The 288358-nt window shown below is 39.4% G+C and overlaps 4 protein-coding genes and 2 long non-coding RNA genes across 18 annotated transcripts; 4 read left to right on the top strand and 2 right to left on the bottom strand.

Moving 5' to 3' along the window:
- The first annotated feature begins 11222 nt into the window (after positions 1 to 11222).
- Positions 11223 to 42364, top strand: LOC127440231 (cell division cycle-associated protein 2-like). 5 transcript variants are annotated; one of them, XM_051696724.1, is made up of 13 exons: positions 11223 to 11459; positions 11718 to 11903; positions 15394 to 15524; positions 15656 to 15821; positions 18262 to 18416; positions 21798 to 21879; positions 22632 to 22939; positions 23143 to 23203; positions 26437 to 26583; positions 26684 to 26784; positions 29752 to 29826; positions 30098 to 30263; positions 34838 to 42364. In XM_051696724.1, exons 1-13 carry the CDS (start codon positions 11432 to 11434, stop codon positions 35752 to 35754), a joined length of 2523 nt encoding a protein of 840 aa, XP_051552684.1. In that variant the 5' UTR covers positions 11223 to 11431; the 3' UTR covers positions 35755 to 42364. The 5 variants fall into 5 exon arrangements, with proteins under 5 accessions (XP_051552684.1, XP_051552685.1, XP_051552686.1 ...); XM_051696725.1 differs by having other exon boundaries at positions 26702 to 26784; XM_051696726.1 differs by having other exon boundaries at positions 26711 to 26784.
- A 20866-nt stretch (positions 42365 to 63230) lies between these two features.
- LOC127437466 (histone acetyltransferase KAT6A-like) lies at positions 63231 to 133372 on the top strand. Of its 2 annotated transcripts, none has more exons than XM_051692409.1 (17): positions 63231 to 63358; positions 64947 to 66235; positions 97564 to 97672; positions 102049 to 102164; positions 102804 to 102885; positions 103463 to 103577; positions 103751 to 104106; positions 105689 to 105804; positions 107496 to 107611; positions 110547 to 110688; positions 118947 to 119108; positions 119540 to 119633; positions 119764 to 119995; positions 122759 to 122951; positions 123055 to 123723; positions 123964 to 124222; positions 124891 to 133372. In XM_051692409.1, the coding sequence occupies exons 2-17, from the start codon at positions 65606 to 65608 to the stop codon at positions 128148 to 128150; spliced, it is 6651 nt and encodes a 2216-aa protein (XP_051548369.1). In that variant the 5' UTR covers positions 63231 to 63358; positions 64947 to 65605; the 3' UTR covers positions 128151 to 133372. The 2 variants fall into 2 exon arrangements, with proteins under 2 accessions (XP_051548369.1, XP_051548376.1); XM_051692416.1 differs by lacking the exon at positions 63231 to 63358 and adding an exon at positions 63494 to 63610.
- On the bottom strand, positions 119834 to 134007 carry LOC127437495 (uncharacterized). Its single transcript, XR_007896572.1, has 3 exons — positions 133929 to 134007; positions 122799 to 122889; positions 119834 to 119975 (listed from the first exon to the last, which is right to left on the bottom strand). It is a non-coding gene; the product is annotated as an uncharacterized LOC127437495 (long non-coding RNA).
- A 64-nt stretch (positions 134008 to 134071) lies between these two features.
- On the top strand, positions 134072 to 147173 carry LOC127437479 (AP-3 complex subunit mu-2-like). Of its 3 annotated transcripts, none has more exons than XM_051692424.1 (9): positions 134072 to 134172; positions 134662 to 134959; positions 140240 to 140411; positions 140515 to 140652; positions 140779 to 140864; positions 141458 to 141591; positions 143028 to 143235; positions 143706 to 143850; positions 145656 to 147173. In XM_051692424.1, the coding sequence occupies exons 2-9, from the start codon at positions 134687 to 134689 to the stop codon at positions 145754 to 145756; spliced, it is 1257 nt and encodes a 418-aa protein (XP_051548384.1). In that variant the 5' UTR covers positions 134072 to 134172; positions 134662 to 134686; the 3' UTR covers positions 145757 to 147173. The 3 variants fall into 3 exon arrangements, with proteins under 3 accessions (XP_051548384.1, XP_051548398.1, XP_051548391.1); XM_051692438.1 differs by lacking the exon at positions 134072 to 134172 and adding an exon at positions 134305 to 134557 and having other exon boundaries at positions 134632 to 134959; XM_051692431.1 differs by lacking the exon at positions 134072 to 134172 and adding an exon at positions 134305 to 134557.
- Positions 147174 to 153362: 6189 nt separating this feature from the next.
- Positions 153363 to 219375, top strand: LOC127438228 (methylcytosine dioxygenase tet3-like). Of its 6 annotated transcripts, XM_051693688.1 has the most exons (12): positions 176244 to 176315; positions 176808 to 176864; positions 177022 to 177100; positions 199357 to 202315; positions 204080 to 204170; positions 207258 to 207351; positions 209632 to 209840; positions 210201 to 210351; positions 210623 to 210712; positions 211008 to 211145; positions 211339 to 211687; positions 213944 to 219375. In XM_051693688.1, exons 4-12 carry the CDS (start codon positions 199405 to 199407, stop codon positions 215671 to 215673), a joined length of 5763 nt encoding a protein of 1920 aa, XP_051549648.1. In that variant the 5' UTR covers positions 176244 to 176315; positions 176808 to 176864; positions 177022 to 177100; positions 199357 to 199404; the 3' UTR covers positions 215674 to 219375. The 6 variants fall into 6 exon arrangements, with proteins under 6 accessions (XP_051549604.1, XP_051549620.1, XP_051549636.1 ...); XM_051693644.1 differs by lacking the exons at positions 176244 to 176315; positions 177022 to 177100 and adding an exon at positions 153363 to 153903; XM_051693660.1 differs by lacking the exon at positions 177022 to 177100 and having other exon boundaries at positions 175928 to 176315.
- On the bottom strand, positions 164990 to 196400 carry LOC127438254 (uncharacterized). Its single transcript, XR_007896695.1, has 3 exons — positions 195554 to 196400; positions 194969 to 195057; positions 164990 to 168036 (listed from the first exon to the last, which is right to left on the bottom strand). It is a non-coding gene; the product is annotated as an uncharacterized LOC127438254 (long non-coding RNA).
- Positions 219376 to 288358: the final 68983 nt, after the last annotated feature.

A 288358-nucleotide genomic window follows, 5' to 3' on the forward strand; every position in this document is an offset into this window, starting at 1 on the left:
ATGTTAATACAATATGAATGTGTATATGAATGTGGTAATATTGCGGAGTACCATGGCATTTTTTTAATGACCTTGAATCACCATGTAAATACAATAGTATATGAATATGATAATCATATATCAAATTACCATGGTTGTAACATGGTATTTTTTTAAAGTACTTTGAAGCACCAAACAACTACAGAATCACATTGTTATTTCCCAGATGTGCTCTGTCTCTCACACAAACACAAGGAATTTGGCCTCTTATCAAAAGCTTCCAGTACGTACAGAAATACAACAGCAAGGCACAGAATTACAAGATAAGATGAACAGTATACTGTATGTACACATGTACGTATGAGTTTTTATACAGAAATATGCAAATGAAATTACATTTAAATGGTATGGGTTTGAGGTAGTAGTATAAATATAAAAAATAAAATGTAAAAATAGTGATTTTTCATGTTGAACACATGGGTTTGTAGAGGTAGTAGTATAAATATGAAAAATAAAATGTAAAAATAGTGATTTTACTTGTTGAGCACATGGGTTTGTATAGGTAGCATGCATAAATGTGAATTTACATGTTTTTTACATGCATATTATATTGCACCTACTGTATACTTGTATACTGTATTGCACTATACTATACTATGATATACCATGGCTTTGATAAACATTATGTAAATAAGTATTTTAGATGCTTTGTCTATGACGGATGCTCTGTGCATCTGCGGTTGAAAAAATATAAAGTAGCTTAAATGTAGCAAGCTACTTTTGACATGTAGTGTGAAGTGTAACTTGCTACTTTTTCTGAAATGTAGCTTTTAGCTTAGCTTAACTAATTTTTCTGTTGAGTAGTTGGTAGCTTAGCTAGCTAGTTTTTTTTGTTTGTTTTTTTTGAGTAGCTTGCCCAACACTGCATCTAGTCAAAGTAAAGATCAGAGCACTGACATGTTATTTGAGGTTTGAAATTTTTTTTTATGGAAACATGTACATAATACATTAATTAAAAACCTTTTTATCTTATAGAATCATTGCCAGAGAACATATTCACATTTTCGCTCTTTGTTTTCACGTCAAGGCTCTCTGGATCTCAGGACTCTGTTTCAAAGTGGCCTGTTGGGGTGAAGAGAATTTACTGGAGAACAGCTCTGTTCATTTATTTAAAACATCACGCCACGGAAGATGCGAGCACTGGCGTTGGTTTTAACCAAGGTCAGAAATTTACTTTTTTATTACAGGGCAACATTTGCCCCAGGATCTAATTTTCAGGGGAATTTTTTATTTTTTTTACCTTTATGAGAGCATATAAAAAACTCTCGTCTTTGTGTAAAATACTTGAATTTAAACTATTGATTAAATAAAATTCCAAATGAATTAAAAAAAGTCTGTTGCTTATATATGTTAAATCAGCATCAACTCTGACTCAGAATAAAATAATGTGAAATATATCAGATGCTACAAATAAATAAAGAGGGTATTCATTATGGGGCATTTTTTGCCCCTACATTTTACATTTAAGGGGCAGTTTTGTCACTTTCAGTGGTATTTTTGCCCCAAGACCCCATTAATTTCTGACTCTGGTTTTAACTGAATAGATTTGAGTTTGTAAATGATGATAACATTTTCATTTTGGGGTGAACTATTCCAATTAAAAGCAGGGTCAGAAATGAATCCTCCACATTATCTCTCAGAACTAATTCATAGTTCGTTCCACATATTTAAACTTCTCATTGTGTATTCAATGCAAAGTTTGGTTATCTGATGTGTTTTCCAAAGGTGCGGAAGGTGCCACTGTTTAAAATGTCAGGGCAATGAATGACTCATAGAAGAGTAACAGTCATTTTGGGCCAGTTGCAGCTCAGTTTATTAGAGCACATCAAAACTTTGCTGAGTATGAATCTGGCAACACATCCAGAAGTATTTAATTTGCATCTGGCGTGGTTTCTCATCTGGCAGTTGCGACGCTAGGTTGTTATTTTATTTATTTTGTTATTTTGTTATCACCCATTGCTGTAAATGTGCCTTGCAGTTGAAAGTACATTTACATTGCATTTGGCAGACACTATCCAAACTGACTTGCATCCAAGCAACAAATTGTATCAGAATATGCATTTCCTGGAATTTGAACCAGTGACCTTGATTTTGCAACAGCCTCATGCTGTATCAGTTACTGCAACAAATATGAATGCAGATTGTTGGGTTGTTCTGTACATTCAGTCTTGATGCTTAATTTATACCAGCTTATCCTCTTACAAGTCAAAGGACATCTTTTCTTAAGGTATCAACCTGAAGAGGAACAGATGGGCTGCAGTCCTTTTGAGACTTCAGATACATGCCCAACACCCACTTGTCTGATGGCACAATCTTCCTATAAATACTTCTATACACTAGTCAAATTAGCTAAGTGCACAGTCAAAGGAAGAAAAAGTAGATGTCATAGGAAGCGCACATCGAAGTTCAAAGACGATGCCAGACAGTTTCCTCAGACATAAATGCTAAGCTCATTCTCTCACAAAGAGACACCCCCAGTCAAACAGAGTGAGACATTTCAAGATCACACGATTTATTTCCTCAGAGATGGAGGCTGTTTGCAGTGCCTGACTGAAGTACTTTTGGAATAAATTATCACTGATCAGATTTGTTTAAAGAACATTTGATCTAGCTCTCAGCAACCTGTAACTGTGTCATTCTCTTTCACATAAACAGATAGAGCAGGCAAATTTACTATTTGGTAGATTGTTAGACATGGAAAACTATCATTACAAATTGTCTAAAATAACAAATTGGGGATATAATGTAATAATCGGCTTAGCTTTTAAACCCTGCTAACAAGAGAAAATATAGCTGTGTGTGAATGTGTGTGCATGTGTGCTGCACTTAGAGGCAAACTGGAAATAACAAATCAAAGTGCAGTTTTGCAGCACAGCTTAATGCTGCCACAGGCATCAAAGAATGAAAGGGAAAAAAAACATACAAGTTCACAACGATATTTGACAGAATGGGGCACATTGAAGAGTGGGTGACTCAGCCGTATCTGTCACGAAATCCAAATTAGTGGATATCAGCAGTGCTTACAGTGAATGTCAGTGCTAAACCAATTCACTAACTTTACATGATTTGTGTAAAGCCTTCCTGCTCTCCCTCTTTCATAAGAATAACTTTTATACACTTAATGCTTTGGTATGGTAATGGTAGCCTAACAATCCATCATTTCTTCCTCATTTAACATCTAAGAGAGTTAAAGGCAATATTTTTTTTATTTTCTGTAAAGCTGAAACAATATGTATTGTAAAAATCACTCTACAAATGAAACTCAATTGAAAATAGATTAAATCTATGACGGTTTCCATTCCATGCTGTTCCTAAATTTTTGATAGCTTACTTTTTATTTTCAGTGACCTTTGCTTGTATTTGTTGAGACAGTCTACCTTTATGGCATTTATTTTATAATTAGTTTTTTTTTATTTTAATTTATGTATTTTTTTCGCTCACTAAGAATGATTCTGGACAGGCAAAATAATCAATGCTAAATCTGTTTCAAATTAAATAGGCTGAATATAATTTAAAAAAAATAGATATGCATTATTAACCCTTAAACGCATACCTTGATTCTTTAGTGACCTGGGACAGGACAACATTCCACCCCCTGGACATCATACATTTTTTGGAGTTGTGCCCACACCTCTTTAGGATTCCTCAATCTTTCCTTATGAATAGTGTAACACAAAAAATGCCAAAATTGCACAAATAGATTTTTTTATTATTGTTTAAGTACCAAAAGTGTATAGGGTCTTTAGATACCCTAGGTATGTAAAAGTATCACTTTTTTGCACTTCCATAAATCATATTTTTATGATTATTTCATATATATATATATATATATATGTGTGTGTGTGTGTGTGTGTGTGTGTGTGTGTGTGTTATCACAGGATATCTATTTCTCTGTTTATTACAAGACAATTGAGTACTGTATTCATGCAAAAGACTACTATATCATGTTGATTTTCTGTGAAACAATGATGAATTATCAGTATTTCACATACATGTACACATACATATCCATGCTATTTCCTACTCAAGGTGGTGCTGATGTTTCATTGACTGACTTGATTTATATTCGACATTGCTTTTTGACTAAGAAGCAATATGGAAGTAAACTATAGCAAGAACACATGAACAGTATGATTTGGATTGTCCTATGTGTGTACTACTGAAATTATTTAAGTTGTGCATCTATAAAGACTCAAAAAGTGCCTGAGAAAATACATTTGTGTAGCTTATGTGTTATGTGTAGTTGCGTCTTGTGAAATTTCAGTGCGAAAGTAATGAATCCTGTTCTAGATTTGTCCTGATTTATTGTCATTCATATATCATCTCTTTGATATATGAAAAATCAAACATCAGTATATATCAGAATATATTATATTCTATTAATTTCTAATTGTCTTGAAAATACTTTAAAAATGTTACACTATCTGAGCATTTTGTAAATCCATTTGTGATAGATATACTTGCTAGGTCTCTAAAGACCTGAATATGGAATAATGTTTGATTATATACCTATGCATTAAAGCAGTGGTTCCTAACCTTTTTTCCTTGAATTTTAGTTTTATATTTAAATAAATTAATATGGTGGCACAATTATATTTTTTGTCTACAAAACTAATTTCAAACATTTAAGCATACGCCTTCAGATCAAAAGATTTTTAAGATCATGAGAAACATTTCTGTCAAGTGTTTCAAAACTTTTGACCAGTAGTGTGTGTATATATATATATATATATATATATATATATATATATATATACACACACACACACACCGATCAGCCACAACGTTAAAACCACCTGCCTAATATTGTGTAGGTCCCCCTCGTGCCGCCAAAACAGTGCCAACCCGCATCTCAGAATAGGATTCTGAGATGCTATTCTTCCCACCATAATTGTACAGATTGGTTATCTGAGTTACTATAGACTTTGTCAGTTTGAACCAGTCTGGCGATTCTCCATTGACCTCTCTCATCAACAGGGTGTTTCCATCCACAGAACTGCCCATCACTGAATGGGTTTTGTTTTTGGCACCATTCTGAATTAATTCTAGAGACTATTGTGTGTGAAAATCCCAGGAGGTCAGCAGTTACAGAAATACTTAAACTAGCCCATCTGGCACCAACAATCATCCATGTAATTATCTAATCAGCTAATCATGTGGCAGCAGTGCAGTGCATAAAATCTTGCAGATACGGGTAAGGAGTGTCAGTTCATGTTCACATCAACCATCAGAATGGGGAAAAAATGTGATCTCAGTGATTTGGACTGTTGTATAATTGTTGGTGCCGGATGGGCTAGTTTGGGTATTTCTGTAATTCTGATCTCCTGGGATTTTCACACACAACAACCTCTAGAATTTCCTATGGTGCCAAAAAGTAGTTCTGTGTACTAAAATGCCTTGTTGATGAGAGAGGTTAACTGAGAATGGCCAGACTGATTCGAACTGACAAAGTCTATGGTAACTCAGATAACCGCTTGAGTTTCAGTTATTTTCAGTTGTTTTTAAAGTTGTATATAACTGTATTTTATTTATTTATTTATTTAATGCATATACATGCAAAAAAAGAAAAATGGGGGAAAGAACGTTTCATAATTTTTTTTCTGTCTCCATTCTTTACCCCATCTCTTAGGGGTTTGAAATGGCTGACTGCTGACTAAATATACATAACTATACATAGCGGTTGACAAATATGTTATATAATAATTGCTGAGATAATTTACTTGTGTGATCGCTTCTCCATGCTTTCTGGCAAAACAGATGCTGACAGGAAAACTTGAAGGCATCAGTAACTAAGGGAAGCGGGGCTTTTGTATCATATCACATCTCTCGCTGTGTTTGGTCGCACATGCATGCGATAGAGAGGGATCGCTATCATCCAAGGCTGTGAGAAATGCAAAAATAACGCAAAAGTATAACAACTGATAAAAATAATATATTACAATATAAGAATTTTTTTGGAATGCGCATTCTTTATATTGGATTTTGAATAATCACAATAGACACGATACTTTAACATTTCTTGTTGTTAACACATTTCTACTGGTATTTCGTCCACCCCAACGCAGTGCCCTGCATCCGTTTGATGATCTTCTTATAATGCGTTAACATGTCAACAAAGTATGAAGTGTTAATACGTTTTTGCAGTCTTGCAGTGCATGGTTATGATGTTGCAGTTATTCCAAAATCCAAGAAAAGTAAACTCACAAGCGCTTGACAATGCGACAGTCCAACATGATCACATGTGAAGTCTGCATGATGTTTCCGATAGTTGCGGTACCCTAGGACCGGCGACTGTATGCCGACGCGCTGACATGCAGCATTGACATGTTTTGACATGTTTGCGTGGTTTCAGTATATTTGCTTTTCCACCTGGCGTGATTGGCAGCGCTTTGCATCAGCTGTGTGGGAGACTAGGGTTCAAAGCCAGGCAGTAACCATGTTTGAATATTCAATTACAGGTATGTTTCTGAGGTTTCACTTTTCCCTCTAACATTACGTTTTTACTCCACTAATGGTTAAGGTAAGGTTTGGGTTGGGAGATAGAATCTATAAATATATGCTTTTCTCTTCATTGTATAACTTCTTGCTTCACTACTAGCTTTTGGCGACCTCTCCTGGACATAAATGGAGCTCACACATGCCCATATGCCCTATAACACTTACCGCTTTGGCCACTGGGAGCAGTGTTTCAATATTTCGGTCAATGTATACTGATTTTGACGAAAGAAAAGTCGGTCTACTCTTTCCGATTTCACTGTGAGATTAGGCTGGAAAGTCAGCACACCTCCGAGATATATATCTGATGCGCTTCATCCTCATACAGAGGCTCTGGTCAGTTGAGTGGCATTTCATGAAGTTTTGCTACAGTTGCCAGGGTGTCAAGTCTTTTTTATATTGAGATACTGCTTATCATGTTAGACGAGGAAGCTGACATGCTGTCTTACTGGTATTGCGCATTTTATCGATCTTTGACCGCATCAAAGTGCACGAGGTTCCGCACGAGTGAACACTGCTGCTCCCCTAAGGGGGAGCGGACACCAGGTTAGGAACCACTGCATTAAATGGTTTATGGTATTTGTCGTCACAAGTATGAAACATCAGTTCATGAGGAAGCTGCAGCTGTAGCCTGAAGCAGCCTCCTCTATGTCCTGAAACACCTGGACTCCCCTGGCATGAACGTCAGAATCCTGTTAGTGGGTTTCAGCTCTGCATTCAACATAATCAGACCACAACATCACAGATCAGACTTTACGATAGGACAAAGCTTTTATGACGTACAAACTCCTACCTGTCAAACTCCATATATGTGAGTCCTGACAGACCTGTGAGTTCTCAACTCATCGAACACTAAACCAAGGGCGTAGCAGCCAGGGGGGACATGAGGGACATGTCTTCCGCACTCTTTAAAAAGGTGATTTGGTCCCCCGCACTTTTTCAAGCTAAACCCATATCGAGTCCAAATGGTGGATTTGTATACAGTATTCTTTGTGTTTTGTTACTTTGGACTGATTGAGTGACCTTCCAGCCAATCACAGATGAGTTTCATGAGCCGAAACAACACTTACATAATAGGCCGTCTGATCAACCCGACTCCGTTCATTTCTACAAAGTTGTTTTCAATAATGCTCATTTAACCATGTTTTTATCAGCATTGATGTTGATCTAAATTAAAAATATAGAGATTAGGAACACAAATGAGAGATATTTATCTGCATATCATTTTTGACTGGCAGCATTACGTAAAATGCACAGCAAAAATACAAACACAAAGGACAATTCTTCTTTTAAGCACACATTGTAAGTGGAGTTTTTATCAGTGCCTGAGTCTTCATTAAGTTACGCTTTTTGCATTATGTTTGTGAGGTAATAGTTTGATCGGTTGTTTTTGGCAATTTAAGCAGATTACTAGATCTGTGTTAAATATGTAAAGCTATTTTTAATATCAGCTCCTGTTTTTTACCTCAGTGTTGGTGTGCAGTCGACAAACTGTAGGAAAAAAGATACATCTGCTGTGATCTTAGAACACTTGTGCATTTTACTGAAGTCAATAGATATGTAGACATGCTTTTTTATACATGAAAACGTATGGATGTTATTGAAACTCATAATTATTATAAGATTATTATTGTTGTCTTTTGATAAAAGTCATGCTCAGCAGCTCACAAACTGTAGGGAAATAATAGGTTTGCTTTGTTCTTATAATGCTTAAAACCTCTACTACGGTCTCTTTGTAGATATGTCGATATTACAAATTTTAAAGGATTATAATTTAGTTTTGGTCATTGATTCAGTGACTAACTCATATCACACAAGACTCATTTTTGACACTGTATTACACTCATGGCATCACCAGAAATGATCACTGAACGTATCATTAAATGGATCTGAGCGAATTTTGGTAAACATAGTCAAAACACTCGAGCCACATCCCACAATGCACAAGCACAGAGTAAAAAATAAAATTGTGCAGATGCACAATTGTCATTATTGTAATTAATTAAATAATTTATTCAGGACCAGCTTGTGCTCAGTCTTTAACTGTCATGTGTGAAACAGAAGCAAGTGCTCCACAATGTGCCCTTTATTTTTGCAGCTAATTTAGCACAATTCTGCAATTAATTTGCAATCCTTGAATCTTTAAAATACTAAAAATATTAAAAGTATATAATACGAATATATTAATATAATACTTATATCATACTTATATATAAATATATACATACTGTACTGTAAGTGTTGGGTCTGTGTGAGCCACCTTCTGACAGCTGTGTCCCCCCCACTTTTAAAATAACTGCTACGCCCCTGCACTAAACACTGCATATCTGGTGGTAACCGCCTCTGGCAACAACTAAAGGATGCAGATCACCTCACTATGACTGGCATCATCACTTTCAATGATATATTTGTCTAAAGACACCTGGTCTTGCGATGTACCTGCATAAATCTTGAGCTCATCATCAGTCAGCCAGCAGAAACCTTGAAACTGGCATTGCTTATAGGAGAAGTTTAACATGTTTTGGTAGTTAACTGCACTCAGTGACCATCACCACAAGAAATAAAACAGAAAAATAGCTGCTTAGCAGTCAACTCTTACTTAAGATAAGCAACTATCTCTTTCATTAACATCTCCCAGTATGATACATAAATAAAGAAACAACTGCCACCAAAATAACATTTTTCCTTGAACCGAGAGGAATTATAACCAAATCCAACCACCTACAACTGAAGGTGCATGTATAGGCTATTGTTTTGAATAAATTAGATTTAAGCCCAATACTTTTTTAACTCCTGTGATACTTGTTGTATCACCACTAACAGCTTGACTTGCCCCATATTTATTTCGAATTTATTTTTTTTAAATACTTTTTTATAATCTCTCCACTAGAACTACAAATAAACGTGAGAATGTGAAACAGGCATGTTTGACAAGCTTCAAGGTTATGTTCTGAGTAGGAAAACATCTTAATATATTTGATAACTGGATAGGAATGGGTTGTTATAAGTGAGTCAGTTATTTAAAAATGAAGGGATTTTATTTGGTTTTGCAGGTTTCATTTCAAAATACAACATTCTTATAACATTTAATGAATTTAATGTGGTTACTAGGGCCATACCTCTTGAAGCATGTACATGCTTTTTAAAAACAGTAACTATATACCATCGCGATCTGTCTGTCCTCCCAAACCTGAAAATACCCCAACTGGTTCCATTTGCTTCTCTGCATTGAAATCGAACAACTACAAAATGAGATGTTTATTTCTTAAAGAAAGTATCTCGACTCCTTCTGTTATTTTTTTATTGGAACAATTTCTTTAATAATATTAACTGGTCTCTCAAGTTTGGTCTCTGCCACAAAAATTCCTCCTCACAAACAAGGTAAAAGAAATTACATACAAAATAAATCATAGAGTTTATCCCACCAAACAATCCCTACAAAAATTCAGGAGTGATATTGATATAAAATGCTCTTTTTGTGAAAGTTTCCCTGAAACAGTCTCCCATTTGTTTTGGAAGGTTGTCGAGATTTTTGTTGTCCTTATTATTGAAAAAATGTATAATTCTTTATCCTATAAGCATGTGATTTTTTTAGTTATCATACTAAGGATCAAGTCTCCAATTATGCAATTATGTTTCATTATAAATTTTATTTTATTTCTCTTTCAGTTTCATATTCACAAATGCAAATTTACTTACTAACAGCAAGCCTCTTTATACTGTGCTGGAGAAGGAGATTAAAATGTGTATTGATGTAATGTCAAAATCAAAAAACAGGAAAGCAACCAAAACGGTTGCAATATGCTCTTTGCTTAGCATTTTTAAGAAATAAATGCGCACAACCATGGACAATGAGGAGTTAGATGCCATAGTGACAGGGATTCTACGACAACATCCAAACACTGGGTATGAAATGATGATGGGACATCTCAATGCTCAAGGCATTCGGATTCAGAGTATGAGAATTAATATCTAAAGCAGTGGTTCTCAACCTTTTTGACTCCAAGGCCCCCCTTTGTCCAAGACAATATTCGAAGGCCCTCCTGTGTAGGCTGATATGTACCTCTGGTACTTCTGTTGTAATGAAAATAAATACAATGAAAAATATGATGTGAGTTTAATGTTGTAAATCTTTATTTTTAGTATTTTTTATTTGTTTGTTTGTTTGGTTGGTTTTTGCATTTTAATTAAAATTATGTTAATATAAAAAAAAAATAATAATTTTAAGACTTAACCCTTGAAAGTTTGCTGGGGCCCCCTGGGTGAGAACTCCTGATCTAATGTATAATGAGACATACTAAACACAATCTCAATCATATTAAAAACATTTAAAATAAAAATAAATAAAAACTTTAAAACTACATTTTAATCGGTTGTTTCTGCTTTAAATAAAGTACAACGTGTGCAGGAACCGATGCTGCGTGTTGATCCAGATGATGTTGCAGTGCGCTCGGTCTTGTTGCAGACTTTATTTGTTCAAACGATATCTGTTTAATAGATACGTATGTTACCTTTTTTTTTTTTTGTCCAATTGTCAATTACTCGAGAGACAATCTTATGTAATGTATATTATTAGTTGATAATAAAGCATAAGACAAGCTTCAAGGTGTGATTGGCCCTTTTCAAGCATGTGATTTCTTTCTGAACCCTGATTGGCTGATTCATATTAACAGGGGGTTGTTGCTAGACGGGCAGACAGATGCGTTAAAAGTAGAGCAGATCTCAAATGTCCAGAAAATACGATTAAATTAAATTTTCTCCAAAATATGTGCATACATTATTAGTTGAAAGTGAAATAAGTCGTTCATATTGTGCTTAATCCAGGTGGTTTCGCATTCCTCCAGAAGGGAAGGATATCAGTGTCGTTGTAACGTGCGGTAAGGAGCGAAGTTTGAAAATGTCTCTCCGTTCAAACAAGCAGACCAGTATGCTTTTACTTATTTTATGCTACATTTCGATGTCTAAACAGAGCTTAGTTGTCTTATTAGTTACATTGCAGGCTAAAACATTGCAAATATGTCAACTTTCTCAAGCTAATGATAAACTTAGCTAGTCTGATGTGTCTAGTCATAACGTCTCAATGTAAACTGATTATTTGCAGGATTGGAAGATCATGTGATCATACTACCTAGACTTTAGATTAGAATGACCATTTTCTGTCTTTAATTCGTTTATTTACTCAGATCTCATAGCTGATGTGCTGGACTCAAGCATGGAGGTTGCTGAAGCCATTGATAGCAGACCACCATTAGCAGCTCTGTCTCCCTGCCAGCAGAACACTGATGCTGGAGATGTGGATTTCTCCAAACTCACTCCTTCACAGTTTGGCATATCATCAGACAGTTTCCTACCTTCCTCCAAGATTAAAGGTAATCAACAATAAACTGTATTTAATGGTCTTGCCTCATTTATCCCTGATTGATGGTTTCTTACAAATAACTTTTATGTTAATTAATTGATGCCTTTTGTTATATTTTTGTAACTTTCTTTATTTTACTAAGTACATTTTTGCACTATTTTATTAAGTACTGGTTTGTAAATGACTAGAGCTGGGTAGACAGACATGGTGTGTGTGTGTGTGTACAGTGCATCCGGAAAGTATTCGCAGCGCTTCACTTTTTCCACATTTTGTTATGTTACAGCCTTATTCCAAAATGGATTAAATTCATTATTTTCCTCAAAATTCTACAAACAATACCTGATAATGACCACATGAAAGAAGTTTGTTTGAAATCTTTGCAAATTTATTAAAAATAAAAAACGGAAAACAAATCACATGTACATAAGTATTCACAGCCTCAGGTGCATCCTGTTTCCACTGATCATCCTTGAGATGTTTCTACAACTTGATTGGAGTCCACCTGTGGTAAATTCAGTTGATTGGACATGATTTGGAAAGGCACACACCTGTCTATATAAGGTCCCACAGTTAACAGTGCATGCCAGAGCACAAACCAAGCCATGAAGTCCAAGGAATTGTCTGTAGACCTCTGAGACAGGATTGTATTGAGGCACAGATCTGGGGAAGGGTACAGAAAAATTTCTGCAGCATTGAAGGTCCCAATGAGCACAGTGGCCTCCATCATCCGTAAATGGAAGAAGTTTGAAACCACCAGGACTCTTCCTAGAGCTGGCCGCCCGGCCAAACTGAGCGATCGGGGGAGAAGGGTGGTGAACAAGAACCCGATGGTCACTCTGACAGAGCTCCAGCATTTCTCTGTGGAGAGAGAACCTTCCAGAAGAACAACCATCTCTGCAGCACTCCACCAATCAGGCCTGTATGATAGAGTGGCCAGACGGAAGCCACTCCTCAGTAAAAGGCACATGACAGCCCGCCTGGAGTTTGCCAAAAGGCACCTGAAGGACTCTCAGACCATGAGAAACAAAGATTGAGCTCTTTGGCCTGAATGGCAAGCGTCATGTCTGGAGGAAACCAGGCACCGCTCATCACCTGGCCAATACCATCCCTACAGTGAAGCATGGTGGTGGCAGCATCATGCTGTGGAGATGTTTTTCAGTGGCAGGAACTGGGAGACTAGACAGGATCAGGGGAAAGATGAATGCAGCAATGTACAGAGACATCCTTGATGACAACCTGCTCCAGAGCGCTCTGGACCTCAGACTGGGGTGAAGGGTCATTGTCCTGTTGGAAGATGAACCTAAGCACACAGCCAAGATAACAAAGGTGTGGCTCTGGGACAACTCTGTGAATGTCCTTGAGTGGCCCAGACTTGAACCCGATTGAACATCTCTGGAGAGATCTGAAAATGGCTGTGCACCGACGCTCCCCATCCAACCTGATGGAGCTTGAGAGGTCCTGCAAAGAAGAATGGGAGAAACTGCCCAAAAATAGGTGTGCCAAGCTTGTAGCATCATACTCAAAAAAAAAAAAAACTAAAAAATGAGGCTGTAATTGGTGCCAAAGGTGCTTCAACAAAGTATTGAGCAAAGGCTGTGAATACTTATGTACATGTGATTTTTTTTTTTTTTAATTTATTTTTAAATAAATTTGCAAAGATTTCAAACAAACTTCTTTCACGTTGTCATTATGGGGTATTGTTTGTAGAATTGAGGAAAATAATGAATTTAATCCATTCTGGAATAAGGCTGTAACATAACATAAAATGTGGAAAAAGCGCTGTGAATACTTTCCGGATGCACTGTATATGTAAACTATATATATATATATTTGTATACATATATCGTGTGTGTGTATATATAGTACTGTGGAAAAGTTTTAGGCTCTTGTGAAAAATGTTGCATAGTGAGGATGTCTTCAAAAATAATGCCATAAATAGTTTTCATTTATCAGTTAACACCATACGAAGTTCAGTAAACAAAAAAGCTAAATCAATATTTGGTGTGGCCACCTTTGCCTTTAAAACAGCCCCAATTCTCCTAGGTACACCTGGGCACAGTTTTTCTTGGTTGTTGGCAGATAGGATGTACCAAGCTTCTTGGAGAATTCACCACAGTTCTTTTATCTATTAAAAGAATCTCAATTGCTTCTGTCACTTCATGTAATCCCAGACTGACTCTGTTCAGTGGGGGCCATGACATCTGTTGCAAGGCTCCCTGTTCTTCTATTCTAATCTTTTCTATTAGCAAAAGTAATGTTTGGGAATCTAAAATGTATTTTTCCTATTGACACACTAAAGATGAAGATATAAATAACCATCTTAAGACAAATGATTTTGTGAAACATCTTAAGTGCCTAAATATTTTGCACTGTACTGTATGTGTGTGTGTGTGTGTGTGTGTATGCAGTTGCAATTAAAATTAAAAGTTGGCAGCATCATTCATAAATTTATAATGAATATGGTACAACAGCAACCTTCTTGGGGTGTGAAAGAAAGCAAAACTTCATCAAGGGAAATGTTGACTTGAATATTCAAGAAGTAATAGGAAAGATCTGTGGAGTCCTGGAAGAAGATTTTATGGACATATGACACTAAACTGAAAATGAGTTTTAGACCCATGGGTCAGCAATACGTCTGGAGTAAGAAAGGCAAGGTGATGACAAGAACGACACCATCACCACAGTCAAGCGTGGAGGTGGGTCAGTCCTGTTATGGGGGTGTTTTGCGGCTGCAGGAGATGGCTATCCTGACTATGTGACTGACACCATGGATTCTTTCAGGTATCAGGCCATTTTGGCAAAAAATGTGATGCCTTCAGTGTGTAAATCGAAGCTTTGTGATCACAGGACTTTCCACCAAGACAATAACACCAAGGATACATCCATGTTGTCCAAAATTGGTTCAGGGATGGATCGTGGAATGTCCTTGAATGGCCCTTTCAGTCCATCATTAAAATCCTATTGAAATTCTTTGTTGGGATTTCAAGGAAGCAGTGGCTGCACAGTAACCAAAGTCAATGAACTAGAAGCATTTGTTCATGAGAAATTTGTAAAAATTCTAATAGAGAGGTGTCAGAAGCCTGAGAACACGAACCTGAAACGTTTATTTTATGTTATTAAGGGTGAAGGATGCTCCACAAATTATTGAATTTGGGGGTTGAATATTTTTGACATGACATTTGTGGAGAGAATGTTATTTTTTTTTATTTAAAAATGTGGGTAAACTGAACTCTCTGTTCTCAAAATCACTCAAATGTGTATTAAAATTTACTTTAGCTGTTTACTTAAGTTTTAGTTGATTTGTTTTAGTTCACATCACCAGAACGTATTGCTGGTCAGTGGGGTTGAATAATTGTGATTGCAACTGTATATAATATACACACACAAAGAAATTTTCACTATAGGCAACTAAGTTGCAAGTGTTTTGGTATAACAGAACAGAATGTATAGTTATTTGTCATGCATTGCATTGAAAGAGCACTGAGTTATCTCTCTCCCAGATAAGTCCAGATTGGCTCAATTAAAGGCAAGGAGGAGATCCTCGATTGGGGTCCGCGGATCGCCAGAAACAAACTCTCTCATCTGCTTCAGAGCCAAACAAGCAGCAAAAACTCCCCCACGAACACCACAGGTAGATATTATGGACCATATTTGCCATATAACAGAATGTGTGGTGTAAGAGAACATGAACATTTTTCTATGCTGGGACAACAAGGTTTCTTATTTTTTTATTGACTGATTTGGTGCACTGTACTTGTGAAGCTTTTGCAGGGAAGTCCATTTCTTTCACGCTGTGACTCTCTGAAAAAGAAGATGGCTGTTTTCCAGTGTCTGATGGAGGAAGAGGAGGAGGAAGGGAAAGGTGAATCAAGGAAGAATGAGGAGAATGAGAATGTGGAAAGCACTTTGGCTAAAGAATCTCAAAATGGTCAGTTTCTACTCAGTTTTAATTGCTGCCAATGCACAAATAGAATGTCCTTTTCATGCAGGTCTTTAGGATCAAATTAAGTTGGTTAACCCTTGTGCGACCTTCGGGACATTTTTGTTTTTTTCAATCACTTTGTCTGTGTTAATGCCAACAGCATAAATTTGGCCAAAGGTGTGTATTTTGTGGGGTATTTTGATATTTCAACCTCAGTTCCTATAATACATATATAATACACTGTGTACACAAAATAGTTATACTCAGGACCTTCAGGACAAAAATGTCCCCACTGAACCCATTAAAACTGCAGTATTTGATCCCAGTGCCATTAAAGCATTAAATCATGAATTCTTTGATATTTTGCTTTCATTCCGGAGCCCTGGCTTCAAACTTTTGGTTTTATTATGTTCCACCAGATGGCGCCATTTTTCTCATGTTTAGCCTATGGAGCAAATACATACTTTTTTCCTATTTTCTGTTTGCTGTATTATAGAGTACTGCAGGCTAATTCAATAATTAATGCAGCTAAAATTGTGTGGGTGTGTTGGTATTGATATCAGAGTGTGTTTTGTATGTGTGTATTGAGAAATGTGTGTGTGTGTGTGAAAAATAACCTTGGCATTATGTAAACAAACTGGCATTTAAAGGGTTAAAATCCTGAAAATGAATGAATATTAGGTAGTTATGATCAGGACTGATGTTGGTTAAAACAATTAACTCATTGAAAATGGAAAATAATATTAATGTATAATATTTTTGTGGCAGTTTTTGATGCGGACATTTTGTCCTGAGTAACTTTTTTTTATTTTTTATTGATGCACAAGGGTTAATTTAACTAAGAAAAAGTATATTCAGTGTTCTAGTTCAAGTAACCTCTAAATTAATTTTTACCACATTTATTTGGACACAAACATAAACAAGGCTGTGAGGGACAGAACAGTGCAGTTTATTCAATTTATCATAAATGTTATAAGTATTTTTAATGTATCTTTGCCTTAGCTGAAAAGTGGACTCCAAAGTGCACTATAGTACGACATATTGAACGGACTGTACTTCCGTTACTCATCTCCTTGTTTTTGTTTGTGTCAAATTGAAAATGGTACAATTGTAATATTTAGAATGTCAAACTTGAAGGGAATGCTTTTTCGGTTTTTTTAAATACTGAAAGCTCTCTGAAATATGAACATTTATTTTAAGGTTCATAAGCATCTGTTTTTCTTCTATTGATTTACATGTCAGAGGTAAGATTCTGTATGTTGTATTCATGCTAAACTCTGACTGGGATCAATAGCAGGACAAATCATGTGAAGTAACTCTTGGTTCTGTAATTCTATAATTCCTTATTTCTGTCATGTCTTTCATTCATTTTGAGTCCGCTACTGATTGAGAACAATTAACATGCTGATTCACTATCTAGAACACATGGACCAAAAAAAAAAGGAGGTTCCTTCCTACGTAGGAGGACCCATCTCCTTTAAATGTCATTACAGACACAGTTAAATAACACTTGAAATGTATTTCAAATACCGTTGCATCATTTAACAAAATGACAAACTAAGTATCTTTTTGTTTTCTTTTAAAAGTTCACCCAAAAATAAAAATTATTTTATTATGAACTCACTCTCATGTCATCCCAGATGTGTATGACTTTCTTTCTTCAGCAGAACACAGATGAAAAAATGTTTTATGGAAAAATCTAAGCTCTGTTGGTCCATTCAATGCAAGTGAATGGTGACCAAAACTTTGAAATTCAAAATGCACATAAAGACAGAATAAAAGTAATCCTTATGACTTCAGTGGTTTAATCCATGTCTTCTGAAACAATCTGATCCTTTTTGGGTGAGAACAGACCAAAACACTTTTTGCACAATAAATCTTGACTGCAGTCTCCTTGACTATCATGATTTCAAGCTCGATTGCACTTCCTAGTGCTCTATGCATGCGTCAAGCTCTCGGAAGTGTAATCGTGCTTTAAATCATGATCATGCCTAGAAACTGTAATGCAAGATGTACAGTGAAAAAGCAGTTAAATTTTGCTCTGTTCTCACACAAAACTGTTTGGATTTCGACAGATTAAACCACTGGAGTCATAAGAATGACTTTTATGATGCCTTTATGTGCTTTTTGGAGCTTCAAAGTTTTGGTCACCATTCACTTGTATTGTATGGGCCTACAAAGCTGAGATATTCTTCTATAAATCTTCATTTTGTATTCTACAGATGAAAGTCATACACATCTGGGATGGCACGAGGGTGAGTAAATAATGAGTAATTTTTATTTTTGGATGAACTATTCTTTTAATGTGATGAACTACCTCAGTTTTTACTCGGCTAGAATACTTGTGTTAACTTAAGTGGAACTGACTTCATAGTCATCCACTAAAAACACCTTGTGTCCAGTTGGTTAAAGTAATTGCAATATTGTGATATTGTTTTGTCTGTAGGACAGGAGCACATGCTCACCACGCAAAGCTCACCCTCTTCAATAACACCTCCACCCTCCAAGAAACACTGTAGGGCCCCACCAGTGGGATGTGAGGACAAGATTACTGACTCGTCACTCCCCTACCCCACCCTCACAACGCAACAGGAGCAAGGGGTAAACACATTTAACTGTACTGCATTTGATATACAATTCGCAATAGGGATGGGCGATACCACTTATTCTTTTCGATCCGATACCAATCAATCAAGTCCAATATTGTCGATACCGATACTTCTATTAAATTATTTTTTTTGCGATTTCTTGGGATAAAATGGGTAATTTAATTCAGTTATTTATTTTTTTTTTACATTTGTGAGCCTAAACAGAAAATTATTAGACTTCTGTTTTGCTTACCCTTACAAAAATTAACCATGGTTTCACTACAGTAACTATAGTTTAACCATGGGATTTAGTTAAACCATAGTTACCACACAATTAACCATGGTTACTACTACAATAAAAAAGACATGGTTACTAAAATATTACTTTAGTAAAACCATGGTTAAATTTTCTTTTCTTTTTTTTAATTTTTATTACTTATTAACAACAATTACACACAATTATAAGACAAGAAATTTCACCTTTAGATATGTTGTTATTTGAGCGTGAATTTACTCTAGAAGCTGTGGTGTAGTAGTGTCTGAAGAGGTGGGCATGCTGTGAATTTATGAAAGATCCCCATAAAAAAAAAAAAAAAAAACACACATGCACCCGATAAGTAATGTATTTTTTTCTATAAAAAAAAAGAAAAAAAAGACTGTTGTAATTTTAGTCCCACATAAACTTAAGTTTCATGCTGGCATGGTGTAGAGCAGTGGTTCTCAAGCTTTTTTGTACCAAGGCACATCTTTGTAATTATTACATTTCCAAGGCACACCATTTTTTTTCTCAAAATACAATGATGCGTCCACACTCAAATGTGAAATATCAGGGCTCTATGTTAACATTTTTGTTTAGGAAAAAATGCAAAAGAATAATGGTGGATAAAAATGATATGATGATTATAAAACAATGTTTGTTTATTTTTTGAAACGTGCATTGTCCTGGAATTTGCATAAGTGAGATAGACATGACTGACGCAGAGCCATGCAGCTGCTTGGTAGTCTCGTTATAAAGCGTGAACATTTCAACAGGGTATGCAGTTTTAATAGGTTTTTGCAGTCTGGCAGTGCGTGGTTATAATGCCCACCTCCGTTAGACGCAGAATACTGTAAGTTTGGTGTGTTGTCACCCTCTCACAGTTGTGCAGAGAGGCTCTTATTGTTAGTGACATTTTTATTTTTGACATAGTTATTTTTCACGTTGAGTTAGACGAGGATGCTGACATGCTGTTTACTGGTATCGTGCATTTTATGCATTCATGCATTTTTATTTGACTCGCTATTTTTCTCAGAATCTTGCAACTGAGCATGAGGTTAAGACATCATCCATCAATAATTAATTATTCAAAGCACTGTCTGTCATTTTGACAGATAGGCCTACAAGCAAGAATCTCCGCTTTAACCATTTTCACATGGTATATCTTCACTATCTCTCGGTTGATGCGTGTGCACGAAAGAGAAAAGGAGAGCGCTCGCAGCCGTCTGAGAGTGAGAAAACGCCGCTTTGAATGCAAAACTAACTAACGCACCTCTTTTAAAAGTACTTGGTATATGATGCAAGATGCATCAGGGAGTTTTTATTCTGATTGTAGGTTGCAATAATAACTTTGGGTGTAAGAACAGCTGTCACTCAAATAATTGTCCAAATTCGCACGCAATAATTTTCACTTGCAAATGCTGAAGCTCTACAAATTCCATGGCACACCGACCCACCTGCCACGGCGCACCATTTGAGAACCACTGGTGTAGAGTCCACTGCTAAGAACAGTGGTATGGTAACTTGATGTTAAATATGTATTTAAATTAATAGGTGTCATTAATGTTCTTTTCATTAGGCTACTATGAAAATTGTTAATACATTATTATTACTCGAACTAATAAACTTATTCGTAATATGCAATAAACTTTTAAGCATTGTAGCTAATATGAGTGTAGTAATGTTCACGTTAACACGTTATCTTGTATTAACGTATATAGCCTACATCAAATTTAAGGTTATTTGTTTTGTGTACTATTATGTGCTTTTTTGTGTATAGTGAAATTGTTTTCCTACTTAGAAATATAAATTTGTGTGTGTGTGTATCTCAAAAGTTTGCGTACCCTGGCAGAAATTTTGGCATTGATTTTGAAAATATGACTGATCCTGCAAAAAAAATGTAAATTGCCATTTAAACCTGTGTGTGTCTGTAACAAGGCCAAACATTCAAGGGTGTGTAAACTTTTCATCAGGGCCATTTGGGTGATTTCTGTTATCATTATGATATAAAAAGGAGCCAAACAACTATGTGATGATAAATGGCTTCATATGATCACTATCCTTAAATAATATCCTTTTTTTTTTTTTTTGCATGATCATGATATTTTCAAAATCAATGCCAAAATTTCTGCCAGGGTATGCAAACTTTTGAGCACGTGTGTGTGTGTGTGTGTTTGTACGTTTAGCAGGGAAATAAATTTACAGTGCAAATTATGGTTACTCCAGGGATACTTGTACATCAGACACTGGAAATTTCCTGCCCCTTACTGAAATGGAAAATATTATTGGTTAGCAAATATCCAATCGTGTCTGAAATGAACGTTCTGATTGGTGGATCAACTTAGTCAGATTGTCTGTCTTCCCAGTGCCATCAGTTGCGCTCCCACAGCTCCTTGCGCATTTGGAGATATATCTGTACACTTAAAAAAAAATGTAAATTGTTATATATATATATATATATCACACACACACACACACACACTATACTGTATATACACAATTCACTCAAAAGTGCTGCGGCATCGCGCTAGTAGATTGATAAAGTTCAGAGTCAAAAGACTACCCGTAGTTCTGGCAGCCATACATATCACTTATTTCAGGTGGGCATACGCAAAATCCTAAGAAAGATAGGTGGGCATACGGCGTATGCCTGCATATACCCTAGACTACACTACTGTCCAGAAGCTGTTTCTCTGATTTTCTATCATTACCTCTACCAGACAAGCACTTGTCTGCTTGTGTCTTTCAGCATGCATGTTAAGATGAGCTGAAGAATAAATAGTTCCCATCCTTCACAAGTATTTGCTAATTTAGCCTAATCCTTTTTATTTCATTTTGAAGCTTATGATTATTGTTCATGTTCATGGTAACCAAATAATAATATCCCATGTTTAAAAAATTTTTTTTTAGGATCGATATTTTTGTGTGAGGATCGATATTTTTGATACATCATCAGTATCGGAAGTATCGATACTTTAGCCCATCCCTCATTTGCAATTCATTGTCTGTTAAATTTCCATTAGCAGATAAAGCTGCAGCTGAAGTGCTTACAATGCAACAGACTTTGTAGTCCACATTTGTCTATTGTAAGTCTTGTAGTCTGCATTGTGTTGTTTTTTTGGTTTTGTACACTTACAGGAGTCTAAAAGTCTGGTTTCAGATTCAAAGATTGAGCTTCTGTCTTTACCCATGTTGTCAAAACCGGAAATTAAGGCAACAGGTAAGTTTGGTTGCTTGAAAATTTCAAATTTTTAAAGAAATATTTAACCAAAAAAAATACAAATTCTGTTATAATTTACTCATCCTTATGTCATTCCTAACCCGTATGACTTTCTTATGTGGAACACATAAGAATTATTATTTTTTTTTTTTTTTATGAATATCCCAGTTCATCTAATACAATGGCAGTTGATAGTGACTCAAAGCTTATAAAAGTGCCCAAAAGTATAATAAATTAGTCCATGAGGTCTTTTAAAGGCATTCTATATTGTAGGTTTTGGTTTAAATCTGAAGTGTAAGTATTTTACTTGAACATTTTGAAGTCTAATGCACATTTCAAATTTGTTTTAAGCTTATTCATGTGTGAATTTGCATTATTTTTAGTGCTAAACTACGCAAGTTCTCATGCAAACACAAAAGCCGCTGTGAACGAGCTTCACTCATGGAAGTGCAACTGATGTAACAATTTTTTCTGATGTTTAGAAATCATAGGATTTTTTCCTACTTCCTCCTTATTTACCTCACTGTTTCTGAGCACTAAATTGATGTCATTCATGTGTAAATGTTTTCAGTATAAAAAAGTACGTTTTGGAGGATGCTTTGAGTTCTGAAAGTTGCAGAATGTTTTCGTCGTACGCTGAACTTTTATTTCAAAAGATCAAGAAACATTTAATTCCTCATGATACGACTGCTATAATCATTTTTTTTATTTATGGTTTATTCTTTTCAAACTTTCAAACTCTTTACCTGCAGATGAATTTGTGGTGGTCTCAATATGTAAGAAGAAGCGTGTTCGTTTTGGTGCACCACTCTCCCCAGAGTTCTTTGACAAAACCCTCCCTCCCAGCACCCCATTGCAGAAAGGAGGCACCCCAATGTGTCCACCGTCATCTACAGGAAAGAAACGTTCTCTGCTGAAAACCCCTCAAAGATACGAGCCCCCTCTCCCCCAACCTGACTTCAACAGTCCCCAGAACAATGGAGCCTCCCCTGTCCTGGTTATTGATAGATGTAAAACTGGACTTGTGTACAGCGATGATGTGTTTGAAGAGATTGAAAAGGTATGAATTTTACCTTCCCAAACTAACTTCTATGCCAAAATAACTGATTGTCGATGAATCGTATCATTGAAAGGCTTGTGGTTTTATTCCCTGAAAAGAGTGGTTCACATTCATTGGCTCCCTGTTGTGTACAATTTTGTATTAACAATGAGTTTTGCATTTCACAATTCTAGAAGACTTATCGAACACATGTATCTCCTCAGATCAGCTTTCCCAATATGGATGAAGAGTCTCCCTCAAACAGACCTTCAGAGAGCTGCAAAGGTTAGTTATTAAACGATTTGCAAGAGAAGATATGTATTTGTGGTGGCTGGGCCATATATTGATTATTATTTTGTTGGAGATGCAAAACTAACTAACCAACCTGGACATTAAAGGTGAAGTGCGTTATTTCTGCACCACTAGAGACACCAAATGGAATGGAGCAAAATTAAAACAGGTTTTCCCAAACACTTCCCTCGTCTGCCATTGAACAGCCAAACAAATTGTCCCTCCCCACATTCATGCCATCGGTTGAGCCAATATTGCTATGATGGGCTGTTTGGGATGCTCAAACAAATAGAGCAATTTTTTGATAGCACCACAGTGTTTACACTTTTACAACCTTAAATTGCTTATTTATAGTTGTCTCAACTAGAAATAGGCCAATATATCGGTTTTATCGATTAATCGGTACTGATATTTGCTTTTTTGAGCTATCGATTATTGGCAAAAAATATGCAGATAGTTTTTTTTTTTTTTTTATTATAGTTTTTTCTCCGTGTTCCTCTATGGCCAGCGCTGGAGTACATTACAGTTAGAACGGCTTGGTTCTACAGTATAACAGCAGACTGAAATAAAAACAATCACTGAAATCTGTCATCATTGACAATATTCATCCATATTTTTATCCTCACTTCAGTGCTTATTTTCATTTTGTGCTTATTTTGATAAGATAATCAAGTGTTTTAAATTGAAGCGAGGGCATTCAAAGAAAAAGTGACTATGGAAACATCCCCTGTCAGCACATACATTGTGTCTCTAACTTCATATCTTAACTTCATATCTTGTGAATAATAATAAACCTTATTCCTCATTAAACCTTTGGTGAAATATACTGTATATACAAAACCCTTCATCTTGTGAATATATATATATATATAGGCTATAAAGTGCTTAATTTGGTAAATACTTAAAGGGATAGTTCACCCAAAGATGAAAATTCTCTCATCATTTACTCACCCACATGCCATCCCAGATGTGTATGACTTTCTTCTGCAGAGCACAAATTGATTTTTAGAAGAATAATTCAGCTCTGTAGGTCCATACAATGCAAGTGAATGGGTGCCAAACTTTTGATGGTCAAAAAAGCACAAAGGCATCATAAAAGTAATCCATATAACTCCAGTGTTTTATCCCATATTTTCAGAAGTGATATGATCAGAGTGGGTGAGGAACAGATCAATATTTAAGTCATTTTTTTTGCTAGAAATTCTTCTCCCTGCCCAGTAGGGGGCGACATGCATGAAGAATGCGGAAGGTAAAGTGGAGATTGACAGATAATTTATAGTACAAAAGGACTTAAATATTGATCTGTTTCTTACCCACAACTGTCATATTGCCTCTGGAGTTTTGGTATTAAAATACTTAACTATTATCGCAGCCTAAAATGCAGAGTCAGCTGTAAGTAAGCCATTCGTTGGTTAATTTTCTTGAAATCTATGTCTCTGTGGCCAAAAAAATTTGTTTGTTTTGAGCAACCCTTCCAGCTCCATACAACAACGTTGACTCAACCAATGGTCTGATCTAGGGGCGGAACTATTGGTTTGTTTGATCAATAGCAGAAGCCCTGTATTTGCAAATCTGTTTGAAAACAGTTTTATTTTTGGCATTTTGTTCGGTGGCACTAGTGCTGCAGAAATTTTACACTTTACAGGGCTCTACAGTGTGACCATTTCAGTCGCATTACTGTGCTACTGTGAAAAATATTTAGGCACCCCAAGAAAAAGCAATTCTCCGATGAATCAATTCCGAGAATGAGGTGGCGCCTATGCGTGCGCCAGAGACAGAAGTTAGAAACACGCACATATCCTATAGCCAAGCGCATCATACAAAATTGATCGTAGACTGGATGTATCAATCACACACCTTACGTCTCATAATGAAACCACAATCCCGAAATTAATTCACAAACTCGCGCACATGGCAACAGGAGAGTTGATTTCGTGATTACATGTCAACAAAGAACATGAAATACAAGTTTGCGCCCGTTATTGCACTAATTTGCACAATAAGGGAAAAAGAAACACCTGAAAATAATGATGAGACAGCAGTTCGGGAGACGTGAGTGATGTTTTTATTTTCTAATTTTTTTGTCTGCTGGTTCCCAATGTCTTTTTATGCTCTTGCGCTCTTTCATTTGCTGTTGCACATTGCCGGTCTCTCGCTGGTCGGGAAGAGTGTGCACTTGCGCGATTGACCCTAGATTGAAGCTCATGAAGTGTTTTATAGTACAATCAGAATAAAAATGCATCTACACTGCACAATAGTTACATTTCACACTGTGATTGGCTGCTTTTCCTCCCTTTAGTCAACCGAGCAAGTGCGAAAAAGTTGTGCGAGACGTTTTAGTCAGCTTGAATTAAATGAAAAGCATCAAATTTTACGTTAAAAGTTTACAAAGCCTGGCCAACTGAAATGTGCAGCATCCGATTGTTGTACATTGCGTGACAGGAACATTAATTGTGTTCAGCAGTGCAGATGTCAATTTGGAGTTCTTAAATACATTTAAGAGGACCACACTTCAAAGACTGAACATTGTGTTTTTGTATATTTGTTCATAACGTGAAACAGGTTAACATGAGCTGCTGTTGTTTTTTTGCAGACAGCCTGTCAAATTAACTGAAAATATTAAATTTGGTTTATAAGAAGTTAAACTCTTTTGTCATGACTCACGCCATGTTCATGAATTTTGTCATAATTTATGAGCTCAGTTTTCTCATGCATTTTTGTGCATGTTATATTGTGGCGCATTAAAGCTACCATCTCCACAAGTGCTCAAAAAAAAAAATGTAAGCATAGAGCCCTGCTTTATCTTTAAGCTGGGATTGGCATGTAGGTCTGTATGCTTTGTATGAATTTGTTTAAACTCACAACTTGGGTTGTAATGCATCATTGACCATTTTCACAGACTGTGACCTTTTTCTGCCTTTATTTAGCAGCCTTAATCTTTTTTAAATTTTTATTATTTATTATTTAGTGTAAATTTATAACATTTATATTATTATACTACTCTGGCATTAATAAAAATATAAAAATAAATAAATCGGAATTCTGCCATGGAATTTCAAATACAGCTGCTAAGCGGGAATGCCTGGTCAATTCTTTGTGAGTGCTAAATAAAGTTTTGAGATTAATATAACTAAATGCAAAGATATATTTTCTTTATATATCACCCAACCCTAGTTTGTAGAAAGTTCCTCTTTAGTCTACTTCTAATCTGGTTTTTAAAATTATAGATACACTCTGTGATGAGGACTCCGGGCTTCCCCAGGCTGAAGACGCTGAAGTTATGAATGCTGCTTTTCAAGAGGATGTACCATCAGATTCACAGACGGAGGAAAAACTGCCATCCCAAACAGGCGATCAGCCACTGGCTTTCTCCAGTGAGTGCTACATTCTTCTCTTTTCTGTTTTCCTCATTTCCCTCTTTCATATATACAGAAGACCTGATCTCAGGTCTGTGCTCTTGTTAACTTGTATTAGTTTATAATGTCTCACTAGCTTCTCTAGCAGCAGATGCTGATCTGGAATCTGAGTCTGTCGCCAGCACTGAACCAACTCGCTCACGCAGTAGGAAAAGAAAGGTATGTCTTTCTGAGCTACATTGGTAGAAATTCTGCCCTGATCAGCTCCCAGCTTTGTGCGTGATTTGGGACTATCGTGGTGAGAAACTCAGCAAGCATAGTGGGAGTTGAGTGTTGTTGAAGATTTATCTTTAAAGAAATAGTTCACCCAAAAATGAAAATTCTCTCATTATACACTTACCCTGATGCCATCCCAGATGTGTATGACTGTCTGTCTTCAGCAGAACACAAATTAATTAATGTTGACTCTCTGTAAGTCCTTATAATGCAAGTAAACGGGTGCCAACAGGCTGCTGGCTGTTTTACGTTCCAAAAGGCATATTTAGGCAGCATAAATGTAATCCTCACGACTCCAGTCGATCAGTTAATGTCTTCTGGAGAAAATCAATAGGTTGGTGTAAGAAGCAAATCAGTAATTAAAACTTTATTAACTTTAAAAAAATCGCTTCCTGCCAGCAGTCGACGCATCAGTGACGTAAGCACTATGGCACATTCACGCGAGAGTTAGTTCATTTCAAACAGCATCCCAGTGCTGGCCGGAAGCAACGATGTAAATTTAAAAACGTTTTAATTATCGATTTGTTTCTTAAACCAACCTATCGATTTTCTTCAGAAGACATTAATTGGTCGACTGGAGTCATGTGGATTACTTTTATGCTGCCTAAATGTGCCTTTTGGACCATCAAACAGCTAGCAGCCTGATGGCACCCGTTTACTTACATTATGTGGACATACAGAGCTTCAACATTTTTCTAAAAACCTTAATTTGTGTTCTGCTGAAGAAAGGTAAGTGAATAATGAGAGAATTTTCATTTTTGGGTGAGCTATTCCTTTAATGGCTGTCTGAGTGGTAAGCTGGTAATTTTAGAAGGGCAAAATTACGCTAGACCATGGTAAAAGAATTACTCATTAGGAAAAAGTTTGCACTTTATGACTGGGTTTTTATTTAACATTGCATTTTTGACACGCTTCATTTTGCCAGTACTGTTTCCTAGAAAAAGCTTGTTTCAACGAATTGGTTTAAAATGGAAACAAAATACAATTTCAGCTAACTAAACATGTCCACAAAAGTTCCCGTTTTACATTTTAATGTTTGAAAATGTGTTGGTAAAAAATGTAGGTAAGTCCTGCTGTTTATTACAAGGTTCTCCAGAATACTTAGTTGTGATTGGTCAATTGCAGCATTCTGCAATTATTTTTGTGTAATGACCACTATAATTGACCCCAGTGTATAATTGGTTCAAGGCAACTAATTTATAGCTGTGCTAGTTTTTTTTCTCTTGCATCACTCCACATTCTTTTTCTTCTTACATAAAAGAATCAAATACATTTTTCAGGTCAATTTGTTTATTTGGTAAGTAGCTGTGTAATATGGAGGGTAATTTACAGTCCCTCAGTCTGAATGACTCTGCCATTCTGTTATCTGGGTTTATTTGCAATAATAACCAACTAACTGTACATTGGCCTTTACTTCTTGTCATGAATTGTTGTGTTGATGGATGCATATAAATATGGTTAAATATTCTTCTTTGTCTTCTGTTAGTAAGAAACTGTCAGTGGAAAACATACCTTGATTTTTTTTTTTAAGACCTTATTGTACAGCAAGTTTATGCATTAAAATATAAAAGGGTCATTTGTATTTTTTTTTCAGACAAACCATAAACAACTTTTGCTGACATTTTTAGAACAAATATATACATTTTAATATAAACCATGAGATCCAAAATCTGAGACCACTTAAAACTGAAAATAAACATAGTTTAGGATATTGAAGAAAATATAACTAAGAACGGTTTTATATTAACTTTAATATTTATGATTCTGCACTATTTCTAGGTCACTCAGATGTAAGCAAATTTGTGATATTGGCGATGTTAAAGGAATAGTTCACACAAAAATGAAAATTTGCTGATAATTTATTTACTCAGGCCATCCAAGATGTATATGACCTTCTTTCTTCATCAGAACAGGATTTAAGATTTTTAGGAAAGTATCCCAGGTTCCAATGCAAGTGAATGGACACCAATTTTTGATGGTCCAAAAAGCAGATTTAGTCAGCATCAAAGTAATCCACATGACTCCAAGTAATGTCTTCTGAAGTGAATCAATACGTTTGTGTGGAAAACTAATCGTCAATTAAAACATTAACTTTAAAAAATTGCTTCCTGCAAACACTCAATGCCTCACGTCGCTGTCATGTGACGTCATCACGCTGACACGCTCACGCGAGAATTCAGAAGTTCTGCTCTGTTTTCCACAAAGGAACGTACTTCACGCGAGATTTAGGTCAATTCAAACAGCTACAGAGACCTGGCGGAAGCGATGATTTAATGTTTAAAAACATTTTAATTAGCGATTTGTTTTTCGCACAAATGTATTGATTAACTTCAGAAGACATTACTTGATCGACTGGAGTCGTGTGAATTACTTTGATGCTGCCTAAGTATGCTTTTTGGACCGTCAAATATTGGTGTCCATTCACTTGCACTGGATGAAGCTAAAAACCTGGGGTACTTTCCTAAAAATCTTAAATCCTGTTCTGATGAAGAAAGAGGTTTATATACATCTTGGATGGCCTGAGGTTGAGCAAATTGTCATTTTTGGGTGAACCATTCTTTTAACTCCTTTGTACGACAGGTCAGATTTCTGCACTTCCATATTAGAGCACAAGATGTTCTTGATGTTCTTTGGAACATTCTCAGATTATGATGTGATAACATGAATCATCAGGTTCATGTCAGTTTGAATGCATGCTGTCATTAGAGAAAAATAAGTTACAGAACGAATGCTAAGAAATTCTCTGATTCGTGTTAATTTTTCAGTTGAACTTTCACTCTAATTTGGAGTTTTATTTTTATTTTTTTGAATTAGGAAAAAATGATAAATCATCTAAAGGTTGAAAAAATCCAGATGTACATTTTTAGCAACATCAGCCAGCCCTAATCATGGCTCGTTCTCTTGTTCAAGCAACCAGGAGACAGTGAGCCGGAGAAAAGGAGAAGCACTCGTACAGCGGCCACATCTGCTTCAGGAAAGATGAAGGTATGAAACTTAAAAAGTGGATTTATGCTTCAAGTGAAGCCGACATGTGTATGAGTCCCTGTGAGTCAGGGCTTTTTTAAGCTCAGTTTATTAACGCTGGCATTAAACTGACATTGAGCCTGAAATAATAACACTAATATGACTTGTACTTACCATTTGGTGTATATATAGAAAGATTATCAATCCCTTGAGTTCATACGTCAACAGCTTTTGAGCACATTTTAGTAAAATGTGTACATGTTCATCACTGCTGCTTATTTTATGTTTTCAGAACTCCTCAGGGGTTAAAAGGCGATTTGGCAATAAGGACGTGGATCGCTCTCTGTATGGGAAAAGAGACTATGCCTCTAAAAACCCTTTACTCAGTCCCATTTTTGAGACTACGTCCACCAGTTTCAACAGCACACCAATACAGGCCCAAGCAGGAAAACTAACAGGTATCGTTCCAAGTCTTTCATTTATACCCTCTTGTTATTGAATGAGATGTTGGAAATAACTGTCTTCATCTTTGCAAGATTTTGTGGTGGTAACCTAGTAGTTGAAAGAATAGTTCACCCAAAAAATTTTATTTGCTTAACATTTACCCCTTTTTTTTTTTTTATCTTCTTGATTTTAAGAAGAGTATTTCAGCTCTGTAGGTCCATACAATGCAAGTGAATGGTGACAAAACTTTGAAGCTCCAAAAAGCATGTAAAGACACCATAAATTGGTGGGAATAGACCAAAATGAAACTTTTTCACTGTACAGCTTGCCATTGCGGTCTCTAGGCTCAGTCATGATTTCAAGCTCGGTTACACTTCCTAACGCTGGACGCATGCGCAGAGTGCTAAATGGCAGTAGGAAGTGTAATCGAACTTATGATCGCCAAGGAGATCGCAGATTTACAGTATAGTGAAAAGAGTTATTTTGGTCTGTTCTCACCCAAAACCGATTGGATGGCTTCAGAAGAAATTGATTAAACCACCAGAGTCTTATAAATTACTTTTATGCTGCCTTTATGTGCTCTTTGATGCTTCAAAGGTTTGGTCACCATTCACTTGCATTGTAATGACCTGTGGAGCTGAGATATTTTTGTAAAATTCTGTGTTTGTATTCAGCAGAAGAAAGAAAGCCATACACATCTGGGATGTCATGGTGAGTAAATGATGAGAGATTTTTCATTTTTGGGTGAACTATTCCTTTAACAGGGATTGCACGACTACAGATTTTTAATAGTGGACTAGTTGAGCCCATTAGCAGAGTCTAATTCGACTAGTCCTAATTCGAGCAGATGTCCCAACACACAAAGTTGTGCTGATCATATTGAAAATCACTAGATAGTGCCAGCAGGTGCCTTTTTTTAAATGAGCATAAATTACAGTAGTATTTCTGTTATATTTGAAGGCGAATTTCCAGATATTTCAGCCATGTTACCGTAGCATTTGTGTCATCTTTATCAAACTATATTGAGCCACTTTGGTTTTTGAGTGCAAAGCCACTGGGCTCCACACCCACTGTGTTTCCTACAAACACCGCTTTATAAATAACATGGTAAGCGACCAGTCGACTTCAGGCAAACAGTGTTGACTAAGATAGTTGTAGTTGACTATTCTGTGCATCCCTTAGTGGTTATGTATCTAGATTTTGAGTGAAAAGGTTAAAAGTTGTTCTGGACTGTTACTGAGATAACTCTGCGCAGACATACTGTTGAAGTCAAACGTTTACATACACCTTAACCAAATACATTTAAACTCAATTCACAATTCCTAACATTTAATCATAGAAAACATTCCCTGTCTTAGCTCAGTTAGGATCACTATTTTAAGAATGTGAAATGCCAGAATAATAGTAGAGAGAATTATTTATTTCAGCTTTTATTTGTTACATCATATTCCCAGTGGGTAAGAAGTTTATGTACACTTTGTTAGTATTTGGTAGCATTACCTTTAAATTGTTTAACTTGGGTCAGATGTTTTGGGTAGCTTTCCACAAGCCAGACAGAACTAGTGTAACTGAGTAAGGTTTGTAGGCCTCCTTGCTCGCACATGCTTTTTCAATTCTGTCCACAAAATTTCTATAGGATTGAGGTTTGGCTTTGTGATGGGCACTGCAGTAGCTTGACTTTGTTGTCCTTGAGCCATTTTGCTACAACTTTGGAGGTATGCTTGGTGTCATTGTCCATTTGAAAGACCCATTTGCGACCGAGCTTTAACTTCCTGGCTGATGTCTTGAGATGTTGCTTCAATATATCCGCATAATTTTCCTTCCTCATGATGCCATCTATTTTGTGAAGTGCACCAGTCCCTCCTGCATCAAATCACCCCCACAACATGATGCTGCCACACCCATGCTTCACGGTTGGGATGGTGTTCTTTGGCTTGCAAGCCTCACCCTTTTTCTTCCAAACATAATGATGGTCATTATAGCCAAACAGTAAAATTGTTTCATCAGACCAGAGGACATTTCTCCAAAAAGTAAGATCTTTGTCCCCATGTGTGTTTGCAGACTGTAATCTGGCTTTTTTTATGGCAGTTTTGAAGCAGTGGCTTCTTCCTTGCTGAGCAGCCTTTCAGTTTATGTCGATATAGGACTCATTTTACTGTTGATATAGATACTTGTCTAACTGTTTCCTCCAGCATCTTCACAAGGTCCTTTGCTGTTGTTCTCTAGGAGACAGAATGCGTCTCCTTCCTGAGCGGTATGATGGCTGCGTGGTCCCATGGTGTTTATACTTGCATACTATTGTTTGTACAGATGAACGTGGTACCTTTAGGCCTTTGGAAATTGCTCCCAAGGATGAATCAGACTTGTGGAGATCCACAATTTTTTTTTCTGAGGTCTTGACTGATTTATTACCCCCCCCCTTCTCCCCAATTTGGAATGCCCAATTCCCAATGTGCTCTAAGTCCTCGTGGTGGCGTAGTGACTTGCCTCAATCCAGGTGGCGGAGGACACATCTCAGTTGCCTCCGCGTCTGAGAACGTCAATCTGTGCATCTTTTCACATGGCTTGTTGAGCACGTTACTACTGAGACATAGTGTGTGGAGGCTTCATGCTATTCTCCGCGGCATCCACGTATAACTCGCCACGCACCCCACTGAGAGCGAGAACCACATTATAGCGACCACGAGAAGGTTACGCCATGTGACTCTACCTTCTCTAGCAACAGAGCCAATTTGGTTGCTAAGGAGACCTGGCTGGAGTCACTCAGCACGCCCTGAATTCAAACTTGCAACTCGGGGTGGTAGTCAGCATCTTTGCTCACTGAGCTATCCAGGCCCCTTGACTGATTTCTTTTGATGTCAAGCAAAGAGGCACTGAGTTTTAAGGTAGGCCTTAAAATACATCCACAGGTACACCTCCAATTATTAGAAGCTAATTGGCCAATTGCCTAAAGTCATTTTCTGGAATTTTCCAAGCTGCTTAAAGGCACAGTTAACTTAGTGTATGTATACTTCTGACCCACTGGAATTGTGATATAGTCAATTAAATGTGAAACAATCTGTCTGTAAGCAATTGTTGGAAAAATTACTCATGTCATGCAAAAAGTAGATGTCCTAAACGACATGTCAAAACTATAGTTTGCTAATATGAAATCTGTGGAGTGGTTGAAAAATTAGTTTTAATGAAGTGTATGTAAATTTCTGACTTCAACTGTAACAATGTTTGAAGAATCTTCTGATAAATGTTTTTCCATACAATGTCCATTCCTAGTGACAACAGGCTGTCAAGTTCATAGAAGAACAAAAAAGCACTATCAAAGTAGTTAAGATGACTTGTGCACTTCTAAGTCTTCCAAAGCCATATGATAGCTCTGTGTGAAGAACAGACCGAAATTCATTCAATATTTACCAATAATCTTAACTTCAGCTACAGTTCTCAAATCAAATATGGTGCATATGGCACAGGTTTTATATTGTGAGTTGACATTTGGTTGCGAGATACGCAAGAACCAATGACATTTGATGTTTTTATGATGTCCGATTATTCCTTTTTAAAGGGATAGTTCACCCAAAAATGAAAATTCTCTCATTATTTACTCACCCTCATGATATCCCAGGTGTCTATGACTTTCTTTCTTCACCAGAATACATCTGAAGAAAAATATAAAAATATCTCAGCTAAGTAGGTCCTTAAAATGCAAGTGGATGGTGATCCAACCAAAAATCACAGACAGTCAGCGTAAACATTGTCAATACGATTCCAGCCATTAAATTAATGTCTTCTGAAGTGATATGATCGCTTTTAGTGTGCAAAAAAATATATCAAAATGTAAGTACATTTTAACTATAATCCAACGCTTCCGGTAAGCTTCACAAGAGGGTGGAGATCACGCGGTCTCTCGTGTGACATTCGCGTTGCCATGATGCAGACGTAATTTCATGTTCTCCTTGGTTAAGTCATCCAGGATAAGCACACAAACGCACCATTGAGAGTAAAGAAACGGATACAAATACAGATCTAAACCAAAACCAATGAAGCTACTGTACAGCGTTCATCCTACTCAGTTGTAAACCGAGCTGCTCTTCTGTGTGTGCTGCACGTGCACCAGTTCCCACATGTATCACGTGCCAGCGTGATTACGTCACATGCGCATACCGCTGCTGACCGGAAGTGATGATTTAGAGTTAAAAAGTACTTAAATATTTATCTTTTTCGCACCAAAAGAGATCGTGATGCTTTAGAAGACATTAATTTAACAGCTGGAATCATATGATGACATTTATGCTGACTGTCTGTTTTTAAGCTTCAAAAGTCGGATCACCATGTACTTGCATTTTAAGGACCTACTGAGCTAAGACATTTTTCTTCAAATGTGTTCTGGTGAAGAAAGTCATATACACCTGGTATATCATGAGGGTGAGTAAATCAATTTTTATTTTTGGGTGAACTATCCCTTTAAGGTCTTTGAAACAGAGATTAGAAATGACTTTTACTTCCCAGAGTAAAATAACTGTGCTTTGGGAACACAGGACTGCATTAGCTGTTCGAAAGCACTATACCTTAATGTAATTTAATTCTCTTAATGCAGATGGCAAGCAAGACTGCAATCAAATGCCCACTGTTTCCCATAGCAAGGCTGTTCATCCTATGGTAAGTCTGGAGAATGCTGCTGCTGTATCTGAAGGTACCCTGGCTAATGAAAACGAGCAGAACATGACTTGTTTGGAACCCTCAGCCAGCACTCAGGGTCCCACTTGTAGAAGAGACTCTGGTTTAAAGGTGCACAAATCCAAACGCAACTCTGGGAGGCCCGCACACCAATGGCGTAGATCAGGTACAGTCAAGAGAAATGGACTGAGCGGTCCAGCCATTGACTCCACTACTGAATCAGAAGTTGAAATGGGCGATCACAACATGGAGAGCCAAGAGTCAATTGTAGCTGCCAGTTTGGACCCTATGAAACAAGACAATCCTGATGGAACAGCACTTCATCAAGCTGAGCACTCTGAGAAAGAGGAGGCTGAGACTTTAGTAAGCTGTGACACACCAACCATGATACCAAATGGAGACCAGGTAACCACTGAGAGGTCAGAGCAGAAGACGCCAAGACATGGATGCGTCCAAAAGACCCTGAAAAGTCCTTGTGTGAAGGTTGATGTGGTAGAGGAAGTAGACATGAATGGTCAGTCAGAGAGAGTTGATCAAACTGAGTCATCAGAAAGTAAGACTGGACTCATAGAGCCCGGATTGGCCCCCTGGCAGCAGACTGACTTTAACATTGACGACATCCTGAAACCTGTGGCAAAGAGTCGAGGTTCAGTGCGACGCAGCCTGAGGAACCGTAGGAGCGTGGACCTCCAGGCTGTGGGCCTGGCTTGGGTGGACCATACCTCCCCAGAGCTGAGTAAGGCAACTCGACGGAGGACACGTGGCAGACTCAGTGGAGTATCAGAACCACTTGTTATTCAGGCCTCTGAGGAGCCAACGCCAAATCTGGGAGAGTAACTGACCTTGGTGATCTGAATGTGTCATACCAAGGGATAGTCTACACAACAATGAAAATTCTGTCATTTACACACCCACATGTTGTTCCAAACCCATAACTTTCTTGTGTGGAACACGAAAGGAGATGCTTGGCAAAATGAACTGACAGCCTCAGTCACCGTTTACTTTCATTGCATCTTTTTTTATATACAACGAAAAGTGAATGGTGACTGAGATTTTCAGTTTATTCTGCCTTTATATCTCCTTTTGTGTTCCATAGAAGAAAGTCGGGTCACGAACAATGTGTAGGTGAGAAAATAATGATTGAATTTGAATTTTTGGGTGAACTGTCCCTTTAAATTACTTTTAAAATGAACTTTGTTAAAATTAACTATGTAAATCTTATGTATTGCTTTAAATTGTTGTTTTTTTTTTTTTATTATTATTTTAATCTTAAAGGGATAGTTCACCCAAAAACAAAAATTATCATAATTTACTCACCCTCATACCATCCCAGGTGTGTATGACTTTCTTCTGCAAAACACAAATGAAGTTTTTGTAGAAGAGTATCTTGGCAAGTGAATGGTGACAAATTTTAAAGCTCCAAAAACCACATAAAAAAAACATAAAAGTAATCCATAATACTCCAGTGGTTAAATCCATATTTTCAAAACGATATAATAGTTGTAGGTGTGTGAGAACAATATTTAAGTCCTTTTTTACTCTAAATCTCACCTTTGACCAGCCTCAGACAGGTGACTGAATGTGAAAGTGAAAGTCACTAGAGGTAGACCGATATATCGGTTTTGCCGATAGTTGCGTTTCGGGACTATTGTTATCTGCAAAAATCTATGGCAATAGTTGCCGATTTCAAAATAAGAGTACCCGGTGTGTTTCAGGCTTGTTTATACTTGAAAGTCACGTGTTTTGCGCCAAATCTTCATTTTTTCAGGTTATTTTGGGGATTTTGGTTGAACAATAAATTGCATCTGGGGTTTTATTCATTTAGGACTCTTCGTCTGTTCCTGTTATAGTGAGGAAAGCAAAAGTTTTTTTTTTTTTTGACATTCTATAAATCGATTTTAAAAACTATCATCCGATTAATCGGTTATCGGCCTTTCCCACCACCTTAGTTATCGGTATTGGCAAAATCCACTATCGGTCGACCTCTAAAAGTCACTTCTATATTCTGGTATTGAAGTAACTTTCACATTCATCCACCTAGAAAAAAAGTGTAGATTTACAGTTTAAAAAAAGAACTTTAATATTGATCTGTTTCTCACCCACACCTATCATATTGCTTCTGAATATATAACTTTAACCACTGGAGTCTTATGGATTACTTTTATGCTGCCTTTTGGGCCTTCAAAGTTCTGGTCACCATTCACTTGCATTGTGAGGACCAACAGAGCTGAAATATATATATTTTTTTTTTTATCTTTTTGTTCTGCAGAAATAAAAGTCATATACATCTCGGATGACACGAGGGCAAGTAAATGATGAGAGAATTTAAATTTTTGGGTGAACTATCTCTTTAATGATTGAAACCAACCTCTTATTAAGAAGATTTTGTAATTGATTAACTCTAGATTATTTCTGCTCTTTAAATCTTCTTTGCTGATGCTGTTGATGTTGAGGTGATTTTCCTGTGATAATCTCATGTTGCTATATGTAAATGACAATGCTGATTTGTTGGGACTATAATGGTCTTTTACTGTAAATACCTGCTTTGCAATTCAACAGCTCAATACAAATACTTGCATTCAAAAGGTTAAAAACTTGTTTCCTAGTCGCAATTTTTGATTTGCACCTGTCTGTGAAAAAATTTAGGCTACAAGTTATGGAACTGCTTTAAATATTACATGGGGAGTCATATTTCACTCCAAAATCAATAATTTTTTTTTCCCATTGTGGCATTATTTTCATGACAAATAATTTTTTCCCCCTCAGATGTCAATTTCGTATTACTGCAATGCACCTCGATGTTTTGTCAATGAAATATAATTATTACTGTAATACAATAATTCAGGTATAATTAGCATACATTAAAAGCAGCACAACATATACTACAATAATAGATTCAAGTTTAAATGAGTATCTTTACCCCCCCCCCATTACATTCCAGTAATGAGAATTGGATTTGTTCATATTATGGTAATGACAATTGATGGGGGAAAGTGCTGAATTGTCGTGAAAGTAATGCACAAAAATGCTGCAATAACTTAAAGGAATATTCCAGGTTCAATGCAAGTTAATTTCAGGTGACAGCATTTGTGGCATAATGTTTATTACCACAAAAATGAATTTTAACTCGTCCCTCTTTTTCTTAAAAAAAAAAAAAAAAAAGCAAAAATCGAGGTTACAGTGAGGCACTTACAATGGGAGTGCATGGGACAATTTTTACAGGGTTTAAAGGGAGAATTGTGAAGCTTTTAATGTTATAAAAGCACCTAAATTAATTCTCTTAAAACTTGTGTATTATTTGATCTGTTAAGTTATTTAAATTGTTTTTACGGTCATTTTAGGGTTTATGCAGTTACATCGTCATCGTAACTGTTGTACAATTGGATGTAACTTTACACAGAAAAGGTTAGTAAGCCATTTTATCACACTAAAGTCATGTTAACATACATATTGTGGCTATACTTTTGAAATAGTGAGTATTTTAATGTTTACGGATTGGCCCCATTGATTTCCAATGTAGGTGTCTCACTATAACCCAGATATTTTTATTTATTTATTTTTTAAAGAAAAGGAGGGACAAGATTAAATACATTTTTGTGGTAATCTACATTATTCCAAAAATGCTGTCGATTGAGTTTAACATTTATTGAGCCTGGAATATTCCTTTAATGGTCTTAAAAAAATAGGTTGCATTTTCTTTAAGCAATATATAGTTTCTTATTTCTCTTTTGTATTGATTATCGGTGCAATAATGTACCTGACATGTTGTTGACAGCCAGGTTACTTAGAAACAAAGTACTCTCTTTGTAATGTTCTTTATAAACTCTGATATTCAGACATCTGTGGGTGGCATCAAAAATTCATCGATTCAAGGATCCAAGTTCAGTTGCATGCTGTCATTACTCAAACGGATTAGAACGGGAGCAACACTCCAACAAATATTTTGAAACATAAATCTAATTCACAAAGTGAGGTTTAAACAAGGGCTGTTCTGACAGTTTGTTAATTCCATCTTAATTGTACTGTTTTTAAAGCCAGTGGGAAATTCAGAGGGAAATGTATCTTTATGGATAAAACGTATAGGGCTTCATTAGAATTATTTATTTACAACAGTTATATTTACTATACAGTGTCATAGGATCCCACATAATGGGATAATTCACAAAAATGTCAATACTTTTAAACAACCTGGAAATAATCACTGTAGCATCTAAACCTGTCTTGAATCAGTTCTGTTAAGTTTATTATATATTGCTTGAATCAGTCTTATAGCAATGCTGCTCTAGTGTAGCTATGGGAGGAATACTCCGCAACAGCATTTAAATATTTATGTTTTTGGATTTATAAGTCCTGTAGTCAGACTCCCATTTCACTTTCATTGATCCAAAAGGACGTGGACATACATCTGTGCCATATATATGATTGATCACTATAATGCACATTTTGTTTCTCCCAATGCTGCTACATTTTTTCTGTTATTTAGTTGGAAGCATATGAAAAGTCATTAAATATTATGTCTGGTTAGCTAGTAATAGAATACTGCCATCCTGTGGAGGTAGTACGTAGCAGCCGACCACATGCTTGGATGGGCCGTTCACACTTTCCCTTTTCATTGTTTGTCTAGAAGACAAAACGACAAAACTGTTTGTGAGAATTCATACCATGTTCACATAAGTGTGGCTGTAATTTCACACAGATAGCTGTAAGTACTTTTCCCAGAGTTTGGAATAGCAAGAACTCGCTTTGCGCAACTTTATGATGTCTGCACCATGAGATTGATTTGTTATTTACTCTTTCACCTGCCTGCTGACTAAAATCAGTTAATTGATACTGATTATACAATAATGTATTTATTTATGGACTCACTTTGACCTGTGGTGTTAACATGCTCCCCTGATTGCATAGCATTAACCACTCATGGTGATATTTATGTTGTTTATGTGCCACTGTTGGGGTTAAAATGATAGTGCTAAGTGTTTTTCTGTGGAGTGTGAAGGAGGGAAACCCCTCTCCCCCATCCAGCAGGCTCAGTGAAGGCAGCTTAGCACCAGAACAATGGGGTCCTTTGACCAGATTGAGGCCCTTAAGACATGTGGCCTCTTGTCACCGTGGCAACCCCAGCCCCCCCTTCAGTGAGACAACACACAAGCTGACAACTGGAGAGAGACTAACAAAAATGGAGTCCCTCTCTTTAAGCTTCACTGTTCTCCACTTTGTTCTGCCCCATTATTTCTTGCCTACGCCCGTGCTAAGTGCCTGTCACAGTCTTCCTTTATTTGTTAATAATGCATAATTTTCTGATCCCTTATCACTTACACTCTATTCCATCTAATGTGATGCCTTAACTAGATCCTTAACAGAAAGACTAATGCAAAATTGATGGTGAGTGTCTTATATCATGGTTAGATTAAAGTGATCTGAGGTCAGATGTTTCGTGCTGAAAGGACCTGGGCTAGCAAGCTTTTTTGTTTTCCAAGTGTCATCTGCTGCGTTGTTGAATTATTCAAAATCTGTAAAGTCTGTTTCAATGCAGCTACCAAACTGTCACTTTCATTTGATAAAGTTTTGATTTGGCTTAAGTTTTAGGCGAGTTTTCAGAGCATTTGAAGAAATGGAATCTTTTCATTTTTGCTTTGGCAGTAAGATCTACAGTGAAGATCATTTGACTTGTACTTTGACTTCGTTCGAAACAAACTGCACTCTAGCTAAGCTAGCTCGATTTCACACAGCATCATTACACCATGCAAGTATGCACTGCATTGTCATTAGGGGCACTATCCACCTTTTTTTCTGAACGCAGAAGATTCATACTAGGAGCCTGTTTCTGTTTGCTGGTCTCCAATGTTTTGTTCTTAAAGGATAATTTGATGTTCATCGAATAGAATGTGTATAATCGCCAAAAAAGGCATGTGGCTCCATAGTGCCGATACTTGCAGAGTCCCAATAACCTTCTCGTGACTGCCTCACCTGACAAAGTTTAAGGAGAAGGTAGATGATATGAAGCTATGGCCTGTGGTTAGTTACGTTAATATCATTAGCTAGATAAAGTTATGTCAGCCAACAACTGTACAAGTTGAGCCTGAACTAATTTTTACTTCAACTAACACTTCAAATGGTTGTTGTTGTCCATCTTGATTCCTCATTCCAGTAATGTTTACATTTGCTTCTTATAAAGAGACCGGAACCAGAAAACAGTCCAGTGGAAATCAAAGTCGCTGTGATAACTGTGGATAGCGTGTGTCCTTCTTCAGATGCCAATCATTGGCATCTGCATTTTCTTTGGTAATGTTTCTGGCCTGTTTTTATCGAACACTCTGGGAGCAATATAGGGTTAAATGTCTTGCTCAGGGAAGCAGTGGAAACAAGACAAGATACATCTCAGTTACTCACCTACTGATTGAGCACACTAGTTTGGAAGGAACTTGCAAAGTTTGTGTTTGCAGCACAGACCCCTGATCATTAGTTTTCCTGCTGCCTAAAGGATACAAACAGCAGGGCTGCCAGTCTGTGCTCTGTTTATCTCTTTGAAATGTGCTCTTTATGTCAAATTATATTCCTTGACCTGTGAGCGAGCACCTGAGACATGACTGGGAGGGTGTGTTCATCTCATCTCCATTGAGACAGACTTCTGTAAAAGGATGTGGAACTCATACCTGCTGCTCCATTATTAATGAATTGTTGAGTCCTCGGCACACTTTCTGTCTGGTACAGAGATGACAATGTAAGAACTGTGCAAGCTACACAGCTGCTGCAGACTATGTCTCCATATGAGTGGTTCTGTTTGTTGGTGCAGTATTAGTGCCTGTTGCCTACAGTTTTTTTTTTTTTTTTTTTTTTTTGGGAAAGGATTTTGCCACTTTATAGATACAGTAGAGAGAGGAAATTTATGGATGACAGAGAGGAGGATGGAGGATTGAGACTGTCACAGACAGTGTTGGAGGTAACGCATTACATGCATTAGTGCATGCTGTAGCCAAATTACTTGTTTAAAACAAATACAGTAAGGGTTTACTTGAATGTACATTTACAAAACAAAGAAAATGGCCGAAGTGCTGTTGAAATGTCTAAATGTCAACTAAGAGGCTCTAAATGCAAGTTGATTTTTTTTTAGTTGTAAATGATGTAATACAGTCATCAGGAATCCATATTTTATTAATTCCACTTCCAAACCCCAACCCTAAACCTAACTGTCAGTGAAGTAAAAAATGTAAACTCTGAATTAGGGTTTCATGGTTTACCAGTACTAACGAAGTATCGCAATACCAAAAAAAATAAATAAATAACTTGATTGAACTAACCCGTCAAAAACTGGAAAAACTCAAAGGTCTGTCAAAATAAGTCACGCTAAAATAAAAGCTCTATTCAACTGGATGTGCAAAATTGACAAAAGACAGAAAAATATAACTACTGTATAAAAATTTTATATTCAAAAGTAGCAATAATACTCATAATAACAATTATATAATATTAAATGGTTGTTTTAATATTATTATTATTATTATTATTATTATTATTATCTGTACGCAATATCACAAATGCACACGTTTTATCAGCATGTTGTGATTCAGCCATAGTAGCCTTGTGCCACAGGGAAATCAGATTTTTTTTCCCATTAATGTTTTCATTAATACTGTGAAGCTGTTGTGCAGAATGTTTTTTGCCAAAAATACAAATTGCAATTTTATATAATTGCAAAATTATTATATTGTTATTTGATTAAAGCTGTATGTATCAATTTGATTAAACACCATTTGATCATAACATTTAATTAAAACATTTAACATGAAATCCAGAAAAAGTTAAACGGAAAACGCGTCATTTGTATCTGTGAGACTTTATGCAGTGCTTTTATGCAGTTATTTTCTGTGTAATTTCATAAAAAATCTGAGGCTTTTTATTTGTTCATTATAGTATTGATTTAATATCGATACCAAGGTACCAGTGCTGGTATCATACTGAAGCCAAAATTTTGGTATCGGAACAACCCTACTATGAATTGTGCCCATTGATTATGTGAATGTGATTACATCCTGGTTCCAACAAGACAAGAACCTGTGTCTCGGTGGTTGCTCATGCAATGCGCTATAAGTAGTGTTAGATGGAAAGGTGTCCACAGTTGAAACAATGAAAAAATGTCTGATTTTGTTTGGTGTTTGGCAGTATGGGGTTGATTTTAGGGTACATTAACTTTCGGTACTCTTTCTGCAACACTTCAATTTCCCTTGTGATCATGTTGACACAAAACAATGTAAAAAAAACAAAAAACAATATTGCTTCCATAAGCTGTCTTCACCGCAAGTGGTTCAAAATCTAGTAAAGGATTAAGCATGTTACTTTTCATAAACAAATTAACAATATAGTCATGTCAAGTCATTTTTATTTGTATAGTGCTTTTCCCAACACACACAGTTTTAAAGCAGCTTTAGAGAAAATCTGCTTGAACAGAAAATTAAACTGTAAAATCTATAAAGTCACACCACAAGGGGGCGATAGAGTTTTTTTTAGGCGCCATGAATCACGAACATTTGACCCTGTGGACTCTATGAATTGAGGCCCAAACATACTTCATGCAAGTACGCGAACGCAGACGCACCTTGCAACACAAGCTCGATTCCACGCATCGTTGCGTAGTGAAATGTGTCAGCGCTCAATTGATAACCCAATACAAGTATGTGCTGCATTCTCTGCATTGCCGAAAGGGCCGCTACAGCGGATTTTCTGTTTTCAGTCAACAACAGTCATGGCGGAGCAGCAATTTGAGGAGAGTCTTGCCAAACAAGTTAGATTATACAAACGTATTTACGACCCCTCGTCCCCTCTCCATTCGAATAAAACAGTGATTGAAAATGCTTGGGAAGAAATTGCAGCTTCCCTAAATTTTGATAACGACACTGTTAAGAGAAAATGGAGACAACTACGGGACCGATTTGTCCGAGCTAGGAAGAAATGGAAAGGCGTCCGCAGCGGAGATGCCGCAACTAGCTATGTATATCCAGTCATTTTGGACATGTTGGGATAGCTTTTTGACTTCATAAAACACCGGACAACAGAGTCGAATTTTCATGATTTGGTTTCGTGGTGCCTAAAAAAAACTCTATTGCCCCCTTGTGGTGTGAGGTTTGTAAATGCCAGAGCAACGCAAGAGCGCGTAAAAAATGTACAACGGGACCACACGTAGGCCATGCGTTGACCAAGTGCTCGCACCTGCGTTCGCATACTTGCTTGAAGTATGTTTCAGCCTTTGAGCTCTGACACATTTCACTATGCAACGACGTGTGGAATCGAGCTTGTGTTGCAAGGTGTGTCGGCGTTTGCGTGTTTGCGTGGAGTAAGTTTGGGCCTTTAAAGTCATCAATATTATATGCCAATATTAGTTTTTTGTGTGTAGTGCAAGTAATGGTTTAAAATTAGTCAACTAAGTAAGTGTTAAAGGCCAATGTTTAAACAAGATTTTGTATGAACTGTAAGATTAATGACTAATGTCTTTGAAGTCCATCCTGTATTAACTGCAGAAGTTAACATTGATGCATTGTCCTTTGTTATTTGGCTGATGAAGGCTTTTGTTAGCAATTAATTGACAGTCTCTATTTCATTTTAAGAGTGCATTCCATCATTAGATTAAGGTGATGCAGGCAGAGAATAGTGAGGATGCATCGCAGTTCAACTGGCAGGTCGGTTCATGCAGTGGCAAGATTCAGGCAGTGGCACATGAAGTATCCCATGTCTTACAGTTGGAGGTGGCATCAGTTCATCCTCTGAAGTCCATCGTAATAGATTAAAGTGATGTCTGGCCGGCACAGTCTGCAGTTAGTTGTCAATACTCAGCGACACGTAGAAGTGGAGTCACTTACATTAGTAAGCGATTTAATCACACTTAAAATCATGTTAACACACATATTAAGTCTCGTGGCTATACTTTTGAAACAGTGAGTATTTTAACGTTTACGAATTGGCCCTGTTCAAGTGCTTTACTGTAACCCCAAATTTTTGCCTTTTTTAGAGAAAAGGAGCAAGTCAAACTAAATTTTTTTTGGTAATCAACATTATGCCACAAATGCTGTCAGCAAAGCTAAACTTGTATTGAACCCAAAATTGTCATTTACAAACACTTAAGCCTCTGGTTTATTGCTTTAGGATAGATTTTACTTTGACCAGAAGCCTGGTTGCGATGAGGTCATTTAGAAATGTTTGTGTTTTTCTTTGGTTTGACGAAACTTTAAAAGTGTATCTGATTACAGTAGAATTAGTTGGGGACACACTTTGGAGTAAATTAACCGGTGTTTAACATGATGTCAGCAATCTGTGACAGGGAGAGCAGCTTGCAATGGGCAGAAGCAGATAATGTATTAGATTAGTGATTCTCTGAGGTCAGGGAGCATGCTGCCTCTGGGCAGAGTGCCTGTGCTATGAGAAGATCTAAAGATTAGCTATCAAAACACAAGCCAGAGCAGACTGCATGTCAGTAATGACATCACAATGGAAACATTTCACAAGCAACAAGAATGTCGGCATCATTTCAGAGTGATATTAGAATGTCAATTTTAAGTCGTTGTATGAATGAAAAACAAATGCAATGTTAAATCAGACTGACAATTTAGAGAAGGAGAAAGCTATCTCTGTGCGCCTGGAAACTGGACATAATCCAATTACGGAGTAATTCAGTTTCTGTGTGATGTGAAAGCTGATTTTATTTAATTTAAGACATTGCCTGCGTATTTTATGGCTTTTTGTTTACTCAAAGAGAGGAATGATAAATAACTACAATCAGTAGTAATGCATTTCAGCTATTCCTGTCAGGACAGTGATTAGTCTCATTAGTCTGGCAGGGTCTTATATCAGAGAGCCACAGCTGACAGAGTAGAATAAACCAGTTTATGGTGTAACTTGAATCTGGCTGTTACACTAACAAATGGGGGGGGGGGAATGCTATGTTTCTCTGATATTTAGTGTACCAGTCATAAATACTCTAAACAAATCCAGTGGTGGAATAAAGACAAATAAAACCTTTCATAAGAGATCCAAACCACAGTCATTTCAAACTAGACTTATATTTTCTGACACAAATGTAAATGGTGCTTGCACAGTTTAGGATGTTGTGGTTGGTTATCAGCATTGCTATACATTTGCAAAGGTGTTCTGATTGTTTTTAATGCATTACAGTGCTGTTGCTAGAGTATTCTGGGAAGCTGTTTGTGATTGCTATTTGGCCCAAGTCAAAAAAGCCCACTGTGAAGTCTCTATGATTTACCTAGACATGGCTTTGGTCCCTCCTTCAATGTAAGTCTATTGTATTATACTCATTTTATGATTTACCAGATGAAAATCATACCGATCTCTTAGAAAAGTAATGCATACAGCAAAGTAATACTTTGAGGCTTCATTTAAAATGTACACCCCAAAGTAAGCGCATTTTTGTTGTTGTTTTCAAATCCCTAACACTTAAATAATAGCAATAGAAATAGTGATTCTTGCTTTAGTGGGCACCAATAACACATACATCTTTGAACAAAATAGCACAAAAAAAGCTTTGAAATTAGAGACTAAATCAATTGATCAATAATGACACTTAAAGTCATTTCCAATTTAAGTTAAAGTGCAAAAGGTTCCCATTCCTGTTGCTTAAATCAGTGTTTCTCAACTGGTGGGTCGTGACCCAAAAGTTGGTCGCAGGTCTATTCGGACTGGGTCGCGAAAAGCAGGGAAAGAACAATGTTATGGTTCTCCCATTGAAGATCTTTCAGCGGCCGTCCAAGTGATATCCTATTTAGGACTGCCGAAGCAAATTTAATGATAATCTCGTATTCAGCTAAAAGCTTCTCATCTGCATTGCAATATTTTTTAACATTCCTCCTGTGTAATATGTAATTTCTGTTTGAATGATGTTTGAAATTAGGAAACACACAGGATAATAATGGGCTCATATAAATAAATATGCTCTTCAGTTTTTAAGAGGGGGGAGAGAACTTCCTGTAGCTTTTGTTGTTGACATCAAAAACAAAAATAATGTCACTTGATGCATGCCCTTATACTTGAAAGCCATGAAGAAAACTATGCAAAATAAAAGGAAATGTGACCCAGGCAGGGTCGTAGTTTCCAGGGGGGAATGGTGCAGAGGTAACCCCCCCAATAATCAAAACAAGAAAGTACAACCCCCCCAATATCTATACCATGATCAGTGGAAACATGTAGATGCTTCACGCTGCAACCCCCCCAATATTCAAGACAAATCTACACCCTTGGACCCAGGATACATTAAATATAGGTTACGTCTTTACTATGGTAGGTCGCCACTTGATTTCCAATGTAAAATCTGGGTGCCGAAGCAAAACCAGTTGAGAACCACTGGCTTAAATGGTAGTGTATGGCATTAGCAATGCCAGTGTCAACTCCCAAAAAACACACTAATAAAATGTATTCCCTGAATACAAAAGTTGCTTTGTATAAAAGCCTATACCAAATGCATAAATGTACATTTTGACTTTGAGGACAGACCCTGGTGTCATGTAACCTCAGAGGTCCAAATCGGCATCCATCACCCAACCTGGTCTCATAGAACCACATTTCTATAACTACATTTTTGCTAAAAAGAGTTTTTAATGCCTTGATCAACGTATCGCTGCAGTTTTCCTGTGAAATAAACACTGGAGGTGCAACAACGAGTTTTATTTACTTTCACAAAAATAAAGAGTAAAACGGCAGATTAACACTTATTTTTTTCTTTGTTTTCCACACAATACTATCTTATGACATTGAAACACTTTTACTATAAAACATGACTTGAAAGATGATACATTTTAATGCTTGCAATACATAACCAACAACATTTGCAAGCTTATTCAAGCGATAGAGCATTGGACTTTGAACACTGGAGTTCAGCAATGCACGCGAGTCGACACTTGAGTCAAAGGTGTCATAGAAGTGCCACTAAATGACGTGGTTGCTTCAGCTATTGCGTTTTTAATATCACATTTGCTTTTATTTCACTACCGGTTAGGTTTAGGTGTTGGGTTTAGGGTAGACATTGTTTTGTTCACCTCCCATTTGCTTTTTGACAATATCGGTTAGGTTTAGATGTAGGATTTAGGGGAGGGACGTCGGTTTTGTTTATTTAAAACCACAAAAAACAGATAAGGGTTTTAAGGTTAATGATCTATCATCTCACATTTGCTTTTTCTGACACTACTTGTAAGGTTTTGGATAAAGGTTTAGGATAGGGAGGTAGATCATCTTCATTTAAAGTTCCATAGAGCATTAACCTTAAAAAAAAAAAATCTTTACCCTTAAAAAAAAAAAAAAAAAAAAAAAAATATATATATTATTTTATTTATTTATTTCCCTTTGGGGAGAACATTTTAAGGAATAGTTCAGCCAAAAATGAAAATTCTCTTTTACTCACCCTTAAGCCATCCCAGATGTGTATGACTTTCTTTCATCTGCTGAACACAAATGAAGATTTTAGAAGAATATTTCAGCTCTTTTGGTCCTCACAATGCAAGTCAATTGGTGCCAAAATGTTGATGCTCCAAAAAGCACATAAGTCAGCATAAAAGTAATCCAGTTGTTAAATCAATATCTTCAGAAGTGATATGATAGGTGTGGATGAGAAACAGATTCATTCTTCTTCTTGTGTTTTTGGTGATTCACATTCTTTGTGCATATCGCCCCCTACTGGGCAGGGAGACGAATTTCAAGCAAAAAAGGACTTAAATATTGATCTGTTTCTCACCCACACCTATCATATCGCTTCTGAAAATATGGATTAGAAAACTGGAGTCATATGGATTACTTTTATGATGCCTTTATGTGCTTTTTGGAGCATCAAAATTTGGGCACTCACCCATTTTTACCCATTCCCACACTTATATTGTATGGACATACAGAGCTGAAATATTTTTCTAAAAATGTTTGTTTATGTTCTGCAGAAGAAAGAAAGTCATGCACATCTGCAATGGCATGAGGGTGAGTAAATGCTGAATGAATTTTCATTTTTGGGTGAACTATTCCTTTAACTCGCTTTTAGTGCCCCTCTTTGGACATTTCACCTAGAACCTGCAACGATACGTGAAATGAACCATATAGTAACATTTTGCAAAATGTTGCCACAGTCACGTTATTTTCTTGAGAGCAGGCTGCCATCTCCACTGAGAGACAGTAGACAGATCTACGCTGATGAGCTCTTAAGAGAAACGTATAGTAAGAGCTCCAACTGGATCACAAGTCTTTGAGGCCTAAGTGAAGGGTTCTGCACTGCTGGGGTGAGAGTAGGCAGAAAGGAGCAGGAGGAGGGGGTGTCCTCCACTCATTGCCAGAAAAGGAGGAGGGAGAGTAAGAACGAGAGAGGCACACATTGTCTGCTAGGCGCAAAAGAAGAAATACCCGCCAACAGCCCCTACAGGAATGCACAGAGGTCTTAGAGGTTGCATTGTTGTCTGCGGTGTATCCTGCCTTGTAAATATACACCAGAGTCCTGCTATAGACCTGTGTCACATGACCCTGTGAAGAACATTTTGTTTATTTCACTGTTTCCTCTACCTAGTCGCATTAAATACAAAATACTCCTTCTAACATTTAAGGCTTTAAATGGTCTTACCCCAACTTATTTGTCTGATTTACTTCACCCATATCTCACACCTCGGTCTCTGATCCTCTGAACTTGGTCTTTTGTCAGTTCCTAGATTTAAACCGGCCACATTGGGCGGTAGGTCATTCTGTGTTGTTGCTCCTAAACTGTGAATTCACTACCTCTTAATCTTCGCAATATCTCCTCTTTAACTGCTTTCAAATCTCAATAAAACATATTTTTTTCTACTCATTTTGACTTACCATCTCAGATGTAATAGATACTTGATGTTGATGTCTTGATACTTTGTGTGTGTGTTTGTATCAATCTAATTGTATCAATGAAATATGCAAATTGTAAAGTGACCTTGAGCTTGGGTAAGGCTCTATATAAAATAAACTACTACTACTACTTCTTATTCTTAGTGTAATTATAATGCAAATTAACACACTGAAAGTGAAGAACTTTTTAGAATGACATTGTTTTTTCCTTACAAATCTGATGATGGGCTGCCAGGGGGCAAATTCTCCATGTTTTGTTTTGTTTTTTTTCCTTGTTCTGACTGCCCTCTGAAATTTGAAATATTGCCCCTGTTAGAATTCTCCACAATGACTGGGGGAAAAAAAAGACATTCTTTACTCTATGATACAGTAAACTTATTTTATTTCAAAATCAGACCAGAAACTTTTGATCAATATTCAGTGTAGGGTAGTAATAGGCTACATGTAATCTGGATTTTCTAATCAGATTATATTTATAAATTAAAAAAATCAAGGACTTCTAATCATATTACATTATCTTTTTAAATGTGCATGATCTAGATACAGTTACTTTTTATGGATGACATATTGAATACATGATCCATAAGTGTTGACTTTAAGAACTGCACAAAGTGTGTTGGGGGGGGGGGGGGCAACTGGAAGGAGTTTAAATTGGTACTTAATACACTTTTATATTAAAACATGGATTAAGTTGGGATCTTTTGAGAATTTGGGTCATCATGTTGGGATTCCCAGATCTAAGTTTTATAGGTATTTACAGCTACGCCACATGTTCTGTACGGTTTTTGGGAGTAGCACACACCCCCCTAAGGTGGCACATGCTTTGGGAGAAGTGATTACTGCTTTTGGAAAAGGTCATGAGGCATCAGTGTATTACTCCCTGCTAATTCAGAGTCTGGGGGATGTAGCTTTAACTATCAAGAGATTATGGAAGAGAGATTTGAATTTGGTATTGGAGGAAGGAATATGGACTTGGATCAAGTCTGCATCTAGAGATGCAAGGGTTCGCCTTATGCAATTTAAGATTTTACATAGATTTTACAGGACCCCGTATTGTATAGGCTTGGTCTAAGACACACCCACCTGCTGGCGTTGCCAATTAGAGGTTGGAGACACAACTCATGTCTTTTGGGGGGGTGTTAAGATTCAAGATTTTTGGTTGAGGGCTCAGTAGTAATAGAGGGGGTTAAATATTGATTCTGTTTGTAAATGTTCTTGTTTTATTTGTCAATATATGAATCAATAAAAAAAAATTTAATCTGAAAACATGGATTAAGTAATCCAAAAAGAATCAGATTAGATTCCCTAAAAAGTGTAATTTAATAGATTACTGATGCTATCTAGACTTCGGGGTTTAACGTTTTTTTTTATTTTTTTTATTTTATTTTTTTTAAATGTCCTTGTTTATGGGCACATAAAACTGTATATTCACTTAAAACTAGATTTTTTATTTTTTTTTTACATTCATTGAAGAAAATGACTGAGATTCTTGCCCAAGCAAAAATTGTCTCTGCTATGCCTTGGTGTAGGTATTTGCCAGGGCTTTGCAATGCGATTGTCAAGGTGTCCATAGTGGTTGTTAGTGTGTTGAAATATGGTTGCTAGGTGTTCTGAGTGGTTGTTAGTGTGTTGAAATATGGTTGCTAGGATTTTCTGGGAGGTTGCTTTGTGATTCCTTACTGACCCAAATTTAAAAGAGCCCACACACAAGTCTCTATGAGATTCTGATCTTTAGATATGGCTCAGGTCCCTCCTTCGAAGTATGGGATTGTTTTGCCCATTGTATTGTTCACCAGGCAAAAATCATTAAAGTAATACACACCTCTTCTCCAATTTGAGGTATCATCCATGTGCGTAGTACAAATGGTGTAGGATGAGTTACGCATCAAGGTCTAATATTTATAGTTAATTATGGGCCTGTTCTAATCCTCAAACCTAAGTATTATCAATATTAATATTTATATTTCCCCTTGCAAGCACCCCTGAAAATCACTGTGTAGAACATTTCATTCAAAATTTTCAACAGTTTCTTCATGAACGGACACAGACACTGGTGGTACAGGCCGATAGAAGTACACTTGTGGCTGAATCAGGAGAGCACTTCTGCGCTCTTGAGGGATTGAAAAGGAAAAAAAGAACTAAAGTATGGTGTCAGAGAGATCTTGGTGAAGTTGCTCTTTGCTTAGAGGCTTTCAGCTGAAAAACAACTTTAGAAGTTTGGATGAGGTAGATGTGTTTCAATTGACTCAAGAACTATATAGGCCATACTTCAGTTTCAAGAGCCCAGTTTGAACTGGTGGACAAGACCAGTGGTTAAAGTAAACATGAGAAGCATTCAAAACTATTTGACTCTAACTTTTTTTTATAGCTGTTGTTATTTTCTTTACAATTATGTTAACCAGTATTAAAGTACAATGTTAAATATTGGTAAGATTTTAGAGAAGCTCCATCACTTACAACTGTACCCTAAAACAATGCCCAAATAGGAAATTGACTCTAGGTTAACATTAGACGCTTTTCAACTAAATGGTTTTCATTGTGAAATCGAGTGAATCTAGACCAATCCGGGCTGTTTGACACTTCCTTTTTTTTTCTTAATGTGGTGTGGCAGGGTGAGCAAGAGACAGATACAGTGGGGGTAGAGTCGAGCCTCGGAGAGGCATTTATTGAAAATAATAATAAACATAAAATGTCCAAAAAGTGGGCATAAATAATGTCCAGGGGTAATTGTGTTCAAAACAAAAGGGGATCTGGCGCCCTTGCTGTGAATATAGCATGTGTAGAAAGGGGAAGTGTCCACAGGAGGATCCAGGATATGGGCGGGGTCCGGCAGCCACAAGCGTTCCCCTCATTGGTCCGTGACACGTTAGGTGGTGGTTTCTTTGGCGGCCTGTCTTCCCAGGGCCACGGTGTATGAAAGGGGAAAGCAGCCCTGCATCCGTGCCCGTCGGCCGCGACGCAAGCTTCAATCAAAACGTGAGCTTCAATTTTTCAGACTTTTAAAGACTTTGGTGATGAAGCCTTACTAACTTCAGGTGTGCTTCATCAACCACTGCTGGAACGAAGCTTATTAACTATGCACCACTTCTCGCTCTCCAGCCCACTCCCGTTGTGAGCCTGGCTGAAGGATGGCCCTCAGAGGCGGGGCAATGGTGATGAGAGGGAGGGGTGGGTTGTTCCGCTACACCCCCAAGCGTCACCCCGGCAGCACCTCCTCCAAGCTCCTTTCCATACATGGAGTCCATAGTGAGGAGGTGCACCCTCCTGGTCGCCCATACAGGAATGCTACACCCTCAACCACGCACTACGGTCAGAGTGGGTGTATGGGGGATACCTCTCCGGGCCAGCTCTCCCCCTTGCTCGCACCCAGGTGGGAACAGAGAAAAACACGAATTAATATGACAGCCTCAACCAACCGCAGGGTAAATGCTTGTTAAATGCCACTTACCCTTGGCTGCGGCTGGAAGGCTGTCCTCCAGGCTTTCCATCTAACCGGTGAATGAGAGGGAGACTGACGACACCAATGGTGCCCAACTGCACCGTCTCTCCCCACAAATTGCCCGCATTCTCCACCACTGTGGTGGGGTGAGCAAGAGACAGACACAGTTGGTGTGGTGTCAAGCCTCAGAGAGGCGTTTATTGAAAATAATAATAAACATAAAATGTAATCTAATTCAGCCGGAACCCTCCCTACTCTGCTCCTGGATCTGCGAGGACACCAGTGTGTGCACACATGAAGATTCGAAGCCAGCTCCCCGAGAAGAGGTGCGCTCAGCGTTTTAAAAACAGTGGTGATGAAGCCTTATTAACATCAGGTGTGCTTCATCAACCACCGTCGCAAAGTTTATTAACTATGCACCTCTTCTCGCTCTCCAGCCCACTCCCGTTGTGAGCCTGGCTGAAGGATGGCCCACAGAGGCAGGGTGACGATGACAAGAGGGAGGGGTGGGCCATTCCACCACAGTGGTGTTGTGAAATTCACTGCAGCCATTCCAGTAGCACAGTCCTCTGTCCAGAGTATGATTGACCGAGCTGAGAAATCCGGGCCGGGGATCTAATTTCCGGAATGTAGAATGGTCAGTAATATTCATTATGAAAGCCCTTCCTGACTGGTCAGTAAAACTATAACCCAACCCTAACCCTACATCTAAACCTAACCATGACAAATCATGTAGCGCTTTACACAGAAAGATGAATCAGTATTCCCCTGTCATACATTTCATAAATCCATGGCCGGGAACACTTAGTAATCATACCGTACTGAACCTTGCTTAATTGGAAATGCTACTAGAACCGTGCATAGAACCATTCAGTCAGCCAAAATGGAATGTTTTTTAAGAGGCGGAGCTAGTTGGTTAAGTAATATTATAATGATTTTTTTCTTTGGAATAACATGATAAATACAGTAAATGCATTGTTGTGCAGTAGATACAGCAATATGATTTTCTGTTTTACTTTTTTTTGTAATGTTGCAGTTTTCAAATACAATAGTGAGACTAATGATATGAAGACAACGTGTTTATTATGTTTCAGCAACTGTAGACATAATCAAAAAAGGAATTTTTAGCTGTCACAAAATTATTACAAATCAAATTACAAAGAAAAAATTTAAATACAAATAATGACTATAAACAAAACCAAGAAAGCTGACCTGCTGCAACTGTAACTCAAACTACAACATATACAGTATACAGTGTATATACACACACACATATATACTGTGTATATATATATATATATATGTATATATAAAAACAGTAAGTAATTTTTAGCTCTTACATTTTCCAAAATGGTCAAAAATCAAATATTTCATGAAAAACTTAATAGTAACCAATATGTAAAATCTGTCTATCAATAAGGATACTTTTGTATTTTGTAAGGGGCAGGTGTATTCATGAACAAAATCATCTCTGTATGTTAACATGTATAGGGCCCTGTTAAGTTTTATTATTCTTGTTTTAATTATTTATTTGTAATTCCGTTTTATTATTTGACAGTTTAATAAGATCAATAAATGGTTGTCTAAATAAATGAATTAATTTGAAATGTAATCAAACAAAAATGATAACTATTAATTTTAAACTTTACATTGCATTATTTTCCATTTGTATTTATCATACTTTGTACTTTTAAACAGACTTACTGCACAATCAAAAATACAAAATTGGAGTTATTTTTGTCAAACAATGTGCTGCACAACAGAGCATCACAAATGTGCTTGAATATAAAATAATATTAATTTATTTTTATTATTATTATTAACATTATTACAGTAAAGATGTCAACTATACAATTTCTGTCAGATTTTTTTTTTTCATTTTTTTTTTTCATTTAAATTTAGCTTTTATTTTGTGGAGTAAAGCCCTTTCAGTTTGTACTGTAAGTTTTTGAAGATAGCTTCACACCTCTGGAAAAGCAAAACACTACATGTCCCATTGTGTTTATAAACTGCAAAAAGCTATGATTTAATTCAATAAATATTTTGTATGTGCTGCACGCTTCAAGGTAAATGCGTGCTCTGCTATCTGTCATTTACTACAAGAGTGATCATTTTGATGTGGTGTTTTAATGTATGAGCAACCGGCTTTACACATTCACTTTGAAGTGCACAACACATGAAAACTGTATAATTATTTCATTAAATTGCAGCCTTTGCAGTTTAATAATCACACTATGACATATTTTAATTTGTGCACTGAATGTTTACAAAGTGACATTCCTGTCTATTTTTTATTTATTTATTTATTTTTAATTCCTATTGACATTAAAATGTCAATCAACAGAGACTTAAATGGGTGGGGGGTCCAAGTCTCTCAGTTGCATATGCCTGGAAATTTCCTTTGTATGCCTCAGTCCAGGATGGGAGGAGTGTGTGTTATGGAGAAATGGAGAGCAGTGGTGTGGCCACTGGAGTTGGGGTTTGAGAATTGGCTGTGAGCCATCCCCAGCAGGAAGCTTGCTGCTTCACACGGACAAAAGCAGTAATGACTGGTTCCATGGATGTCTGTGGTGGACACAACTGTCATCCTCCACCCCAACCCCCTTCTAAAGAGTCTCTCTTTTTCTCTCAAAGTCAATATCTGAGCCACCGTAGACATGAGTTGACTTAATTTGGCAGAAAATTCTGCTTTAACTTGAAGGAGGGTTGTTTCAGGTCCACAACATAAGGGTTGTTATGATTTAATGCTGGTTAACTTTAACTTTAATGCTTGCATTAACTTCACTTCTTTAAATATTGGACAGTTAATATTCTTTGAAATCAATAGATTAGTAAGTTTGTTGGTTTGTATTCAAAATCTTTGCTTAAACCTTTGAAATGACTTTCATTTTCAAGTAATGTCAAAAGCATACAGGCTATTGGTTAATGTTAGCCAAAAGCCAAATAGCTGTTGTTTCAGAGCTGTTGTTCTATTATAGGCAGTGCAGCCTTTCAAAAAGCTTGGCAATAGTAGCTCGCATTAATCTAATGTCAGTTAACATTAATGTAAAAACATTTACAGCTATAATAGCAAAAACTATCAATTTGAAAAAGATGCACTCGCATTAGAATACGTTAAGATGCTCTCAAGGGTGAACTCCTCAAGGCCTTTGTTCTGATATGGAATGCCCATTTTTTACTACAATCAATTCCTGATGGATAAAAGTCCCACCCTAGATTGTATTCTTATTGAATATTCTGTTTCACTCAGAAAACCCCCCCAGTGGGGCCTGGGTAGCTCAGCGAGTAAACACGCTGACTACCACCCCTGAGTCACGAGTTCGTATCCAGGGTGTGTTGAGTGACTCCAGCCAGTTCTCCTAAGCAACCAAATTGGCCCGGTTGCTAGGGAGGGTAGAGTCACATGGGGTAACCTCCTGCGGAGTCTCCACGGTGTCATGCACATATGATAAGATGCGCAGATTGACAGTCTCAGAAGCGGAGGCAACTGAGACTTGTTCTCTGCCACCCGGATCGAGGACTTATTAAGTAGTGGGAATTGGGCATTCCAAATTGGGAGAAAAAGGGGATCAAATTAAATAAGAAAAGAAAACCCCCCAGCACATTTGGACAGTAAAATAGGTTGCAAATATTGTTTCATGTTGACTTTAAACACTTGTCAGAACACCCAAAAACATTTTATTTTTGAGAGAGAGAGAATGAGTCATCAGTGTGCAGTGACAGCCAAATTCTGGTGCTATTTTGTACACAAAGTACACAATGGTAGAAATCAGAGGAAGTTTCCATAACCAGAACTGGACTGTTTTTCAGTGTATGATTTGGAACTCAACATAACCAAAAAAAAAAAAAAAGAAAATCCAAACTTTTTATTGAATAATGCTGTAGATATTAATATATTTAGTGCTGTACGAATGATTACACCGTACATATATTGAATACAACAGAAATTTTTATGCTGCTCTTTTATTTCTACTAAATAGTGTATGCCTGTTCTTTTTCATTTACCAAATAAACAAGCTTTGATCATATTTATGACTTGTGGTTTATCAAAGAGACTATGATTCAACCGTTTAACTAAATGATTTAATTATGTATGCTGTGATGATCTTTATTTGATTAAGTGTCTGTGCTGCAGTGCAACTACAGCTCGCCCACATAGTGGTATGAAAGTCTGTCAGATGCCATTGCTACCTCCTCATAGTATGGCTTTATTTATTTTTATATGCACAGTATGTGTTTCAGTAGTGACAGTACTGGTAGCAGTCAAGAACATGACAGCCCCGATCCCCTCCATGCATGCTTGAGAATGTTGATATGATGTAGTTTTCACACATTTCAGCAACATTAGTGAGATTAATTTAAATACTGTCTTTATTAGTTCAAATAGTGAAAAACCGAGGAGTCCTTTCATGTGACAAGCAAAGCATCATCATCATACAAAACTAAAATCAAAATTTTTTCTGGTATTTATTCTGTTATAATGGTACTCTGGATGAGTTAGAAACTAGCACACAAAGAGGCATGCGTGATATAATTTTGCGTGATTTATTTACTGCAAGCATTTCAGAGGAAAAAGATACAAATTATAATAGTTATAAATAAATATAAACTGAGATAATATATCAGTAGAATTATTGTATACTAGTTAAATTAATCATTTCAAGAAAAATATTCTCTATTATTTGACAGAACAAAACAGAACATGGGTACATTTGAATGAGTAAGCCGAATGGTTTTCATGCTTTTTAATTCTAATTGGTTTTGGTGCAACTGTTTGGAGATTGCTAGGGAAAAGTAATATATATTTATTTTTGTTGAACTACCATGTTACATTCTTAAGAGACTTTAGAGATATATGACCTTTTCATTGAAAAATCTGGTTCCATGTGAGAAGTATGTGGAAGAGCTATCACACTCTGAACTTCCTTTTGGGAAGTTCAAAGCTCACAAAGACAATTGTGTCCCTTCCTCGTTTTCATCTTGCCAATAGTCTCACTTTATGACATGCTGGATTAAATTCATATAGCAACATCTGGACAACCTAAGATCGTATAGGGTAAAAAGATAGATAGGTGAAAGAGGAAGAAGGAATTAAAGAAAAATGAAATAGAGAGAAAGAAAGAAAGACAGACAGACAGACACAGAAAGAAAAAGAAAGAAAGAAAGATAGATGTTGGTTAGTTAATAGTTCGTTAGTTAAATGCTTGCTTTGGCCTTTTTTTTTTTTTTTATATATATATGCACCACTAGTAATTTCTTTTTAAAGACTGCTACTGTTAAAAAATTATCACCAATGACTAATTATGATCTTTCTCTAACTGTTGCTGGGGGCTGGATGAGCTTTAAATGAATCCAACAGGTGAGCCATTACAAAAAATCTTGATTTGCTTTGACCACAGAAAGCTCTTTCTATGAGCGAATTCAGTTCCTTTCCAGTAAGTTCCTTCTTTATATAAAATATGTGTCCATGAACTGATAGTAATGACAGCAACATTCCAAACTTAATGTTGTAAAGTACAGTGGTGGCCAAAAATATTGGCACGCTTGGTAAATATGAGCAAAGAGGCTTTGAAAAATCTGTCTTTATTGTTTATCCTTTTGATCTTTCATTCAAAATATTCACAAAAATATATTCTCTAATGGATACCAAACAATTGCAAACACAACACAAGTTTTATCAAAAAAAAAATATTTTTGTCAAAAATATGTGTGGCACAATTATTGGCACCCCTGGAAATTCTTATGAGTAAAATATATCTGAAGTATATTCCCATTCATATTTTAAATTTTTTAGTACACCTGGGTGACAAGGAACATGAAATTGTTCAGCCATGACTTCCTGTTTCTGAGGGGTATAAATATGAAGTAACACACGAGCCAAATTTCCTTAATCATCTATCACAATGGGTAAGACCATAGAATAAAATTTCTGATGTGCGGCAAAAGGTTGTTGAGCTTCACAAGATGGAAAATGGCTATAAATAGCTCAAGCATTGAAAATACTATTCCAATGAAAATAGAAGTTCCAATCACCTGGATATGTTTAGAGTCGGCCTGGAAGAGGATGCATGTTTATATTGTCTCCACGCATGGTGAGGAGGATGGTTCAAGTGGCCAAAAATTCTCCAAGGATCACAGCTGGAGAACTGCAAAAATTAGTTGGGTTTTGGGGTCAGAAAGTCTCCAGAACTACAATCAACTACAAAGTTGTTTGGGAGGGTTTCATGAAAAAAGCATCTGCTTTCATCCAACAACAAATTCAAGCGTCTTCAGTTTGCCAGACACTACTGGAACTTCAAATGGGACCGGGTTCTATGTTCAGATAAAACAAAAATGTAGCTTTTTGGCAGCAAACACCAGAGATGGGTTTGGCACACACAGAGAGGTAGCCATATGGAAATGTACCTCATGGCCATGGTTAAATATGGTGGTGGATCTTTAATGTTGTGGGGCTGTTTTTATGGCATCATGGACTCTATCAAATACCAACTGATAAAAAAATCTAAATCTGACTGCCTCAGCCAGAAAGCTTAAAATGGGCCCTGTTGGATCTTCCAGCAAGACAATGATCCAAAATCAACACAAAAATGGTTCACTGAGCACAAAATCAAGGTTCTGCCATGGCCATCCCAATCTCCTGACCTGAACTCCATAGAAAATCTGTGGGGTGAACTGAAGAGGAGAGTCCATCATGTGGGCCTCTGAATTTGAAGGATCTGGAGAGATTCTGCATGGAGGAATGGTCTCAGATCCCTTGCCATGTGCTCTCCAACCTCATTAATCATTATAAGAGAAGACTCAGAGCTGTTATCTTGGCAACAGGAGGTTGCACAAAGTATTGAATAAAAGGGTACCAATAACTCTGCCACACATACAGGTGCATCTCAATAAATTAGAATGTCGTGGAAAAGTTCATTTATTTCAGTAATTCAACTCAAATTGTGAAACTCGTGTATTAAATAAATTCAATGCACACAGACTGAAGTAGTTTAAGTCTTTGGTTCTTTTAATTGTGATGATTTTGGCTCACATTTAACAAAAACCCACCAATTCACTATCTCAAAAAATTAGAATACATCATAAGACCAATAAAAAAAAAACATTTTTGTCCAATTGTTGGCCTTCTGAAAAGTATGTTCATTTACTGTATATGTACTCAATACTTGGTAGGGGCTCCTTTTGCTTTAATTACTGCCTCAATTCGGCGTGGCATGGAGGTGATCAGTTTGTGGCACTGCTGAGGTGGTATGGAAGCCCAGGTTTCTTTGACAGTGGCCTTCAGCTCATCTGCATTTTTTGGTCTCTTGTTTCTCATTTTCCTCTTGACAATACCCCATAGATTCTCTATGGGGTTCAGGTCTGGTGAGTTTGCTGGCCAGTCAAGCACACCAACACCATGGTCATTTAACCAACTTTTGGTGCTTTTGGCAGTGTGGGCAGGTGCCAAATCCTGCTGGAAAATGAAATCAGCATCTTTAAAAAGCTGGTCAGCAGAAGGAAGCCTGAAGTGCTCCAAAATTTCTTGGTAAACGGGTGCAGTGACTTTGGTTTTCAAAAAACACAATGGACCAACACCAGATGACATTGCACCCCAAATCATCACAGACTGTGGAAACTTAACACTGGACTTCAAGCAACTTGGGCTATGAGCTTCTCCACCCTTCCTCCAGACTCTAGGACCTTGGTTTCCAAATGAAATACAAAACTTGCTCTCATCTGAAAAGAGGACTTTGGACCACTGGGCAACAGTCCAGTTCTTCTTCTCCTTAGCCCAGGTAAGATGCCTCTGACGTTGTCTGTGGTTCAGGAGTGGCTTAACAAGAGGAATACGACAACTGTAGCCAAATTCCTTGACACGTCTGTGTGTGGTGGCTCTTGATGCCTTGACCCCAGCCTCAGTCCATTCCTTGTGAAGTTCACCCAAATTCTTGAATCGATTTTGCTTGACAATCATAAGGCTGCGGTTCTCTCGGTTGGTTGTGCATCTTTTTCTTCCACACTTTTTCCTTCCACTCAACTTTCTGTTAACATGCTTGGATACAGCACTCTGTGAACAGCCAGCTTCTTTGGCAATGAATGTTTGTGGCTTACCCTCCTTGTGAAGGGTGTCAATGATTGTCTTCTGGACAACTGTCAGATCAGCAGTCTTCCCCATGATTGTGTAGCCTAGTGAACCAAACTGAGAGACCATTTTGAAGGCTCAGGAAACCTTTGCAGGTGTTTTGAGTTGATTAGCTGATTGGCATGTCACCATATTCTAATTTTTTGAGACAGTGAATTGGTGGGTTTTTGTTAAATGTGAGCCAAAATCATCACAATTAAAAGAACCAAAGACTTAAACTACTTCAATCTGTGTTCATTGAATTTATTTAATACACGAGTTTCACAATTTGAGTTGAATTACTGAAATAAATGAACTTTTCCACGACATTCTAATTTATTGAGATGCACCTGTATATTTTTTTTTTGTTGATAAAACTTGTGTAGTGTTTGCTATTTACATTTATGCATTTGGCTGACGCTTTTATCCAAAACAACTTACAGTGCCCTGATTACAGGGACAATCCCCCTGGAGCAACCTGGAGTTAAGTGCCTTGCTCAAGGACACAATGGGGTGGCTATGGGGTGGCTGTGGGGATTGAACCAACAACCTTCCACTTACCAGTTCAGTGCTTTAGTCCACTACACCACCACCACTCACATGAGTTAAAACATCCATTAGAGAATATTATATCTAATATCAATATATACTGAGACTATTATAAAGGATAAACAATAGACATATTTTTCACAGCCTTCTTTGCTCATATTTACCAAGGGTGCCAATATTTTTGGCCACCACTGTATGTCTACAGTTAACTGGATCCCCTTGCTCCCATGTAGTCTAAAAATAGGTAAGAAAATGTTGGGTTAACTTCATTAATAGTAATGGCTTTGATTAGCTACTGTATATGATGCTCCATTTAAAAACAAACAACATGCACATCACAATGTGCTAAAAAATAAATCTTAAAAAGACATAAAAAATAAATGCAATTAAAATGTCAAGATTACACAATTGCAATTATTTTAAAATAGTTATTATAGGCTAATCTGCCCTAATACTTATAAATGTTTCCCTTCCTTAAAAAAAAAAAAAAAAAAAAAAAAAAACTCTACTGTAGAGCATGACCTCAGTAGTAAAGGATGAATGTCATTAAATTCATAATATTAATGTATTCACGCAGCTCAAACATTACAGCAATTACAATGTAACTACATAATATCATAAATATTCTATTATTGACTACTGATGGCACTATAGCAACGGATTCGCATTTCCCGAGTGGGTGTTAAATTGAAAACACCTTCGGTGCCTCCCTCGTGTGGAACACTGGAGGGAAAGGTGTGCGGGTCACCTGTCATCACTGGCTCGTACAGCACTGCGGGAAATTTACATAATCCTCCCTAGTGTGTGTGAGAGAGCTCGAGCAGACATTGTTTATGTAGCGGTTCCTCATTCCCGAAATATAATCATTTGCTTTCTCAGAAAACACAGATGTTTTTTCTTCTTCTCAATTGCATTATAATTTCTAATTAAAAACATGTATCATCCACTGATTCATACCCTTACACGAAAACAGCAGAATGGCAACAATGCAGCGCAGAACCCCGGTGGGAGGAGTGGAGAGTGGCTGTCTTTGATCTTTAAATACCCTCTAACATTAAAACCACACTCCATTGCATTGATTTGTCTAACCGCTACCAAGTCGCGACTACAAAATACAGACGTTCCCTAAGCGTGCCACATCGCGCCATGCGAGCGAGCGAGCGCACCTTTTCTTCTTTTCTGCTTTACCATCTGTCCCTTTCTTCCATTTCACGCGCACGCAACGGACATTCGCCCATCAGATGTGCAGTCGGATCCCCCCCGCCTCTCTCTCTCTCCTCCCGCTGCAGTCCCTTTCTTTTCCCATCCCTCTCCGACTCTGATTCGCACGATGCAGACGCTCCCTAGCGCCGACTGTTTCCCCCTCCCCCACCCGCAAAGCTCCTGTTTCATTCAAAGATGGCGTCAGCTGTGGAGCCATTGGTCTCTGGCTGCATTTGTCGGGCTTGTTGTTGTCTGTGTTTCGACCGCGTTCTGGCACATTCTCCTCTGCCACTCGACCCGAGATTCCGGTGAGTAGCACGTAATCAGAGGCTGGATTTAAAATGCTCGTTAGTCCGAGCTGGACTGAACGTGCTTCTGTCTTTCAGGAAAGGAGAAGGTAGAGGGAATGGGGGGTACGCGGAGATGAAGCGCGCGGGAGGGGTGGGAGGGAGAGCGCCAGAGTGAGCGAATTAGCCGAGGCCTAACTACTACTCTCAGCGGGCCTCGTCTCCTCCGCCACTACCGCAGGCTCTCCGGTTGTCCAGGAAAGGCGATTTACAGTAAGTAGGGAAGGAAGTGGAGGATAAAAATGGTGGAGGGAGCGCCGAGGAGCAGTCGAACATGTCGCGGGAGGATTTTTTTTTCTAGCGGTTATCCGAGGCAGAGATTGAGGCAGCGCGCGGCCGTGTCAAACGTTGGCGGAATATTGGCGTTCTTTTTCAACGGCTGAAGCGCGCTAGCATCGGTAGCCAGTGGTTACCGGGCATTGTGTGTTTCGTTAGGCCGCTGTGTTTCTTAACATCATATCAGGCTGGAACAAGCTGGGAAAATATGTTTTGAGGATTAAGTCGCAGGCGCTGGTTTGAGAACAGCGGGAAGGAGAGGTATGGAGGCAACATTGTCCTCAGCTGCACGTTGCTTGTGTTTTGGATCGTGCGGGAGCTACTAACATCCACTTAGTGCACACTGGACTCTTTACTTTTCAGTTTACATTGCGTGGAAAGGCAAATCATACCCAAATAACCACTAACACAGCATATTTACAGACGTTAAAGCATTCACAAACTGCTGTTTGTAATATTGTTTACATTTTCCAGTTCCAAGTCCTGTTGCTTCATCAGATAGCTAGCTGTGTTGTGTTGGGTTTTAGTTTGAGATGTTGGTTTACTACTAGCCTTGTGTTGACATTTTGTGGCTTTTTTAAATTTATTTTTTTATACCACAGTTTGACTTGTGATAAACACTTATTTTAAAAGGACATCCCAAGTGTCCACCTGTCTGTCATAGGTGTGAAGTTGCATAACTTCAGTTTTTAAATTAATACTAGACATTGCATTCCAAAATTGACATTTTATGATGTTTTGAGATTGTTTTAGACAGGGTTGCGTATAAACTGTGCTGGTTTTATTTTATCTCAATCTTATAACCTTATTAAAAATTATGCTTCAGTCATTCTTAGCATAAGGCTATTCAGTATGAGCATAGAGTGTAATAAGTGCAATAAACTATTTTATGTGATTAGAACTGTTGAGTTTTCCAAGGGATGTCTTGTTGCTGCATATTGTTTTGATTTAGTTTCTGTTGACATGGGTGTTAGTTACTAGGTTATTACATTTAGCTTGTACTTAAACTGAAGCCAATTTGACTGTTTGTTGTCTAAATGCAGAACTTAAAATATGCCTGCTCTTGTTGCACTTTTCTGAAGCGTAGTGTGAAGTTCTAGTTCACTGCTGTTGTGCAGTAGATACTCAGATGTGTTGGCATTTATTGAGGGGGTTTGTGACATTTGCTCTTAACTTTTTTTTTTGTGTTTTGCTGTTTTAGTTTTTACTTCATTGCAACATCTTTATTTGTTGTATGGTGTTTCTTACTCTGATCCATCCTCTTTGTGTACAGGTTGCAGGTGCTTTTAAAGAATATTTAGTGGATGTTCAGCCTGGACTGAGGGATCTGTTCTGGACCACCTGTTCCAGCAGAGTTAGTACAAGTTGAGACGAGGGCCATCAAGGAAGGACTGGACTACTGAACTATATTCTTACACTTGAAGCTGCTTGAGTCCCATAATTCTTCACAAAGATGCTCCATCTAAACAGAAAACACTAAGCACCAGAACTAAGGATTCTACCCGACTGACTGTTGAGACGGGCAGTAAATAAGACGGCAAAGGCTCTTTTCAGCTGGCCTAAAGGGAAAAAGTGTCTTGCAATTTTGTTTTCTCTTGGAGTAAGTGCTGTGTCTGCCAGTTGCATAGCTTCCCTCTTTGCTTTGGTGTGGCCACCCTTCACGCAGAAGGGTCACTGGGATAGTGGGATCTGTTTTAGGTTGGGGGGGTGGGTTTAAGGAGCCTATGCTATGGTGATCTGCTCCCTCTCTAACAGCTTCTGCTTAGGCACAAGGAGACTTTCTGCATCACCCCGGGACAAAGGATAGCCTCCTAGACGAAAAACAAGGAGGAGGAGGTGGAGGACAAGGCAGCGCCAGGGCTGAGGCCACTGGGTGCTTCCTAACGGTTGTAAAAGTGTGTTGGGCCTTGGCCCAACGGTATTGCAGCAACCATGGTGAAGCTGGCTAACCCGTTATACACCATTTGGATATTGGAAGCCATCAAAAAGGTGAAAAAACAAAAGCAGCGGCCGTCTGAAGAGCGTATCTGCAATGCTGTGTCAATATCCCATGGGCTTGACCGCAAGACGGTCCTGGAGCACCTTGAGCTCAGTGTTAAAGATGGCTCTGTACTCAAGGTGTCCAACAAGGGCCTCAACTCTTATAAGGACCCTGATAACCCTGGACGTTTAGCGCTCCCAAAGCCCAGGGTGGCAGGAGGTGGAGGGAGTTCTTGCACCTCTAGCTCCACCAAAAAACCTGGTTTGGACTGGAACAAGCTAATCAAGCGCTCTCTGGAGGGGCTTCACGAACCAGGTGGATCTTCTTTGAAGAGCATTGAACGCTTTCTGAAATGCCAGGCTGATGTTGCAGGTTTTCTATCTGGCAGTGGCTCTATGGCGCCAGGCCTTTTCCACCAGCAGCTCCGGCTGGCACTGAAGCGAGCTGTCGCTCACGGGCGGGTTGTAAAGCAAGGCCCACTCTTCCGGTTGGTAAGCAGGAGTTCTCATAATGACGGGACAGGGTGTGTATCTCTGGATTCTCTGCCACCAGTGCGTCTGCTGCCCCACGAACAGGATCGGGTAAGATCATGAACTTTTTATGATCTGAATCGCAGTTCTTTTGGGTGGAGTTCTGTTTGTGTGTAGTGCTCCCAGCAAACTTTCAGTTTCTCTTTTTGATGATTGATACATTTTTCACTTCTGTTTTCAGTGCATTCTCTCAGCTTTGGCATGATTTCAGTTAGCAAACAGACTTTATTAAGTCTTGGGCTATGTTCAGAATAGCATACAACCATACTACACTTGCTTTTTCTGCAGTATTTAGTATGAGGGTGCACACTGTGCAAAATGTTTGTATGCACAGAATAACTAGACGACCAACAATATTTGCTAGTGGTGCACCGATTAGGAAATTTGAGGCAGATACCGATCTCAGATTTGTTGTTTTATTTTAACACTAAGATCAGCCGATACTGATTTTTTAAAAAGTACCCTTTGCCACACTTTTGAAAGTTATATTGTGCAGTTAAATTTTTATGCTCCATACAGTTAAATTCTGCTAACACTTTACAAAAGGTTCCATTTGTTAACATTATTTAACAACATTACTGAAGTTAACATGAACTAATGAACTTAATGTTAGTTACATATACTATTACATTTTTAAAATCAAAAGTTGTATTAGTTAACATTAGTTAATGCACTATGAACTAACAATGAACAATTTTAATTTTATTAACTAACATTACGGTTAAAGGCTGTGAAAATATATTGTTCATTGTTCATGTTACCTAATGCATTAACTAATGTTAACGAATGGAACCTTTTTTTATAAAGTTACCAAAATTACATAATTACATTAATTGTGAATTGCTAACATTTTATTTGTTTTGAAACCGTTATGAATAGTTCTGTTGTCAATATCAAAAGGTCATTGTGACTTGCTGGTAAGCAGTAAAAACCATGAGAGCATCACACACAGAAGAGATACGTTCAAAAATAAGAAAAATATATCAATTACAAGCTAAAACTGCTCCAGTGAGTAATCATTAATATCTCTGATTTGTTTACTGTCTTTGGCATTTTGCTGTAACACAAATCACTAATTATTTAGCAAATGCGTGTAGACACAGTGCCGTTATGGTTAAAATGTAATTGCTGTTATTAGTGGTAATGTGACCAACATTAATCTGATTTAAATTGGGATCCTCACAGAATAGCGCTGAGATGAGTGACTGATGAGATACTGAGAGCACCTGGAGTGCGCGCATGTTTGATTGACACCACAAGTGAGCATATTGAAGGGAGTGAAGCTGAAAGTGCTCATGATCGCTCAAACGGTCTGTATCGCTCAACACAACGTCTGATTGTCATGACTCGCGTTACATCCCGTATACTCAGGTTTGGATATGCCTGTTTATTTGTTGTTTAATTAGTTTTTATACCCGTTTGCAGTCTCTTTGGCTACGTTCACACTGCAAGCCTTGGTGCTCAATTCGGATTTATTGCTCAGATCAGATTATTTGTTTGTCTGTTCACATTATTTTTTAAATGTGGCCAATATCAGATTCCAGTGTGAACTGGTCACAGTCCTGAACTAACCCGCATGCGCTAAAGAACAATAACAAAGACGTCACACGCAACACGCTGTCATACGGAAGTAAAGATGGAGGCCACTGAAGTCAGCATTTACACGTTCATTTATAAGGTGATGTGCAGCGGAAGCCAGCGAATTCGTGAGCAGGCGATAAGGATGATGAGCATGAGGAAAAAGAGAGCATCATTTTTAATTATGGCTTTTTGTGGAGCAATGGCTGCTACTTCTTTGCTTGTATAGAGCTGTCACCCCAAATACTTAAGAGTTCTAACACCTCACTCTCCCTCCACTGACTACCTTCACAGATGTCTTCCCTGTTCACCGAATGACCAAAGAACTGCCGTTCTTTGAATGGCAAATGTTTGGAATGACTCCCGAATGTCGATATAGAGTGACGTAAAAGTCGCGTGAATTCCGATATGACTGTTCAGACTAAGGTCGCATTGCAAAAAATCAGACCTGTATTGGATTTAGGACCACATATGGAAGTGGCCCAAATCAGAATCGAAAAGATCAGATTCTATTTGGTTTGTGCTGTTCAAACTGTTATGAAAAAACCCCCAGATCTGAGTCACATATGAGCAAAAAAAATCTGATTTGGGCCACTTTTGTCTGCAGTCTGAACGTAGCCTTTATCCTATCCATGCTCACAGTGCAACGAGTCAGAATTACTTTAATATTCATACATGTGTAATTCTTACACATTTTTAAAAACAAACCTTCGTATTCATCTGAATAACAGCATGTCTGAAAGTTTACATTCGTGAATACTTAGAATTGCCAACGATTCACCCTCCAGAGACTACACTATCATGAATCAAGGGCTGAAAAAGTGCTCATTCATTAGAGTAGCAGTGTATGTATGATTCCCTGCATGCTACAAAAAAGATTGGCCCTGATTCTAGGGAAGATCGGCCGATTGCCGATCACAGACTTAAGATGAAGATTGACCGATTTAGAACAGTGGCTGATCGATTGCTGCACCCCTAATATTTGCCAAAATGAGCAAATACTTGACCTTCCATTTCCAGTGTGATGAATGAACCAGAAGTAATAAAAGACAGGTTATTTTTCCCCTTGATTTCTGGGCTTATAATTTGATGGCACTTCCAAAAGTTAAAGGGATAGTTAACCCCAAAATTGAAAAATTTGTCATTTACTCATCCTCGTGTTCCAAACTCGTATAACTTTCTTCCATGGAACACAAAAGCAGAAGGAACGTGAAACATGCTGGAATTATTCAAATTGTGCTCAATCCCGAGCGATTGAGCTAGTTTTTGTTATTGAGGTTTTAATCAGACTACTTGTTCGGTTGGGCAAGTAAAATACTCTTTAACTTGCCCGTTCAAAATTCCACTTGTCCCGGACAAATGGACAAGCATTAATGTCGAGGCCTGCCGTATTTTCCAGAAAATCAATCACGTTTTTTAGTTTTTGAAAAAAAATATGTATAATCATCCGAAAGGTCCTGTGACATATAGTTCAAAGCAACTTTTGTAAAATTTTTCACAACATAATGTATGTCAGCCGGCCAAACACATAAGCTTACACAAACAGATGAAAACATCAGTCAAAGGAGCCCTCTACATAGTGAGTAAATCACTCGCATATGCGACCAAATTTCGCGCTATGCAACTAAAATATGTATTTTGTTAGCCACTGGCTCGCCAGAGCTTGAGTTGTGTAGTGGCGAAGAAGAACTTGAGCGTCATGATCCTTTTACTGAATAGGAAGCCTGCGATTTAAGAAGCTGTTTTCAGCTTCATCTTTTACAGCTTGTTGTGTCTTGTGAGAGCGCACTCTGAAGGAAATGTAACTTATTTGGCTGCAGCGGGTCTGGATCTGTTGTGATCGCACTGTCACTATCGCTTTAGCCTAGCCATGAAATGGCATTGTCAGTGCATTTAATGACATCAACTCTGACTTTGGTTAAACTTTTCCCTGGACTGTTTTCACAACATTCTCTGTTTTAAAGCATAGTACAGACCAGGAATGCGCCTGTTTGACGTCTGTTAGAGGGTAAAAGTGTTGCAAAACTCGAGAGCTTGTAGGATTTGCATTTGAGAACATGTACAATAAATATTTATACAAGCATGTCATACACATTATACAAGTCAAAGTTTCCTTTTGCTTCGTTCCGTGTATTTTGTGTCCAAAGACGATATCCAGGCACCACATTTTCATTTCATGTCTCTTTTAAAATCCTTTGTTATTTACAATCAGTTAGTGATCAAAAATATAAAAAGGAACATTATTTCTAAACATACATCGGACAGATGAGTTAAAAACCACCGTGCAACTTTTCTCTCATTAATGTGTGCTGCGCTCATTCAACCGTAAACACTTGCTCGCTGAACTTTCTCTTAAAGTGACCGTACCATTTTAGCGCTTGTTATACATTTTAGTGTAAACTCAATGTAAATCGCACAATAAACAAACATATTACAAAATGTAGAAAGTGTAATAATGTGTAAATACATAAATATTTCAAAGGCACAATCATACATTGTGAAATATTTTCACTTCAAAAAAACACTGTAAAAAATGTAACATAGGCTTGTGCCACATCTATGCAAGGGTTTGGTAAAAAAAAAACGTTATTTTTTTGAATAGTTTTGATATAGTAACACTTATAATTCTTAATAATTTTTTCATTATCTTCCAACCTTGAGTATTTTAAAAAATTTGTATGAAATTTCAAATGGTGACAACAGCTTGTATCATTATTAAAAATGCAAATTCATGACATAATATAAATTGATAGAATGTGAAATTTGTACCTTTGTACACAAGCTAAAATGTGAATAAAAGGATCAAAAGTGAAATATGAAAATAAAATGTACAATCTTGCATACTATATTGCTTGAAAACATTTATATGAAAACTTATATGTACACCAATCAGCCACAACATTAAAACCACCTGCCTAATATTGTGTTTTATATTGTGATTGCACCAGCAATCATTCCACGGTCCAAATCACTGAGATTACATTTTCTTCCCATGCTGATGGTTGATGTGAACATTAACTGAAGCTCCTGATCATTTTATGCACTGCACTGCTGCCATACGATTGGCTGATTAGATAATCGCATGGATGATTGTTGGTGCCAGACGGGCTGGTTTGAGTATTTCTGTAACTGCTGATCTCCTGGGATTTTCACACACAACAGTTTCTAGAATTTACTCCGAATGGTGCCAAAAACAAAAAATATCCAGTGAGCTGCAATTCTGTGGACAGAAATACCTTGTTGATGAGAGAGATCAACAGAGAATGGCCACACTGGTTCGAACTGACAAAGTCTACGTTAACTTAGATAACCACCCTGTACAGTTGTGGTGAGAAGAATAGTTTCTCAGAATGCTATTCTGAGATGCGGGTTGGCGCTGTTTTGGTGGCACGAGGGGGACCTACACAATATTAGGCAGGTTGTTTTAAAGAGCACCTTTTATGGTTTTTAAACATGCCTAATTTTGTTTTAAAGGTCTCATACAATAGATTTACATGCATCCAAGGTCAAAAAACACTTTAATTTGCTCAATTTAAATGGCAGCATTACCTTTTTTTTCCCCAGTGTCAAAAACGACTCGTTCAATGATCCGTTCTAAAGGATTCATTCTAAACTCCTCCTTTCAGGGAGCCTACTCTGCTCTGATTGGTCAGATGTCCCAGTCTGTTGTGATTGGTCTACCGTTTAGTGTAGTGTTTGAGGGGAGGGTCAAAGCTGTTCGCGAGCAGCCAATTACGTAGGTTAGTACAGGAAGTAAGTCTGGATTTACTAACGACTCGTTTCAGGTGTTCAGAATTGGTTCTTTCTTTTGGGAGTCGATAACTCCATTTGTCGTGCACTTTGTTTTTTGAAACTTTGCAGACATTTTAACATTCACAAACAGCTACAGTGCATCTGGAAAGTATTCACAGCGCTTCACTTTTTCCACTACTTCAAAGAGTTCTCATCAAAAAATCCCCCACATGCAGCAATGACAGCTTTGCAGATCCTTGTCATTCTAACTGTCAGTTTGTCCAGATACTCAGGTGACATTTCACCCCACGCTTCCTGTAGCACTTGCTATAGAAGTGGCTGTCTTGTCGGGCACTTCTCAAGCACCTTACAGTCTAGCTGATCCCACAAAAGCTGAATGAGGTTAAGATCCATAACACTCTTTTCCAATTATCTATTGTCCAATGTCTGTTTCTTTGCCCACTCTTTTCTTTTTTATTTTCTCTTTCAAAAGTGGCTTTTTCTTTGCAATTCTTCCCATAAGGCCTGCACCCCTGAGTCTTCTCTTTACTGTTGTACATGAAACTGGTGTTGAGCAGGTAGAATTCAATGAAGCTATCAGCTCAGTACATGTGAGGCGTCTATTTCTCAAACTAGAGACTCTGGTGTACTTATCCTCTTTTGTAGTTGTACATCTGGGCCTTAAATATCTCCTTCTGTCCTTGTTAGAGCCAGTTGCCCTTTGTCTTTGAAGACTGTAGTGTATACCTTTGTATGAAATCTTCAGTTTTTTGGCAATTTCAAGCATTGTATAGCCTTCATTCCTCAAAACAATGATTGACTGACGAGTTTCTAGAGAAAGCTGTTTCTTTTTTGCCATTTTTGACCTAATATTGACCTTGAGACATGCCAGTCTATTGCATACTGTGGCAACTCATCACCAACTAGGTGACAACGTAGCAGGAAACCGACACTCAACAGACACAATCCACCACCGCACCTGAGCTGCAAAAAGATGCTCTGACAAACTATAGCTGGCTAACATAGCAAACAAATGTGATAAACATGAGTGACATGGATGTCAGGGACGGTTAATGTTAAATTAGTTATATTGAAAAGGGAAAATGATGGGGTCATTGTTTTTTAACTTTCCAGTATGTATTTCACAAACTAATTTGCAACTTACCGAGACACCGCTCAACTCCGCACCGCTTAACTCCGCCCTGTCTGCAGAGCCACCATCAGCCAGCTCTGTAAACTGTGGAGTCAGAGCGTGCTCTGCTGGACAAACTACATTATGACACCAATTCAGTCATTGTTTTCTGCATTATATGTTCTGAAAAAAAAAAAAAAGATTAATATCTGCGCATATCGGTAAACATATACGCCGATACCGATAGCCTTTCACAGATGTAATGTTGGCCGATAATATCGGCCGACCGGCACTAATATATATATAAAATCTATATCTATCTATCTATCTATCTATCTATCTATCTATCCATCCTAATCTAATCTCAGTTGAAGTCAGAAGTTTACATACACCTTAGCCAAATACTTTTGAACTCAGTTTATCACAATTCCTGACATTTAATCGTAGAAAACATTCCCTGTCTTAGGTCAGTTAAGATCACAACTTTATTTTATGAATGTGAAATGTCATAATAATAGTAGAGAGAATGATTTATTTCAGCTTTTATTTCATCACATTCCCAGTGGGTCAGAAGTTTACAAACACTTTGTTAGTATTTGGTAGCATTTCCTTTAAATTGTTTAACTTGGGTCAAATTGTTTAACATTGTCCATTTGGAAGACCCATTTGCGACAGAGCTTAACTTCCTGGCTGATTTCTTGAGATGCTGCTTTAATATATCCACATAATTTTCCTTCCTCATGATGCCATCTATTTTGTGAAGTGCACCAGTCTCTCCTGCAGCTAAGCACCCCCACAACATGATACTGCCACCCCCATGCTTCACGGTTGGGATGGTGTTCTTCGGCTTGCAAGCCTCACTCTTTTTCCTCCAAACATAATGATGGTCATTATGGCCTAACGGTAAAATTTTCGTTTCATCAAATTAGAGGACATTTCTCCAAAAAGTAAGATCTTTGTCCCCATGTGCACTTGCAACTGTAGTCTGGCTTTTTATGGTGGTTTTGGAGCAGTGACTTCTTTCTTGCTGAGCAGCCTTTCAAGTTATGTCGATATATGACCTGTTTTACTGTTGATATAGGTACTTGTCTACCTGTTTCCTCCAGCATCTTCACAAGGTCCTTTGCTGTTGTTCTGGGAGTGATTTACACTATTCGCACCAAACTACGTTCATCTCTAGGAGACAGAATGCGTCTCCTTCCTGAATGGTATGATGGCTGTACTATTGTTTGTACAGATGAACGTGGTGCCTTCAGGCATTTGGAAATTGCTTCCAAGGATGAACCAGACTTATGGAGGTACACATTTTTGTTTTCTGAGGTCTTGGCTGATTTCTTTTGATTTTTCTCATGATGTCAAGCAAAGAGGCACTGAGTTTGAAGGTAGGCCTTAAAATACATCCACAGGTACACTTCCAATTGACTCCAATTAGTCTATCAGAAGTAGGGATGTGCACGAGTAGTTGAATACTCGAGTATTCGTTTTGCAATAAGTATTCGAAAAGTATAAATACTATTAGAATTTCACAAAGTTTTGCTTTGTTGGCCTATATATATAGTGAGATGCATGTTAAATCCTGAACACACAAACTAAAACTCACAGTTATAACAATGCACTGGGTGACGCTGTTGAGTGTGGATACAAGTTGATCACATTTGATGTGCAAACCGTTCTGCCAGTATGTTTAGATGGACACCAAAAAGCGGGTTATTGTGAGAATGTGGCTTACTGCGAGAAAGCTGGGTTCCTGTTTAAATGTACTGGATAAGCGGTGTAGTCTTTACTCCCGTATATGTGCAACTCATCAGAAAGTAGCGTCCCTGTTGCAACGTAATCCCCGCGACGCTTCTGTAAACAACAAACATGGCATCCGAGAAAGATGTTGCTAGCGGAGGGTCATTCCATCAATTAAACTGGTGTGTATAAATGAGTATAGTTTACTGAGCATGTGGATATGCTTGTTTTTCTCAACAAAAACATCACATGAGATACAATATAAACATAACTAGTATATGCTGAGTATTTATAGATTTCCTGTATGTTAATTGCGTCAGTCTACTTTATTAGCGGTTTCTTTTTCTTCACTTTGCATGAGCTTAAATGCTTTCATTCTGTACATTTGTATATATATTTTTTTTCATGCATTGCTTGTTTAAATGTTTTCAACAAAAAAACAGGACATAATAAATGCTTGTTTCAGATGTAATTAGAAGCTTGTTTTTTTTTTGAATGGTGATGCAACCTTTGACAAATTATTTTACAATGTCTCTTTCTCACTAATTACCTTTATTTAAATAATAGAATATTCGAGTATTCGTTTTTTATTAGCTTAAATATTCAAATACCAAATTATTGATGAATGCCCATCCCTAATCAGAAGCTAATTGCTTAATTGCCCAAAGGCTTGATATCATTTTCTGGAATTTTCCAAGCTGCTTAAAGGCACAGTTAACTTAGTGTATGTAAACTTCTGACCACTGGAATTGTGATATGGTTTTAATTCACAATTAAAAGTGAAACAATCTGTCTGTAAACAATTGCTGGAAAAATTACTCATGTCATACACAAAGTAGATGTCCTAAATGACTTTTTAAGTCCTCGTGGTCGCGTAGTGATTCGCTTCAGTCCGGGTGGCGGAGGACGAATCCCAGTTGCCTCCACGTCCGAGAAGTCAACCCGCGCATCTTATCACGTGGCTTGTTGAGCGCGTTGCCACGGAGACATAGCGCGTGAGGAGGCTATATCACGCCATCCACCGCGGCAACCACGCTCAACTCACCACGCGCCCCACCGAGAACAAACCACATTATAGCGACCACGAGGAGGTTACCCCATGTGACTTTACCCTCCCTAGCAACCGGGCCAATTTAGTTGCTTAGGAGACCTGGCTGGAGTCACTCAGCACGCCCTGGGATTCGAACCAGCGAACTCCAGGTGTGGTAGCCAGCGTATTTTAATTTTTCACTTTATTAATGTCCTGACTATACATTGTGATCAGTTGAATGCCACTTTATTCCAAACTTTTGGCCGCCAGGGTATATGCGTCACTGTGTGTTTATTATTGTGAAGAAAACTGGCAATACACAGCTTTATTAATATGAGTTTTATTTTTTTTTTTTTTTTTGGAGAGTTAAAGATGGATTGAAGTGAACAGAAAGGTGAGAGAGGGTAGTCTTCGCCTCATTATACACTGCAACAAAATACCGTTTTTGATTTGTTTTGGCTTGTTTTTCAATATAAATATCTAAAACTCGTACATTTACTTTAGAAGCTATACTGCAGAAGAAATTATTATCTGAGAATGTTGAATATAATATTAAAAATACAAATATTTAAAAATATAAAAAAAAATCTTTAAAAAAGATGCATTCACCTGAGAAGCAGCATTTAAGGTATTTAGACTTGATATTAGAGAATAGATCTTGAATATAAGCATATTTTGTCTTTACAGCACTCGCAGAAGTATAACCAAGTGAAAAAATACACTTATATACAAAATACACTTATATTTAAGATACATTCTCTTAAAACAAGTCTAAATATCTTAAATATTTCTTCTCAAGCAAATGTATCTTAAGAATTTTTAGACAATTTTAAATGGAAAACCGGACAAAAACACTTGATAACAATAGGATTTTTTGCAGTAATTGTTTTTTTACTGAATTAAACAAAGTATTTTTTCCTTTAATTGAATTTCATTTAGAGGTACTTTTAAAAGATGATTTTGTCCTCTTTATTGTTAGCAAGCAAGTTTAATACAAACTTTTAAGTCGGGCACAAGCTGAATAATCGGTTAAGAGCTAATGATTCATCATTGCAATAATCGCCGAATAGTCGAGTAATCGTTCTAATAATCATTAGATTAGTCGTTTATCAAAATAAACGTTAGTTGCCGCCCTAGTGAGCAGAAGAAGTTCTACAGAACTTGTAGAACACCGCTGTGGCTCCAACTAAGATGTTTAATAAAATATCAGAATAATCAAACACCGGCAAAAATTATAAGGTATGCTCTGCCAAATATTCAGCAGTTCATCCCTGGTGAAACTGATCGGGAAACAGTGACAAAAAACATGACAAACAAACAAAAGTAGCAAAAACGCTAGAGAGCTCCACACCGAAGCAGCCATCTGTGGCGCCATCTTTATATATATATAGGTAACTGTAAGACATCTTGGATTCAGAATGACACAAGAAATGCTGTTAGACACACAGATGCGCTTGAAGAGAAACACTTTATTATATTTTTAAGAACAGATGACAGAAAAGCCATCTATGCGCATGTCTGACGCGCTCTTTGTTCGGAGACGTGCAGTCTCTTGGAACACACGTATGTAAAGGGTTCTCACTCTTTGTTTCAATCTTCTGAATTTTATTTTGGAAGAATAGTATCATTATGAGAATGCTGCAAATGACCTCAGTCCACCTTAGCTCAGGAGGTGCTTTGAGTTCAGTTGGCTTTATTTCTACAAAGTAGTTTGTTGTGAGCACAACTCTGCAGGGTCACTTTATATATATCCTATACATCTGTGATTAAATCATAAAATAATACAAAAACATGTTCACCTCAAACCATGATTTGTATTTCAGTGATCATTATAATTATTATGTTTACATTTATAATTGTTTTTAGAGCTTAATTTTTATTAGTAATTTGCCGCCTGTTGTCATAGATGGATACTTGCATGATGGCAGATGGAAAGGTGGTTATATATGGTTTTTTTTTTTTTTTTTTTTTTTTACCACTTCGTTATTTTAATAGCTTTTTCGTTTCATTTGAAGTGCAAATTGAATTTAGAAATGCCTTTTTGGTTTAAGTTTTTCATTTTTTAAATAAATGAATGTAATTTTCAATGCAAAATCACTAAAGCAAGAATATTCACCGATCCCTCAGCCAGGAGATTGAAGATGTAATTGATTATAAAAAAAAAGATTGTGAACATATTTCTTGGATGTCACCCATTCCAAGGAGGGAATAAAAAAATGTATTCACACATTCAAAGTCATTACTCTTCCTAAGAAGGTAAACTGGGTCCAGGGATGAAAGGTAATAAAATACCAACATTAAACCCACAAGAAGTGATGTATTTGCCTGGACAACGAAATACCCGACCAGTAGCCCATGATGGAGAGAATGCACGAATGAAATAGGTTCGTTGCCAAAGAGATGTTGCCCTTCACAACAGTTGAAAAGCAATTTTTCTTTTGCACTTAATTTTTTTTCAGTTTCATTTGAATTTTTAGTTAAAATAATATAAAAATATAATAAAATATAAAGTTAAAAATTTGAAATCAAGTGGCCTTGTGTTATTGTGTAGGCTATTGCTTAACGAAAATGACCCCATAGTACCCCCAAGCGTCCAGCCATCTGTAATACCGGTGTTAGTTGGTTTGAACGTGAACACCGCACCGGTGTGAAAATTATGATATCGTGGCAAGTCTACTTGCCAGTCAAAAGTCTGGCAAGTAAAAACAAAAATTCAAAAGTGTTTAAAAGTAGCCTGTTCAGAATATTTTGCCTTTAAACTGGTTCCATGAAGTACTTTGTAAATTATCTAATGATTATTGCAATGATTGATCATTAGCTCTCAACCGACTATTCAGCTTGTGCCCCAAGTTAGAAGGTTAAAAGTGCTTAAATGTGCTTACAAACAATAAAGGACAAAATCATCTTTTAAAAATACCTCAATGACATTTACTGAATTAAAGGAAAAATAAGCTTGTTTAATTCGGTAAAAAATCACTGCAAAAATCCTATTATCATTATTATATATTTATTTATTTGTAAGGATTTTTAGATATTTTAAAATATTTGAATTTTTTATATTATATTCAACATTCTCATAACACATTTTTAAAAGAGTTTTAGATATTTATTTTGGAAAACAAGCCAAATCAAAAATGTATTTTGTTGCAGTGTATAATGGGAAGACGACACTCTACCTTTTTGTTCACTTCGATCCATCTTTACCTCACATAAAACTTTACCTCTCTCATCTTAATAAAGCTGCGTATTGCCGATTTTCTTTACGATAAGAAACACCCAGTGACACACACATTATGATTCAATACGTCATGAGTCATCACGTTTGCTATGACAAACTCAGAATCCCATGCAGCATTGCAACTAGATTTGCATTTTGTAGATTTGGTTAATTTGAAAAGTATTACATTGTATTTGTATAAATAGTTAAGAATGAACACGCTAACATGTGGTATCATGATACTACATGAGCCCGACTGATATGGGATTTTTGAGACTGATACCGATCTTAGAGAGGGAAAATTCACCGATTACCGATATGGTGACCGATATAGCTAATTTTTGAGCTGGAATGAAAATGGACCTTTTCTATGTGGATTGTGCACTGATTTTGCACCGATATGACTATGCAAAGGTACTCAGAAGGCTGCTTTCTTAAGTATGTTTATCAAAGAATATTTGACATTATTATTATACATTGTCAACAAATCTAGAAATGAACACTGAGAAAATAAAGAATAAATAAAAATAAAATAAATAGCTTAATAAACATCAATACTGTTAGTATAAGTCAATTGCTGACCATTTAAATAAAGAATAAATAAAATAAATATCAATACTGTATGTTTAGTATCAGTCAATTGCTGACCATTAAAATAAAGAATAAATAAAAATACAATAAATAGCTAAATAAAAATCAGTACTGTATATTTAGTGTGTCAATTGCTGACCATTTAAATAAATAATAAATAAAAATAAAATAAATAGCTAAATAAACATCAGTACTGTTTAGTATCAGTCAAATGCTGACCATTAAAATAAAGAATAAATAAAAATAAAATAAATAGCTAAATAAACATCAGGGGCCGGTTGCACCAGCTTTACGTACGTTACAACTTAGCCTAGTTGTGGCGTAAATGGGCACTAAGTCACAATTTACGCTCTACTAAATATTTGAGTGTTGCACCATTAAATATATGTAGGACGTAACCCTACGAATAAACTAAATAAATACTGCAGCTTCCGACCAGGAGTAACTGATGGAATAAAAAAGCAGACTCATTTAATGACATCAATGAGCTCATGTTTTGGTTGACAGGCTTCAGTCCTTTCGACATATATGATGGTGTTGGCATTTACACTCGTTTACATTTACGAGAGAGAAATAAAACTTAAGCGGCTCTTCAGCATGAAACCGTTCTAAGGGTGCCATTTTTATGGTGCGTCTTCCGGTGTCAGGTTTCAACACATTCAAAATATATATATATATATATATATATATATATATATATATAGAATATTAAAATGAATAAATTCTATTTTTCCAGCCTGTTGTATTAGTATTTATCACCCCTCATTTATTTTAGATACAGTTCCTATATATTATTATTTATACAGGGCAAATATACTATATATTAAATCTACTTTTATTACGTATCCTATTTTAATGTCTGGAAAACCAGACTTTTAAATATTACATTTTATAAATGCAACGACTGTAACTGTTCGGTTGAAGTGGACACCAAACTGTGAATACTGAACAAAACAGTGAATACATGTTTACACGCTGACAAGGTGTGAAAGTAGCTACGTGGTTAGCTAGTTAGCTGTAAGCTCATTGCCACGGAGAGTAAAAGATGGACTTTATTTACTTTCCAGCATTGTGTCTCACCAACTAGGTAACAGCGAAGCGTGAAATCAACACTCACCACACACAATCCACCACCGCACCATTGATGCTCTGATGTTTACCTTTCAATCTGCTACATTACTGACTGCACTGACAAACTATAGCTGGCTAACAGCAAACAGACATGAGTGACATGGTTGTCAGGGACAGGGTTAACGTTATATTAGTTATATAAAAAGATGGGGTCATTGTTGATTAACTTTCCAGTATGTATTTCACAAACTAGTTAGCAGTTTAATGAGAAGAGACCACTCGATTTTTCACTATTTAACTCCGCCATGTCTGCAGAGCCACTGTCAGTGTCACTGTCAGTACAGAGTCAGCTCTGTAAACAGTAAGTCAGAGCGCGCTCTGCTGGACAAACTACACTATGGCACCAATTCTAAAGCATTGTTGTCTGCATTATATGTTCTGAAAAAAGTTTCCATATCGGCACATACGGTAAAATATAAGCCGATACCGATATATCGGTGAAAGGCTAATATCGGCCGACCGATATATAGAACGGGCACTACTACTTGGTATCGTGATGATTTAGCTGGTATAGTATCGTAAGATGTGATTATTGTATCGTGTATTGCAGGGCAGGCCAGGTCAAAGGCATATGATTATGGTATCCTGAAAACCCTAGTAGTTAATGCGTTCATTGGCAGTGTCTGTTAATGTTTGTTTGTAATATTTTCTATTTGGCCTAGATGGGAGCTCCTTTTTCTCTTAGCGTTCAGATGGCATGTTAATGGCTTTTCAGCGTTTTTTACAAGGTTGTCATTGCTGTACGTTCAGGCTAGGGCAGAGTCACAAAATACTACAATTGTTGTTCAGCAATGCCTCTGTAAAGCCACAGAGTCAGAAAGAAAACATGTCGGAGGAACAGAGATGGTCAAGAATGAAAGGTCACGTGAGCTTTGCTTCCTGCCGTGGTTGCCAGCTGCAAGATGGGCCGTTGACGGGGAGAAACAGAGAAAGAATGTGTGTATGTGTTTGAGAGAGTGAAAGAGAGGGTGTGTGCTTGTTTTTGTGTTTGGAAATGTAGGAGAAAACCAGGCAGAATGGGTTTGTGTTAGAAACAAGGGAGAGGCAGGGATAGGTCTGTCCGTGTCTGTGATATTTGAAATTTTCAATGCTGGAAAAACCCTGTCCATGTGAGACTGAGGGAACTGGAGAAACGTGTAGCCCTGCCCACTGATAGATAAGCCCATGCTGCGCACATGGATATTTACATATTGCATATACACGATATAGCAAAATCTCTGACAATTTACATTTTATATCGTCACCACGATATATATCGTCATATCGCCCAGCCCTACTTCTAAGTATAAATGTAAGCTAATAGACCTGCTGCTGTCTAGTGTGTCATTGTAATAATCAAACAACCAGAACAAGAAAATGAGAAAAGACTCACTGTTCTTGACTGGGTAACTTTAGTAGCTTTAAAAAAGTTTGAATGTATTATAATCATACAGTGAAGACCAGTAGTAGTTTTATGTTACATTTCATTCTGAATGTTTAATTTAATAGTTGATACTGCTGTTAAAAACTTTTAAAGCTTTTTATTTGTATTTTTAATCTATTTCTATTCACTGCGGTTATTTATTGTTATTTTATTACTGACTGTTTACTAGTCTTGATTAATTACTTTGAAACCATTCTTCCATAATTAACATATTAGTTAGTGTTATTATTTGTTGTGGTTTTGAAGCTGGTATTGAGAATGGGCAAGCACTGGCTGTGACCCCGATTTGTAGGAGGGATTTGTGTAGTCAACACACGAATTACTGTGTCACACTCCTCTATTTAAACATGAATGCAGACCAGCTTACACGTTCTTCCTTTAATAGGGGGTCATTGCCAGGGCATATGTGGGGAGTGGGAGGGGGGCTTGAGTCAAACAAGGGGCATGGATGTAAAGATAGGAAATTTCATAGCTGGGGGTGGGTAGGTAGGTTATGAGTGTGTGTATATAGGACATTTAGTGGGCTGGTCCTGATGAGAGGGTTTTGTGTAAGAGTCAGCAGTGAGAAGGATGGTTGCCTCGTGTTGCCCTTTCACAGCTGAAAGGTTTGAAGGAAAGTTCCTTGGGCGGTCATTCTGGGGACATGTGAAAATTCTGATGCCTTTCAGAATGAACTTGTAGACATTCAGTTCACATTCAGTTTTTTTTTTTTCTTTCTTTTTTTTTTTCAGAAATCTGCATATGAAATTTTAAAATCAAATAGAAACATGCAAAAATATTCTGCAGATTTCATCTTGACCGACTCATCTTAAAATGCCTTTTTAAGTTAAACTTTTTCCTGCTATAGTTATTGGTCTGCTCTGCACCCAGAAACCGTGGCCTTAAGGTTAGTTTGAGTTAGACACATTGAGCCATGGTACTCACAGTGGCAATGCAAGTTCGAGTCTGACTTGCACCATTTCTCGACCCGATTACCCATTCTCCCAATTTCCTGTCACCTAAACCTGTCAATAAAAGTAGCAAAAAGGCTGAAAGTGGTGTAAAAAATAGATTTATCTCTGGGGGTTTTTTGTATTGGAAGTCATATGTTGTGTACTTCCTCTAGTCATGTGAACAGCATTGTTGTAATGACCTACACCACACTAACATATCAGCACTGACAAGCTAGTTATTTTTTGGCTTTTTTCCTTTCTCAAAGTGAAGCAAAGTAGGGAATAGAGAGAATACTAGAGATGTGAATACAAAACAGCCCTGGACATTGAATATATGTCTGAAAGGTAATTAGTGTTGGTCCTTTTATCCTGGCTGTTCTGGTGTGGTATGAGATGACCAAAACGTTACTGGAATATAGAGAGACTTATCACTTGAGTGGTAACCATTAGCAACACCAACTGACCATCATCACTCTTTAACGGTCTATCACTTCGAAGTGATAAATCTCATCTCTGTGATGTTATTTTTTTTTTTCTCATCCTAACCAGCCATGATTGTGACGAGCAGCATGTGACAATTTTTTTTTTTAATGTTTTGGGGTTTCATTTTGACTGGATAGCCATGCCCACAGTGAAATCTCATTGTTCCGAAATCGCATTGTCCATTCATATTACCATATTTTCCGGAAATAAAGTCGCACCTGACTATAAGTCAGACCGGGTCAAAAGCGCATTGTTGAGAGTAAAAATATTTAAACTGGTTGCATAAAGTACTTTGTAAAGGCAAAATATTCTGAATTGGCCACTTTAAAACTCTTCTACCGTCTCTGACTGATGTTTTCATCTGTTTTGGTGCATGTGTGTTTGGCCGTCCAACATCAGTTCCGTATAAATTATATATATTAGTCGCTTCAGTCTTTAAGTCTCAGGGCCTTTCAGATGATGAAAAAGAAAGCGACTTATGGGGCTTTTCCACTGCACGGTACAGCTTGACTCGTCTCAACTCTGCTCCTTTTTGGGGTTTTCCACTGTGGATAGTACCTGGTACTTTTATTTTAGTACCACCTCGGTCGAGGTTCCAAGCGAGCCGAGCCGATACTAAATGTCACGTCAAAACCCTGCAGATCACTGATTGTCAGAGAGAATCGTCACTACCAGCATCACTGGATTTGCGACACGGGACATCAACCCGCTAGTTTTAAAGTTAGCAACAGCGATAGCAGTGTCATTTGTTCACACCACTTTCGAGGAGCAGACGTTCCTCTTTTTAATGATGAACGAAATGACGCAAAACGAAAAAGTATTTTAGGAAGTGTCTCAGCTTTTGGCCGCACACGGCTACCAACAGTGTATGGAAAAGTTAAAAAACTTAAGTGACTACAGACCCATCAAGGACCACAACAGCCGGAGTGGTTCAAACAGAAGAAAGTGGAAGTGGTTCGACCAAATGGACGCTAACTATGGCGAGCAATGTCCGGGAGAGTGCCCAGGACTCGGCCACGGCGTTGTTGGAATCCACGAAGGAGGATGGTACGTTTTGTTACGTTAACTCTATATTCTGCTTGAAAGCTTCACTTTATTTAGTTGACCAGCTACTGGAAAGCTTGCCTCTAAAACAACCAGGCCAATTTAACTGTTACACTTGAGTAAAATCACCATGCAACAACTGCTTTATGCAGCACAATGAGCTAGTAGCTAACAGCTAGCAGTCGTGTTATTGTTTATGGTCAGTAATGTTTGTGTCGCCTTTAAGATGATGTCACATCTGTAGAGGCGGCGCAGCTATGACAATCAGCCTATAATCTCACCCACGTTGAGGCAGCACTAAACTGCAGGGGAAAAGCAAGCTCAGAAAAGTAAAGCGAGCAGAGTCGAGTCGAACCGTAACGTGCAGTGGAAAAGTGCCATTATATTCTGGAAAATACGGTGTGTGCTTATATTTTGTTTTTTTTCTTTCGTTTTGTGGTATTTTGGTTTCAGTATGGACATTAAAACAATTTGGTGCTTGAAACTTGTCAAACTAGGATGAGATGTTAAGGTGTGAAGTTAAGGTTTTTTTTTATGACATAAAGAAAAGGTTGATCTTGCTTACTGGAATGTTTTTTGCAATATTTGCAATATTATTCAATATTTCATGACCACACAGGAGTTTAATAGAGAGAGAAACTCAATTAAATCCATAAATGGATCCATCTTTAAGTCATTTTTGTGCCTCGCATCATTTGCATGTCTTAAACATTGACCCCTTAAGAGACTTTAAGCAGCATATGATCATCATGCCCTATGATGGATTTTAACTTGACTAGGCGGAACGTGTTTTTGCAGACACGTGCACACAAACATTCTCTGCTTCATTAAACTGCTGTATGATAAAATTGCTACAGCCTGTTTTTTGTGTGAGTTACTATTGTGACCTCCAAGTCTGGAACTCTTGGGTGGTGTAACAAATGAGCTGCGTCCCACTTCACACAAACACACAACGATGGATTTTTTTTTTTTTTTTTTTTTTTTTTAAGCACTGACACCCTGCCACCTAATAAACCAATGAAAGGACTTCATTTCTTATTGTTTCTCAAGTCAGAGGTCTATTAGATACAAGTAAAGTCATGCTTTTTAAATCAGTACAGCAGAAAGTAGAGTGTAATTGTTTGTCGCCTATCAAATTGTCAGGTAGGACTGTACAATTAATCAAATAAATAATCAAAGTTATTGGTCTTTTCCAAGATTTGGTGAGCTGCCTTGCTGTGTCCTACCTACATAGGCAGATGTCTTATATGGCAGCATTCTAACTGAAATGGAGCCTCATAAGAGACCGATTTGGAACACACTACATAGGCAGCAACTCCACGCGTATTCATATAGCACTCCTCACGCGCCTCGCACGGGAGACTTGACTCGCAACTGATTTCAATACAGGTGACACTTTGGATAAAATAGTCTGTTTTCTATCATATTAAATTATTATTTTTTTGAGACTTTTCAGAATTGAATGGATTATAATAATTTATCTTGCTTCGTCCGCCATCTTGGATTTATTTTTCCACCTAGCCCATCACATTGCATTCTGGCATCGCCTACTCTGGGAAGGATACATATGATGATTTCTCAGAATTTGGCCAAAATGAGATATCTAAGGAGGCAGCATGATTAAGATACCTACCTTTTGGAATAGAGAGTACGCCTATGATGTCTTCAAGTGCTGCATCCGTAGGCAGCTCACTAGGTTTTGGAACAGACCCTACTTTTACGGTTGCCACAATTTTTTAACAAATTGTGGAAAAAGTCAGTTAAATCATTCCATTGAGGCCTTTCCCATTTTACTTGCATGAAAATGTTATATTTACATATTGTTTGCAGCGATAACCTAGGGCTGGGCGATAAAACAATATAATTAATTATTGATAAAACAAAAAAATCGATATCGATGATAAACTTGAGTAATTTTCTATATTTAGCCTATGTTCTACATCTAGACGATTGGATCAGGTATGTGTTGCTAAAAACCTAAGCAGTTCGACAAAGTAATACAACTATAGCTAACTGAATCAAAGGCATGAAATCAGCCTGTCCGGAAGTATTAGCAGACAGTCCTGCTGTCATGGAAACCAATCAGGCTCAGTAGCTGCTAGCTAGCTAAACAGCTAAGTATATATTGTTGTGTAGCGAGCAAGACAGCACTGACAATACAATACAACAGCTGTCGACTGAACACAACAACAACAAACACCATTGCTGTTTGTTTATATACTATTTAGTTAAAAAAAAATCATGATCCACAGCGCTGTCACAGGAAAGAATGTTTTTTCTTCTGGTGATGTTTATTGCCAGTTGGCAATCCAGTTTATCGTGCATTACTGCCACCTACTGAGCTGGACAGTCAAACATCACAAGAAAGACTTCCAGTGGAGCAAACATCAGCTGTAGATAATGAAATTGGCTAAATTTCATCAAAAAGAGGTCACACACCTTATATAGGGTTAAATCCTAAACGGAGTGTACTTTAAAGGTAGCTTACCCTATGGAGTTTACTGGTAAAAAAACAAGATATGTTAATTCATTCTTGAGGTCTAACAAACATGTGGAATACAGTTCTGCCCCCATTAATGATATGAAATGTATATTGTGATAAATATGGAACGATATGAAAAAAAACATTGTGATCATTGTTTTTGGCCATGTAGCCCAGCCCTATTGTAACCAATCACAGACATGTCCGTTGCTCACTCTGTATATAACTTAATAAAAATTTGGTTAACAATTTTTATTTTGCTGTGAAGGGATAGCACCGATTCAATGCATGGATCGGTATCGGGTCCGACACTGACGTTTTTACCCGGATCGGGTATTGGTCGACGAGCCCGATCCAAATCCAGTACCGCACGTTGGTCATTAACGTTACTGTCAAGCTCAAATAATGACATAAATAACCTTCAAATCACCATTAAAGTAGTCCATATAACTCATACATTTTATTCAGGCTCTTACAGTCATCCAAAAGCTTTGTGAATTGCAAAAGGCTGTATTTAATAATAAATATACAGTCAGCATGCACAGCTAAGTAGTCTCTGGCACCACACTTTACTGAACGAGTGCCACGATTATTATTTATTATTATTAATATTAGAAATTACAATAAAAGCTAATTAGATTCCAAAAATTACTGTGTGATTGAAAAGTGGCTTGATATACTAATAAAACTAAAACGAAATATCCGAGAGAGAGAGAGAGATCTGAAACCATTTACAAGTCCAGATACAAGTTAAAATGTGTAAAGAGAACTGGCTTCTTTTCTACTGAAGATTTTCACTGGAATTAATGTTATTTTTGCTGCTGCATCCTGCAGACTAGTTAATAATAAAGTTTTGCACGTGCTCTTATGTAATTGTTTTTTGTTTTCCTATTTTATAATATATATATATATATATATATATATTATATATAATGAAATAATGTGTTGTTAGAGGTTTTTGTTTCTTTACACAGAGTACTCCCAGTCAGTTCCACACAGTGAATTATAGATGTTCTAAACTCATTAAGAAAAAAACAACACTGGTATCGGATCGGGATCGGTATTGGCCGATACTGATAGTTCAGGTATTGGAATCAGATCGGAAGAGAAAAAATTGAATCGTTCCATCCTTAGTAAAGTGTACAATTTTGGCACGGTGAAGTAATTCAGAATCACATTTATCAGCTTTTTTTTTTTTTTTTTTTTGGTTGTGTAGCCCACACATGATTGTCTTTTTTGTCAGTCATGTAGCCATATCATCTGGTACCATGCATGGTGAGAGAGAGCCATTAAGGGAGCAGGTCAAGGCAAAAACACTCCATAATCTCTTTTAAAAGGTGTGGCGTTGTTTTGGTTCTATGCAGAACCAGTGGGACTGTGAGAGCTTGTCTCACCCTGTCTTTGCATCTGCATGCCTGCCCTCTATTGTAGAGCCCAACCGATATGGGATTTTTGAGACCGATACTGATTTTAGAGGGGGAAAATTCAGCGATTACCGATATGGTGGCCGATATAGTTAATTTGAGCTAGAATGAAAGCAGACCATTTCTATGTGGATTGTTCACCGATTTTGCATCGATATGACTATGCAAAGGTACTCAGAAGAAACAAATATTTTTATCAAAGAATATTTGACATTATACATTGTCAACAAATTCTAGAAATGAACACTGAGAAAATTAAGAATAAATAAAAATACAATAAATAGCTTAATAAACATCAGTACTGTATGTTTAGTATCAGTCAGTTGCCCACCATTAAAATAAAGAATAAATTCAGATAAAATAAATGTCTAAATAAACATCAGTACTGTTAAGTATCAGTCAAATGCTGACCATTAAAATAAAGAATAAATAAAAATAAAATAAATAGCTAAATAAACATCAGTAGTACTGTTTAATATCAGTCAAATGCTGACTATATTAATACTGCCAGTTAATTATTGGCAGGTTGTAAAACAAGAAGCATTTACACCTGCCGAGACAAGAGAAAAGCAACGGTGTTACACCGTATTCTGCCATACAAGTTCAGGGGGAAACTTTCAACGGTGGAAAACCAGACATTTAAATATTACATTTTATAAATGCAACGGCTGGAATTGTTCGGTTGAAGGAGGTACCAAACTGTGAATCCTGAACAAAACAGTTTTTTGAAGACATGTTTACACATTAGCTTCTACTCAGCTGAAAAGTAATGAAAGTAGCTATGCGGTTAGCTAGTAAGCTATAAGCTCGTTGTCACGGAGAGTAAAAGATGGATCAGCATTGCATCTCATCAACTAGGTAATAGTGTAGCGTGAAATCAACACTCAACAGACACTATCCACCACCGCACTATTGTCTACTGAGCTGCAAAAATGCTCTGATGCTTGCTTTTCAGTCTGCTACATTACTTACTGCACTGACAAACTATAGCTGGCTAACAGCAAACAGACATGAGTGACATGGTTGTCAGGGACAGGGTAAATGTTATATTAGTTATATTGAAAAGGGAAAATGATGGGGTCATTTTTTATTAACTTTCCAGTATGCATTTCACAAACTAGTTAGCAACTTTCCGAGACTCCGCACCACTTAACTCCGCCTGTCTGCTGAGCCACCGTCTGCTCAGAGTCAGCTCCGTAAACAATGCAGTCGGAGCATGCTCTGCAGGAAAAACTACGTAATGACACCAATTCTAAAGCATTGTTTTCTGCATTATATGTTCTGAAAAAAGGTTTTCATGTCTGCGCATATTGGTAAACATATACGCCGATACCAATATATCGGTGAAAGGCTAATATTGGCCGACCGATATATCGGTGTTATATATTTGTATATTTGTTTTTGGGTATGTTTTTAGTGTGTGTCTAGCTGTCTCCATCTGTTCATTGATCAGTGGGGTCTTTGCACTGGGGCTTGTGGGTGATGGGTTGGGGGCTGCACAGGCAGGTGAATGCAGAAATGAGTTTCACATGTTAATGAGAACCTTGACAGAACCAGATACAAGGACAGTAGGTCTCTCTCCCTCCCCTGCCTTCCCTCTGCTATTCTTGGTGTATCCACATCTGATTCGGATTTCTGGTGTCTGATTACCCACACGCAACATGCACCCAGCTTTGCGTACATTGAGAAAATTGAAGGCTACATTAGAATGGGGAAAAACTGGCAGACTGATGCATGCATGTGTGAGTGGGAGGTTTTGTCCTGTCAGATGTGCTTTTGTAAGAACAATTTCTCTCCTACATGGCTGAAATATTTTTAGATTTCCTGTGGTGGTCTGCTGCCTGGCAGCTGTGCTTTAACTTGGTCTTTTTTTTAATAGTTTGCTCATCTCTTTGAATTGTTGTGCTGGTGCTTGAAGAATGCAAAGTTATTGGATGAGCTCAAGGTGTGTCCACAAACTGCCCAGGTTGCTCCACTTGTTCTGACTTGTTCTTAACAAAAATGATTTTTAAAAAGTATCAAAGTCAATACAGGTTGGGAGCTATCATTTTAAGATAGTGGTGTGTCTGTGTGTAGATGAGATTTAAGTGTTTGCCAGCTGGTTATACCAGTTAAGGCCCCTGCACACCTCCTATGAAATTGAAGAACAAGTGTGTGATGTCACTTTGAACAAAACCTGATTAAAACAAAGGTGTTTTTGAGGACGAACTTTCAGGAGAACTTCTTACCGGCTGCTAAACACCTGCTTACTGCCATTGGTCCATGTCATCAGTAGGTGTGACCTGGAGCTCCACCTACTTTGAGGCTGGCAGCTAATTACCATTCAGTCAGTTAAGGTCAGTCAACATCAACACCGGTGTGTAGGGGTGGGCGATATGACCAAAGTCTTATATCACAAGACAGTATAAGTACTACTTATACTGTCTCGTTAGTGGTGTTTAATGTATCCAAAGACCCAGATGCTTCACTTTGCTGTTGTCCACCACATCACTTTAATATTACTTTTGTTGCAACTTATTTTCAAAATATTAAATTGTTTTTCTCATAATGCTATGACTTTATTATAGTAATTTACTTTATTCTCAAAATATTACATCTTTATTCTCAATCTTTTTTTTTTACGTGGCACTAAAAACGCCAGCGTAAAAAAAACTCCATGCATTTTTCCTCACGCAAAATAGTTTTAAAAAAGGCTCTTTTGTTATATTTGCATTAAAAGTGCCATTTTCTCGCTCTTATCACATGGCTGCGAGCGCTCTCTCTCTTTCTCTCTCTCTCTCTCTCTCTCTCTCTCTCTCTCTCACGCACACGCAGAGACCGAGAGTGAAGATATACCACAAAGACGGTTTAAGCTGAGTTTTTTTTTTTAAATGACGGACAGCGTTTTAATTGATGACAGATTGACAGATGAAAAACCTTGCGCTCACGCACAAGATTCTGAGAAAAGCGAGTCAGAGATCCATAAACTGCACGATACCTGTAAAACTGCATGTCAGCATCCTCGTCTAACTCAGCATGATATAGGCAAAACTGTAACTGTTGCAAAACTTAATGAAATGTTCCTCTATCATCCAGAGACTCTATGCACACATGCGTGAAGACGTGCACCAAATACATTCTGTTTCTATAACAGAGGTGCGCTGGCTATCGCATAGCCAAGTGCTTGTGGGTTTATTTTCCTTGGATCTTAAATTCATGGAAATTCTACAGCATCATAACCATGCACTGCAAGACTGAAAAGCCTCAAATCGTTAATTTCAGGGTTCAGTCTGTTGTGTCGCTCAGCTGTGATGAGCCTTAATGCTGAAGTTTTAGTTTAAAGCCATTTATAGCTATTTCCTAGCTTTAGTAGTGTAGTAGTAATACCAGCGATCATGGAGCGCTGTTGAATATAAACACTGAGTGACGCTGTGAAATGGTCTGGCTCATATTGCACACAAAAGTAGTCTTTTGCCATACACACAGTGAAGCGTCCGAGTGCTGATGGTGTGAGACCATCAATACTCATGGAACATCTCTTGTCCAATCAGATTCGAGGACCGGAACTAACTGTTGTATATATTGTTATATGTTGTAGATTATTGTAGGAGAGCACATTTTCTTTCCCTTATCTGTTTGAATGAGCAGCTGGAAGCAGTGAAGCGCGTACATTTCAAAATAAGAGTCCCTGGTGTATTTCAGCCTTTAAAGTTAAAAGTTCTGTGCTGTGAATAAAATATTTTTTCCCTGGTTATTGGTATTTTGGTTGCACCATAATCTGCATCTGGAATTTAATTCAGTTTGGACTCTTGTAGCCCCTGTGTGGCCCTCCCCATCACAGGAAGGAAAGACTAAGAACATTTCATATAAGCTACCGATTTTAAAAACTATTGGCAAATGAATTGCCTTTGTTTGAACACATTATCGTGTCAGCAAAATCCAATATTGGTTGACCTTTAATTTGTATTTATTTAAATAATGGTACATAAACTGGTTTTAATGTGATATACTGTATATATGGAAAACGTATCTTGAGTATTTTAAACTTGCATAAGTTTTACTGATAAGCATTAAGGCCATGTTGAATGTGTGCCCCTGCCTGTTTAAGTAAGAGTCTGTGATACATGATTTATTTTGAGATTGTGTGGGTTTGTTTTGGTATGGGCATATGGTATTAATTTTATTTGTTCAGTTCTTGAAAAAGATCTTAAAGTCTTAAATTTGACTTTTTTCTTTTTTTTTTTTTTTTTGTACATTTCTCACAGGCCTATTTTTTGTATCCTAGCTATTTTTTTTTTTTAATGGTTAACAATCTTTACCTAACAGCTTTACAATTTTCCATTTTTTTTCTTTTGTAGATTTAGCTTCCCAGTTATTTATTTTCAACAATGTCCTAACAATGTTTTAATATGTTAAGTGCCATTTACTTGGTGAATTCCGTTTAGAACAGGCTATTAGGGTTGCTCTATTGGTCCTGCACTATTATTCAGTTGCCTTCAATAAATATGCCTGTATTTGCCAACGTTGATCCAGGGAATGTGTGTCATGTTAAATGCCCGCAGATAAATGCCCCTTTTCAGCTGAATTTATTGTCAAGTGTGGCTGTGAGAATAGAGTAAGTATTAGGGTTTCTTTTTAGACTAGTCCACTAGTCGACTCCAAAATGTACGATTAAACGTCAGTAAAATTAATTGTTCCACACATCCCTATATTCTATTGTGGTGTAATGGATTTTTGCCATCCAGACCAGTAGAGGTCACCGCTTGCTCACACAGCACCGACTAAAGAAGGCTGACTGAAGCACTGAAATGCATACTACATTTTAAAGCGCAGCCTTTTTAGGTTTAGTAAGGTGCAAGACCATATTGAAATTTTTCATCGTAACTCAATGAATCCTGCAGCCTTAATGGATACCATACCAATATCTTAGAAGTCAAAGTGAGTCAGAGTTTTTTGGATGGTTTCCCTCATCATATATAGGTAAGTGCAACTTTCACAACTGTCATGTCTGTAACGCCAGATACATTGATGCATCCCTAGTTTTTTGTAAAATAATTTGTTTACTTTTGGGCAAATACAGGTTTCCTTGCTGATGTTATATGTGTTCATTGGGGAATGAGGGCTGACACAGTTTAATCCATAGCATGCTCTTCTTGAGGTTTATTTAAAGATTTGTTTTTAAAAGAGAAAAACAGATAAAATTGGGAAATTTGTGTTGATACCCAGCCTCTAAGTAATTTTTGTTAGAGATCAGACTGGTGCTACAAGATCAATACATTGACATCATCCAAACTTTCCGGCTCATTCTCATTCATCGTTGACAAATATATTGTAGTATCGGGCAGATGACTTGGTTATAAAGTTTGTCAGATTTTATGATTTGTTAACTATAAAACACTTGACAGACTTCATGATCTCTTATGTTGAAAATCTGGATCAGTGTTCTTGTTAACCTAGTTCTGATTCTGTTGTAGGCTAAGAAAAGTGTGTACAAGGGTTTAGTTTTCTTACTTAGAGTCCCGCCCTTGAGTCTATGTGTGTCTGGACCTGAGTCAGAGGAAAATTAACCCAATAAATCACACTGTCTCTGTCTTCTCTCCTCCCTCCCTGCCTGGACCTTCTCACTACACTCTCTCTCTCTCTTTCTCTCTCTCTCTCTCTCTCTCTCTCTCTCTCTCTCTCTCTCTCATGCATTTAAACTCTAAAACACCCTCATATGCAAACTGATCTTTTTTCTTCGACCCTTAACCTGCCATTTCTTACCTTTTCTTTCCTTTCTGCATGTCATTAATGCCAAACAAACACACTTTCAGTCTCCCTGAAAGTCTGAATCTTTTTTTTGCAGTCGCTGCCAGTTTAGCCTATTGCATTGCAGTCAACGTACTCCTACATTTTCAAAAACATAGTATTAGCCTACTCTTCACACATTTGTATTGCTGCCTTGGAAGTAATGTTGAACCACATCTGTACTGCTGTGTTTTAGTCCTGCGGACACACCTTTGAACAGGACTGTAATAGGTTTGGCTCTTGTTGAGCAAAATCTTGTCAACATGTTTCTGTCTCTTTGCCATCACATGTCTGTCTGTCTTTTTATGCACAATACATTTGTGTGGTGCGAGTATGATGCACACTGCATCGTGGGTGGGTCTCTCTTGGACACAATGAAAGATTAATGGTGCTCTAGTAGCAAATGTCAGATGGTGTGGCTGATAATAGGCATCAACACATGCCTTTGTGCCCACACCCTGAAAATAAACCCACCTTTATTCCCACACATCCACTGTAATCATGTACAAGTTGCTCCTGCAAATGAATAAATAAAAATAAAAAATGCCTGTTGCTCATCAAACTATTAAATTCATCAATAAGATGAATGAATGAATGTTAGACTTGTATAGCGCTTTTCTGACCCTACACTCAAAGTGCTTTAGGTGATGAACAGAGGACTCTTCTCAACAACCGCCATAGTGCGCCAGAACGCCCACTACACACCAGTTATTGGTGGAGAGGAGAGAGTAGAGTGATAGAGCCAATTCACGTATGGGGATTATTAGGAGGCCATGATCGATAATGGCCATGGGGAGAATTTGGCCAGGACACCGGGGTTACACCACTACTCTTTTATGAGAAGTGTCCTTGGATTTTTAATGACCACAGATAGTCAGGACCTCGGTTTAACGTCTCATCTGAAATACGGTGCCTATTTACAGAATAGTGACCCCGTCACTATACTGGGGTGTTAGGACCCACACAGACCACAGGGTGAGCACCCGCTGCTGGCCTCACTAACACCTCTTCCAGCAGCAACCTTAGTTTTCCCCAGGAGGTCTCCCATCCAGGTACTGACCAGGCTCAACCCTGCTTGGCTTCAATGGGCAACAGGTCTAGAGGTACAGGGTGAAATGGCACTAGATGTTCTGTTTTGCAGGAGCTTTGCAACTCTTCAGAGGATTTTGCCATCCCTTATCCCTTTAGCAGCCATAGAGGTGGTTTCCTGCAGCCAGACTTTAAATATCAGAATAAAGTCTGGTCCACTTTGCAGCTTATTCCTGCATGGAACCACATGGAGAGCAAGGGTCTGTCTGAGCGACATATTAAGTGGCCAAATAGAGTTTGTTTTTAGGGCTGGAACCATCTGAAATGTATGTTACTCATTCAAAAAATAGTTTATTCTGTGGCTGGCTTTACAGAAAACACAAAAGAAATTAATGGACTTTTAGGCCTTTGGGTGTGAATTACATTTAGGGACACAATTTAAGTATTTGAGTGACTTTCCTAGAGCAAAATTTTAAAGTCGTTTGCTTCAGGCTTTGTTAAATGTCTCTCTGAGTGCAGAGCTGAATGAAGCAGGCCTTAATACACTTCATAAAGGGCAATTAATTAATCCGTCCCATTCTCAGCAGAGCTTACAGTATTTACACAATGTTCAGACCTGTGTTGTTTCACCTTATCAGTGGATCTGCTCAACCTATTACTGAGTATTAGAGTGACTTATTTATTAGGGCTGGGTATTGATACAGATTTCACAAGCTCTCGATTCGTTTCGATCTCAATTCATATTTGTTTATTTCAGTTATAATGTCACTTTTGCTTGCATATAGAAGAAATGATCTCCCAGCTAATGCTGTTAATTATACAGGGGACCTTTTAACTAGGTACATTAGAAAAATATCAATTTTACTAATTATATTTTATTACTTTAATCATTTTGGCCTTTTAAAAACGAACAAATAAATGTATTCAATCAGTGGATATTATATTTTATATATTATTTTTGTTACATACAGCGTTCCCATAGTCAAGGAAAACCTGGAAATTACAGTGAATTTTAAAATTGTGATTTCCAGGACTGGAAGAGTCATGGAAATCAGTAAAATCTTCAAAGTCATGGAAAAATCATGGATTTTTTTATATATATTTGATTTTATTTATTATGGTCTATCCTAAAATATTAAATCGGGGTGTTGCGTTGCACTGGATTAAAAACACACAAGTTTAAAATATAGGCTTTCATGTTATTTAGACTAATTAGGGTGCTTTCACACTAGCACTTTTAGTGTGCACCCAGGTTCGAATGACGTCAAAGTTCGGTTTGTTTGGATAGTGTGAACGCTGTTTTCCGGACTCTGGTGCACACCCAGAAACTGCACCAGAGTCTGCTTGAGAAGGTGGTCTGGGGTACAGTTCATGTGAACTACAGTACGGGTTGCTGCTGATAATAAACGCAATTGTACCAAATCGCGGAAGTGAACCACTTGTGATGACGTATAATTCACATCTTTGCAGGCTCTCGATTGCAATTATGGTATAATGCATTTTTCATACCTGCTTGTGTCCAAATAATTCCCCTTCAGAGAGCAGCTCACATTCTTCACATCTCTTGCAATGCACCTGCAGCTTGCGGCAGTCGAACGCTAATATTCATCACATTATGCAATGCATCCGCGGGAGACAAGCACAAGTGTCGTTCTGTGCATGTAACGTTCTCATGGTAAATCTAAAGAGATGAATAATTTAATAACACATTGAAACTGATGTCTTGAGTTGTTGCCTAGTTACAGTGGTAAACAGCTGCCACTTGTACTCATGTTAATGATGCAATCGGACCACGGTTCGGACCCATATAATATGATGTGAACAGAGAGACCAGCTGGGAGAGGGGGAGGAAATGATCTCAGGTGCGGTCCAAGCAATCGAACCAAGTTTGAAAGCACCCTAATCCCCACCCATTTTAAGATTCATGCAAAGTGATTGTATGTATTAAATTTAAAATTAAATGTTTTCAGTTGAAATTTTATCAAACAATGATGTTTTTTTTGTTAATTATTATTATTATTTTTTTATACGTTTGCATTTGTCGTTTCGGTGCCATTTTCAGAATGAAAGGCTAAATGTTTGGACATGGAAATTACCTTTCAAGTCATGGAAAAGTCATGGAAATCAATTAGTTGAAAAGAGTGGGAACCCTGTACATATTTATTGTTAAATTGCATAATTTGTAGTATTTACAAGTATTTACATTGATTGTTGAACACACACTTAACTGTCTCCTTAACCAAAAAAAACGGCATTTCTGTAAACGGTGCCTTTAAATGAGCGTATGTTAATTAGAGAGGACTCGAATGGCTTTACCTCACCTGTGCGATGCATGATTAGAATTAAATGTTTTTGATCAACAACTGACTGTAAAGAACAAAAATGGTATTAAAAGAGTACTCAATGACAAATGGGTTGCGTGGATATCGTTTTAGACACACATTACACGTAACATCAAATTTGGTTGCAAATGCAAGTGATTTCCTCTCATTGTAGTAGAGGGTTGCACATTGAGTGAAAGATCGATTTTGGGATTTAAGAATCAATATCGAGATCATTCAAATGAAGATCGCGATTAATCGGAAAAACAATATTTTTACCCACACCTATTATTTATGCTCCCTCTGTCTCTTTCTTTGCATCTCTTTCAGCCTGTGGCAGAGCCCATACCCATCTGTAGTTTCTGTCTGGGGACCAAGGAACAGAACCGCGACAAGAAGCCAGAAGAGCTCATCTCCTGTGCAGACTGTGGAAACAGCGGTAAGTACGGGGTTGAAATGGCAACAGTTCTCTCAACTTTGACCAAAAATTGTGTTATTGCTATTTTATAACTATTAGCTTCATTTAGTCATGGAGGTTATGAATATGATAGAGACCCTAATAGAATATTGGGGCTTTTTGTTCAGTGGATCACATTAAAACATACAATTTGGCTGGCGCTTACAGAACAAATGTGCTTTAGGCAAGTGATGGACCAATATATTGGGTAGGCCAATGAATTGGCCGATATAGACAGAATAAACAGATTAATAGACTTTGTAAAATAAGCATTCATTTTAATTTAGCAATTTAATGTACATCTTATGTGCATAATTTTTTACATCAGTATGATGGCTTTATATCAGTCAACAGCCACTCTGTTCTCTAGATATTGTTATGTGTCATTAAAAAGTCATGTTGTTCGACCACAAGTGTAAACAAAAAAGTGTTCAAGTCATTGTGGCTCAAAGCATCTACTAAATTAGTACTTAGTTACTTGCATATCAAGAGTATTGCCAAAAATTACTTTTTTAGAGTCTTCATTTTACTTTGCAACCAAAGAGTATATACAGTTGAAGTCAGAAGTTTACATACACTTAGGTTGAAGTCATTAAAACTAATTTTTTAACCACTCCACAGATTTAATATTAGCAAACTATAGTTTTGGCATGTCGTTTAGGACATCTATTTTGTACATGGCACGAGTAATTTTTCCAACAATTGTTTACAGACAGATTGTTTCACTTTTAATGGACTATATCACAATTCCACTGGGTCAGAAGTTTACATACACTAAGTTAACTGCCTTTGAGCAGCTTGGAAAATTCCAGAAAATTATGTCAAGCCTTTAGACAATTAGCCAATTGGAAGTTGGAGGTGTACCTGTGGATGTACAGTACTGTGCAAAAGTCTTAGGCACATAAGATGTTTCACAAAAGCATTTGTCTTAAGATGGTTATTTATATCTTCAGCTTTAGTGTCAATAGGAAACATAAATGTTAGACTCCCAAACATGACTTTTGCAAATAGAAAAGATTAGAATAGAAGAACAGGGAGCCCTGCAACAGATGTCATGGCCCCCACAGAGCCCCCCACTGAACATCGTGTCAGTCTGAGATTACATAGAGGCAATTGAGACAGCCTAAATAGATAGAAGAACTGTGGTGAATTCTCCAAGAAGCTTGGAACATCCCATCTGCCAACAACCAAGTAAAACTGTGTCCAGGTGTTTCTCTTAGGAATCTGTTTTAAAGGAAAAGGTGGTCACACCGAATATTGATTTTAGTTTTTTTATGTTAACTGGACTTTGTATGACATTTAAGGGATAAATGAAAACTATTTATATCATTTTTGAAGACATCCTCATGATGCAACATTTTTCACAAGTGCCTAAAACTTTTGCACAGTACTATATTTTAAGGCCTACCTTCAAACTCCATGCCTCTATGCTTGACATCATGGGAAAATCAAAAGAAATCAGCCAAGACCTCAGAAAAAAATCGTGGACCTCCACAAGTCTGGTTCATCCTTGGGTGCAATTTCCAAATGCCTGAAGGTACCACGTTCATCTGTACAAACAATAGTATGCAAGTATAAACACCATGGGACCATACAGCCATCATACCGCTCAGGAAGGAGACGCATTCTTTCACCTAGAGATGAACGTAGTTTGGTGCGAAAAGTGCAAATCAATCCCAGAACAACAGCAAAGGACCTTGTGAAGATGCTGGAGGAAACAGGTAGACAAGTATCTATATCCACCGTAAAGCGAGTCCTACATCGACATAACCTGAAAGGCTGTTCAGCAAGGAAGAAGCCAGTGCTCCAGAACTGCCATAGAAAAGCCAGACTACAGTTTCCACGTGCACATGGGGACAAAGATCTTACTTTTTGGAGAAATTTCCTCTGGTCTGATGACCATGGGGGTGGCAGCATCATGTTGTGGGGGTGCTTTACTGCAGGAGGGACTGGTGCACTTCACAAAATAGATGGCATGAGGAAGGAAAATTATGTGGATATATTGAAGCAACATCTCAAGACATCAGCCATGAAGAAAGCTTGGTCGCAAATGGTTCTTGCATACCTCCAAAGTTGTGGCAAAATTGCTTAAAGATAACAAATTCAAGGTATTGAAGTGGCATCACAAAGCCCTGACCTCAATCTGATAGAAAATGTGTGGGCAGAACTGAAAAAGCATGTGCGAGCAAGGAGGCTTACAAACCTGACTCTTTTACACCAGTTCTGTCTGGAGGAATGGGCTAAAATTCCAGCAACTTATTGTGAGAAGCTTGTGGAAGGCTACCCAAAACGTTAGACCCAAGGCAATGCTGTCAAATACTAACAAATTGTATGTAAATTTTTGACCCACTGGGAATGTGATGAAAGAAATAAAAGCTGAAATAAATCATTCTCTCTACTATTATTCTGACAATTAACATTTCTTTTTTTTTCTTTTTCACCCAATTTGGAATGCCCAATTCCCAATGCGCTTTTTAAGTCCTCGTGGTCACGTAGTGATTCGCCTCAGTCCGGGTGGCGGAGGATGAATCCCAGTTGCCTCCGCGTCTGAGACCATCAACCCACTTATCTTATCACGTGGCTTGTTGAGCGCATTGCCATGGAGACAGAGCGCGTGTGTAGGCTTCACGCCATCCACCACGGCATCCACGCTCAACTCATCACGTGCCCCACCGAGAACGAACCACATTATAGCAACCATGAGGTGGTTACCCCATGTGACTCTACCCTCCCTAGCAACCGGGGCAATTTGGTTGCTTAGGAGACCTGGCTGGAGTCACTCAGCATGCCCTGGGATTCAAACTAGCGAACTCCAGGGGTGGTAGCCAGCGTCTTTTACCATTGAGCTACCCAGGCCACCTGACATTTAACATTCTTAAAATAAAGTAGTGATCCTTACTGACATAAGACAGGAAATGTTTTCTATGATTAAATTTCAGGGATTGTGAAAAACTGAGGATACGTTTACACGACAACGATGTACTAAAAACTGAAACGTTTTACCTTTGCGTTTTTGAAAAGGTTCGCGTACAGACGACATCGTTGTCAAAACGATCCCCGTTCACACAGATCCGCGAAAACGACTAAAAACGCTGTATTATGCATGCCAGGCCAGTAGTTGGTGATGTCACTTTGTAGAGAAACACTATGCGCCTGCGCACATAAGCATTCTTCCACAGAGCGGTGAATACAAACAATGAAGATGGCGAAAGCATCGAGCAATTTTGTCTGGATGGATGATGAGGTTGCTTTATTACTACAATTACTTTGCTGGAGAAGCGTCAATAAACTCAAATTCTTGAGCAGCACAAACACAGTCCTGTAGTCTGCCATTGTAGTTTTTAATGTCTCACGCGCATGCCTATAGACTGAACTCTCAAGATTATTCAATAAACTCTGCTCATTTTTACATCACTTCGTCTCCTACCTTCTGTATTTCCCCCTGCTGACTCTTGGGCTGGTAGGAGAGTAAGTTAACATAACAAGCTGTTGATGTTGACTGGTTTTGGATATCAGACAGAACTCTGATATATGGATAACTTCTGATGGAGAGAGAGGTCTTGTGTACACTGGATCTAACATGCATTTTCACTGCCTCATGTTTTCATATTCTAAGCATATTGAATACTGTACATGGCATCACATCTCTGTCTATAGGCTATATGCATAAGCGGTGGATGAATGAATTGCAGGGTATAGGTACATCAAATAAAATTAAGTAAATAAATAACATTTAAATACAAATACATTTTCCCCATCTGAATCCATACATTAATTTCAAGATTTTCTAATTGCAGGTTCTGCCTACTGTACAATGTTCACACTCCATACAAAACACTCCAAATGAATAAACTGTTGATTATTGTTATTTGCACAGACACCAGTATTCATATTGATAATTAGACATCTCAAATTGATGCCTATCAATCCATCATTCTTTATATAACAAGTAATATGCATGTGCATGACGTCATCGTTTTTGTATGTTTACACGGAGACGATAACGCCATCGTTTTCAAAAACGTGCACTTTGAAACCCGTTTTCAAAAGTTTGCGTTTTCAGGCCCCAAAACGCCGTTGTCGTGTAAACGAACAGCCAAAACGCATAAAAAGTTTTCAGTTTTTAGTTGAAAATGTTGTCGTGTAAACGGCCCCTGAGTTTAAATGTATTTGGCTAAGGTGTATGTAAACTTCTGACTTCAACTGTAAATGATGTGTGCAGAAAGCATGTGTTTGATTGCAGAGTAAAGCTTAATGCAGAACTCTTTTGGAGTCCACACTTAGTATCATTGTCTGTCTGTGGATGCAGCTTTATTCTGGTTATTCAAAGCTGCCTCACTCTGACTCTGTCTTCTCAGGTCACCCATCTTGTCTGAAATTCTCTCCAGAGCTCACGGCACGGGTTAAAGCTCTGTGGTGGCAGTGTATCGAGTGCAAGACCTGCAGCAGCTGCCAGGATCAAGGAAAAAATGCTGTAAGTTTTTATTTTTTATTTTTATTTTTATTTATTTTTTCCCAAGATGATGACCATGGCTGCTGCCAGTTCATCTCCATTTAGGCTACAAGTTTAACTTACTACATGTAAAAATTGCATCTTGGTACCACAGATCCCCTTGTTGCGTAATGGTCATGTTTACCTTTAAATGTTGTAATCTAGCTAAATTCATAACCTTAAAATTCTTTAACTTTAGGTTTGCACATTTCTTAAAACTGTCTTGGAAGCTTCACCCTTGCATTCCTCTTAACTTCTATTTAACTGAAATGCAAAAGATAACCATCGCAGATTCCTCCTCTTCCGTTGTGCTAGGGGTTGTGGACAATTTTAGCCAAAAAAGGATGCAAAGATGCACACTTGGAAAGTACTCCAGATATATTGTATCATCTGGGCTCTTTTGGCGTACTATTGTCAGTGTACTATAATTTGCGATGCACTAATTCTAATTATGCATACTGTTTTGTATAGATAGTATAAAAATCGGACACTTTAACACAGAATTCAGAGCCAAGAATTGAACACTGTTCCTTGTCATTACCATGCAAACAGTAAAAATTAGTGTCCTTGTCGTTTAAAAGTCCAGCTGTTGACTCTTGTCTATCCGTTTGTGTTTTACAGGACAACATGTTGTTTTGTGACTCCTGTGACCGAGGTTTCCATATGGAGTGTTGTGACCCTCCACTCATGCGAATGCCGAAAGGTGAGTTGTGCCTACACATTCAAATGCATGCATACAGTACACAACATTTAAACATTGAATTTGAAGCTGCTGAAATCCGTGGACTGGTTGCTTGGGCTTACAGTGTAAACTTAATTTAAAGCTCAAGTGTGTAACTTCTTCGGTGTTAAAATACTTTCTCCTGTTGCATCTTAATATGCAGAGACAACTATAAGTAAGCATTTCTTAAGTTAATTTTCTCTAAAACTGTTATTGCTGTGTCTCCTTGGCACAATAAAAACTATTCTGATTAGAGTGACCTGTCCAGCCTGACACAGCAACATTGACTCAACCAATCGAGTGAGATTGGTGCGGGATCTGTTTGTTCGATAAACGTCAGACTGGGAGGTTTATTCGGAGAGCTGTTTGAAAACTATTTTTATTTTTGCAGTTCTGTTTGGTGACGCCAGTGGTGCAGAAATTACATACTTCAGCTTTAACATTCCCTCTATTAATCGTGTGTTTTGTTGATGTATTATTCCTTCCCACAATAATTAATTTTCTTTATGATCATTAGTTATTTTCATAATGTAAGTGATTCTTGATTGCTGCTCTGCAGGCATGTGGATTTGTCAGATCTGTCGGCCGAGAAAAAAGGGAAAAAAGCTCTTGCGTGAAAAAGCAGCACAAATCAAACGGAGATACAATGCACCACTGGGACGGCCGAAGGGCAGGTATTTTGAACCATTTAAACTTCTTCACATCCATATTTGCTGAGCTATGCTCCAATTATTTTTTTTTTTTTAAGAACTGTTTTTTTAATATGGGTTATTACTAATATGTAACACTTTGAAATACCAGATGTTAAAACTTTGCATAAGACTACTGAAAACTCTCTTGTCCTCAGACCGGGCCGCCCCTTTAAGAAGCTTCGAGGCGGTGGGCGTGGCAGGAGAAGACGAGGCGCTGGAGGCGTGGACCGGTGCTCACAAGGCTCCTCCTCCCCACACTCTTCCTCAAGCTCCTCATGTGAAGGCTACCCCGGTGATGATCGCATGCTGTTCTCTCTCCGCGAAGAAGATTCCGAGCAGGGTGGCTTGCGCTTCAACAAAAAGACAAAGGGCCTAATTGATGCCCTGAGCAAGTTTTTTACGCCATCCCCAGATGGGCGGAAAGCACGCACTGAAATGGTGGACTATTCCCAGCAATACCGCATCCGCAAGAAGAACAACCGCAAAGGTGAACAGGATGACAGGACAGGAGGTGAGACTAAAACTACACCTTAGAGGTTTAGCACTTAACTGTGATCTTGTTGCTTTGAATAGTATTTAGTTTCAGTGAACACAGATTTAATAATTGGAAATTAATCACGCCTGGTAGAGATGGGAATCTATTCCATTAAAGATACTTTTAGTACTTTTGACTAGTAATGGAAGACTAAAATCAATACTTTTTTTTTATAACCTGTTAAGGGATATGTGTTTTTTTTTTTTTTTTTTTTATTAAAAGGACCATTATTTATTACAAAACTCAGTTCCGTCACTACATTATTATATGTACAACCAGTCAGTAATTAACTACACTGATTTAATATTAAGGATCCATATATATATATATATATATATATATATACACACACACACCCATAGTCTATAAAGAACCAGCTTCTAAGAGTCATTCTTTGGATTCATAAATTGGACTACACTGGTCACGCTGTATATTTGTTTTTGCTTGCAATCAACGAGGACAACAATTTAGAAAGACTTAAATGATTGTCTTTGTATTATTTCACAACACCTCTCATTGCTTTTAAGACAACAATCTTGCAACTCGAATAGAAATGTCTGTCGTGGTGCTGCTGTACATTCACTAGTGCAAAAAAGCATTGCAGTGGAAGAATGCAGACATTTCAGTACCCTTAATGGAACCGAGCTTCATGAAAATATTCTTAAAAATGGAACGAGATCTAAATAAGAACAGTTTCTCTAATCCCAATGTCTAAAGTCTGAATAAGAGAAGGTATAAAAATGTAGTATCTATTAAATGTTAATATGGTGTCTCTAAAGTTTTATTGCACAGAGCCTCAGTTAAAGAGAGAGATCACCCAAAAATGAAAATTCTCTCATGATTTACTGACCCTCATGCCATCCAAGATGTGTATGACTTTCTTCTGCAGAACACAAATTATGATTTTTAGAGGGACATTTCAGCTCCGGAGGTCCATACAGTGTAGAATGGGTGCCAAATTTTGGACACTCCAGAAAGCACATAAGGGCATCATAAAAGTAATCCATAACACACCAGTGTTTTAATCCATATCTTCAGAAGTTATATGATAGGTGTGGGTGAGAAATGGAGAAATATTTAAGTCCTTTTTTGCTAGAAATTCTTCTTCCTGCCCAGTAGGGGGCGATATGCATGAAGAATGTGAATCGCCAAAAACACAAGGAGAATGTGAAAGTTAAAGTGGAGATTGACTGAGCAGGGAGGAGAATCTGTTTCTCACCCACACCTATCATATCACTTCTGAAGATATGGATTTAACCACTGGAGTCTTATGGATTACTTTTATGCTGATTTATGTGATTTTTGGAGCTTCAAAATTTTGGCACCCATTCACTTGCATTGTGAGGACCAAAAAAGCTGAGAAATTAATCTAAAAATCTTCATTTGAGTTCAGCAGATGAAAGAAAGTCACACACATCTGGGATGGCATCGGTAAATGATGAGAGAATTTCATTTTTGGGTGAACTATTCCTTTAAGTATCTGTACCTTCAGTTTTGTGTTCTGCCTGCACGTTTACTCTGACTGTTTTAACTGTCTTGGTGTCTCTTTGCATCACAGACAATCAGGAGTCTAGTGACAACTGGCGGGAGGACGAAGACAAGCTGCCAGGACACGAGAACCTAACTGAGAAAGACGTGGAGCTCTTCAGACACATTCAGGAACTGGCACTACAGGTACAGAAAGAGAGGGGAAATATCATTTGAAGAAAAAGGTGTGGTAGTATTGTGGAAGAGCGGGTTAGTTAAATTGAATAATAAACTGGATACATCTGTTGATAAATCCGATGTTTGATGCCTGAGCTGCCCATGGTTTGTTTGCAGTCCCAGAATTCTATTTCGCTATATTAGTAAAGATTGGAAAACTGTGAAAGCCTTTATCTCTGCTGAATGTAATGTGAGGGATTTAAGAGATGCTATTATCTTGACAGCTGGTGCCTCTCCCAGTGATGCACATGCAAACACATATGCACATGTGTACAGTGATTGGCTGATTGGTGGATGTATGTGTGTTGAGGCTCCCAGCAGAAGCAGCCACTCTCTGACTGCCTGAGGCCATCAGTCTAAGAAAAACACTCACTGACACAGAGAGAAACAAAATACAATCACACAGCATCTGAGTGTTCCAGCACACTTGTTTTTCGAGCAGCCAGGAGGATAAACACCATACTGTAGCTGAACAACAAGACTTAAATTTGTGTGCTTTGTGACATTTAAATATTTAAATCACAGTTTACCTTTAGTCTCAATCATATTATGGCATTATTCTTAAGCAAGTTAATTGTCTTTGCAGTGCATCATGGTGTGATAAATATGGCTTTTTTTTTTATAGCAGAGTCAGAGTGTAGCAAGATTCCCTAAGGTTGTTGGACTGGTGCTGGTATTTCCGCCTATGTCATTAACGTTGTGTTAAGCCCAATGTATACTTCAGTTTTGACACAAACACTTAGCGTCTGCGTGTAGTCAAATGCTAGCCTTTCAAAGTATACTTAATTTGACTGCGCACATACAGGGGTGGTTTTCGCATGCGCGCTACGACTGCTACGAGATACAGGTATCTCCTGACCTCCTCACACTTGTGCTCTTGACAGTACATCCACTGTTGTCTCCTTTTGTTTAGTGGCGCTTCTTTGTGACAGCAATGTCTCAACTGTGAGTGTTGCCTCCTTGTGGACCCACTAATTACTGCAAATAATTCCTGGACGGTATTGCACGTTCAGAGTACGCACAGTTAGAAAAATTGACCACATGCATTTAGTGATTAAGCACTCTGCTGATGACGAAATAGCGTTCTATCAGTTTTATTCTCGATCCAGTTATGATTGTGTATGTATCGTGTTGTTATATTTAGTGATACCCAGCCCGAGTTTCAAGTACATGTACCGAATCGCTCAGTTAAACCATTTCACCCCTAGCTTGTATATAGAGTAAAGGCAATGGGTGTGTGCATGTGTGAGAGAGAGTGAGACAAAGGGAGCCAGTGAGAAAGCAGAGAAGTGTGTGATCACTAGTGTGTGCCACTGCCAGCAGGCTGGCAAGTGGCAGATGCTTTGAATATCCACTCAGGCTGGGGATAAGAGCTAATAATAATACTGTGTGCGTGGCTGTATGCTTGTGTGAAACTAGGTTCTTTACTTTTAGAACATGAGATTTACTGCTTGAGAAGAGGGTGGCAAAAATTGCCAGCTTCACATCTTTTATCCTTTGTGTGAGGTGTTTGTCAGAAGGCCCTGGCTGAAGGGTGCAGGGGTTGAGTCTTAGTAATCTCTAAATCACAAACATAACTGTTTAGTCCAAGTTCTTCTTAGAAAGCCTTGTCTTTGCCTTTCACTCATTCTCATCTCTTTCTCTTGGACTTAATTTTACAGAAAGTCGGTGTGACTGGGCCACCTGACCCCCAGATGCGCTGCCCATCAGTCATTGAGTTTGGGAAGTATGAAATTCAGACGTGGTACTCTTCACCATACCCACAGGAGTACAGCAGGTAACCAACAACATTTGCTATACCTTTGACTTTTGTTTGTACAGACATAAATAGTAAAACAATAGTATTTCTCTTATGATAACTTAATTTTGTACAGTTCTGGAAGAATGTGCATTTATAATTGGTGTCAGAATGAGATGTTTACACAGCAGATAAATTGGGTATACGTATTCCTGACCAAAGCTCAATTTTCACTGCAGAGGCCAATGCTCTACTTTTGGCACTGAAGTTCATTGAGACTGCACAACAACCAGATTTTTTTAAATTATTTCTGATTCAAAATCATGTCTTGAAGCACTAGAATCTATTAAAACTGATCACCCAACAATTGTGAAGATTTTAATCAAATTGTCATCCCTTGAAGCTCAAAATTTTAACATCTTTTGCTGGGTACCTGGCCACTGTGGAATCTCTGGAAATGAGCCAGCAGATAGTGCTGCCAAAGAAGCATTATCTACAGAATTCAAAGTGCTCAGTACCTTCCACAGATCTGAACCAATCATAAATTTGTATGTCAAAAGCAAGTGGCAGTCAGAATGGGATCAGTGCTTAAACAAATTACATGAAATAGATCCTGCTGTTGGGACATGAAGTTTCTTCTCTTTTAATAACTGCTGGGACCAAGTTTGTTATACAAGTTTGTTATCCACTCAAGATTCAAACACAAATTTTTACTATCAGGGGAAAATCCACCTATATGTGCATTATGTCAGAGCCCACTACAAGCCGATTTTCATTATAAGTCTGTGATCGGCGATCGTGCCTAGAATCAGGGCCGATCTTTTTTGCAGTACGCAGGGAATCACACATACACTGCTACTCTAATGAATGAGCGCTTTCTCAGCCATTGATGCATTACAATGTAGCCTCTTGAGGGTGAACTGTTGGCAATTCTAAGTATTCACGAATGTGAACTTTCAGACATGCTGTTATTCAGATGAATATCAATGCATAAGAATTACATGTGTAAGAATATTAAGTTGCCCATTTTCTAGAGTCATTACGGTAGTAATTCTGACTCTCTGCACTGAGCACAGAGAGGGTAAAGAGACTGCAAACAGGTATAAAAACAAATTAAACAACACATAAACATGCGTATACAAATCTGAGTATACATGATAATCAGACGTTGTGTTGAGCGATAGAGACTGTTTGAGCTCACTCGTGGTGTCAGTCAAACATGCGCGCTCTCCAGGTGCTCTCAGTATCTCATCAGTCACTCATCTCAGCGCTATTCTGTGAGGATCCAAATTTAAATCAGATTAATGTTGGTCACATTACCACTAATCACAGCAATTACATTTTAACCATAACGGCACTGCGTCTTCATGCATTTGCTAAATAATTAGTGATTTGTGTTACAGCAAAATGCCAAAGACAGTAAACAAATCAGAGATATTAATGATTTCTCACTGGAGCAGTTTTAGCTTTTAATGGATATGTTTTTCTTATTTTTGAGCATATCTCTGCTGTGTGTGATGCTCTCATGGTTTTTACTGCTTACCAGTAAAATACGGTTCATAACGGTTTCAAAACACATAAATGTTAGCAATTCAATTAATGTAATTTTGGTAACTTTATAAAAAGGTGACATTTGTTAACATTAGTTAATGCATTAGGTATCATGAACAAACAATGAACAATATATTTTTACAGCTTTTATTAACTAATGTTAGTTAATAAAATTACAATTGTTCATTGTTAGTTCATAGTGCATTAACTAATGTTAACTAATACAACTTTTGATTTTAAAAATATAAAAGTATATGTAACTAACATTAAGTTCATGTTAACTTCAGTAATGTTGTTAAATAATGTTAACAAATGGAACCTTTTTGGAAAGTGTTACTGTAATTTAACTGTGTGGGTCATAAACATGCATGCACAATATAACTTGTAAAAGTGTGGCAAAAATAACTGCACAATATAACTTGCAAAAGTGTGACAAAGGGCACTGTATCGGTGCCTGCCGATCTTAGTGTTAAAAAATCGGAGATCGTTATCAGCCTCAGATTTCCTGATCGGTGCACCACTAGTTGAAACCAAGCTGCCAAAAGAACTTGCACTCTACTTTCACCACATTGTGATGTCACACTGTGGTAAACATCTGACCGCCTCCACAACAACACATCAACACCTACTTTACCTTATCACTTCCGTAGCCTGCCCAATAGTGGTGAGCAGTGAGATGGCAAGGAGAGAGCAGGTCAGCCAAGACCAGAGAGCCAATAACAACAGTGGGCGTTTATTGTAAAGTCTTAAAGGAGAGGCAGCACCAAAACTGACCATTTCTGACAGAGGGTCAAATTATATATATATATATATATATAATATATATTATATTATATTTTTTTTTTAATGATTTTTTTTTTTTTTTTTTTTTGTGCAAAAGTTTACTAATATTGTAAGTGAGCCTCAAGTGGAAAAAAAAGGCATGTCATGACCCCTTTAAGATTAACTGCGTAGGCCAATAAATGTGCCACTTTGCCGATTGACAAATGTATTAACAGTTCCAATACCCCTCGTCAATGTGTGGTGCATATTTTCTGGTTTTCATTATTTTTCAGTTAATTTAGTAAATATTGTGCAAAAGAAACATACATAAAATTACAGATTTTTTTGAACGTTTAATTTTTCAAAAACCTATATCATTTTGTGTATAAACTAGCATTTTATAAGCCATCACCCACCCTACTCTAGACATCAGCAGCAGCCATGGAAAATCCTGTAACGGTCGACCAGTTTATTATTACTCGTTTTAGAAAGGTGTAAAAAAAAAAAAAAAAAGGGTAGGTCATGTTTGATGCTATCACACCCTTACCAGTTGCTGTTTATTAATTTAAAAAAAAAAATTCCCCCTAGCAAGAGGTGTTTCACCTGCTTTGGTTTTTAGGCCCTGGATGCTGATGCATGAAATGATTTGTTTGTGTGGCAGGCTCCCTAAACTCTACCTGTGTGAGTTCTGTCTGCGCTACATGAAGAGCCGCAGCATTCTCTACCAGCACATGCGAAAGTGCAACTGGTTCCACCCACCTGCCAACGAGATCTACAGGAAGGACAATGTGTCCGTGTTCGAGGTGAGGAAAAGAAATCTCCGCCCAGACAAAACCCACAAATTCACAGACTCACGTTTGTTTATGCACTCTTGTCAGCATCTCTCGCAGACATATGCTCATCTACACACTTAAACTCGTACACACAAACGCACAGGGCCAACAAAGGAAATCTCATTCACGCTGAAATGCGCACACTCCCACACTGGTTCTGGCAAAAACATCCACCCACATCCTGCCCTCACGAGGTGTCGTAATGACTCCACACAGCAGGGTAATAAATGAATAACTGTAGCCTCTCTTTGTTTCTGAATCACTATGGTGATATACTACTTTGTGTTTCTATGAAGAAACATTTAGGTATAAACATGATTATTTTTTCTGCATCAGTGTGGGCTAAGTAAACACTGCCAGTCCAGTAGCCACTGATCTTGAATGTGTTCCACATTAATCATTACTACTTAGCATTTGTAGGGTGTGTTACTGCATGTTGTCCTGCTTGGCGAGTTGGTTTTAGAGGCTCAGGTTTCAAAGCTGCTCCTGGTCTGGTCCTGAATCAGCATGCTACCTGTGGCAGCAGCACTGCTAAAAGCTTACACGACTGGCATTCAGCTGACAGGAAAAACAGGAGAAGTGCAGTTTATTGCAGACACTGTTCATTAAGGGTGTAACGGTTCAAATTTCACACGGTTCAGTTTGTATCACAGTTATAGGGTCATTGGTTCAGTATGGTTCGGTATTTGCTATGTTTAGAAAAATGTATATATACTGCCAAATCCAAAGTAAGAATACTTGGTAACAAACACTTCAAGGGGTTTTCCCTTATTAAAATCACCATGGTTGTACTACAGAAATCATAGTTTAACCATGGTATTTGTAGTAAAATCACAGTAACCACAAAATGTAAATTACTGTATGGAAACTATACCGTTGTAAAACCATGGTTAATTGTATCAAAACAATGATTTCTGCTAAGAAAACCATGATGACAGCAGTCATGGTTATTACAGACATCGTTACTACAATATTACTATAGTAAAACCATGGTTCATTTTCATTAGGGTCCTTAAGTTAACAAGTTGATTTTAGTATTTATTTATTTATTTTTGTTAGAACCTGCATTTATGTTGCATGCTTCAACATAAAGTGCATTTCAAACTCAACTCAACATATATTCAACATTCGGAAGCTGTACGTCACTATAGAAGGAAAAACATTATTGTTAAAATGTATGCAAGAAGGGATGTCGTAACGCAACACGAGTATGATTATATGCAGAAATCCCACATCTTCATCAACAGAGTAGGGCAACATAACTTTGGCAATGAACACCCCAAGCACTTTACTTATTGATTCATGTCTGTCCGAATTAGCTCTGCATGCCTGCTTAAAAACAGAAGGGAGCGTGTGCAGTTTCGGTCTCACCTGCGGCTCTATGCGCACCGCGCGCTACCTATCCCGGGCGACATCGTCATAAATAGCTAATCACATATTGATGTATTACTAGTATACAGCACTGTCTGCAAAAAGTGCCTGTTTTAAGTGTTTTTTGACCATCGCTGTTGTAATTGATTACAAAAAGAAAATGTTCCCAGACAGGAGACTTGACGCATGGGGCTTTAGCGGCTTGTTTTCTCCGCTTGCCATTTTCAACTTCACACTAATGCATGCAGAACAGTGATGTCATAAACTGATTTAACATACTAAAAGTTAATAGGACAGATTCTCTCTGTTGAAAGTTGACCCACCTGAAACAGGTGGAGTTTATCCATTTACAGAGCTACACAGTTGCATTAGTGGAGGTTGCATCTGTTCCTGTCTATTTGACACTTTGTTTTCATCACCAAACATAGTTTTCCAGATGTGTCATAAAACTTTAGATGAATCGTGGGTGGCGAACCGTATGGTACGGTTTTTACCGAGAACCGTTACACCCCTACTATTCATGTAGAGCACGTTTCATGCCAGTCTTGTGTTTTAAAATGTTTATCTGGTCTTTAGAAATTGAGAATTGTTGGTATTAGACAGGGTTTGTATTTTGCAAAAGCATTATGAAGAAGAGATTTGCGTAATGCGTAGGTGTACTCATAGTTCAGTTCATATCAGTGTCAATAAGTAGGAACTACCGGTACCTCAAAACAGTGTTTTAACTAGGTGGGATGAAACGGATGAAAAAAACATTGTCCAAACCCTCAATCACAGCCAATCAGATAATATTTGATGCTATGTGGAGCAGGATTTTGGACCAGTGAGAATTTACTGTGGATGGGTATAAAAGTAAATCAGTAGCAAAACTTGGGAGCTTGTAGATTTGAATTTGAGAACTTGTAAAATAAATATTTGTATTCGTAAGTTGAAATTTACACTCGCAGCCCGATGTGAAAACTTGTAAAATAAAAATCTGTAGTTTAATGTTGCAATCTGCACTCACAGACAATATTCAAAAACTTGTGCAGGGCTCAACGCTAAGAATTCTTTCTACTGGCCCAGTTGGGCCAGTGCTTCAGATTTTTACTGGCCCTGCCAAAATTTTTCCTGGCCCCAACACAAAAATGACAAATAGCTGTTTTTACCATCATGGCTTTAAAAAATATGTCAGAAGATAAATATTTTTTTTACATATCTTATGTTTTTAATACAATGTTGCCCAGGGGCCTGGGTAGCTCAGCGAGTAAAGATGCTGACTACCACCCCTGGAGTCGTGAGTTCGAATCCAGGGCATGCTGAGTGACTCCAGCCAGGTCTCCTAAGCAACCAAATGGGTCCGGTTGCTAGGGAGGGGAGAGTCACATGGGGTAACCTCCTTGTGGTCGCTATAAAGTGTGGTTCTCGGTCTCGGTGGGGTGTGTGGTGAGTTGGGGCCTCCACACACACTAAGTCTCCGCAGTAACGCGCTCAACAAGCCATGTGATAAGATGCGCGGATTGATGGTCTCAGATGCGGAGGCAACTGAGATTTGTCTTCCGCCACCCAGATTGAGGCGAGTCACTACGCCACCACGAGGACTTAGAGCGCATTGGGAATTGGGCATTCCAAATTGGGGAGAAAAAAATACAATGTCCCCCAAAATTGAATCACATTTATAATTTGCAAGATATGATTTATGCCTTATGTAATCCCATATGCGCTTTACAGATATAAATTCATAAATACATTATATTAACCTCAGCCGTCCTGCCATTTACTCATGTGTTTTTGAGCCAAGAGTTCTGTGGAGGAGATGATGGGTTTTCGGTCACCCGTTTAGTCATGCTGTCATGCAGCTTTTTCCCATGTGTAGTGTTTTCACAAGAAGGATCAAAGATTATTCACTGAGTTAAAGATTTTATTATTGGCTGAGAGAACAGACTTGCTACTAAATCAGCTGTGATGTGTAATATACAGTAGGTAGATATTAGGCCTAATCTGTGAATTAACAATGTGTATATAACATGAAACCATACAACCCAAACCAGACCAACACTGACTGAAATACAAAGAACAAAAACAAAAATACCTGTATGGTCCAGAAATTAGACATGTAACAGGTGTTTTATGAGGATGATATGAAGTAGACTGTTTCAAATATTCATCTTCACCCTGCAGCTGAACAGCTCTGAAAATAATAGCCTAATAGCCATAGTGATCTTGCTTCTTTTCAAATCAAACGGCATTATCATGTCGAATTAATGTTTACGTTTTGAAACATTACCTAATTAAATGTATACTTTTTGGATATTGAGCAGCTTGTGATTTCCAGACACGAGTATAACGGGGGTTTAACAAAGTTTATTACATCTCATTTGGCGCTTCATCTCTAAAGGCGAATTAATGAGAGAAAATGTTTGTTTTTTTACAGTGTGAATAAAACTAGCACTCTGTCCCTTTACGAGAGCACATGCATGTTAAACAGTCTACGCTGCACGGAGAGAGATGATGATGAGACATATGCACGGAGAGACATGGATTTTCAGTCCTATAGAAAGAAACTGTTGATTTCTTGTGTTCCGATGTGTGGATTACTAATTTTCACCAACATGTAAAAACGAAATATATGGGGATTTCGTGCACTGTGAACAAGGAATGTGCGCGGCTACTTAAAATGTTGCAGAAGACGTTAAATACCACTACGAAATTCATTAAGTAGGTTTTTTTCCTGCTATTTTCTACACATTGGTAATATCTGCTGCTAAGACACTTGGAAAAGAGCGAGGACAGTGCTAGGAGAGGGTGCTCGGTGTCTGCACGATCTTGTGTGTGCACACGTCTGTGCCTTGGTGCGTCCAGCATATTATGTATTTGCGCGTCTTTATGAGATAAATATACTCGCGCTCGCTCCTTGGTTAGAAGACTTCGTTCGGTCCGTGTAATTTTTGTGCTCTCTCGCTTGATGTTTGCTTGCACTAATGTTATAAATGCAGCACTGGCCCGATCGGGCAAGTGACAGTTCTAGCATATGGTCCAAATCTTTCTCACAGTGGCTCCGGGCCATCAGGCAGTCCTTATTGTCGAGCCCTGCTGTGTTTTAAATTCAAAGTTGCAGACAAATAGTCACAAATGTGTCAAATGACGGATACAAACCATATTTACTTTTGTACTTTAATTCACTTTCATAGTTCAACCACAAATTGGCACTTACAACCTCTCAAATCTGCCACTGCAACTTCAAATCTTCCCGCCTTGACTTTTGCAACTACTATAGTGAAAAATCAGTAGCAAAACTCACTTGTGAATTTGTAAATCTAGATGTGAGTGAGTGAGTAGGCTGTCAGTGTTGGGCGGGGCCAATGAAGTCATGAACAATCACAAGAGCTGGAACAACTGATATCGGACCAATCAAAACAGATCATACTGCTTACTTGCTCTGCCCCACCACTTCTAGGTTCTTTGGTAGCCTAGAAAATTCAGCTGAAAATACCCCAAAAGTGCTGTTTGTGGGGTTGAAACACCCCATTTCAAATCAAATCAAATCACTTTATTGTCACACAGCCATATACACAAGTGCAATGGTGTGTGAAATTCTTGGGTGCAGTTCCAAGCAACATAGCAGTCGTGACAGGGATGAGACATATACCAATTTACAATAACATCAAATTAACACAACACAATTTAAACATCTGTTATACATAATTACACAACTTAAAACATCAAATTAACACAGCACAATTTAAACATCTGTTATACACATAATTACACTCAACAATATACAAATAATAACATACACTGTACAGTATACAATATGCTGTTTTTGTTTTTTTTTGTTTTTTACTATATAGATACTATATAGATACACATTATTCAATAAAAATTAAAAAATATATATATATAAAAAAAGATATATATATATATATATATATATATATATATATATATATATATATATATATATATATATAGAATGTACAGTATTGTACTGTATTGACATTCAGGCTGTCGGTTGATAGTCAGTTGTTAAGAGAGACATAATATAATAACAGTAATATAATTTATGACAGTCCGGTGTGAGATAAAAGAGTAATAAAGTGCAGGGCTGATGTATTTTGATCGTGGGAGATCAAGAGTTCAGAAGTCTGATTGCTTGGGGGAAGAAGCTGTCATGGAGTCGGCTGGTGCGGGTCCTGATGCTGCGATACCGCCTACCTGATGGTAGCAGTGAGAACAGCCCATGGCTCGGGTGGCTGGAGTCTCTGATGATCCTCCGAGCTTTTTTCACACACCGCCTTGTATATATGTCCTGGAGGGAGGGAAGCTCACCTCCGATGATGTGTTTGGCAGTTCGCACCACCCTTTGCAGTGCTTTGCGGTTGTGGGCGGTGCTATTGCCGTACCAGGCGGAGATACAGCCAGTCAGGATGCTCTCCACAGTGCAGGTGTAGAACCGTGTGAGGATGTGGCGGTTCATTCCAAACTTCCTCAGCCGTCTCAGGAAGAAGAGGTGCTGATGAGCCTTCTTCACAACGACTTCAGTGTGGACGGACCATGTGAGTTCCTCAGTGATGTGGACACCCAGGAACTTGAAGCTGCTGACTCTCTCCACTGGTCCAACAGATTATTGGAGATTTGGGCTTCTTTAAATTTCCACCAGGATCATTGCATCAGGAAAAGCTCAGGATTTGACATAAATGATGATATTTCATAGATCACCGTCATTATCACATCTTCTCTATTAGAGCCAATTGACCCGCAGCAGCTGTTGGTGGATTTGAACACGAAGAAATCGCACAAACTCCAATCGCAAACGGCTGTTTTTAAATTTATAGAGTGCAACCGCTGTGATAGATATGAAGCCAAATGTAATCTAGTGATGATATTATGAACAAGACCACCATATAAGATATAACGTATCCACCATCGCAACTGTTTGTGAAAGGATATTTGAATAAAAATAATGTTATACTGCTAAAATGATGTCTTTGCATTTATTTTGAATGAAGTAACAATTGTTCAATCGAACACGAATGTTAAGTTTGAATATGGAATATGATGATATTGAAGTATATTATTATTTACTGTATGTGGGTTAACAATTTAAGCAGTTAAGATGCATATTGCATCTCTGGTAGTTTTCATTTCTCAGCACTCCAACAGGCACATTGAACCAAGTTAAAACTAGTTTTGTTGATATTTCAGAAAGAACCCACATAAATTCTTCACTGTAAACCATAGATATTATTTTATATACACTGGCGGCCAAAAGTTTGGAATAATTTGGTACTTTTACCAAAGTGGCATTCAACTGATCACAATGTATAATCTGGACATTAATAACGTGAAAAATTACTATTACAATTTGAAAAAAATATTCAGAACTCATCAAAAAATCCTCCATGTGCAGCAATGACAGCTTTGCAGATCCTTGGCATTCTAGCTGTCAGTTTGTCCAGATACTCAGGTGACATTTCACCCCATGCTTCCTGTAGCACTTGCCACAGATGTGGCTGCCTTGTCGGGCTCTTCTCACGCACCTTACAGTCTAGCTGATCCCACAAAAGCTCAATGGGGTTAAGATCCATAACATACTTTTCCAATTATCTGTTATCCATTTTTGACCTAATATTGACCTTAAGACATGCCAGTCTATTGCATACTGTGGCAACTCAAAAACAAACACAAAGACAATGTTAAGCTTCATTTAACGAACCAAATAGCTTTCAGTTGTGTTTGATATAGTGGCAAGTGATTTTCTAGTACTAAATTGGCAGTTTAGCATGATTACTCAAGAATAAGGTCAAATTGATCAAAAATGACTTTTTTCAAATAGTGATGGTGCTGTTTTTTACATCAGTAATGTCCTGATTATACTTTGTGTTCAGATGGATGCCGTGTGTGTGTGTAAATATAAATTACCTATTTAATTAGTTTTCATTCTGAATGGATTAAATATACGAACTTATATCAAACAAGAATGCACACTGTGTACAATATTATATATTATATCACCTTAATTTTACAAGTATGTCTCCTACAATAATTACAGGAGCATTACAATTCAAAAATTGTCCCCTTTGATTTGTTACATGATAAATTCACTCTTAATGATTTCATTATCAAGTTATTTTATTTACTCGCATCTAGATTTACAAGTGCACAAGTGAGTTTTGCTACTGGTTTTTCGTTAAAGTAGAAGATTTGAAGTTGCAGTGGCAGATTTAAGAGATTGTAAGTGCTGATTTGTGGTTGCACTGTGAAAGTGAATTAAAGTACAAAAGTAAATATGGTTTATTTTATTTTACAAGTTCTCAGATTCAAATCTACATGCTCTCGAGTTTTGCTACTGATTTACTTTCAGAATAGGGCTATCCGGAGCGATGCGACCGAAACCAGTGATGTAGAATGTCTTGTCTGTCAGTTCAATCATTGATGGATGTTGCAAAGTTGATGCTGTACTGTTTGTTTTAAGTGTTCCAATTAGACTGCTGTATCAACTGTATCAGATGGCGGTTTATGTGTACTTCACTGTCTGCACTCCCATTGGTAGTTCCCACACCGTTGTGCCTTTGAATATATAATTCAACTCTGTTCGCCAGTGAACCTTATTCACAGAAGTGGCATCTTTAATTTTTGACGAAATGACAAAATGGCTGTGAGGGATACACTTACAGTCTCTTCAGTGGGCTGTACTGTTGTTTTGGATTTGTGAATAAGGTCTATGTTTTCTGTCACACGTCACCTCAAATCGTCAACTCATTGAAAGTGAATGAAAGACTTCTGGTCGCTTTGTTCTTGCAAATGGCTGTCAGCGTGTACCCCAACTAAAATTACATGTCAACAAAGGCTTAAAAAATGTCTTCCCTCTGATTCAGGTGGACGGAAATGTCAGCACAATATACTGTCAGAATCTGTGCCTGCTGGCTAAGCTCTTCCTGGACCATAAGACACTGTACTACGATGTGGAGCCCTTTCTTTTCTATGTGCTCACACAGAATGACAATAAAGGCTGCCATCTCGTTGGATACTTTTCAAAGGTGAGCAAATATTTGTTTTTAATATTTGATGTACTTTTACATCCACTCAAGTGAGATGATTTGGGGGCTTTGATAATTGATAGTTTTGCTGAGTCAACTGATCCCCCCCTCCCCCACCCCACTGTAAGCAAATTGGATTCACTGATAGTGCTACTTATTGCATATTTTGCAGTCTTTATTATACACAAAGGTCCTAGTTTTTGAAGATTACTTATAGGTTACACTGTACCTAGTCTTTTATATAAGGATTAGGCTTCATCTCCATCCAGGAAACATTTGTGACATGTTTATGATTGATGGTCTGTTTACTTAAGGATTGATTATGCACATATTAAAGAAAGTAATGAGGATGATAGACACTTGTTTGTTACTTTGCTTTTTTTAATGCCATTTTTCCCCCTTTTTTTCCTTATTTCATTTTATTTTTTCAGGAGAAGCATTGTCAACAGAAGTACAACGTATCCTGCATCATGATTCTTCCACAATATCAGCGCAAGGGCTATGGGCGATTCCTCATTGACTTCAGTAAGCACTACACATTATCTTTCCTAGGTCCCCTCAGTCACAGCATTTTTTTTTTTTTAAATGAAGGAAATTTTTTAAATATTGTTAAGATGTTATCATGAAGAAGATTAACTGTTGTGGCTTTTTGCAGGTTATTTGCTGTCCAAGAGGGAAGGCCAGCCGGGCTCACCAGAGAAGCCGTTGTCAGACTTGGGCCGGCTGTCCTACATGGCATACTGGCGTAGTGTAGTGCTGGAGTGCCTGCATGAGATCAGAGACAGACAGCTTACCATCCGCAGACTCAGCAAATTCACTGGAATTTGTCCTCAAGATATCACAGCCACCCTGCTTAATCTCAACATGCTGGAACAGAGGGGAGACCAGTAAGAGACACTCACTTTAATATCCAGTTTCAGATGTCATTATACACATCATAAGTGTCATACATTATCTGTACATTCAGGCACAGAGAACAAGAATTGTATATTCACTGAAACATTTTACAGCTATCTCAGCTTAATTTTCGCATGTTTGAACATAAAGCACTTTAACATTGCAGAATGTACACATTACTTAGTCTTTAGAATCTTGGCATACTTGTCAGAGGTGGCTGATTATGATAGGTTTGATGAGTGCTCTGGAGACGCAATAGGAAATTAATTTATATTTAAGCCTTTGGAAAACGGTTTTATCCAAGTCCATGGTTTTCAAATTGGGAGGTGCGCCTCCCCAAGGGGGTGCCAGAGCATGTCAGAGGCGGCGCGGAGAGTGATGATAAATTCACCAAGTAAAATCATAACATAAATAAACACAATAAAAATGTATTGTGAAGAAAAATTTAAATTGATAGCTTTACAGACCACGTTCCAGCTTAATAGACCATAGCTCTATTGCGTTATAATACGCATGCAGATTTTTGCTTCGCTTTTGCTCAAAACTCTTCCTGCTCTTCCTCAGAGAGTGCATGTGTGCGATCAAAATGTGTCATGTTCACTCTTGGGATGCCGCGATTTATACGGTTTTACAATTAACCGCGATTAAAAATGTCACGGTTAATTTAACCATAAGAATTTAGAATCCACCATAATATATAATATAAAAGTTTTTCGTAAGATTTTGTAAGCCTAAATGTGAAAAAGTCTTGTGCATATGTGGGTACTGGAGGTGTTTCTGTGGTTACGGACGGTATCCGCATGGTGCTTGGCCAGGTGTTGCAGACCGAACGTGAACTTTCAAGTCACATGAAACTGGGGCTACTACACACAAACTCCAGAATATTACAGAGGATTTCGATCTACCAGACTCATATCCACCAAAAAAGTGATTTAAATCGGCTGTTAGGGAGTATTTAAAGGACTGACTGAAGATGACAAATGTGAAACATGCAGACAGATGTCAGAAAGATACACATCCTACAAATGGTACAAGATGCTCCACTAGTCGTCCAACAACAAACTATTAAGTTTAATATTTTAGCTGTGGGGATTTTAAAGTGATAAATTAAATTATGCAACTTTTTATTGTTTATGCGTGCTGACAGCATGCGGTGCATTTTCGTAATTACTATCAGCGAGTAAACTTTGAAAAGTCGCATCTTAAATCGTCGTCATTATTTAAAGCATTACTTGTGTACAAATTCACTGCATTTAACAATAAATGTTAATTTTAGTCATTATAGGACTTTAAATTGCCTGCTGTTAGCAATGTTCTTGTTATTATGCATAGTCCAAAGGTTTATTTGTGTTGTGGACAGTATTTTTATGGAGTCTGTTGCTGACTCTTTATAGTGGGGTGTCTGAAAGACAATGGATTGCTATAGTAAACTGTTGCAGAAGAGAAAACTGTTGGATGCCGTGAACTACATGTTCACCCAAAATAATCGTACATTTACGCACTTTTGAAGCACTCTGGCATTTCTATAAGGACGTATATGTGTTCCCTGGGAGTCAAACCCAAAACCTTGGCGTCACTAGGGCTATGCTTTACCAGTTAAGCTACAGGAACATTCAAGCACGATTTGGGTTGATGGGGTCACCCCAAAGAATTCAAACACTATGCACAAACAAGTGTTTTGGGTAAAACAGGGCTAATCTGGGATTCTTTACAAAGTAAATGAATATTGTCAGGCTGAGTGCGACGTCATCTTTGATGTAAACTGAGGCTGAAAGTTTAAAAGAGGGACACAGCCAGCTGCAGCATATTTACTTGGAATTTGTTCTATATATCAGGAGAGCATGTCAGTAACATGTTTGTAACTACACGTTACTGACAGTAATTGCACATGTTACTGTAACAGTTTTAGCTCAACATAAATACAAGCATTATAAACCTATTTTCTTTTAATATTCTTTTTTAAAGAAATGGTTCACCCAAAAATAAAAATTGTTATCATTTACTCACCCTTATGCCATCCCAGATGTGTATGACTTTTTTCTTCTGCAGAATACAAATGAAGATTTTTTTGAAAATATTTCAGCTCTGTGGGTCCATTCAATGCAAGTGAATAGTGGCCAGAACTCTGAAGGTCCAAATGTCACAAAGGCATCATTAAAGTAATCCATACGACTCCAGTGGTTTAATCAATGTTTTCTGAAGCGATCCAATATGGATGAGAACAACCCAAAATATAATTGTTTTTTCACTGTATATTTTGCCATTGCAGTCTCTAGGCACGATCATGATTTTAAGCTCTATTACACTTACTAGTGCTTGGCACATGCACAAAGCACTATAGGAAGTGTAATCGAGCTTGAAATTATGATCTCCAAGGAAACCACTGTCAAGATTTATAGGGAAAAAGAAAAAAGGAATAACAAAGTCTGTTCTCACCCAAAACCAATTGGATTGCTTCAGAAGCCATGGATAAAACCACTGGAGTCGTATGGATTACTTATATGATGCCTTTGTGATATTTGGACCTTCAGAGTTCTGGCCACGATTCACTTGCATTGTGTGGACCTACAAAGCTGAAATATTCTTCTAAAAAAAGTTGTGTTCAGCAGAAGAAAGTCATACACATCTGGGATTGCATGATGGTGAGGAAATGACAAGAGAATTTTCATTTTTGGGTGATCTATCCCTTTAATATTTGTAGTCGGGTTGCTTGAATATAGTGCTGGTGACTTAGATTGGTCCTCTTGTTAAAGGGTGGTTGTTCTGCGAAGAGAGAAACTGGTGGGTACTCACATGGCCCGACTAAAGGCCAAACCTCGTCTACTTGAAGTTGATCCAGACTGCTTGCGCTGGACTCCTGTTATCGTCACCAACACAGTGGCATCTGAGGGAGAAGGGGATAATGATGAGGAAGAAGAGGAAGGAGAGGGTGAAACTAACAAAGTTGTAAGTATCTTAACTTTTACTCAATGTTCAGTAAATTAAGTATACAACACAATGGACATGTTTAATTTTAATTTATTTTCTTTTTAATTTATCTGTTATATAGATTAAACACAGCCACAAGCCTCACTCTCCACTCTCTTGGCATGTGCCAGGAGAACGGGAAAAGGAGGAAGAGAAAAAAAGCTTCCCTACATTCCCCAAGAGCCAAAGCTCTCCTCCACCCTCTTCTGTTTGCAACAGTGTACTCAGTCCTGAACGACCTTCCCTTTTTCTTCCGGCTAATGGGGAACGTAGGGGACCTGGACGCCCTCCCAAAAACTGGTTATGGGGCAAAGTGAAGGATGCACCACGCCCAGGGCCTGGACGACCTCGCAAAGTAAGGCCGCCAGAGGATGAAGATGAGGAGGAGGAGGAGGAGGAAGAGGATAGAACTGACATTAATAAGGTCACAACATCATCACCAACCCTGGCCTTAGAAAATGAGTCTGACTCCACATCAACCTGTCCCTTGGAGGCTCCCAGGCACCCTGCTGTTCCTCTCCCACGCAGCAGAGGGCGGCCTCCACAGAAGAAGCGTGGTCCAAAACGCAGGCTCAGTGAGGGTCCTGAAGGTGGCCTACCATCGTTGCCACACACCACAAGGCTGAGTGAATCCGCTCCAGTCCGACAAGCCTTTTTCAATGAGAGCAGTGAAGATGAGGATGATGAGGAAGAGTTAAGGACTCGTTCGCCACCTGTCCTCTCCAAGCCCACATTAGGGCTTAAATGCAAGGTATGTGCAGTAAAGTGAAGACAAATGTTTCATTTTCTCTGAGCTTTAAGTTTCATTGTTTGTTGATAATTGAAAAAGACAGTTCTTTGCCTGATATTGTTTTTTTTTTTGTTTTATATAGAAAATGTGTATAATTTAATGTCAATAAAGTCTAAGAATAACATAAGAAGTTCTGTGCTGTTTGATTCTGCTGTGGATAATTCTGATTGTAGATTTTCTTTTGCTTTCCTCTTTTTGTAGTCCCAGAAGCCCTTACGAAAGCGGCGTGCACGTCAGCGTAGCCACCCCCACAGCAGTGTAGTGACTGAGACCATCTCGGAAACCACTGAGGTTCTGGATGAGCCATTTGTGGATTCAGATTCTGAGAGGCCCATGCCCAGACTAGAAGAGGAAACTCCATTTGGCAACCCTCTCCGACGCTACACAGCTGCCCGAAAACACATGGAGCCTGCCCCCAAGGGCATCAGCAGAAGCAATCTGACTGAATCCGAGGATGATGGTTAGTAAGACTAAGAAATCCTACTGGGATTAAATTTGAATTGTTGTACTTTCCAGATATACAAAGAACTGCTAAATTTGGTCTATTATAGGGCTGTCACTAATGATTGTTTTTGTAATTGTATAATCTAACGATTATTCTGACTAACAGTTAAGTTACATTTGGCTAAAAGTCTAAAAGTTTTGATGTACTCTATGACTGAATAACAACAACAAAATTATTGTGCAGACAATATCTAAAGCCAACAGACACAGAAAGCAGATCTGTATTATAAAAAATGTATATATATCATAACTATAATATTAAAAATTTATATATCATAATTCAAGCTGACAGACATTGGCTACTCCAGATGTGCAAGGTGCAAGATCTACTTTTTTCATTAACTAGTTCAATGCGATCTAGCCATTTCAAATATGGGAAAACATGCTATTGAAAAAGTCACTTTCATCTTGTTTTTCATTTGTTGATTCTGCAATGTTGTAATCGAGGATTTTTATTAATCGAGTAATCTATTTAAATCAAGTAATTGTTTCAAGTAAAAGAGTCTTAGTCTCTTACTGTTTGCTTTTTGATCATTCTGTTTCTCTGTTTCTGATTATTTGATTATTATGCTTTTCCAAATTCAAAAATTTGCTTAAAGAAGGGTTGTCTCTCTTTTTGTCTAGATCCCACTCCTGTGCTGAAGCCAGTTGCTGGCCTGAGAAGGCCTGAACCTTCAGAAACCACAACAACTGAGCTGCCTGAGGTCCCAGTAAAAAAGAAGAAAGGCTGGCCTAAGGGCAAGAGTCGCAAGCCATTGCACTGGAAGAAACGTCCAGGGAGGAAGCCTGGTAGTGGTGTCAGTCAGACAGTTGACTCCAATTTTGCAGTTCCATCTGTAGAGGACCCACCGCCCCCAAAGATCAAGTTGAAACCTGGCAGGAAACCTCGCAGCTATTACCTGCAGCGGGCCCAAGAGGAGGCAGCCAGACAGGAGTTTGAGCGGAACCAGCTCTCTCAGCAGCAATTAGATAATTCAACACTGGAGGACAAGGCCTGTAAGAAAACAGCCAAAGCCTTAACAACTGATCTCAAACCTGAGAAGCGGAAAGACTCAGAAGAAGAAGAAGAAGAAGAAGAAGAAGAAGAGGAGGATTTCCTTCAGAGCTTTAGACAACCATCCAAACCCAAAAAGCGAGGCCGACCACCAAAAAATGCCAGCCTCCCTCCCCCTGTACCAAAACCACCTACTTTGTCTGAACCAGATGAGGAAGACGAGGAGGAAAACAGACCATGGGTAGTGGAGAAGACTAGCCATCCACCTTCTTGTACCATTTCACAGTCTTGCAGCACCAAGGTTCCTCAGCCAAGAGCTAACACAGACATGGCAGATGCAGAAGAGTATGAAGAGCATGATGATGAAGATTGTGATAACAGGGTTAGTCGGAGAACAGCAATGACACCAGGCTCAGGAAGCCGGCGTAGTGATGATCATGATGCAGATGATGAAGGTGATGGTCGTATGGAAGAGAAAAGTGACAGTGGCAGCAGCAGTAAGAGGAGGAAAGGTCAAGACTTTGAGGATGATGAAGAGGAGCAAGAGGATGAGGAAGAAGAGGAACCATCTTTGCCGGCTCACTCTCCACCCGTGAAAGAAGAACCACAAAGCAGTGAAAGTTTTTTAGACATGCAGGGGAATGTGGCCCATGACTATGTCAGCAAACAGGAGGAGGGGGAGGAAGAGGATGCGGAAGAAGTGGAAGAGGTTAAGACTGGCTCTGTTGATAGTCAGGATGAACGGAGACGACGAGAACAGGAGGAATCTGCAGCAGCCGCAGCAGCTGTAGAGACAGTAACCACAATCACAGCTCCCTCTGAACCACTGGACTTGCAGCCTCTAAATGTTGAGGACAAGGCTGTGCTCTTGATGGACACAGACAACTCAAACCAGCAGCCCGATTTTAAAGATGACCTAAGCCACAACCAACACACGCACCACCACAGTAGTGAGCTGGATCTGGAAACTGTGCAGGCTGTTCAGTCACTTACGCAAGGCGAGGCCCAGGAGGAGGAGTCAGAGTCCCATGGAGCCTACCAGGACTGTGAGGAGACACTGGCAGCCTGCCGCACTCTCCAGAGCTACAGTCACGGTGAGGGAGAGGAGGAAACATTAGCCTTAGTGGAGGACTGTGGAGCCTCCCAGCACAGTCCCATGCCCAACGCAGCAATGCCCACTTTAACGAACCAGTCTGTGCGTTCAGTCAACAGCCCTGGAATGACTCCTGGTTCTATGGAGACTGGACCAGGAGTGCCTGGTCCCACAGGAACTGGAGGGGGAGCAGGTGGAGGGTATACCCAAATAACCCCGGAGCACCCCAGCTCTCTATCAGCTCCCTCACTGCAAAACATGGAGACATCTCCCATGATGGATGTGCCATCAGTTTCTGATCATTCCCAGCAGGTGGTGGACAGTGGCTTTAGTGACCTGGGCAGCATTGAAAGCACCACAGAAAACTATGACAATCCAAGTAGTTATGACTCAACTATGGGCGGTGGTGGAAATGGAGGAGGGAACGGAAGTAATGGAGGTGGCATGTCTGCGGCAGCAGCAGCAGTGGTGGCTGCTTCCTCATCTTCGTCATCTTCATCCTCTAGTTCAGTCACACCATCATCATCTTCGCAAGGCAACAGCTGCTCCTTTGTCTCAACCCCTGGAATGACTTCCTCCAGCACAGGGGTTGGCTCTCAAATCACCATGGGAAGCTGTAGCCTTATCCAACAAGCAGGCCCTGGGCCTACCAACGGACCTGGATCTAACAGTGGTAGTGGTGTCCCACAGCCTCCACCCCCACCACCTCCCCCTTCTACCAACACTCCAAGTTGTAATATAAAGTCTCCACAAGGATGTGTCATTGAAAGGCCACCAAGTGCCAGCCAGCAACAACAGAAGAAGGTGTCGCAGCCTCCTCAACAACAGCAAAACCCCCAACCCCAGCCTCCACCCTCTGCTCCACCACCCCCTCCACCTCAGCAGCAAGCACTCTCACAGTGCAGCATGGGCAATGGCTTCGGTTCCACACCCATGATCATGGAAATCCCTGAAAGTGCTGGCAGTGGAGGAGGTGGGCGGACTTTATATGACCGTATGGGCCAGGACTTTGGTCCTGGAGCCTATGGCCAGCCCTCTGCAACTTTTAGCTTAGCCAAACTCCAGCAACTTACCAACACCATCATGGACCCACACTCCATGTCTTATTCGCATTCTGCAGCAGTCACATCATACGCTACAAGTGTTTCTCTGTCCAATGCAGGGTTGGCACAACTTGCATCCTCTCCGCACCCATCCCTGCCTCAGGCTCAGCCCACTATGACCACACCTCCAAATTTGAGTTCTGGCTCCATGAACCTTGGCTCTCCCTTGATTCAGTGCAACATGCCAGGGCCTAACATTGGACTTCCTCCCCCACCCCATACACAGCGATTGCAGGGCCAAATGGCCACCGTGAAAGGCCACATTTCGATTCGGTCCAAAGCCTCTCAAATTCCAGCTGGCTCCCCTCACCAGCAGCAGTTGTACAGTCGCAGCTCTGGTGCCGTGACCATGCAAGGTTCCCCACGCACTCTAGCAGTGCAGCGTGGGATGATGCCCAACCTCATGCCCACACCTGCTGCCTACAACTCTATGAACATGAATCCACTCAATGCTGCCATGTCAGCTGGTTATCGCATGCCGCAGCCTATGATGAACAGTGGGTACCACAGTAACACACCCTATATGAACCAGCCAGCCCAGTATCCCATGCAAATGCAAATGGGCATGATGGGAGGGCAGGCCTACCCACAGCAGCCTATGCAGCCCAATCACCATGGTAACATGATGTACACGGGCCCCTCGCATCACAGCTACGCTGGCGTCCCCAAACAGTCGCCTTACATGAGCAGATGAGCACTAGAGAACAAGTAGAGGGAGAGAAAGCTGAGAGATGTTTTCACTGAACTGCATCTCTACTTTATTAATTTGTATCCACCCTCCAAAGTCAGGGCCTAAAGGCAAGTGAGCTTGGTGGAGGACGAGGACATAGAGACTGCGACAATTTATTTTCCTTTCTAAAAATTTTGTCGTCAAGCTCTGTTCCTTTAGGTTCATTTCCCAATTGCCTGAGTTGGGAGATGAGACATGATCTGGGATGATCATGGGAGATGACCTAATGGACCTTTATTGAGGCAATTGTCATACTCTCACAGATTGCCCCTATCTGCCATTGGTGTACCAACAGGCTTGGGTCCTCCAAAGTGTCCGTCACTATCTATGAGACAAAGGGAGCGAAGCATTAAAGCAGCTATAGGTGAAGTGTACCTAACCTTTCAAACTGAGAAACAAATACATTTAAGCTGTTAATGAACATACATTGAATCATGCACACAATCATTCAAATGATATAGGAAGCCTTACCTAAAAAGAGACAAAATAATTGTAGATGGACTTTCTTTTTTTTTTTTTATTATATTATATTATTGTTATTTACTTTATTTTGAATATGTTCTCTCATTTTTTCAATGACTGTTGAAATGCTTGTGTTTAAGTCTGACCTTCTCATGCTTTGTGTGTGGCTGATTCATGCTCGCTCGCTCATACACTCACCCTGCACATAAATACATTTACTCAGATACACAGCTCTAAAGCCACTTGATGTGCTTAAGTGGAGGCACTTGAAATGGGGTTCTAGTCTGGACACACAAGGTGTCCATTGTCTGTAAATCTGTGTCTTCCCAGTATGGAATCGTGCATATCCAAAATTTACAGTGGAAAGAACCCAAAACAGAGGTAAAAACTGCATCATTTGGAGTTGTATATGTCTAATAGTAATGACCAAGCGTCATTCTCCGTACAGTAGACTGGACCGAGAAGAATTTCTTTGAATCTAGTTAATGTAAATATTCTGGTACTACCTGGTTCACAGCACAGACTGCGCTTTCACAAACACTCCACAGATGTCACTACAGGGCGCAGCAGTCTCATAGAGTGCAGGTTTTTAACTTCATTCTACATAGTGCACCATACACACACAGTGAGGAGGATAAAAGGGTGTAACCACACAGGAACGTCTGCAAAGCAGTCAGCTATGGCTGTTAGCATTGTAACTGTGCATAAAAATGAGGTTAATGATTCCTTCTAAAGTAGGCCTTACTGTGGCACCAGTAAGTAGTGCTCGTCGAACTCCAGCTGATCATGCGGGTGTGATGTCAGCTGTTTGTAACGAGGAGAAGTTGTATAAAAAAAAAAGTAGATCTGTGTCTGCAATGCACACATGGACCAACACACTCATACCCTGGATAAAGGTTAAAGTGCATGAAGTTCTGAAATGGTTACTGTTTTAGGACAATGAACAGCGAATTTCTTAATGATCCAGTATTCATAGTCAATGAGAAATCTTTCTCAAAGACCTGACGTTATATATATTATTTGTGTGCTTATGTTTTTCTGAATTTTATCAGACTGGGCAGCTTTCTTTTATGACACAAGCTGACTCTTTTTGACTTTAGAAGACTTATTGTAGAGAAAATGTTTTTTCTAAAATATAAAAAAGAAAAATTCTGACATGGATATTGGTACTGTCATTTTTTTCACTTCTGTTTCAGGAAAAAAACTGCATATTTTTTAGCTAGACTCTTGGGGTAATATTATTAAGAAATTCAAAACGAAAAAAAATTACAACTCACTTTTAGTGAATTTAAGATGCCTTTAACCTTTCCATTCCATCTCATCTCTAGAGTTTTCTATCTTTGTGTAGTATATTAATGCTATTTTAAAACAAAAGGAAAAGCAGATATCTAAAGGTCACTTAGCGTTATTTTCTTTTTCTTGGTTATTGTGTGTATAGGACAACTTCCTTAAATCTACGAGGCATGTAAAAATGAGCTCAGTATATTTCTGTCTGTTTATATTGCTTACCTTTTCGTATTCTTTGTAATTGTACATGGTGAGTTGTAAGCTAAGAGAGAGCCTAGTAGCCGGAGAAAGAGAGAGAGCCAAGCTTGGGCGCTCGGTGATGGTCGTAAGCGTCCACCTTCCACTCCTCTCTGTTTTGTCCCTGTATGTATTTCCATTTATTCGTTTCTTTTTTTCTTAGCAAGTACTTTCAAAGAACTGTACATTATAACATGAAACAAAAATAAATTATGTTGAGCCATTTTATTTGTTATTGTATTTTTTTTATTTTATTTTTGTTTACTACAGGTACATCTTTTCAGGGATTTCACAATTTTTCCCTTACAGTGCTGTGCAAAAGTATTTGCCCCCATCTTGATTTCTTCTGTTTTTTGTTTTTTTTGTGTGTATTTTTCATACTAAATTGTTCTAGATCTTCAAACGAGATATAACATAAAACAAAGGCAACCTGAGTGTAAACAAAATACATTTTTTAAATATAACTTTTTATTGAAGCAGAAAAGTTATCCAACACCTATATCACCCATGTGAAAAACTAACTGCCCACTTAAACTTAATAGCTGGTTGTGCCACCTTTAGCAGCAACAACTGCAACCAAATGCATCTGATAGCTGGAGATCAGTCTTTCACAACACTGTGGTGTAATTTTGGCCCACTCTTCTTTGCAGAACTGTTTTAGTTCAGCCACATTGGAGGGTATTCGAGCATGAACTGCCCGTTTAAGTTCCTGCCTCAGGATCTCAATCAGGTTCAAGTCAGGCCTTTGACTAGGCCACTCCAAAACTTTAATTTTGCTTCTTTTGAGCCATTCAGAGGTGGATATACTCCTATGCTTTGGATCATTGTCTTGCTGCATAATCTAGTTGCGCTTGAGCTTCAACTCACGGACTGATGACCGGACATTCTCAGAATTCATGTTTCCCTCAATTATTGCAAGTCGCCCTGTCCCTGAAGCAGCAAAGCATCCCCACACCATCACACTACTACCACCATGCTTGACCGTAGGTATGATTTTCTTTTTGTGAAATTTTGTGTTTGATTTACGCCCGTCTTCCAAACAGTTCCTGTTTTGACTCATCAGTCCACAGAACATTCTCCCAAAAGGTTTCATCTAGGAGTGTTTTGGCCAAATTCAGACAAGCCTTAATGTTGTTCTGGGTTAACAGTGGTTTTTGCCTCACCACACTTCCATGGATGGCATTTTTGGCCAGTGTCTTTCTGATAGTGGAGTCATGAATGGTGACCTTCATTGATGTGAGAGAGGCCTGCTGTTCCTTGGATGTTGTCCTTGGCTTTTTTGTGACTTCCTGGATGAGTCGTCGCTGTGCTCTTGGAGGAATTTTGGAAGGTCGGCCACTTCTGGAAGGATCACTACTGTGCCAAGTTTTTTCCATTTGGAGATAATGGCTCATTGTGGTTCTTTGGAGTCCTACAGACTTTGAAATAGCTTTGTAACCCTTCCCAGACTGATGTATATCAATCACCTTTTTCCTCAACCTTTCTGGAATTTCTTTCGACCTTGGCACAGTGTGCTACTGGGTGAGACCTTTTAGCCAACTTCATGCTGCTGAAAAAATTCTACACTGCATGCACAATTATTAGGCAAGTGAGTATTCTAATCTTATTTCCATGCACATTTTCCAACTCCAAATCATATAAACTTTTCAGGTGATATGTATTTTTGTAACGAGGGAGGGTGTGGCAGAAGTGACTAATATCTAATATGTGCATAATTATTAGGCAGCTTCAATACCTCAGGCAAAATGGGCCAAAAAAGAGATTTAACTGGCACTGAAAATCAAAAATTGTAAAATGCCTTTCAGATGGATGAAACACTCTTGAAAAAGCTAAACTATTGAGGCGTGGCCATTGGACAATCAAAACGTTTTTTGTTGCGAATAGTCAACTGGGGCGAAAAAAATGCATGGAGAAGAAAAGGCGCAAATTAACTGCAAAAGACTTGAAGAATTAAACGTGAAGCTACCAGGAACCCATTATCCTCCAGTGCCACCATATTCCAGAACTGCAACCTACCTGGAGCGTCCAAAAGTACAAGGTGTCAAGTGCTCAGAGACATGGCCAAGGTCAAGAAGGCTGAAAAACAACCACCACTGAATAAGATTGAAAGGAGAGTGACTCTTGATGGACCAGATGGACGGGCCCGTGGCTGGATCACTAATGGACACAGGGCACCACTTCAAGTCAGGCGCCAGCAAGGTGGAGGAAGGGTACTGGTATGGGCTGCTATCATTAAGGATGAGGTAGTTGGACCTTTTCGAGTTGAAGGTGGACTGAAACTCAACTCCCAAACCTTCTGCCAGTTTCTGGAAAGTACTTTCTTCAAGCAGTGGTACAATGAGTAGTCCTCAGCATTGAAGGCCATGATCTTTATGCAGGACAATGCTCCATCACATGCATCCAAGTACTCCACTGCTTGGCTAGCCAGCAAGGGCCTCAGAGATGCCCAAATAATGAATTGGGCCCCCTTCCTCACCTGAATTAAATCCTATTGAGAACTTGTGGGCTCTTCTCAAACGTGAGATTTACAGCAAAGAAGACAATACACCTCTTTGAACAGCATTTGGGAGGCTGTGGTTGCTGCTTCAGCGAAAGTTAATCATGAACAGATCAAGAAACTGACAGACTCCATGGATGGAAGGTTCATGGCAGTTATTGAAAAGAAGGGTGGCTATATTGGTCACTGAATATTTTTGAAAGGCCAAAAATGTTATTTAATTGTCATTTTGTGTTACTGTTTGTTGCACTTACTCTCAAAATTGAGAGTAAACAATTGAGTTGGGAGAAACTCTTTTTGTAATTTAGTAGCCTAAAAATTGTGCACACTAATAGTTGCCTAATAATTGTGCACACTTATTCCCCTGAGAAAGGCAAAACTCACTTTTCCTTTGTTAAACATTGAGGTTTGAGGTTCAATAACATTTTGAATTGACAGAGCATTGTGTTTGTTCAACAATAAAATTAATCTTGAGGAATACAGTTTGCCTAATAATTGTGCATGCAGTGTATTTAGGTGTTGATTTGACTGAACAGGGATGGCAGTAATCAGGCCTGGGTGTGTCTAGGACAGCTGAACTCCATTATGAATGCAGTTTCAGAGATTTGGGGATTTATTAACTGAGGCAAATACTTTTTAACACAGGACCAGTTAGTATTGGATAACTTTTTGCTTCAATAAATAATATCATTTTAAAACTGTATTTTGTTTATCCGATTGCCTTTGTTTTATGTTAGATTTTGTTTACATTTCTTAAACAATTTAGTATGAGATAATCACAAGAACAGAAGAAATCAGGATGGGGGCAAATACTTTTTTACAGCACGGTAAATCATTCAGCTGTGCCAGTGCAAGCACATGATGGCTAGTCCAGTATGACTTTATCATTCTAATGTTATTCAACTAAATTTGGAAAACGTTTTCTATCTACAGCAAGGGTTTGCAACCATTACAGACCCAGGGAACCCCCTCCCAGTTTAACATGTTTTGCTTGATAATATGCATTTAAAGTGACAAAAGATTTTATTTCAAAGAGATCGTAATTACTAGAAATTCTCTCGTTTTTACCAGATCTGGTGTCATTTTTACTGGAAAATGCCCTTTTATCTATGCAATATCTAGTAATTACATAAATGGTTAAAATAAATATATATATAGTTATCCGTAGAAAAGCGATATCTGTTCCGTTTCTAAAACAATTGAAACCCTGTGGCTCCAGTGTGGACGAGGTGCAGCTCTTCTGCAACCTTTATACTTACTACTGAGCCAGTGAAAGAACGGTCAACACTGATGTTTCCGGGACTTCAAGCGTTGTATTTTATCCGCTTCCGTAGTGTGTACCAACAATTGCTGGAGTGGGCGGGTACTTATCGCATACGCGCCTCGCTATTGGTCAAGGCGAATGACAATCATGCATGTTCTCGTCTCAAAATAACGGAGAAGGAAGCAACATCTCCTGAAAAAATTGTGGAAAGTGGCAGAGGAAAATTAAACCAAATAATCGTGAGTATTAATAGTGTTTCATATTTACAGTAAGGTTATTTACTCCCATAGACAGGGAACAGCAATGCGGATTGAATGAACCAGGTTAATCCTCACCGGAGTTTGTCACAAGACAGTCCTGTGATGCGAAAGGGGAGGAGAAAATATGGGTGCAAACATTTAGGGATGCGGATGTGATACGGAAACCCACCAAACCAGCTGTTTCCATCCCTTCATCCGAGCTGGCTGTGTGCTTTTTTGTTTTCTTTTTCTTTTTTCAAAACTATTCTTCTATGCGGTAACCAGATAGGGCTGTACAATATTAAAAGAGCTCAAAGGCCTATCGGTTACCCATGATAATATTTGCAGGCTTCGGTTCAATCATTGCCTGAACTACATATACCAAGTAGGCTTCAAATTCACCCTTTCTGTATGTGTATTATAGACATAATCTTCGATGCATAATTTTAACGTGTTTAGTTTTGTGCGATGTTTTGATGTTTTTTCCAGCTGCGTCGGTCCGCAAGCTGTCACGATGATCCACAGTCTTTTCCTGGTTAACGCATCGGGGGACATCTTCTTGGAGAAGCACTGGAAAAGCGTGGTCAGCCGATCCGTGTGTGACTACTTTTTCGAGGCTCTGGAACGCGCCACGGAACCGGAGAACGTGCCTCCGGTCATCCCGACCCCGCACCACTACCTCATTAACGTGCTCCGCCACCGCATCTACTTTGTGGCCGTGATACAGAGCGAGGTGCCTCCTCTGTTTGTCATCGAGTTTCTCCATCGGGTTGTGGACACATTTCAGGTTTGTGTGTTTTAATCGTCTAATCAGACAATTCTTAGGCGTACTGTTGTAACAGTTGGATAGTGATGTTATCAGATGGTAATAACGTGATACTGAATAATAACCAAATCAATATACAATGATCAGTGGTAGCAGGAGTGGCATCACTACTCCAAAAGTGGTGGGGCAACCAACCCTCCTAACCAACTGTTAGATTACAGTTAGATTATCATAATCATATAATCTGTAAATAAGATATGAATGCATATACTGTATATATTCAGCTATGAATGCATAGAAATAACAGCATTGTGTCTTGATAAAACAGAAACTGTGTAAATTACATTTTGTAGGATTCATCTAGTCAAATAGTGTTCTCTTATTTTGTAAGGGTGTCCCGGTGCATGCTCCCCTAAAATAATTTTTTTTTTTTTTTTTAAAAGAACAGCACTAAAGCATGTGATTTTAGTGAGTTTGGGAACAGCTGTTCTACATTTTTTGTGTAGCTTGAATGTAAATATGGGAAAAAATGCAAGTATTCACACGACCTCACAAGCAGAGGTTTCTCACAATGCCTTAAAAAAACAAACAAACAAAAAAACAGTACCATGGTAAAATGATGCAAATAACATGGTATTTTGATTTAAACGGTTGTTTAAATTATACGTATTCTAAGGTATCCAAAGTGTTTCAGTAGTTCAGTTATTTTCCATTATCTAAACATCTGTAGCATTTTGGAATTTGACACTTTAGATTATTTTATTTTTTTACTTAAATGGATTAGTTCACCTAAAAATGAAAATTCTCTCATTATTTACTCACCCTCATGCCATCCCAGATGTGCATGACTTTCTTTCTTCTGCAGAACACAAACAAACATTTTTAGAAGAATATCTCCGCTCTGTTGCTCCTCACAATGCAAGTGAATGGTGATCAGAACTCTGAAGATCCAAATATCACAAAGGCATCATCAAGCAATCCATATGACTCAGTGGTTTAATCAGTGTCTTCTGAAGCAATCCAATCGGTTTTGGGTGAGAAAAGACCAAAATATAACTTTATTTTTTTTTTCTGTGTACATCTTGACAGCAGTCTTCTTGGCTATCATGATTTCAAGCTTGATTACACTTCCTATAGCGCCATCTAGGCTTTGCGCATGCATTAAGCACTAGGAAGTGTAATCAAGCTTGAAATCATGATTGTGCCTAGAGACTGCAAATGGCAAGATGTACAGAGAAAAAGAAGTTACATTTTGGACTGTTCTCACCCAAACCTGATTGGATCGCTTCATAGGACATTAATTAAACCATTGGAGTTATGGATTACTTTTATTATGTGATATTTGGACCTTCGGAGTTCTGGTCACCATTCACTTGCAATGTACGAACCTACAGAGCTGAGAGATTCTTCTAAAAATCTTAATTTGTGTTCTGCAGAAGAAAGAAAGTCATACACATCTGGGATGGCATGAGAGTGAGTAAATGAGATAATTTTCATTTTTGTGTGAACTATCCCTTTAAGGTGCTATATGAAATCAAACAAACATTTTCTTAACAACCTATTTTTATGAGACTATTTTTAATTTTCTGACTGTACCCACAAGTAGATCACTTAACTGAGTTGGGACTGTGCTAGGGTGATGTTTTTCCTACTCCATAAGTAGGAATTCTTTTTTTCTATTCCATTTTTCCCCCTTTCATTGGTAATGATTTAATTAATCTTTTGGAATCTTAATCTTAAATAAAAAATAAAAAAAAAGGCCAGTTCATTTATTAAATATCATTCACAACATATATTACACTGAAGGAAAATTTTGTCCACACTTTTTCCATACATCTTGGAGGTCCAGACTTTAAAGCCCTTTATTTACTTGCCCTTATATTTACAGTGCAATGCCAAAAGCACAGGTAAGACCATGGATAGCTCCTTATGACTGTGGTTAGGGGGTGTCTAGTCATTTGAGATGTTCGATTTCCTCCATAGCGTTTTAAACTAGATTATTCTGAGTAGAATTCAAATGGGTCACAATGTAGAGCACATCACACGGTTGGTTTTGTGATGACTTGCGTAAAAAGGCTTGAATCGCACATGCTCCAAATGAGATGAAGAAGCATATTTGGTATGTATAAAGCCCCAAACGCCAGATGAATATCAATTTATTTGCTGGAAAATCACTGCAAAAACCAACATACCTGCTTCAGTTCCACTCAAACACCTGCAATTCCAGACCAAAATCATTCAGGGCTCGTTTTGACCCAGCGACCCCTTGTAAACAAGACTTAATTAGATGCTGCAGTATCGTGAGAATCCCCTTTTGCAAGAATATCCTGCCCCCCCCCCCCAGAGGATATGATTGGTTTTGCCACTGATTCAGACATATATCTCATTGCCTAAAGGTGGTGGGGTGTCGCCCCAGTAGTTTGAAAAGTGCTTGATCAAATGCCAGCTCGCACCCATTGCTCCGGCGGCCCTGAGCGGCAGACCGATATATCGGTTGCTACATTTTCCCGTTTGGCTGATTCGTTTCGCAATCGCGCAAGATTTCATTTGCTAACCTCACAAAACATGCGCAAATCCAGCGATTTCTTCTTGTGAAATGTGTATTCCTGTGGAGCGCTCATATTTCTTCCTCTGAAGTGCACATTTTATCAGTCTGAATCAAAACTGTGTCCCTCTGGCTCATGAATGTAGCATGACAGTCAGTCTGTGACAATAAGAGAAGGCTATCCCGACCGTCTCAGCATCTCAGAGCGGTTCCTGTGCATTGCAAAAGCAAAGTGCTGCAGGTTTAGTCCTTCACGCAATTCCAAATATCTTTACTGCTACAATTTATTATGAAAATCTAAAAACTTCACACAGTAGGCCTATCCCAGAAAAGGAGGCAATGACAACATTTCACCAGACTTGTAATGAGGAAAACTGTAAACTGTCAAATTAACACTGCACTTTTTCCATCAAAATAAAAGTTTCAAGTAAAGGTGAAGTGAATATGACATAAATGTATTGTAGAAAACAAATCTAATCCTCAAAATAATAATAATAGCAATTCAGTATTATATTATAGTAAGGACTTTACTGGGTCCCACATTAATAATTCAGTATTATAAGTACATTCATCTGGCTTCCAAAAAGAGAGTGAAGTTGTAATTTTTGAAATGTAAGTCAGTAAATAATGGTTAAATATCATTCTCCCTTATGTGTTTATAGTGAAAATGTAAATATTTATTTTCTATTTTTACAAAGTTGAAGTTTTGAGTTAAATTAAAATGATAAATAAGTCACTTGAATTTTAGCAATTTTCTGTACATGTCATTTACTTTCATATTAAATTGTGTGATATGTTTATCGGAATTACATTGACCTATCGGCCACACTGCTCTCAAGATATTGGCATTGGCCATTAAAAAACCCATATTGGTCGATCACTAAGCATGATATTTAAATGGTACAATGCCTAAAACCATGGAATTACCATCCATGCTAATAAAAAAACAATCTTAAACCAAACTGAAGTGGTTTGCTGGTTAGGCTGAGTGATCTCCCAGCCTGGCCAAGCTGGTTTGCAGCTGGTTTACTGTAGCTTCTCAGCCAGCTGGTGTCTCAGCCTCACCAGATGACAAGTCCCCAAAATTAATCAAAAACAATCTAACCAGACAAGCAGAAACCAGCTTGGTAGCCAACCAAACGCCCAACATACTCATGGAGAAATTGAAGAAATCTTCGTTCTTCAGTAGGAGCCAAAAAGAAGTTCGAAATAGCTGAGCAACAGTATACAGTTTGCGAACTTTCAGAGACCGACCACGCCACTGTGGGAGGCATTTAGAGGAGCAGTTAAATACCAGGACGCACAAGACTACATGCAAAACCTTAACTGATGTGACATTAAAATGTGTTATCAATGACTTCATGAATCAGTTTATGAGTAGAATTCACACGAGATCAGTAAAGAAGGGTTGCATCCCAAACCGCACACTTCTGCACTATTTTATGTCATTTTGAAGTGTAAGTAGTGCGAGTAGTATGTTTACACTGAAAATACAACAAAAAGAAGTGTACTACGAGTACCCGGATGATGCACTTTTTCAACCGTCAAAACAGAGTGTGGACACTTGTGCACTCAGTGCATGTGGCTTGATCTGGCAAAACAATTGTAAATAATGGCGAATATGACAACTAGCGAAACTTCTGTGAAGACAGCACCTTACAAAAGTGAGTTAAACGCTTTACCATCATACAATGCTGTGTGAATATGTATATTATTGAGATATAAGTGTTGAACTGAGGGTGGATAGTGCACTAAAGCTAGCAGCAACACAACGCTTGGGTTTGAAAAATCACTTCCGTCAGCTGTTAAACGGCGAACGCTTCCGTGTTGTAAAAAACCGTTAAGTGTTCCATTTGGGACAAAACTACACTTTGAAAATTCATACACGACATGGCTGAGTGCATAATACGTTTTGTAAGTGCATAGTGAATAATGTGTCATTTGGGACACAGCTAATGTGTTGCTGCTAGCTTTAGCACGTTAGCTATCCTCAGTTCAACACATTTATCTCAATAATAATCGCACAGCGTGGCTGATTGTAAACATTCAACTCACATTTGTAAGGTTCTGTCTTTACTGAAGTTTCACAAATTGCCGCATATTTACAATTGTCTTTTCAGACCAGCAACGAAGTGTTGCATTTTCAGTGTAAACATACTACTCACACTACTTACTTCAAAATGACATTGAATAGTGCAGAAATGTGCAGTTGTTCACACGGCTGTGTGACTATTTACGTTGTTTGAGATACAAATGTTGAACTGAGGTTGGTTAATGCGCTAAAGCTAGCGGCAACTCGTTGCATGCGTTTGGAACGTCACTTCTGTCAGCTGTTATATGGCGAATGCTTCAGTGAAGTAAAAAACATTAAGTGTTCCATTTGGGACGATGCTACACTTTCAAAGTGCATACACTACATGGTTAAATGCATAGTGTATATTGTAAATGAATAGTGTATAGTGGGTTCTATAGGACATAAATGACCACATTATTTGGGACACAGCTAAGCTGTTTTAACCACTCAATGATAATTTAAAGTAATATATATGCATTATATAATGTGTAATTTGTCATGTTTACATTCTGCGTTCATGGCACTAATGCACTAACGTGCTGTATGCAGCCATAATATTCACCAATTATCCTCTGTCATTGTATTTTATTACACTGGTCTCTGGAAAACTTGATTCTGATTGGTCAATTGTGCCATCTAGTGGCCTGATCAGAGATTCTTTTCTTTATATTGACCCTTTTAGGACTATTTCGGTGTGTGCACCGAGGCAGCTATTAAAGACAATGTTGTTGTGGTCTATGAGTTACTTGAGGAGATGCTGGATAATGGCTTCCCTCTGGCCACCGAATCGAACATCCTAAAAGAGCTTATTAAACCACCCACCATCCTGCGTACAGTGGTGAACACCATCACAGGTATTATTTGTTTTATTTTGTGGTGTATCAAATATCTATAAAGTTGAAGATCCAGAGTGACTTCTAATAAATCCTCCTCCTCTTCTCTGTTATCTGTGCACAGGAAGTACTAATGTTGGTGAGCAGCTTCCAACAGGCCAGCTGTCGGTAGTACCATGGCGGCGCACAGGTGTTAAATATACCAACAATGAAGCTTATTTTGATGTGGTGGAAGAGATTGATGCTATCATTGACAAATCAGGTAGATTGTCCTCTGGTTTTGCGGTATCTGATCACATGTAATAGATACAGTATAAACTTAAAACGCAGATGGCTTTGCGGTCAGATCATCAACCAATATGTCAGTCATCTTTTTTATGTTTTTAAGGCTCCACTATCACTGCAGAGATCCAGGGAGTAATAGATGCCTGTGTTAAACTTACAGGGATGCCTGATCTCACCTTGTCATTTATGGTAAATCTCAATTTTAAAAATGTATGTTTAATTTACAGTGGTCAACTGTTTTTTTTTTTTTTCTTCTCTTGCAGGGTGACCAATGCCTAATGCTAATATGTAAAATACATTTTTATAAAAGCATATGAGAGAAACACAGAATTGCTTACATTTAAATGAGCAATTATTATATAGAATATTTACCCAGTATTTACACAGAAAATGTAAACGCAAAGAAAATGTGCATTATCCATTGACACAAGAAGGAACTAAACCGTCAAGCAGCCACAGTTATTGGCCAGTGTCCATAATCTCTCAATGGACAAATATTGAATGATTAGATGGCCTGGCCAATAAATCAGCCTTTTGCTATTTATGTGTACTCTTTAAGACTGCACATAAAATTCCAAATGGTTAATCAGAGCATAAGCACTATAGGCTATATTTCTGCAGAAGACCAGCACAAACAGCTTAAATAATGCAGAGTACCAGCACTGAAAGACTTTTATTTTTTTCTATTTTTGTCTAACTTAAGTTTTAGTAATTTTTATCTACACCTGTAATCCATCTCTCTCTCTCTCTCTCTCTCTCTCTCTCTCTCTTTTGTTCTGTAGAACCCTCGATTGCTGGATGATGTGAGTTTCCACCCCTGTGTGCGGTTTAAACGTTGGGAGGCGGAGAGAATTCTCTCCTTCATCCCCCCAGATGGCAACTTCCGTCTTCTCTCCTACCATGTCAGCTCTCAGAAGTAAGAATATCCCTAACATACTCCACAAACACACAAATAATCCCTTTACAAGTTGTTTTTACTGTTACTAATACTGTCAGGACATATATTGGATTCTTCAGCATTCTCAAAGTTTGTACAGTATATAACAGAGGCACAAACGCTTATATAATTATTATATACTGTACAACCCAAAAGGTTTGGATAGTATGGTAAACGCTAATAAAAACAGAAATTAGCAATTTGTAAATTCTATTCACCCTGTGCTATATTGAAAGCGCTACAACAACACTTTATTTGATTTTTTTACCTTGTGAATTTAATTGTTTTTCTTTTGGGAAAATAATACACTCTTTTAAGATCACATGATTGCAAGATGTGCCAAAAAACGTTGGGACAGTCAAGTGTTTACCACTGTGAGACATCACCATTTCTTCTAATAACATTTATTAAGCATCTGGGCACTGAAGACACAAGTTTAAGTTTAGCTAGCGGAATTTTTCCCCATTGATCCATTATGCAGGTCTTCAGCGCAGCAATTGTACGGGGCCTTTGTTGCATATTATGCACTTCATAATGTGGCACACATTCTAAATTGGAGACAGATAAGAACTGTAGGCAGGCCAAGCTAGCACTTGCACATTGCTTACGCAGCCATGCACTTGTAATCCAGGCAGTATGTGGCTTGGTGTTGTCCTGCTGGAAAAACACCTTCTGAATGTGCATGATCTCCGATCCCTTAGACGTCACTGTCTTAAATACCGTCTTTCGTCTGTAATGGATAACATGACATGAGTTCGGGAATACTTCGGTTAACCTTTGTCAGTCAACACCATTTGTCGCTGCATTCACAGATGCAAGTTAAGGCTTTACTATGCAAAGCAGAAGCCATACATCAACACTGTCCAGAAGTACTGCTGACTTCTCCTCTCTGAAATGGAAAGTAGAACAGTGGATTTGTGTTTTGTGGTCAGATGAGTCCACGTTTCAAATAGTTTTGGGAAAAAACAGCCTTTGTACTCCTGCATGCAGAGCTGACCTGTCTCCAGTTGTGAACGTGTGGCACATTGTTAATGCTTAATGGATTAAAGGGGGGAAATTCAGCTTTCTAAACTTAATAAACTTGTGCCTTCAGTGCCCAAACTCTTAATAAGTGTTATTAGAAGAAATGGTGATGTTTCACAGTGGTAAACACTTGACTGTCCCCACTTTTTTGGAGCATGTTGCAATCATCTGATTTGAAATGAGTGTATATATTTGTGAAAACTATTAAATTCACAAGGTAAAACAAATAATGTGTTGTTGTAGTGCTTTCAATATAGCACAGGGTGAATAGAATTTTCAAATCACGCATTTTTGTTTTATTAGCATTATCCATACTGTCCAGAAATTGGAATGTAGTACAACAGTCATATGCATTTGTGATTGAAATGTGATTTTGTCATTGTATTCTTCAGCCTGGTGGCCATCCCTGTGTATGTGAAGCACAACATCAGCTTCAGAGAGGGCAGCTCTCAGGGCCGCTTTGAGCTCACTCTCGGCCCAAAACAGACCATGGGTAAGGCTGTGGAATCTGTGCTGGTGAGCAGTCAGCTGCCCCGTGGCGTCCTCAACGCCAACCTCAATCCTTCACAGGGCACTTACACATTTGACCCTGTCACCAAGGTACATAAGAATCTGTTCTTCTCTGTGTTAATTCTTCTATATGTGGCTCTGATGTTCATGTTGAGTTTAATGCACACAAACTTTAGTGAATTGTTTTTATTTTACTTTTCTCTGTCGTCTCGTGTCAGAAGAGCCAGTCTCGAGTTTGCCATATTTTGCACGGTGGTTTGCGATTTATTTTTCACAAGAAAAGTTAAGGGATGCTCTCTGATCAACTGTTGTGACGATGAAAATGGCATTAATAAATGTTCAAATATTTAATAGCAAGTCTTTATAGTTGAGCAAATGCATGAAATGTTATTTTTGTTGGTTTCTGGCTACAAATCTAAACAATGCTATACTAAATATAATGCTTGCTTTTCAGCAGTACACACATCACCCAACATTTTGATTTTACTTTAACCTAAAATTTTAAGCGGTGGTAATAGCTGCATATTTATACTGCAATGATAAATTGTTGTTGTGTGCAGCTTTTGTCGTGGGATGTGGGTAAGATAAACCCCCAGAAATTGCCCTGTTTAAAAGGCTCAGTGAGTCTCCAGGCTGGAGCCTCCAAACCTGATGAAAACCCTACAATCAACATCCAGTTCAAGATTCAACAGTTGGCCATTTCAGGTACTCTAGCTCTCTCAACACACAACACCAGTCTACTGACCTTAAATGAAAAGTTCACCCAAAAAGGATAATTCTCTGACATCTGCAGTCTCCTTGGGGCATCATGACTTCACTTCTCTCATAGACCTTATTCACGCTAGCGGCATTTTTTATATTTAATGGGAATGACAACAAGGCTGTGAAGGATAGACTTACCATCTCTTCAGTGGGCTTTACTGCAGTTTAATGTGTTTTTGGATCGTTCCATGGACAAAACATTTATAAAATATCTGTCCAAGAACATTCAATATACTAAGAACTCCAGACAATATGAGTTGTGGAAAATCAGATGTGATCTAGGAGCTATATACCATTCGTGTCATCGAAGATAAGTCTATCCCTCACAGCCTCGTCATTTCCATTAAAAAATCAAAGATGGCGTCAGCTTGAATAATGTAACAAGGAGACTGCAGTATCAAGATTTATATTGAAAATGAGTTTTATTTTGGTCTTTTTTTCACCAAATAAAAAAATCCTATCGCTTCAGAAGACATTAATTAAACCACTCAAGTCATATGGATGCCATTATGTCCTTTTTGGAGCTGATAAGTTTTGAACCCCATTGACTTGCATTGTATGAACAAACATGCACATCATATATCCTTCAACAATCTTCCTTTATGTTCCACAGAAATAAAAAAGTCATACAAGTTTGAGACGGTTGAGTAAATGATTTTGGGTGAACTATCCCTTTCATGATGGACTCTAGTTGAGTTAAGCTAATTAAAAAGGACTCTTTCCCAAATTAGCATTATGGTGAAAAAACATGTGGATAGTATTGCAATAAAAGTATATGTGAAAATAGTTTATTTTTTAAAGGGGTCATGCGTAGACCTGCGTTTGCCTCTCTCGTTATTTACCTACTACATGCGTGTATCGGTGGGCGGGGCTAATCAGGCAGTGATGTAGAAGCAGGTGTTGATCTTCGGAGGCAGTGTTTAGCCACACTATTACGTAATAAAGTGGCACATTCCACATCCTGTCATTTTGGCAGATTGGCTTCAATATAAGCTGTTTTTAGACTAATGAGAAAGTTTTGAGTTCTGAAACTTACAGGATGTTTTTATAGTACAGTGACCTCTTATATGTCAAAAGATCAAGGGATCTCAATTCATGACCCCTTTAAGGAACTGTTCATATTTGAAAGCATCTGCATTTCCACATAGTGTATGCAAGCTCACTGCAAAATTTATGGATGGCATTTTTAAAAACATCTTCTTAGACTTTTAGTTAATATAATTCAGGATGTTTACTGTATAACTTAAGTATGGGTCGTATAAATGTGCCACAGGGGTAAAAATATTTATTGCATTAAAATATCTAATTAGTCTGTTAAAATATGAAATTAGCATGAGATGCCTTAGAGCCTTTTTTTCTGGGAAAATAACTGTAAATAAAATAAATGTGAACATGTCATGGTTGACCTTCAAAAAATAGTTTTTTTTAATATCCCGCAGGGAATGCTTGGTTAGGAGTGGGGATGTATTTAAACAATCAGCATCATGAATTAATAATTTACCATTCATGACATTCACATTGTCTGGTCACAAGGGGGAGCCAGATGTTGTTTTTATAAGTGATACAGCTGGTTTGACAGCTGTGCAACTGCATAACATTGAAAGATGGAGCACTGTAAGCACATTTTAACTGGTCGTTGATTCAGTGTGTTCAGTGGTCACAACCCTTCCCCAAAGAGACACCACTGTCTCATATACAATATAGGTTTTGCAACTGACATGTTTGCTTTCCACTTTCTCACCCAACAGGTCTGAAGGTAAATAGATTGGACATGTATGGCGAGAAGTACAAACCTTTCAAAGGCATCAAGTACATGACCAAGGCCGGCAAATTCCAGGTCCGAACCTAGATGACCTCTTTCTGCTTCCATTCCATAATTTAAACAGTTGGGTTATGTTAAAATGGGGCAAAGAAAAGAGAAGAAACAAGTTTGAGTAGATACATTTCCTTTGGAAAGCATTTCAGGATTAATTCAGGAAAATGAATGAAAAGACTTTGGCTGCCATTGTTGGGAGTATATGACTCTATACAAGGGGCAATGTTGTTATTAACACTATCAAATGTGCTATTACAGGTCCACCCAAGTTAAAGAGATGGTAACTAAAGTTTCTGATAAAACCGTTACGAGTCTCATTGCCTTTGCGTCCAATTTTCTTGCACTCTTTTTGCATTACAGTTGCAAGAGACAATATCTTACACTCAAGAAATATACATTATATTTTAGCCTAATATTTTTACACATTTCAGTTTCATAACAAAATTCCATCAAATTCAACTGAGTTATGTTTAACTAAATTAAATTAATAAAACTTCAAATGTTTAGGTATATTTAAAAATGTTTAATATTAAATGTATTCAAGTTTTTTTCATTTAATTTTGTTAAAGATTATGCAATTCAATGTGATGGAATTTTATGTAATTCAAATATGTAAATCTTAAAATAGGCTAAAATGTTTTTTTTGCGTGTTAGTTTATTCTTTATTGTTGTATATGTTCGTCCTTCAGTTCAACACTGTAATTCTGTCCTTGCTTTTCCCAGTCTCATTTCTTCCAAAAATTCAACTGTTTTGTACTCTGTTGTGTATTGATTTGTACTCTCCTTCTCTGAAAAGCACGTCTATAAGTGACTCATGCCTGCATTGCAGAACAATAATCATATGCTCCCATTACAGACTTTAGCCTCCATAGTCAAATGCAAAGTAAACCATTTTTCAAATGGCTTAACACCAGAACTTTATTTCTTTAAAGCAGAACTTTTACTATATCAATTCCAAGGCTACATGTTGTGAAAAGTGTTTCTAAAGCTATTTATTGGATAACTGTCCCATTTAAAGCATAACTTACCAAACCAATCCATGACACTATCTATGGTGATTGAATGTCCAGTGTCATTCACCTTACCCGGAATGTAACTTGGATAGAAAAGTCCTTAGCTAAATTCAGAATCTGATACTACTATACTACTATTACATATGTCGTAGTGCGATTCCGAATTTAGCCCTTGAAACAGTAGTACACAGTACTTGCATCTGTCCCATCATTCAAAAGGAAAAACAATTTAAAAGATTTTATGTACAGTGGTTTATGGTTAGTTTATTAACAGATACTGAATGGAATATACAATGATTAGAAAAGATGTGTAGAATTATATTTTAGCTTCTGTTGATGTTTTTTTGTGTGTGTGTGTGTGTGTGTGTGTGTGTGTACTGTTTGGCAGATAAATTCAATGTTTTCAGTGCTATGAAATAAAAAAAAGTGAACTAATAGCCTCAAGTTTGGCATCTTGCATCTCTAAACCAGTCAAGAGAGCAATACAGTTGTGCTCAAAAGTTTACATACCCTGGCAGAAATTGTGAAATTTTGGCATTGATTTTGAAAATATGACTTGATCATGCAGAAAACTGTCTTTTATTTAAGGATAATGATCATATGAAGCCATTTATCATCACATAGTTGTTTGGCTCCTTTTTAAATCATAATGATAACAGAAATCATCCAAATGGCCCTGATCAAAAGTTTTCATACCCTTGAATGTTTGGCCTTGTTACAGACACACAAGGTGACACACACAGGTTTAAATGGCAATTAAAGGTTAATTTCCCACACCTGTGGCTTTTTAAATTGCAATTAGTGTCTGTGTATAAATAGTCAATGAGTTTGTTAGCTCTCATGTGGATGCACTGAGCAGGCTAGATACTGAGCCATGGGGAGCAGAAAAGAACTGTCAAAAGACCTGTGTAACAAGGTAATGGAACTTTATAAAGATGGAAAAGGATATAAAAAGATATCCAAAGCCTTGAAAATGCCAGTCAGTACTGTTCAATCACTTATTAAGAAGTGGAAAATTTGGGGATCTCTTGATACCAAGCCAAGGTCAGGTAGACCAAGAAAGATTTCAGCCACAACTGCCAGAAGAATTGTTCGGGATACAAAGAAAAACCCACAGGTAACCTCAGGAGAAATACAGGCTGCTCTGGAAAAAGACGGTGTGGTTGTTTCAAGGAGCACAATATGACAATACTTTAACAAAAATGAGCTGCATGGTTAAGTTGCCAGAAAGAAGCCTTTACTGCACCAATGCCACAAAAAAGCCTGGTTACAATGTGCCCGACAACACCTTGACACGCCTCACAGCTTCTGGCACACTGTAATTTGGAGTGATGAGACCAAAATAGAGCATTATGGTCACAACCATAAGCGCTATGTTTGGAGAGGGTCAACAAGGCCTATTGTGAAAAGAATACTATCCCCATTGTGAAGCATGGTGGTGGCTCACTGATGTTTTGGGGGTGTGTGAGCTCTAAAGTCACAGGGAATCTTGTGGAAATTGATGGCAAGATGAATGCAGCAAGTTATCAGAAAATACTGGCAGACAATTTGCATTCTTCTGCACGAAAGCTGCACATGGGACACTTTTGGACTTTCCAGCACGACAATGACCCTAAGCACAAGGCCAAGTTGACCCTCCAGGGGTTACAGCAGAAAAAGGTGAAGGTTCTGGAGTGGCCATCACAGTCTCCTGACCTTAATATCATCGAGCCACTCTGGGGAGATCTCAAACGTGCGGTTCATGCAAGACGACCAAAGACTTTGCATGACCTGGAGGCATTTTGCCAAGACGAATGGGCAGCTATACCACCTGCAAGAATTTGGGGCCTCATAGACAACTATTACAAAAGACTGCACGCTGTCATTGATGCTAAAGGGGGCAATACACAGTATTAAGAACTAAGGGTATGCAGACTTTTGAACAGGGGTCATTTCATTTTTTTCATTGTTGCCATGTTTTGTTTTATGAGTGTGCCATTCTGTTATAACCTACAGTTGAATATGAATCCCATAAGAAATAAAAGAAATGTGTTTTGCCTGCTCACTCATGTTTTCTTTAAAAATGGTACATATATTACCAATTCTACAAGGGTGTGCAAACTTTTGAGCACAACTGTATATGAAGGGACTACTCATAAAAAGTCATTTTCTATGATAAATATTCAAAACATTTTGGTTAAAGTGTGTATTATGTTGTTATCTAGATATTAACATATAAATGTGTGGTCAGTTTGGGCAGACTACCTAATTTATCATCCCTAGGATTATTTTAAGAGAAAGTCTGTCAACATTTTACTATTAAATGGTGTCAGCCCTTTAAAGGAATATTCATGGTTCAATACAAGTTAAGCTCAATCAACAGCATTTGTGGCATAATGTTGATTACCACAAAAATTTGTTTCAACAAGTCCCTCCTTAAAAAAAAAAAAAAAAAAAGGTTTAAAAGCAGAAAGGCGGAGATTATAATTTTATAAATGCACTTACATTACTTCTGTCAAAACTCATGTATTATTTGAGCCATAGAGTGGATTAAACTCATTTTTACAGTCATTTTAGGGTTTGTTGACATTACATCGTCATGGCAGCGAAGTTGTAATATTGGCTTAACTTTTGAAACAGTGAGTATTTTAATGTTTATGAATTGGCCCCATTCACTTCCATTGCAAATGCGGCACTGGAACCCAGATTTTTTTTTTTTTTTTTAGAAATTGAGGTGCAAGTAATAAATATTTTTTTGTGGTAATCAATATTATGCCACAAATACTGTCGATTGAGATTAGCTTGTATTAAACCCAGAATATTCCTTTAAACTCATGTAGATTTACATGTAGGCGCGCCACAATGACGTCAGGAAAGTTTAACCCCCTCGTTTCACGGCACTTACTGAACTCCACTCCACAACTTACTTCAGCCTCTCTGCAACACTCGCCGCTGCTCCTTCCTCCTCTTCATCGTCCTTTAACTCTAAAACTTCCATACAATACATACAAGAAACATAGGGGAATGTTTATGGGGTCTGTCCCCCGATGAATCTGCAACTTTTCTCATGGAATTCGCTGTCACGTCCTGACTGATCAATATTTTTTAAACCCTTGGAAATTAGGGTTTCGCGTTTGGAATGTATTTTCAGAGTGAAATCTTAACGTTCTAGTAATTTTTTGTGGAATCGTGTATCCTTATGCTTTGTTCCATTTATTATTATTATTATTATTATTATTATTATTATTATTATTATTTTAATAATTGTTCATTTTAATATGAATGAAATTTGAAAGGAGGCATGGAGAAAGTTTGAAGCGCATGGTAAGTTTTACTTCCTACACATATTTATTTTATTTTTTCTCTATACTAGGAAACTTTATTGTTTCTTATGTTCAGTATTAGTAATCAATTACTAACATGGCAAACCTGCTGTTTTCTACACGGATGAAAATGTGTATTCCCTCTAGTGAAAGTTAGGTACGTTTTTGAATGCCTAATGCAGCAATTAGTGCAATACACATCGATTAGAGATAACTCTTTTGAAAGAGATGATAAGCAAGAACTATCAATGCAAACTGCATCAACAAACGCTCGAACTAGGTTGTTACAATTTAGCTACTGTGTTACAAATGTAACATTCTGTGTGCTCATAACTCTTACATTTGTTTCTTTGTAACTAATTCCACGTATGCGCGCCGGCAGCGCTACTTGTTGCAACACGCGCCCCGGGGTGTTGTTGTCTTTATGCAGAGGGGGGCCCTTGCTGATGTGTCCTTATTCTCACCCCTCAAAGGAAAACTGTCTCTTGTTTGTCAACATAAATCATAAAGCTAATGCAAACGTGTCAATTTAGGCGACCATCGCAGGTTTTTTTTTTTTTTTTTTTTTACACCTCTCGCTTAACTCTTGATTTGTACCGCCAGTTAAAGCGCCCGGCTGAATGAGGAGCCACGTGCTCGTGTCTGAGAGCTCGTGCAACAGTCTCGGCTGCATTTGGCTCGTGCGATATTTAGGGCAGTGGGCCGAATTGGGTAATGGAACGAATTGCGATTTTCAAAATAATGCAAAATAATGCACAATTCTTTAATGGTTGTTGGTAGGGTATCTTGCTTTATGCTTGTGTACACACACACACACACACAAAAATCTTTAGTTTGAGAGTCACTGACTGAATGACATTTAAATGGCCTGACCCACGTCACGTTCAGTGTTGCGTCTTTTATTTTTTTAATTCATTTATTTTTTACGCGAAATGTGGTTACTAAATGAACGGTAAAATAGTGCGTTTATTTGAATCCTGCTGACTTAAACGTTGCTATTTTTTGTGGCCGTGCCATATATTGTATTAAACAAACCAGCAACATATTTTAATACTAGGATACATATACAAATGAAATACGCCCAGTATTCGGTGCAGTCTGCAATCATTGTCTTTAATCATGTAGGCTTGACACTTAAAACGATATTTTAAAAACGAAAAGTCATACTCGCCTTAGCTGAAGAAAAGTGGGCTGTCTTCCAGGTTTTTATTTTTTAAAGTGGTCCGACAGTTGTAGGCTATCGTATTGCGGCTTTTATTGCTCTACAACCTATTATAATTACTTTAGCGAAACATGAAACGACACACGGCGGGAAAACGCTATTACCTAGTAACGATTACTCTACAAATGTTTTATCAAATAATCAACGCGTCATTTAAATTCATAACGACTCGTTAACGACCCCAAACTGACGAGTAGCATAACTGTACAAAACCTAAACAATACACAATGACCCGTAGCTACCGTTCAAATATTTGCGTTTATTGACGGTCGACTGGAGTCTCCAAGCGCTAAACAAAGAGCTTCGAACGAAAGTCCTCCATTCAGAGAGGGAAACAAAGAGAAAGAGCTGGAGAGCTGTCTCTTGGGATTCGCCATTCTAACCAAGCATTTTCTCACTTTTCGCACGTAACCTAATATCAGTAGCCTAACTTAGTGTCTTGTCCTCTTTCTTTGGACATCAATAACTAGACTGCACTATGAGCATTAGCTTTTCAGTCTGGCAGTATCAATGTCCCAATTTATTATTAATGACACGGTAAAAAAGCCTTTAAATTGGCAATGTTATCTAGATGGAAAGACAGACAGACAGACAGATATGACACTTTCTAATTCCGCAGTTTATTGTGATTGTTATCTCAACACTTCAGACCATAAGATGAGACTAATGTAATGTTATAGAGGTAGTTCACCCCACAATGAAAATTCTGTCATTATAAACCTTTGTGTTGTTCCAAACTTGTATGACTTTCTACTGTGGAACACTATAGGACATGTTAGGCAATATGGTTGTGTTCCATGAATAAGAGGAAAATCATACGTGTTTGGAACAACATATGGGTAAATAAGAGTAAATAATAACAGAATTTGTCATTTGTGGGTGAACTGTCCCTTTAACATATGTTACCGCATTTAATAGAGCTAGAAATGTTCATGTTAGAGCGTAGGTGAATTACATTACCTAATGTCACCGTGTGTAGACAAAGTACTCTTTATTAATTCATAGGGCTTGGCAAAAATGTTGATTTTCCAGTGTATCTTGATTTTCATTTGAACAATATCGATTCTTAAATCCAAAGATCAATCTTTTACTCTAAGCGTAACCCTCTAAAATGCAAGTAAACCGCTCGCATGCGAACAAATTTCGTGCTATGTGACTAAAAATGTATGTGATTAGCCACTGGATGATACATGCTCTGATTTCACTCACCAGTCATTGAGTTAGTGGCGAAGAAGTTTACCACCGAGACCCTTTCACTGTTTGTTGAGTGTAAAACTTTGATTTGACTCGTTTCGTTTAATGTGTGTCCAAAGACGAGATCCCCTCAATCCATTTGTCACTGAATAATGTCTCTTTTAGTATCCTTTCTATTCATTACAGACAGTTGTTGTTTAAAAACAAGAAAAATAGAAACATTTAATTGTAATCACATATAGCACAGCTTTGACTCCACTTTCAGTAATATACACTCAATCAAAACACTTCTGTGAGACGCTCACTGACCTGCCGGTATTCTTAAAGAGACGGCACCGTTTTAGCATGTTCTTCAAATCAATGTAAATACTTGTAAATAGATAAAATTATGCGTGTAAACAATAAACATGTAACAAAAAATATAAATCAATATAATACATGAAATTTCAAGTCATATTTGCAAAATGTATATTCTCGCACTGTTCCTAGATAGAAGGTCCCCTGTATAATTAACAGCATTAGCTGGGAGAGAACTTATTTCATATGTAAGCAGAATGGATAGTATATCTGAGATATACCCATATGAATCAAAATCAGAATCAAATCAAATTTAGAGCTGTTGAATTGGAATTGAACCGATCTGGGAAATCTGTATGAATACCAAGCCCTTATCCTTAAACCACATCTTTTTCCCCCTCTCCATTATACAGTCTTCAAACTGCCTTCATTGGTCATGACTTCAGCTGGTTCCTGTCTGCATCCAAATGACACCAAGTTTGACTCTTCGTGTTACACAGTGATGCTCCCCATCACCTGCTGCCACATTCCTAACGTACCTGTACCAGCAGGTGACTAACGTCATGGCCATCTCCTGAAAGTAAGGAGTTCGTCCTGTGCCCACTACCGCCCTTTTTAACCCATTGTAAACTTTCCTTTTAGACCGGTGTGGCCTTAAAACAGCACACACTTTATGGACTGCTCCGTGTTGTGCTGTAAAGAACCTTATTATTTAACTTATATTTTTAACCCCTTAGTGGCCACTTTTACCACTCTCTTGTCCTGGAAGAGAGTGGGGCCCTCAGTATGCACAAGCTGAGAGGAGGCCCTGGCCCTCCTGTCCAGGATATATATGATTTTTCTCAGGATGAGGAGGACCCTAACGTTTTTCTCGGGTCCAGGGGTGCAAAGGTGGTGTCCCCTGCAGCCGACTACATCAGGTCTGAGCATGAGCAAGCAGGCCTCTTCTCCTTGCCGCAAATGGAGGGTCAGGAACTGATGGAGCATGTGGTAACACAGAAAAAGAAGCGTAAGAGATGTGGTGTGTGTGTGCCGTGTATGCGGAAGGAGAACTGTGGTACATGCAGCAACTGCCTGAACAGAAAGGTCGGCCACCAGATCTGCAAAATGAGAAAGTGTGACGAGCTGAAGAGAAGAAAAAGCCAATGGGAGGTAAATAATCAAATCAAAACGCACATCTCTTATATACAAAACATTTACATTCAAGCATTTGGAAAACACTTTTTATCCAGAGCAAATTACAGTGCATTCAAGATATACATTTTATCAGTATTTATGAAATGGATGGTTTCGTTCTTGGATGCTGATTGGTCAGTAGTCATGCTTTATTCACAATAAATCACAACTTTGACCTCTTCACTGAGCGGTAGGGGTGGCAGGCACTCTGATATTTTGATACCTCAAATCATGTGGCTTGTTGAGGAGAGCAGTGTTTTCCCTATTATTTTTTTCAGCAGGGGTGCTGTTGTGCAAGTGTCCAAGAGCCTGATATGCCAAACCTGTATTTACTGCCTATTAGGAGCCTATTATCTAGTTTATTTCCTAACAACAAACATCATTGAAACAAAACAAACATTACACAGATGGAAAACTTTGTACAGAAGTCTTGGAGATCTAGACTTTGAAGCCCTTTATGAACTTAGGTTTTTAACAGTGCAATGCCATATAAGCACAAGTAAGACCATTGATAGCTCCTCATTACTGTCGTTTTCTAAGTTTTCTGAAGTAATAATGCTAATAAATTATAGTATTTGTTATGAAAGAACTGTTGCCTAAACACATTTTGAAACTGTAACTACAACTGCCACAATTGTAATAAAAAAAGATGTGTAATACATTCTACCTAATAGATTATTTAATATGAAACTGTAACATTTTTGTCAAAATATCACAATTGCTGTTACAACAGTATAATCGTGATCAGTTTTAGTAAGGATGATGATGTGTAATTTGAAAAACGTTGATATTTTGGCACATAGCACAGTGTTGCTCTTTTCCTCCTCAGTGATGTTTAGCATGCCGGGACTGTCTACTGTTTGAGAGGTTTGACTTCCTCCATAGTGCATTATATTAGAAAATTCTCTCTAGAATTCAAGTGTGTCTCATCAATTTTGTGGTCTACGCTGCGATATTGAGGGAATCCTACACGGCCAATGCGTGCTCTCCAGAGATACAGAGCAGGTCATTGGTGTGAGTGGTTCCGTAATTGCTCACGCCTAACTCTAAAAAGCACTGAACTCAGGATTGCCTCGGCAGTCCGAAATTCTGCTTTGGCGGCCGCCGAACATTTTTCAGTGGTGTGAGAACCATGGCATTGTTCTTTCCCTTCTTTACGCGACTCTGTCTGAACAGACCTAGCATTAATTTGCGCCGCTGCTGACTGCATGTATCTAAATGATCGGACTTATAATTTTGGCCTAGTGGATGCTAAAATGTGTGAAAATTCCCATGACTCTCATTTCAGGAGGGACCTGAGCCAAATCTAGGGACCAGAAAATCATAAGAGACTTGGGATGGGCTCTTTTGACCCAACAACCACGCAAATCACCCTAAAAACCTCATAGCAATGCACTAAAAACTACTAATAACACCTTAGGAAAAGCATTGCAGTGCTCTGGCAACTTCCTGCAACCCTGTGGCTGCAAGTTCTGCATGGGCAAAAACCACTAACATTGTCTTTAGGATATGTAAAAATGTAGTTATTATAGCTTATCCACAATATTCCACAAGAGTCCCATGACGCTTTGCAGGCAATGTGGGCGGAACTTCCGGTTAAGTGTAATTGTTATATGTATTAACGCAGCATTAAAAATGACAGAAACTTAAGAACAAATTATCATAGAATTATAGCAAGGTGATATTGTTCTTCACCACCTATCTGTTAATGATTATTGGTTTGAGGATAATGGCCAATATCTCAAAAAGTTGCGCATTTTAATTATTTTGTTGAGTCTTTATCCATCGATGGAAGAACCTGAGCAGACTAACCTGAAAAGCTATGTAGCCTATTAGCGCCTTCATAGCTGTAAATTTGAACATGTTTTGAGAACTGTAGATAATTGTTTATTTTAAAGCATATATTGAATCTAGTCAGAACCTAAAGAGTTTGTTGTACCGAGATTATGTACTTACTGCAGAGACAGGGGAGGTCCAGACAGCAGGATGCTTGTGTATTACAGGACTCAGGTGATGAGTCATGCTGCCTTTTTTATTTTTATTTTGGATAAAATACAATTATTTTGCAGAAGATGGTGTAGTAAGCTCAATATAGCTTTATAATTGTTAGTTTACATACATTATTTCCATATCAAAATGCTATAACCTACAGTACTGTGCAAAAGTTTTAGGCACTTGTGAAAAACATTCAAAGTGAGGATTTCTTAAATAATGACATAAATAGTTTTCATTAATCAATTAACGTCATTCAAAGTCCAGTAAACAGAAAAAGAGCTAAATCAATATTTGGTGTGAACACTTTTGCCTTCAAAACAGCACCAATTCTCCTACTTACACCTGGACACAGTTTTTCTTGGTTGTTGGCAGATAAGATGTTCCAAGCTTCTTGGAGAATTCGCCACAGTTCTTCTATTTATTTAGGCTGTCTCAGTTACTTCTGTCTCTTCGTGTAATCCCAGACTGACCCGATGTACAGTAGGGGGCTCTGTGAGGGCCATAATATATATAATATATATATTCTCTCCCATATACATAGGTGTGTATATATATATATATATATATATATATATATATATGATCAGCCACAACATTAAAACCACCTGCCTAATATTGTGTAGGTCCCCCTCATGCTGCCAAAACAGCGCCAACCTATTCTTCTCACCACAATTGTGCATAGCAGTTACCTGAGTTACCATAGACTTTGTCAGTTCGAACCAGTCAAGCCATTCTCTGTTGACCTCTCTCATCAGCAAGGCATTTCCATCCACATAACTGCCACACTTTATGATTTATGTTTTTGGCACCATTCTGAGTAAATTCTAGAGTCTGTTTTGCGTGAAAATCCCAGGAGATCAGCAGTTAAAAAAATATTCAAACCCTTCTGGCACCAACAATCATGCCACAGGCCAAATCATTGAGATCACATTTTTCCCCATTCTGATGGTTGATGTGAACATTACCTGAAGCTCCTGACACATATCTGCATGATTTTATGCACTGCATTGCTGCCACACTATTGGCTGATTAGATAATCGCATGGGTGATTGTTGGTGCCAGACAGGCTGGTTTGAGTATTTCTGTAACTGCTGATGTCCTGGGATTTTCACACACAACAGTCTCTAGAATTGACTCAGAATGGTGCCAAAACAAAAACATCCAGTGAGGGGCAGTTCTGCAGATGAAAATGCCTTGTTGATGAGAGAGGTCAACAAAGAATAGCCAGACTGGTTCGAACTGACAAAGTCTATGGTAACTCAGATAACTGCTCTGTACAATTGTGGTGAGAAGAATAGCATCTCAGAATGCTATTCTGAGATGCGGGTTGGTGCTGCTTTGGTGGCATGAGGGGGACCTACACAATATTAGGCAGGTTGTTTTAATGTTGTGCCTGATCGGTGTGTGTGTGTATCTGTCTATCTGTCTATCTATCTATCTATACATACACTATATTGCCAAAAGTATTCGCTCACCCATCCAAATAATTGAATTCAGGTGTTCCAATCACTTCCATGGCCACAGGTGTATAAAATGAAGCAATTAGGCATGCAGACTGCTTCTACAAACATTTGTGAAAGAATGGGCCGCTCTCAGGAGCTCAGTGAATTCCAGCATGGTACTGTGATAGGATGCCACCTGTGCAACAAGTCCAGTCGTGAAATTTCCTCGCTACTAAATATTCCACAGTCAACTGTCAGTGGTATTATAACAAAGTGGAAGCAATTGGGAATGACAGCAACTCAGCCACGAAGTGGTAGGCCACGTAAAATGACAGAGCGGGGTCAGTGGATGCTGAGGTGCATAGTGCGCAGAGGTTGCCAACTTTCTGCAGAGTCAATCACTACAGACCTCCAAAGTTCATGTGGCCTTCAGATTAGCTCAAGAACAGTGCGTAGAGAGCTTCACCGAGCAGCTGCATCCAAGCCATACATCACCAAGTGCAATGCAAAGCGTCAGATGCAGTGGTGTAAAGCACGCCGCCACTGGACTCTAGAGCAGTGGAGACGCGTTCTCTGGAGTGACAAATCACGCTTCTCCATCTGGCAATCTGATGGACGAGTCTGGGTTTGGCGGTTGCCAGGAGAACGGTACTTGTCTGACTGCATTGTGCCAACTGTGAAGTTTGGTGGAGGGGGGATTATGGTGTGGGGTTGTTTTTCAGGAGCTGGGCTTGGCCCCTTAGTTCCAGTGAAAGGAACTCTGAATGCTTCAGCATACCAAGAGATTTTGGACAATTCCATGCTCCCAACTTTGTGGGAACAGTTTGGGGATGGCCCCTTCCTGTTCCAACATGACTGCGCACCAGTGCACAAAGCAAGGTCCATAAAGACATGGATGAGCGAGTTTGGTGTGGAAGAACTTGACTGGCCTGCACAGAGTCCTGACCTCAACCCGACAGAGCACCTTTGGGATGAATTAGAGTGAAGACTGCGAGCCAGGCCTTCTCGTCCAACATCAGTGTCTGACCTCACAAATGCGCTTCTGGAAGAATGGTCAAAAATTCCCATAAACACACTCCCAAACCTTGTGGAAAGCCTTCCCAGAAGAGTTGAAGCTGTTATAGCTGCAAAGGGTGGGCCGACGTCATATTAAACCCTATGGATTAAGAATGGGATGTCACTTAAGTTCATATGCGTCTAAAGGCAGATGAGCGAATACTTTTGGAAATATAGAGTATACATATACAGTATCTCACAGAATTGAGTACACTCCTCACATTTTAGTAAATATTTTATTATATCTTTTCATGTGACAACACTGAAGAAATGACACTTTGCTACAATGTAAAGTAGTGAGTGTACAGCTTGTATAACAGTGTAAATTTGCTGTCCCCTCAAAATAACTCAACACACAGCCATTAATGTCTAAACCGCTGGCAACAAAAGTGAGTACACCCCTAAGTGAAAATGTCCAAATTGGGCACAATTAGCCATTTTCCCTCCCCAGTGTCATGTGATTCGTTAGTGTTACAAGGTCTCAGGTGTGAATGGGGAGCAGTTGTGTTAAATTTGGTGTTATCGCTCTCACTCTCTCATACTGGTCACTGGAAGTTCAACATGGCACCTCATGGCAAAGAACTCTCTGAGGATCTGAAAAAAGAATTGTTGCTCTACATAAAGATGGCCTAGGCTATAAGAAGATTGCCAAGACCCTGCAACTGAGCTGCAGCACGGTGGCCAAGACCATACAGTGGTTTAACAGGACAGGTTCCACTCAGAACAGGCCTCACCATGGTCGACCAAAGAAGTTGAGTGCACGTGCTCAGCGTCATATCCAGAGGTTGTCTTTGGGAAATAGACGTATGAGTGCTGCCAGCATTGCTGCAGAGGTTGAAGGGGTGGGGGGTCAACCTGTCAGTGCTCAGACCATACGCCGCACACTGCATCAAATTGGTCTGCATGGCTGTCGTCCCAGAAGGAAGCCTCTTCTAAAGATGATGCACAAGAAAACCCGCAAACAGTTTGCTGAAGACAAGCAGACTAAGGACATGGATTACTGGAACCATGTCCTATTGTCTGATGAGACCAAGATAAACTTATTTGGTTCAGATGGTGTCAAGCGTGTGTGGCGGCAACCAGGTGAGGAGCACAAAGACAAGTGTGTCTTGCCTACAGTCAAGCATGGTGGTGGGAGTGTCATGGTCTGGGGCTGCATGAGTGCTGCCGGCACTGGGGAGCTACAGTTCATTAAGGGAACCATGAATGCCAACATGTACTGTGACATACTAAAGCAGAGCATGATCCCCTCCCTTCGGAGACTGGGCCGCAGGGCAGTATTCCAACATGATAACGACCCCAAACACACCTCCAAGACGACAACTGCCTTGCTAATGAAGCTGAGGGTAAAGGTGATGGACTGGCTAAGCATGTCTCCAGACCTAAACACTACTGAGCATCTGTGGGGCATCCTCAAATGGAAGGTGGAGGAGCGCAAGGTTTCTAACATCCACCAGCTCCGTGATGTCGTCATGGAGGAGTGGAAGAGGACTCCAGTGGCAACCTGTGAAGCTCTGGTGAACTCCATGCCCAAGAGGGTTAAGGCAGTGCTGGAAAATAATGGTGGCCACACAAAATATTGACACTTTGGGCCCAATTTGGACATTTTCACTTAGGGGTGTACTCACTTTTGTTGCCAGCGGTTTAGACATTAATGGCTGTGTGTTGAGTTATTTTGAGTTATCATGAGGAAGGAAAATTATTTGGATATATTGAAGCAACATCTCAAGGCATCAGCCAGGAAGTTAAAGCTCGATCACAAATAGGTCTTCCAAATGGACAAAGACTCCAAGCATACCTCCAAAGTTGTGGCAAAATGGCTTAAGGATAACAAAGTCAAGGTATTTGAGTGGCCATCACAAAGCCCTGACCTCAATCCAATAAAAAAAATTGTGGGCAGAACTGAAAAAGCATGTGTGAGCAAGGAGGCCTACAAACCTGTTCTGTCTGGAGGAATGGGCCAAAATTCCAGAAACTTATTGTGAGAAGCTTGTGGAAGGCTACCCAAAATGTTTGACCCAAGTTAAACAATTTAAAGACAATACTACCAAATACTAAAAAAGTGTATGTAAACTTCTTACCCACTGTGAATGTGATGAAATAAATAATTCTCTCTACTCTTACTCTGACATTTCACATTCTTAAAATAAAGTAGTGATCCTAACTGACCTAAGACAGGGAATGTTTTCTAGGATTAAATGTCAGGAATTGTGAAAAACTGAGTTTAAATGTATTTGGCTGAGGTGTATGTAAACTTCTGACTTCATTGTATATATATATATATATATATATATAATATAAATTATTTGTGATATGAGATCCAGCTTTTGATACCTAGGACCATTGAGGGACTCGTACAACTATTACACAAGGTGCAAAGTGCAAACATTCACTGATGCTCAAGAAGGCAACACTCTACTATATGCAGCTTATACTTTATGTAAATACCTGTTATGTAGATTCTGAAGGGCAGTACTTAATAAAAAAAAGATATTTTATCTCTTATATTTGTATAAATTCTGAAAGGAGTGTGAAAACTTACGAGACAAAAGGGGAATGCAAATTTGTGCACTCAATTATACAGTATATATATTAAACACCTGATTAATGAGCTATCAGTTGTCTTTTCTTTGGCTTTCTATCTTGTTTTTGAACAACAATCTAAATCGAGCAACAAAAACAGCCATTTGGCTCCTAAATGTTTCAGTTTAGGAGCCAATGGCTCCTTAGTCATTTTTTTAGTCTGGAGCCCTGTGTGAAGCATTTAAAAAGGCCGATGCTGAATAGAAATGAACAAACTCTCAAATTTTCAAATGAACTTTCAGCACATGTACACACACCTGTAAGCACAATAATGCTATTGTTTCTATGTAATTCACTGCGCTCTGTTTCTGTACGTTTCTAGCGCTGTGCTTTGCGAGTGGTTTCTGATCATAACATTATTGTTTTAGATAATACTTCAGTTTTGCTTGATTATTAGAATAACCATTAACTGCACACATTGTCCGGAAAATTTTAAAGACATCTTACAACATTTAAAAAGCAAGAATCTAGCTGCAAGACACGCAAGCAAGCAGTGAGCGGCTACACACAAAACACCAACCAATCACACTTCCGCTAGCCAACAAAAAATTCTGCCCACCTAGCGAAATACAGTGGACTCGCTGAGAATATTGCGAATAGCAAACCACAAAGGCTGTCAACAAGACTTAACCAATGTTTCTGATAAGCTTAGATTTTAGTTTTTAACACTCAAGGGGTGGGGCTGCAGTCATCAGCCCTGTCTACAACCTGTTATTGGGCCAACTTGACGCATTCCTATCCTGTCCTGTTTTGACACGTCTCCTTTCATCCCTTCGTTTCCTAGACTGTAACAACCTGACAGTATAATGGAAATGACATGGGTCAGTTTCCTACAGATTTTTAGATGATCCACACCTAACAGAAGACACTCAATGCAATAATTTTTATGTGATAGGCTAAATTAAGGCTGAAGTGTGTAATTTCTGTGCAACTAGGCAAAAATAAACTGTTTACAAACAGCCTTGCGAATAGCCCCCCCCCCCACCGGCTGTTGATCGAAAAAACAGATAGTCCAGCCCCAACTTACGTAATTGGTTGAGTCAATGGCTATGTTTTCATGCACTTAAGAAAACGGTTTATTCCAGGGTTTTTGCAAAAAGCAGTGTTCTAAAAGAGTAAACGAGAAAGCCATTTTCCTTACGCCGCTTAAGGGATTAAGAGAAAGCAGTTTAACACACTTTGGTTTCTCCTAAAGAACACAGATCATCTGGATATATAAATGCATAAGCGGCATTCTTGCAGGTTTTTTAAGGAGTGTGCATGTGCATGAACAGACCACGTAAGTAATAAAATGGAGCCATACGTAATATTAAGAAGTCAATACAGTGGAAAGAATTCAACATTTCTGGGAGCAGAGTGGGAATAGCACAAACACTATAAACTATATCATTATACACACCACTGTATAATATCTACTGTCCTTCACGTTTGTGTGTATGCACTTGTACATTGGGGAAATCACAGAGTTTTACAGAAGAGGGAAATCTCACTATTGCAGCACAATTTCGCTGCAGGTACCAATGGAAAGTTGAGGAAACAAACCTAAGTGAAGTCTTCATCGGATTCCATGTTTGCTATTTACACAAGTGCCACGGGGAAATGATGTTGCTGTGGAGAAAGCTTCTTACTGATTGAGCCACATGTATACGGGAGTAAAGAGTACGCCACTTGTACAATACATTTAAATGGGAACACTACTTTCTTGCAATAAGCCGCTTTTTGGTGTCTGTAAACGTTGTCACTGTTATTGTGTTGAGCTGAATGAGCCCTTCAAAACAAACAGAGCAATTTGTATAGTTAGAAAGTTACACACTTCAGCTTTAATTTGTAACATTTTACTTACACATTTATTACACAGTAATAACAGTTAAAATTTCTATCATCAATGAGTTTGCACTATACATCACTGACAAAAAGACAGTTTGCATACAGATGAGCATAATAGCTGTTCGTTAAGGAGCCGTTGGTGTTTTCACATTACTTTGGGAGGTTAGTTAAGGTATGGACATAGAGACTGTAAAACATTTCTAACGTTGAATTGCTCAGCTGCCCAGAGCAAAGCTCCCTCTCAAAAGCTTAAAAAAAGTGAGCCTTTCTTTGTTTTATTGTTTGCAATTTGCTTTTTTTTTTTTTTTTAAGTGACAGCTACTATAGTGTCTTTTTCCAGAATGATCACACATACAGTTGCTAATCATACACTTTGAATGAAGCTGGGTAGACATTTCTTGTCATCATTATGCAGGCTCTAGCAAATAGAATTTTGTTTTGCACATTTTGAAGAAGAGTCATGCTTGCCCATACTGAAGTCGCTGGCACACTGCTAGAGTGTTGTTGTTGGTTGCTACAGTGTTACTCTGTGGTTGCGAAGGTGTTCTTAGTGCTTTTGTACTGTTGCTACACGGTTGCTTGGGTGTACTAGGCCAAAAAATAAAGAATCCACCCCAAGTCTCACATTATATTTTAGTCACTAGATATGGATTATGGATTTTTTTTGCCCGGAAGTCTTAAGTGTAATTTTTACAGTAGACTTAGAAGTTTGTGCCTATACCTAGCCATGCGGATTGAGCAATGGCAACAGAGATGTTTGCCTGAACAAGTACCACTAATGTTGTATCTAGTTTTTATGGATTAATGTTCTACTGATATACTTTTTTGCGATAAAAGCCTTCAGTCTTCTTTTTCTACTGCATTTTGAAGAGCTTATGGTCTTTAAAGGGTCACTGCACTCACATGGGTCCCAGGTGTGCGTATGTGTGTGTTTGAGCAGGTTTAGAGTCTGACCGTGGAGAATTCCTTTTGCTTACTTTATATACTCTGTTCTTTGACCTTTGACCATTGGAGGGGTGGGGGCTGACCTGTTTCCAAAAAGGAGAGGAAGCAAAGTGGGGGAGGGAGAGAGAAAAAGAGAACCAGAGAGAGAAGATCAGAAGGAAAGGAGAAATGGTGGAAGGTAATGGAGAAATGTTGATAAACAGTAATGTTTTTTAGGGAAGCTAAGGACAATTGAAGGAAAGGTGTCTATATATTTGTGTGCGTGTGTGGTAAATGGAAAGAGCTAGACCTTTTATTAGATGCAAGGAAATTACAGTACTCTCTCTCAAACACACACACACACACACACACACTATGGTTGCACAGTATACCGGTACAAACGAAATATCACAATACCAAAAAATGTAAACTGGTACGATATCATCTTGTTAATTTTGGTACGACATTCAAGTATGCTGCCATTAGTGAAATATAAGAGTTTTGAGATGAAATCAAAGACCATTTGAAAATAATAATAAAAAACATCTCCATGACACGCACACAAACACACACACACATTCAGTCATGCACACGAGCACACACACAAATGTAACACACACTACTAATGCTTGATTTTCATGCAGTGTGTCCAATAGTATCCATCTGCAGAGCCACAGATCAGTGTGTTGAGTGTATAAATGGCTATGAACTCTATAATGAACTCTTTCTCCATTGCATCTCAGAGATTTCAGCTCGTGAGTCACGGGAAGCTTGATATAATGAACTCTTCACAAACAGGAAGAACTTCTTTCAAAATAAAAGTCCAGCTGAAATGAGAATTCTGTTCAACTGATTGCATGAAATTGAAGACATTACGACAGAAAAATATGACTAATGTATAAAAGTGTAATATTCAAAGCAGTCGAAATAATACTCATAGTAAAAAAATTATATAATATTAAATGGTTATATTATTAGATTATTATCTGTAAGCAATATCACATAAGCAAGTGTACTGAATATCAGCATTTTGTGATTCAGCCATAGCAGCCTTTTGCCTCAGGTAATCAGATTGTTTTAATTTTATGTTTTCATTAATACTGTAAAGCTCTGTTGTGCATTTTGTTTTTTGTTTTTAGCAAAATTATATATATATATATATATATATATATATATATATATATATATATATATATATATATAAATACAAACATATACATACATACAGTTGAAGTCAGAAGTTTACATACACCTTACATTTAAATACATTTAAACTCAGTTTTTCACAATTCCTGACATTTAATCATAGAAAACATTCCCTGTTAGGATCACTAATTTAAGAATGTGAAATGTAAGAATAATAGTGGAGAGAATGATTTATTTCAGCTTTTATTTCTTTCATCACATTCCCAATGGGTCAGAAGTTTGAATACACTTTGTTAGTATTTGGTAGCATTGCCTTAAAATTGTTGAACTTGGGTCAAACATTTTGGGTAGCCTTCCATAAGCTTCTCACAATAAGTTGTTGGAATTTTGGCCCATTCCTCCAGACAGAACTGGTGTAAAAGTGTCAGGCTTGTAGGCATTCTTGCTCACACATGCTTTTTCAGTTCTGCCCACAAATTTTCTATCAGATTGAGGTCAGGGCTTTGTAATGGCCACTCCAATACCATGACTTTGTTGTCCTTAAGCCATTTTTCCACAAGTTTAGAGGTATGCATGGGGTCATTGTCCATTTGGAAGACCCATTTGTGACCGAGCTTTAACTTCCTGGCTGATGTCTTGAGATGTTGCTTCAATGTATGCACATAATTTTCCTTCTTCATGATGCCATCTATTTTTTGAAGTGCACCAGTCCCTCTTGCAGCAAAGCACCCCCACAACATGATGCTACCACCCCCATGCTTCACGGTTGGGATGGTGTTCTTCGGCTTGCAAGCCTCACCCTTTTTCCTCCAAATATAACGATGGTCATTATGGCCAAACAGTTAAATTTTTGTTTCATAAGGCCAGAGGACATTTATCCAAAAAGTAAGATTTTTGTCCCCATGTGCACCTGCAAACTGTAGTCTGGCTTTTTTATGGTGGTTTTGGAGCATTGGCATCTTTCTTGCTGAGCAGCCTTTCAGGTTATGTTGATATAGGACTCATTTTACTGTGGATATAGATACTTGTCTACCTGTTTCTTCCAGCATCTTCACAAGGTCATTTGCTGTTGTTCTGGGATTGATTTGCACTTTTCGCACCAAACTACGTTCATCTCTAGGAGACATAATGCATCTCCTCCCTGATCAGTATGATGGCTGCATGGTCCCATGGTGTTTATACTTGCATACTATTGTTTGAACAGATGAACGTGCACAGTTCAATCATTTGGAAATTGCTCCCAAGGATGAACCAGATTTGTGGAGGTCCACAAATGTTTTTCTGAAGTCTTGGCTGATTTCTTTTGATTTTCCCTTGATGTCAAGCAAAGAGGCACTGAGTTTGAAGGTAGGCCTTAAAATACATCCACAAGTACACCTCCATTTGATTCCAATTAGCCTATCAGAAGCTAACTGACTAATTGCCTAAAGGCTTGACATAATGTTCTGGAATCTTCCAAGCTGCTTACAGGCACAGTTAACTTAGTGTATGTAAACTTCTAACCCACTGGAATTGTGATATAGTCAATTAAAAGTGAAACAATCTGACTGTAAACAATTGTTGGAAAAAATTACTTACATATACACTACCGGTTAAAAGTTTTGAAACACTTGACTGAAATGTTTCTCATGATCTTAAAAATCTTTTGATCTGAAGAAGTATGCTTAAATGTTTGAAATTTTGTAGACAAAAATATAATTGTGCCACCATATTAATTTATTTAATTATAAAACTAAAATGTAATAAAAAAAAAAGTTTTTGAAATTGATGACTTGGACCAAATAATAAAGAAAAGCAGCCAATAAGTGTCCAACATAGATGGGAACTCCTTCAATACTGTTTAAAAGCATCCCAGGGTGATACCTCAAGAAGTTGGTTGAGAAAAAGTCAAGAGTACATGTCTGCAAATTCTAGGCAAAGGGTGACTACTTTGAAGATGCTAAAATATAACACAGTTTTGATTTATTTTGGATTTTGTTTAGTCACAACATAATTCCCATAGTTCCATTTATGTTATTCCATAGTTTTGATGACTTCACTATTATTCTAAAATGTGAAGAAAAAATTATAATAAAGAATGAGTGTTTCAAAACTTTTGACCGGTAGTGTATATAGTTGAAAAGTATTATATTTTCATTTGATTAAAGCTGTACAGTATGTATTTGATAATAGCATTTAATTAAAACATTTAACATGGAATCCAGAAAACAGAAAAGGCATAATTTGTATCTATAAGACTTTATGCAGTTCTTTTAGACAAGTAATTTTCTGTGTAATTTCATAAAAAATCATTTTTTTTTTTTTTTTGCCTAAGTATCAAGTTAGTATCGATACCGAGGTACAAGGGCTGGTATCGTACTGAAGCCAAAATTTTGGTATCGGAGCAACATTAACACACGCGTACACATACATGTTTTGTTTTTGTGATGCGTATCGATTTGCTTTAACTCAATTGACATGCCGGATGACTTCAGAGACTGCAAAATCATTTCACTAGTCTTATTAGCCTTTAAATAAAAACAATGCATTCCTAAAGACAACTTCACTCTGGATACTACAAAAAAATATCTGTCTTTTTTCTTTGCTTGAATAAAAACGTTTCATCCAATAAAACAAGCTTTTGGGTCATAGACCCCCATGCTTCACGGTTGGGATGGTGTTCTTCGCCTTGCAAGCCTCACCCTTTTTCCTCCAAACATAATGATGGTCATTATGGCCAAACAGTTCAATTTTTGTTTCATAAGGCCAGAGGACATTTATCCAAAAAGTGGATAAATAAATAAATAAATAATATATATATATATATATATATATATATATATATATATATATAGACTCCAGCCAGGTCTCCTAAGCTACCAAATTGGCCCGGTTGCTAGGGAGGATAGAGTCACATGGAGTAACCTCCTCGTGGTCACAATAATGTGGTTTGCTCTCGATGGGGCACGTCGAGAATAGTGCGAAGCCTTCACACGTGCTATGTCTCCGCGGTAACGTGCTCAACAAGCCACGTGATAAGATGTGTTGATTGACGGACTCAGACGCGGAGGCAACTGAGATTCGTCCTCCGCCACCCGGAGTGAGGTGAGTCACTACGCCACCACAAGGACTTAGAGCTCATTGGGAATTGGGCATTCTAGATTGGGGAGAAAAAAACAAAACATTAGTATAGTTTTGTTTAAAAATGAATATGAAATTGTTTTCTTTACATTATTCGAGGTCTGAAAACACTGCATCTTTTTTTTTATTTTTTTTGACCAGTTTCTGCAAATAAATGTTCTAAATGAAAATATGTTTATTTGGAATTTGGAAAAAATTCTGTCAGTACTTTATAGAATAAAACAGAAATGTTAATTTTACTCAAACACATACCTATAAATAGTAAATCAAGATAAACTGATAATTTTGCAGTGGTTAATTCTAGAGACTGTTGTGTGTGAAAATCCCAGGAGATCGGCAGTTACAGAAATACTCAAACCAGCCCATCTGGCCTGGGTAGCTCAGCGAATAAAGATGCTGACTACCACCCCTGGAGTTCATGAGTTCAAATCCAAGGGCATGCTGAGTGACTCCAGTCAGGTCTCCTAAGCAACCAAATTAGCCAGTTTGCTAGGGAGGGTAGAGTCACATGGGGTAACCTCCTCGTGGTCACTATAATGTGGTTCGCTCTCGTGGGTCACGTGGTGAGTTGTGGCATGAAGCCTCCACACGCTATGTCTTCGTGGTAATGTGCTCAACAAGCCACGTGATAAGATGCACAGGTTGACTGTCTCAGACCCGGAGGCAAGAGATTCGTCCTCCGCCACCCGGATTGAGGCGAGTCACTACGCCACCACGAGGAATTAGAGTGCACTGGGAATTGGGCATTCCGAATTGGGGAGAAAAAGGGGATAAAATTAAAACATATATAAAAGCAGCCCATCTGGCACCATCAATCATGCTACGGTCCAAATCACTGAGAGAAATCAATCATCAATTGATGTGAACATTAACTGAAGCTCCTGACCCATATCTGAATGATTTTATGCACTGCACTGCTGCCACACAACTGGCTGATTAGATAATCGCATGGATGATTGTTGGTGCCAGATGGGCTGGTTTGAGTATTTCTGTAACTGCTGATCTCCTGGGATTTTCACATACAACAGTCTCTAGAATATACTCTGAATGGTACCAAAAACAAAAAAACATCCAGTGAGGGATAGTTCTGCAGATGGAGACACCTTGTTGATGAGAGAAGTCAACGGAGAATGGCCAAACTGGTTCGAACTGACAAAGTCTACGGTAACTCAGATAAACACTCTGTACAATTTTGGTCAGAACAATATCATCTCAGAATTCTATTCTGAGACGCAGGTTGGTGCTGTTTTGGCGGCATGAGGGGGACCTACACAATATTAGGTAGGTGGTTTTAATGTTGTGGCTGATATCGTGTGTGTGTGTGTGTGTATATATACACAGTGCATCTGGAAAGTATTCACAGCGCTTCACTTTTTTCACATTTTGTTATGTTACAGCCTTATTCCAAAATGGATTAAATTCATTATTTTCCTCAAAATTCTACAAACAATACCCCATAATGTCAGCGTGAAAGAAGTTTGTTTGAAATCTTTGCAAATTTATAAAAAAATAAAATAAAAACAAATCACATGTACATAAGTATTCACAGCCTTTGCTCAATACTTTGTTGAAGCACCTTTGGCACCAATTACAGCCTCAAGTCTTTTTGAGTATGATGCTGCAAGCTTGGCACATCTATTTTTGGGCAGTTTCTCCCATTCTTCTTTGCAGGACCTCTCAAGCTCCATCAGGTTGGATGGGGAGCATCGGTGCACAGCCATTTTCAGATCTCTCCAGAGATGTTCAATTGGGTTCAAGTCTGGCTCTGGCTGGGCCACTCAAGGACATTCACAGAGTTGTCCCGTAGCCACTCCTTTGTTATCTTGGCTGTGTGCTTAGGGTCATTGTCCTGTTGGAAGATGAACCTTCGCCCCAGTCTGAGGTCCAGAGCGCTCTGGAGCAGGTTTTCATCAAGGATGTCTCTGTACATTGCTGCATTTATCTTTCCCTCAATCCTGACTAGACTCCCAGTTCCTGACACTGAAAAACATCCCCACAGCATGATGCTGCCACCACCATGCTTCACTGTAGGGATGGTATTGGACAGGTGATGAGCGATGCCTGGTTTCCTCCAGACATGACGCTTGCCATTCAGGCCAATGAGTTCAATATTTGTTTCTTATAGTCTGAGAGTCCTTCAGGTGCCTTTTGGCAAACTCCAGGTGGGCTGTCATGTGCCTTTTACTGAGGAGTGGCTTCCGTCTGGCCACTCTACCATACAGGCCTGATTGGTGGAGTGCTGCAGAGATGGTTGTTCTTCTGGAAGGTTCTCCTCTCTCCACAGAGAAATGCTGGAGCTCTGTCAGAGTGACCATCAGGTTCTTGGTCACCTCCCTGACTAAGGCCCTTCTCCCCCGATTGCTCAGTTTGGCTGGGCGGCCAGCTCTAGGAAGAGTCCTGGTGGTTCCAAACTTCTTCCATTTACGGATGATGGAAGCCACTGTGTTCATTGGGACCTTCAATGCTGCAGAAATTTTTCTGTACCCTTCCCCAGATCTGTGCCTCAATACAATCCTGTCTCGGAGGTCTACAGACAATTCCTTGGACTTCATGGCTTTGTTTGTGCTCTGACATGCACTGTTAACTGTGGGACCTTATATAGACTGGTGTGTGCCTTTCCAAATCATGTCCAATTAACTGAATTTACCACAGGTGGACTCCAATCAAGTTATAGAAACATCTCAATGATGATCAGTGGAAACAGGACGCACCTGAGCTCAATTTTGAGTATCATGGCAAAGGCTGTGAATACTTATGTACATGTGATTTTTTTTTCGTTTTTTATTTTTAATACATTTGAAAAGATTTCAAACAAACTTCTTTCACGTTGTCATTATGGGGTATTGTTTGTAGAATTTTGAGGAAAATAATGAATTTAATCCATTTTGGAATAAGGCTGTAACATAACAAAATGTGGAAAAAGTGAAGCGCTGTGAATACTTTCCGGATGCACTGTATATATACAGGTGCATCTCAATAAATTAGAATGTCGTGGAAAAGTTCATTTATTTCAGTAATTCAACTCAAATTGTGAAACTCGTGTATTAAATAAATTCAATGCACACAGACTGAAGTAGTTTAAGTCATTGGTTCTTTTAATTGTGATGATTTTGGCTCACATTTAACAAAAACCCACCAATTCACTATCTCAAAAAATTAGAATATGGTGACATGCCAATCAGCTAATCAACTCAAAACACCTGCAAAGGTTTCCTGAGCCTTCAAAATGGTCTCTCAGTTTGGTTCACTAGGCTACACAATCATGGGGAAGACTGCTGATCTGACAGTTGTCCAGAAGACAATCATTGACACCCTTCACAAGGAGGGTAAGCCACAAACATTCATTGCCAAAGAAGCTGGCTGTTCACAGAGTGCTGTATCCAAGCATGTTAACAGAAAGTTGAGTGGAAGGAAAAAGTGTGGAAGAAAAAGATGCGCAACCAACCGAGAGAACCACAGCCTTATGATTGTCAAGCAAAATCGATTCAAGAATTTGGGTGAACTTCACAAGGAATGGACTAAGGCTGGCGTCAAGGCATCAAGAGCCACCACACAAAGACATGTCAAGGAATTTGGCTACAGTTGTCGTATTCCTCTTGTTAAGCCACTCCTGAACCACAGACAACGTCAGAGGCGTCTTACCTGGGCTAAGGAGAAGAAGAACTGGACTGTTGCCCAGTGTTCCAAAGTCCTCTTTTCAGATGAGAGCAAGTTTTGTATTTCATTTGGAAACCAAGGTCCTAGAGTCTGGAGGAAGGGTGGAGAAGCTCATAGCCCAAGTTGCTTGAAGTCCAGTGTTAAGTTTCCACAGTCTGTGATGATTTGAGGTGCAATGTCATCTGCTGGTGTTGGTCCATTGTGTTTTTTGAAAACCAAAGTCACTGCACCCGTTTACCAAGACATTTTGGAGCACTTCATGCTTCCTTCTGCTGACCAGCTTTTTAAAGATGCTGATTTCATTTTCCAGCAGGATTTAGCACCTGCCCACACTGCCAAAAGCACCAAAAGTTGGTTAAATGACCATGGTGTTGGTGTGCTTGACTGGCCAGCAAACTCACCAGACCTGAACCCCATAGAGAATCTATGGGGTATTGTCAAGAGGAAAATGAGAAACAAGAGACCAAAAAATGCAGATGAGCTGAAGGCCACTGTCAAAGAAACCTGGGCTTCCATACCACCTCAGCAGTGCCACAAACTGATCACCTCCATGCCACACCGAATTGAGGCAGTAATTAAAGCAAAAGGAGCCCCTACCAAGTATTGAGTACATATACAGTAAATTAACATACTTTCCAGAAGGCCAACAATTCACTAAAAATGTTTTTTTTTATTTCTTATGATGTATTCTAATTTTTTGAGATAGTGAATTGGTGGGTTTTTGTTAAATGTGAGCCAAAATCATCACAATTAAAAGAACCAAAGACTTAAACTACTTCAGTCTGTGTGCATTGAATTTATTTAATACACGAGTTTCACAATTTGAGTTGAATTACTGAAATAAATGAACTTTTCCACGACATTCTAATTTATTGAGATGCACCTGTATATATATATATATATATATATATATATATATATATATATATATATATATATATATAGACACACACACACACACACTTTTTTTATACCAGTGACATTTTTGGAAAGACCAGTATTGTTGTTTTTATTTACTAGCTATGGTCAGACAAAAGATCAGGTGAATTAGCTTTAAATGTCGTGTGTGTTTGTCAGGGTCACCCATCCCCCTTGTCTCTCCCACCCTCTTCACTTAACTGAGCACATTAAGGAGACTGGCACTGAATTCTGCAATAGAAGTCTCGCATGTGCAAAAGAACATTCATTAATAAATCACTGAATACTGTGAAACCTGTCACCTTAAATGTGGACTAATACAAATTCAGATTCACAACACAGAATTTTTAACACTTGTTAATCGCATGTGTGCTCATTTTGAGCACCAGCCTGTGGATTTGGTGTGCTAATATTTGATGGCATCCAATTTGAGATTTACATGGGTAAGATATTGTTTTTATAGAATGAGGACAAAAGACCTTGCTGTGCAACTGTGTCCAAACTGGCCATATTTCATTATCCTCTGTAGCTGACCTCTGCACTATACCAGCAGCTGACTTCACCATTGCCTGGCAACCAGATCATATTATAGCTCTCTTCACCAATCAGAGTTTGCATCAAGTCTGAATGAATACACACCCGGCGTGCATGACAGGTAGCAGCACTCAATAATGCTAATAAACCCAAACCAGTCACAGAACGAGAATAATTCTTGCTGTTGTTGACTGCCTGCTGTATGTTAGGAAAATATACAACATCAGGAAAATAAGCAGTTTTGGTCTAAATGATTTCAGAAAAATGTACATTATTTTAATATAATTTAATGAAAGGAATTGTAAACTGATGCAATCTAAAGAGGGCTCTTTACAATTTACCTTCACAGCCAATATTGATCTGTGCACTGCTAATGTAAAAGGTTACCTCCTACTAAAACTAACTGATACATCAGTCTAGTTTGCAGCAAATAGAGATCATCATCAAGGCTGATCATAAACACTCTTCAGAATACACTTTAGACCAAATAAACATTCTTGAATCAATACAATGCTTTATTGTAATGAAAATAATGACACAAAAATCTTAATGGTCCAAAAATATTAAAATATAATGGTCCATTTTCTGTAAGCAAAACATTATTTCTTATTTCGTTCTTTTGATTTTGTGAGATTCACTTAACTTGATTACATAACGTGTGTTACTTTTAACATGTTATCCCCAACTGTTTCCACGACTGATTAATTGTATTGCAGATAACCTCTTAGTTCCATAACTTACCTTGACAATTAATGTGCAGTACCAGGCCAGAGTTAGAGTGTAAATGGAAGTGAGTGTGTTTGTGTTTGAATGTATACTGGAGCAGGGTCTTTGAAACACTATGTGAATTAGTAGAGTTTGGGGTGGCCATTGTTTGAGCAATGGAGGAGGAGAGAGTTAATTAGGATTGTTAATTCTTCTGTTATTACAACAATGTCTCAACCCTCATTTAAACTCACGCAGTCTTGCACTCATACACAGACGTTTAGAATTCATTAACAATGCAGCCTGAATGATGCATCTGCAGTCTTATGCCTTTTACCATGAGAACTAGGCTTGAGTGTGAGAGAGAGAGACCATGTGTGTGTGTGTAAGTGGGTTGTTTTGGGGGGCCCACCGATAGGATTACGATAAATTTAAGACAGCCTAAAGGGGTGAACCACCTGGATACAAGAACGAGTGCTAGTGAAGGAGATTAATGACCACTTGGCGCTTTAGCTCACGCAACAAACCAGGTGATTCAGCCAGTATCAAAGCAAAGAAATGAGATAACATCAGGGAAACGTAAATCGCTCCGGATTCATTTGCACCCCTGATCGGCACCGTAACATAACTAGGAACCCTCTCCGTCAAAGATTTCTTAGAACTTGCTTTCCAGATTATATTTAACAGATCCACAAAATTACATTCACATCGATTGTCTTTTAAGATGCTACTTATGTGAAGAGAAAAAGTTAAACAGCAGTTTTGTGCCACAGCGCAGCCTTTCCAATGCTTGAGGTTACTTCAAGCCGAGTCTCGGGCTATTCACATACACACACACACGGTGTTACAGGAACTCCCATGCTACGTAATCCACTCTCATCACAACTGCTGCGTCACCCAACGTCCGCTTGTCGAAAGCCTCCTCCTTAGCACACGCTGTCCTCCACTTTCGTCTTTCATTTGTCTTTACGTTAGCTATACTTTAGTTTACTTTCTGCTTAGAATAGAGAAAAACCCTAAAGCAATATTACATCAAATTAAAGCAAAATCTAACTACCCATATTTCATATTCATATTTCTGATTTTGTTGAATCGGTGTTACGATTGCATGTAATTGTAGCTGTTATTTTCTGTTTGTCTGGTTTTATTCATGAATGGAAGTGCGTGTAATTGTCACCATCGAGTATGATTTCCACCTCTTGTGTTTTTTGTTGTTGTTCGAAAGCCTCAAGATAACAAATAACCTCAGCCCTCGATCGCATGTTGTCTGGCAGGCATTTGTAGGTCTGGCTAGCAGAGGTTGTAGTCTATCCTGTTTGGTAGCATTTTTTTTTCTTTCTACAAAGTGTTTCGTAGTGGTGTTTTAGTCCTCGTAACTATGCATGGTATGTACTCACACTCTGGGTCAACGTGGAGTTTAACAGTTGCAAGAAAGGCAAAGAGGATTTTCAATCAAGCAAATGTAAAACTTTTGTTGATTTCTGATCTGGCATTCATAATATGCCACTTTTTATTTTTGTGTGCCTGCGTTTTCTTTGTTTTTTATCTTGTTTATTAATGTGTGTCAGCTATGTGGTGCTGTTGTCTGTCGCTGACTAAAGAGGATTGGTTATGTGTGTCAGTGACATTGTTCTCCTTGTTATGGTACCCCAGGCACAGTGTGCACGTGCGCAGTCCAGTCCAGTTGTTGCAGGCAGCCAAGACACAGACGGTCTTCAGTGATACCAAATTCCAGAGGCATTGTTTAAGGAAGGCAAACCAGGTTAGATAATTGACAGCCACAGTGCGTGCTCGCGCAACAGAAAAACCCTTCCCTCCCCGTCGGCTCCAGTCTCAAAAGTATACTCACACACAGAAACACACGCACACGCCTCCTTCTCTTTCTTTCCACCCTCAAGCTCTCTGTCTGTCTCTCTCTCTTTCTCTCTCTCCTTGTCTGGTGCGCCCTAGCAGCAGAGTGCATACTCGCCTCTGATTGGTGGATCGCATCTCTTTGTGAGCTATCTGTGGTGTGACGTTGCTGTGCGTGTGATTGTGAGAGCGTGTGTGTGGGTCAGACCTGGGAGGGGGTATTCACATCACGTATTCTGTTAGCTTTTTCTTTTGGAGAGCGAACGAAGGGGGGAAGGGGGGTAGAGGAAAAGAAAGAGAGGGAGGAGGCAATAGTGCAGCAGTGATAGTGATCACACGGCCTTTTAAAAAAAATGCTCCTGTGTGTATGTGGTCGAGCCATGAATTGGAGGAAGTGAAAGAGAGGCAGATAGGGCGAGAAGGAGAGCGCGTTTGAGAGCTAATGTAAAACAGGATTAAGAACACAAGATGGCTTCCTGAATGGACAGAGACCACAGAGAGAGAAAGAGAGGAAAAAAGAAAGAGATAAAGAGAGAGAGAGGCAGGGACATAGAGAGATTGCTTTGGGTCTTCTGATGGGGACACCTCTTGCCCTGAAGAGCAGCACACGAAGGAAGCAAGGCTGAGTAGGTAAATATTTATTATCACAGGAAAAATGAGGCACAGTTATGGCAGATGGGTGAGGGGGGCTTTTCTTTAGGGGGGGTTTATGTAGTCACAGAATAGACCCTGAACACTGGGTTATAGATTGGATGGGGTCAAAAACAAATGGCTGGCTCAAGCTCATTTTTGAATGTCTTTTTATGATATACAGGTATGTTTCATGTCAAAATTGGCAGGACTGTAATAAAAAGAGCAGAATGTGATAATTTTATTAGACTTTTATATTTTCATTTTTGAAAATGATCCCTGTCAAAATTTAAAGCCGTTTCTGACTCATGATATGGCAGCTTGAAAGATCAGTGAAGGATTTAAAAAAAAAAAAAAGAAAAAATGGGTTTTTTAAAGCTTTTTCTGATGCCAGTGTATAGGTTTTGTCCATGCTATTGATTCTTGCATGTTCTCAACCCATTTTCTTCCTCTTCTTTTTCCATTTTTTTTTCTTCATGTATGCCCTGGAAGGTGGAATATTTTGAAGAAATTAAAGCCCGGTCCATCATCCCAAACCTGGCTAAAAAGGTGAGATAAATAACCCTTCTGCTGGCCTTGGCCAAGTGTCTCTGTATTTGATATTCTTCATGTTGCCTGGTGTTTTCCTAAAGGCATGGTTTTGAGTCAGAAAACTTTCATACTTTGAGCTGCAGTTGATGATTTGTGCTTTTGCATGACTCAACAGGCCCATATGCACTCCCAGATGCAGATTCAACTGCAATCTGAGCGACAGCTGCAATCAGACATCCATCTGCGTGCTGCAGGTGCGACTTGGTGTTTGTGGCCTCCGTATCTGTCGTATTTCCATCCCAGTAATGCACCAGAGTCCGTTTGCAGTGACACAAGACATGTTATGGGTGTTTAAATGCCTTCTAGAGCCTGGCAGTAATATGAATGGTGGCATAAAGCTGGCGGGTACAGGCCCTGGTTTAAAGAGACCCGGGCTCTGTGCTCATTGGAAGAGAGGGAGGCGTGAGCTTCGCCTGGCAAAGAAGAGAGTAGAGGAGGAGGTGGCCTCTCTCTCTCTCTCTCTCTCTCTCTCTCTCTCTCTCACTTTGGCTCTATCTCACTCTCTCGCTCTGTCTGTCAGTCTGTCTGTCTTCCTTTTTCTCTCTGCTCTGTGTGTCAAGCCTGGGAACAGAGAGTGTGGCGGGCGGGACTGCCAAAGTTTCCAGTCATCTGAGGTAAAGGGAGTAAAAGTTAGTGGGTCACATACACACACGCATGCGCATTGACGGCGCCAGTATTTGTGTGTGTCCATGTGAGCGAGCACGTGGTGGAGTGTTTATGGACTAGTGTAACACATAGCATCAGAGGTAGACAGACTCAGCAGGCCTTGAGAGCTTTGGTTGCAAGTTAGCTGCGATAATCTCAATGAATGTGCTGGATAACCCATAGGTGTAATCACGACTTCTGCACCGCGGTCACTTTATCGCTGTAAAATCAAGCAGATAGTCTCAACAGCACCACCGGTGTCAGTGTTTGCACTCTGGTTGCTCTCTGGAAGATTTAGATTTAGTGTGAGCCAGGACATAACATACATCACTGTTCCACATAAGACAGTTCATTCAGCTCATTTCTAACTGATTCTGTTGGCTGTTATGGTCTCACGAGGAAATGTATTTTGCATCTTTGCTAAAGCTGTATTCCATAAACGCACACAGAGACTTACGCAACCAGACACCTACAGTTCAAGTATCTTTAAATCTTGCTTGCGTTTGGTCTCCTAAAGAAGTCTTTCCCAAACGTTCTTACCGTTGGGACCCCCACAGCCCCAACGGTAAGGCTCAAGTACCCTTTCACCGTCAGCAAACTAGAAATGTGTTCCTTTTAACTTATACTGGATTTCTTTACAGAGGAACTAAATGCTAAAAATCATAATGTTAATTGTGATTGATTATTTTACCTTTTGCCAGCCCTAATATTTTTAAGTTTCTGTTTTATATGTAAAATCAAAATATTTACAGGTATCACCTGGGTTACACTTAAAACTGGTTGGTTATCACTGTCCTAAAGTATTGGTTTCTAAACTTTTCTTCTGGCTTACCAGTTGGCCAACATGGCCCTCATCTGTCTTGCATTGTTGTTTTTAAGCCAGAAATTGTTAGTTTGCCGTGAAAAGATGGTTTCCATCATATGTTTATTTGTTCTAAAAATACACACTGTAAAGACTGTGTATTGGCATTGTCAAGCTTTGTTAGGCATTTTGCTCTGATACTAAACTTAATGTCACCATGTGGGATAGCATGCGGTGATGTTTAGTGGTATATTCTGATGTTGTACATATTCTTTGTAATTACTCAGCTCTACTCAGAAAACCTCAGATATTGTGGACAGGCCACTTAAAATAAAACCTGTGACTATAATGGTCATTCAGTACTCATTGAAGAGAAGAAGAGGTGTTGATTCTGTGTAGCATTCCATTCCTTTGGCTCGGTTTTCGATTGACGAAATGCAGTTGTGGGGATAACCATAACATGAAAGCACTCTGAAACTGACTATAAAAGCTGACTTTGCTTCACAGTAAGCATCTGACCTGTGAAGCAAATACATATATATATATATATATATATCATCACCCTATTTTATTCATTTAAAAGACTCCAAAAGTTGCATGCGATGAGCCACCACATTAAAGAGCTCATGGAAAGTGTGTAGTAATGGTTCGTTTCGAGGTGTACGGAATCCCCTAGCATGACGGGAAAGAGTTAACACTAACTTAGATTTTGTAGCAACAGTGAGTGACAGATGACATCATGGCTGTAATTATAGGTCAGACCAGCCCCTGAGGCTGCTCACGTGATGTGGTATTTCTGTATGTATATGTGAATGTGTTTGAGAGGGGAAATGGTTTGTGAGTGTGAACATTTAAAGGTAATGTGAAAAGCAGGAAGCTGCCTGTTTTCATTTCATCGGTGCAACTGAAATGACGGCCACTGTGGGGGAGGGGGTTTGATCACTGTAATTTATGGCTTCAAGCTGAATTTTTATATAGATTTTTATACAGACTGAAGTTCTTTTCACTATTGAGAAAACGGGATGTTAAAAATTGGATGACTAAACAATTTTAATGAAGTAACGCATTGTCTTCCCTCAACACCAGTTTCCTGAAAAACACAAGCTACAGTCAAAGCATATTGTTTGCGTAACATCATGAGGTCTGGTTTTTGTTCCTGTTTATCCACCCCACTAAACATTCCAAAGTCCAGTGGGCTACCTGACAATGATTTATTTGTAAAATAGTGTCATTTTAGTACAGCATACTGGGACTGACTTAGAAAAATAATGTTGGAAAGTGTGATCCATTTTGACCAAATTGATTCTTTAAAACTAACTTTCATCCCTACTTTTAGCTGTCTTTGAAATCTGTGTATAAAAGCAAATTAAACTAATTTAAAAAATGTTACTGCAGGGTGAGCAAGTGTATGTCATGGATTTTAAAATGTATACTCATTGCAAATGTGTAATGATAACTGGATTTTACAGACATCAAAAGACTGATGTAAGTTCAAGAACCTGAAATCTGCAAACATTTTTAACAATGATTTTAAACTTAAAGGTGTGGTGTGTAATTTCTGCACCACAATTGACACCAAACGGAATTGCACAAATAAACACTATTTTCCAACAGGTTTTGCAAATCAGAATGACACTTTTTTTCCTTCTTCTGTGGAACACAGGGGAAAAAATTCATGAATATCACCTTCTCAATACAGCGGCAGATAGTTATAGTGAGAGTGATAGTGCCTCACTTTAAAGCTTATAAAAGACAAAAGACTTTTGTAAAAGCAGTCCAATGCGACTCATGCGCCACGCCATATTGCAAGTATTCTGAAGGCATACGTTAGGTTTTGGTGAAAACAACCTACTGTAAATAGCTTACTGAAATGCAAGTCATTTTTCAATTAAAATCTTGATGTCCGTTGCACAATCATGAGCGCCATGCCCATGAGAGAAGCTTGTTCATAGTGGCTTGAGTGTTCACATTGTCTTTAGCGCTAAACAATGCAAGTTCTCACGTTGTAATTTGCCTTCACTGGAATTAAGGGTTCTAGAAAAATCTGTTAATTAGATGGGGGTGTCCACATATTTTTGGTCATTGTTAGTGTATTTTAACCATGAAAAATTTACACACTTTTACTTTAAGTTTCAGGTACCTTAAGAAATGTTCAAACATATTTAACAGTGCTGTCTTTTTTCACAGACAATGAATCCAGGGTAAACTACACCAACTGTTCTTTGAATCAGCTCATTCACAGGTGTTTGGTCAAAAAATAATGTATGATGTTCCATTAGGGGATTGATATCAATTCAGCCATTTCAGTTCGACTTAAACCACTAACTCAATTAAGTTCAATTATGTTCAATTTGCCAAATGGTTAAACCATTTCATTTAAAAGAACAGATAAAAACATACAATATAATAACATTAAATATCGGCTGAAGAACAAAAATCAGTCAGGAAAAGAGTAAAAACAAAAATAAATATAGCTACAAGCCTTAAAGAGCACCTATTATGGTTTTTAAACGTGACTGATTTTGTTTTAAAGGTCTCATACAATAGATTTACATGCATCCAAGGTCAAAAAACACTTTAATTTGCTCATAATGTAAATAGCAGCATTACCTTTTTTTCCCTAGTGTCAAAAACGACTTGTTCAATGATCCGTTCTAAAGGATTCATTCTAAACTCCTCCTTTCAGAGAGCCTACTCTGCTCTGATTGGTCAGATGTCCCAGTCTGTTGTGATTGGTCTACCGCTTAGTGTAGTGTTTGAGGGCGGGTCAAAGCTGTTCGCGAGCAGCCAATGAAGACCAGAGGTGGGTTTTTTGTTACCAAATTACGTAGGTTAGTACAGGAAGTAAGTCTGGAATTACTAACGACTTGTTTCAGGTGTTCAGAATCGGTTCTTTCTTTTGGGAGTCAATAACTCCATTTGTCGTGCACTTTGATTTTTGAAACTTTGCAAACTTTTTTACATTCACAAACAGCTATATAACACACTACATGAAAGGTAATATTTGAAAAACCATAATAGGTGCTGTTTAAAACCATTCACCAAGCACAATGTAAAGAGCTCTGACACAACAGAAGCACAACGTTTAAACCAGCTAAGATGGGGATCGAACTGGGGTTCACCCAGTCTTTTGAACTGAAGCACAGAGCTCTAACCACTGCGCTACACAATCGACAAATCTGACATCAGAGACATTCTAGGTTGAGAGTACATAACTATTGTTGAGAAGCTTAGTTTTTTTATTGAAGCAGGAATTCTGCAATAAAGCATGGGCTGCATACTTAAGAGATCAACAGACATAACATTTTTAAAACTGCTCTTTCCTGCACTCGAACTCACAGTCTTTTGAGCCATATTCCAATGCATTAACTACTGAGCCATTCAGTTGACACAGCTCAAAACTGCTTAAGAGACATTCCAAGCTGAGAGCAGCAGGCTTTGAATGAGAGAGAAAAAAAAAAATACAAAATATTTCTGCCATTTTCTGAAGACTTAGAATAAGGATGCAATGATACATAAAACGTTTTGTTTAAATTGACTACAAATTTTGACCACTATGTGGCTCTGTCTCCAAATGGCTCAGGTACCCTTAGGACATGATATCGAAGATGCATACCAGTTCTCTTTAAAATCCAACAAAGCATTCAAAAGATACATTACTTTTAAAAAAAATTCAATCCGATATGGCTGATATCAAACACAACTTAAAGAAAGAACAGACTGGATATGATGTTCATTGCAACTTATCTGAAGTTTACAAGCTGCCCGGAGCTGGGTTCGAACCTTTTGATCTCTATGGCTTGCAGGTGCAGCGAACTGACCTCTACTCTACACAGCCACACATTGTATTGGTGCTAAAGTCAGCTAATTCTCAGCTGACATGCCACAGTGCATTCTGTCCATTAATTTTTCATTAACTGTAGTAGTGCAGTCATCCATTCCACAGGAATGGCAAAGCCACAATCCAAGCCTTAGTGAATGGTAGGCATGCGTGGTTGGCTCTTCAAAGCCAGCAGACTTAGGTACACAAGGTATGATTGACAGGGTTTGATTGAAACAGTATTCATTCCAAAAATGAAGGCAAACAATGGTCTTGTGCCATGAATTCCTTACTGACATTGCATAACAACCAACATATGAACTATCAAAAAAACATGCTTTTTCTAAAATCGTGTTATGACTAATTAATTGGTTAATTTATTGTCTTAAATGCATCTGCACACAACTGCAATTTATCAGTTCGTTTATGATGGTTCAACACAGCAGTTTCCTCAGAAACCATGCTTTCCTTGACATTGAGACAAGAATCTGCAACCTTGAGGTCTAATCTTAGCTTTAAATATTGTATCAGTTTCCAACCTCTGGACACTGACTAGGCTGGCAGCCAGCCACTGCTGGAGAGACAGTGTTCTCTCTTTTTACTTCTTTTGTTAAAGAACTAAGTTTTTTAGGGTTGTTTTAGTTTGGAATATTTGAGGTTTACATTAATTTTAAATGGATGGTTTAAAGCAATGCTTCATGGTTTATTTGTTAGAAGCAAATGAGAAAGGTCTATATTTGGTAATATATAAGATTTCTTCCTATTTTGAAAGAGATCTGCATTATGTTAATCATTTGTCTCCTTCAACATGATTGTCTTTCAACTCTCTCTACCCTTTTCTCTTTCAAGCCTCTGTCTTTTACCATTCTGCTATTTTCTGCTTTCCTCTCTCCTGTATCCCCTCTCATCAAATTTCACCTGTTTTTTTACCTTCTCCAAAACTTCTTGCACAAAGACCACTCTTTAGGCTGTGTTATTCCTCCGTCTCATACCTCCTCCTTTCCCACCATCTTATTGAGTGATGAGGGTCGCTCCTCCCTTCCCCCTCTTTCCTTATGTCTTTTCTGCTTTGCTTCCCCCCACACGTTCTCTCTCTCACTCGTTCTGTCTGTCACTCCTTCTCCCTTCCTTTCTCTTTGTTGCCCCTTTTCCACTGAAATGGTACTGGTGCTTGGCTGGGGAATCTGTGGGGAACCTCTCAGGACTTGCCTGTGTTTCCACTGGTTTCAGAGCCGAACGAGCCGACGTTAATGTGTTACCATTTAACCTGTCCACAAACATGCTGTATCACAGTCTTTGTTTTCATGTCTTACTCCTAGTTCTGTGAACATATGCTAACATCCAAAATAATGGGATTTAGCATCCTTATGATATCTCAAGCTGAATTCCGAAGTTATAATATATATAACAAAACTTAATAACAGTAATTTTACAAATTTGTCTGGAGCCGCTGCTTAACACAACATACTTTGAATAGGAATGGGATGTTTGTCAACTGAACATGCGCCACACTGACGTTTTCAGTGACATGTGTCTTGGATTATATTGGGAGCAGTCTAGTTTGTGATCTAGTTTTGTTTTATCATTGTTTTGAAAAATATATTTAGTATGGACATTAAGTCCACTTACATTAGCAGTTTTTGGTTAGAGACAGATTTTAAGGGCCAATAGAGAGCAACATTTTCCAGCCCAGGACCACCTTTCTGTGGTATAAATGTGTATAATGGTTCCAGATTGGGCACGAGCTCTGGCACTGGTGGAAAAGGGGCTTTTAAGTATTTGAGGGGTATGGGGGGGTGGTCTCTCAGCTGAGTCGTGCGTGCTGACTTGCATGTGCCATGCTACAGGCTGGACGAATTATGATGCACGCACACACACACTTACAGACATTTACATTTGATGTCCTACACTTCACAGTGTCCCTGCCTTGCCCTAAGGAAAGAGTTTTTAGGCCAAGGGACGCCTAAAATAAGGTATACGCAACAAGAAAGAATAAGAGGGAAAAGAAAGAGGACATGGTTGGGAGGTAGTAAATTGCTGGGGGGCCAGAAAACAATAGAAAGAACTAAAAGGACATTATAAAAATAAAGACATGGGAATTACAGAGAAGATGAGAAGAAATGGAAAGGTAAGTTAAGAGAAAGCAAAGACTGATAAAGAGAAGTGAATGTTTTAATAGTCTGAATGGGTGTCTGTGCCATTCATGATCTGCCCCCAGACCTAATGCACTCAATGACCCTAAGCTGATTTGCATCTGTGTGCACGTGTTCAACCGTGCAGTCATCTTGCAAGCATTTGTGTGTGTATACATTTCTTAGAAAGCACGTTCATGTGCCTGAGACTCTTCCGTGCCTCGAGGTGGGCCCCTAGTTTTAGTTCACATATGTTTGTGGGTGTGTGAGCATGTCCAGCTCTGGACTGAAGGGAGAGGTTTAGTAAACACAGAGGGTGTGTTTCTTTGTGCTGCCATAGTGTGATAAAGAGATAGAGTGTGGATGGACTGGTAATAAAAGACAAAAAGTTAGCTGTGTGTTCTTCTGTTCAACTATTATTGCAACAATATTTTTAAATCCCTGAAATGTTGTGCATTTGGGAATATTATGCTTTCATGGGCCAAACTGAATGGAAAAAGATCCAGTCAACATCTTGATGTTGATCTAGATTACTTTCTAACTGTAACTGTTTGTTCACTATGATATACATACAGTGCATCCGGAAAGTATTCACAGTGCTTCACTTTTTCCACATTTTGTTATGTTACAGCCAAAATGGATTCAATTCATTATTTTCCTCAAAATTCTACAAACAATACCCCATAATGACAATGTGAAAGAAGTTTGTTTGAAATCTTTGCAAATTTATAAAAAATTAAAAACGAAAAAAAAAAATCACAAGTATTTACAGCCTTTGCTCAATACTATGTTGAAGCACCTTTGGCACCAATTACAGCCTCAAGTCTTTTTGAGTATGATGCTACAAGCTTGGCACACCTATTTTTGGGCAGTTTCTCCCATTCTTCTTTGCAGGACCTCTCAAGCTCCATCAGGTTGGATGGGGAGCGTCGGTGCACAGCCATTTTCAGATCTCTCCAGAGATGTTCAATCGGGTTCAAGTCTGGGCTCTGGCTGGGCCACTCAAGGACATTCACAGAGTTGTCCCGGAGCCACTCCTTTGATATCTTGGCTGTGTGCTTAGGGTTGTTGTCCTGTTGGAAGATGAACCTTCGCCCCAGTCTGAGGTCCAGAGCGCTCTGGAGCAGGTTTTCATCAAGGATGTCTCTGTACATTGCTGCATTCATCTTTCCCCCGATCCTGACTAGTTCCCAGTTCCTGCCGCTGAAAAACATCCCCACAGCATGATGCTGCCACCACCATGCTTCACTGTAGGGATGGTATTGGCCAGGTGATGAGCAGTGCCTGGTTTCCTCCAGACATGACGCTTGCCATTCAGGCCAAAGAGTTCAATCTTTGTTTCTCATGGTCTGAGAGTCCTTCAGGTGTCTTTTGGCAAACTCCAGGCAGGCTGTCATGTGCCTTTTACTGAGGAGTGGCTTCCGTCTGGCCACTCTACCATATAGGCCTGATTGGTGGAGTGCTGCAGAGATGGTTGTTCTTCTGGAAGGTTCTCCTCTCTCCACAGAGAAATGCTGGAGCTCTGTCAGAGTGACCAGCGGGTTCTTGGTCACCTCCCTGACTAAGGCCCTTCTCCCCTGATCATTTGGCCAGGCTGCCAGCTCTAGGAAGAGTCCTGGTGGTTCCAAACTTCTTCCATTTACGGATGATGGAGGCCACTGTGCTCATTGGGACCTTCAATGCTGCAGACATTTTTCTGTACCCTTCCCCAGATCTGTGCCTTGATACAATCCTGTCTCGGAGGTCTACAGACAATTCCTTGGACTTCATGGCTTGGTTTGTGCTCTGACATGCACTGTTAACTGTGGGACCTTATATAGACAGGTGTGTGCCTTTCCAAATCATGTCCAATCAACTGAATTTACCACAGGTGGACTCCAATCAAGTTGTAGAAACATCTCAAGGATGATCAGTGGAAACAGGATACACCTGAGCTCAATTTTGAGTGTCATGGCAAAGGCTGTGAATACTTATGTACATGTGATTTTTTTCATTTTTTATTTTTAATAAATTTGCAAAGATTTCAAACAAACTTTTCACGTCATTATGGGGTATTGTTTGTAGAATTTTGAGGAAAATAATGAATTTAATCCATTTTGGAATAAGGCTGTAACATAACAAAATGTGGAAAAAGTGAAGCGCTGTGAATACTTTCCGGATGCCCTGTATGTCTAAGCATGCTGCAGTATTTTGAATATATACATTTCTTGCAGATATACTGGTGTATACTGTAATAATATTTATGACCTTGCTTGTTCCATGAGTTATATTTCATAGAAATGTGTATCTGTGCATGTTTATGCTACTTTGTGTGTTTCCTATGGGTTTGTGTGTGTTTCTAACAGTATTTCTGTGGGTGGCTTTGTGTAGGTTTGATTTTTTTTGTTTTTTTTTGTTTTTTGGTGAAGCATAGATGAGTCACGATAGATTGATGAACCAAAAGACAAAAGGTAATCATCATATGCCATAACCATTATGGTGTCACACCTTAAGGAAAATTAGCTTTTTTTCTGGTCACAAATTGTATCAAGTTTCAAGAAATACATTTAATTTTGATAAAGCAACATCATTTGTGTGAAAAGAAATAACAGCAGAAGGTTGTTTTAATGAAACAATTAATAAAACAATTAAATTAAATAAAAGTGGCAAGGGGGCCTTTCACCCCACACCTGGGGTAAAAGGCTCCCTTACTTGGGGTAAAACAGTGGGTTATATTGATAGTGTAGGTACCAGGGCAATAGTTATAGGGCAAATACTTTTTAAGACAGCTAGATGCTTTTTTTGAGTAACAAATTAAGATAATGCTTATTCAAATAACCACTTCAGGAAGGGGTGCTTAATTTCTTGTTCATTTTAATTTCATTTGACATTACATTACATCTAAAGTATTCTATAAACAAATTAATCTCCATTTCTGATTGGATCAGTCAATGTGAGCCCACTTTGAACATTCTTCATTACAAACCTAATCTCCCCACTTAAGAAAAACAATGTGTTTAATAGGGGCCTTTTATGCCAAATACTATCCTTTAACTTATTGGACGGTTATTATTATTTTTATATATATATAAAACCCAAGGATATGTAAACTTTTGAAAAGGGAAATGTGTTACTTCAATTATTATTTTGTTTTGTAGAAGATGTACAGTGTTGTGAAAAAGTTTATTTGAAAACGTCCTGATTTCTTCTGTTTTTGTGTATATCTCATACTCTTCTTCTTCTTTCGGCTGCTCCCGTGATCTGCATATTTGACTTGGCACAGGTTTTACGCCGAATGCCCTTCCTTGTGTATATCTCATACTAAATTGTTTAAAAAATTCAAACTAAATCTAACATAAAACAAAGGCAATCTCAGTTTTTAAATGATAATGTTATTTATCGAAGCAAAAAAAGTTATCCAATACCAACTGGGCCTGTGTGAAAGTTTTTATATAATATCCCCAAATCTATGAAACTGCATTCATAATGGAGTTCAGCTGGACTAGACACACCCAGGCCTGATTACTGCCAGCCCTGTTCAATCAAATCAACACCTAAATAGAACTTTTTCAGCAGCATGAAGTTGGCTAAACAATCAGTCTGGGAAGGGTTACAAAGCTATTTCAAAGGCTCTGGGACTCCAAAGAACCACAGTGAGAGCCATTATCTCCAAATGGAGAAAACTTGGCACAGTAGTGAACCTTCCCAGAAGTGACCTGGAATCTTCCAAAATTTCTCCAAGAGCACAGAGACGACTCATCCAGGAAGTCACAAAAAAGCCAAGGACAACATCCAAGGAACTGCAGACCTTACTCACATCAATAAAGGCCACTGTTCATGACTCCACTTTTAGAAAGACACTGGCCAAAAATGCCATCCATGGAAGTGTTGTGAGGCGAAAACCACTGCTAACCCAGAAGAACATTTAAGGCTCGTCTGAATTTTGCAAAAGCACACCTTGATGATCCTCAAAACTTTTGGGAGAATGTTCTGTGTACTGATGAGTCAAAAGTGGAACTGTTTGGAAGACAGGGGTCTGTTACATCTGGCGTAAATCAAATACAGAATTCCATAAAAAGAACATCATACCTACGGTCAAGCATGGTGGTGGTAGTGTGATGGTGTGGGGATGCTTTGCTGCTTCAGGGCCAGGGCGACTTGCAATAATTGAGGGAAACATGAATTCTGCTCTCTATCAGAAAATCCTAAAGGAGAATGTCCGGTCATCAGCCTGTGAGCTGAAGCTCAAGTGCAACTGAATTATGCAGCAAGACAAAGATCCAAAACATAGGAGTAAGTCCGGCTCAAAAGTAGCAAAATTTAAGTTTTGGAGTGGCTTAGTCAAAGTTCTGACTTGAACCAGATTGAGATAATGCGGCAGGACCTTAAACGGGCAGTTCATGCTCGAAAACCCTCCAATGTGGCTCGACTAAAGCAGTTCTGCAAAGAAGAGTGGGCCAAAATTCCACCACAGCATTGTGAAAGACTGATCTCCAGTTACTGGAAGCGTTTGGTTGCAGTTGTTGCTGCTAAAGGCGACACAACCAGCTAGTAAGTTTAAGGGGGCAGTTAGTTTTTCACATGGGTGATATAGGTGTTGGATAACTTTTTTGATTCAATAAAAAATATATATTTGAAAACTGTATTTTGTGTTTACTCAGGTTGCCTTTGTTTTATGTTACATCTCGTTTGAAGATCTTGAAGGGGGCAAATAATTTTTCACAGCACTGTAAATATGTCATATAGCTTCATCTGTGCAGTACTAAATAAAAAAAATATGATCACTCATTCTTTTATTACAAATCTTGCAAATTTGCACAACTGTATGAACGGAACTGGATCAGTCCATCTCAAGTGGTCCAATCCAGGTTGCTTGACCATTTTTAATTTTCCTATTTTTTTAAATATATATATATATAATTTTATTATTATTTTTTTTTTTAGTGATTACCTCTATGTATTGGTATTGCAAAACCACCAGTTTTTTTGTTTTTATTTTACTTGGTTTAAACACGACGGCCATCTTTGTGTCATGGCACATGACAAATTTTGGCTATACAGCTGTTTACGGAAACCTCAATATCCCGGATCAGGATGGTCCTAGCTCGTTGGAACAAAAACTGATCTCTATAGCACATTACAAATTACATGTACATATATAAAAATGTTGCACATTCTTGTTCCTTAGGCTTAGAAAATAAGCCTTAATGTAATGCTCAAGATTGCTCAAAGTTCCACTTTTAGGGTCAATTTATAATTGGAAGGGTTCAAGTCTCAGTCTTAATTTTTTTAGGGGGTACCTAGGTAAGTATAGTGTGCATGCAGAATATTTCAGATGTGAGACTTCTCTTTTTTATTTTTTTTTTATTTTATTTTTTATGGGGGTGATAAAGTGCAGATTTTTTAACATTCCCCACACTTTTGGGTTGAATATCTCTGGTGGGGGACCAGATAGGAACCTAAAAGTTTCACAGAAATAAGTCTTCTAATAGTAGCATTCTGCTGTTTGAGACTCCACTGGTTACAGGGCTAGTAGAAATCTGGGGAAAAGCTTACTTTATTCATACATTTTGAGAAATGAACAGATGTAATATAAGCATAACAAATAATAAAAATGAACAGTAATTATGTTAATGTTTGACATACAGTAGCTTATGCTTGTCAATGAGGTCTAAAATGTTACTACTTTTGACATTGGCAACAGTGAAGCATGATCTATCACAGGGTTCATCAATGTTTGCTTCCGTACATTCCGTACATGAGAGGGATGATGTAAGCTCGTTGGTAAGGTCACATGTCACGTGGAGGAGGAAGCAGGAAGCACGTCATTGTTTACATTTTTTTTTTTTATTATTATTATTTGGAAATAATTTTTTAGATTGTTTTGAAATTGTTTTGGACTGTTTTGGTTTGTGAACGGCACTTGGTCTGTGCTCTGTGCAAGTTTCTATTGTAAACAATGACGCACTTCCTGCCTCCTCCACATGACGCGTGACCTTACCAACGAGCTTACATCATCCCTCTCATGAGCGCACGTCACAGAGATGTACGGAAGTGAACAGTTGTAGTTCAAAAGTATATAAGTATTGTTTTGTTTCTCAAAATAATCAATCGTTTGCGTTCATAAGAACTTTATTTGTCGACTGGAGTCATGTGGATTATTTTGATGCACCCTAAATATGCATTTTGAACCGTCAAAAAATGTTGTACATTCATTTGCATTGTTTAGAGGAGGAGGCCTGAAATGAAATCCTAAAAGTCTTATATTCTGTTTTGATGAAGAAAGAAACTCAGATACATCTTGGATGGCCTGAGGGTGAGTAAATTATAAGCAAATTTTCATTTTTGGGTGAACTATTCCTTTAAGTAAACTTAATGAGCTGTATGTGGTGTTTAAAAATCAGCACCCAGAGTTGAAGATAGGGAGATAGAAATTTTGTGAACTGAGGCCAAAATGGTGTGTGCTGGCAGCAGCATCTGGAACTCACACTGTCTGTGTCTGCACACAACATCAGAACATCAAGCTGATGGTTGAGTCAGCAAAGCTAAAAGTGGACTACAAGGACCTGCTGGAACTTCTAGTCTGTGATGAACAGTTATGACTGCATGCTCAACAAGTGTCACCAGTGTCCAGTTATAGAGGCCTTACTGCAGATGCTGGAAGAGTCAGAAAAGATGACACACTTCCTGATAACATCACCTTTAAGCAGTGGGTTATGACTGACAGAGCAGATACAGTGCATCCGGAAAGTATTCACAGCGCTTCACTTTTTCCACATTTTGTTATGTTACAGCCTTATTCCAAAATGGATTAAATTCATTATTTTCCTCAAAATTCTACAAACAATACCCCATAAAGACAACATGAAAGAAGTTTGTTTGAAATCTTTGCAAATTTATAAAAAAATAAAATAAAAACAAATCACATGTACATAAGTATTCACAGCCTTTGCTCAGTACTTTGTTGAAGCACCTTTGGCACCAATTACAGCCTCAAGTCTTTTTGAGTATGATGCTACAAGCTTGGCACAACTATTTTTGGGCAATCTTCTTTGCAGGACCTCTCAAGCTCCATCAGGTTGGATGGGGAGCGTCGGTGCACAGCCATTTTCAGATCTCTCCAGAGATGTTCAATCGGGTTCAAGTCTGGGCTCTGGCTGGGCCACTCAAGGACATTCACAGAGTTGTCCCGGAGCCACTACTTTGTTATCTTGGCTGTGTGCTTAGGGTCGTTGTCCTGTTGGAAGATGAACCTTCACCCCAGTCTGAGGTCCAGAGCGCTCTGGAGCAGGTTTTCATCAAGGATGTCTCTGTACATTGCTGCATTCATCTTTCCCCCGATCCTGACTAGTCTCCCAGTTCCTGCCGCTGAAAAACATTCCCACAGCATGATGCTGCCACCACCATGCTTCACTGTAGGGATGGTATTGGCCAGGTGATGAGCGGTGCCTGGTTTCCTCCAGACATGACGCTTGCCATTCAGGCCAAAGAGTTCAATCTTTGTTTCTCATGGTCTGAGAGTCCAGGTGCCTTTTGGCAAACTCCAGGCGGGCTGTCATGTGTCTTTTACGGAGGAGTGGCTTCCGTCTGACCACTCTACCATACAGGCCTGATTGGTGGAGTGCTGCAGAGATGGTTGTTCTTCTGGAAGGTTCTCCTCTCTCCACAGAGAAATGCTGGAGCTCTGTCAGAGTGACCATCAGGTTCTTGGTCACCTCCATGACTAAGGCCCTTCTCCCCCGATCGCTCAGTTTGGCCAGGCGGCCAGCTCTAGGAAGAGTCCTGGTGGTTCCAATCTTCTTCCATTTATGGATGATGGAGGCCACTGTGCTCATTGGGACCTTCAATGCTGCAGACATTTTTCTGTACCCTTCCCCAGATCTGTGCCTCGATACAATCCTGTCTCGGAGGTCTACAGACAATTTCTTGGACTTCATGGCTTGGTTTGTGCTCTGACATGCACTGTTAACTGTGGGACCTTATATAGACAGGTGTGTGCCTTTCCAAATCATGTCCAATCAACTGAATTTACCACTGGTGGACTTTCTAAGTTATAGAAACATCTCAATGATGATCAGTGGAAACAGGATGCACCTGAGCTCAATTTTGAGTGTCATGGCAAAGGTTGTGAATACTTATGTACATGTCATTTTTTCATTTTTTATTTTTAATAAATTTGCAAAGATTTCAAACAAACTACTTTCAAGTTGTCATTATGGGGTATTGTTTGTAGAATTTTGAGGAAAATAATGAATTTAATCCATTTTGGAATAAGGCTGTAACATAACAAAATGTGGAAAAAGTGAAGCGCTGTGAATACTTTCCGGATGCACTGTATGATCTCTGTTGTTGTCCCTAGGGATGAGTTCTCTGTTTCTCTGGCTGAGAAACTCAATGGGACACACATGTCCTCAATGGTTGAGGACATCAGCATGAAAAACTGTGATGTTTTTGTAAAATTATTCCACCCATCTGGACCAAGAACATCATTCAAAATGTCTACTGAGGACAAAGTGTGGGTTCCCATGAACAATGATCTCAGAAAACTGACACCTGCCGAATTGACTACTGTCACCAGACACTCCCACAACATTTCAGAGAGACTGAGTGAGGAAATCTCACAGCTTCTAATAAAACATGTGCATGTATACATGTAAAATACTCTTCATTTTTGTTTTGCTTGTATTACATCTGTTCATTTCTTAAAATGCATGAATAAAAAGGATTTTCCCCAGATTTCTACTAGCCCTAGCTCTGTAACCAATGAAATCTCAAACAGCAGACTGCTACTATAGAGGACATATTTCTGTGAAAATTTCAGGTTCCTATCTGGTTTCCCACCAGATATTCAACCCGAAAGTGAGGGGAATTTTAAAAAATTGCTCATTCTCGCCCCCATAAAAAAATTATGAGAAGTCACAAACCTGAAATGTTCTGCATATACACTATACTTACCTAGGTACCCCCTACAAAAATTAAGACCGAGACTCAAACCCTTCCCATTGACCCTATATGTGGAACTTTGAGCAATCTTGAGCATTATATTAGGATTTAAGTTCTAAGTCTACGGAACAAGAATGTGCAAAATGTTTATATATGTCCATGTGCTTTGTAATGTGCTCTAGAGATCAGTTTTTGTTCCAAGGAGCTAGGACCATCCTGAGCCGTGATACTGAGGTTTCCATAAACTGCTGTATAACCAAAATTTGTCATGTGCCATGACACAAAGAAGGCCGTTGTGGTTAAACCAAGTAAAATAAAAAATGGTGGTTTTGCAATACCAATACATAGAGGTAATTAAACCAAATAAAAAATGGTCAAGCAACCAACTTTACAATTATTGGACCACTTGAGATGGACTGACCCAACTGTATATAATAGTATAATACAATTAAATAAGTCTGTCTGTCTGTGTAATGGCAAAGCGGTTGGTAATCAGCTAATGCAGATAATCTCAAATTAATTTGCCTGGCTGATATACTGTACAAGTCTATCACTAGTCATTAATCCTACCCTACTAACCTTTTGACCTCAAACACAGTGCCTGACCCTTAGTTTTCGGGGAAACTGCCACTACAAGTTGTGTTGTAGCATCTGCATAGAGAGACATTTCAATTTCAGTTCCTGTCTAGTAAGTAACAGGTAAGTAACTCTCATTTCAAAATGTGTGAGATTCAGTTTATTTGATGAGTAATAACATGATAGAAAGAGCATCTTGTGGTGTCCTTTATCTTTCGGTTATTGCTGAAATGCCAAACCTTTCTGTGTATTACCGTGGTCTTTCTGAGACTTTTCTGTTATTTTTACATCCCCCGTCTCTCTTGCGTTTGGATCAGTTATCAGCTGTCTTGTGACACTGTGGATATTTGTGGCTCACTTGGTGTCCTCTGTACAGTATATGTTGTGAAAAATCCAGATTTTCCTGTATGGTTTATGTTGATGATATGGGCCAGGTATGTATCATTTTGTCTTTCGATATCAATAGCTAATTCTCCTTGTTGGTGTCATTCAATGTCATCTCTCATTGAGGAGAAAATTATGTACATTTGTTTATATATATTTTATGTTTGCATGTATACATCAGAATATGCTTAATCATTTCTGGTTACTTGACATGTGATGGTTTGGGACTTTAGATATATGTGTGAAGATTAGTTTTGTTGATGTATTGTAGCTGAGGGTCTCAGATCATGTGGTATATTGAAGGTGCCATGTTTGTCTGTCGAAGTATTAAGTAGTGGTGCAAACTGTTCACCTGATAAATCAGTTCAAAAACACCAAGTGTCTTAGTAGTATGCTAGTAGTAATGAAACTGTGGTCCGTGTTGTCAGCTCTGCATTCCTGCTTATTTTGTTAGCACTCCAGTTTTGCTCTCGTCAGTGTAATGCGCCTTAACTCGTAACAGGAAGGGTGAGGTAACTAAAGAGCACAAGAACTGCTGCATCACACTGAAAAGGAGCAAGGGAGTACACTTAAGCGGGTGAGTAAATGAGCGCGTGTAAGGGGTGGGCACATCTACATTATGTGTTATGACACATCAGCCCAACCCTCTATTGCCGACTGTGTTGAATGATCCTAGTGACGCAACTGCAACGTCATAACAGTTCCCTCTCTCCATTCTTTCTCTCACCAGCACTCTCGCTCATTCACTCGCTTATCCTCTGCCAGTGACGGTGCTCTTTACCTCTTTGCTTGGGCTTTGGTCTGTATGTGTTTGTCCGTGGGGTTGCCTTGCCTTCACAGTGTTGACGGTGGGAATCCAACTGGCAAGACCTAATACAGAGAGTGAGTGAGAGAGAAATACCCTAATCAGAAAGAAGACTACAAGAAGAGAGCTTTGCAAATTGAACTACAGAGCACAAAGTTATGTGGGTTAATACAAATCCTGCAATCGCGGGTGAAGAGTGTAAGACAGATTCTGCGGAGTGGCTTCCTGGCGACATTCAAGAGAATTGCCATGTTTTTCATTTGTACTGAACAGAAGGAATACATAAACAAGCTGAGGTGATGTTTGAGGGGGAAATTGAGAAATAAAAGAGAGGTACAGATAGAAAGAATCCCGGATATGAGGGAGAGAAACAGAGACTAAGCTGAGAAGCTTAGAGGAGTTAGGAAACAGACATTTGAAGAGAAGGGTTGGCAAGAAATGAAGGAACAGTATTTAGGCAGAAAAGAAAGTGCAAGACTCCTCAGAACAGAGAAAACAAGAACATGATTTAGAGCAAGACTGATAGATAATTCTTATCCTTCACACCGAACACTGACTCACCATCATTTTCTCAATATCCCTTCTCCGGAGTCCCTAATCCGAACATTCGCTGATTCTGTATCCATGCAAGCACCTCATCTCCCTCCCTCGTGGAACAAACATCATCGACAACTCAAACTAGTTAATCAGCAGCAACATTCTGCTTAAATGCCAGTGTGTTATGTGCCGATCGTTCTATTTTCCCTCAAAACTTTGTGCTTCCAGTCTCTCTGCAGTTCCTGTCAACCTCACTATACCTTGTGGTTGCTTCTCTCACAGCCGCTGTGCTTTCCCTTTCACATACTGTGTTCCTCACGTTCTTGACTTGTTTGCTGCTGCTTGACTCTTTTATCTGCGGTTTTTATAAAAAGCACCCATGTCTAGTCCCATATACTGTATATGCTTAATTTAGATTATATATGATAGAAGACCCATTCTCTACACTGCTCAGTCTTTCGCTTTTTCATGGGAGAGAACCTGTGCATGTTTTTATCCATAAGCATCTCTCTACAACATTTCCATTCTAACATCTATTTGTGATCAAAACAAAAATCAGCATCATAATTTGTTTGCAAGGTAACAACTGTGATGAGCCAAGGAGTATATTATAATGGCAGGAATAAATAGATCAGAGCCAGTCATTTCCCTTTCCCTTGTTTGTTTTCCATGTTATTCTTAGACATTTAGACAGCAGATGTCATTTAGTGTTCTTAGTAGACGGTCTGCATTTAACTGCTGCAGCCTCCATCTTATGGAACCATTCAGAATACACTGCTCATAACAAACAACAAAAAATGACACAGAAACACAGCTAAAATGTCAAAGAGCTGCTATTTGTATGCTTCTTTCCTGTCCATAAGCTATAGATCTGTTTATACAGTCCTTTATTTAGCTCTGTATCTAACCACTCTGCAGCGGCTGTATTTCCTGCACGCTCCACCATTCCATCGTACGTGCCCAGTGTGGCTCAGATAATGGCCTCTCTCACTCTGCACACACAGAAAAAAGGAGGGGGGAGGAGGAAAAAGAAGGGAGGGTGAAAACGAGGCAGGGGGAGGGAGTGAGTGAGCAAGCGAAAGAGAGAGAGGGGTGAGGGCTGTAAGGCAAAGCAGACGGCAAATGCAAAAAGCAGAAAGAAAAAGGAGAAGGGAGGAGCAGAGAGACATAATGAGAGAGGGAGAAAGAGAGAAGCGACTGTGGCAGTAGGAAGAGAAACCGAGAGAGCAAGTGTGTGCGTGGGGGAGGTGTGTATGACAGTGTGTGTGCGTTCGTGTGCCGCACTGCCTGGCTGATTGAGAAGTGGGGGAGAGAAAGAAAGGAAGACAGAACGAGAAAAGAAAGGAACCCATCGTGGATTTCCACCGGCTGTCATCTTTTTTTGGTACTGTCGCGAAAACCGTATTCCATGCACTTTCTTATCCACGTTTCCCACCTTTGTCTGTCTAGCAACATTTTCGGGACAACTAGACCACTGTAAGTAGACGCCAATCTGTTTAATTTTCTACCCATTTGATTTGTCTTTGTATTTTGACAAGAGAGTATGGGGGGACGCAAAGGGGAGGGGGGTGTTGTGTGTCTTATCGTGTTCAGCTGTCTACTACCTGGGTTTAAAACACATCCACACTCTCCCTCTCTTTTTGCTTTGTGCTGTCAACCCCTCAACACAGCTGTTATTTGCATGTAATGCTGGAGACATAGATATGACATATGTCCTTAGTTCAGCACACTGAGTTTAAAGTGCAGCTTTCACGTCTGAGTAGAACCGGTTTTGCATTCTCTTCTGGTCGGGCGTGTTAGTGTTTTGGTAGTAGTTGTAGCTGTTTGTCTTTGAGAGAGAGAGATTTCTGGCAGCGATGGAAGTTCTGGCATGCCTCAGGTAATTGCCTAAGCACGTGCTTTCTGCTGTCAGACAGGTGTGTATTTGCAGGTGTAAGGCAAATATACGTCATCTATCCAAAGAATTCGATATACATCTTGTATTGCTTATATTTAAAAAAGAACTGGCTGATGTTTGAAATAAAGACTCCTAGTAAGTGCTTTATGCCTTTAAGTGTGTTCTTGTGAGCTTTGTGGTGGTACTGACACTATAATAACTATATTGGGAGTGTTTTCTCTGTCAGTGTGTATGCAAGTATTTGTTTCAGCATTAAAAAAAAGGAAAAAGCCTGTTGTAAAAATTTATTGTTCAGCATTTTTTAAGAGTTGATATGCGATTGGTGTTGGTAAGTGGGATTCCAGCTCACATTTCTTGTCTGACACATGCTTTTGAAACACACATAAACACAGAGTCTGCTCAAAGGCTGGTGCACAGCCCAATGGGGGTCCAACCAGACAAAGTGTCTGAACAACTTGTCCATCATTAGAACCTATCAAAAGTGCTGTCAGAATGGAAACACAAAATGAGAGCTTACACATATTGACACATTTAGTTACTGAGTTTTCTGGTTAGTTGGATGCTCTTAAAGTGTATTTGATATGTGGAGACACATGTCTAGCCTTCACTGGGTTCCACAATTTCAGTATAAATACAACTCTTTTTTGTATATACATTGACATTTTCAAATGTTATAACGGTATCTGCAGAATTACTGATTCAGACACCTGAATTTACATTAGTTTTAAATAGTTGTTTAATTCGTAAAAAGACCTGTGCTTTTGAAATTGTATTGATGGATGTGTTGCACTAATGTGTTGTTAAAACAAGAAACTATTTAACATTTTGAGATCATATATATAAATAAACACAAGGTCCTCTTTCCTTAGATATGTTTTACCATCATAGACAAAGACCTCTGTAGTTCTCCTCTGTGAAGAAAACAGGTTTCATTTCATACACTGTCAAATCGAAGAGCACTAAAGGTGTAATACATATATTTCATTCATTGGCATCAATTTATGCCAGCTCTAAATTTCCACATTAATCTGACAATTACAAGAAAACACAACATAAATTTAAAAGAAAAACAAAGGATTTTTTTTAAACCAGGAACCGGGAAGGCATTCACAGTATACTGACAAAGGCATTGCCAATTGTATTATAATTGTAAATAAAGGTTTGTTTTTGCATGAGACAGTTGAACTGGTTGCAGTATCCGTTCTACCCTTCAGAAGGGTACTAAAGCTAAGGTTCTTTTAGTAAGAATACACTGCAGTCAGTGTTCTGGTGGTGTTCACAACATGGATAATTTAAACATGTATACAGCACAGCAATAACCAATGGCCATATTAAGTTAACTGAGTGTTTTTTTTTTCTTGAGAGCAGAAAGAGAGAGAGCAGGAGAAGAACACAAGAAGATGGATTCCAATAGGAAAAAGTATCATGTAGTAATCTCTCAGATTAGGCAGCAACTTTACAGAGAATACCCAGATGAATCAGCCCAAGATATCAGAATATGTTATTTAGGTATAGTATAGGTCAGGGGTGTCAAACTCAGTTCCTGGAGGGCCGCAGCCCTGTAGAGTTTAGTTCCAGCCCTGCTACAAAATGCCTCCTTGTAATCTTCAAGCAATCCTGAAGACCTTGATTAGCTGCTTCAGGTGTTTAACTAGGGTTGGAGCTAAACTCTGCTGGACTGTGTCCCTCCATGAACCGAGTTTGACACCCCTGGTATAGGTCAACGATGATGTCATTGTTCTAGGGCAAAATGTAGATGTTTGTTTGAATAAGTCTACATTTCTAGATAATGTAATCAATGCATCACAAATCACAGCCAATCTAATGGCTACAACAACAGAGTGTTGAATATATGGTCCATTTTAAAACATTTATGTATGTAAAACATTTTGTTGAAGCATTGTCTAGTAACTGTGTCTTTCACACACAGACTGTTTCCGTGGTGGGTTCAGTGGATGGCCCCACAGGAAGAAGCCAGATGGAAATTGGGTCCCATGACCGCCTGGAAGAAGGCGTGTTAGACCAGGAACTGTCTAATGGGGTGAGCAAACATGCAACAACTGAAAAAAATATTTGTGATGAAGAAGATGGAGGCATGGCCAGGGAGCAACACCAGCAAAGCTACCAAGAGGGGCCTGGAGGTATTTCCAAGACACCAGACTGGGGTCCTGAGCATGCTGAGAAATCAACAAATCCTGAATCTCAACAGGGTGCTTGGAGTGGCCAAAACCCCAGCACACATGTGAATGATGTGGATATGGAAGATGCACGAACACTAGTGGCATTTTCTGCTACTATAGGCTCACTGGCCCCTTACAGCAACCATCAATCTTCTCAGACTCCTACAACTCAGCTGTATGAAAGGTTCAACCAGGAGATGTCTAATGGAGGTGAGGAGGCCAGGCAGAAAGGTGTGGATGGTGAGTTTTGCCCCCCTGAAGATCTAGACACCCTTCAGGCTGCACTGAGCAAGGCCCGTCATGGCCACAAGCCACCTAACTGTGATTGTGATGGCCCAGAATGCCCTGACTACTTGGAGTGGCTGAAAAAGCAAATCAAAATGGTGACTAATTGCCAGGACAAAGGGTCCTGTAAGGTTTCTGGTGCTCCTCCACAGCCATATTTACAGCATTGTTATGCTCAATCCCAACCTCAACAATGTGGAAATAACCCATCGTGTGTGCAAGATACAAATCCACAGACCCCTGTTAACCAGCCTTCAGCTCCAAGATCTTTTGACCAACCACCACCTATTCCCTGCTCCCCTAGTGTTCTATCCATAGCCAAGGAGAGAAATGTTAGCTTGCAAACAGCTATTGCAATTGAGGCTCTGACCCAGCTGTCTGCTACTGTCCAACAAAAGATTGTTTCTCCAGGCATGTCTTCACCTGCAAATCACCATCATCATTTGCCAACCTCATACCCTCAGAGTATGCCACAATTGGACTCTTTATCCCCTCTTTATGTCACTCATTCGTCCTCCTCTGTCTCCTCTGCTATGCCACAGTCCATCCCTCCTGGAAATTACCCTCAACAGGACCCATCGTCTTGGGAACAGCAGAGGTCTCATCAGCAGGGTGAGGCCTCCGCACAAAACATTATGCCAAGCTCTTCTCACTATGCTACCCAGTACCCATCCTCCAAGTCCCCATTTACAGGCCTGCCCCCTTCAACCCCTAACCCCCCACCCCAGCAGTGGCAGCAGGGCACAGCCGGAAGTTGTGAGAAAAGCTCCCCTCAGAACCTATGGATGAAGATGAACTCAGAACCCCAGCCTCATTTTGTAAACCCATCCCATGGTAGCAGTGACCCAGTGTCTGAACTGAAGAAGCTCCTTGGAGACACTGGTGTTAAGTACACAAACTCAGCATTCAAGTTTCCACTCCCTCACCCCAGCTTGCAGGACGGTCACAAGGCCGGCCTTACTGAGGTGCCACACATCAAGCAGGAGGTGGATACAAAAGAGTACCAGGGCTCAGGGTGTCCAGTCATGGGCCAAGAGGGGATGGTAAATGGCCAGCAGCAGTTCTGGGGTCAGCAGTTTCCCTCCTCCATTAGGCACTCAACTCAGGCAGCACTACAGCAGCACCTTCACCATAAACGCAACCTCTTCTCTAACTCCCCAGCCTTCAGTTCATTAGCCCCAATGGCTTGTCAGAACCTCCGTAAATGGTGGCCACAGACTATGCCAGAGAGTCAAGGAACCATCAAACAGGAGCACAAAGAACCCAAAAAGAAAAAAAGTGTTCAAAGTTCTCCTCATCTCAATCAGCCAATAGGTGGGCTATATAGCCCATTGGGCCCACCTCTTCCAAAACCCAAACAGATTGTTATCAAGAAGCATAAAAAGAAAGCTTCACAACCAACTTTTCTCCCACAGAGCCAGATTACATTATCGAAAACTCCCCTCATCAACCCAGGTTATGCACCATCCTTATCCCAGCTGGCTCCAACTTTACCACACATGGAAGCTGGGCTTCCCCCCTCTCAGGTGGCTGAGAGCCACCCAGCTCCAGCCCAATCTCAGGAATCCATTTTGAATAGCAGTAGTGCATCCATCTCTGAAAACACCCAGTCGTCTTCTACCACCCCTCTATCTCTCATGGCACCTTCCAACCAGAAGGTGATAGCTTGTTCAGGCCCAGCCGTGTCAACTCAAATCATCCCAGCGACATGTATCACAATTCATACCTCTACAATACAGTCCACTCCCTCTCTGACTGGCCTCAGTACCCTAGATCCAAAATTTGAAGAGCTGATTCGCCAGTTTGAGGAGGAGTTTGGGGACACCATTTCCTCAGCTTCCGCAGCAGAGACCCAAGAGCATGGCCCATCTCAGCCAGTGGTGACCGAGTCACAACCATACTCAAACTCAGGACAAGCCAGACCAGAGTCACCATCCCCAAAGCAGCCAAAAAACTGCCCTCCTTTTCCTACAGTTGTGTCTGAGCCCATGGATGAAGGTCAAAAGGGGATGACTAAGAGAGTGAAGGAAGAAAAACCATTAGCATCTGAGCAGCTCTATACTGTCAAACAGGAAAGTGAGGAATGTGAGGTGGCTGTGAAACCTTCTGGACAGCTCCTGTCTGTGCCTCCGGAGGCATTTCTGGAGCGACAACACCCCTTAATCACATCTTTCACCCCTCCAACTAAGCGCATGAAGATTGAGTCATCTGGTGACGTGACAGTGCTCTCCACAACCATGTGTTTCTCTGCAGATGGAGAAGGTAAAGATTTGAATATACCCACCAAGGATATCTTCCCTGCCTCCCCTTCACTTAAAGGTTTTCTTGAGTCACCACTGCGCTATCTGGATACTCCCACCAAGGGCCTGCTGGATACACCTGTGAAAGATGCCCAAGCTGAATTTCCCACCTGTGACTGTGTGGGTAAGTGTGAGAGCATTCAGAAAGAAAGTCCAGCCCTGCAAATTCTCCTGATACAATATGGTGTTGAAAACAGTGCAAGGATACACACATTCACGAAGAGTATTTAAACTTCAATAAACTGACAATGAGCTTTAATTGATTTTACATCACAACATGGAACAGCACACCCCATCCCCTCTCATTCTACTCATAGTACCAAGGGACACAGAAAACGAATTGAATGGTTGTAGCATCATGTTTTATTTTAATCACAGGCATACTTAAACTCCCTTCAAGTGTTAATATAGTTTAGCTTTAGTGCAGTTTCAAGTATATCTATAGACCTTATTCACAGCAGTTCCATTTCTGATTTTTGACGTGAATGAAAATGAGGCTGTGAGGGGGATAGACTTACAGTCTCTTCAGTGGCATCCACTGTATAAAGCTCCAAGATCACATCTCATTTTCCACAACTCAAGTTTTTGTGAAATAACATTTTTGTTTTTTTAATGTATTGTCAGCAGAACTATCCACTTTAAGCAACCATACAACCCACTGAAGAGACTGTAAATCTATCCCTCACAGCCTCATTGTCACTCTCGTCAAAAATTAAAGATGGTGCTACAGTGAGTAAGGTCCATAGTCCATTAGATTGTAACATAGATTAAACTGACCATCAAATTATCTTTAGGAAGCCACAATATTTTCTCTTGCAACACATAATTTCTGCAGCAGCACATTTCTCAGGGTAGTGTTGGGCCATGTCTAAGAATGTATGCTCTACCAGGGGCCCATTTATTACTTTGTAGTCTGTTCTCTGTCCCTCTTGGAGAGGACCAATAGGTTTGAAGAAAGCAGCCCATTGTAATTCTTTGGGCCAAGTGCAGTGCAGGGCCTTCTGTCTATGTTTAGGCTAATGGTATAGTGAGTACATCTAGTTTCTGCAGAGGAGGCAGCCACAATGGAGAGAGATTGCTCATATATCATATGATCTACTGTGGCCAGTCTTCAAAGAAGGGAGGGAGTAAGGAGGACAGGTTTAGAAGACATGTATGGCAACCTCTTGGCTTTCACCCTCGTATCTCTTATTTGGTCCTTTAGAAGGTTTTACTGACAAGTGAAGTGTGTAATAATATTCTGTTTTGACATTTCTTAGAGCGTATTTGTTGTATCTTCAGCAGTTCTATTCTCTCTATATTGGTGCCAAAAATATAAGAATATATCTATAAAATATCTTTGAATTTTTCTTTCCTCTATCTCTCCTAGTCCATTTCTCTTTGTGCAGTACTTGCTTTTTCTCATTTTATTAGCTATTCTGATACACCCAATTCTTGGAGTTTCACCCTGCCAATTAAGCAGGTAGAAAGCAGCCAATACATGTTTTTCTTCTCATAAACACTTTTTTTCATAAGACTTACATAGGAAGTTCCCACAAATAATTTCCCTTCTCTATTCATGCCTTTATCCCACCATACACCCTGAGTGGAATGTGACCTTAGGTTGCCTCTTTCCCAGACAATATTTCTCTTTTTCTTTCTCTTGCTCACACCCACACAAATATAAATTCACACTGAGACTCATACTATCATTCTAATCATATTCCACATCAGCAATCTAAATTGTTAAAATGATTTGGATTATTAGCCATTAACGTTCAAGGACGTGCCCAATTTGTTCTCACTAAAAATATTTCTTTTAAGTTTAGGAAGCATGGTGAAATGAAAACATTCTATCCAAGTGAAACCTGTATTGTGTTTTAACCTCTGTTCTTTCTCCCTCTCTTAGACCAGGTCCTAGAAAAGGACAAGGGTCCTTATTACAATCACTTGGGATCTGGGCCAACTGTGGCTGCAGTCAGAGAACTGATGGAAGAGAGGTGAGAGGCAGTCAGATTTCTTAATCATTCTTGAATCACACTGTGTCCTTTAATATCTTCTTGTTTACAGCTAACTACAATAAATGTAGCCATCTCTACACAAATGTAGAAACTTCAAAATCAAGTCTTTATTGACCCAGAAGAAACTAAATGACAAAACTTATTAAATGTACAACTGTTGGTATCCTTCTTAATCTACCATTAAAACAATGGTAGTATTAGCTGGATAAACTGTATTAAAGGTTGTCTAAAGTTTTTTGTAAAGTGTCTTGCCCTCTCTAGCAGTTGCCTTTTCTGTCTTATTTTAGTAGCTTGTTATGAAATACTGTAAATGTATTCACGAATCACGAACTGTAGTCCACATACAGTGGGTAACAGATAAGTAAAAATTTATTTTTCTACTATTTAAAACAGAAGGTATTAGAAACAATAGAGGAACATTGCTGACCCCACATAGTGTGCTATAAGAGTTTCCTAGTGACTCTGTCATTGTTGTGTGAGAGTTGTTTGGAAGCTCTGGCAGTTGGATTCTTGCAACAGACTCTTAGCAAGCTGAGGATAAGCATCTCTCATCCTCTTTTGTACCGTTTGCTTTCCCTTCAACCCCTCCTCCCACCTTCCTTCTCTATGATCTTGTCTCCAGGGAATTCCAAACCCAGAATTCAACAGGAGTAACTGGAAATATATGAGCATCAGCAGATCCACACAGTCAGAGAATGAATTGCAGAGAAAGAGTAAATTAAAGGAGTAGTTAAAGTGATGAAAAGGATGGGGTCTAAATTGTAGAGGACATATATAAAAATATTAAGCAGTGAGTATCCTGTAGTTTTATTGGGTACACATGGCAATAGGAAACAATATTTTCCTTCACTACCAGTCAAAAGAAAAGAAAAAAAATATTGAATTTCTTATATATATATATATATATATCTTTAAAAAACTTTAAAGGCTTAATGCTTAATGCTCTAGTTTTCTAGACAATTGTGTCTACTATGTCTGAACAATTTGGACAAAAAATCTAATTGTAGTTATTCTGAAAAATATTGAGATTTGAACTGTAATAGAATAAAAATAATAATAAAAAAAAGTGTAAGTGATTCCTTTTAACCAAAATCAAACCATGCTTTTGCCCCTGCCCTACTACCAACCAGAAATACTGTTCTAGAAAGGGTATTTACAATTGAGTCCTCTTAAAAAGAACCCAACTAACTAAAACAAAACAGTTGAACACAGAGGGAAAAAAAACCTCACAATGATATTGCGTCTGTCCGCTGTTTTTTTTCTTCAATTTGTGAAAGGGTCAGCTCACTTTATCATTTTTTTAAAACCCAGTCAACATGAATATTATATTATTGTAATAGAATAATAACAATACTATTAAGAAATTATTATTAAAATATAATAATAATAATAATAATAATAATTATAATATTTTATATTGATTTATTTCTTTAATAATTTCTCATTAATTAACTTGCTCGTGGCATTGCTATGCAGTTTAGTTAAACCCTCAAACCTTTATTTTGACGAAAGCTTTTATTTTGCAGGGTTTCTGTTGTGTATTGACAACAGATGTTTAATGCAGTAAAATGCCCTCATCTCCCTTTCTGTCCACAAAAACCCAGTTTCATTAGGCTATTTTAGATTTGTATAGTAAATGTAGCAGTTAAACATAGTGGTATGTGAAATTACGTAAATGTGCAATTAAAGTAAATCTGGGGCACTGCACTGGACCAAACTCAGAACACATCTGTCAACCAGGGCACCAGATAGATAGAATTTGTATGAATCGAGTACAGAACTGCTCTGAAACCACTGAAAACACGTGTAATAAACTGACCCTGTTTACATGTATTTAATAAAGCTCTACAGACAAAATAGCTGTGCACATATGTGCAGCACAATGGGCAGCGCGTTCAGACTATTTATTTACTCAATAAAGTCACAGCCCTCGCGGTTTGATAATTGGTGGTCTTATCTCGATTTAGATTTTATTTGAATCCCTTAGGCCTAGTGTCTACAAAAGGAAAAGCAACAAACAAGTGCCCAGCATACAAGGTAACTCATTCAATAATCTTTGAAAAACATTCCTTGTTGGCTGGAATCATTTCATCTATTGAAGCTGGTTGAGAGAATACCCAGTGTGCAGAGCTGTAATCTAGGCAATAGGTGTCTACTTTGAAGATGCTAAAATAAGATTAAAATTTGATTGGTTATTGCATAATTTGCATACTTCCCTTTTTGTTATTTCATAGGTTTTATGAGTTAACTATTATTCTAAAATGAGGAAAATTATAAAAAAATGAGTATGTGTGTCCAAACTTTTGACTGGTACTGTAATTTTAAATTTAACATCTTAAAAATGTTAAATCTATATATGGTGTAAATCATGCTTATTTATCATACATAAGAAGTCTTGGAATATACCTGCATTCTGAAAACTTTCTTTCCTAATTCTTTATTGATCCTGTGATCATTCAGAGTATCTCCACCTTTGCTGACCTCTGGTATCCTTGTCCACTCTCATTGCTTTATATGAGGACTGACTGAACGCATAGTAGCTCTTATTTCTATTTCTTTTTGCCTGACTTATCATCTCTTCAGAGGGCAGGAAGAAAGAGTGGGCTGGTGGGTAGGGGACGAACCTCCACTTTGTTTGTCTGTCAGAGAGTGACAATAGTCTTCTTAAGCCTAAGCTTGACCCTTTTGTGGCCTTTGACCTCATAGCCCACCCCCGTGGATCTTTAAAGCTTCTCCCCCAGACTGCAGTTATAGCTCAATGGTATTTATACTTGCCACATGCTGTTGTCATGCTCTATATACTGAGAGTTTAATGTGAGGAGACAAGTGATTGTCTACTGAGAACATTGGCCATCATACACAAATGGTGTGTAAACATGTTTTTATATTCTGTAGATTTGTTTGCTTAATTCTACACAAAGATATGTCAAGTACAACTGTATACAGCAAAAATGTCATAAATGTGTCTTCACTAAGGTTGTGGGTGGCTGTTATTTTCATTTCACATTATCACAGTGTAATATGAGGTCTATCTGTCACTGAACCTCTGTCCCCTTATGAAAACAGGTATGGGGAGAAGGGTGAAGCCATTCGTATTGAGAAGGTGGTTTACACAGGGCGAGAGGGAAAGAGCTCTCAGGGATGCCCTATTGCTAAGTGGGTATGTATATTTTGCAAAACAGTATCGACACAGTGATAACAGACAATTCTAGACTAAGTTATGTTGACTGGTGCATTTTTGACATGCACTATGTGGTTTGTGAATTGTTCATGTAGGAACATGATGGTTCTAGAAAATTTATTTTAGAAATTTTGTCCTGCTGCAGTAAACACATACAACTGAGCATCTATAGGCATCTGTAAAGAGCCAAGTTAAGGCTCCTTTAGGCAGGTTCTGTGCTTGCTCGAAATTCTGTGTAAAGACACAATTTAGCATAAAAGCCATACTAAAATACGCCTGCTCTAACCCACCTCAGCCAGAGTACCAAAGGCTGCTCTGATGCTGATTTGGTTCTTTGTAAGAGAAATGCAACATCAAAGCAGACTTAAACTTTGTCATTATCATGACAGAAAATATACAGTATTTCATACTTTTATGTATGATTTCATGATGAAAACTTTTGTTTCTGCAATTCTCATCTATGTGTAAGTGCATTTATGCCACTGTGCAGCATTAAACATTGTGTAAATGCACCTTTTCGTGGTATATATTAGTGGTCGACTGATACATTGTTGAGGCCGATTTATATTTTGTATTTTTAAATTATCGGTATTGATAATTTTCACAAGTCATGTCAAGGGCGAGAATCGCCTGCTTTACACGTGAAGGAGCCATCTGAGATGCATGAATGACTGTTCCTTTTGCTGTTGCATGCCATCGTGTTGCCACAATAATAGACCGATGTGCAACAAAGTCTCATTCAAATGTTCCCCTTACTGAGCAGGCGTGTGTAAGCACTCATCACATCATGTGCTCTGCTCAGTAAGGGGAACGTTTCATTCTCGCCATCTCTCCTCATCACTTCCCTGTAACTTTTAGCTGTATTGTCTGATAGCAATACAACTTCTATCATATATCATCTGCAAATATGTGGATATTTCGTTTAAAGAAAACAACTGAATTTCTTTCAAAGATTGAATTCACTAACCTCACAAAACGTACACAAATCCAGCTATATCTTGAAGCGCGTAATCTTGTGGAGTGCTCATATTTCTTCCTCTGAAGCATGCATTATATCAGCCTGAATCAAAACTGTGTCCCTCTGGCTCACGAATGTTGTGTGACAATCAGTCTGTGACACTCAAAAAAGGCTATCTCAGCGTGTCAGCATCTCAGTGTGGTTCCTGTGCACTGTGAAAGCAAAGTGCTGCAGGTTCACTCCTTCACGAAATTCCAAACATCTGTACCACTGCAATTTATTATACAAATCTAAAAACTCCAGAAAAAGGAAAAAGAAAAAGGGTTAATCCACAATATTACACTTACACATTTATTACACTTACACATGTCATACATGCAACCTTAAAGCTAAACTTCTATCAGTTTTGTTACACACACACACACACACACACACACACACACACTCTCTCTCTCTCTCTCTCTCTCTCTCATACACACACACAGGTTTGTTTCACTATATAAGTCCAGACATTTAAAAAAAATGTGGCACTCACAAATATAATAAAAACCTGTACACACACACACACACACACACTCTCTCACACACACACACGTTTTAAGAAGAGGGGTTTTAAAATAAGAGGGGTAGTCAGAAACTCATAATTTTTTTGCATCAAATAAAGCAGAAATATTGATGACTTTGACTTTTTTGTACCTTAATAGGGCAACATATCCTGGGAGATCCAAAATATATAAAAAATTCCTTTGGATATCTGTTACTTAAGTCCAAATTATATAAAAAGTGACATGAAAGGATATTTTGCTAATCATTTTCCACTCTTGCCTGTTTTAGGGTTAACTAGGTTTATATCTTATGTATTAAACACTCTGAATATCATCAATAGCCTGAAACATACTGATATATCATTTTTATAGCCATATCGCCCAGCCCTAGATGACTAAACAAACCAGGAGAAGCTGCAACCATCGAACTAAATAACAAATATAAATATTTATTTTCTATTTTTAAAAGGTTTTGAGTGAAACCTTTTTGATGAATAAAAGTTAATTTATTGTTTAGCTATTTTAGCAATGTCATTTACTATCATATTAAATTATGTGATATCATATTTATCAGCATTACATAAGCCTATCGGCCACCCTTTTCTCAAGATATAGGCATCAGCCATTAAAAAACCCATAACAATCGATCACTAGTATATGATGCAGCTTTTGGGCTGCTTTTTGCTGTGAAAAGACAGCTTATGATGGTCTGAACTTCATAATGCTTTCATCATTACTGATGGTCTTTCTCTTTAGGTGATTCGTCGTAGCAGCGAGGCGGAGAAAGTGTTATGTGTGGTGAAGCAACGGCCTGGGCACCACTGTGCCAACACTGTCATCATTGTTGTCATCCTGGCCTGGGAAGGTGTGCCCCGTGCTCTGGGAGATAAACTGTATCGAGAAATCACAGAAACAATCACCAGATATGGCAACGCCACCAGCCGCCGTTGTGGACTAAATGACGAGTGAGTTTTCACCACCACTGATATTTCCTCTTCAAGAGATACAGTAAAAAGGGGACAAGAAATTACTGGGGAGAGAGGAGGGGATGGGATTGAGTTAAGTTGAAGGCCAGACTTAAACTTAAGAACCACACCTATGCTTACTGTGAGCACCACAGCTCTGCAACTCCAAGTGCACTCACATGATTTTGCACAGTACCCATTATAAATGCAGTTTAATCGCACATACAGGTACTTGCATTATGTGATCATGTAAAGGCAAAGTTCTCTTAAGATGTGATTCAGGAAAGGCCTCAAAGTATGTACTTTATGTAAAAGTTTATAGTGACCACTAATTAAATGCATGGTGGGTTCCTTTTGCAGTCGAACCTGTGCATGCCAAGGGAAGGACCCAGATAAATGTGGAGCTTCCTTCTCTTTTGGCTGCTCTTGGAGTATGTACTTCAATGGATGCAAGTATGCTCGAAGCAAAAACCCTCGCAAGTTCAGACTGCAGGGAGAACACCCAAAAGAGGTTTGATTAACATAATACAAATTATTGTGTTATTGGTGGTCATTTCTTAATACACTTGCCTTATTCTTATGTAAAATAACACAAAAATTTGTCAAGGTTTTAATATGTTGACATCGTGTAACCATTCACTACTAGATGTATTTACAATAAAGTAATGCAAGTGGATGAACAGAAATGTCAAACAAATGTGTTTCACCTTTTCTTGTTCAAATTTCATTGATTGCATGATAGCCCATGTTTGCTCATTTGCAATGTTTACATTTGTGTGCAGGAGGACAATCTCAGGGATAATTTCCAAAACTTGGCCACTCATGTGGCCCCTCTGTATAAGCAACTTGCTCCCCAGGCCTACAGTAACCAGGTTCAGATTATTTAAAATACATCACTACACAAAATAGAAGAACTGTCTTGATAGAACTGTGTGCCATTCAGCCATATTAAAACCAAACTGATTTTGTGGTAATTAGGATGTTTTAATTTGGACTGTGTGTTTGATGGGGTTTCAGGTGACTAGGAACTTTTTCACACCTACATATTTACAATCAATTGCAAAAGTTGATCAACAGAAATGTTAGAAATGCTAATGAAATAAATCAAATCTAAATTGCTTTTTAATTTGAGTTTTATAATTATATTTTCTTTTACTTGCTCCTCAGTGTGTGAGTGAGCACACTGCTTCAGACTGTCGCTTGGGTTTGAAGGAAGGTCGGCCATTTTCAGGAGTTACTGCATGCATGGATTTCTGTGCCCATGCTCACAAAGACCAGCATAACCTCCACAATGGCTGTACTGTGGTATGTTATTAATCATCATTTACGAGTGCATATATTTGTCTAAATAATGTGTGATTCACTCCTAGAATTTATGTTAGTGGTCTCAACATTATTGTGTACAATAATGTAGGGCAGTAGGGTGCTAGCTGAACCATTTGATAGAAACAAGTGCTATTTACTTTAACCTTATATTTCTAAATATTGTTACTTTCAGGTGTGCACTCTTACAAAAGAGGACAATCGCTCAGTGGGCACTATCCCAGATGATGAGCAGCTGCATGTGCTTCCGCTCTACAAGATCTCTCTTACCGACGAATATGGTAGTGAGGAGAACCAGCGCCTTAAAATGCAAACAGGAGCCATTCAGGTGCTCTCTAACTTCCGTCGAGAGGTTAGAAAACTTCCAGAACCCGCTAAATCCTGCCGGCAGCGTCGCTTAGAGGCCAAAAAGGCTGCTTCAGAAAAGAAGAACAAGAAACTGCAGCTTGCAGAAACCCCAGAGAAGACTATCAAGATGGAAATGCACAACACAGAGTCATCCCACCCTCAGCAAGGCAATAAAGGTCAGTGGTTAAATCTCAGTTTGTATATCTCCATATACATAAATCAACTTATGTAGAATTAACAAGTTAGGAGTTATACAAGGGCGCGGGAGAATGTTTTGGGGTGGAGGTGATGAAATGTAGGGGGTGGGGGGGATGGTGGTTGGCAGCATGTCATATTCACCACATATATAAAACACGTCAAAAGTCCACAAAGCAGAAAAAAAAAACATATTGCCCAGGACACTAATTTAAACTGGAGCACGCACACATACATTTGACTATGTAAAAATTACTGCACTGCTAAATTTTTGACAGAAAAAGTGAGAGAGCTAGCACTTAGAACGTAATGGTCCACATTAACACAGGAAGTCAGGATAACACAAATTGCGCTATTTAAAAATGACTAATGGGCTATTTTACACTGATGTAAAAAAGCGAGTCTACACGGCAATACGAAATAAACAAAAGTAAATAAATGAAAAATAAACTCTTGTGCCTACACCTTACAGTATACACTGAAGTTTGACTTGCGCTACAGAGTAGACACAAAAATTTGGTTTTGCGCAATCAAACTTCTAGATACAGTTCATCTCCTGTGCCAGTGTCATATGTGTGAGCATCAATCAAGAGGAAAGATATGATGCGCTAATCCCATTTAGAAAGAAATCATAATTGTAAAACAGCCTGCTTAAGTTATATTTAAATGCCTACTTAAGTTATATTTAAATGCCTTACTGAAAGTGTTCCTTTGAAAAGACAATTGAATAAATGCACACCTAATATATGTAGAAGTTATTGTATAAATATATGAAGGAATCATTTATTAAACACACCTCAAAATGCAAGCTTATTAATTGAAATTTTGGCCAATAAATAAGCTTGTATTTTGAGATTTTCCCCCATTACTGAAAGTGCAAAATTTAATGATTTAAAAAACAAAAACAAAAAAAAAAACTGCTAGGCCATTTGCAAAAAATATGTAAACAATATTTTTATTAAAAAATATTTTTATTAAAAAATATTGTGATATCAGATTACATCGTCAATCCCCCTGCCCCAACTGCCGAGGGTGTATGTCATATTTTTGCTTTATTAATTTTGCTTTCGAAATTAAATTCATTTATTGAAACTTAATCCAAATATTTCTAAATTCAAATTGCACTTCAAACGAAACAAAAAACAATTAAAATAACGAAGTTGTATATTTAACCACCTCTTTACCGTCATGCAAGTATCTATCTACAACAACAGGTTGAAAATTACTTGTCCAAATTAAGATCTAATGAAAATGTATAGTAATGATAATTGAAATATAAATAATTTTTAGTTTCAAGGTGTTTTTGTATTATTTTATTATTTGTGAACCTGCAGAGTTGCATTAACAATGCGTGTTAAGCTTGAACTGTTCCACTGAAATAAAGCAAACTTAACTGAGCACTTCCTGAGAATGTCTTGGGTCATTTGCAGCATTCTCATAGACAAAACTGTTTTCAGATGACTGAAATAGAGAGAACTCTTTACATGTGCATGTTCCACAAGACACACTCGTGCTGTTCTTAAAAATAAAATAAACTGTGTTTCTCCAAGCACGTGTCTGTGTCTAACAGCATTTCTTGTCATGTGTCACTCAAAGACGTCTTGTAGGTCGCCCACTACAGTGGCAGGTAATTATGCAAAATTACCCGACTCTGGGCATGAAATAGGCAACTCGCATTTGGCGGGTTACGACTCGCGGGTGCTAATTTCAAAACCTGGGCTACTATTTAAAATATCTGGCGACTTCCCAGCTCCATGGTTTTATTATTTTCAAATATTTTCGAACAATGGGCGCCAATATCGGCATTGGGATATTTGTCAGATATCGTCAAATAAGAAGCTGGATTCAGCCTCGTGATTAAAATCGCTCTATCAGCCAGCCCTATGTTGCATTGCATTTACAGCCCTGAAAACAAGGGGTGCTGCAGTACCCTCAGCACCCCCACATCCCCGTAGTTATATTAATTACTGGTTATATATGGTAAAGGGGTGAGCATTTAATTAAGGAGGGGTCACATTGGCTTTTAGCTGCATTAGACAGGTCCTCTTTGGATACTGAGGTGCCATTTTTTAAATGGAATTATTAAAAATTGAGGGTTTCGAATTGTTTTACAATCAGTGAATTGTAAATGTAATAGGAGTTTACATTTAAATCTTGCACTGACCTGAGCACTAAGCTTCTGAAACTGGCAGTCAATAACTATTTTTTCCACTTAAGTTTTTTCTTTTTTTTGCTAGCTATTCCAAAACAGGAGATGACCATCAAAAAAGAGCCTGTTGACCGCTTCCAGCCCTTCAATGGAGCCATACATGGCTACGCAGCACTAGGGAACGGCAAGGCAACCCCTGATCCCCACAGCATGAACAGTTCATTCTCCTACCCTGGTAACTATGCAAGAGGTTGCGTCCCTACCAACAGCCAACCTCCTGCACATAGCCCCATCAATGGCTTTCACCCTAACCTCCAAGACATGCGATACAGTTACTACAACTACCCTCCCAATGCACTTTTTCCTACCGAGCTCTTGAGTTATGATAATGGAGCCTGGCCAAAAGCTGGAGAACCCTCTGCCCCATCATTTGACCAAAAGCCAGATGTTAAGAGTCTCCAAGCCAAGATGGCACAGGCATATCTTAACCGTCCTGGCCAATCACAGCAACAAATGACTGATGCACCCATTCAAGGCTACCCACACCCATCAGAGTTTTCACAGTCTCCTGTTCCACACAGTCATACACCATCAGTGTTGCTTGAGCAGACACACCGCTCAACACCCATCATCAAGCAGGAGCCTATGGATCTGCCTCTATATGATGGCAGTTTAGATGGGCATGTTCGGAACTGCCCTAGCAATCCTAGTACCACACCAAAGCCTGAAGGCTGGCCTGGGCATAAGCCAAATGGCAGCATAGTCCCTAAAGGCTGGAATGGAAACCACAGGCCAAGTCCAGCTGATTCACCTTTCATTTCAGATAAGCAGAGGCTCCACCAGCAACACCCATACCAACATGAGCAACCTCTGTATCCACAGCAGCAGCAGTGGAATTCCTATCCTCGCCCTAACACTCCAATGTCATCACCTGCCCCATCTCCATCTCCATCCCTAAAAGCAGGTCTTTCCCATGCTCCCTCTCCACTCCCGTCCACCCCAAGACAGTGGCATAGCCCTGCCCCAAGTCCACAACCTAAGACGTGGTGCCCTTACGGTCCCATTGGTTATGGTGCTGGTGGTCTTAGGCAAGGCAACCCTGCTGGTGCTTTCCCTGACAAAATGCTATCTCAGGAAGGTGAGAATTGTGGCTCTGCTCCTCTGGGAATCCAGGAGAAAGCCTGGAAATCTGGTGGTGGATCCGTAGCAGGCAGCACACCATCTCCGGCTCCTGAGGGTCGCTTATTCCCTGATGCACTGCAAAGATTCAATGGGCAGGCATGCTGGGACAGTGAGGCAGAGACCCAAAGTGAATGTGACCCTGAAGAGGAAGAGGTGTGGTCAGACAGCGAGCACAACTTTCTGGACCCCAACATTGGAGGAGTAGCTGTGGCCCCTGCTCATGGCTCCATCTTGATTGAATGTGCCCGTCGGGAACTCCATGCTACCACACCACTTAAAAAGCCTGACCGTACCCACCCAAGCCGGATTTCCCTGGTCTTCTACCAGCACAAGAACCTTAACCAGCCTTGCCATGGCGTGGCTTTGTGGGAGGCCAAGATGAAACTCCTAGCTGAGCGGGCGCTACAGCGGCAACAAGAAGCAGCTCTTTTGGGTCTCTCACAGGATGAAATTAAGGCCTATGGGAAGAAGCGCAAGTGGGCGGCTGGATCAGCAAGCCCATCCCCAGGACAGAACAAGGACAAACGAGAGAGTGTGGTGACACGAATGGCACCCACTCAGCATACCACCACCATAGTCAATGTTTCACCCTACCCGTCCACGCAACTCATTGGCCCTTACAGTCGATTTGTGTGAACTCTTGTAGACTGTTGCCCCCTGGAGCCAGAGAAGGGAAAATAAATAAGGATCATGAATCTTACTCCTTTACCATTTGCTTCTCTTCTTCTAGCTCTAACATCTCTCTCAGGTCACCACAAGGGAGGGAGAATAACGGATGGGGCACTTTTTCACTTTCTTTTCCTCATTTACCTCAAATTTGGCAGCAGTTTGGGAACACCCCAAACGGACACGCTGTCTATGGTGCTCTTGCTCTCTCCAACGTGGGAGGGATTTCCATAGCTACCCCTCCTTAAGTGAATTTGATGATCCTAATTATTATTGCTCTATTATCAATATTATTATGATTGCTATTGTTGCTGTCAACATTGATATTACAGGTATTGCTATTATATTCTTAAGATGAATATTTTTTATTTTAATGTAATTGTTTTTCATCATTGTTATTAATATTTTGATGTCCCCCTCTTGACTAGAGGGACTTCCTTTTTTCATTCTCGCTTGTTCATTATGAACACGAGAACAAGCTAATCAGCATTTTTATTTATTTTTTTGTGCTTTTCACCTTTTCCACCCATCAACCTCTCTATAAAAGAAGCGCCTTCACACCATTGTGAGTCAGATTTATGTGACTGCATTAAGGCAACTCTAGAGTATCTGCATCCTAGCTGTAGTCACTGAACATATTACCAAAATTAGAAAGAGAGGACCTGACACCAGCTTGGGCCTTTCTATTTGGCGCCACTCAATGAAATCTGTAAAGTTTCTCATCCCTTCAAATGGTGCTTCTTTTCGGTCTCAAGTGTCTCTAATGTGGCTCTCACAACATCGAGGCAGGTGCTGGACCTGGGTGCTTTTTGGCAGCAGATGTCAGTCAAATTCAGTTACAGGGACCTCTCAGTCCTAGTAATTGGCTCAGCCTTCCATCTAGTCATCTGATTGGTGCTGACACATTTGGCCATTCTTCGTTACCCATGTGGCATGTTTTAGACTTAGCTCTCTGAGGTGCTGGTAATGCTATCAAAAATCCACCTCAAAAGAAACAGCCCTAAAGAGCTGCAGATAATCCACCAAGGGTCTTAAGCTCGTAATTTTCATATAGACTGAACAATCCAGACTCAGCTCAAACAGAGGATTCTAAACTCTATCCAATATTTTATTGGCTTGAAATTCTGCAATCTATGCTTGGTTCACCCTTGAGATGTTTGTAGCGCAGAGACTTAGAGCTTCAGTAGGTAAGAAGTTGTTTATTAAAATAATAACTTACTACAAAATTACCATCACACTGGAGTATTTATAGATGTGTAATGTTGTTCGATCTGGTTGGTTTTTGTCAGCAGACTGACAAAAAAACAAAAAGTTCTATACAATGGCAAACACAGGATAGAAGCTAGAGGTGAACTTAAACTGGTTCCCAATTGGCAATTATTGTTTTTTTTTTTTTTTACTATGTGTTTCCCAACAAAATTTGCCTGTGTAATCTGAAGATTTTATCTGTGACCTGACTAATCTATAGCTACCCATTTGTGATAATGATTGTTATCTAAGTTATTATTTTCTTGTTTTCATACCAACTGCTGGTTAAACCCACCAGCCTAATGGAAAGAGCACACTTCATAGAGCTGGTGCTACTAGTCTTTTACGCTCCTGTAAAGTTGCCCCTCTTGTCATAAACAGCCCTCTTCTCTCTTTTTGCCCTGAGAGATCACCCACACCTGGAATTTATGGTGCTGATAGGCAATGCATACATTTTTAGCTTATAATTGTTGCAAAATGTATACTTCTGTTTGCTTGTGGGTGTTTGTGTGCACGTGCTTGGATTCAACACATGCACACTGGTTGGAATGTATGTGTACCAGTGTGACTGCTTGTCCATGCGTGTGTGAGCTATATATAGGGAGCAACGCAGGGCTGCCACTGGTTTACACTGGGCTGTAAGATGCTTAACACTCACAAAGGAGCGATCCTGGTGCTCATTAAGTGGTCCTAAAGCTCTTTACCTCATGTTGTACAGACACTGGTTCCAGTCTCAACATGCTACAAATACACAGGCGCTACAGACTGCAGGCTTGCTGCCTTTATCCACATTCGTACCCACTTTTTTAATATTATTTATTATATGATAATGATGATTGTTATTGTAATTGCTGTCATTTACTTTTTGTTCATTTCAGAGAAATTGTAAATATTGAAGAGAGGATTTTATAAAAGCACTTTTAATCTTGATTTTAATGAGAAAAAAATAAGAACGGATTATTGACAACTTGAAACCTAGTTTTTGTTTTAATGGAATTTTATTGGAAGAGATAGAAATGTAAATAGTTAAATATTTAGGTAAGATTATTTAACTGGTGAGGGATGATGGCCTAATCATGAATTATTCCTGAATTTGTTGTCTTCAGTTTTTTGTATGTCAAGTAGTCAACAGAGCACAAAGCATGATGCTTTGTTGGTCTTCTCAAGATTCTGCTGTCCTTTCGTGAGTACTGTACTTACCATTGTCACCGGCTTCCTTCCCCTGCATCTGATCCATAACTATAAACCATAAACTAAAGGAGATCAAAGAAATGACTGCGAAATTGTGGATCGATACTAAGACAATTCAAGCATTCAGGACTCACATTGTTTTAAAAGGGAGTGGAAGTACATCACTTTTACATGAAAATTACCATGGAACCGAAAAGAATATGGGGTGTAATCTTGCAGCTGAACAGTTTAAAACTGCAGGTAGACGATGTAATAATGTTTTTATTTTATTACATTTCATGTGGGGTGAGTCTTGCATAACTCTGACTGTGCACTGACATTATATTATCTAGGTTGTCACTTGTTCTTGGAGATGTGGGACTTAACCCTGAAGTAAAAAGAGTTTCAAGATTGCTCTTGAAGCCCAGTTCAATTTTATTCACCCTAAATGGCTTTTAACCATGGTGCTACCCCTAGAGTTCGCTGTGGAAATCACTTTTAGCAAACACTGTTGCTATAGGCTCTTAAATTAATATCTGAACTCTGTTTGAGAGTATAGAAAAAAAACTATATGGTGCTGATCATTTTTTAATATTTTTACATATTTCTGAGAGGTTTCTGATGTTCACAGTAGATAAAAAAAAAAGCACTCCCACTGATCCAGTTCCCATTTTTAGTCCTCACCCTACATAATTGAAATGGTACTTGAAAAGCATGATGACCGATAGAGGAATAGGTACTCATGCTAATGATGTGAATTGACTGTTAATTTAATATTCTGGTGCTAAGAGATGCCCAGAGATGCGTTTTCACCCATTTTGAAGTTTTAAACATTTTGTCATTTTCTTGGTTATACACATTCTTTATTCATACCTACCTTTTGGGCACACAGTCATACAAATACACACAACACACACATGTACACACTACTCTCTTCCCCCTCTATCAGCACTCACAGTTAGAGTATTGATTATGCCCAGTTTTAAACATCAAAAGGACAAAATGTCTAAACAAATGAGGGGGAAAAAGAAAAAACTGGCAGCTACATTCCTTAATGAGAATGAAAAATTGTTCTTGGTTCTATTTTTCATGTTGAGTATGCAGTATGTAAAAAGTGTTATCTTTTGTTTGGTCTCTCTCCTCGTAGCTGTATGGTGTATTATGTGAATACAATAGTGTATATGGTAAGACCCACAATACTGTTTTGTTCTAAACTAAGAAAATAAATAAAAATAAATAAAGAACTAAAATGTGGCAATATTCATTCATTTAATAAACCAACCAATTACCAGTGATTTCATACTGTGTTAATACACCTGTTGAGTTGAGTTTACTTTTAAAGGAATAGTACATTTATGTTGTATGTTATCAGACTTCCATCTTAAGGCCAAGCAGTCAAGTTTTAATGTTAAATTATTTTAAAAGCCTTAAAATTATTGATACATTGTTTAAAGCACAGTTACTCAGGATCTACAACCCATAAAGATTGAATGCTGCATTTCAATGAGTTGTACTATGTTATAAGACCACACGATGGCAATAGAGTTATGCGATGCGAGCAGATTTACAGTATATGGTTAATGAGTGTGAGTACATACCTGTATCGGACAGTGTTACTGAAAGATAATTATGAACCCTTGTAGGCAGCACCCCTTTGGATGGCATTTAGTGGTGATAATGAAAATCCCACTAATCAGCAACAATTTTATATACCATCTTTCCTATAAAACACATGAAAAAACATTATTCATACATTTGGGGGCTGTCTTGAAGATAAGCACACTTCAAAGGAATAATATTACTGCTGTAATATTCTTAGTTATATTACAGAATGGTTCTATTGTTTTAGAACAAGTTAAATTCTTCAGTAAAATCTAAACAGAGCTACTAGATCAAGAACAGTTTTCAACCAGATATTTTCATTAAATAATGTTCATAAATTTTAGAGATAAAAAACTATATATCTATTTTACCATTCTTATTTCATCATAATTATTGTTAAACTTGCCTAGCAGCCATGATAAAATCTTCCAGCCACAATGTTAGCATATGTCAACCTTGCTAGTTTACCTAACAGCCTAGAGATTAAACAGATGAGTTTAAATTTAAAGGTAAGAAAACTTCAGACAAGATCAATATTGGACGAAAATTCGATTCACTTTCATACGTTAAGATAAGTGTTTTCATTATAGATTTCTCTCGAGGTAAATTTTTCTTAATTTGTTTCTTTCCCTCAGGTAAAGAGTGAGCTCTACTGCGCACGTGCTGAGAGTTTTTTTTTTTTTGTATTTTTATTTATTTAATTATTTTTATCAAGTTACAGTTTTCATAATCAGGTGTTTGTGAGTTGCCCGTTGTTCCCTTATATTTTGAATACATTTACTTTGGTGAAGAAATATTGAAATGATTAACCAAATTTTAATGACATAAAATAAGAATTTAACTCACCAAATAGTATTCAGCACTGTGATCCATTAATCTACGAAGACGCTTCGTATAATAAGATCATATATATAAGGTTGATGTACAGTCTACTATTACTTTTGCCAACAGAACGCAGATCTCTGAGGTTAGACAACCGTTTTAGTCTCCCTACTTTCTAGTCGCGCCCTCCGCTGGACACTTCTGATGTGATCGTAGTACCACCAAAGTCTCTCTAGCAAGTTAGTTCACTGGCAGCCATCTTTAGAACGATATTTTCAGTCAAGATAGTGCAGCTCCTATCTTCTTGAATGGGGGAACATCGAAATCTCTCAAACTGTTTGCCAAGCTTACGTTTTAACGACATATTTCAAATCATCAGTAAAATCAAACAACACTGGTATCATAAATCGAGTTTCTTTACCTCAGATTACACTGCAAAACGCGATTTTACCGGCTTGTTTTGCTAATGAGCATGCGCATTCTTGAGTTGATTGACAGGCGATGTCTGTCTCTAAAAGGTGATTGACTCTTTTACCTGTAAGACGTGACTTTCTATATACATCCTTTGACCGTTGGGTGCTACAGTTTCTTAGTTGGTGTTCCAATTTCTCCCATTCATTTAAATAGAAGTGGCCCTTCTCTGCTAAATAGTACCACCCAGAGATTCCTTTATAAAATATTTCAAGCATGTAAACAATCCACAGTTTTCCTGAGCAACCAGGAAAACTGGTGCCATGTAACACTGATATCATTAGCTGCTTTCAGTCATTTTGACAGCCACCAACAGCACAAGTTGAGTCTGTCTCAAGACCAGAAACAGAAAACAGGCCACAATTTAAAACTAACCGAAACTAGTGATCCAGAAGGAGAACAACAACCATTTAAGTTTTTTGAATAAAATTGAATTTCAGGCTCAACTTGTGCTGTTGTCATAATGATATCAATGTTACTAACCTCAGACCATTGCTTACACAATAAGTTGAGGCACTGTCAATAAAAACGTCATCTCGACTCTGTGAATCATTAGACAATTTAATCATGAATCTCTGAAAAGCAAAGTGCACAAATAACAACAACAACAAAACCCCACCATTTTCAGTATTTAGAGAACAAATTAGGCTGCAAAGGGGGTGCACTCTGAGCATTTAAATGTCAATTGGGACACCCTGCGTCCTCGTGGACTTTGCGGGAACCCGCAAATGAAGGCCATGAGACTGCAAGTCCACATGAAGTGTGCCATTTGGGGTTGGGGTAGTTTCAGGCCCTGACTCAAATGGCACACTTGGTGTGGACGTGTGGTCTTGTGGCCTTCATCATGCCTTCAATGCGCCCTTCGGCTGAGCCCAAATCAGTGTAAGCTCCACAGCGGACTACTACCTAACAGTCCCTGCTGCTTGCAAAAGTTGTGATTACTAATTTAAGTCAGGTCACAAATTGAAAAAAGTAAAACGTTCTCTTTTTTTTTTTTTTAGTAAGCCAAAATTGCGATGTTCTTGTGAACACTCCCGCGCAAATATTTAAGTGTTTAAACTGCCATTGTGGCAAGGAGCCAACACAAATAAGTCTAAAAATTCTTTCATGTGAACTTTGATGAGGTAACAGTTAATTCTGAATAAATGACTGTGAACAAATGAGTGATTGCATTTCAGTAATAGGTATTTAGAGTTTTCATCTTATTTCCCAATGTCACATCAGAACATTTGACAGACATCCTAATTACACAAAGACAGGCCCTTGGATTGAAATAGATATGAGGGCAATCAGATCAGAATCTGAAAGGGCTTTATTGCCAAGTTCTGCATGTTCACACATGCAAGAAATTACAGTACACACAGAAATACAACGTGAGACAGAATAAGAAAATAAAAAACATACAGAAATACACAATAAGACATAATCAGAGTAATATATGTACAGTAAAGATAGCCTACAGATTTGTGCCATGGGGAATGTCAGGTGCAGAAAAGGTAATGTACAGGTAGTAAAAATATGGATGTGAAAAAAAATTAGTGCATGTTTTCTCCAGAGTTGAGAAATGAGGAATTTATAACCCTTCTTAAAAAGGTTTCTGTAAATTTGTTAAAAGCATAAATTCAAGGGCATGTACATATCATGCAGAATCGCGAAAAGCAAAGGCAATTAAGATAAATCCGCTCACAGCTGCAGATGGTAAGGATTATATCAACTTGCAAGAAATGATGATACTGTTGGAATAATAAAAACTCACACGAAACACATTCTCAGAATTATGTTTACCCCTAGCAACTAACTTCCATAAACTTTCAGACAACAGAGTAAAGAACATTTTGGAAATGAGCTAAAATGCCTAAATCTTCAAGCTTTCATTACAACCCTACCATTAAAATGCATGTATTATCGACTTCAGTGAAAGTGAGTGAATTGTAAGTTGAACTATATCAACGCTTAAGTCTTTAAAAAGTCTAAAGGGGTTTTTTTCTCAATGCTAAACTTTGCTGAGCCAACGAGTAGGTGTAATCTAGAAAAATACCCAACAACCTTCATGCCAAATTGAACATGCTGTTTGACATTAAAGGAGAACCTTTAATCTAACAGGCATCAGCTGAAATCATCGATTCAAACCCAGTTGCCTTCATTATGATGCATCAGAATATAACGTCAGTATGTTGATGAAATAAGTCTGAGGAGTCATATATCATTAAGCAATAAGTCATTTTTATTTGCTAGCTTATGAAACCTTGACCTACAGGCCAGAGACAACACCCATCATGTTCAGAAAAAAACTCTTTAAATGTCATCAGCAGGATGATTTTATGCAGTCAGTGGTGCTTCCAAAATTTCTGCATCTTTTTCAGGGAGTTCCATATTTCATCTCACTGGCTATGTTCAAACCGGAACTCAAAGTGGAACAAATCTGATTTTTGCACTCACATGTGACCAGAGGTGTTGTCAAGATCAGACCCCCCCAAGACCCAGAATAATACCACACCCACTAAGACCCAGACCCAGACTAGGCCCCTCAAGACCCAGATCCAGACCAAGACTAGCCCCTCAAGACCCAGATCCAGACCAAGACCTATCCCCAAGACCAAGATCTAGACCAAGACCTGTCGGTCAAAGAACCAGGCAGTACATTTGAATGAACCAAGAATCTGAATTTGTATTTGAACAATCTTCTTTAAAGTTTAAAATGCTAATTTTTACCACTGCAGGCTCTGACATTTTCCCAACAGCTACATGGAGAAAGCAGTTCAGTTTTACAAGATGCCTTCGTAACACAAATGCCTAGCTATTTAAATAATATAGTGAAGTAAATTGAATTGGTTAGTGGACAGTCAAGAAGATGTAGCACCTAGGCTGGCCACCACAGTAGAGGTCTGCATGGCATTGGTCTGATTTTCACTGCATGTAAACCCATTCCTTTTATTCCCCCACAACCCCACCCCCAGGTGTCACAAAGCTGATAAAAGTAAAAAAGTGTCAAATATGGCTCTTTATTGCAGGCATCATTTTTAAAATACCCTAAAAGAATGCTAATAGATTGTTAATGAAATAAAAAATAAAAAAATCTGTTTATCCAATAGGATCTTAATATATTCTTAGTGGATAGTTACCTGATTCCTTTATGATTGATTCAAAATGATAAAATATTCCTTCAAGATTTTTAGCATCATAAATTAACTCTCAAAACACAGAAGGCTGCATCACGTTAACATTAAATGTCAAATTCATCTTTCCTAATCAAAGTTAAACCAAAAGATGGAAACTTAATTGAAAAATATTGTTGAAAGATTAAACTATTAAAACAACTCTGCATAAACAGAATGTTCTTCACTGACAATAACACTGACCATCTCTGATCGAAATAAAGACATTGAAAAGAACAGCTTGAAAGAATTGATTCGTGGAAATAAGTCAACTTCCCAAAACCATGGGTAACTGAGAAATGTGTTTCATATGCATTATTAATATAACAAAATAACAATGTTTATCTTTCAACATCACAGACATGTCTGTTGAGCACATGAATGCAATGGCCAATCAGAGGTGTTTAAGTGTGTCACCGGCGCAGGAGAAATCTGCTCAGCGCGCACTCACAGAGTTCTGCTGCTGCACTCTCGCAAATTATCTCATTATAAACAACAAGGTGTAGAAACTATGTAAATTAGAAATGTATTGTGCAGTGTAGACAGCTTCATTGATTACAGTATAACGGGAGTTTTGGCGAAAGTGCAGTAATCAATGAGTTCACTCACGCTGAACTGAAGAGATTGACAGCTTCATTGATTATAAAGGGAGTGTTCTTTGCTCGCTTTCTGTATTTAATAACAATTTGAATAACAGTTGTTTTTCATTTTGCTAAGAGGAACAATGTGAAGTCTTGATTTACTGATGCATAGAACAGCAATAAACTAATTCAAGAACACAGTTCTTAGCTTGTTGGGATGTGTAGCTACATAAATAAGACACATGCAATACATTTATGTTAATTGCAATTACAATATCAAGGGAAATAATCTTCAATTATGATTTTAGTCATAATCGTGCAGCCTGGCTCCCGCCACCAACTCATTGGAATACCGGCCATTCCCACTAACAACTCCTGCAACGTAACAAGCTTATTGGGTCCCGACGGCTACTGCAAGTAAATGGCCTCTATATGGCAGTTATACCATTAATCACTAATGATTGCTTTGTGTGTTAGACCATATTTCTTGCACTTACATTAATGTGATGTGAGCTTATCAAAGCATGCATGATGACACAGAGGCAGAATTACTTGCAAATTCTCAGTAATGGTGAAGATGCCACACCAGTGGTTGAAATAATGATCACATTTATTGCACTGGTAAATACACTGCGGTCTTGACTAAGACCATAAGCCGAGATCCAGATCCAGATCAAGACTTTAAGTGTTGAGATCCAGACACTGAGTAACGAGACCCAGATTCAGACCAAGACCACGTTTATATGGTCTCAAGATCAAGACTCCAACTCTGCATGTGGCACAAATCTTTTAATTGGATGACCATGTGAACAGCCAAAGTGCATTGATTATGACATTTTCAAATCTGATCTGGGCCCCTTTCATAAGTGGAAATAAATCGGACACAAACTGTTTGAACAGCCAGGTCAGATTTAATGTGATTTTTACATCAATCTAACTCAACATTCGGTATTTGTGCACTTGATTTCTGGCATTTATTGGTGTGTTTGGTTTACAACCTATAATTGTGTGTCATATCTTTTCTACTTAATGCATTCATTTCTTTTTTAAGTAAATAAAATTGAAGGCAAATCTTTTTATTTAAAAATATTTTTTTATATAAATTCTTTTTATTTATTTATTTATTTTTTAATAAATAATGTTACAAAAGTTAGGCAACATTGACTTTAGACAACGATTGCTAGTCATCTCAGATAAAGTCAAACTGTGGAAACTATTGTAGCTGAGCTAGCAGGCAAATAGACTAAGGTACAGTAGTAGCTGGTTTAGAGATGGCCATTGTTATCAGCATAATGTTATTTTTTTTTCATTGTCCTTCCTCGAAAATTAAATCAAGCACTGCAGTACCACAATCCATAAAAAAATAATTCCCCATTAGAGTGGCTAACGTAACAAACTAAAGTGCTTAGAGAGCTACCTGGCTAACTATCAGTCCAATAAAATATCTTACCTTTTGAGCAAGAAAAAGCCATCTCTGGGTCGGTTTTTAATCCTTTCAGATCTTGGAGTTGTCACCACCTCTGAAAAAGCCAAGCTGATGTTGTTTCGAGTTTTATTATTACGGGCTCTGTCGCGTTCCCTTTTTGCTTGCAGACTCTTCTCAGTTAAAGGTTTCTATATTTTGAAAATGGGTGATTCCCCAGAGGGTTGCCTTTTTGAATGATCCATTGTCAATGTTGCTCATTTGTTGTGGCTACAAGCTATCAGCTTCAAACTACTTCCACACCTATCACCGCACATACACGTGTGCTGTTTAGCTGGACCTTCTTTTCTTTATTTACGGACATGACGTAAACACGAACGGATGACTGACGGAAGTATGCAATTTCCCACCAAATCTATCCCGACAGCTCTAAAATATAAATAATTATTATTGGCTTACCATAGTGTATCGGGGTAAGGCAAATACATGGTTTGGAAGATGAATTGTTGTTGCACTTGCTCATTAATGAATTTTCCCCAAAAAAATTCTCCCCTTTTCTGCCCAATTTGGAATGCCCAAATCCCAATGCGCTCTAAGTCCTCATAGTGGCGTAGTGGCTTGCCTCAATCCGGGTGGCGGAGGATGAATCTCAGTTGCCTCCGCGTCTGAGACCGTCAAGCCGCGCATCTTATCACCTGGCTTGTTGAGCGCGTTACCGTGGAGACGTAGCGCGCGTAGAGGCTTCATGCTATTCTCTGCGGCATCCACGCACAACTCACCACGTGCCCCACTGAGAGCGAGAACCACACATTATAGCAACCACGAGGAGGTTACCCCATGTGACTCTACCCTCCCTAGCAACCGGGCCAATTTGGTTGCTTAGGAGACCTGGCTGGAGTCACTCAGCATGCCCTGGATTCGAACTCGCTCGAATACTCGCTGAGCTACACAGGCTCCCTAATTTCCCTAATTTCTGAAAAAAAATTTTTTACATAGTGTAACTTTAAGTAATATTACACATTGATCAAGTAACTTTTGTATGGTGCAATTTAATTATTTAAAAATACTTTATCCATCAAGATGGTCTTTCGCCAGAACTTGCTGACATGTTATTAGATTAAAATAATACCCCAGCTAATTAGTTTTAAATGTAATTTAATCGATTATTCATATTATTATATTGAACATTCTAGAGTTTGATGTGCGTGCTCTGGGAGTGTTATACGCATGCAGGTCAGTTATCGAGCGTCATCTGTTCAGACTATGAACTACATTTAAAATGTCAGGTGAACAAGGTCAGATCTGAGCAGAAAATCAGATTTGGGTCAAATTAAGCTGCTGTGTGAACGTAGTCACAGTTCTTTGATGAGGTACCAACCATGAACAATGCATATGATATTTTTCTGCAATGAATTAGAGGCATTAGTGCTTTTAGTTGTTGTTTTTATGTGCAGAATAGGAAGGCAGATTGCATGTGCATGCAAATCAATGTAACAGGTGCAAATATGCATACTTATATCCCAATGTTTGAGAATTTCCATTTAATAATTTATTTATTTCATTTAACTTTGCTCAAATGTGTGATTTATAGTTTTCACCCATCTTTTTTCATGTACTGTAGCTTTGTTTCTTCTTGTCAACAGCTAATAAATCTTTTGAAACCTGAATTCAGCCTGTTCTATAAACTTGGTGTGGCAGGATAAATGAGGCACAGACAGACAATTCTCAAGTGCACAGTCCCACAAGGGGGTGTTTTATTGTGACTGTGGCAATAGTGAGAGGTTTAAGACTTAATAGTATGAGGTGTCTTCGGTGCAGGGGTGGGGTGTGTGTGCCGCGATATCTGTGTCCGTGAGTCTCATGCAAAGTGAAGCTTTTCCCAGAGTCCTTGCTGCAATCAGCACTCACTTGTCGCTGGAGCCTGGAATTTAAAAGAGACAGAGAAGATGATTAGTGACATTCTCTGGAGTCGTCACTCACCATTTTCCTCTTCCTCTGGCGTTTAAATCCTCTCCAGCTGATTGATCGCAGCTGAGGCTGATCAGTGTCTGCATTCCAGGATTTATTGGATAATGGGCTCCAATTCAAGGGTGACGCTGAAGTGCACCGGATACTCGCCACATTCCCCACCCCCCAAGCGACGTCCTGGAAGCAGACAGAGGGGATGGGGGGGGGGGGGAGTAAGTTTTTACACAGACCTGACCATCCACTGAACATCCTGGACAGACCGTCCGCGTTGCCGTTGGCTGCTCCAGCTTGATGTTGTACCTTGAAATGGAAATCCTGGAGGGCATAGAACCAGCGGGTCACCATGGCGTTGAGTCCTTTGCTCATGCCATCCATTGCAAGGGGGCGTGGTCGGTTACTAGAGTGAAGCTCCGGCCCAGTAGGTAGTACCATAGCTTCAGAACGGCCCACTTTATGGCCAACGCGGCTCCACTGCCGCGTACCGGGTTTCGGTTGGGGTCAGCTTCTGGCTGATGTACACTACGGGGTGTTCCTCTCCCTGTTGGACCTGGGACAAGACGGCCCCTAAACCCATATCTGAAGCATCTGTTTGTAGGAGGAAGGGGCAGCTGAAGTCTGGGTCATGTAGGACCAGAGCCTAGGCCAGGGTGTTCCTCAGCTTCTGGAAGGCTTCCTCTGCAGGGCAGCTCCATTGCACCTTCTCAGGCTGCACCTTCTTGGTCAGGTCTGTTAGGGGACAGACTACAGTGGAAAAGTTAGGTATGAAGCATCGATAATACCCTGCCAACCCAAGGAATGCATGTACCCGGATTTTAGTGCTAGGTCGGCTGAAGGAGCGTACTGCCTCCACCTTCTGTTCCTGGGGCATGATCAGACCCCTTCCGATCTGATCCAAGCCCAGGTAGCATGCCTCCGATACTCCTAGGTGGCACTTCTTTGGGTTGGCGGTGAGTCCAGCTTTCCTCAGTTCAGTCAACACCCTCCGCAGACGGTCTTGGTGGTTCTCCCACCGCTCCGAGTGAGTCACTACATCGTCCAGGTAAGCCACTGCGTATGCCTGATGGGGTCACAGGAGGATGTCCATCATCCGCTTGAAGGTGGCAGGTACCCCATGTAGTCTGAAGGGTAGCACCTGGTACTGCCAGTGGCCACTAGGTGTGCTAAATGCCATCTTTTTCCTGGACGATGGGGCTAGGGGCACTTGCCAGTATCCTTTGGTAAGATCCAGGGTGGATATATATCACGCTTGGCCCAGCCGCTCAGTGAGCTCGTCCACTCGGGGCATGGGGTAGCCATCAAAGGTGGAGATTTCATTCAATTTCCGGAAGTCGTTACAGAAGCGGAGGGTGCCGTCGCACTTTGGAACCATCGCGATCGGGCTGGACCACAGGCTTCTGGACTCTTCTCCACAAGCATCTTCTGGACTCTTCTCCACAAGCGTCTGTTGTACTTCCTCTTCTATAGCCTGTCGGTGAGCCTCCAGGACCCGGTAGGGATGCTGCCATACAATGGTGCCAGGAGGTGTGCGAATTTCATGATGGATCATGTTGGTCCGCCCGGGGCAACTTGAAAACACGTTGCTGAACTGTCCGACCAGGGCTTCCAATTCCTTCTTCTACCACCGGGGCCTCTGACTGGGTGAACCCCATGACCCGTCTCTCGGGATCGGTCCAGAGTTTGAGGAGGTTAATATGGTAGATCTGCTCCGCTCGTCTTAGTCCCGGCTGCCAAATACTATACGTTACCGGCCCCACCCGTTCCACCACGGTGTAGGGTCCCTGCCAGGTGGCTGTGAACTTGGACATGGCACAGGGGACCAGCACCAGGACCCGGTCTTTGGGGTGAAATTCACGGGCTTGGACAGGGCAGTCATACGTGTGCTACTGGGCCCATTGGACCTCTGCCAGATGTTCGCGCACCAGGGGCATCACTTTGACAATCCTTTCTCTCATCTCACGTACATGCTCAACCACTGTTAGGTGTGGTGAAGGCTGCCGCTCCCAGGCCTCCCAGGCAATGTCTAGGAGGCCTCAGGGTTGGTGTCCAAACAGTAGCTCAAAGGGCGTGAACCCAGTGGATTCTTGAGGCACCTCCCTGATGCCGAACAGCATGTATGGTATCATGAGGTCCCAATTGTTCCCATCCTCGGTTACCACTCACTTCAGCATTCGTTTTAGGGTCTGATTGAAACACTCCACTAATCCGTCTGTCTGGGGGTGATAAACTGAGATACAAAGTTGTTTCACTCGCAGCAGCTTGCATACGTCTGCCATGAGCCGGGATATAAACGGAGTGCCCTGGTAGGTGAGGATCACTTTCGGGATGCCGACTCGGCTGAACAGTAGGAATAACTCTCGAGCGATGTTCTTGGAGGTGGCTTTCCTCAGTGGCACTGCTTCTGGGTACTGAGTCACATAATCCACTATGACTAGGATGTGCTCATGTCCCCAGGCAGACATCGGCAGTGGTCCCACCAGTTCCATCCCGATGTGCTCGAAGGGCACCTTGATGATGGGCAGGGGTATGAGGGGGCTGGGGGGAGGTTGCCGTGGGGTCATTCTTTGACAGACCGGACAGCTCTGGCAGTAGCATCTTACTTCCGTGTCCAACCCGGGCCAATGGAACCGGTCCCTAATTCGTTGGGTGGTGTTCTCAACAAAGTGCCCGGCCATGGGGTGCGAGTGGGCCAACTCGAGCACGATCTCCGTCTTCGTACGCGGCACCACCAAGAGGCATTTCTCCACCCCCCGCCTGTGAGTGACACAGTAAAGTGAGGAGAGGGATGGGGGTGGGATGACGCTCTTCGCCGTTGACTATTCTGACCTGGGACCAGCAGTTCTTTAGACGATCATCCTCTTGTTGTTCCTTGCTGAATGCACACCCTTCCGTTATCTGTTGGAACAAGTCAGAATACACATTAGGGGCAATCACTCTCAACTCACCATCTCATTCGCTGTCAATGGCTAGCAGCAGCGGACGTCTCGGTGGCCTCCAGTTGGGACCCCTGCGGTGTTGCCCCTGGCGGCTGGGAGGTTGGACAGCATGGGCCAACAGTTGTTCAAACCCCAGCCAGTCTCGTTCTAAGAGCAGGGGCACCAGCAGATCCTTGACAATCCCGACCTCCACTGGCCAGCTTCCTGGTTCAGCCTTGAACACAGGTGATTGGGATTGAGGCTTTGCTGTGTGGTTGGGGGGGAACTATCTGGGGCTGGGCCAGGCTCACTGTGCTCCCGGAATCCAGGAGGGCTTTCACACAGCAGCCCTCGACCTTCATCACCCTCTCTGGTCTTCCTGGGGCACTGCTCGGTGTACGATGCATCCTGCCAGCCAAGCCCAGATGTCCGGGGGGTTTGGGTCCATGTGTCGCTGGTCCGCTTACCGGCCGCGAGGTGCTCTCCAGTGGTCGCCTTTCCTGGTGTGTCTTCCGGGAATAGATGCCAGCTCTCTCTCCACCGTCACGGGCTTGCGTCGCTTCTGCCAGTTACACAGCCTCCACCAAGGCAGCGAGGGTCTCGGGGGTTCCGCATTCCTACAGCCCACCGTTGCATGCAGGGGAGGGCCCTGAGAAACTTGTCCACCACCACTCGTTCCACTACCTGCACTGGTGTCGGTTGCCTGGTTAACAGCCAGAGGCGGGCCAGATGGGACAACTACGAAGCCTGTACATGAGTGGGAACCTAAGCATCATACACCCATTCATGGAAGCGCTGTGCCGCACATATTGGTGAAAGCCTCACCCATGCCAAGATCTCATTTTTCAGCTCTCTATAGTTGTCAATGGAGGCTGGGCTGGGCTGAGTGCAAAATAGTCAAGCTGCGCTTCCCACGTCAGGAAGGGTGCAAGCGTTCTTGCCCACTCGCTCTCATCCCACCCCTCCCTTTCAGCTATCACCTCGAACGTGTGCAGATACGCGTCCACATCAACATGCTCTGTTAAATTGGTGATCAGCTGACTAGCTCGGGCATGGGGTTCGGGGATCGGTATGTGAGCAGCGGCTTCCAATCGCAGCTGTATGAGTTCTCGTTCCGCCTGCTCTTGTCGTGCTGTTAGTTGTTCCGTGGATTGTTGCTGGAGGACAGAGATGTTCGTGAGCTGTCGAACCAGATCTTCAGAGAGAGAGCTGGACCTGTGGAAAAAACAGATGGAGAATTGGGATGAGTTTCATCGTCTGACCTCATACTCTTCGTTTTAGCCAGCATTCTCCACCACTTTGGCAGGATGAATGAGGCACAGACAGACAATTCTCAAGTGCATGGTCCCACAAGGGGGTGTTATGGCAATAGTGAGAGGTTTAAGTCTTAATAGTGTGAGGTGTCTTCGGTGCAGGGGTGTGTGTGCTGCAATGTCTGTGTCCGTGAGTCTCGTGCGAACTGAAGCTTTTTCCGGAGTCCGTGCTGCGATCGGCGCTCACTCGTAGCTGGAGCCTGGAATTTAAAAGAGACAGAGAAGATGATTAGTGACATTCTCTGAAGTCATTGCTCACCATCTTCCTCCGGCATTTAAATCCTCTCTAGCTGACTGATCGCAGGTAAGGCCGATCAGTGTCTGCGTTCCAGGATTTATTGGATAATGGGCTCCAATTCCAGGGTGACGCTGAAGTGCACGGGATACTCACCACATTGGCTCCTAGGAGACAGAACAGGAATCTTAAAGCAATGAGCACAAAATAGACTAATGAGAACACAACTGAATGCCAATGAGATACAGCATGCAGAAGATTGGGGTGAAAAGAAACCAGACTTATAGAAGGCTGATCGAGGATCAGATTCCACCCCTCTTCATATATCTTTGGTCACAAATATCCAGATCCCAGCTCAGCGCTCTTGCTCAGAGAGAGTGATAATCTGTTTCTTTTTGGTGGGCAATTATTGGATATTTAAACTAAAAAATTTCTGGCAGGAGAGCGAGTGCTTTCAAAAACCTTGGTATAATAACCAACACCAGGAATAAAAGGCAGAATGAGACATGCTTTCTGAACACTGACCTAGAATTCATATTTGGATTCAGAAAATAGCATGGGCATCAAAGCAGTATGTACAACAACTGTCCAGTAAAGGCCTTCCAGCCAGGCGCCTTCCAGTAGCCCAGACAGGGCATTAAGTATTTGGGTATTTTATTCCCAACAAATTTGTCTGATTTAGTTAGAGTTAATTTTGACCCTTTAATAAAAAGGATTTTGAACGATGTAGATAGAAGGTTAATGTTATTAAAATGAACTGTATTCCAAAATGTAACTACCTGCTACAGTCTCTCCCGGTAGATGTCCCCCTCTCTTATTTCAAACAATTTGAGAGCATAGCGAAGTCTTTTTTTTTGGAGTGGCAAACGCCCCAGATTACATTTTAGTAAGCTACATAGGCCGATTGACAAAGATGGGCTAGGCCTACCCAAGATTTTGATTTATTATTATGCATTCAGTCTCAGACATTTGGCTCATTGGTCGCTTCCACCTGAAAAAGCCCCTCCCTGGTTCTGCATTGAACAAGAAGTTCTTGCCCCTATTTTGCAAAGCCTTTCTGCCAATCTAACCAGAGAAGTTAAATCACACCCCGTTGATTCACATTTGCACTCAGTATGGACAAAAGTGTCCAGAGTGTTTAATTCAGATATTTATTTAAATGTTGCCTCAAGCCTATGGCCAAACCCCAAACTATGCATTAATAAGCCCCCTTTTTGTTGGTCGGAGTGGATTGCGAGGGGGGTTAATACACTCTGTGATCTTTATGAGAGTGGTGTGATGAGATCTTTTGAAAATTTGGTTAAATATTTTGGGATCCCTAGAACTCAGTTTTTTAGGTATCTTCAGCTATGCCACTTGCTCTGTACTATTTTTGGGAATAGCATACACCCCCCCTAAGGCAGCAGATACTCTAGAAGAGGTGATTTCTGCTTTGGGAAAAGGTCATGAGGCATCAGTGTATTACTCCCTGCTAATTCAGTGTCTGGGAGACGGAGTCTCAACCACTCTCAAGAGATTATGGGAGAAAGATTTATGCTTAGAATTGGAGGAGGGAGAATGGGCTAGGATTTAAAAAAAAACATAAAAACTGCATCTAGAGATGCAAGGGTGCGCCTTATACAATTCAAGATTTTACACTGGTTCTATTGGACCCCCTAAATTCTATATTGGTCTTAAAGACACACCCACCTGCTGGCGATGCCAACCAGTGGACAGAGATATAACCCATGTCTTTTGGGGGTGTGTTGAAATTCAAAAGTTTTGGAGTCTGGTGTGCGATGTGTTCAGGTACCATTCTGCCCCAGATTCTGTATCTTGGGTGATGGGTCGGTCATTGACATTGAAAGTAGACATATAAAGAGTTGGGTCTTAACTAGTGTCATGATCGCAAGGCAGATCATTTTGAGGGGCTGGAGTTTGGCTGGAGAAGATAAAATCCATGCGTCTCTCTTTGCGAATGAACATCTCCGTCACTGTTGTAAAAATCGACCGCTTGTTGAATAACAACATAACCTCTCTATAGCCTCTCTTTCTCGATTTTTAATTGAAATTAACTTTGCCAAATCCGCATAGGTCATCCACTGCAGATATCCATTTTAGCGCTTAATAACGCATTAGTTAAGTGAACTTGAACGTGTTGACAAAACTAAAATCTAGTCTATCAGATAGCATGACTAAAGGAAGGAGCTTCTGATTGGCTTACTCATTTTGGTAAGCATGCTTACCTTGGTCATTTGTAGTAGCGGGAATGATTCAATTTGAATGAACGTGCAGTGTTGAATGAAAGGGCAGTGAACAAATGAATCAGAGAAAGCATTACATGAAGTGATTATACCTGAGGGTGGCGCCAAAGCGAATAAATGAATAACTGTCTGTGCTGCTCAAGTGAGAGGATAGAGGACGAATTTGAATGAAAATTTCAATAGTTTATATTAACAATTCTATTTAAATATTTCATATTGTCATTTTTCTTTTCACCCTTCTGTTAGGTAAGCACTGCTTACCTTGCTTATATGGACAGCACATCCCTGATGTGCATGGTACGTATCCTTTTCATGGGTCCACATTAACCCACATGTCAAGAGTCTTTGATCATTGTATGTAAATGTGTATGTATATTTGATTCTGAGAACAGCTGCACTTCTGAAAAAGCTTTAAAACTGACATCCTCTTCTGAAATATTACTTTTTATTTTCTACACCAGTGCTTTTCAGTCCTGGTCCTGAGCAGTGGCGATTTCTCAAGGCCAGCAAAGCCTTCTCTGCTGGCGTGATTTGCCTAATAAATAAATATTTTTTCATCCTTTCATTCTCATTTACCTTTATGTGTTTTCAATCGGTTTCCACTCCTAAGTCATCTACAAACGAATAACAAAAAACAAAAAGTTTATTCAATCAGAATTTACTCCTCAATGCTTACAAGCAAAGTGTGACAACTGTTTCACAAATCACATGCCCGAAGCCATGCTCCTTAGCTGAACCAGCGCGTGAGTCTGAGCTCCACTATACTCCACCTCGTCAGGCCTTCAGAATTTCCACAGAATCCCTCAACACTGCAGTGAATAGGCGTCCAAAGTCAGATTGTCAGATTCATCAGCCAATCAGATTGATTTATTTGATCTTGGTGGGTGTGGTCTTTAGGATATGTCCCAATCCAGGCCTTCTAGCTGGCCTTGAGTGACGCAATCATGCTTTAAGTGATGTACGTAATTTGAAAGTGAAGAGCAAGATATTGTTGACGAGTCAGCTGTCATCACTGCCGCTATCGACATTGAGAAAGAGATCTTTATGGATTTAAAAACCTGAGATGTTCTGCATGATCGTGTGATTGATTAATTAAACAGGAAAGGAAGACTGATTTCCACTTCAAGCAAATTGGTAAGTGCTTTTTGCATTGTTAAAGCAACATCAGGAGTGTAAAGTGTAAAATAGGCTGCTTGAGCATTCAGTGTCAGATCAAGTTTTGAAAAGTAACCGTGTACCCTGACGAAACAAAATTCATTGCAAGCTAAATTTAAATCGTAAATATTATTAGAGAGCTTTTTCTTGGTATTAGACCTCCTTGGTTCTGGCTTTCATGCGTGGATGTGTTTTTAAAATGTCAATTGGTATTATTAGTTGCCAAGTAATGTATGATATGGCGTACAGAGTCTTATTCATTGTGAAGCTTTTTTCTTAATGGCATGAATCGCACTGAATGCCTAGACTTAAAATGCACAGGCCACGGCTGGTCCTGAGGGTCCCTGGCACTGCATTTTGGGTGTCTCACTAATCTGACACCCCCGTTTGACATTCAGTTCCATTAATGGTTCTTGAACATCCACATTCTTCCACACTACTGCACAGCTACTGAATCGTCTAACAAATTGTTTTTGCTAAGTTGTGAGCTTGAATATGATGAGAGAGAAAGGTTTAGCTTTGTGAAATAAAATAAAGATAATGAAAAAACAGCACTTCATTATTTTGCATTGTCCTATTTGTTTGCACAGAACAACAAACACACAGCATGACAAGTGCCGTCTGATTTGCAAAATGGAAAGATTGTTATGAGCCGCATATTTCACTAAACTCACAAAATCGGTCAGAGCAGTTCTTCACTTAATTACCGAACCACAAGTCCTTTATTTTTTCATGGCCAACGTAAAATGGGCTGAAAATGGTTCCTACTGTGTTATGTGTACTTAAGGCCAGTGAGTCTTAAATTTGTGTAATACTATCAGTTTTTTCATTTTGACAACAAAACATCTGACAGTGTTTTGACAGTGTTGCATGGAAGGACAGTGTCTCTAGCTACAGACAGGCTCTAAAAGCTTCCAGGTCTGCATATTTGAGCAAACTCATAGAAAATAACCACAACAATCCAATGTTTTATTCAGTACAGTGGCTAAATTGACAAAAAACAAAGATTCGACCAAACCAGATATTTGATCGCAGCACAGTAATAATAATTATATGAATTTCTTTACTGATAAAATTGAAACAATCAGAAACAAAATTACAATTATGCAACAGTCTCCCACAGCACTTCAGAAGACAGTGTATAGTCTCATAGTATTCCCTATGAGCAACTTCAGTCCATCACTGTTATAGGTCAGAAAGAATTAACAAAACTTATTAAAGCATCAAAAGCTACAACATGTATGTTAGACCCCATAGAGGTGTTTCCTGTAATCTCAGAACCTCTTCTTAATATTATTAACTCCTTGCTATCCTTAGGGCATGTCCCAAGAAACTTTAAGCTGGCAGTTATCAAACCCCTTATCAAGAAACCACAGCATGATCCTGGAGAGTTGGCTAATTATCGACCGATCTCAAATCTCCTATTTATGTTGAAAATACTAGAAAGGTAGTGTCCCTCCCAACTACTGTATGTTCATCTCTACAGAGAAATTGTATCTGTCAAGAATTTCATTCAGGATTTAGGCCCTGTCATAGTACAGAGTCTGCACTTATCAGAGATACAAATGACTTGCTCTTATCATCTGGTCGCGGCTGCATTTCTCTCTTAGTGCTGTTAGATCTTAGTGCTGCCTTCTAAACCATATATCACGACATTCTATTAGATAGGCTTGAGAACTTTGTTGACATTTATGTACCGTTATTAGCTTGGTTTAGGTCCTATTTATCCAACTGCTACCACTTTGTTTGTGTAAACAAGGAAATGTCAGATCATGCTAAAGTTAAGTATGGAATGCCACAGGGATCAGTTATAGAGCCTCTACTTTTCTCTTTATATATGTTTCCCCTGGGAGACATTTTCAGAAAATATGCAATTAATTTTCACTGTTATGCCGACAATACCCAACTTTATATTTCCATGAAACTTAAAGTTTTCCAGTTCTACAAGTTAGCAGGAGGAAATCAAAGACTGGATGGCTAGACATTTTCTTCTACTCAATTCTAACAAAACAGATGTACTAATTCTTAGACCAAAAACCTCTAAAAATAAGCTGCTAAAATATAATTTGACTCTCGATGCATGTACTGTTACGTCGTCTTCTACAGCAAAGAACTTGCTTGTTATATTTGATAGCAATCAGTCCTTTGAAAATCATATTTCCAATGTTTGTAGATCTCCATTCTTCCACCTCAGAAATATTGCTAAGTTATGACACATGCTCTCTGTTCCTGATGCCAAAAAACTAATTAATGTGTTCATGACCTCAAGACTAGATTATTATAATGAAATACTGGGAGAAGAGCTAGTGGGGTGAAAGGTGATAATAATTCTAGGGCCCCTACGTTCAGGAGGCCCAAAATACCTTGCTACAGCCCTGCCTGCAGGTTCAATAAACAAACTTGAAAATGCAGCAGCTACTATGGCTGGGCGATATGGCTTCAGAATTTATATCTCGATATATTTCAGCAAATTGACGATATTCTCTATATATCTTGATAATTATGTTTTTGCTCTGAAATAGCATAAAGATTTTTATTTTTTAATCAGAGGAATCATCATTTCATGTAAACAGCCATTGCAGCCATGTAGAAATAATATTTCAAAGGCATTAAATAAAAATCTATTTAAAAATCAGGTCAGGTTCAGGTCAGGTTACTTTATTTATACCCGTAGGTAGATTTGGTTTGCAGTGGGTGAGTTAACACATTTTGACACATTTTTTACAAAACAACACAAACAGTGTATGACATAAAAATTAAAAAACGACATGATTTTAAAAAACAACACAAACAGTGTACGACATAAAAAATAAAAACGACATGATAAAAAGTGCTCCACGTTCCAATCAACATTTAAAAACAATATATAAATAGTTAAATAAAATAGACATTGCATCTATATCATCATATTAGCAATGTTACTAGGACTTATTCAACTGAGTAATAGCTGCCGCTTTGTTCTGCACTTTGAAACTATAAACCTTCGTCCAGAAGGAAGAAGCTGAAATTCACTGTGCAATGGATGGGAGTCATAATTTAATATTGAGCCAGGCAACAGCCATAACTGTGTGGTATACAGGGATGATGGGTTAAGCTGTGACTCCCCAGTCAGCCTACTAGACCATCTGACAATCTGACTTAAAACAGATTCAATAAAAGCACGATAGAATAAGGTCATCATAGTTTTGTCAATGTGAAAATGTGACAGTTTCCTTAAGCAAAACAAACGCTGGTGCCCCTTTTTACACACGGCTTCACAATTTGCTCAAAGTTTAGTTTTGAGTCTATAATTGTCTCAAGATATTTGAAGGATTGTACATATTCCACTGTTTGACCCTTAATGGATGTGACTTCATGTGTGTGAGCATGTTTTCTAAAATCAATTATCATGTCTTTTGTCTTTAATAAGTTTAATTGAAGAAAGGATTCCTCACACCACTTAACAAAGTCGTCGATGACCGTACCATGTCTGGTCTCATCGTCCTGAAGCCGAATGACAATAACAGTGTCATCTGTGTACTTTAAGATGGTCTATTTTCCCACCTACTCTGACACATATTTGTGTAGAGAATAAATAATAGGGGTGAAAGCACACATCCTTGTGGTGAGCCAGTGGAAGTGCACATTTGGTCAGACAGAGTTCCATTTACCTTCACTCTTTGTGTCCTATTAGTTAAAAAGTCAAGAATCCAGCCCACAAGATTGTTACTCAATTCAAATTGTTCTAAAAGCCTACTGGTTAAAATATGGGGTTGAATTGTGTTAAAAGCAGAGGAAAAAATCAACAAATAGAAGTCTAGCATAAGACCCATTTCCCTCCAAGTGTTTAATGGGTAAATCAAGCAAGGTAACTGTAGCATTCTCTACTCCTCTGTGTGGCCTATAAGCAAACTGCATGGGGTCAAGTGCATGCTCAGTTTTCCTTAAGATTTCTGAACTTACTAGTGTTTCGAAGACTTTCATTAAAACTGATGTCAGAGCAATTTGTCTAAAATCATTAAGAGCTTTAGTGCAGCTTGATATAGGAATAGGGATTACCACAGCATCCTTCCAAAGCTTAGGTACATGCTGTGCCTGTAAAGACATTAAAAATGTAGTGGAATACAGGGCACAGTTCTTTTGCACAAGACTTAATTAAACAGCCACAGATGTTATCAGGTCCATGGCTCTTATGTACTCTTACCGAGATGAAGGCCTTTTCCACATTCTTTTGGTCTATATTAAAATGCTGATTATCCTCAAGTTTGTGCCTCAGTTCCTGGATTTCATTACTAAACTCAAATGTGGCAAAACGATTATAAAAACAATTAAGAGCATTAGCGAGCTCAGTGTTTGAATTGAAACCATCCAGGGTGACCTGACTGCTATTCTTTGGATTCCAAAGGCCTGTTATAGTTTTCATGCTAGACCAGGCTGGACCAAGGTTATTTGCAGCCATCTTGTTCTCTAGTTCAGAATTCTATTTTCAGCTCCTTAGTAGCTATATGCAGATCAGAGGATACTCCCTGTTTAAAAACAAGTTTATTTTTCTGTATGCTGGACTTAACGGATTTTGTCACCCATGGTTTGTAATTAGGGTAAATTTTAACTCGCTTACAAAGAATGACCATGTCCCTGCAGAAGGCAACATATGAGCATGTTACATCAACAAGTTCATCCAAGTCATCACCGCAGGATTGTTTAAACATATTCCAGTCCGTGCAATCATAACATTCCTGCAGACAGAGCACAGATTCATCAGTCCAGATCTTTATGTCTTTTGTCAGCACTTTCTCTCTCCTTAAAACTGTTTTATATATGGGCAATAGATGCACACAGTTATGATCCGCAGAGCCTAGTGGAGGTAGTGGGAGTGATTTATAAGTGTCTTTTACTGACCCATAACAAAGATCAAATGTTTTATCCCGCCTAGTTGGACAGGAAACGTACTGCTAAAAATTTGTAAGTGTTTTTTTCAGGGACACATGGTTAAAATCACCCAGGATGAAGTTTGGTGCATCAGGTAAAATCGACTGCAGTTTTTGCACCACATCGAAGATAGTGCTGGAAGCAGAGGCGGCATTTGCCTTCGGGTGGATGTACACTATTGTAATAAAAAGTTGTGGAAGCTCTCGGCGGTAAAAAGGATGTAACGATACCGATAAAAGTTCAAAATCTGATGTACAAATGTGTTCTCTGACAGTCACAGAGCTACAGTATCGTTTGTTAAAATATAAACATACCCCACCACCTTGTTTTTTCCTCGTAACTTCAGCTTTTCGATCCAGCTGAAATGGTGCTCCAAAACCATTGATAAACAGATCGGTGTCCTGATTGTGCTCAGTAAGCCATGTCTCAGTGAAAGCCAAGACACCGCAGTTTTTTGAAGTCATTCTGAAAATGGACATACCCCTTTGTTCCTCAGGGACCGAACATTCCCCATAATCACCGAGGGCAGAGGAATCTGGGTGAGCCGTTGTTTCCTCAAGCGTAGTCTAACGCCTCCTCGTTTACCCCGCTTCCTCTTCTTATCCCTTATCCCTCGTTGCTCCTCCAGAGGTTTCATGAGAATCTCTCAGAATGAAGTCCGGTAGCTGTAGCGTGGTGTTCGTCACACGGGCTGAACTTGCAAAGTTCAATTGCAGCAGCTCATCTCTGGTGTACTGCATCTGACCCAGGTAGACAGCCCCATTGACAACGCAGGCACGCAATAAATTAAACAAAATCCACAAAGCGGCAAGATAGGAAAGATCCATCTTAAATTAGCAAAACTAGGAGCACTCAATCATGTGGAAACCTTTAAAACAAATATAAAAACATCAACACGAGAATGCCACAACAACTCTCACTGCCCTCAACATTACATTACAGCCTTTTAATAATACCTAGGATATCAAAATCCATAAAAGGAGGTCCTTTTTCTATTCGGCTCCTAAACTATGGAATAGCCTTCCTAGCAGTGTATGAGACTCAGACACACTCTCCCAGTTTAAGTCTAGACTAAAACATGAAGGCATGTTTCTCACAGTTTTTCAATAAATTAACACAAGGGAGAGTAAAATGTAATCATTTTCATTGATTTGCACGTTTATACTTATATTTAACATACAATCATATATGGAAGCTTAATAAAAATCCTTCATATATACCTTTATATATTTTTACTAAAAAATAATTCTTTGTGAATGAACAAAATACTTCACTTATTTTTTTGGAAAACATGAATATTGCATAGTAATAAATTATTACTGTGGAACCCAGTCAAGTTTATTATTATAATATAATACTGGATTATTATTATTTTCAGGATAAGATTTGTTAAATATAAATTAATATATTTCTGTCCTATTTACTTCACCCTAAACTGGGGTTTTTATTTTGACACTGCATGCAGTCATGTTTGTTTCACCTTCACCAGGAGCTTTTATTATAAAACAGAAAGGCCATGTTTGTTTGACAGTTATGAGTTTTGCATCTTGTGAACTGCTGTCAAACTCTCCTTTACTGTTCCGTGTTTGTAGATTTGTATAATAACTTAATAGCGGTCACTACTGTTTTGAAATTGTGTGAATGCTTGAACCAGCAGTACTTCACAATGCAGGTGAACTGCACTAAAAATATGAGCCTCCACACGTGCACACAGATCAGCGCATAACCGGTTCATTCTGAAGCGCACACACACCATGTTGATCTATCTTTAATCGCAGCCTTTGGCAGTTAAATAATAACATATGATCATATCTCCATTTTTATGTTATTTTGATTAATTATACAGCCCTGAATGATCGTGAAATTAGTCTGCTGATGCACTCTATGAAACTTAATGGCCAAATAAAATCCTTATTAAAATCATCGCGATATTCACGATATTGTTAAATTTTATATTGTCAGCAAAATCATCTAGATTATATCGTGGTTATTCGATGTAGTGCTGACTAAAACCAAGAAATTTGATCATATCAGCCCCATTTTATCATCGCTTCATTGGCTTCCTGTTAAATTTCGTATTAATTTTAAAATTCTGTTAATAACTTACTTTGAATGGTCTAACTTCTCAGTACTTAAACGGCCTCCTATCATACTATACTTCATGTCCACCACAATCTCAACATTACGGCCTTTTAATAATACCTAGAATATCAAAATCCACAAAAGGAGGTAGATTATTTTTCTATTCGGCTCCTAAACCATGGAATAGCCTTCCTAGCAGTGTACGGGACTCAGACACACTCTCCCAGTTTAAGTCTAGACTAAAAATCTCTTCAGCCAGGCATACAGCTAATTTATCCCTCAACTTGTAGTTATGTTGCTTTAGTTAGGTCTGCCGGAACCGGACAAACTTCTTATTTTCTATAACTCTGCTTTAAAGTGAATAGCATCTATGCTAATATTATTCTATTTGTTTCCCTGTCTCAACCTCAAGATACATATGTGAAAATAACTTGACTTATTTTGTCATATAAATTGTACTTTGTAAACTGTAAATAGTAAAAAAAAAAAAAAAAAAACAGTAATAAAAATAGTGTTGGTAGGACCACTATATTTCCATTAATAGTTAATGGAATCGTTAAAGAACAAGAATCATTAAGTGGAATCAGAATAACAGACTGCAACTGTGTTCCAAATGATACACTATGCACTTAAACTATACACTATGCACTCAGCCATCTGGGGTATGAATTTTCAAAGTGCAGTAATGTCCCAAATGGAACACTAACTTGTTTTTACTAAACAGAGAAGCATGTTCTGTTCCTCAGCTGAGGTGATGTTTCGAACGCACGCATTGCAATGCTGTTAGCTTTAGCACGTTAGCCATCCTCAGTTCAACACTTGTATTGCAAATAATGTGCATATTCACACAGCATGAGTTAATCGTAAAGCATTCTACTCACATTTTTAAGGTGCTGTCTTCACAGAAGTTTCACTAGTCTAGTTGCCACATATGTCCACAGAACAATGCAGAAGTATGTGATTTGGGACACTCCATGTTTCTCTGGCTCTGTCCAAACTAACATGTTGTTGTTCGAAAACGCACACATATCGATATGCTTACGCATCTCATCCACACTAGAACAGCGTTTTCCTCCATGAAAATGGAGCTTTACGAATTCACTCTCCTTTACTGCATACTTCGATAAAATAGAACGGAGGTTTCATATTAAACAGATTAGTGGGCACAGTGCCTTTATGTGACCACTGACGAGCATCGGGAACAACTGCAAACATTATCCTCATTTTCAACTGTTTTGGTTATTGACTGTGTGATTTCTGTGATCTGTTGGGAATTAAAGTGCTCTCTAAAAGAGTGCTTTAGGGTGAGACCAGGTTTCTTCAGGTTCAGTGAATTATATTTCTGTGAGAGCATTTTTATGCCCACCCCAATGTCCAGGAAATAGTCCACTACACAGTGAATTGTATGAGGAAGTTGCTGGTGAAGAGGTTCTGTGAAGTGCACCGTAACAATGCTCTGATTGCTTGTAATGTGAATTTCTTTTTGAGGTACAGCATGCTGTAGGGCAGGCTGTATAAGACTGGATGTGAAATTGAGCCAGGAATATGAAATATAAAGAGAACTTTTAAGTGAAGCTTAAAGATTTACTTAAAAAAAAAAAAAAAAAACAAGCATTGTTATCTATATATTGATATCTTAAAGTTAACTTTAAAATACTTTGTATTAGCCTAGTTTTTTAACATCACAAATAAAGACTTTACATACACTTTTCCTTGATATTCAACATGTTTAATCTCTGTTCACACAAACTTGTTTATTATGTTTTTTTCTTAGATGCAAGATGTCCCTGTTAAATGTCCGTCATAATATTTCATAGGAAATAAAAAATTTTAAAAATTAAACAACAGTATGGATGGGGGAGACAGGTGCAAGTTTTCACATGAACATTGTCACAAAAGCTAAATCTTAGTAACTTTAAGTTTTATGTCAAAAATCCAGTTTCATGTCGCAAACACTAGTTCAAATTTGACTTAAATTAGAACACATTTTGTATGGTACCTTTTCAATTTTGCTGTTTCATGAATTGCTTTGTGCATCTTAATTGTTTCACTGAAAATCCTTTATAGCCAGTAACAGGCAATTTTTGGGCAGGTATACAATGTGACAACTTACTACAGTATATAATATGACAAAATGCTCTGCTATTGGGGCAGGCTGACATGAAAGATCAACATGTTGTAAATTAAACTGGTAAAAAATAGTGGAAATGTTCAATAGCTTTTTGTAGCCAAGACTTTAAGATCTGCTATTGACAATCAAAAATATACTTACCCTGAGGAGCATTCACAAGGGAAAAAGAGTGACAGCTGCAGCGATTCATTAAATTAAAATTTAAACTACTTCCTGCCAAAGCTACATATACATTCATATAGCAGAGCTACTTATTTCTGGTTTATTTTTTCAGTAGATAACTCAAATCTGATTCTTGAGACAGCAGGAAGGCTCCTTCGTCTTGACATATTGAAGTAAATAGGGGAAGAAGGCTCATATGCATGTTTAAGCAGCTCATAAGCAGATTAAACTACACAATAAAAAAATTATTTATTAGAACCTAAACTACTATGTTTATGTAAGCGAACAAGCTCTGAGATAAAAAAAATAAATAAAAAAAAGCACTGTGTATTATAGGACTGGTTGATATAACTGTCAACAATAAAAAAGTGTGTCAACCAGCAGAGATTATGCTACACCTTTATATTTGCAGTATATTTATAGCAAGATTTAAGATTTAAAAAAAATATTATTTAAAAAATAAATTCTAGATTGCTAGAAAATGCTGGGAAAATAATAGATTCAAATTATTCATGCATGCTGGTACTAATTCCAATTTAATTTCTGGCTTATGTTTTATTATTCTGTCAAAAATACATTCACATCTGCAATAGTAACAAGTTTGCTAAATATAGCCCACAAGAAAATAGATTACTGGCCAGATATCAGGTGTGTAAAGAATCATTACAGACAAGGAACAGATTTTTTACAATCAAATACACATATAAACATCTTTGAAAGAACACGAGATACATGAAAAATTTATTCTGTTGCCTTGGAAACTCTCTAATAGATATTATTTCTGTCAGTTTCTAACAGATCACTTGTTTCATTTAATGTCACTTGATGTCATTTAATTTTTTTTTTATTCTCTAGGCCAGTGTGATGTTTCATCTTTTCATCTTTATTTCAGTATAGTTTCAAGGCAACAAAATATTGTGTAGAGCCTATCCTAGAAATAATACTCAGAGGACCTATTTGTGAAGCTTTTAGCTCTGAGCCAACACAAATGCCAACAATTCTTTGATGAACAAAAGAAAACTTCCTGGTTACTTTCATAACCTCCATTCCCTGATGGAGGGAACGAGACGTTGTGTCGATGTAGTGACACTAGGGGTCACCCTTGGGAGCCCCAAACACCTCTGATCTTTGAGAAAAGGCATTTTGAGGAATTTGCATGCCACTCCCCCGGACATGCGGGTATAAAAGGAGCTGGCTCGCAACCACTCATTCAAGTTTTTTGCTGAGGAGCCGAGACAATGTCCTGGCCATTTCAGCGGGTAGTTCAGTGTTGTGGCAAGAGGGACACAATGTCTCGTTCCCTCCATCAGGGAACGGAGGTTACGAAAGTAACCAGGACATTCCCTATCTGTCACTTACTCGATGTTGTGTCGATGTAGTGACACTAGGAGTCCCTATACAAAATGCCACAATAAGCTGAATTGTGTTACGTGGACTGGCGGTGCGAGATGGGCAGACTGCTGTGTGCCTCGTAGCCAGAGCACCAGGTCGTGACGTAACCTACCCAACGCTCCTACGAGCATCAAACGGTCCCTTGCAACTCAGGGACAATTCGACTGCCCAAAAAAAATGGGGACAGACTAGCCCAGCCGTGGCCTCTTCTCCTCTTTTTTCTCCCCAAAAAAGAGTGGAAATCATTTACCGACTGGGGGTCATAAGTGTCCGCGTCGGGGGGTGTCACACCCAAGGGGAAGACACCGTGGAGACCACACCCCGCCCGGATGGGGGGGGGGGGGGTATTTCAGTGGAAATACGTCACATGTTCTTACCGAGTTTTGTCGGAAATATATCATGTGGAGAAGTCCCGTGGTAGGTCCTACCTGAGGGGGAAGGAGCTCTACAGACACGGTAATTAGGGGCAGAGGAACCTCTCTGGGAAACAATTTTGCGGATGATACATCACACAGGGTTACCTACGGGGAACCAGCACATGTGGAGCACCTACCCCAGTACAGGGCCTAGTTAGCACATGTACTGGGCAGGCAGCGAGTTTCTCCGCAAACCCGCCTGCCACAGGGCTAAGGAGGAAGGTCATTCAGGGTCCACAACTTTGAAAGCGCACGTCTTCACCTCAGGGAGGGGAAAGGCGCTATGCGCAAGCGGTACACCCGGCCAGCTGTCCCGGAACGTACATGCTCGTATCTGACAACACACTGGACGAGACCGGCTCAACCCGGAGATTTTAAAACCTCGCAAAGGTGTTGGGTGTTGCCCAGCCCGCTGCTCTGCAGATGTCTGCTAAAGAGGCGCCATTGGTCAGGGCCCAGGAGGCCGCCACACTCCAAGTAGAGTGGGCTCGTAGCCCCAAGGGCGGGCGGCAGATCCTGGGCGTGATATGCCATCACGATGGCGTTAATGACCCAGTGGGCAATCCTCTGTTCGGAGACAGTGCTCCCTTTCCGCTGTCCGCCAAAGCAGACAAAGAGCTGATTGGAGCCTCTAAAGTTCTGCGTGTGATCCAAATAGATGCGTAAAGCACGGTATCGGACACAACAACGCCAAGGCTGAGTCTGCCTCCTCCTGGGGCAGCGCTTGCAGGTTCACCACCTGATCCCTAAATGGGGTCGTGGGAACCTTGGGCACATAGCCCAGTCGGGGTCTCAGGATCACGTGAGAGTAGCCCGGACCGAACTCTAGGCACGCTGACAGAGATCGCCTGCAGGTCCCCTACCCTCTTGATGGAAGTGAGCACAGTCAGGAGGGCAGTCTTCAAAGAGAGTGCCTTTAGCTCAGCTGACTCCAGGGGCTTGAATGGAGCTCCCCGTAGGCCCCGAAGGACCATAGAGAGGTCCCACGAGGGGATGAGGCACGATCTGGGGGGATTCAACCTCCTAGTGCCTCTCAGGAACCTGACGATCAAGTCGTGCTTCCCCAAATACTTACCGTCTACTGCATTGTGATGTGCCGATATAGCGGCTACATACACCTTCAAGGTGGAGGGGGACAGCTGCCCCTCCAGCCTCTCCTGCAGGAAGGAAGCACCGATCCCACTGCGCATCTCTGGGGCCTTCACGTTGGGAAGAAAACCACTTAGTGAACAGACGCCACTTCAAGGCATATAGGTGTCTCGTAGAGGGAGCCCTGGCCTGAGTGATTGTGTCTACCACTGCACTGAATCAACTCCAAATCAGCTGAACCACCTGGGGGTGGAGTCTCCACTCTCCCCTGAGCGTGACCTGCTGCGACAGCGCGTCCGCTGCGCTGTTGAGCTTGCCCAGGATGTGAGTGGCTCACAACAACTTGAGCCGCTGTTGACTCCAGATGAGGAGACGGCGGGCGAGTTGCGACATTTGACTAGAGCGCACACCGCCTTGGTGGTTGATGTACTCTACCGTCGCCATGTTGTCCATCCGGACCAACACATGCTTGCCCTGGATTAACAGCCAAAGCCTCCGCAGGGCAAGCAACTCGAGGCAGTTGATGTGCCAACACAGTCACGGGCCAGTCCAAGGACCGGCGACTGCACGCCCATTGCACACGGCGCCCCAGCCACGCTTGGATGTCACCACGACATGCCTGGAGACCTGCTCTAGGGGAACCCCTGCCCGTAGAAACACTAGGTCGGTCCAAGGGCTGTACAGACGGCAGCAGACCAGCGTGACGTGACGTGATCTTGATGTCAGACACTCACTAAAGTGCGTTTTTGCGTCAGCTTCTTGAACGGGAGTCTGTGCAAGGCCCGGTTCAGAACTCACAGGTCCAAGATTGGCCGCAACCCACTGCCTTTTTTGGGTACGACGAAGTAGGGGCTGTAAAACCCCTTCCTCATCTCGGCTGAAGGGACAGGCTCTATCGCATCTTTCTGTAGAAGGGATGCAATCTCTGCGCGTAAGGCAGCCGTCACCGCTGAACCTGTGCGGGCACCTGGCGAACTGAATCGCATAGCCAAGTCGGATGGTCTGGGGTCAGCCATCGCGTCAGGTTGCAGGGGACCGTTTGACGCTCGTAGGAGCGTTGGGTAGGTTACGTCACGACCTGGTGCTCTGGCTATGAGGCACACAGTAGTCTGCCCATCTCGCACCGCCAGTCCACGTAACACAGTTCAGCTTATTGTGGCATTTTGTAAAGGGACCCCTAGTGTCACTACATCGACACAACGTTGAGTAAGTGACAGATAGGGAACGTCCTGGTTACTTTCGTAACCTCCGTTCCCTGATGGAGGGAACGAGACATTGTGGAGGAAAATCGTCCCCGCAGTCCATCAGAATTTTTGCGTATTTGTGCCACTGCTGGGCGTGCAGGGGCAGGGGGACCGCCCCTGGAGTGCCACACCTGCCATGAAGGAACGGTGGCCGGTGGTTGTGATAACGACGGCAGTGAGTACCGGATATGTGACCCAGGAAATGAGGAAACACTTTTCTGAACGTGTAGGTGCCTTTCGGGCATGCGGCGAATCAAAGAAAAGGCAAAAGATTGTCCTCCCTGCCCTCCACCGGGGGATGAAGTGGTCTGCTTACCTTCTCTAGACCTGCAGCAGGTCTCCACGTGCCTGGGTCGCCCGTCTCAGGGGAGCTTCGAAGACTTCCTTGGGTTCTTGGCGGCCAGTCGTGTGATGGGTGGTGTCTGCTTCCTGCGGGTGGCTCCATGTTGGGCCGCGGGGGCAGGCTGCGGCAGAGCCGGTGTTGTTTCAGCAGGAAGATGCCCTTGGCAACGAGCAGACGGGGTGCAGGGTCTTGAACCGCGCTGAAGCAGGATGTGCTGAATAGCCTCCATCTGCCGTTTCATCGCCGAGAACTGCTGGGCAAAGTCCTTGACGGTGTTGCAGAACAGGCTGACCTGGGAGACGGGGGCGTCAAGGAACAGTACCTTGTCAGCTTCCCACATCTCGACCAAGTTGAGCCATAGGTGATGCTCCTGGACCACCAGGGTGGGCATCGCCTGCCTTAGAATCAGCGTCGTGACCTTCGTTGCTCAGAGGGCGAGGTCGGTCGCCGAGCGCAGCTCCTGCATCAATCAGAACTACCCTCGTGCAGTTCTCTTAGCGCCTTGGCTTGATGCACTTGCAGGAGAGCCATAGCGTGCAGAGCAGAGGCGGCCTGTCTAGTGGCACCACAGGCCTTAGTCACCAGAGATGACGTAAACCTACAGGCGCTGGACGGGAGTCTTGGGCGGCCCCGCCAAGTGGCGGCGTTTTGCGGGCACAGGTGCACCGCAACGCCTTATCCACCTAGGGAATCACCGAGTACCCCCTGGCAGCCCCACCATCGAGGGTAGTGAGAGTGGAGGAGCAGTGAAAAGTGCCCGCTGCGACCTCGAGAGCTCCTCATGTACCTCCGGGAAAAAAGGGACTGGGGAGGGGCGCGGCCGTGAGTGGCACTCCGGGCCCAGGAACCAATCGTCAAGCTGCGAGAGTTCAGGGGGGGTGGAGGGTTCCACTCCAGCCTGACGCATGCAGCCGCCCAGGCAAGCATGGCTGCCAGCTGCGTGTCAGCCTGCGACTCGAAGGTGGGAGCCCAGTCGAGTCCTCAGCGTCAGCCCGCTCTCCGATGCTGCAATCGAGAGGTCATCCACTTTGCGAGCGTGGAAACGAGATCGCGAACTCGTGCTGAAACGAGCTGGCAGTCTCATCCCAGTGGGGCAAAGGAGTGTACTGGGGAATGGGAGGTACGTGGGAAGTTACCTGGCAGAGTGGCTCACATTAGGGTCCCCAAATCGCCCCAGTGCCTCAAACCCGTAGGTAGAAGGACTGAGGCAGGGAGCCGCTGGGGTGGCTTTTTCTTCTAAGGAAGGAAAAACCGCGACCGCAACGTTGCCATGGTCACGCTCTCGTAGTGAGAACATGACCCGTCCACGAATGCTGTCTCAGCGTGGGCAGCGCCCAAGCACGTAAGACCGCGATCGTGGCCATGGGAAGTGGAGAGGTAACGACCGCAACCAGGAAATACACACAAACGGAAAGGCATATTTAAAAAGACACTCTCCGTTAATGCCACTCTTTTAGAAGGGAAAATATACTCTTTCAGTAGAAAGAATATACTCTTTTAGCTGCTGAAGCGCCCAGGGGCATTCTCTGCACTCCACCGGTGCAAGAGCGGGAGAAGCCGCTGTAATGTACTGTAAATCCAACAGCTTTTTGAGGTGAATGGAACGGCAGAGGATTCAACCGCTCGGCTCCGAAGAGAAAATCTGAATGAGTGGTTCAAATTCAAATTCAAATTCAAATCACTTTATTGTCACACAGCGATATACACAAGTGCAATGGTGTGTGAAATTCTTGGGTGCAGTTCCGATCAACATAGCAGTCGTGACAGTGATGCCAATTTACAATAACATCAAATTAACACAGCACAATTTAAACATCTGATATACACATAATTACACTCAACAATATACAAATAATAACATACACTGTACAGTATACAATACGCACTATATAGATACACATTATTCAATAAAAATAAAACAACCCCATCGGAAGGATCGGGTTACATCCGCTATAGAGACGGAGAGTGAACTAACCTCTGTAGCTTCAGCCGCGAGAACTCTCTCCGCGAGGGCGGTGTTATTACCCTTGAAATGAGCATAAAAAGTATTTAGCTCATCCGGGAGAGAGGCAGCGGTGTTCATGGCGGTGTTTTTATTCCCTTTAAAGTCCGTGATGATGTTAATTCCCTGCCACATGCTTCTAGAGTTGGTGGTGTTAAACTGTCCTTCAATCTTGCTCCTGTACTGGCGTTTTGCGGTTCTGAATTCATAACTGGCTTGTTTATGCTCCTCCGTATTCCCGGAATTAAAAGCGGAGGTCCGCACATTAAGTGCCGCACGAACATCGCTATTAATCCAAGGTTTCTGATTCGGATAGATCCGTATTGTTCTGGTCGGAACCACATCCTCTACGCACGTTCTGATGAAACACATTACGCTATCAGCGTAAAGCTCGATGTCGTCATCAGAGGCGGACCAGAACATCTCCCAGTCCGTATGATCAAAACAGTCTTGTAGCGTAGAATCTGATTGTTCCGACCAGCACTGGATCGTTCTGAGGGTGGGTGCTTCCTGTTTCAATTTCTGCCTGTAAGCGGGCAGAAGCAGAATGGAAGAGTGGTCCGATTTGCCAAATGGTGGGCGGGGGAGTGATTTGCAGCCATCACGGAAGGGAGAGTAGCAATGGTCCAAAACCCGGTCCCCTCGTGTGTTGAAACTAATGTGCTGGTGGTATTTTGGTGCGACTGATTTTAAACTGGCTTTATTAAAGTCCCCGGTCACAATGAACGCGGCCTCAGGGTGCGCGGTTTCCTGCTCACTTATACTCCCATACAGTTCCTTGAGTGCCCGGTCTGTGTCGGCTTGTCGGGGGATGTACACAGCTGTGATAATGACCGCTGTGAATTCCCTCGGTAGCCAGAGTGGTCGACACAGAAGCATAAGAAATTCCAGATCAGGAGAGCAGAAAGACTCTGATCACACCAGGATTTGTTGATCATAAAACATACACCACCTCCTCTGCTTTTACCTCAGAGGTCTTTCGCTCTGTCCGCTTGGTGCACAGAGAACCCCGTGGGTTCAATGGCTGAGTCTGGAATCTCCGCAGACATCCAAATTTCCGTAAGGCAGATAATGCAGCAGTCCCTTGTATCTCGTTGGAAAGAGATCCGCGCTTTCAGCTCGCAGAGCTTGTTATCCAGAGACTGAACATTTGCCAGTAGAATAGTGGGTAGCGGGGGTCGATTTGTGCGGCATCTTACTCTGATGAGAACGCCGGCTCTGTTTCCCCTTTTCCTTTTGCGTTTCCTTGGCCGTGCTGCCCAGACAAAGGGCTCCACTTGCGTGTTTGTAAACAGCGGGTCAGCATTGAAGAATGTGAAGTCCGGTTTACGGTGTGAAATTGCTGAACCAATGTCCAAAAGTGTTTGTCTGTTGTAGACAATAAGGCAGACAACATCCAAGACGAAAAACATAAGAATTGTGAACAAAACAAACAAAACACTACTATGTTGTGTCGGAGCTCACAACGCAGCAGCCATACTCGGCACCATCTTGAGTCCATTGAGAGCCAGCTCCTTTTATTCCACTCACCAATTCCCATTGGCCTTTTCTTAAAGATCAGAGGTGTTTGGGGCTCCCAAGGGCGACCCCTAGTGTCACTACATCGACACAATGTCAAGTGAGTGACAGATAGGGAACAGCTATATACAACTAAAATCAGTTAAAAACACTAATATCTTGTCTCATATTTTTTAAACTGAGAGCAAAATGTTGTTCAATACATTTGTTGCATAATGTTGATTACCATAAAAAAGTATTCAACTCATCTGTCCTTTTCTTTAAAAAAAAAACAAGAAGCAAAAATCGAGGTTAGTGAGACACTTTCAATAGAAGTGAATGTGACCAATTTTTGGTGGGTCTAAAGACAGAAATGTGAAGCTTATAATTTTTTAAAAACACTTACATTAATTATTCTGTTAAAACTCATGTATTATTTGAGCTGTTAAGTTGTTAACATTTTTAAACTGACATTTTTACAGTCGTTTTAGGGTTCCCTATTGATTCAGTTTACTTGATATTGCTGTAAGCACTATGGGGAGTGTCCTTCTTAAATTATCTTGATGAAACCCTTATACAATCATGCCAATCCTCTTATTGGCAATGGTGACTGAGCCCCACCCATTTAGGTGTGCAGTTGGCCTATTTAAGCGGGCGCTCAATTACCATTTCTTCAGAATTTTCTTCCTTCAAGACTGTGAACTTTGTTGGTCTTGGAACCGTTTCTGCTTCACCATCGATATACACTTACAGTGGACGAAACTCCACAGTGAGACGCGGACAGGATGACTCGTCGCCTGTTCAGCGCCTGCACAGAGAGGCTTTCCACTCCCCTGTATGTTCTGGTGAAGAGTTCTCCACATCGGCGTCGAAGACGCTCTCGGTGAACAGGGTCTTCGCTTCAGATGCTTGTCGTTTATCAATGCGGTGCTTAAGCGGAGACTTCTACCTGCTTCCCACAGCGCTCCGGCTGGAGTTACTGTATCCTTTACAAATGAGCAGCTCTCGTGGAGACTTTCCTCACTGTGAGGGCTTGAATCTCTGGACAGACTGCGGTCCAGAGGAGCACACCATTCTTCCCTGTGGTCCATGTGGAGCTCACAAAGACCTGGTGTGTGGTTCAGCATTCCACAATATGTCTGTGCTCCAGGTTTTCCAGAACTTTTCAAAGAACTTCGCACCACTACAGATTTGGTGCTGCAAGCCACAAAAGCTACCACTCAGGCCATCGGCAAAGCGATAAGCAACCTGGTGGTTTTGGATTGGCATATTTGGCTAACTCTCACAGAGATGCGTGATGCAGAGAATGCTGCCCTCCTTGACACCACGGTGTCGCCTGATGGTCTCTTTGGCAATGCCGTAGAAAGCTTTTCAGAGTGCTTCATCACATGGCAAAAGCAATCTCGAGCCTTAAAACACTTTCTACCAAAGGGAAGTAGCACTTCCCCTTTCCCGGCATGCTCCTGATCTAATTCTGGTCAGCGCCCGGCAAAGAATCATTTCTTGCTGCCCCAGCGCAGCCAAAAGCTACTAATGAGCCGTCAGTGAACCCATGCAAGCCGTGGCCCAAGTTTTCCCCTGTGGTGAGCGGCACTTTATCGCCTATAGCAAACAAATCACTAGGCCTGCTGTCCCGCTACGCAGACGCGTGGCGAGCCCTCATGGGCATGTCAGACTGGGTGCTAAAAATGATTAAGCACGGTTATACGATTCAGTTTGTATGCCGCCCACCTCGCATGCGACCACAGGATGCGCCGGTGTTGTGCGCAGAGATTCACAGTCTCCTAACGAAAAACACAATACTGTTCCAGACTGTGACACACACAGCGGGGTTTACAGCTGTTATTTTCTCATTCCGAAGAAAGACAGCGTGCTTCAGCCCATTCTAGATCTGAGACGCTTGAATCGCACGCTCATGAAGTGCCCATTCAAAATGTTATCATATATCCGGCCTCAGGTTTGCATCAATAGATCTGAAGGATCGCGTCACAAGTGTTTTTTGAGATTATCGTTCGAGGGAACTATGTATCAGTTCAAAGTCCTTTCTTTTGTTCTGTCTCTAGCTCCCCGCACGTTCACGAAATGTATTGATGTGGCGCTCGCCCCACTGAAAATGAATAGTGTACGCGTTTTGAATTACCTTGATGATTGGTAATTCCTAGCCCAATCAGAGGCTGAGCGAACACAGAGACTTGCTGCTTTGCCATCTGAAAAATCTGGGTCTGAATGTCAACTGGGTGTTTCCCTCAGCCAGCAAATCGCCTTTTTAGGGGTCCGTCTTGACTCCATAAGCATGCGTGCGCACCTCACGAACGAGTGCATACAGACCATTCTTCGGTGTCTCTCTCAGTTCAAACTGGGGAATACATTGCCACTGCTTTCTGGTTGCTCTAGCACCATGGACAACACTGGCCTTCTACCAACAGGGTGTTATGCTGGGTCAAATTTTCAGAAGAAGTGTGATGACCACAGATGCATCTAACACAGGTTGGGGCATAGTGTGCGATGGGCCCCTGACTTTCGGCACCTGGACAGGTGCGAAACGGGCCATGGCACATCAATCGCCTAGAACTACTGTCTTTCTAGCTTCGAGAGCTTTTCATTTTGACATTGTGAATCACCACGTGCTGATTCGTTCAGATAACACAACAGTAGTTGCATGCATAAATTGCCAGGGCGGACTCCTATCGACACAATTAATGAGCATGACACAACGCCTCCTCCAATGAAGCGGGCATCATCTCCTCTCATTGTGTGCGACACATGTCCCAGGCCATCTGAATTTTGGAGCAGATCTGTTGTCACCCAAGGGAATGAGACAGTGATGAGGATTTGCGAAATATTCTTCGAAGCGGAAGTCTACCTATTCGCCTACGCGGGGAACGCCCACTGTCCCCTTTGTAACTCCATGTCCCAAGCCCCGCTGGGCGTGGACGCGCTGGCTCACAAATGGCCGGCAAAAGGCAAGTATGCGTTTCCACCGGTGCGCCTCCTTCATTCTGTCATCAGCAAAGTCCGAATGGACATGGAATCAGTTCTGTTAATTGTGCAAAAATGGCCCAATCAGTCCTGGTTTCCGGAGATGATAGAAATACTAGATGGCCCTCCATGGGAAATACTGCTGAGGAGAGACCTTCTCTCTCAAACACAAGGCATGATCTCAGCCAGAGCTGTGGAGTCTATATGTGTTGCCTCTGAACAGAGCACATTGGACGAGACAGAATTGGCTCAGTCAGTGATGAACACTGGAGGGTGGCTTGTCATTTAAACAACATTAAACTTCTAAAAGTCTACGTGCCTAAGGTTTTATCAACGCCCTTCAGGGCTCAGGTGGTTCGTTTGCAAGCCTTCTTTTTACCACCGTTTAATTCAGATGAAGAGCAATCTATGCATATGTCAAAGTACATTCAACCAGAGGCATGGCATCTTCATGGGTGTGCACAAACGGTGTGTCCTCACAGGACATATGTTTGGCAGCAGGACGGTCCTTGCAAAAGGACATTTTATAACCTGGACGTGGTGTTCATCTCCTCACATATCCTCTCTGAATAGAGTGCTTTTTACATACAAGCGGGTGAGCCCAAGCCCTTATTATGGGTGAGCTACCAACTATAATCAACACAGCTGCCTAATTACATGCTCTTGAACTGCCCATTGCCCAGATAAACTTGTGCCCTTTTTTAAATACATTTTACACAACTGCCATTTTACACAACACGCCTGCATACAGACAGTTGTAAATTTCCCATTAAGTCACAAGTACTTTCATTGTAATAAAACTTCCTTCCCGACTGGGCTCGTGAAGGGGTTAATTCATACTATATGACTATATAGTTAATATATCCATTCTAAGTGCTCCCCTCCTGGCTCACCATGAGGGTTATTCACTTGCGGTATACTTATGTCGGTCGTTGTCCTGCAGGACTGTGGTGTCATGCTCTTTCAATAAGTAACCTCATAAGAAATAAAACCTACTTTTCCAACTATGTTGTGAGAGGGTTAATAAACCATACTGTGTATGTCTATATGGTTCATATAGATTCCAGACTGCGTTAATTTCCAACTGGCATCCACCATGTGGGACAATTCATATACACTTTAATATGACTTATAAGTCATCGGCCTGTTGCCTGTGACTCCTTATGAATATCTCTATTTAGTGTTATAACTCTGGGAGTGTAATGTCGCGTAGTGCGGCGTGATGGGATACCGTGCCCCATAGTGCTTACGGCAATGTTGAGTGAACTGAATCTGCTTCCTGCTTCGCTACTGTTCAGATGCATCTGCTTACTGCTCTGCACTTTACTCCCTTGCTTTTGCATTTTACTCTCTAATTTTCATATCAGAAGTTCAGCAAAGTGCTCAAAATGACATAATTTGGCACCCAAACTCCAAACCAGAAACTTTTGGGACTGATATTTTACTACAAAAAAGGAGTTTTTCTGTGAAAGAGGTCTACCAGCCTCCTACAACTGGTAGTTTACATTCCTGAAAAGGGACAACACAGCTGCTTTCACACAGACAAAAGAGAAAGAAAATGCCTCCTTTCAGATCAAACTCCACTTGCTGCACAAACTGCCATTGACTTCTACAAAAAAAAAAATCACAGTTCTTGAAACAAAACTACTTGCAGTATTGCCAACCATGATGGAATACACAGGAGAGCTTCACTGTGGACCTCCTCAGCCTACAGCTGGTGAGTCCTGTAAATCAAACGTTCCTCGACAGGCTATACTGAGCTTAAAAAACCCAGCAAAACAGATGGCAAATGTGACTGATGAAAGTGAGAGCAAAAACCAATGGCATAAACAGGGAGCTAGACCCAAAGGTACTCGACATATCAGACAGTCACAATGATCGCATATTTCAGCACTGGCATATTCCACTCCAGTCATAACTCGACTAACCAATACTGGTATTCTTCCACCCCCGATACGTCTTGAAAATAGATTTGAACCATTAATGAATGTGGAGGAAGAAACCCCAAATGTGGTCAGGCTTAGATCACAACAGCCAGCAGATAACACTACAGCTGGTAGGCGCTCAAGGTCGAGCAGGCAGCAGCATTCAGCTGAGAACACAGCCGAGCCTAGCACTCTGATGGTGGGGGACTCCATTATCAGAAACATTTGTAGCGGGGCTACTACTACTTGCTGCATTCCTCGAGCAACGGTTTCTGAGGTAAATAAGGAACTTATTTGAACCATTAGACTGAATCGAGTTATTATACATGTGGGGAAATATGATATTCAGAGAGAGCAGTCAGAACTCTTTAAGAGGGATTTCAATTAACTCTTTGAAACACCTGGGAGTTTGAAAGTTCAGTTGTTCATCAGTGAGGAACAAATACGTTTTCTCGGTTGCTAAGTCTAAACACTTGGCTACACAAAACCTGCAACATGAGAGGACTGAACTACATTGATAATTTCAGTCTTTTTTGGAGTCAAAGAGAACTGTTTAAATCTGATGGCCTTAACCCAAACAAACTTGGTGCAAAAGTGCTAAAGGACAATATCTACTTCTACCTCCTTCATCCATCTGCAATGTGCACAAATCCACTCAACCTGGATGGCACACAAACACCACCGCAGTGTCTGGATGACCACAGGATCGCACTTCAGCACCTGGATGGACATTTGATCAACAAATCCAACAATAACACAGCGAAGACACAACAACATGGGGCTGAGCCCCACACACAGAACATACTACAGTCAGACTGTGACGACTTAAAATTGCTCCAAGATACAGGACCCAAGGGTGATTTCCGGGCAAAAAGCCAAGGGAGCCAAGATAACATCAACATACATCAGCCTCCAGAAACACCAGAGCCACAGTTTCTGTCACCACACACTTTTTCCCTCTTGTCAACATCCCCACTCCTGAGCTTCTCTGAGAAAATGGAGGAACTAGTGTATGCTGGTAGAAAGCTCTCCCACTCCATTGCTGCGAGCCCCCAGATACAAACCAAAAAATGGCAGGCCCGTCTACCACCAAACATGCAGGTCAAGCTCACCCTCCCTCTGAGAGAGCACTCTGGCCACTGCCACAACACAAGGGTACATCTCGTCCTTCTTCTGCTCTTGATGAACAACAAACAACTGATAACAGCTCTAATTGATGTGTATCAGGTCACCGCTACGGTAGCAGCAACACTCACAAATGTTTATAGAACAAGCAGGAACCCGCTGTGCCAGTAGCTTTTTCAATATCTGTTATGTTAAGTGACAGGAAGACTAGGCTTTCTCAATATGTATGGCAAACCAATTTAATCTGTTGCATATTAGATGTAAATCCAACATTATTGTGGGGCCAAAAACAGATACTGTCAAGTATCTAAAGAACAAGTCATTTCTAGTCAATGACACCTCATCACCACAAACAACCTGTATGTTTCTAAATGAGACTTGGTTAGATAACAGCTGCAGTGCAACAGTCCTCAATGAATCAGCCCCTCCAAACTATACTTTTATGAGTGTCTGCAGAGCTGTTAGGAGAGGTGGAGCATTAGCAGCAATATTTAAAGATGTCTTTCAATGCAAGCAAGTGTCACTTGGTGATTATTTGACCTTTGAACATCTAAGTATTGTACTAAAAGGTGCTCCACGCATTCTATTTATAATTATTTATAAGCCTCCAAAATAATCTCCTGGCTTTGTTGATGATTTTACAGAACTGTTATCAACAACTTCCTCTGAATTTGACTGTTTTGTTATTGCTGGGGATTTAAACATTCATATAAATAATCCTGTACACAACACTGCCAAAGAACTCAAAACAGTTTTAAACACATGTTGATCTGACTCAACATGTAGATGGACCCACACACAATCACGGACACACCCTTGATCTGCTCATTAGCAAGGGTCTAAACATTTCATCCACTATTATTAAGGACGTTGCTTTATCTGACCATTTCTGTATTTTCTTTGAAATATTGATTTCTCCTGCCACTGAAGTTAGATCTGTCTCTGTCAAAAAGAGGTATATAAATGAGAACACTAGTGTGCAATTTATCAAGGTTATCTCTGAAACCGAGAATATCCGCAGACTGTGTTAATGATCTCCTCGATAACTTCAACTCAAAAGTTAAAAATGCTATTGATGGCTTTGCTCCTGTAAAGGTCCGGACGATCGCTGGCAGGCGTAAAGCACCTTGGAGAAACACAACAGCAGTGAAAAACATGAAAAGAAAATGCAGGAAAGCAGAATGAATGTGGCGGAAATCACATTAGCTAGGCAGACCTTCTTCTCAAACATTATTAACAACAATAAAAACAACACCCGCACTTTTTTTGCTACTGTAGAGAGACTAACAAACCCACCAACACAGGTTGCCTGTGAAATTGCTCTTTGACAGAAAATGCAACGAGTTTGCATCTTTTTTCATGAATAATATTAGAATGGTGATCAGCTCGTCCTCATGTTGCACAGAGGTCAGACAGCACCCACCACAAAAACTTCAGAAATGAGCCACTATGTCCGATTTTTAGGAAATTGATGGCAAAACCCTGGAAGAAATAGTATAGCACCTTAAAACTTCAACCTGCTCTCTTGACACACTCCCCACAACATTTTTCAGAAGTGTGTTTAACTGTCTGGAAAAAGATCTGTTAGAAATAATAAATGCGTCACTCCTTTCAGGCACATTTCCGAAGTCCCTGAAAACTGCAGTTGTCAAGCCCCTTCTTAAAAAGGACAATCTAGATAACTCAATACTGAACAACTACAGACCAATTTAGAGTTTCAAAAGGTTGTTTTCAATTAGTTGAACAATTTTTTTTTATCTTGAATGGCTAATTGGACAATTTACAGTCTGGTTCCCGACCGCATCATAGCACAGAAATGGTGCTCATAAAGATCCTAAATGATATTCGGCTAAATACTGATTCAGGCAAAATATCAGTGCTGGTGTTATTAGATCTCAGTGCTGCTTTTGACACTGTTGACCACAACATTCTCTTAGACAGATTGGAAAACTGGGTAGGGCTCTCTGGGATGGTCCTCAGTTGGTTCAGGTCATATCTAGAAGGGAGGGGTTACTCTGTGAACATGCAACTATGAACTATGAATCTGATGGACATCCATGACGTGCCACAAGGCTCAATTCTTGCACCGCTCCTGTTCAAACTGTATATGCTCCCACTAGGCCAAATTATAAAAAAGAAACAAATTGCATACAATAGCTATGCAGACTATACACAGTTCTATCTAGCCCTCTCAGCAAATGACTACAGCCCCGTAGATCCTTTGTGCCAGTGCGTTGATGAAATTAACAGTTGGATGTGCCAAAACTTCCTTCAGTTAAACAATGATAAGACAGAGGTCAATGTATTTGGCAACAAAGGCAAAATTCCAAAGGTGAAAAATACATTGATTCCAAGGGCCTAAAGACAAAAAATCAAGTAAGAATTGACACCTAACTGGCCTTCCCAAAAAGACCATTAGACACCTGAAGCTCATTCAGAATGCCACTGAAAGGATTCTCACCCGAACCAAAAAATCTGAGCATATTACTCCAGTCCTCAGGTCTTTACACTGGCTTCCAGTTACATTTAGAATTGATTTTAAAGTACTATTATTCGTTTATAAATCGCTCAGTAGCTTAGGACCTAAATACATTTCAGATATGCTTGTTGAATATAAACCTAACAGACCTTTCAGATCATTAGGATCAAGTTAGTTAGACATACAGAGGGTTCACTCAAAACAAGGTGAGACAGAGTTTAGCTATTATGCCACCCACAGCTGAACCAGCTTCCAGAAGGGGTTAGATGTGCTCCAACAGTAGCCACATTTAAATCCAGACTGAAAACACATCTGTTTAGCTGTGCATTTTCTGACTGAGCATTGTGCTGCACTTATTGATTTCACTGAATCATTTTGCTTTTGTCTTTCTTTCATTTTAATTATTTTGTATCTTATCGGCTTGTGATGCCTATTGAACCTACAGAGAACAATCAGTAAACTCTCACTCATTTGATTATTGCAAAACCTGACTCTGAGTATTTATTGTTCAATATCCATATTGGTGACCCAGCTGTCGCCCCCTACAGCTTATGGTGGAAGAATGCGGGCAATTTTATCAGTGTAAATTTTATCAACCGACAAAAATAAGATAGATCGATTATATTATTTTGTTAGAGACTGTCTGGTGGAGAGATTGAGTGAGGTGCTGCTGTTAATACCTGAATAAAAGAGGCCTAAGACACCCCGCACTCTGTACCGAGAGTGGGCGGGAGTGGTTCTGACAGTCCACGCTTATGTTCTAGTCCTCATTTGGAGTCTTTATTAAGAATCTAGCAGTGGCTAGATACCACACCTGGATGTAGTGGTATCTTGATTAGAATGTGAGGATGTCCTTGTGATATCGGAGACATCCGCAGAAGGATGGTGCAAATAATAGTCTGCTGTTAGATTTAATGTCCTTAATTGTTTTTATTTTTTTATGTATCTTGTTTTTTCTTTTAAATGTTTATGTAAAGCACTTTGAATTGCCATTGTGTATGAAATGTGCTATATAAATAAACTTGCCTTGCCTTGCCTTGAATCGATAAGGAACATCTCCAGGTTACACATGTAACCTCAGTTTGCTGAGATGAAGGGAACGAGACATTGCTAAATCTGGCCTCACTACTACTTCAGAGTTTCATAATCGAGTGACTCACTCTTGTCCCTCAGTCAGAAAATTCTGGAGAAATGGTGACTGAGCACCTGCTTATATAGGCCAACTGCGTGCCTAAAGGGGCGGGGCTCAGACACCATTGCCAATCAGAGGATTGGCATGATTGTATAAGGGTTTCCACAAGGTCGTGTAAGAATGACACTCCCCATAGTGCTTACAGCAATGTCTCTGTGGAGGGGGACGTGGTCATGTGTCTGTCAGTGGGGAGAGAGGAAGCGGGAAGAGCCATTACCTGGTGATTATTGACTGTGAACACAGGTCTGTGTCTCATTTCAGTGATGCGGAGACAGGCTTTAAAAGGCGAGAGTTTGAGTCGCACACACACACATACAACCCTAACTGGAGCTGAATGCTGTAAAGCTATTTATGAAGAATCCTTGAGTTTATGTTGACTGTTATCACTGAAGCTGATAAGTGTGACTGAAATCCTGAGAATAAAAGTACACTCACATGGACTGCAACACTGACTCCCACATCTTCCTTTCCACCTCGAAGTTGAGAAAGTTTACAGTCTCATTCCCTTCATCTCAGGAAACTGAGGTTACATGTGTAAACAGAGGCGTTTGTTAACATTACATCGTCATGGCAACGAAGTTGTAAAATTGGCTTTAACTTTACACAGAAAAAGTAAGTGATTTTATCACACTAAAGCATGTTAACACACATATTGTTTATGTGTTCTTATTGTACTTTTGAGTATTTTATAATTTATGAATTGGCCCCATTCACTTCCAGTGTAAGTGCTTCACTGGAACCCAGATTTCTGCTTTTTTTAACGAAAAAGTGGGAGGAGTCAAAATAAATTTTTGTGGTAATCTTTTATCTCAAGGCTTTTTCTGGTTTTTGTCTCTAAAACGCTCTTGTGAGTGGCACAATTGTACTTTCTTCCGCCACAGATTCAGTGTATTGTTTTGACACTGCCCAAGGCTTCGTTGCTAGTTCGAAAATGTCACTTTAGAGCTAGCAACGGAGGCGCTTGCGCTGCTTTACTGGAGCACTTACTGGAGTAACAGGGTAGTGTGTTTGTGCGTGTGTGTGTGTGTGTGTGTGTGTGTGTGTGTGTGTGTGTGTGTGCATGAGCGAAAGCGAGAGAAAGGAAGAAAGAACACAGAGAGATTGCGTGTTGGATTTGGTCAGCAGAAACATCATCAAGATGTAAGCTTTAGTATACTTCTCAGTGTCGCCACCTACTGTCTGGGGCTGGTCAAAGGTGGAGATTGATAGTAAAAAATGACTTAAATATTGATCTGTTTTTCACTCACACCTATCATATTGCTTCAGTAGATATGGATATTAATCACTGGAGTCTTATGGATTACTTTTATGCCTCCTTTATGTCTTTTTTGGACCTTCAAAATTCTGGACCAACAAAGCTGAGATATTCTTCTAAAAATCTTTGTTTGTGTTCTGCAGAAGAAAGTAAGTCATACACATCTGGGATGGCATGAGGGTGAGTAAATGATGAGAGGATTTTCATTTTTGAGTGAACTATCCTTTTAAGTCGTGGGGGTCCATTGACATCACGGCTATGTGTCTGGCTCACGAGTGTGTGTGTGTGTCCATCCATGTGTGAGAGTGAGAGAGAGGGGGAGGGAGAGGGGAAGCGTGAGGGTGCTTTCTGCAGATATTAAGAGTTATTTAGGATAATATAGAAACTGTTGTATTGATCGTGACTCAAGTCTCAAAAGTGTAGACCGTGTGTGTGTGTGTGCGCGCGTGCGTGCATGCGTATGTATGCGCGTCAGCATGTGTGGGTGAGACGAGAGCGAAAGAGTGAACTGAGGGAGGGAGTGCAAGGGCTCTTTTCAACTGAAATTAAAATAAATGTAAGATATTATTGACATTGTTTGTCGTTCTTTTCCGATTAACTTAACCAATGTCTTTGTTTAGATTGGTTATTTTGCTGTGGTAGCCTGTACTGCTATTTGAAATAACGTACATAATTTGGCGGTCAAGACCTAGAACTACTTCATAGCCATGCGTTTACTGGAAAATAATTGCACACCTTAGAACGTCTGTCAACCAATCAGAATCAAGCATTTAACAGACCTGTGGTATAATGCTAAGATAATGGTCTTGGCAGACTAGATCTACTTCTCTGCTTCTGCTGCTACTGCTGCTGCTGCAGAGCAAGTGTGGAGACTTGCTACTACTAGAACATACACAGACATGCTGAGTTAAGCATGTGGACATGTTGCTGCTGTTGCACAAACTCAAGACATGCTGCATCAAGCATATATGGCATGCTGCTGCACAATTAGACATGAATACAATGCCCCAACAAAGCAGGGAAGCTGCACAAACGTATAACACAAAGCACAAAACCACAACCCAGCAGATCTACCGCCGTCTTTGATTCTTTAATGGATAAACCCAGTTTGCCGGTCTCACCCGCGATGGCGGAAATGCACAACAGTCCAATGTGGTTGGACTACAATACAGCAAATCTCATTCGTGGTAATTAATACCCTGAGTATTAATAATGAGCGGACATAGCGGTCCGTAAACTGTACAAGCAATAACCTTGATACACAAGAATAACACACTATAATATTCTATCTCTGCCCAGACGTAAACCTCTTACTTGAATCGTATGAGGACGCAGAATGTGTTCATCCATCCTTTAACTCTGACTCTGTTCCTCGAGGCTCGGGTGATGACGGGAGGCCGTTTCCTCGCTCTGTCGGCGGGCAGTACGGCTGCTAATTCTCGGCGGGCTGGCAGAGAATTCAGCAATGTCAACTTGAAGATGAAAGAGAAATCTTTGATCTCTTCACTTCTGCAGGCAAACGGATGAAGATGCGGATTGCTTCGGTGGAACACAGAGTAATCTCAACTTGTCCGGCGAGATGGAGATTGTATGGCCACAGTTTCAAGTTGGACGTTACTTCCTTGTGCCATGAGGCTACACCTGAGAGCAGCGATGAGCTGCGTCTACGCACGGTGAGCAAAGTTGCTGGAAGCAAATCCCAGAAGCATTTCAGAGGTATTTCTACTCCTGATGATGTCATGGTTGAGGGACATTCTGTTGTGTGCCTCATCCAATAGGAGTTGAGAGTTCGATCCTTTAGTGAGCAAGGCTTCATGGGATTTGTAGTCTGTTTTGGACTCCCTTTGTTTGATTTTGCTGTGATTTTTATCAGTAAAATTTATGACTTGGTATGTGGGCCTGAGTTAGGTTTTACGACTGTGATAGGCCTGCCTTTGTCTTCTATCTGAATACATGAGGCCCAACAACTATAGCTTCTTCCATCAGCAGTGAGGGATTCACATGTGATAAATGTAAGGAATTAGTCAGGCTGATGGAGAAGGTTAATGAGTTAGAGACCCACATCCAAATGCTAGTGGAGGTCAGTGAGAAAGAGAAGCCGATAGATACTGTTTCAGATGCGGGTAGTACAGCGAGCAACACACACACTTTGGTTCCGGCTCTAGAGCCCCTGCAGCAGGGCATTTGGATGACATCTAGGCGGCATTCTCGCTCAGCAAAGCGACACCACTCTCCTGTTCCTGTTAGGGTTTCCAATCGATTCTCCCCAATCAGTGATGCACCCACTGATAATCATGTTGAAAAAGCCTTGGTCATAGGTGATTCTATTGTAAGGAACGTGGAAATAGAGACTCCAGCTACCATCGTTAAATGCATTTCGGGTGAGAGAGCATCTGACATCAGATCAAATTTGCAAGTGCTGGCTAATGCTAATCATAGATTTTCTAAAATTGTTATTCATGTCGGCACTAACGATGTCCGGCTTCACCAGTCGGAGATCACTAGATATAATGTTAAAGAGGTGTGTGAACTTGCAAAAACGATGTCAAACACTGTAATATGCTGGGGCCCCCTCCCTGCTCGTTGTGGTGACGAGGTTTAGAGTAGATTAGTGTCACTGAATGGCTGGATGTCTGAGTGGTGTCTGGAGAATAGCATAGGATTTATAGACAATTGGAAGAGTTTTTGGGGTAGACCTGACCTGCTAAAGAGAGACGAACTCCATCCCTCCAGGGAAGGTTCCGCTCTCCTCTCTAGTAATTTGTCTCATAGTCTTAATTGTGATAGTATTTGACTAACTGGGGCCCAGGTCAGGAAGCAGACAAACTGGTTAATCTGAATGTCTGCTAGCTACCTTGAGACATTACACAGGTCACATAAACTACAACACATAGAGACTGTATAACCTAGATATCATATAGAAACTGTGTTTGTTCCCCGAACTACCAAACACAAACCCCTCACTAAATCATTTAGAAAAAATTTGATTAAGGTCAAACTTGAAAAAAATTAAATAAAAAATAAGATAAGATAAACATCATATAAAGGTAGGTTTCTAAACATTAGATCTCTTTCAACCAAAGCACTAATTGTAAATGAAATTATTACAGATCATAGATTGGATGTGCTCTGTTTGACTGAAACCTGGCTTAAACCAGGTATTACCACCAATATATTATTTGAAATGAATCTACTCCCCCAGGTTATTGTGATAAAAATGAGCCTCGTCTGAAGGGTCGAGGAGGAGGTGTTGCTACAATTTACAATTACGTTTTTGGTGTTACTCAGAGGACAGGATATAAGTTTAAGTCTTTTGAACTAATAATGCTTAATGTTACACCGTCAGATATATATAAAAAAATCTCTGTCGTCTTTTGCCCTTGCTACAGTATATAGATCACCCGGGCCTTATTCTGATTTCCTTGGTGAATTTGCAAATTTTCTATCAGATCTAGTAGTTACTGTAGATAGAGCTTTAATTATTGGTGACTTCAACATTCACAGAGATAATGAAAATGACACATTGGGATTATCATTCATCGATAACTCGCTTGTGACGGGACCAACTCATCGCCATAATCATACGCTAGATTTAATTCTGTCATGTTGATACTATAGATATTCCACTGCAGAGCGATGATATCTCAGATCATTACCTCATATCTTGTATGCTGCGATCAGCTAATGTTACTCAATCTACACCACACTATCATTCAGGTAGAACAATTATTTCGACCACTAAAGATAGCTTCACTAATAATCTTCCAGATCTGTCTCATACACTCAGTAAGCCCCAAAGTCTAGAAGAACTTGATGAAATAACAGAAAATATAAATACAGCCTTCTCTAGCACTCTTGATAGCATCGCTCCCCTTCAATTAAAGAAAATTTAAGAAAAAAACCTGCACCATGGTAAGATCACACTCATGCTCTCAAGAGTGCAGCTCGGAAAATACAAAATTAGAGGTATTTCGTGGTGCATGGAAGGATAGTGTCTGTGGATACAGACAGGCACTAAAAGCTGCCAGGTCAGCATATTTAAGCAAACTCATAGAAAATAACCACAACACTCCTAGGTGTTTATTCAGCACTGTGGCAAAATTAGTTAGGAATAAAGCCTCAATTGAACCAGATATTCTGTCGCAGCACAATAGTAATGACTTCATGAATTTCTTTACTGCTAAAACTGAAATAATCAGAAATAAAATTGGAATTATGTAATCATCTGTCACAGTACCTCAGAAAATTTCAGTCTCGTAATTTTCCTCACGTGCAACTTCAATCCTTCGCTGTCATAGTTCATGAAGAGCTAACAAAACTTATCGAAACATCAAAAGCCACGACATGTATGTTAAATCCAATACCAACTTAAAAGAGGCATTCCCTGGAATTTCAGAACCTCTTCTTAATATTATTAGCTCCTCGCTATCCTTAAGACATGTCCCAAGAAACTTTAAAATTGCAGTTATCAAACCACTGATTAAGAAGCCACAACTTGATCCTGGAGAATTGGCTAATTATAGACCGATTTCAAATCTCCTGTTTATGTCGAAAATACTAGAAAAGTTTGTGTCCTCCCAATTATGTTAATTTCTACAGAGAAGTAGTTTATATGGACAGGCTGTCAGGATGTAGGCCCCACCACAGTACAGACACTGCACTTAGAGTTGCAAATGACTTGCTCTTATCATCTGATCGCAGCTACATTTCTCTTCTAGTGCTTTTAGATCTTAATGCTGCCTTTGACACAATATTCTCTTGAATAGGCTAGAGCATTATGTTGGCATTTGTGGACTTGCATTAGCATGGTTTAGGCCCTATTTAGCAGACCGCTAGCACTTTGTTTGTGTAAACGAGGAATTGTCAAATCAAACAAAAATTAAGTATGGAGTGCCACAGGGATCAGTTTTAGGGCCTCTGCTTTTCTCCTTATATATGCTTCCTCTGGGAGATATTATAAGGAATAATGGAATAAGTTTCCACTGTTATGCCAATGATACCCAACTTTATATTTCTTCGAAACCCGATGAAATTTCACAATTCTCCAAATTAGCAGAGTGTATCAATGAAATCAAAGATTGGATGGCCAGAAATGTCCTTTTACTCAATTCCGACAACACAGAGGTACTAGTTATTGGACCAAAAACCTCTAAAAATAAGCCGCTAAAATATAATTTGACTCTCGATGGATGTACTGTTACATTGTATTTAACAGTGAAGAACTTAGGTGTTATATTTGATATCAATATGTCATTTGAAAATCAAATTTCCAGTGTTTGTAGAACAGCATTCTTTCACCTAAGAAATATTGCTAAGTTATGACACATGCTTTCTGTTGCTGATGAAACATAATTCATGCGTTCATGACCTCAAGTCTAGATTATTGTAATGCATTACTGGGAGGATGTCCAGCAAGTTCAATAAATAAACTTCAATTGGTTCAAAATGCAGCAGCCAGAGTGCTGACTAGAACCAAGAAATATAATCATATTAGCCCCATTTTATCGTCATTACTACTGTTAACTACATACAAAGCTTTGAATGGTCTAGCTCCACAGTACATAAGTGACCTTCTACCACGCTATATACCATCACGTTTATTACGATCGCAAAACTCTGGCCTGTTAATAGTTCCTAGAATATCAAAATCCACAAAAGGAGGTAGATCCTTTTCTAATTTGGCTTCTAAACTATGGAATAGTCTCCCTAACACTGTTCGGGATGCAGACACACTCACTGTGTTTAAGGCTAGACTAAAGACTCATCTATTAAGCCAGGCATACACCTAATTTATTCTTCACGACACAATTAGGCTGCTTTAGTTAGGTCTGCTGGAACCTGAAACATTGATCATTATCTATAACTCTACAAAAAATTGAATGGCATCTATGCTTATATTATTCTATTTGTTTCCATGTCTTACCCTCGGGACTCCTATCCAGAACCGGCCGGATCCAGCTCCATTCCTGCTTGGTGTCAGACTCCACTGCTACATGTCTCTGTGTGATGATGACAAAATGCAGCCGGTGACAGCCAGACAGACATCACTTCAGTCTATTACGATGGACCTCAGAGGATGAACTGATGCCAACTCCATCCATAAGACATGGGATACTTCATATGCCATTGCCTGAACCTTGGATTTAGGATAAACCTCACTGAAATTACTGGCTGGACGAACTGGGAAGCACCTCACTGATCTCGGCCTGCATCACCTTGGTCTAATGATGGACTACACTCTTAAAATGGAATACATAAACTATCAATAAATTGCCAACAATAGCCTTTATCAACCAACTAACAAAGGACAATGTATCTATATGAACTTCTGCAGTTAATCCAGGATGAACTTCAAAGACATTTGTCATTAATCTTGCAGTTCTAAAAAAATCTTTGTTTAAACACTGACCCTTAACACTTACTTAGTTTAATCATTTTGCACTATACATAAATAAGTAATACTGGCATTATAGTCATGCTGTTAGCCAGAGGGGAACTGGCCCCCACAGTGAGCATGGTTTCTTCCAAGGTTATTGTAACAGGGTTCAATGGAAAGGAGGAGGCGGGAACTGGATGAACCATCAAAATAATGTTTAATGAGACATTAAAACATAAACACAAAACATAAACACAAACGCATACAGGGCAGCTGCTTGTAGCTCTCTCTCTCTCTCAAACTGCCGCATCTTGTTGCACCTATCCCTCTCCTCGGCAATTAGCCCGACTGGGGGTTGCTGCCTGCCGGCAGGCCTTCCCCACCTTCCGCGACCTGGGAGGGAGAACAAAACAACAAAAAGAGGAGAGGGAAAGGCCAACACGGAGCGACAGGTAGAGAGAGAGAGGAAAGAGAGGAAAAACGTACTTGCCGGTTCCCAGACATGCCGTCGCCTGCTCCTCGATCACTCCTCCACCCTCTGGTGGGCAACAGCTGCTCCTCCCCAGGCAGACCGGAGCCAGTCCTCTGACCCCTGGCGGACGGAACACCCCTCTGCATTTTGGCAGCCGGTAGGGAACTCCACCACCCCTGGCAGTGACTCTACCGCTCCAGGCGGTCGGCAGTGAGCCCCTCATCCCCTTGCGGATGGCGGCCGTTCTTCCGACCCCGTCGCGTTTTGGTGGGCGGTAGGAAACTCCTCCGCCCCTGGCAGCAGCACCACCACTCCAGGCGGCCGGCAGTGAGCCCCTCCTCCCCTCATGGATGGCGGCCGTTCTTCCGACCCCATCGTGTTTTGGCGGGCGGTAGGAAACTCCTCCGCCCCTGGCAGCAGCCCCACCACTCCAGGCGGCCAGCAGTGAGCCCCTCCTCCCCTCGCGGATGGCGGCCGGTAGCGGCCCCACCACTCCAGGCCCCACCACTCCAGGCGGCTGGTAGCAACTCCTCCATCCCCGGTGGATGGCCGCGGCTGCTCCTTTGGGGTGGATGGTAGTGGCGAGGACTCTACGATGGTGCATCCCTCCTCCTTCCTGGGCTTCGGCACCAATGTAACAGGGTTCAATGGAAAGGAGGAGGTGGGAACCGGCTGAATCATCAAAATAATGTTTAATGAGACATTAAAACATAAAGACAAAACATAAACACAAACGCATACAGGGCAGCTTCCTGTAGCTCTCGTTCCCTCTCTCTCGAACTGCTGCATCTCGTTGCACCTATCCCTCTCCTCGGCTGATTAGCCCGATTGGGGGCCGGGCGTGCGTAGTCACGGCCCGTCCTCCTCCTTGTCACAGTTATTTTTCTCCATTAACCAACATCTTATGGAGTTTTGTGTTCCTTGCCACAGTCACCTTCGGCTTGCTCACTGGGTTTCTAAATATAGTTATTATTTAATTACTTATTTTTATACACACTTCATAATCATATTTAATCAAACTACACAATGATGACTCTAAGACTTTATAGATATTACAGTTTAATTTTCTGTTAATGCATGATGTTCTGTAAAGCTGCTTTGAAACGATGCATGTTGTAAAAGGTGCTATACAAATAAAAATGACTTACATTTACATTTACATTTATTCATTTGGCAGACACTTTTATCCAAAGCGACTTACAAAAGAGGAAACCATAAGCAAATCATCTTAAGAAGACAGTGGTAGGAAAAGGGCCATATTTCAAAGTTTCACTAGCATCAGAATAGCATTCAAAACAGATTGAAGTGCAACAAGAATTTTTTTTTTTTTTTTTTAGTGACTGGTTAAGTGCTCATGGAAAAGATGTGTTTTTAGCTGTTTTTTGAAGACAGAAAGTGAGTCAGCTTCACGGATGGAGTTGGGAAGGTCATTCCACCAACACGGTATGATGAAGCCGAAAGTCCAGGAAAGTGTTTTGGTGCCTCTTTGTGTTGGTACAACAAGGCGACGTTCCTTAGCTGACCGCAGGCTATGATTTTTAGGTATGCTGGAGCAGACCCAGTGACTGTTTTGTACGCCAGCATCAGAGCCTTGAACTTGATACATGCATCAACCAGCAGCCAGTGAAGAGAGACAAGGAGTGGTGTAACATGTGCTCTCTTTGGTTGATTAAAGACCCGACGTGCTGCTGCATTCTGGATAATTTGCAGGGGTCTAATTGCACATGCAGGGAGGCCTGCAATGAGAGCGTTACAATAGTCCAGTCTAGTTATGACAAGTGACTGAACAAGAAGTTGTAGGCATGTTCAGGGAGGAAGATGTGTTCAGAATATCTTCCTGATATTGTAGAGTGTAAATCTACATGATCTTGCGGTCTTTGAGATGTGGTCTGTGAAATGTAGTTTGTTATCGATGGTCACCCCTAGATTTCTGACCGTTTTGGAAGGCATTACTGTAGTTGCACCCAGCTGCACGGTGATGTTGTGTTCAACAGCAGAGTTGGCCGGAAAGACAAGGAGTTCGGTCTTGGCTGGGTTAAGTTGCAGGTGGTGTTCCTTCATCCAGGCCGAGATGTCTGCCAGGCAGGCAGAGATTCGAGCAGTCACTGTGGTGTCGTTGGGCTGGAAAGACAAGTAGAGTTGCGTGTCATCAGTGTAGCAATGGTAAGAGAAACCATGTGCCTGAATGATGGGTCCCAGTGATGTTGTGTATATAGAGAATAGAAGTGGCCCAAGCACTGAACCCTGAGGTACCCCAGTAAGTAGCTGATGTGGCTTGGACACCTCACCTCTCCAGGCTACCTTGAAGGACCTACCTGAGAGATAGGAATTAAACCAGTCAAGCACAGTTCCTGTGATGCCCAGCGAAGAGAGGGTGGAGAGTAAGATCTGATGGTTGACTGTGTCGAAGGCTGCAGAAAGGTCCAGTAGAATCAGGACGGATGATCTGGATTCAGCTTTCGCCTGTCTCAGCCACTCAGTGACAAAACAGCAGGGCAGTCTTGGTGGAGTGTCCACTTTTGAAGCCTGACTGATTGTCCAGCAGCTTGTTCTGTGAGAGACAGGCAGAGATTTGATTGATAACTGCCCTTTCAAGTGTTTTTGCTATAAATGTGATGAGAGAGACTGGTCTGACTAGACAATTACTCAATGTGTCTCTTCTCATTATAATTCTAGGACAAAAATCAACCAAATATAAACAATCATCTCTTAGCACTCAGAACATGCAATAGAGTCTCAACATACAGTGGCCCTAAAAAGCATTTGAAAACTTAAGTCACGTGTATGAATGTTACTGCACCAAATAACAAACATTACATTTGAATTCATCGGATTATTCTCTGCTTCAAAACGAAAATAGGCACATGCACAACACTTAAGCACATTGTATAAGTCGGTAAGAATGCAGGTAAAGATGTTTTCATGCAACGTGAAATCGGGGTAATGGGCAAAATTCTACATGCAATGATTGTTTTTTGCTTACGCAGTTTATAAAAATAAACCACTCAATGTATTTTACATTTATAAACCATGCAGCTAGCGTCTGGGAAGTTTGGAGTGTTAACATCAGCTTGGAAGAGAATATTACACACCAGAACATGGCTCTCTTTGTTTTGAGTTTAATCTGTGGTATGCTGATGTTTGTTTCGATGTAAAAAATACTTTCTCCTATCCCAGCTTAATATGGAGAGACAACTATAAGTAAACCATTCGTAAACTGATTTCCCCGTAAACTGTAAACACTATCACTGTGGCGTTTTTAAACATTCCTCTGTTTAAGTGACTCTTTGTATAGGCTAGCTAAAATAAATAAATATTACATTAATTCATCCAATTACAAGAGCTCCACATTAGCACAGATTAAAGCTGTTCTTTCTATTACAAGCAGTCATCATGAATTTAAAGCAAATGTGGGATAACTCACTGGGAAACCAGACATGTTTACACCCAATGAAGATCATTATTTATTTTACTTGTACTGATTTTTAATGCTCTCCCTCTCTTCCATGGTCCCTTTCTAATGTTTTTCCCTGGAATGAATAGCTCAATCTATTGAAGAGCTCAAAATGTCAATGACTATCCTGGCTAAACCTGATTAGAATCACATCTATTAGTTATCAGTGACACTGAGATATTAGACCCTATTCCCCATATTCTGAATGATTATTTCCCCTGACATTCAGCCAACCCTGTTAATCAATACTGTAATTCACATCAATATGTCAAGACATTGTGCAGTGCTTATTGTTGTCATTGACGTGTAGCCCTACTGTTCAGTTCTTAGAGTAAATCTAAACTGAACAGGAAATCGATTGATCTATTTATTTTTTTAAACACTCACCCTGTCTGGCATTGGTTGGACAAACTAATAGTCCATCCCCAAACTTTTGCTCTGTCGGGCTGGTCAGGATGCTCAAACAAACAGAGGAATATTTTGATAGCCCCGCAGAGTTTAAATGTTTTAAACCAACAAATGTCTTATAGTTCACTCTGCAAGAAGAAAGTATTTTAACATAGAAGAATAGTTCATCATTTACTCACCTTCATGGCATCCCAGATGTGTATGACTTTCTTTCTTCTACAAAACACAAAAAAATATTTTTGGGAGAATATTTCAGCTCTGTAGGTCCATACAATGCAAGTGAATGGGTGCCAAAATTTTGAAGCTCCAAAAAAGCATGTATAGCCATAATAAAAGTCATCCATACGACTCCAGTGGCTTAATTAATGTCTTCTGAAGGGAGCGCTAGGTGTGTGTGAGAAATAGGTCAATATTTAAAACTTTAAAAAAAAATTTTTTTTGCTTCTGGCCAGCTGTGGTATGGGTATTCATGAAGGTGGCGTAAGCACGTTGGCACATCGATATCGTTGGATCCCTTGGTTGGTCTGATATCAGCAGGGGATCACTGCATAACCTCAGTATTTTTATTGACTCAATGTGTGTATTGAATCAGCGAGCAGCCATAACTTCAGTCTCTCAGAATCATTGATAGGGAATCTGAAAAATGTTACTCTTTCTTCTTGCGATGATACCCACGGATGTAATCTACAAATACAAATACAAACCTATAGCAAAACCAATTCAGTTTCTGTTTAACATTCCTCGTCTTCTGCTGTAAACAACACAGCACTTTTGTATTCAGTTTTCGCATGAACTTGCCATCGCGCTTATGTCGCGAGAGGGAGCTTGAACTCCACCCTCGTGAATGTGCATACCACAGCTAAAAAAAGTTTTAAATATTGATCTTTTTCTTACACCTAGTGTTTAGCTTCAGAAGACATTCATTAATCCATTGGAGTCGTATGGATTACTTTTATGATGGCTATACATTGTGTGCTTTTTGGAGAATTTGGCACCAATTCACTTGCATTTTATGGACCAACAGAGTTGAAATATTCTTCTGTATTCAGCTGAAGAAAGAAAGTCATACACATTTGGGATGGCATGAGGGTGAGTAAATGATGAGAGAATTTTCATTTTTGGGAGATCTGTTCCTTTAAGTTCTTGCTGCATGGAGTTGCAACTTCATTTTACAAATCTGTCATACACTTTGAACAATGCTCTTTGATTTTCTTTTGTTTGGTTTATCATTTCAACTTTATTTCCATCAACTACTTCACAGTTTATAGACTACTTTATTATTACATTTCATGTCTTTCATTAGTTGAAGCTTTCATACTGCTGGTTATTTGAATCTTATTGTCCTATGACTTCATTAGAAGATGCCCGAAAATTTTAAGATTTTACAATATTTAAAAAGCAATCTGCATCTTTGATCAACTTTCATTTCTTTCATCCCAGTATGCAAATGTTTGAATGGTGTTCTTCTCTGAATGAGAGAATACATTTCCCTAAAGACTGCCAGTCTAGAGCAGAGTGTCATAACCACTTCGCCATTATTTTGTTAGTAAAGCCCTTAGAGGAAAACTTGATTTATAATTCATGTCACATTTACGCAGACGCTTTTATCCAAAGCAACATACAATACACTTATTACAGGGACTATTCCCCTGGAGCAACCTGGAGTTAAGTATATTTATTTCTGCAATGAAATGACTGATGTCTATCAATAACCTGTAATAAACTTCCCTCTTCTCATTACAAACCTCAGTGTTTTCTTTCTTCCGCTGTACACAAAACTTATTTCAATATTTAAATCACACTAAGGTTTAGGGTTTGAGCAAGGGGTTCGACTTTAGGGTTAGGCATGGAGTTTGGGTTGGGGGTTAAATGTAGATAAATTAAGAACGCTCATTCAACCCCCGTTAAACTTAGGAAAAGTCCTAATAAGCACTTAACCAATCCACCCTAAGTGCACTTCCTATTTAACAATTTAAAAAAATCCTTGACTCTCTCTTTCTTCTGCGCTAGCATCTTTACAGCTTCAGCCACTGCGAGAACTTGGCGGTGTGATACTGCAGATCATTTGTAAGTTGCTTTGGATAAAAGCATCTGCTAAATGACTAAATGTAAAATGTAAATGTAATAATATTATTTGTTGGTTAGTTTATTTTTCTCTATGGAAATAACAGCTGTAAGTTTTTGTATGGGTCTTACTACGATTTCACCATCTCGTACTATTATTACGACTTCTCATGAGACTGCGTAAAATAAGTTCAAAGGGAGTGTTGTAACACATTTTGTTTCAGCATTTGTTACTCAGTTGTTGTTGTTTTTTGGCTCTATGTGTCTCAAACTTTGATATAATCTTTTTATATTTATCTGTTACAAAATGACAAAAATCTACGACTTATTTTTTTAAATTTTGAACGAGAACAAAACAGAAGTTTTTTTTTTTTGGTCCCAATGACAGTAATCATGCGTGCAACCTTGAGTCAGGTACTCTTGGGCCTTTTACTGCATCGTGCTAGGAACTTAGGCTTCTTATTCGACAACAACCTTAAATTTGAAAAACAAATTAATGCTGTGATAAGATCAGGTTTCTTCCATTTACGACTGTTAGCCAGAGTAAAGCCTTTTCTCTCTGCGAGAAACCTTGAAAAAGTAATTCATGCCTTCATTTCATCTCGTTTAGACTACTGCAATTCCCTTTATATTGGAATTAATCAATCTGCCCTCAATCGCCTACAATTGGTCCAAAATGCTGCAGCCATTTTCTCGAAGAGCAGACACAACTCTGAGCACATCACCCCAATTTTAATCTCACTACACTGGCTACCGGTCAGATACAGTATTGATTGAAAATGTTTATTATTAATTTACAAATCATTAAACAACAAAACACCTCCATATCTTTCAACTTTGCTGTGTCCCCACATGCCTACTCGATCACTAAGATCTGGGAACCGTGGTTTTGCTCTACATTCCCAAATCCAGATTAAAGCAAAGAGTTGATCGAGCCTTTGCCATTGCTGAGACAAAGACCTTGGACAGTCTGCCGGCTCATATTAGAACTGTTCCCACTCTACCTGTTTTTAAGTCTAGGTTAAAAAATCCACCTATTTTCATTGGCTTTTAATTTACCTTGATAACTTACCATGTGTGTGTCTACCTTTTTTATCTTGTCCTTTGTTGTTTGGTTTTATATTGTACTGTACAGCACTTTGGTCAACTTCAGCTGTTTTAAATGTGCTCAACAAATAAACTTTGACTTTGACTTATCCCTAAACTGTTTAAGTTAGTGTCACGTACAGCAAGTTGTTACAACCCACCCGCACTACCATGACTTTTTAAAATTGTGTGCATGTATTTACTGTGGAAATCAAATTTACTTATAATTTGTTATGCCATCCCTCATCACAGACACAAATTATTAACAGTAGATTAAACACAAATTAAATAGTTTACAATGATTTAAGAAGATCCTTGCAAAATGATGGACGCATTTAGCTGTGACTTAACAAAATCAACACTGCATGACTGGCAATTAATTATTTGTTTCCGAGACCAGGCAGAGGCAGATGGCCCACCTGCTTCAGTTGGTACATGCTTGTGGTTCCTCCCTGTTTGTATCCTCTATCTCGGCTTTCACTCTCTTGAAGGAAAATTATTCTTCACACGGTTGCCCCAGGTGCGTTCAGGGGGTTAAGTCCTGGTTCTTCATTCAAGTGAATTGGGGACCCTCTGCCCAAGGAAGACGCAGTTTTCCGACAGGGAAACAATTTAACAGCAGATATATCACATGGGGTCACCTATGGGGAACCAGCGCATGTGGAGCACCTACCCCCGTACAGGGCTTAGTTAGCACATGTACTGGGCCGGCAGCGAGTTTCTCCACAAACTCGCCTGCCACAGGGCTAAGGAGGAAAGTTATCCAGGGATCACAACTTGTGAACACGACTGGGAGTCAAAAGCGCACATCTTCACCTCAAGGGAGGGGAAAGGCGCAATGCGCAAGCGGAACTCACCTTCTCGTACCTGACAATATACGGGACAAGACCGGCTCAACCCAGAGATTGTAGAACCTCGCAAAGATGTTGGGTGTTGCCCATCCTGCTGCTCTGCAGATGTCTGCCAAAGAGGCGGTGTTGTTGCAGCAGGAGGACGCTCTTGGCGACGAGTAGTAGATGAGGTGCGAGGTCTTGAACCGCGCCGATGCAGGATGTGCTGAATAGCCTCCGTCTGCTGTTTCACCACCGAGAACTGTTGGGCGAAGTCCTCGACTGTTTCGCCGAACAGGCTGACCTGGGAAACGGGGGCGTCAAGGAACCGTACCTTGTCAGCTTCCCACATCTTGACCAAGTTGAGCCATAGGTGGCGCTCCTGGACCACCAGGGTGGACAGCACCTGCCCGAGAGTCCGCGTCGTGACCTTCGTCATCCGGAGAACGAGGTTGGTTGCCGAGTGCAGCTCCTGCATCAATCCCGGGTCAGAACTACCTTCATGCAGTTCTGTTATCACCTTAGCTTGGTGCACTTGCAGGAAGAGCCATGGCGTGCAGGGCGGAGGTGGACTGTCCAGCGGCACCGCAGGCCTTAGTCGCCAGAGACGACGTAACCCTACAGGCACTGGACGGGGGTCTCAGGCAGCCCCGCCAGGTGGCGGCATTTTGCGGGCACAGGTGCACTGCAACTGCCTTATCCACCTGGGGAATTGCCGAGTACCCCCTGGCAGCCCCACCATCGAGGGTAGTGAGAGCGGAGGAGCTCAGAGACCGGGTCCAGGCAGTGAGGTGCCCGTCACTACCTCGTGGGCTCCTCATGCACCTCCTGGAAAAAAGGGACTGGGGCACAGCTGTGAGCGGGGTTCCAGGCCAAGGAACCAATCGTCAGGCTGCGAGGGTTCAGGGGGGTGGAAGGCAAGCATGGCTGCCAGCTGCGCGTCAGGCTGCGAATGGGTGACTGCACCCGAAGGTGGGAGCCCAGTCAAGTCCTCAGCATCAGACTGGACAGCCCGCTCTCCGATGCTGCAACCGTCCCCTTCATCCACTTCGCGAACGCCGAAACGAGATTGCGAACTTGCCCTGAGACGAGCCGGCGGTCTCATCCCAACGAGGCAAACGAGAGTACTGGGGAATGGGAGGTCCGTGGGGAGTTACCCGGCAGAGTGGCTCCCACTGGGGTCACTGAACTCAACTGCTCGGCTCCGAAGAGAAAATCTGAATGAGTGGTTGTGAGCCAGCACCTTTTATACCCGTATATCCGGGGGAGTAGCATGCAAATTCCACTCGCCAATTCCCATTGGCCTTTTTTCAAAATCAGAGGTGTTTGGGGCTCCCAAGAGTGACCCCTAGTGTCACTACATCGACACAACATCGAGTGAGTGACAGATAGGGAACTGCTGCTAACAAATCCCGATGCTGTAATCAGACTCCTGTTCAGTAATTGTGATTCCTCCATCTTGAGCCACTTTAGATCCATTTTTAGTCAGCTGTTTTTTTTAAGACACTAGTCTAAGTGATTTTGTCACTTGAGAGCATGACATTCTCTTCACATGTAGCAAAAAGATCTGTAATTGGTATTGCTGTTTTTAATGATAGTGCTGCCTCAGATTAATGCCATTGGTTGTCAGCTTTGCTCAAACAAACAGGCAATGTTAAATAGCATTACAGAGCCACGATCTTTACACTTTTTTTAGCAAAATGAACCTACAAAACGAATGGATTATTTGTTTTGCATTTAAAGCTGGTATATGACAAAGTATCTTAACAATAAAGTTCTGCTTGTTAGCATTAGTAAATGCGTTGAGGCATTAAGTATTATGAACTAACAATGAACAATATAATTTTACAGTATTTATTCATTTTGGTTAATGTTCATTTATAAGATTACAATTATTCAGTCAGTGGTAATTCATGTTAGTTCATCATGTATTAACTAATGTTAACATTTACAATTTTACATTTTAAAAATGTATTAGTATATGTTGAAATGAACATTAACCAAGATTAATGAGGACTGAAAAAGAATGGTCCACTGTTAGTTTATGTAAGTAACTGATGTTAACAAATGCAATCTTATAGTAAAGTGTAACCATCTCGCTTTACAAATCAGTCCTAACCCAGAAGGTCTAAAATACCTGAAGAAAGCTGTCCAACAGCATTCCCTTTCATCTTAACGGCAGTTGCTTGGCTGGCGCAGATGTGTATGATTTGAATTCTGCCAACTTTGCTCATGGGCACTCAGGTCCACAAACTGTCATTTTTGAGCCAATCGTAAAATGATAATAAAATCCTTCATAAAAGACTTCTAAACCATGGAACAAACCATCCAGCTCCAAAGTGAATCACAATATTACAAACTATTATATGAAGCAAAAAGGAAAATGTGAAAATCGTAAAAAAAAAAAAAAAAAGACAAATGTAAAAGAATGTGTACTTTATGTCTTTCATGGGGGCATGAGCTACAATCCTATGAAGCATTGAAAATGACATTAAAAAGAATGGAAAAATAGTGCATCATGGAAGTAGTAAGCTTGTGATATGTTTTTTTTTTTTTTTTTTTTTTTTTGCCCAATTCTCTGATTGGTGGATCATTTCTCTTCAAGATCATGGGGTAGTGTAATTCTTCATCAGGAATTCCGCTATTAAACATAGGCTATTTTATTTATTGTTTTAAATGAAGATGATAATTCAAAGCCCCTCGCACACCTGAAATGTTATAGGTAGGTGCATAGGATAAAGATATTATCAAGACAAAAAAGCAAAAAATCCTGCACACTACCATAGCTCGCAAAACAAGATCAAGAATTTATTTGCGACGTTTCGGTCACACGACCTTCATCAGACGATTGTGATATTGCGATTATGCTAATAATCACAGTAATGATAATCGCAGTAATATATGTGGAGTACTCCTATTTTAATCACTTTATACTTGCATGTAAATGCTTTAATCGCATTTCTTCCACTCTGACCAAAGTGCACCTGCACCAGCGCTGCAGACGGATGATGTTACGCTCAAGCACAGGTTAAAAAACATCAAGAAACAAAAGCTGCACTCATTTATCGGCTTCATGCGAAGCAGCAGTTTCTTGCACTGTTTTCCAGCATTGGTGTTCCCTAACTACAGAATCTACAGCCCCTGAACACAACATCCAGCACATGTATTCCAATTCAAACAAGTGATTCTTATGAACTGATTCTTTTTAGTGAAACAAAACAGACAAAGCAACCAGTGTAATCCACCAAACAATTGACTCTTATGAACCGATTTTTTTTAGTGTATCAAAACAGACAGCGCATCCAGTGTATTCGAATATTACTCTTATTAACCGGTTCTTTTAATAAATCATTCAGAAAGACTCACAAACTGACTGACTAATTTTACTTATGCCAAGCTGTATTTAAAGATACATATTTGTGGGGCGAGTATTGACGCTGACTACCACCCTTGGAGTCGCGAGTTCGAATCCAGGGCATGCCGAGTCTGACTCTAGCCAGGTCTCCTAAGCAACCAAATTGGCCCGATTGCTAGGGAGGGTAGAGTCACCTCCTCGTGGTCGCTATAATGTGGTTCGCTCTCGTGGGGCATGTGGTGAGTTGTGCGTGGATGCCGCGGAGTATAGCGTGAAGCCTCCACACACTCTATGCCTCCACGGTAACGTGCTCAACAAGCCACATCATAAGATGCGCAGATTGACGGTCTCAGACGCGGAGGCAACTGAGATTCGTCCTCTGCCATCCGGATTGAGGCAAGTCACTTCGCCACCATGAGGACCTAGAGTGCATTGGGAATTTGACATTCCAAATTGGGGAGAAAAAAGGGGAGGAAAAAAAATACATATTTGCTACAAGATTTTTTTTTTATATATATATAATTTTACATATATATATATATATATATATATATATATATATATATATATATATATATATATATATAAATATAAAGCATTAAAACCACATTTCTCAGCGAATAATCAGAGTATTGGCAAGTAGCATGTAAACTGGATTGAAGAGGTTTGCCCAAATCATGTAAACATCTTAGTCCAAATATTCCTTATACGCTGATTATTGCATGTTATATTTCTCATGTCTTTATTCACTATAAGAGGGGTCTTGTTGGTCCTCCATTTCGGACTTGACATTGATTTACCTATTTAGTATTGTTAATTGGTCGCGTCATTGTTGAGAGCTGTCATGATTGTTATATTTAAAATATGTTGGCATTGTGTTTGGTGTTTTATGTATGCCTGATGAAGGTCCTGTGACCGAAACGTCGCAGATAAATTCTTGATCAAGTTTTGCAAGCTGCGGTTGTGTGTAGGATTTTCCACTTTTTATCTGATGGTATGAAGGTAAATTAGTGCCTAAAAATGTATAACTTGTATAACAAATCTAACTTTCTATCATGCTTGTTGCTAACTACATTATCACTTTTACAAATCTTACTACACATGTACATTTTTTAGGTAGGGCTCAACGATTAATCAAAATAAAATCGAATTCACAATATCAGGTAGTGCGATTATTAAACTGCAAAAGCTGTGATTTCATTTCATAAATATAGTCTGCACGCGCTGATTGCCTGCTGCGGTTGTATGTGTGCAGATCTGTTCTCTGTACCTTATTTGTACATATTCAAAGCACGCTCGAGGTTAATGAGCTAAGCGTGTTAAATTTACAGCACTTTAGATTACTTAATTGCACATTTGTGTAATTATAATTCAATTATATTAATTATATAAAATGGCCAAATATGCTTGGACACTAAAAGTTACTGTCCAAACCTAAAGTAACTTCAAAAAACCAGGGTTTTTTGGCCAGAAGAGTGGATGAGATTATTTCTCTGCATTAAAAGCCACTGTCAACTCTACTACAAACAGAAACCTCTTTCGCCAAAAAAAAGGCTGAAGGATTTAACTGGACCGCATAGCCATGCTGCATGTAGGCTATGAAAATATTACATAAACACGGTACTGTATTATAATACCTTCGTATATGGCTTTTTTGGAGCTTGAAAGTTTTGAAGTCCATTGACTTAAATTGCATGGACAAAAACACCTCATACATTCTTCAAAGTATCTTTGTTTGTGTTTTGCAGAAGAAAGAATGTCACACAGGTTTGAGATGACATTAGGGTGAGTAAATGAGAACATGAAAACATTTCTGTACATTCCTTTAAGAATGTACAGACTCCACGAGGACCCTTTACACTGATTATTGTTACTGGTCAATTAAATTTGTTATTGGTGTTATCAACTAGCTGGAACAATTTTCCAAAACCTATAAACTTATCATGAGATTTTTTTTATTATTATACATGCCCAACTGTAAAAAGGTTTAATCCATGTCTTCTGAAGCGATACGATCTCTTTGTTTGAGAAATGGGCTAAGTCCTTATTTGCAAAAAATCTTGCATTCTCCTTGGCGTGTTCATGAAACTTTTACATACATCTGTGTGCTTGACGCATGCACGGAGTGCTGTACGAACCAGACAAAGTGTTGCTAGGTTCATGTTTTTCTAGTCCACTTGGGCTATTTTTAAAATGCAATCATGAGTTTAAATGATAGCTTTGCAGGGGTTTGACTTTTTTGGAGATACTTATAAAAAATAACTGTGATTGATGGTAAAAACTAGAAAATGAAAATGCAACATCCTTATTGATATAAATTGATACCAGAATGGAGTACCTGAAAACTGTGTGTAACATCAAAGAATTTCCTTCTTGTAGCCTCATAACTACTCTTCAGAAGACATGGATTAAACCACGAGTTGTATGGATTCGTTTTATGCTGCCTTTATGACCTTTTTTTTGGAGCTTTGGACCCCATTGACATGCATTATATTGACAAAAACACCTCATACATTAATTAAAATATGTTCATTTGTGTTCTGCAAAAGAAAAAAAAAATCATACCATTCTAGGGCAGCATGACTAAATGAGAGAATTTTCATTTTTGGGTGAACAATTCCTTTTAAAGCACAATTAATTCAGTGCCCAAAGCTGTCCTCAAGCGCGAAAAATAATAATACTCAAAATCCTTCCTCCAAAAGAAAAAAAAGTTCTCAACAAAAGGATTTTTGAGCAAGAGCAAAAAAAAAAAAAAAAAAAAAAAAAAACAATGCAAATAAAGTTGGAAATAAATAAGCTCAAGAGATTACTCAGGTATACAGCAAAACTCCTGATCCTGAAAAAGAAAATAACAAAACATATATAGATCTTACCAAAATAAATCTGTTGCTAGAACAGCAAAGTCCTACTGGCCAGCCACATCCAGGTAGCTTCAATAGAAATTTAAGCTCTACCACTATTCCCATTACTACACATGTCTCCCATTATTTACTCACCTTAAAGCCATCCCAGATGTGTATGACTTTCTTTCTTCTGCAGAACACAAATGAAGATTTTAAGAAGAACATCTCAGTTCTGTTGGTGCGTTCAATGCAAGTGAATGGTGGCCACAAATTTAAAGCTCCAAAATGGAGATAAAGTCATCATAAAAGTTATCCAAACTCCAGTGGTTTAATCCTTGTCCTCAGAAGTGATATTTTAGGTGTTGGTAAGAAACAAATACATTTTTAAGTCCTTTGTTATAATAAATTCTCCTCCCTGCCCAATAGATGGCGATACGCATGATTGCGAATTGCCAAAAACTAAAGAAAAATGTGATCGTGAAAGTGTATATTTATAGTAAAAAAAGGACTTAAGTATTGATCTGTTTCTTATCCACACCTATCATATTGCTTCTGACATGGATTTAACTACTGGAGTCATATGGATTAATTTTATAGTGCCTTTCTAAGCTTTTTGGAGCTTCAAAGTTCTGGCCACCATTAACTTGCATTGGATGGACCAACAGAGCTGAGATATTCTTAAAAATAATAATAATAATAATTAATTATTGTCCTTTTTAAAAAAAGAAATTAAAAAAGAAGCAAAAATTTAGGTTACATAGAGGCACATACAGTACAATGAAAGTAAATGGTGCTGATTTTTGGAGGGTTTAAAGGCAGAAATGTGAAGGTTATCATTTTATAAAAGCACTTACATTATTTATTTATTTTTTTTTGTTAAATCTTGTGTATTATTTGAGCTGTAAAGTTGTTTAAAGCAACGTTTTTGAGGGATTACAGGGTTTACACATTATGTTGTCATGGCAACAAAGATGTAACATTGGATATAACTTAGTAAGCGAGTGTATTGACAGTAAAAGCATGTTAACACTCATATTGTTTGTCTTGTGAGTATTTTACCATATATAGATTGGCCAATTCACTTCCATAGATAGTGCCTCACTGTTACCAAGATTGTTTCTTTTGTTTAAGAAACGGAGGGACAAGTCAAACTTAATTTTTGTGGTAATCAACATTATGCAACCAATGCAGTAGATTGAGCTTAACTTGTATTGAACCCGGAATCTTTCTTAAAAAGGAATAGTTCACCCAAAAATAAAAATAAAAATATAATTATTTACTTACCTTCATGTCATTCAAAACCTGTATGATGTTTTTTCCCTTTGTGGAACAAGAGATTAGGAAGAATGTTCATGCTTTTCCATCAGTGAAAATGACGGGTGCTGTCAGGAGCCAAAAATGATCTCTCTGAAGCCATACCATAGCTTTGTGAGAGGAACAGACCGAAATTTAAATCATTATCATCATTGCAAATTTGATATATATATCTGATATATATATATATATATATATATATATATATATATATATATATATATATATATATATATATCTGATATATATATATATATATATATATATATATATATATATATATATATTAAAAAGGATACAAAATGTACCCCTAGGTCTAAACCTTTGCAGGGGCAAACACATATTAGCATAAAAATCAAAAAAAAATCTTTCTTCTCATTGTATTAATTAATTTAATATAAATTAAAACAATTTCTTATGCAATCCCAGTGTTTATGTGCAGCACTATGTCATATAAGACATGATTCTAAAGGTCCGTACCAACTAAATTATATCTTTAGAGCAGACAGCTTTCCTCTGCTTTCCTTGGTGGATTTTTGGATATTTACCTAGAAGACTGGACAAATTGTTTACAAAGCCAACTAGATACAATACCAAATGTTCAAATCCATGCAATATTAATAATCTCATGAGAAGTAAAATACACAGCTAATATTTGTAGATGCTATGCCAAATGTAATCATACCATGCTAGCTTGCTAGAACCAAGCTGAAAGTAAACTTTGGGAAAAAGTTGTAAATTTGAAAGCTTTTTCATTGCAACTGTTGAAAAAAAGTGTTCAGTCTGAACTTGCAGAGTGGCTCTGACTTCACAATTAGCTGTCATATCTCACCAAAATTTAATTGTATGCAGTAATTCTTTAATCAAGGCTGATTGATGATTGATGGCGCCGCGGATGGCTGCCTAGGTGTGGAGCGCTCCTATTGTTTTGTTGTTTTTGTTTGTTTGTCCTGTTTAGTAATCTTTTTCCAGTCAGTTTTAACAGAGACGAACTGCTGAACATTCGACAGCTTATACCAGTCAGTCTTTTCCCAGTTTTTGAATATTCAGACGTTTTGCTAGACATTTTAGTTAGAGGCGCGGCTTTGTTGTTTAGGAGACGCAGGTGAGGAAGACGAGCCGGTGCGCTGGTCAAACTCCGTCGGCAGGGCTTTTGAACAACGCTGCTGAGCATTCATCTCGTGAATCTCCGCTCTCTTCCTAACAAAATGGACGAACTACATCTCCTCACCTGCACAAACAAGGACTTTTCAACCTCTGCTTCCTTGTGCTTCACAGAAACCTGGTTGAGTGAAGCCATTCCGGACAGCGTGTTACGTCTGCCGGGCTTCCAGCTGTTCAGAGCGGATCGCATCTCAGAGTTAACAGGGAAAACGAGAGGCTGTGGAACATGCTTTTACATCAAGGAAAGTTGGTGTACAGATGTAACAACGTTAAAGAGGATGTGCTGTCCTAATTTGGAAGCGCTCTTTATTAACTGTAAGCCTTTCTACTCGCCACAGGAGTTTTCCTCATTTATTCTGGTGTGTGTATATCGCGCCAAAGCGTGTTTGAATGCGCCGCTGCAACAGCTGGCTGATTAAATCACAGACACAGAACAACAATACCCGGACTCAGTTATTATTATTCTTGGGGATTTTAACAAAGCAAATCTCACACTTGAACTGCCCAAATACAAACAGCACATTACATGCCCCACCAGAGACAGGAACATACTGGATCATTGCTACACAACAATAAAGGATGCATATCGCTCTGTCCCTAGAGCAGCTTTGGGACTCTCTGATCACTGTCTGGTTCATCTTCTTCCAACCTACAGGAAGAAATTAAAATCAACCAAGCCAGTAGTAAGGACTGTAAAGAGATGAACCAATGAAGCAGAGCAAGAACTACAAGCCTGCTTCGATTGCACAGATTGGAGTGTTTTTGAGGAT

Source organism: Myxocyprinus asiaticus, chromosome 4 (genome assembly GCF_019703515.2).
Source record: "Myxocyprinus asiaticus isolate MX2 ecotype Aquarium Trade chromosome 4, UBuf_Myxa_2, whole genome shotgun sequence".
NCBI lineage: Eukaryota > Metazoa > Chordata > Actinopteri > Cypriniformes > Catostomidae > Myxocyprinus > Myxocyprinus asiaticus.

Coding starts and splice junctions, on each gene's coding strand:
- LOC127440231 (XM_051696724.1), top strand. CDS start 11,432: ATGTCTCTCCGTTCAAACAAGCAGACCA. Junction 15,525..15,655: donor CTCCCCCACGAACACCACAG/GTAGATATTATG, acceptor GTACTTGTGAAG/CTTTTGCAGGGAAGTCCATT. Junction 26,584..26,683: donor TCAGCCACTGGCTTTCTCCA/GTGAGTGCTACA, acceptor AACTTGTATTAG/TTTATAATGTCTCACTAGCT.
- LOC127437466 (XM_051692409.1), top strand. CDS start 65,606: ATGGTGAAGCTGGCTAACCCGTTATACACCATTTGGATATTGGAAGCC. Junction 102,886..103,462: donor ACTCATGCGAATGCCGAAAG/GTGAGTTGTGCC, acceptor GCTGCTCTGCAG/GCATGTGGATTTGTCAGATC. Junction 119,996..122,758: donor CTGGAACAGAGGGGAGACCA/GTAAGAGACACT, acceptor CTCTTGTTAAAG/GGTGGTTGTTCTGCGAAGAG.
- LOC127437479 (XM_051692424.1), top strand. CDS start 134,687: ATGATCCACAGTCTTTTCCTGGTTAACGCATCGGGGGACATCTTCTTG. Junction 134,960..140,239: donor GGGTTGTGGACACATTTCAG/GTTTGTGTGTTT, acceptor TGACCCTTTTAG/GACTATTTCGGTGTGTGCAC. Junction 140,412..140,514: donor AGTGGTGAACACCATCACAG/GTATTATTTGTT, acceptor ATCTGTGCACAG/GAAGTACTAATGTTGGTGAG.
- LOC127438228 (XM_051693644.1), top strand. CDS start 153,538: ATGCACAAGCTGAGAGGAGGCCCTGGCCCTCCTGTCCAGGATATATAT. Junction 209,841..210,200: donor CGTTGTGGACTAAATGACGA/GTGAGTTTTCAC, acceptor TTCCTTTTGCAG/TCGAACCTGTGCATGCCAAG. Junction 210,352..210,622: donor AGGGAGAACACCCAAAAGAG/GTTTGATTAACA, acceptor ATTTGTGTGCAG/GAGGACAATCTCAGGGATAA.